The sequence below is a fragment of the Rhinolophus hipposideros genome (assembly GCF_964194185.1).
Source record: "Rhinolophus hipposideros genome assembly, chromosome: 25".
NCBI classification, from domain to species: domain Eukaryota; kingdom Metazoa; phylum Chordata; class Mammalia; order Chiroptera; family Rhinolophidae; genus Rhinolophus; species Rhinolophus hipposideros.
In genome coordinates, this window is record NC_138071.1 from 18372058 (window position 1) to 18631033 (window position 258976).

A 258976-nucleotide genomic window follows, 5' to 3' on the forward strand; every position below is an offset into this window, starting at 1 on the left:
CCCTATAAGGCACCTGACCTCCCCCCACTCTCCAAAGCAAAGGAGTAATGCCAGGACTATTTAATTCAAAATTGAGATAATGATTTGAATTTGTGGCTTTTATGATATCATACATGGGCGTCATTTCAATAACTAGTCTCAGAACATCTTTTTGGTTCCCCTAACCAACTTTCTTCCTCATTAGAAACTACAAGTCCCAGGATGCACTGCACGAGTAACGTCAAATCAAGGACCTCGCATTTCCCAACCGGTTGCCCTCGCCTTATTTGAATGGGAATCACCCCGGCGAACGTGGACGTACATGACCCCGAGCAGATTTTTGAATAGCTGTCCGCCTGCGCCGGTGGAGCGCGCAATTCGGAGTGGGCAGCGTGGTGTCTTTCTGCTCAGGTGGCGCCACGGGCAGCCTCACCCGCTTCTGGGGCTTCTGTGCAGCCCAGGGCTCCGTTAGGGCGCCTCCAACATGGCGACGCTGTTGGCGGTAAATTCGGGTAAGTGTGGCGAGGCGGGAGGGGACCTGCGGCGGGGCGGCGATCGGTTCTGGGGAGGCAGCTGGGCCGTGAGCTCCCCGGGGTCCCGGCGCCCGGCGGCCTCGTGCCCGCTCCTCACCAGCTCCGCGCCGGGGCCGCCGCTCCCCGGTATGAATGGCGCGCGCCGGCGCTCGGCTCTGGCCTGGAGCTGGGCTCCGGGTCCCCTGCCGTCGGGCGTGCAGGCTGTGCCAGCCCAGGGCCGCCGTGGGCCTGCCCACGCCCCACGCCACGGTGTGTCTGCGGCCAGGCTTGGCGAGGCTCGGGCAGTGCGGCCGGACGCCCCGAGATGTGTCAGCCACGAGCGCGGGCTGACAGCGCGCACCCCACACGGGCACGGGGCCCTTCCCGGAGGTCGGGGGTCCTGCCGGAAGCGCGATTATGAAGCCTGCAGCCCGGAAGGTGGCCATGAAGGTGTGTCACGGGCTCCGCCAGCGACTCCCGGGTCACTGGACGCTGCTAGACCTGGGGAGCGGCGGGGCGGGGCAGAATCCAGAAGGTGGCACCGGAACTCTGACACCTCGGGGTGGGTTCTCCTCCGGGGACTCTCGCCCCGGGGCGTTTGGAGGCGGCTGCATTCTGGTTGTCACAATTCCTGGGAGGAGCGGTCGGCGCCCGGTGGGCGGGGCGAGGATGCTCGAAAACGAATTGCGTGCTCGGCGGGTCAGGGCCGGGATGGAGACGTACTTAGCTTCTTGGGCACCATTAGCAGCAGGTCTGTGTGGTAAATGCTTGTAGAGAACCTCCCTCAAGAGGCCTCTTTCTTGGGTGCCTTTTCTTTTTCTGCCTCCCTGCAGTCATTTTTGTTGGTTGGTTTGTCTTTTATTTTTGGTGCTGGCTCTTTCCACAGGACTGAGAGTCTTGAAAAGTTGTCTAAATCTAAGTTTTATAATAATGGGGATGTTCATCGAGCACCTGCTGGTTCTCAGGCACTGAACTCAGTTGTATTTTCATCTCCTTTAGTCCCCTTTGTACACCCATGGGGTAGCTGCTATTAAATACCCCATTTTACGGATTTGGAAGTAGAGGCTTAGAGTGGGTAAGTGATTTCCCTAAGATTATACAGCTAATACTTCTAAGCCAATTTTTGATACTTAAGCTACTACATGCTTCTACTCACACACAACCTAATTCATTTTGTTACATTCATATTTTCGTATATCTCAATGTTATTAATGAAGTTACTTCCTTAATACCATGTTTCCGTGAAAATAAGACCTAGCCGGACCATCAGCTTTAATGCGTCTTTTGGAGCAAAAATTAATATAATTATGTTAGATAAGACCCAGTTTTATAGTGAAATAAGACCGGGTCTTATATTAATTTTTGCTACAAAAGACGCGTTAGAGCTGATGGTCTGGCTAGGTCTTATTTTCGGGGAAACACGGTATTGCTGCCCCACTCTCCCACCCTGACGCAAACTTAAAAGTAAGACTTGCGTGTTACACGTGTGGTTATATACATTTCTTTAGTACATACTCATGCCATTAAACATAAATAATTGAAAGAAAAAGGAGTTGTCAACAGCCACAGAGAGTATACATTGTATAAGGCCTTGTGGCAGGAGTGTTTAATCGGCAACATAGAAAGGAAACATTTTTAAAAACCAAGAGTCACTAAAGTATTTATTTAAAAATTAAACATCTTAGGGAAGCAACCCAAAGATGGATGAGTGGTTAATCAGTGTGGTGTATACATACAATGGAATATTATTAGCTTTAAAAAGGAAACCCTGTCACATGCTACAACATGGATGAACCTTGAGGACATTCTGCTAAGCAAGCCAGTCACAGAAAGACAAATCCTGTATGATTCCACTTCTGTGAAGCATCTAAAGTAGTCAAACTCATAGAAACAATGTTGGTTGCCAGTGGCTGGGGGAAGGTGGAAATGGGGAGTAGTTGTTTAATGGGTATCGTTTCAGCTTTCTAAGATGAAAAAGTTCTGGAGATGTGATGTACAGCAATGTGAATGCATTAACACTACTGAACGGTACACTTAAAAATGTTTAAGACGGTAAATTCTGTTAGGCTTTTTATTTTTTTTTAACCACAGTTCCAAAAAGTCAAACATCTTAAGAATTGTATTAGGTTGGCACAAATTAATTGCCGTTTTTGCAATTATTTTTAACCTTTTAAACCGCAGTTACTTTTGCACCAACTTAATAGAAGGGGGAAAATACAGAGGTTGATGAGTTCCGAGACTATGCTTGAGTTTCTGCTGCATGATTTTCTAGTGTTGTGACTTGTATCATCCTGGCTAAGTAGACATACAGTTTGTTATCAGTACACAACTATTAACACTACTTGACAGTCTTTCTGTGGCAGTCTAGTGGACCCCGTTTTGTTCACAGCAGTGACTATTTGAGACCTTTTCATACTCCTCAAATTTTTAACTTCTAACCCACCCCTTGGTCTCCTAGTCACAGAGCAAGTAGAAGCCAATAGGCATGAACTCTCTTTTTTCCCCTTCAAACCTACAAGCCTAAGATACATCTGCACCCTTTGAATCAGTTTCCCTGTCTGTGTCTTCCTATTTAAGGTAAATCCTACCCTTTCTGCCTTTCTCCGTATCAGTCCTTCTCCCTGTTGTATGTGCGTCTCTTTTCTTGCTCCTCTTCTTTCCACTCACCTTCCCTCTTTATCTTGATCTCATGCCTCACTCGTTTCCATCCTCTTGCTCCTCTTCACTGGCAGACCTTTCAAAGGTTTGTCAGCCTTCACTGACTCCATTTCCATACTGGTCTCTCCCCATCCTCCTAACCAGCTCTGAGTGAGGGTCACATGCTCTTCTATTTCACTAAGTCCAGCAGACATTTTTAATCTTTATCTGGCTTGGTCTTTTAGGGTAAAAAACAAAACCCTTATCATGGGCTAGGAAGGTATGGCAGTTGCCTCTCTGGCCAAAGCCTTGTTTTCTGTACTCCAGCTCTTTTGGGCTTCTTAACTCTTTGGGTGTGCAGTGTTCCCTCTTGCTTTGGGCCCCCACATGCGTTCCTCTCTTCCTGGAATGCGTGTCCTCACTTCCAATCCCTCGGTTAACTCCCATCAGGTTTCAGCCTAACCATCACTTCCCTAATGAATCCTTCCCTTCCCTGGTCTCCCCGGCCAGGTCAAATTCTCCTGATCTTTGCTCTGGGCCCCTCTCCTGTGCAGCACTTAAACCAAATTGGCTATTACACTGACCTATGACTGTGTGATAAACGCGTCTCCTCACTACACTGTAAGCTTCCCTATACCGAGTACAAGGAAAACAAAGGTACAGCATTTCTCCGATGAACAAATCACTTAGGTTAAAAATACATATTTAGTCATTTGGAATAATGGATAGCCTCCTTTTATTTGTAACCAGTAACAGGAAGATGTCTACTAAAATTAGTCAAACCAAAGACAAACTGAAGAGAAATCTTTGTTGCAACTATCTTCTGTGATGTGCTGATGTGATGATGGACGAAAGAGGCCACGGGGGTTTTTATATTTTTGAACTGTTACTGGATGCCTCTCGCTAAAAATGGGGGGGGGGGTAGTGAAATATTTCAGTAGAACTCACTGAGTTTATTCAAGCTCACTGAGCTTATTCAAGCTCAGTATGTATGCGTATAGTACAAAGAAATTTAGGAGGTCCTCAGATGTTCTATTTATTTTTACTGACCGAGAATTTACTTTTGTCAGCTGTTTGTCAGATTTTTAAAATACCTGTGGTAAGGCAAGTTTCACATTTCCCGAGGAGTCATTTTTGGTACCCTTTCTTTACACCCTGTGCCAATCAGTTACCAATTCTGACTCGACTAACAGGCCATGTGTGTTTTACTGCCCTCGTCCTACTTTAGGTTCCGTCACCTGGTGAGTGGCTTACCTACCTATCGTTCTCGGTTCCTGACGCTTTCTATTCTAGATAGTCCATCCGTCACACCACTGTGTGCCAGTTTTGTCAACTTCCAATAGTTGAAACTTTCCCATTTCCTATTAGGAAAAAGTCCATGTTCTGGATACAAGGCTCAGAACTACTCTATCCTTTGAGTTCGAGGGGGCCAAGAAAATGATCTCTAGGGAAGTCAGCCAGTCACCATCCAACTAGCATCACCAGATCCAGTATCGGCCCTCATTTCGGCAGGACTAGAACTTAGCTATTTGTTAGTGCATCCAGTTGATTAGATCGCAGGAATTGGGTTTCTCTAATCAAACTCATTAGAAGACAGATACATGCCATACCATTATGCCAATGTATTGATCCTTAATGGGAAATACATCTGCATGGGTACTCATGCTGGTTCATGGGCACATTCTTTACCCTAGAAATTTATATGACAAGCTATATTTTCTAAATCAGCAGATTGGCAAGTATGGGAGCAAAGCAGGGAGTTGGACAAGTGCTGTCTATGTGTGGTCTGGTCTTGCTGATTCTCATACCCCCACACCCGCCCCACAAAGCCCTGACATATCACTTCCTGCCCTGCCCTTCAGAGCAGGGTAGGTGTTCCCTTTTGTATAGTCTCAGCACTCTGTACTTCATCATAGCTTTTATGACACTGGTCATTGTTTTTTGAAGTCTATGTGTAATGTCTATCTCTCTTGTCGATCTGTCAGTTCCAGGAGAGATTCTGCTTGTCCTTCTCAGTCTGCAGTGCCGGGCACATAGAACAGCCTCAGTAAATACTTGTTGAGTGAATGAATGATTCAGCTTGACTGGTGTAAGTCTGTCCTCACCCTACACATCCCACCTTGTAAAAATATTCCCAGTACATTGCATTCTTCTGACAACATTGTTCACAGGATTGTAATGCATTTAATTGGGTTACAGTTATCTTTCATGTCATTCTTCCCATCCTGGTAACTTTATTTGGTTTTATGTTTTCTCAGATAGCAGTTAAACTTGTTTAGAGATCATCCTTTACAGCTTAGGCTGTTGTTAGTTCTAAGTTTCATTCTATTAAGTGATTGATTGATTGGTTTTGACTAGTTTCCCTTTCGGAGTCTTTATAAACATGCATGGGAAGCACATGTGATTGTTTGCAGACAGAAACGTGGACTTCAGGGTAGTGTTTTTCAAATCGTGGCTCCTAAATAAATTTAGTGGGTCCCCCACCAAAAGAGGGAAAAGTATACAAAATATGAGTGCACTGATGGAATAAATGAATGAATATTAGCATTTCATATAAAACCTGTTTCAGTTTTGCATGTGTGTGTGTACTGGGTTGCAATCTGGAATATTTCTTACCATGGGTGAGTCAGAAAAGGTGGAAAGATGCCAGTCTGACGGCTTTAATTTCACTCCTGTTCTTTGAATTCTCTTTCACACTTTCACACCTATCAAATTCTTTGTTTACACTTTCCCTTGGCTGTTCTGTGTCACCCAGATTTTCCCCATCCTTCAAACTGCTACACAAGTGCAGTTACCCCTTAGAAGTCCTTGACCATCGTTTTGATCTTTTGAAATTCTTATATTATTTTGTGGCAACAATCTTCCTGCTGTTTTTATTGTTATTGAAATATTTCACTGATGTACATTTTGTCTCGCAAACTTGATTGTGAGTTTTTAAAGACCAGGATTGTTTTTCTTATCTCCTGTGATGCTGTACTGTTGTTCATTTGTGGAGCTTAAGTATTTTTAGATAAGTGAATTTGGCTGAGTTTAGGTGAATTTTCCCAGGTGTGTCTAGATGTGATCTTAATTTCATCACTTACCAGACTATTTATCAGATATGTCTGAAATACCTAAATTGATCTCATTTTCACTTTCCAAGTATGTATGGAGGCAGTACAGCTTAGTGGTTAGGGCACATTGTCGGACTGCCTGTGTTCACGACCTACTTCCTTATCCAGTGTCACCTTGGGTGAGTTTCTTGACCTCTCTGCCTCAGTTTCTATATAAAATGGAGGAAGACATAGTGCTGACCTCATAGTGTTCTGGGATGAAATAATATGTGTAAAGAGCTTAGAACCCTGCTCAGTGGCACAAAGCCAAAGCTCTATATTACTTAGTATCACTTATTACCTTTACATATCAAAATGTGATCCTTGTTATACCAGTTCACAAAAGCATTCCGTATTTCTATGCTGTTTTTTAATAGGTGGTAGTCCAGCCAAGATAACATATCTTTTTTTTCAGCTGCGAAGTTTTATAAAATCTGTTTTATTTCCCCTACTCCTGCTTTTCATTTGGATGATATGGAGGAATGGAAAGGCACTTACATTTATGGTGTGCCTATGACATGCCAGGCACTGTATCGTGTGTTTTATCTGGGGTCTCTCATTTAATCATTCAACCCTAAGAAGCAGGCATGACGTCCCTATTTCATATATACGTAAGGAAACTGAAGTTTAAAGAGGTTATTTCCTCACTTCATGTCACATAGCTAATAAAGGGGCAAAACCAGGTTTAGCTGATATTCCAATTTAGAGTCAGTTACTTTACATTATCATAAGTGAGAAAGAATGATGTGTATATTTTTGGTTGAGAATTTTAATAAGTATGCTTTTATGTTAATGTTTGGTTTGTATGTATAACTTTGTATATTTAAAAGTAGCAGTGAGCATGACTAACATGTGTAGACAACACCTTATGTTACTTTCCAAATAAATGTTTCATTTGATGCTGATTTTATTTATTTTTTTTCTTTAAGCTGCTAGTCTATGGGGTCCTTATAAAGACATTTGGCAGACGTTGGGAAATGCATTTTGGAGAAGACAACCTGAAGCTGTCCACCTTCTTGACATGATTTTGAAAAAACATAAACCTGACTTCATCTCATTGTTCAAAAACCCAGTAGGAAATTTTCTTTTTTTTATTTTATTTAAAGATCAAAGGAGCAAGTAAACTCCTAATGCATGTAAATGAAATATGTTACTTGTCCTCATTCATTGATTCAGGTTTTCTCTAAAAATGTAATTTTTTCCCTAGGAGCAGTTATTATCTTCTTTTTGTTCTCCACAGAAGTTAATATTATATTTATTTATCTCTAGCTAGGAGATAATAACATTTGAATGCGATTTAGAAAGTTAGTATATTCTAAAAATAGGAGGAGCCTCCTTGGAATTTCTGACTTACAGTTAATACCTCTAAGCTCAGTAAGATTGAAGATTTTGTTTGTTTCCAGGTACACTTCACCATTTTAACTCTTCATAACGTTGTGTGAGTTGTATTATCTGAACTAATCCATTCTTGCATATTACTTCTTTCTGAAATCCTTTTCAAGCAGAACTAGAGTACTTAAGTGGAGGGATTCATATTGGGAAAGTTGTTTCCTTGCTGTTTGACAATTTTGTTTTATAGACTAACAAGACCCTCTGGGAACTATTTATGGGTTCGTCTTACCAGAAATGGCTTTTTGCTTTTTAGCTTTTTTAGCTGTTTTATTAGAGGGAGTCCTAGCCTGGGAGCCAGCTGAGCTGAGTTCCAATCTGGGCTGTATCACTAGAATTGTATGCCCACGGGCAAGTCACCTGAGCATCAGTTTTCCCTTCTGCTAATAGATGAGTTGGATTAAATGATCTTTGTGGCCTTTTAAAGGTGTAAATTTCTAAGATTTTTATGATCCATCAAGTAATTCTATACTATATATCATTTGTTAAATATTTGAACCAAGTAGGACCGTTTTGGGGGATAAGGCCACATTTTAAATAATATATTAAATAAACCATCATTAACCCTACTATTTAATTCAACAAGTCACATATCCATTTGTTATTTGCCACTTGAAGACCTTATTGTTTTTATTTATTAAATACATAATTGGAGAAGTTCCTTAGAAACTTAAAAAATAGTGTGCCTTCTCAGAATTTTGTAGTTCAGAGTTTAGCAGAAGCAGTTATTGAGACGGTAGTAATAGTATAAAAAAAATGAAGATAATGTAAAATGGGACTGCATGAAGGTCTAACGGTAGATTATCTGATAAAGAAATATTTGTCATGTTACCAGGCTGCCTGAATAAACTCTAGGTAACAATTTAAGACATTGTCTCCAATGTACTATTTTCATTGCATGATCTTATTTATTTTTTACCATTGTAGCCAAAAAATGTTCAACAACATGAGAAGGTTCAGAAAGCCAGTACAGAGGGAGTCGCCATCCAGGGTCAACAGGGGACCCGACTTCTTCCGGAACAGCTCATTAAAGAGGCCTTTATCCTCAGTGACCTTTTTGATATTGGAGAACTGGCTGCTGTTGAGCTTCTCCTTGCCGGTAGGTTAACCCTTCACTGCACCTGTGCTGAGGTAGCCCCAAGTTATAACGCGATCACTTGAAGTTTAAAGTAGCATATCATTCAGATTCCAAAATAGTTTCTAAGGATGTTGTTTATTTGAAAAACCACATTCAAAATATTTCCTTTGGTTTCTATTTGACTAAGGCTTTAGTTTAGTGATCGGAGTTGTTAACGGTGATTTTAACTGTTTTAAGATAAGCTTTTACATGATCGCTTACTAGCAAAGAATTGTTGGCTGCATGTCGGAAATCTTACAGCGCAAAGTATTTATTGTCATATGAGTAAGAAGGGAAGGTCACTGCTTTTTTGCAGTTTCTTTCTGGGGGTGATTCAGATGATGAATAGATCACAATAAGATAATTTTAATAATACTGAGTTCTAAGGAGAAAATAAAGCAAGGCAGTGGGATAGAGAGAGATGGGAACTGGTAGGGGGCAACTGTAAATGGGTACTTAGAGAAAGCCTCTCTGAGATTGGGACGTTTGACCGGAGACATGCACGATGACAAGGTGGCAGGCTGCTGGGTAGGGTGTTCCAGGCCCAGCAAATGGCACGTGTCGGGGTGAGAAGAAAGGCATGCGAAAAGAGAAACAGACTACTGTGGTGGGAACGTTAGGAATGAGGGGAGGGGGAAGGAAGACGAGGCTGGAGCAGGAAGCAGATCATATTCAGTCTTGTAGACCATGAAAATCCTTCAGGTTTCATTCTGATTGCAGTGGGAAGTTATTGGCGGGACTTCAAGCAGAAGAATTACATAATCCGGAATGACTTCGAAATTATTTCTCTTCTATATAGAGAAAAGATTGACATTTCCATAACATCAATTCATTTTAATTAAAAGAGTCATGTGAAGGAGCCATGTGGGCCTTTTAACTGATAGGAGGCCTATGTCTAAAGATATTGTGTGGCTACCAAGATCCTTTTGACCTGAGGCTACATGAAAAGAAGTATGATGTTGAGAACAAGTAAGGTAGTTTTCCCATTCTATGACGGAGATGCTAACTGGACACGTTTGACTTTTGAGCTTAACTCAGAACTTTCATTTAACAAACATTAATTCTATGCATACCATGGGCCATTTAACAAACATTAATTCTATGCATACCACTGTGTTAAGATTCCAGGGATATAAACAGGAATAAAACGTCAACTAGTATAAAGGAGCTCATAGTCTGGTAATTGAGAAAGACATGGACACCAAGTAATTATGACACCATTAAATGTATTAATGCCAGTTTGTGCAAGCTTTAGTGATGGTCCAGCAGGCAGTAGATGAAATTGACGTTGGGTTGTACAGAGAAGTCTTCACAGCTAGCAGGAGGTTTAAGGTAGGTGTTGAAAAATGAGTAGGTATATGTCAGGTGGAACAGGTGCAGCCCAGGAGGACAAAGGCCTTTCAGACAGAAGCAGTGGCCTGTCGAGAGGTGGGAAGCAGTGAGATGAATTTGGGTAACAGGAGGGAGTACAGTGCAAGAGTGATTGCCTAAGGGGAGAAAAAGCTATACGAAATGAAACCAAAACTATAGGCAGGGTACTTCCAAAAAGACAAAGTGGAACTTACTCAAAGGAATAAGGGCAAGTGAAGATGAAACATAACTAAAGGCTCTTTAATTTTCAGAGAAGACTCTAGGGGAAGAACCTTCCAAATATTTGGAAGATTTCATGTGAAAGAGAATAAGACAGTGGATGGGTGTTTAAAGTGGAGGACCCATAGGGCCCCTTAAACTCTAATATTCTGTGATTTCTTTGAACATTGGTACGGTGATTTTGTCGCATCCCAAACACATAGTGTTTATTTACTAAATTATCTCTCCACTTCCTTTTCCAGGAGAGCACCAACAGCCACACTTTCCTGGACTCACCAGAGGATTAGTAGCTGTCCTGTTATATTGGGACGGAAAGCGGTGCATTGCAAATTCCCTGAAAGCCTTGATACAATCTAGACGGGGAAAGACATGGACCCTTGAACTCAGGTCTGTTCTCTTCTTTCAGGGGTTAATTGGAAATTACTCGAAGAATTGTAATTTTAGAAACAAAAATTTCTCCTTAATAATTTAAGTAATGTTTGTGGCATAAATGAAGTCATAAGTAGTCCCTTATTCTGCCAAGAATGATACAATAGTTTAAATGTAGTTTATTTTGTTTACAAATAAAAAATGATTCACTTATTTATAAACAGTGGATGGGTGTTATTTATGGTTGGAAGCTTATTGAAACCCAATGATCTAGAAAGGATGAAAAGAACTAGGTAGCTAGGTTATTCTTGGTTGTTTCCAGGAATGCCATATTATTGTCAAAGTGTTTGCCATATTCATATGATGAGGAAGTATAAACATTACTTATTGTTCATTACAACTTTTTTGTTGATTTCTTTTCATTACAGTCCAGAGCTGGTTTCCATGACAACACGCTTTACAGATGAGCTGATGCAACAAGGATTGACTTATAAAGTTCTTACTCTGGTGTCACAGATTGATGTGAACAATGAGTTTGAGAAACTACAGCGCGAGAGAGGTTTGGGCAGCGAAAAACATCGCAAAGAGGCAAGGGTCTAACAACATCAATTCACGGGTTGTCAAATCTAGGAGGCAGAAAAGCCATGACAGTTAGAACATTCTTCTAGTACAGGCATGGGAGAACTAATAATGCATATTAAAGCGTGTAGGCGTTGTGCCCACGAAATAGACTTGCATTTATTTTAGCTTCTTTCTAGTCCCTTATGGCCGGCCCTTCTAGCTCTATTTCTGGAATGAACTCTTCAAGAAATTGGTTATCCCAAGCAGGACCTTGGAGCTTAGGAATGAGGAATTAACATTTGGGTTTGTTTAGAATTACAGAGGTGAGACTGTGGGGTCCCATGTGGATTTAGATACATTTATTTAGTTAGCCTTTATAAAAGATCGTTTTCAGTTTGGAATAAGACCAGGCTTCACTGTAATTTATTTACACTGATAATCATATATTTTTCTTTCTAGGTTTCTGATCTCATCAAGGAGTGCAGGCAGTCTCTGGCAGAAAGCCTTTTTGCCTGGGCTTGCCAGTCACCTTTAGGCAAAGATGACACTCTACTCCTTATTGGACATTTGGAAAGAGTGACAGTTGAGGCTAATGGCTCGTTGGATGCAGTGAATCTGGCTCTTCTTATGGCGCTTCTGTACTGCTTTGATACCAGTTTTATAGAACAAAGCAATGAGGAACGTGATGGTATCGGATTTTATACCTATTAATACATTTGTTTTTAAAAAATCAGATTTAAAATTGTTGAGATAATATTTAAGAAGTGATATTTTAACTACTAAAATAAAAAAAATTGTACATTTTATTCCTTTGTGTGCATTTCATCTATATTTGAATGTTTAAATATAAGATCACCTTTTAAAAATAATTAGCGTCCTCTTAGATGTTTCTGTTGTCCTTTGGGGTTTTAGAATGGGAAAGTGTTAAAAGTTACGTAATTACATGTTCATGCTTTACACATGCCTAATTTAATTAATTGCTTGGGTTTTTTTGCTATTCACATTTCAAACCTGTTGAAGACATTCTAAGGGAGGATAACTCATTTTTAGTAATATGTCATCTACGACTTATATTTTCTCTAAAGTAGATTAAAATTTTACTTGGTAACCACATAACCAGTTACTACTTAGAACTGAGGATTACAAAAATGGTTCCCACAGAGGAAGATTATTGCCATTTAATGTCATAGATATGTATAATTACTGCAAGTTATCCCTTGTCCAGTTTTGATTGTCTCATCTATTTCTCTCATTAAGTATGTGAGGAGAATAGACATTTTTCACTCATCTTTGGTGACCATCCATAGCCATTAGGAAAGGCTATGGATCACAACTACCCCTCACCTCCAATCAAGTTGTCACACAGTACTTTGTGTATCACAGAAGCACACCTGTGCTTATGTAGGAATGCTGCCAGTTAGTACATTGGTCACATTTCCTGTATTGAATGAAATGAAGCACGGAATTAAGTGGGGATCGGCTGTATTAATGGAAGTTCGTAAGCTGTGACTTTCAAAAGCTAAATGGAATGCCCGGGAAGTTTCATAGGCTAAGTTACAAAGACTTTTTGCATTAGGTTGTCATTATATCAATTTCAGGTGCTTATAGTGATTATATCATTTATCATTTCTGTTGGTTATTCTCTCTATCTTTGCTTAATAGAAGTGAGTTAGTACATGTACAGTATTAGAAACTTTAAAAATACGGGAAATTAAAGAATGTATTCATAAAAGTTGGGAACCACTGAACTAATCACAATATGACATCAAAAGGAAGTATAAGAAAATAATGAAGAAAAATAAATGAATTCTTAGTTGGTCAGTGGTAATTCCCATTCTTTTGGTATTCAAAATCCTGTGCTTGTTTGAAATACCATAGTACAATTGAACTATAAATTAAAAATTCTTTAATTTTCATTTGGCTATTTCATTTGTGTTATAATCAGAGTAGATACTTGTTTGCAATTTGCATCCTTTGTTTTGGTCAGTTTTTGTTTGATATTTTACATTCGGGCTATTAGTTTAAGATTCTATTTTGATCTTTAAGTAGCATTGACTTATATTTTAGAATTTATGTACAGGAAACACGAGTGGCTCTTTAACTATTTTTCTAAATTTTTTATAGTACACTTATAAAAACCATTGAAAATAATGAGATTAAAATTTAGGATTATTGTCGATTTCTTCTTTCACATTTAGTTTGTGTACAATTTTTATAATAGTGTACTGTTTGGTTTGTTAAACATTTATATTAATTAGTCATAATTCTTTGATGAGAATACTCTGATTTTCTGATTTTTAAACATTATTCTTGTATATGAAAAGAGAGAATTTTCTACTTTTTGGTATAGTGGTTTTTTGTGTGTGTTTTCAGATGTGATTCATCAACTTCCACTGTTGACAGAGAGACAATATATTGCAACAATTCACTCTCGCCTTCAAGACTCCCAGCCTTGGAAACTGCCTGGGCTGCAAGCCACTGTTAGACTTGCCTGGGCACTGGCACTGAGGGGAATATCTCAGCTACCTGATGTGACAGGTAAATTGATTGTAGGTACTATTGTTATGAGAAAGAACATATCGATTTTAATGGTATTTTGGAAGTGGTGTTACCTTTGCCATATATAAGCATGAGCATAGGAAGCTATATAGAGTTGTATTACGTTATAATATGGTAGAATACAGACCTTTTTTTCTTTTGTCTCCCAAAAGAAATTATATGAAATATTATTTCCCTTTCTTAGAACCCATAAAAATGCTTTTAGCTTCTGTTTTTCCTTAAGCATTTAAAATTTGAAATGTCTGTATCCCAGTATTTCTTTTCATTAACTATTTTATTTTTTTAAACATCTTTCTTCTTGGTTTTGCTCACAAACTAATTTTTCACATTGTGTCAAATTAAAAACTAGTATTATTTTAAAATACCATATATTAGAAAGGAACTTTTAGGGTCAATCAAGAGTGAATGTGGATTTGGACTTTTAACAGTTTGTTACCTACTATTTTACCTACTAGCAAATCCTGTCCTGCTGTTTACATTCATGTAATTACCATACTCAGATATTGGTGGACATTAACAGAATGAGAACTATGCTTTTTGTTGTAATTTGAATTCCAAAGAGTTGTCACTTGTTTTTATGGTACATTTGGAAAGATTTTATTGAAGTTTATAATACTAATATAATATTTTATTAAAGTTTATAATACTTTTAAATAAAGTTTATTTTGTTTTTAAAGTATCTTTTTGAGTTGTGTGCTGAAATACTTATGATTGAAATGTTAAGTTGTCTGGAATTTGCTTCAGTCTAATTTGGGTGGAAAGGGGGAATGCATGGAGATCCAGATGGAATAAGATTGACTATAATGGGTAATACTGAAACAAGGTGAGGGGTATGTGGAGATTTGGTCTTTTTTTAGATATCTGCTAGAAATTTTCCAAATAAAAAGCTAAAAAATGTATAAGTAGAGTAGTTTGTTTTTAGATTAAGATTTTCTTTTTCAATTTTTGCTATTTGATTACCAAATTAGTGGAGTTACTTAGGTGGTCACATTCAGGTTTTTGTATCACTTGTTGGCGGTGGACTTTCTGAATGATCCAGTTCATTTCATTGAGATTAAAGCCTTAGCATTATTTTTATATGTTAATGGTTTGAGAAAAGCTCTGTGATTACATCAGAATGACATCCTATATCCCTGAAATAATTTTTTTATCACTCATGATATTTCTGTGACGAGCGTGTGGTTTTCTAATGGACTTTTTCAGTAGTTCTTTGGGGTTTGTGAGGCCCTTAGAGTCATAACACAGTCTTGCTCTGTGCAGAGCACATGCTAGGAGGTTGAGCAATTTTGAAATATCAACAGAATATTGTGAGATATTATAATCTAGTTTAATAACTTTTCCTCCACGTGCTGTTTTTCTAAACATATTTCTAGCTCTGGCTGAATTCACAGAAGCAGATGAAGCAATGGCAGAACTTGCAGTTGCTGACAATGTTTTCCTGTTCCTCACTGAATCTGTAGTGATGTCAGAAAACTTCTATCAGGAGGAATTTTACACTCGTAGAATCCATAATCTCATCACAGATTTCCTTGCACTTATGCCAATGAAGGTAGGTGGAATAATGTAGGAGGAGTAAAAAGTAGAATTTTTGCTTGTTAAATAACTGTAGTGGTGTTGATAGTTAGTAGGTAGTCCAGAGTGCTAAGCCATTCTCCAATGTGCAGGATAATCCAACCCAGTGAAGGAATGTCCTGCCTAAAATGTCAGTAATGTCCCCAGTGAGAAACACTATAATTAAACCAAACTCCTCTATAATGGAAAATGCATTGAAGTTTTAATGTATTGTAAATTATGGATAGTAGTGTTGCAACACAATTTCTAGCATATTTCTTCATGTCATTAAAGTGGAATAGATAGTTAAAGTTTTTCTTTTATGTAATCCCTTTTAGACAGTTGCCTGATTTCCGGATTTCAACATTATTAACCTACATACTAAATTTACATGTTAAACCATATGTAATACATTTAATAGGTGAAGCAGTTGAGGAATCGGGCAGAAGAAGATGCACGAATGATTCACATGAGTATGCAGATGGGTAATGACCCCCCCATTTCGCTGCGAAGGGATCTGGAACACTTAATGCTCTTGGTAAGCCGGTATATCGGGTGGGTTGTTACCTCCCTCCTTCCATTATTTCCTATCTTTGGAAAACTTCAGGTCTAATATTTTAAATAGACAAGTTAATTCAGTAAACATGTACATTTGTATTTAAAAGTAATTTTTGAGTTAAAGGCATTTTCCCACAGTCTTTGTTGACTCTTGCAGATTGGTGAGCTATATAAAAAGAACCCTTTTAATTTGGAGCTTGCTCTAGAGTATTGGTGTCCCTCAGAGCCTCTTCAGACCACCACTATACTGGGTTCTTACCTTGGGGTGGCCCATCAGCGACCCCCTCAACGCCAGGTGAGCTCCTAATTTTTCTACTTTTCTACTCTGGGATGGTTGTTGGGAATCTTGAAAACATGAAAAATGTTATTTGCTGATGTTACTGATGTTAACACAAATGACCACCAGTGTAACCTTTAGAAATGTACACTTTCCTTTTATGGAAGGAAATTTTAAAATTTTAAATTTAAGTTCTGATCATTTTGGACTTTACGGAGTCAGTCTTTTATTAGGTATGTGTGAAATCATTAGAGACAGAAAGGTGTCTCGTCTCTTTATGTGAAACTTATTTGAATTTTATTAGTGTTCATTTGTATTAATCTGTCCTCTGTAGGCATAACAATAAACAATATACATCATTCTTAACAAGTTGGGAAAGTTAGGAGAGGTACAAGTACTAAAGGAAAAAGCTTAGAAGATATAATTAATGACAAAATCCCTATGAGTCAGTAGATATTGTAGGAAACAGTCCGTTTTCTATCCTATGTCAACTAAAGTATGATATGCAGTAGCTAATAAGATGGGTTGCCATACCTGTCCTCATCTTTTTGGGATTTCCTGTTCTAGGAGCTTTCATGCTATATAATTTTCATTTATGCTAGAGTGAGTCTAACTAAGGTCAGATGTCGTTTCTTTTTTAGTGTATTTCTTAAAAAATGTTGTGGAGAGGATTTATTAAAAATTTTAAAGATTTTTAAAAGCTTTCTATTGTGAAAATTTCCAAGTATGGAAGACAGATTCGTTATAATGAAGACCCAACATCTTAATTTAATAGCTGTTAACATCTTGCCATGTTTGCTTCATCTACTACTGTTATTTTTACTACTTTTATTTTGCTGGAGTATTTTAAAGTAAATTATAGACAGCATGACATTTCGCCTCTCATTGGTTAATATCTCTTAAAAATAAGGATGCTTTTCTACATCCTTACAAAACCATTGTTACACCTAACATTTAACAATAATTCCCAGAAATCTATAACGTTTTCAGTTTTGAGTTTCAACTAATGAGTCTGAATGACATTTTTAGTTGTTGATAATAGATTTAAGGAAAAAGCATGAAAAAATCAAAAACTAATAAGTGGACTTAGAGAATAGGAGTCTAGGAACATGGAATTGGCTAGAACGTGGAATAGAACATGTTTAGGTTACCATCAAAAATTCTTTCAGGTTACTATACTAAGTCTTTGGGTCTTTATACTAAATTTGACTGGGATTTAGGAAATTTAAATCCTAAGTTCTGAATATATCTTTGAATTTGCTGGTTAATTTTAGCTGAGTAAAAATCTTCAGTTGTTTTGCATATTTGGAAAGTGAGCAGTCTTCTGTTCTGTCATATTGAGACGTTTTGAAAAAAATGTACCTTATGTTCACAAAAATATTACTCTATAATTGCATTAAATTGTCACAAGCTTGAAACAAACAACTTTTCATGAGTAGAATACTAGATTATTTTGGCTTTGGTGGGGTTCAGTCAGAGCACTTAATTAGTTTTAGTTAAAATGTATTTATTAGCTAGTCCACGTTGCCTTAAAGTTACGATGTGCTTTATGTAAACTAATGGTTTTTCCCTGTTTCAGGTTGTCTTGTCAAAGTTTGTTAGGCAAATGGGTGACCTGTTGCCTCCTACTATTTATATTCCTTATCTGAAAATGCTCAAGGGATTGGCCAGCGGGCCCCAGTGTGCCCACTACTGTTTCAGCCTGCTCAAGGTCAACGGCAGTAGTCACGGTAAGAGAAAGTAGGGTGTCGTGTAAGTTTGTTGTGGCATTCTTGAGTTCAGTATCCCCCATCTATTAAGGAATATCGGTTACTTTTAGTGGATTCTACCAGGGTGTATAAATTATTTTTATAACAACAGGGAAAGAAGTACATCAGTGGCTTTAGGTGTATAGTGATGCCTTGATTATGGTCTCCTCTTGATTATGGGGGAATTTAACCATTTGCTTTATAAAATACAATTCAGTTTAAGAAATCAGAATTGCTATATAAAAAATTTTAAGAACACATTTGGTGTTCAAAGCAAAATATATACCCCTGACACTTAAGTTTGATTTCTTTGTCTTCCTCAGTGCTTTTTTCCTAAATTTCTGTTCTTAATGGTTTTTCTCTTGACCCTTTCCCAGTTTCCTCATTTAATTTTCAGTGTTGAGTTTGGTTAAACCAAAAGTACTGCAAAAGGGAAGGGAAAGAAATATGTATTAAACATCTGCTTGTTAGGTGGATATTATTACTTTTATTTTTACATGTAAGGAAACTGAGGTTTAGAGAACATGTAAGGAAACTGAGGTTTAGAGAAGTAATTTACCCAAGGTCACAAGTAATTGGAGAACCATGATTAGAACAGAGATCTGCCTGGCTCCAAAGGCGATGTTTTGACTTCTCTGTCAAGACTTGCTTCTTGAGGATCCTATCTACGCATGCTTTTGCTCCCGGGGCTTGGTGTGTAACAAGTAGTGTCGTTTACAAATCTAGACCAGTTTTCTCTCTCTGGGAATTTAAGTTCAACATTTGGGAATTATTTGGTGGGAAAAGTAGCCCTGTCTAGTTACATGACAGCACAGAGGAGCTCTCCTGGATAGAAGGTATATAACTGACATCCCGAGTGATTTCCCTTTGCATTTACATGGGAACCACCCATTCTTCGTCCTGAGGAAAAATTAATCCAGAGTTCAAGTTCAAAGGTGGATTCTAACCCACTTTCAGCACATGACTTCTCTAGACAAGACAACACGCTGCTTAACCTAGGACAAAGGCAAAGTTTGTTTGAAATTTATTTTCCCTGTCTATTTCCAAGCAAATGCGTAGGCATTTTTGAAAGAAAATTCTGTGCTTTCTTTCCAGTTGAAAATATTCAAGGAGCAGGGGGCAGCCCCGTTTCCTGGGAACACTTCTTTCACTCCTTGATGCTTTACCATGAACACCTGCGGAAGGACCTCCCGAGTGCGGACAGTGTGCAGTACCGGCACCTTCCGTCACGTGGCATCACCCAGAAGGAGCAGGATGGACTGATTGCTTTTTTACAGCTCACAACCACCATCATTTCTTGGGTAGGTAACCCTCCTACAGCACGAGAGCATCATTTTATTTGTATTCTAGCACAGTGGTATTTTAAAGAGCCCCCCCATTTTTGCATACTGCTTCAAGTTTCTCAGTGATACATTTAGCGCATATGTAGGGTTCTGCTCTTAAGCTCTTTGTTTCTTTAGAGGGTATATTTATGGCAGTCCTGCTTACTGCCATCAGCTTGTGTGAAAATAGCCTAAACCTGAAGGAAAATATGGGGAAGGGCAAATTAGAATGAATTGTTGCATTTGCATCCTTCTAGAAAGTTCCCCCGCATAGGTGTGTGTGTATGTATACATAAAGAATATTTTTCATTTAAAAGTTATTTACTGAATTACTCTTCTTTTTTCTCTCCTTACACCAAACCATCTTATTTGCCACTGCCAGAGTAGTTTTTGTAAAAAACATCATTTTCATTACATAATTTTGCTGCTCAGGAACCTCTTATAGTTGTCTCTCTTGTTCACCAGAGTAAAGTTACATTGCTCAGTCTGACATTCTGTCTGAAGGATAGGAATAGTATCTTCTAACTTTTTGGTTTTTCCAGTAATGCTCAACATCATTAAACATCAAAACATAAAGTTAGTATTATTTTTCATTGAATTATATTGGAGTGATACTTGATACCATATGTATCTCCATTTTTTCTCAGAAAAGGACAAGTATTTATTTATTCATATATTAATTTACAGTAAAATATACTACATTGTTCCAGAAAGGACTTAAAGGGCCTAGGTAAGAGCTGTGTGACCCTGGAAGACCATTTATATCTGTTTGTATTGTTTTCCATGCTTAGGGCTATAAAAGTAATTCTACAAAGGCTATCTCTCCATTCTTTACATTGACTGAGCGGGTGATCTGATTTGATCCCCTGGTAGACTTCAAACATAAGCAATAGGCTTATCTTTGTTTTAGTATGTATGTATAAATGCTGGAAATGTAGATGATTGCTGCTCAGTTTTCTTCCCTTTTAAAAATGGAAAGTCTCTCGTTCTTTTGTGTTCAATGCTCAGAGTGAAAATGCTCGCCTGGCACTCTGCGAACATCCACAGTGGACCCCTGTTGTGGTGATTCTGGGGCTCCTGCAATGCAGTATTCCCCCCATTCTGAAAGCTGAACTACTGAAGGCCCTGGCAGCTTTTGGGAAATCTCCTGAAATTGCTGCTTCCCTCTGGCAGTCGTTGGAATACACTCAGGTAATATTAGGAGCTCTCTTTTTTACGTTATTACAGTTTGGACAGTGAGGCTTGAAACTATTGTAGAAGCAAGAGCATCCAATTTGAAACGTAAAATATATCCTGAACTTCCCAATTAGAAAGTTACGATTTTGGCACTGAGCATCAGAAACTAATAGGCTTGGGTTTTTCTCTTGGATCCATGACAACTTTACTAGGTTATTGGAGACTGGTTCTTTTCCTAAGACTCTTTTTCAGTGTCTGTGAAATATTAATGAATGGACAGAATTCCTCAAGTCTGTCTTTGAGACCAGACTGATATAAGCCTTCAGAAGTCATCTGTACTCATTAAATGTGGTGAATGCCTATTTTTCTTTACTGCCTCTTCTTTCTGCCCCTCCTGTCCCAAACCAGTAGAGGGAAGTATCTCTGTCAATTTTTCTCTCCTTAGCTGTAAACCCTATTGGAAGTTTTCTGTCAAGTTATTCTATATGTGGTAAAGTTAAAAAGGGAAATAAAGATGTGCTTTATAGAGATATTTGTAGGAAAATGGTTAGGTGGAGTATGTGTTTGTCTTAGAAATAATAGAACATAAGGGAGCCTATGATCTAACATTCACAGAAGCAGCTGTTTTGAAGCAGTAAAATATTCTGATGATTTTCGAACATATGCGTCCTGAAGATGTTAATGATACTTTATAAAAACAAAAATTAAGGGTGTTGATGTGTGCTGAGAAGCCCAGTCACTTTTGGTTTAATATTGATACTTCATTTTTTCATTCATGAGGGTATCAATACTTAACAGTGTCATAACTACTCAGTGCTTCTTTATACCCAGGAGGAAATGTGATTGTGTTTAGACAGTTCTAAACTGAGAGCAAGACATTTTTTTCCCAAGGATACCACTTAATAGCATATTCTCAACTTGCAAGAGAGTTCAGTAACATGATATGAAGTATAGTTAATTATGCCATGGACTGCATACACCCCAGCGAGGTCAGGACAGAACATCTTAACTCAGAACTTCTGCCCACATAAGAAACTTGTTCTTAACAAATGTACTTGTTCTTAACAAATGTTTTCTGGTGCCAACAGTAGGGCTGGTTGTAAACAGACCCGTGTCTACAACACTGGTGAGATTTCATCCCATAAATCCTTTTAAGATTCATTTCTAGAATATCTTAGAGGAAATGTGCTGAAAACACATCTTGTGTGCACTTAGAAATTGCCTGTTTTCTGAAGGCCAGGTAATTGGAGGTTCTACCTGACTCTGACATAACTGCTAATGAAAGTCCACAGGGGCTTCACAATTGACCTTGTAAGATCTGTGGATGTGGTGGGTGAGGAATATGACTGTTATATTGCAAAGCCACTACTTCTCGTTGATGAACGAGGACTGTTCCTAACATCTCCTTTTTATTATTTTAAGATACTGCAGACCGTAAGGGTTCCAAGCCAGAGGCAAGCTATTGGTATTGAGGTAAAGTTTTCCTTCTAGTTTAAATGCTATATTCATACATTCACCTGAAAGAAAAACTAAGAAAAATTATTCTTACCCTTTTAAGTTCCTATAATTCTCAAATTAAATGTGTTTTAATTTGAAGGGTTTTCTGGTTGGTGGTGAAATGGAGGTGAAACTTTTTATGAAAGGAACCAACAATGTATTTTAGGTCTCAGAATTGGAAAAGGGTGTTACATAGCAGCCATTCTGACTGAAAGTTTGGTTTGAACTCAATTTAATTAGGTTACTTGGGTCGACCTGAAGTGGGACTTGACTTGCTTCTTTTCTTCTCTCTCTATGCTCCCTCTGTCTTTTTCAAAGAAAAGTTTAAGAGTTCTATTTTTAATTCAAGTTGGGAACAACATGTGAGAATATGAAATTCTTCCATCTGATTGATCTAGATTCATAAAATACTTTCGTATCACTTTTCAGCCTTTTGGCTAAGATCAAGAATATAATACTTTTGTGTCTTTTGCTCTAAATGAATAATGGTAATATCTATTATGTGTCTTTTGGTGTGATTATTATAACAACATTAATGAGTTAACATCTGCAAAATGCTTTGTACTTTATAGCTGGTAGTTTTATATTCCAAAATTTTCTGTATTTTTCTTTGGAAGGTTGAACTAAATGAAATAGAATCCCGGTGTGAAGAATACCCGTTGACTCGAGCCTTCTGCCAGCTTATTAGTACCCTGGTGGAGAGCTCATTTCCTTCTAATTTGGGTGCTGGACTACGGCCCCCTGGCTTTGATCCTTATTTGCAGTTCCTTAGAGATTGTGTGTTTCTCCGATTCCGCACAAGAGCTTACCGGAGAGCAGCTGAAAAGGTTATGTTCAAAGAAAAAATTTTTTCTCCTTATCCATTTATTGCTGCTTTTTCTATTAAAGGTATAAGATGCTACAAATTCATTTTAGCTTTTGCAAGTCAGTACTGAAATGTCTGTCTGATTAGCTTATATTACATTAAAAAAATAATTTTGGGCATTAAAACCAAAGCACTGACCCTTAGTGATCAGTAAGTTAATTGATGTGAATTCCTGGTCATTGAGATCCTTAACTGAACAAACTTTGACCATAATGGAACCAAAAATGTTACACCTTTATCGTTTGGAAACACACTATCCTTCATTGGGATGATTTAGGTTAGAGATCAAAATAAGTTTAATCTTGCACAAATTGCTGTTGATCAGTAGCACTTCTGGGTTGTGGAGTTTGACTTAGTGGGAAAGGGTCTTATGATTCCTTAGGGATGTCCGCTGTGGCTAGAGGCTGAGGGAACACTGACATTTATGCACATATTTGCTCTGGTTGCGACACATTCACAAATGAGCTTTCCTTACAAGTATATATCTGATGTAATTCCAGTATTACTGTGAGGCAGGTACTATTAACACTCCCATTTTACAGATGGAGGCTTAGCAAGGTTAAGGAACTTGCCTAAGGTCCAGGACCAGGATTTGAACCTAGGACTCTTGATTCCAGATCCAAGCATAACCACTAAGCTATGTAAGAGACCCTTCCAGGTTCTGACGTAATTTACTGTAGTCTATAATATTGTTTATTGCCTCACAGAATACTCTTAGATGTATCTTGTAGGGACACATTTCTGCTTTGTTTTTATAGTTTGCTGTATTTGAACCTGTTGGGTTTATTTGTTGTATTAATGGTTATAAAAATAATTAAGCTCATGCTCATTTGGGTCAATTAGGAAAATATAGCAAACTATATAAAGAAATGATACCATCATCTATAATCCTATTGCCAAAGGAAAGATAACTATTTCTGGTCTTTATACTATGTATATATACTTAAATTGAAATAATTAGTTACATTAGTTTGTATCCTTATTTGGCCATTAAACATAGTATCATGAGGATTTTTTTCATGCGTGAAAGATTCTTCGAAAACAGTCTTTTCGATGACTGCACAATCATTACTTGTATCCAGCATAGTTTATTTATTCATTGCCCTATTATTGATACAGTTTGTTTCTAATTTAGTCCCAAATAACTGAAGTTCTTTTTTTTCAATTGCTTTTTAATTTTTCTCATGTAGTAAAAATAAACACTGAGAGGGGCATGCATTTTATTTAGGCCTTAGAATTACCTCATTAACCTATATTCCCTTATTGTATGAAACAATAACAGCAACCATGCCGTATTCATAAAAGTTATTTCAGATGGATAATGGATACTGATAATTGCCATCTCTTAAACAAAGTGTTCTGATTTTTTTTTTCCTTCGCGTTTGTTTTAAATATCTTATTTTCCTTTTCTTAAGAAGGTCATTCTGACCTAAGTGTTCAGAGCTTCAGTCAGCCACGGCCTTCCTGGGTTTTGTTTTTTTTTTCTACATTTCAAGTACAGCTGTTTGCCCGAGCTAGCATTTATTTCAGTTCTATCTCAACATATTTTCCCTAAGAAATTCTCCGTTTGTGAATCTATTTCACTTGAGTGTCTTTTTCAGGCTTCCCTTAGAGCACTATATTTTGGAATACTGGCTTCTTACAGAAACAGTGCTTTGAATTGAGATAAATAGCAAACATAGAGTGTTAGAGGCAACATGTATATTGATCAATCCTAAAATCCATTAGTATGAGGTGACAAGCCTTTTTTATTTAAATAGATGATCTTGAAAAATTTGGAAAATGTAGAAAAGTAAATAACTTTAAAATAATAATTAAAAAATCACCGTACAGTTCCAGTTCCCAAATTCAGCCTTTATAAAATTATGTGCTGCGGAAATAAGAACATTAAAATAATTTCAAAAACCACCCTGTCTACAATTACCAAACTCAGCCTTTTGAAAAGTCTATGCAATGGATTTTTTACATAAAGTTTTAATTTTACTGTCTTACCATTGTGTATAATATTTTTCCTTTGGCATAAATATATTTCCTTGTTGTTACATAGCTTTTAAAAACATTTTTAACAAAGAGGTAATAATGGGGTCCTTTGGGGCAAGCCTGCCAGTGATTGTCTTTGGCTAGAGCCATGGAATAAGACACTGGCCTGGGAATTAGAAGTCCAGGGCTTGACTCTCCAGCATGTTTGCTGCTAAGCTTTATGGTCTTGGGAAAATCATTCACGCTGTGAGCTTTACCTGGAAAATAAGCGTGCTTTACTGGCTTTACTTGGAAAATAAGGGTGATTAGATGAGATGATTTTTCACATCCTTTCCAGCTGAGATTCTTAGAGAAAATCTGAAATATATGAGACTTGAGAAGTGTCCATATATGATGTTGTCTAATTATAAATCAACTATGACTGGATACTAAGTGCTTTAGATTTATTAATAAAGCCCAAATATTTGCTACAGAAATGTTTTTTTTTTTTTTTTACTGAGCAAATTCAATTTTTTTTTTTAGAAATGTTTAAGGGTTATGTTTTTACAAATGTTTTACCTTGAAAAATTAGCCAATCCATTATCCTATAGCAAAAATAAATCAGTGAATTGGAATTTCTATATTGTTTAGCATAAATTAATAAAGTAGACATGGGACTTCACTCATTTTCTGGAGAAGAGTGGGAGGAAAGAAAAGCCTAGCAAGGTTATCACCTTGGACTGTTGTATTGTCGCTGAAATATTTATATCTTTCTATAGTGGGAAGTTGCTGAAGTTGTTTTAGAAGTGTTTTATAAATTACTCAGAGATTATGAGCCTCAGCTTGAAGATTTTGTAGACCAGTTTGTGGAACTACAAGGTAATTTAATTAATTCTGTCACTTTCAAAGAAGCTATTTATAAATCTAGTTATAATTTATAAATTATATATACAATATATAAATTATTTCTCTATAAATTAAATGAGAATTTAATCATTTTTATTACACTGTTTTAGTCATTTTAATTGTACTTAGCAAGAGAAAATACGGTAAAATTTTACTGAATGGAAGACCAAGAACATTGCCTTAAAGATTCTTTAGTGAGTTAACGTGTAACAGGTGACTGATTTCTACGTGCAGATAACCTCATTTGGGAGTTAGCACCGTATACAATTTGTGTCATTGTCTCTAAATTGAAACTTCCCTTTATTTGTTTAGATGCCATTTAATTTATAAGTTTCATGCATTTCATATAAACCAAGGGTGTGACAAAAATACTAATACTAATACTAAGTAATTTTACTAATACTAATTAGTAAAAATACTAATACTAATAGTCTCTCGGACTATGTTGTGTTCTATGTAGGAGAAGAAATCATGGCATATAAACCACCAGGATTTAGTCTGATGTATCATCTCCTGAATGAGTCACCAATGTTGGAGCTTGCTCTGAGTTTATTGGAAGAAGGTGTTAAGCAGCTTGATACCTATGCCCCTTTTCCTGGTATGTGCCTGACTGATGTCTTGAGAACAGTTTTGATATTTTCATCTTTTGTAAACTGAGGGTTTGAAATAATCAAATGATATCTGAAGTTCTTTTTTACTGTAAGATGTTTTCAGGGAGTCATATAATGAAAGTATATTAAAAGTGAAAACACTAAAGAACAGACTCTCACTATAACTGTGTCTCACTGTAGAGTCTTTTATAGGTAATTCTAAGTATCTTTCTTTAACGTGTATAACATACCTAAATTTAAATCTAAAGTACTTTTTGTTTTTTCCATATATTTGTAAAAGCACTTACTATAGGTACATAAGTTTTCACTAAATTTTATTTAATGTTGTCATGTGGGGTCTCTAGTCCCGCTCCCCGCATGAGAGCGCAGGATATGGGAGGCCAAAAAGGAACACCCACGGAGCCATATGTCATACCACTATATTCTCGCTAGTAGTATCTGACTCTCTGCAATCCGCAATCCACAGTCTGCCCTTCCTAGCCCCCATTTTGCTGCTAACGTAGCCACAGCAGTTATATTAGTGGCCAATGGCTCACTGGTTACAGCTGACGGCCAACTCGCCACAGCTGATGGCCGTCCAATCACAGTTGCTGGCCATTTACTACCTGAAAGGTACTACCAGCACCTTTCCACATGAGGCCAAGAGCCTGGAAACTGTACTCCTGGCTCTGTCCCCACAAATACCATTGTTACTACTAATGATTGTCATTTATTGAGTGCTTACAATGTACTTGGTGTTTTTAAAAGCATATTACATGTATTAACACATTTAATCTGTACAAAACCCCCATGTGGTAGATATTATTTCTAGATAACAAATAAGGAAATTGATGCACAAGGAGGTTTTACATCTGTCTCCAGTGTCAGGACTGTGATTTGAACCTCGGCAATTTGGCTCCAGAGCCCATGTGTTTTAAATTTGAATGATAGGATTATAAGTGATCTTTATTTATATTTTCGCCTCCCTCCCCATATTTTCCACAATGAGTATGTATTACTCTAAATCAGTTCTCAGCCTTGGCACCATGGACATTTGGGGCCAAATAATTCTTTGTTGTGTAGGCCTCCTTGTGCATTGTAGGCCTCTACCCACTAGATGACTGTGACACTTCCCCAGTTGTGACAATCAAAAGTGTCTCTAGACATTGCGACATGCCCCCTGGGCCCAAAATCACCCCCATCAGAAAACCATTAATCTAAATAATCATGGAAAAGATACCAGGAAAAGTGACTGAGAGGCCATTGCATAAAAGTAACAACTCACAGAAAAGACCATGACTGGCATGGGAGAGCAGTTTTGTGAAGTTGCTGCTGAAACATTGAGAACTTGAGGGCTTTTTGAATCTAGAACTTGCCTTTTACTTTGTTTTCCTAAGAATTGACTGTGAGTTTCTAAGATTCATGTAGAACTTTCTAACTTCAGTTTGGGGTTTACAGGGAAGAAGCACTTGGAGAAAGCAGTACAGCACTGCCTTGCACTTCTCAATCTTACCCTGCAAAAGGAAAATCTCTTCATGGATCTCCTACGAGAGAGTCAGCTGGCCCTAATAGTCTCTCCTTTAGAACAGCTGCTGCAGGGAATCAATCCCAGAACTAAGAAGGCTGATAATGTGGTGAATATTGCCAGGTAGCTTACATTTGTAGGGGGAAGAATGATGACGTGAATCAGTTGGGCATTTGTAGCTTTGATTTCCAAACTTGGTCAGATCCCTAATGTATCCATTTATTTTTGGCCTTATTTTGTTCTTGCCGTCTCTCGCTCTGATTTTAATTAGTCTGAACCTTACAATTTCTTTTTCCTCTTCTTAATTATTCTATGTCCTAAACATTTCTAAGCATAAAATGATATAATCTTCATATTGTTTGTCTCCTATAGAGAATTTGGATGTTTGGAAGACAGGTTGGGGAGCAAACTTTTCACTGTATACAGCCTAGCTTGTGGTGCTATACTGGCAACGTTTGGTGTTCCCAGTCCTCCAGAAGTATCACCCAGATCTCCACCTTCAGATTCACATGGCTTTCTCTCCATGTGTGTCATTGTCCAGTTTTCCCCTTTTCATGAGGACACCAGTCATTGGACTGGTGCCCTCCCTACTGACTTCATCTTAACTTGATTGACCACCTCTCCAAAGACCTTCTTCCCAGATAAGGTCACTGTGGGTTCAGATATCAGCATAGCAAGTTTGGAGGAACACTGTTCAACCCGTAAGAGGGTGCACCAAGTTAGAAGGGGGAAAACGTCTCATTTACCCAAAAGTGTTATATGGGTAGAAGTCCTGGTTCTAAATGGTCTTTATTGAGAATAGTGAGAAGTCAAGTTTCATCGCATTGTTCCTCAAATGTTTTCTTGTTTTAAAGATACCTATACCACGGCAATACTAATTCCGAACTGGCTTTTGAAAGTGCCAAGATCCTCTGCTGTATCTCCTGCAACACCAATATTCAGATAAAATTGGTTGGTGATTTCACACATGACCAGGTAACTGATTTTGTTAATTTTTGGTGCACTCTGAGTCTATATGGAAGTCAGTGTCTATGAGGAATCTTATTCTTGTTTGTGGAAAAATTCTCTGAGAGTAAGTAGAATTAGATATGATGGGTGAAAACCTACCCATGTACTGGGCTGTGATTTTTATTTGACGATAATACCAAATACCATTCACAGTGATACTACAGGTACTCTAGTGTGTGGCTGTAAGGCTTAATGAGAAGATGATTGCTGTTCTAAGTGCGTTAAAGTGATTGGGTTTGTAGATGCAACTTCTCTTTATTTTTTGCATCCTTGGTGGCTCCCTGGGTCGGTTGCCTCTGTTCTGAGTGAGCCTCTGCATGGGTCTCACTGTAGTGAGTTGTCTGTTTCCTGGCTTTCTGGTAACCCACATTTGTGTCACTTCATTTGATATTATACTGTGGAGAATTTTCACATGTTCCTCTACTAATCCAATTTATAATCTGTTCGTTGATTGGGGAATCTGTTGTTTTTCTCTTTATAGACATCTGTCCCATTATATCTTTATGTTGGACCACTGCTTTAGCTAGTTGAAGAATTTTGTGTACTCCACAGTATTCTGAAATGGGCTCCTCTGGCATTTTGGGTGGGGCATTTTCATTTTGTGTTTAACTGTCCCTCATATTGTAGGACTCTCAGCATCCCTGGTCCCCTGCCACCATCTGTCAGTAGTAACCTCTAGTTGTGACAACTCAAAATGCCCCACATATTTCTAGTGCCGTCTGGGGTAGCAGTACCACCCAGGTAGAGAGCCACTATTTATCGTAAAATATAGATACCTAATCTGGTTTTGGGATGAGGTGTGTGAAAACCATGTGACAATTGGGGTGTTGAATATGAACCTTTTCAGTTCACTGGCATTTATTTGAGTATGAATTATTGCTGATTTTAACATCCTGCTAGATTTCTTAAGGAGATTGAGTAGTATTTAATCTCTCAGCCAGAAATATAAAACTGGTAATAAGTAATGCATTTCTAAAGAGAGAAGATGAGAATTTTATTTTATATTTTAGTTAAGATCCCGTAGCACTGAGTATATAATGAAGAGGTCATGAAACGGCAATTTAAATGTTATTTTTTAAAAAACTGCCGTGATGTTTTGGGAAAGGAAATGAGGGAAGCAAGTTTTGAAACCAATGAACTTTAAAAATTTTTGGTTTTTTAAATTATTTTTATAGAGAGCTAACATATAGCAATTTAAAGAACTGTTTTCTATTAATTGAAAACATAACTAAAACCTAAATACTTGGAGCAGATTTGCCTTTTTACTTTATAGACAAATGTTTATAATTATATACCATATTTATCACAGTTTCTAATATGTAGAAACTTATTATGATTTGTTCTTTTTTTACCTTTACATGACTTCAGATTATAAGTCAGAAGCTGATGGCTGGATTTGTGGAGTGTTTGGATAGTGAAGATACGGAAGAATTCGTACGTCTAGAAGAGGGTGTGTCTTAGATTAACATTTTTTACTTCATATAAATACGTAATCTAAAGAAAACTGTTAACTGTCTAATGGTGATGGGAGAGAAATTAGAGAATTTGCTAGCATAAATGTATAAGGCTTTTGGGACACTTAAACAAATCTGAACTCAATGTAATGGCTAATCAGGTAAACTGAAACTAATTGTTTTTTCTTCCACCATTTTAAAAACATTCCCATCCTGTGACCCCCGTCCCCTTTGGTAATCATCAGCTTGTTTGCTCTGTGTGTCTGTTTCTATTCTATTTTGTTTAGTCTTTTTGTTTTTTTATATTCCACATATAAGTGAAATCATATGGTATTTGTCTTTGTCTGACTTACTTTGCTTAGCATAATTCGTAAATTTGACTTCTGTTAGCTTTTTATTGTTTTGTAATTTTGTTTTATGATTTCCACATAAAGGATCAGAACTTGAAAAGAAATTAGCTGGAATCCGTCATGAAACAAGAATCCACATCTTGAATCTTCTCATCACCTCTTTGGAACGCAATCCACCCAGTCTTGCTCTCTACTTACTGGGCTTTGAATTGAAGAAACCCGTCAGTACCACAAACCTACAAGATCCAGGTATTGTCGTAAGGCACATAGACATTTATTGCTTTTCATATTTATGTAGCTAAATGGTCATTTGTTGAATTCTGAGATCATGGGATAACTCAATGAAAGAAATAAATAATGTATGAAAAGGTAATGTGATGGGGTCAGTCTTTAGGACTTGTCTTTAGGATCAAGTCTTGCCAAAAAGCCTTAGAAAATGAGAAATTACCAATTTTCTGTATCAATATTTGAAACGCTGTTTATGTAGAATAGATGTTTATGGAATTTATCTTTTGTAAAGGTATTTTCAGGTTTTAGTACAGACGTTTTAAAAGAAAAATTGAATTTTCTTTTGGTTTCATGTAGGAGTATTAGGTTGCCCTCGGACGTGCCTTCATGCCATCTTAAACATCTTGGAGAAAGGAACCAAGGGGAGGACAGGTCCGATGGCAGTGAGAGAATTGCCTCAACTCGCTGAGCTGTGTTATCAGGTATACAGAGGGCTGTACTTAGTAGCGCTGAATAGAAGAAACTTAACCAGTTGTTTGAGTACCTCACAGAAATAAAAGTATGACAGTAAGGCTGAGCTGAAATGAATTCATTTGGTAGTTTGACCTGTCTTTCATTTATGGGTAAAATCCGTAAAGCATAAACCCCAAGATCCTATCGGTCTACATATCCTATATGTTGATCACTTGAAAAATGAGGGAAATTTGATTTTTGTGATGGATTTTGACCCGGTAATGTAGAAGCTTTCCAATGATACTACTATATTTCAAGTTGCTGCTTTTTTGGTGAAGAGAGCAGTGGATTTGGGGCATGGGACTTCTGCTTCCCATCTCCGCTCCTTCTAGGAAGTCATCTTGGGCATGCCATGAAACTTCTCTTGAGTTTTTTAATCTGTGAAATGGGCTAGTGGTAGGCTTAAATGAGAATATAAGAATGTAACTAAAAGCACTTTTTAAGAACCGTGTAAATTATGTAGCTTTATAGGTAAATGTAAGATGGTAGAAACTCAAATTAGTGTAAAGTTTAAACTATAACAAGAACTTCTGTTTTTATTTGTGCTTACTTGTATTTTATTCTTTTATTTACTCTTGTTTTATTTATTTCATAAGTATTTTAAGAATTTGGCCAGCAGCACTAAAACTCATGCCTGAACGAAGATTATGCAATACCTGTATTTTTTTCTCTGTAAGACACATTCTAGCCTTCTTTTTTTTTTCCCAAACATATCCTCAAGATTTTATTGTCTTCATGATAAAACAAAGTATGAAGCTTAGAACTGGATCATTTGGCCCTTTCTCTTCTTAGCTCCTCCCCATTCAAGATGTTTGCATCTTAGTAGGCAGCATTCTGTTAGATTTTCCATTGGGTTCAACGCATTATACTGTGTTTCCCTGAAAATAAGAGCCAGACCATCAGTTCTAATGCATCTTTTGGAGCAAAAATTAATATAAGACCCGGTCTTATTTTACTATAATATGAGACCTGGTATCACATCACATCACATCACATCACAATCACAATCACAATCACAATATAATATAGCATAATATGTAACACCGGGTCTTATATTAATTTTTGCTCCAAAAGACGCATTAGAGCTGATCTTATTTTCGGGGAAATACGGTATTTGAGCCTTTTTGTGGAAAATCGTCTTAGTCAGCCCACCGGAAGCACTCTGCTTCCTGTCACAAGGCTCCTATTTTTTGCTGCTCTGTGTGTTTCTATGAATGACCCCAAAGGTAGTGAGTATTGATTCTGGAGTGACAAATTTTAGCAGGCAGACATAGTTGCAAGTACGGAATCTGCCAATAATGAAGATAGACTGTTGGGTCAAAGGATATGAATAATTTTGTATCTTCAGATTTTAATTTGGAAGCAATCGTAACAATTACAGTGGGTATTAAATGGTGCCAATAATAGGTGAATATAAAGTGTCTGGTACATGGAAAACATCTAATAAATGTTTGTAAAATAAGGCACTCATGAATGGAAATTTACACGACCACTTCGCCAAATACTGGGATTTACTTTTTACATTTAAAATTTTTGCTGATTTACTATAGAGGCCTGCCTTATTGCCTTAATTTCTTATATTACTTAAAAGGCTGAATATTTTTCTTGATTATGGGCTATTTTAATTTTTTTCTCATGTAAAACGTTTTTGCCGTTTTACCTATTTGGATCTTTAGAAGCTATTCATACATCTGGAGATCTTTAGATGTATTATAGCTGTACACTTTTTCTTATGTTTGATATAAAAGCATTTATCTCTGTTTTTTCTGTTAAATTTTTATTTAGATTTTGTATTTGTTATTTAGTCAAATCTGTAGATCTTTGTAATTCTTCAATTGCTTCAATCCTGGTAAATTTATTATCTTCCTGAGGTTGGTATAAAATAGCTATGGTTTTCAGAAGTTATTTCCAAGAAATTTGCCACTAATAATAGTTAAAATACTAAAACTTGTTAATTAACTATGTGTGTATAGTATATTAAGAAATATATTTAGATTAGTCTTATAATAATGTCTACAGCACTCTCAATTTTATTCTACTAGATCTTCTTGAGTTAAGGTACTAAGGACTGCTTATAACTGAGCTTTTAAGTTTCATACTGTTTCTCCATTTAGCCTGAGTTATTGATGGGTCTTAGTTTTCACTTAGTAGATCGAAGTTCACATTTTATGTTAAAATATATAACACACAACAACTGACTTGTAGCTTTTCTTATTTTAACTCTTAAGGTGTTATATCAGTTATGTGCGTGCTCTGATACATCTGGCCCCACGATGAGGTACCTGAGAACCAGCCAGGATTTCTTATTTTCTCAGTTGCAACATTTACCTTTTTCTAACAAAGGTAGGACATTATTTTTCCTTATAACAAATTTGCAAAGTCTATGTTCAGTGATTTTATTTATATAACATTTGGGGGTAACAGTTACAGTATTTGTGGAATTCTGTTCTCATTTTGTTATTTTGCTGTTACTTTGGGTTGCTTTTGTAATTCGTGCTAGAGGAGACTGATGTTTGAGGTGCTACTACAAAATTATTTAAAAATAGTCTGTCAAAGATGGAATTTGATGCTTTTCCTAACAAATAAAATTTAAAATTGTGTTGAAGGATAAGGATTTACATAAGAAAATTCTGGAAATTGAGATTTTTTTAAGGGAAAATTGTTTTATAAAAATCTCTCGTGTTTGTTTCTTGTGTATATATTGAAACCAATTAAGTCTTGAAATGAAAAATAGAAAACTAGTTATTGTGGAAACTATTTCTAACTTACTTTATTGACCTGACCAACACAATTATTCCAGGCTACCTATGTATAGGATTCTACTTTATGTAGTTTTCTGATTGATCAGTTTTTAACAGTTTTCTGTTATGTTATTCATGTAATGTCTAGACAGTGTTGGTCTTTTGAGGTTCTTAAAGTTTACTTTATCAGCTTTATGTTTTGAGAAATCTAGGCTCACTGATTTCATAATAAATTTCTATCATTAGTAATTATCTGCTTCTAATTTACTTTTTAGAGTGATGGTGTGAAAGAATCTTGGGAATTATCTAATAGCAAAATTTTTTCACTTCATTTTCATAAGTGTATCTTATTTTTAGTCCTAAGATTTTGTTTACATAAAAAACTTTTTAAGAAACCCTCCCTTATACCTAAATTGAATGAAAAGTTAATGTTCCCTATTATGGCATCTATTTTTCAAAAATCGATCTAACTTTGCCCATTATTATTAGTGGTAGTAGTAGTTGGTGTGTTTTATATTTATGCTGTCACAATTTAGGATTTCAAAGCCAGGCATATTAAATTGATACTGGATTTAAAAACTTATATAAGTGATGCCCAACCCTAAATATATATTTGTTTGTTTCTGAAAAGGCTTTAATATGCACAGAGCGGGGATGGGGCTCAGTCCTTGATTGGGGCTCAGTCCTTGATGGAATTGAGAGCCCACTTGTCCTTGGAGACCTTGATCAGGTCCACAGCATTCATACAGGGTGAGGCCGTGCCCCTTGAATCAGGTCCCACGTGAACTTGCTGTGTTCTCTGAGGTGTGCTGGGCGGCAGCTGTGCCTCCCACGTGCTCATATTGTATGTTAAACCAAATGTCCTTGATTATCTTAAGAGCTATCGTAATGTTACGCAATTTAAATTTATTTTCATTTTTTAAAATGTATTTATGAAATAAAAATCAAAGTATGATAGGTTTTTACAGAGTACATATTTGAGAATTACCTGTTGTGGTTTTTTCCTGAAGTATTAAGTAGGATCTATATTAATGTCAAAATGTGACAGACTTGAGAATTCTGTAGATCTGTATGAAATTATCTTCATCATGGAAACTTGATTCTCTTTTATTCTTCATTTGCTTTTGCTCATCTTTATAGACATATACTAGCTCATTTTTTTCGCCTTTGGCATTTTTCCTTTTTAATGTTACAGATTTTGAGAAATTATCATGTGGCCAAGTTTCATAAGTTATTGCCTATGTTCCATGGGAGAAATATCTGATGAGTTAATGGAATTTAGGTCTGTTCTGATCTTGTGTTATTATTCTGGGAAACTAAATCTGTGTATGGAACTTCCAGAATATGAAATATCTATGTTGAACCAAATGTCATGGCTGATGAAGACTGCCTCAATAGAACTAAGGGTGACTTCTCTGAATCGTCAGCGGTCACATACCCAGAGGCTCCTGCACCTCTTACTGGATGACATGCCAGTGAAACCATACTCAGGTAAGCGTGCGAATGTTGGCGTTTGTTTCATTGTGCTGCTGACTGGTCTGGAGGAATGCAGGCACAACTTGGAACTTGTGCTTAGTATGGGATCGCAGGCCAAACAATTTCTTTCTGCCTTTCAAATGTTTTTCCTTAAAACACAAAATTCTTAAATCATCCCGTGATTGTCATTTTATTATTGTTTGAAGCATCCCCATTTTGCTATACTCATATACTCAAATATTCAGTAGAGTTTGTCACACAGAGCCAGCATGATCAAAGATATTTTAAATATGTATTAACATGCAAATTAAGCATAAGCTTTTCTGATCATCTCATTGGCATGATTGGGTCCTGCCTCTTTTGGAGTTCTGATTATCCCTTTTACAATTGTGAAGTGGATCCCATAGGAACAGAAAGAGTTAGATAAATGTTGTTTGTAAGTCCTCATCTTTGCATCTTAATTATTTATTTGCAAAGGGCTCTGTGACCTAGAAACAGTGACCTAGAAATAAAATACTTTGTGTGTTATGTCCAAATAAATTTTACAAGTGTGTTGTTCTTCTTCTGGTCTGTTATTATTGACGCTCCAACAGATGGTGAAGGAGGAATAGAAGATGAAAATAGGTCTGTCTCTGGGTTCCTTCACTTTGACACTGCTACAAAAGGTAAAGCCCTTTGAATCTGTGATAAATTTATAGATATACTGAATGGCTTAAAATTTCATGAGATAAGGACTGTGCTTGTACTTACAAATTTTTACCTGGTATAGAAAAACTATATAAAAGATAGCTTGTCATCCCCAAAACATTTTTTTATGACTAAGGTGAAAATAATTTTGCAAATGGAAGTTTTAGAAATAAAATTAAATTTAGATTTCAGTATAGCTTTCAGTTTATAGACTAACTTTCTTTCTGAACATAGCACTCACTATCTTTTGAGAGTGAGCTGAGTACGTATGGTTTTCTCTTCTCCTCACTGTCCCAAGTAAAACTAAACGACTTTTTATTATTTCTAGTACGTCGAAAAATTCTAAGTATTCTTGACTCAATTGACTTCAGTCAGGAGATCCCAGAGCCTTTGCAATTGGATTTCTTTGATCGGGCCCAGATTGAACAAGTTATTGCTAACTGTGAACACAAGAATTTACGGGGCCAGACAGTCTGCAATGTCAAGGTGAGGACTTCCTTAAAGTGTGTGCAGTATATCAGTTGGTTCAGACTGAGTCATCAGGCAAAAAGATAACCATTCAGCTATTGTTTTCTGATAGAGATACGGGTTTATTGGACTGTGGTTTCCAGTTTTCCAACAGCTAGGAAGTAAAACTGAGCAGGACACACGAACTTTACCTCTTTAAAAGGCCCCTCATCACCTTCCTCTTAGTAGTCGTGTTACCCAGCTATATGTATGGAATATTTTTAACTCTGTAATGCTCTACCAGGTTAATGGCCTCATTAAGAGAGAGAAGATATCAGGGCAGTTGCTGTAACTTACCCGCCACAGAGGCTCTTTGGTACCACTCTCTGGAATATGAGGCGTACCTAACATTTTTGACTAGAAACTGGACAGTGTGTCACTGTTAGATTATGTACTCGTATAAAAGCATCTGAAACATTTCCTTCTAGGGCAGTTTATAGTAATTGCTGGGGGTTATTAATCTACCAGTATCTGAAATGGTCTCGTTTTTCTCTCTTTTCCCACTTACATAGTTTCTTCATAGGGTTCTTGTAGCTGAAGTAAATGCCCTTCAGGGTATGGCAGCCATAGGACAGAGACCTCTACTATTGGAGGTAAGCCTACATACCCAAGCTATTGGGTATGTAGTTAGCCTTAATCTTATAATTACTGAAACTGCTTACATTGCCAGTTAGAAGATAAAACAATAAATTGACTTGTAAACTACTTAAAAATTAAACGTTAATGGAATCTTTCACTTTTGACTTTATGTAAAGCTTTTATAAACTGAACTGAAGTTAACGTCTGGATGCCAGAATAAATAACATCTTTTCTGCTAGGCTAGTTAAGGATTTGCAGCCTGTTCGTGTTGTGTGTTAGATTCCACTTCTTCCGTACCAATGAGGGAGGAGAGTCATTTGTCATCACAAAATGGGAGTTAGGGGTAAGAGGTCAGGTGGAAAGAACCACATACATGGAAACACAGCTAGCTAGGCCAAAGCAAGAGTCAAAGAAATAAAAGACACGTCAGGGAAACATGCTATTGAACTTGGGTTTTAGGCAACTCTAGTGCTCCAGAATAAGTAAAGTAGACATTGCAAGGAGAAAGAAGATGGGGTTAAAAAGCTCATTTCCACCCATACCACCTCTGCTTCCTGCTTTACACTTTTACACACACACACACACACACACACACACACACACACACACACGACCATGTATATTATAGCACTACTACTAACATGAAAAGTTACCGGCTGACTGGCATGCCTGTGAATGTTTCCAAAATATAAATGTTTTCAGATTAACTGACAATGTTAAAAATAGGAACCTGTTGGTAAAAGACATTGTTGGTCTATGTGTTAACGTTGTGATTCAATTTCTCTGGCTTTAGGAAATCAGCACTATCCTTCAGTATGTGGTAGAAAGAAACAAGTTGTTGCAGTGTCTTCATGCAAAACGGCATGTGCTAGAGTCCTGGAGGCAGCTGGTAGAAATTATACTGACAGCTTGTCCCCAGGACCTCATCCAGGCAGAGGACCGACAGCTGATTATCCGTGATATTTTACAAGATGTGCATGATAAGGTGACATACTTCCTAAATCACTTCATAATGCTGAACAGATATTGATGTAGCAGTGGAACATAGTTCACCAACCTCCTTTTTTCCCATTTTACATTAGGAGTAAAAAGAGTTGTACAATGCCCATGTCAGACTTTCCTTGCAAAAGGTGTTAATTCGGTACAGGAGTGGCTCTCCACCAGTGTGTATCAGAACTATCTAGGGAGCTTTGAAAAAATACACACAGACAGATATCACCCCAGATCTACTGAATGGGACCCTGGTGGTGAGGCCACTTATGTGACTTTCCAGGAAAAACTTCTCCAGGGCATTCTGATAGGAATCACTTCGGGTTCAGAACATGTCATATTGAAATTTCTCTCTCTGTACTGGCTTTTATTTTCTTTGACTAGCACAATTCTGTTCTTATATTCTTCGGGTAGTTGAAAAGCTAAACGTGTCTGAGATGTGTTAACAACTGTCGCCGAAAGCAGAGACCTCACTGATCCGTCTCTCTGCCTTAAGATACTGGATGACGCCGCCGCGCAGGAGTTAATGCCAGTGGTGGCGGGGGCCGTGTTCACGCTGACCGCGCACCTGAGCCAAGCCGTCCGCACAGAGCAGAAGCAGCCCTTAGCCCTGGGGCCCGCAGAGGCCCCGTACGCTTTCATGCTGGACAGTTACTTCTGCTCACCTCCCTCAGCACAGAACCCCGTGGTGGGCTTTGCTTCTATTGGAGATTCTTCGCTTCACATCATATTGAAGAAACTGTTAGACTTCATTTTGAAGACAGGTTTGTTTCATCTTCGTTTTCTATGCATTACAACTTGTGTGTTTGTTTTAAGTTTAATTCTAAAAAAGGCTTTTGCTGTGTGTCCTCAGGTGGTGGTTTCCAGCGAGTGAGGACACACCTGTATGGCTCTCTGCTTTATTACCTGCAGATCGCCCAGAGGCCAGACGAGCCGGATACCTTAGAAGCAGGTGGAGTTAGATATATTTCTAATCTCTTCTGGTTTTGGAGATTGCTTACTTTAAATTAAAAAAAAAATCACTTTTCCATCCTTTGTCTACGCAAAGCTGTAATAAATGAGTCTTTATGGAATCATAAAGTGTTTACTCTGAAGTTGAAGAATGTTTAGTTTTCTGAAATTATGAAGGTAGTACATGAGTACTGTCAAAACAAACCCTCAAATACTACTTGAGCTTAATTACTTCTGTAACTGCGTCTCTTGCCTCTGGTCCCACTGAACGATACGCTGTGTGTACACAGTGTGTACGCATCTTTCTTCTCTTTGCCATGTATCACAGTCCGTATGTAGCTAAATGTTAAAATGGCTGCCATTCCATAGTATGGAAGTAACCTGTATTTTCCCATTTGCCTTATTTATAGGCATTTAAAGTATTTCTAATTTTACTATCACAGAAAAGTTGCCCCAAATATCGTTTTGCCTGCTTATGTATTTTTCAAGAAGGATACTTCATCGTGGAATTTCCCTGTGAAAGAGCATGCACGTTTTTCTTTTAATAGATTCTGTCGAATGGCCCTCTGTCAGTGTAAACTCTCACTGATAGCGTACGTATGTCTTTTTGTACTAATGTGAGGTTTTTCATGAACAAATTGCAAGGAGTAGAATTTCTTGGTCAGAAGATTTGCATATTTAAGACATTGATAAGTGCTGCTTTCTAAAATGTAGTTAGCATTTTTAATTAAGAGTAACAATCTGCATTCTCTCGTCTCCAGATATGAAAAATATTTTTAGCAGTTCAACAGACCAACACATACTCTAAGCCAGTTATTTTGCTACTTTAAGAACTTGTCATAAGTACCTTCTGATAATGGGCTCCTTGTGCTCTTCTGAGAACCCTTATAAGTATTTGTTATTTTGTACATAGATTCTTGAAAACCACTCTGTGTGTAAGACCCAGATTATTTCATATTCTTTACTGGTTATATTTTTTTACATATCTTCCATAGAAGGTAGTGATAACCAAATGGTATATTTATAGAAATGTGCTACCCACTTAAATAATGCTCAAAAATGTTAAGGTCATTTAAAAATAAAAGACTAGTTCAGAGAGGCTTTTTAAACAAATAGCTTTTTTTTAAAGAGGTAGTAATGGGAATCCCACTCTCCCCTTGCCACCCCAACACAACTCCATTTTCCTGGCTAAAATTTTTAACGTAGTTGAATTGGCAAAATCTTCACTTAAGCACTAGGTGGAGCTCTACATCATGCTTTGTATAAATCATCAAGATGTGGTAAAGCAGTGTGACCATAAAAGAAAATTCTCCTTTGTTTTTAATTTTCAAGTGAACTACTTTTAGAGTAATTTCATCCTTTACTTTTTTCTTAGTATTAATTACTGCTTATTTTTAAATTAGAAATATTAAAGTTTTCTATTAGTTCTAAAGTTTTAAATTAGAAATATTGAATTTAATAAATATTTATTGGTCGTATACTTTTGTGCTAGACACTGTACCTACTTTCTGTTTATGAAAACTCTGAAGGTCTGCCTGCTTCAAAAGCTTGATAATGGACTATAAACCACAGTGTGGATTATCTTTATTTTCATGATTAAGCTTGCTTCGTTTTTACTCTCCATTCTGATCAGCTTATCTTGAGAACCTTTCCCCAATTTAAAAACTACTACTATGTAGTAGTCGGGGGAAAAGTTATAAGATAAGTTTCAGATGCAGATTATTGCTCTATGAAATGTATTTATGAAACTTTTCTAAAAGGTTATGTAAAATGTATGATCATATCTGTAGTTATCATTGTACATTTAAATTACTTTCATGATGGGTACGCCTTTTCTTTTTAGTAAGTATTTCAATTAAAAAGATAAAAGAATAAAAATACCTGATTTCTGGGGGAGCAGATTTTTGTCTACGTTGTTCCTGATCCTTTCTAGCTAAATTCTCAGAGATCTCAATAAAAGATAAACACAGAGGGATTAGCAGAATAATTACAGGACATTGGTTCTCCTGGAATTTCATAATTCATTTTGATTTCTTTACAAATAGTTTATCCTTTTCCTAGTAACAGTGTTACCTTAATGTACGTGCAGGGCATATGTGTGTTGTGTTCTTAAAGTTTACCTGCCCACACTCATGGATTGGTGGGTTTTTGTGTTCATGCAGTAATGCTAGGATGTTTTTGTTGTTGTGTGTGAGCTATAATTCCAGTTACCAAACTGCTTTTTACTGGAGTGTTTTAAATTTTTTTCTGTTGTAACTCTTAGCCAAGAAAACGATGTGGGAAAGGTTGACAGCCCCTGAAGATGTGTTTAGTAAACTACAGCGAGAAAACATAGCCATCATTGAGAGCTACGGTGCCGCCCTCATGGAAGTGGTCTGTCGAGACGCTTGCGATGGTCATGAGATTGGAAGGGTATGGTAGCTCCTCTTTGGTATTATAATTGAACAGATATTTTGACTTGTCATGGTATAAACTGAATTAACTTTTCAAATATATGTTACATATTGAGAATTAGTTTCTGCAATATATTTTAGTGAATTTGCTTATTTGCTATAATTTGGAATTTCTATTTTGTTTATTCATATATTTTGTTTAATTCTGATCAGAGTCTCCCCTAGTTCAGAATTTTCCCAAAAAGAATAATGGTTTTGCTGATTTTGAGGTTGGCCTGACACTGGTAGAAATAACAGAGATGCTGCAGATAACTTCTCACTAGTGGAAAATTCCATAGCGTTTGAATCATGTTTTCGAAAACTGCGGGAAACAGGATTTTAAGAAATAGGGTAAAACATCAACTGTGTAGTAAATTCTCAATTATGTTAAAATAAAAGTTTGTGTTTCTAATGCATAGAAGAAAGAGTGGGAGGCAATAGACAAAAATAGATTAATTGTGTTTATCAGACTTTGTGTTTTCTGTGTACTTTTCTGTTTTCTATAGTGAACATATAAAATTTTACAATTAATAACCAAAAAAGAAGCTCTTTTGAAAAATCCTTTTCCTCCAACAAGTCATGTTTAGATTCTGTTAAAATATTTAATGCTATTATTTTAATGTAATTAGGTTTTATACCAGAAATATTTTGGTAGCCGTCTCCATGTTTTAGACTTTGACTTCCCTCCCATCAGATGCTGGCGCTGGCCCTACTTGATCGGATCGTCTCCGTGGACAAGCAGCAGCAGTGGCTCCTGTACCTTTCCAACAGCGGCTATTTGAAGGTGCTTGTAGATAGCTTGGTGGAAGACGACCATACTTTGCAGAGTTTACTCACTCCACAACCTCCGCTTTTAAAAGCCCTCTATACTTATGAATCCAAAATGGTAAGGCTTTTTATATTCACATGAAGTCAGATCAACCACTCATTTCCTCTTGGGGGAGGGATAGATGTATTAAAGGACATCCACGTGGCCTACATTTTGAATATTTGTATCATGTAAGCTGTAATCATTCCAAGAAGTTTTAAATTTGGGGACATGTGCTAGAAATGAATCTTCTAAGCGTGCCAAAGTTGAATTGAATTGATCCTGAGAGGGTTAGTTGGGTTATGGGACTACTGCTTACTCAGGTGCTGCTTGGTGCTCTGTGAGGAGCGCAGGGAGCAAAGCTGTCATTCCACGACAAAATTCTGACAGTATTAGTGGCCTATTGAACATTCCCACGGAGATGTGCTGGTTCTAATTTACAGAATTTTCAGTACAGTCTGTAATTCACTATTTTCTTTCCTCCAAATCTATTTTAATTTCTGTTTCCTCCTGGTTAAAAATATCACAGTGTTACTATAATAGAAGCGCTAAAGTCTTAGATTATTCATTAATGCTTTTTTCCCTCTTTCATTCATTTATTCAACAAGTATGTATTAACTACATATCATACGGAAGGCGTGGCACTAGGTACTAGAGACACAGCTGGGAGCCAAACAGAGCCTTCCCTGCCCTCCAGACGCCCACCTGATAACAGAAGCTACAGTTCAGTTAAATAATTTGCGCGAGCCACTCTGTATGTGGCACTTCAGATATAGTGTGCCATTTAATCCTCAAAAAGTCCTATAAGAAAGGTGGTATAATGTGCCCCTTCTCTTTAGTGATGGTTCAAGATCAGAAATATGCCATGAGAGAGTCTCATTTCTATCTGAGGCCTTTGGATATGATTTCTGTCCTGATGATTTTGTTGTTGTTGTTGTTACTTAGGCATTTCTCACAAGAGTGGCTAAGATACAGCAGGGCGCATTAGAGCTGCTGAGGTCTGGGGTGATTATGAGACTGGCACAATGCCAAGTCTATGACATGCGCCCGGAAATGGACCCACAGGGGTAAGTGTCCATACAGATTGTTTTATTAGGTTCCCAGTAAAGGATTATTAAGGAAAAAAGAAATTCCACACATAATTTTGCCACTGGTTTATAATTCTCTTTCATCTTGATGATTTTTTTTTTTGGTCATACACTCCTGCCATTTACTAATAAAGGGGAGCTGCTAATAAGGGTAAACTGGGTAGGGACCTAAAAGCTTTCTATTTTAGAGCAGTAATATAAGAGGGAAATGGGAGAGCATTTGTTAGTATATGTTTTTCTTCCCAACTTTATTGTTTTGTTCAACAGAAATACATGTTTTCAGTTACAGTGGTCTTCTATTGTAATTATATTATAACTTGTTGTGGATTTCCTATTCCTGATGACTGGAATAGTATTTTATATTTTTCTCATTTTAACATTTTACCAACTGCTTACTAATTTGAAAGCCTCAAGTCAAATTATATATTTTTAAGATTTTTTTTGGAGGGGGGAGGGGAACAGGACTTTATTGGGGAACAATGTGTACTTCCAGGACGTTTTTCCAAGTCAAGTTGTTGTCCTTTCAGTCTTAGTTGTGGAGGGCGCAGCCCACCATCCCTTGTGGGAGTCGAACTGGCAACCTTGTGGTTGAGAGGACACCCTCCAACCAGCTCAGCTCAAGGTGCCCTGTTCAATTTTAGTTGCAGGGGGCGCTGCCCTCCATCCCTTGTGGGACTCGAGGAATTGAACTGGCAACCTTGTGGTTGAGAGCCCACTGGCCCATGTGGGAATAGAACCGGCAGCCTTCGGAATTAGGAGCATGGAGCTCTAATCACCTCAGCCACCGGGCCTGCCCAAGTCAAATTATTTTAAGTTTCAGGCTTTTGTTTTCAAGATTTCCCCTTTCAGTTCGAATAGATTTTTCTTTTTCTTTTGTTTGGTCCACATGGCTGCGACATTGTTAGGCAAACAACCTGCCCTTTAAGCAATAAATATCACTTAGGTCAGTTTTACTAATTTTCTTCAAATAATCCATTGTCAAATTGAGTACTTGAGTTTTTTAGGCTTGAACTATAGAACTGTTTTACCTCAGGAAGAAAAAAATTTTTACATTGCTTTCTAAAGTTTTAAACATGAGAGTTATTTTCACCTTGGGTGAAGAGGATTGAGTTAATTACATTCCTCAGTTCTTGGCATACATATTGCCATCACTGTCTGTGTAAAATCTTTTATTTCCTGTTATTTTCATATTCTACTTTCATTCCCTTCAAAAGACAACCATTTTCTTTTACTTAAAAATTTAAATGTAAACATTTACAATAAATAATAGTTTATCAGTACCATCCTCTGAGACCTAACCTTAAAAGTCAAGTGACTTGACAACATCATTTTAAATCTTGGTTGTTTTTTGTGTGTATATATATGTATGTATGTATGTATGTGTAATTTTTGGCTTTGGGTATAGAAGAGGAAAATTTGGGGAAAAACTTGCTTTTACTTATTTCTTACAGTCTCTATGGCCTAAGAGAAAATTTAAAGTAGAATAAATATGTTTAGGAAATTTCAAGCATTGTCTTTTCAAATTATGCAGATTAGTTTACTAAGATTTTTCAAACAAATAAGCCAATTTTTACTATTTATATGGGATGCAGAGTACTCGCGAGTAGCTTCACATCTTAATGAGCCAGCTGTGCTGGTTTGCCCTGGAGATGGTCAGGGATGTTAGAGTGTACCTAACCCTTGGACTTTGCTCTCTCCCTGTGTGGTGGGAATGAATGAAGCATGTTTGTCCTGAGAGACCCGCCAGTATTTATCCCGACTCCAGTGGACCGGTACCGTCAGATTCTCCTTCCAGCTCTCCGCTTGTGCCAGGTCATCCTCACGTCTAGTATGGCCCAGCACTTGCAGGCAGCAGGACAGGTAAGAGGAACCCTTAGGGTAGAAATCGCCTAGTGGCAAATTCTCATTTTACAAATGCGGAAACCCAAGGTGTAGAAAGCATAACTGAATTTACCTTAATTATACTGTTTGTGGCACGCCTGGGTATTGAAAACCGGCCCCTTGTACTTTGCTGGGAAGTTCATTGACCTGTCTTTGTATTCTTGTTCGAATGAAACACTGCTGCTAATTAATAGAATAGTAACTGATGGAAAGCAAAAGATCTAAATTTGTTCTTCTATAAAAGGAAGCAGTTATTGTGATAGGGAATAAGCTGGGTTCTAAAATGTAATTCAACCAGGTGTTTTATTGAGAGGAGGCTGACACTATGGTAGGCCTTGCAGAAAATGCAAAAGATAGGTAACGCCACATTTAGTTGTGCTATTTAGAGAATGAGGTAATTTAAATGAAGGAATTTTCTAATTAAGAAATTTTTTTTGGAGCACCAGAAATGAGCTTTATTTTCCCTTTTCAGTGAAACTTTCAGAAATACATGTTTCTTTGTTTCTTTAATAATGCAATATATACTTTAGCCCTTCCCTGATTAATTAGGCTTATCAGTATGAATCTTCAGTCTTTTATTGTATTGTTCTCTTATTGTGATATCCTCAGGAACTGTGACCTAATAATTTTGTCCGTTTTTCCTGCCATCAGTTCAGGCTGCTGTTTCTAACCAGGCACCTTATTTTATACTGCATTAGTCTAGGTGACATTCTTCCCCTTTCGTACGTGTCCTTTGAGTCAGTTCTTTAAAACTCAATGGCTTTCCTTGTCTTCTGCTTTATTAAGATTAAGATATTTGGAGGGGGGAGGGAGATGAGGGTTAGGGGGATCAAATATATAGTGATGGAAGGAGAACTGACTCTGGGTGGTGAACACACAATGGGATTTATAGATGATGTAATACAGAATTGTACACCTGAAATCTATTTAATTTCACTAACAATTGTCACCCCAATAAATTAGAAAACAACAAACAAACAAAAAAAATTTTCAGAAGGCAAAAAAAAAAAAAAGATTAAGATTTTTTTTAGTAGAGGTTGGCCATTGTGGTACAAGACGTTTGTCCTCTACTACCAGTCTTTTACTGACCATAGCAGAATCCCCTAAGGAGCTTCTTTAAAAAATATAGATTACTGAGTTTCATGTCCAGTAATTATGCCCAGGAATCTGTATTGAAAAATAAAAGAGGGCACAGTTCCTGAGTGATTAGATGTTTGGCTTGTTTTGGCTTAGTATTTGCGAAGGCTTTGTAATCAAGCCTAGGAGACATCATATGTGAAAATAATTAGAGTCCTCCATGATGGTACACTATGAAATGCCGAGGTAGAAGGGCAAAGTTTGAAGGTCAGGATTTTTATCTCATTTGTATTTACTGTATCAAAAGGAGAATTAAAAGCTTTTAGGTGATTTTTCCCGATGTCACGCTAGTCAGACTTTGATAGAGCAACTTGAATTCAGTAAGTCATTTTTATACCCACTTATTTTAAACTCATGTTCTAGTTCCATTTGGACAAAACTAAAAGAAATAAAATGGGGTTCAAGAAATCGTTTTCATACTATAGTTCTAAGTTATATTATACTCTTCTACTGTAGCTTGTAAATATATTAATTTTAAAACTTTGAAATAATCCCTTAGCTTTCTTAGAATTTTTGGTAAATGTTTGCTTCATGAAGAAATAAACTATGTAAGTGCACAAGATAATTGCTTAACTAGTAGTCTTCATTATATCGAATTACTTGCTTCAACGTTATTTAAAAGATGGATTATAAATTTATAATATAATTTTCTACTCTTCTGCCTCTGTTTCTTCCATGTCTCCTCCTTTTTCTCTGCTTAGGTGTTGCAGTTTCTCATTTCGCATTCTGACACCATACAAGCAATCCTGCGCTGTCAGGATATTAGTGCTGGTTCTTTGCAGGAATTGGCTCTGCTGACGGGAATTATAAGTAAAGCAGCACTTCCTGGTGAGTTGATTATGTTGAATGGACTCCTAATAAATCTTTACAGATTGACATACCTCTTAATAGATGAGCTTTTTTATTTTTATTTTTATTACTTTGCAGCTATATATGACTTACTTAAAACTGGTACTAACAGAGCTTGCTGCCTTTTTTAAGGTATTAAGTTTATATTTATAAAACTGATATGTGCTCATATAAAATATTCAAAGAGTTCAAGAAAATAATTAACACGCAAAATCCCACTACCTAGAAATTACCAAAAGTTACCATTTTGGTAAGTAGGTTCTCAGACGTTGTTCTGTTTGAACAATGCTCATATGTACATAAGAGAGAGAAACAGAGACACACAGAGGTAATTTGTAAGAATGGGATTACCTTTTACATGCAATTTTAGGAAATAACTGTTTAATTTTACATGAACTTAACAGATAAAAAACTTGAAGAGAAACTGAAAACATAGTTGAATTCCAGGCAAATATTTCTTCACTACAAGAGTACAAGAGATATTAGTTCTTAAAAATCACTATGATTAAGAAGAAAAAAAAGATTATGAAAAATAATTAAGATATTTTGGTCATTTAAAAATTTTTAATTTTTTTATTACATGTAAATTCTAGACAGTTAACTCCTGATGTGAAAGATGAAATGATGAATTCTTTTACACTTTCTCTTCTATCTTCAGATTGTTTGCTCATATTGTTTTTACTTTGTTAGAATTTTCGTAACATTTACATTTAGTCCTGGAACTATAACCTTCAGCTGTATAGTTTTGTTTATATAGTTTCATGGATTCACTGAAAAGCACCAATTCTTTTTTTTCCTCCCACGGTTTCACCATTTTTGAGTTCTTTCATTTTTTATTTATCTCTTGGTATTTTTAATTTGTATTGAGTTCCCCTCCCCCAAGAAAAAAATGTATTATAATCCCTGAATTCTCTAATGTTTATGAATGGTTAATGCTTGCCTTATTCTAGAATGACAGCATGGACAATTATACTTTTCTTTCCCTCAGACTTTGTAGTATTAATGATAATAACTCACATTTATTAAGCATTTATGTACCAAGTATTGTTTTAAAACACTTAGCATGTTAATTTATTTAATCCTCACAACTGTCTTATGAAGTAGAACTATTATTATCCACAGTTTACAATGAGGAAACCAAGGTACAGAGAGGTTAACTTGTCCAAAGTTACATAGACAATACAGGTAGCGTTTCCCAGGCATTAAGGCTTCTGAGCTTGTGCGCTTATCTACTAGGCAATACTCCCTCCATTGTCAGGTGCTATGGAGAAGTGTGAGGCCAACCCCTGATTCCACCCCTGTACCCCCAATTGTTTTCCTCTCTGGGTATCTCGGTGTTTGAGTCCTTTGTACTGAGAGAAGGAGAGTGTTTGGCAGGGCAGAACTTATTGAGGCGCTTGGAGCCTGTGCTCTTGTGAGGAGATCGCAGCCTCCACACCTCTCAGCCTTGGTATGTCTCAGTCCTGGGGATTGTGAAAATATACAGAAAGTTAGCATGTTTAGGACAAGTTTGGGTGGGTTCTCCTCAGCATGACTATAGTCATGGAAGAAAGAAATAAACCAATGGGGAGAATGGGGATTGTTGGAGGGCTCAATGGAAATAAAGGGAGTCCGTGGTACTGTAAGAACCTATCAGTTTGCTTTAGGAATCCAAACTGAGAAGTTGAATGGAAACGTGTATGTGCAAAGTGCTTTGTCTGAAGAAATAGAAAAAAAAAAAATCAAATGATATAATACCTAGAATAGGTAAAAGAAATGCATTTTATTTTTAGTGTTTCATATTTTAAACTCTTTCATGAGACATTAATTTACTGCTGAGTTTAGAAATTTTTAACTTTTTACGGCGGCTGTAGATAAAAAGTAGGTTTTTCTCAAAGACTTTAAAAAGTGCCTTTTAAAACCACTAGTCGAATCTAGATTTAGATTGCATAGGAATGGACATGCGCTTGTCAACAAAACTCCTTTGTGGCAGAATCAGTGCTCAGTCACATAAAGAATAGAAAATACTAGAACTGCTCTTTCTAGCTTTTTAATGTCTTTATTTTGTTGATTATAAAACTACATTTAAAAGCGTTCCAAATTTTATAGGTATATTAAGTGAACTTGATGTTGATGTAAATGAAGGATCTCTAATGGAACTACAGGGACATATTGGAAGATTCCAGGTAATTGGTTCCTAATTTCTTTAAAGAGCAGCTGTAAGACTTTAACAAAATACAACATTCCCCTCACTCATCCTTCCCAATCTGCTCCCTGAATTTGCGCAAATTCTTTCAACGTTTTTAACTGATTCTTTGATGTTTCTAAATACTGTGCTTTTATTGCTACTACTTGATTTTCCAATTTTAGGAACCATCTGTTGACTTTCCATGGAGGAAGATGAGAATTTAGATCTCTTTACTCCTTTTTGTCAACCGTAAAATATGTGTATTTCTCATAATACCTCCTCAAACTCAACATAATATATAATTTTGATAAGATTAGTGTTTGATGTTACACTTATTACTGTGTAAATGTCATTTTTGATTAAGCCATGGCCAATGCTTTTCTGTGTAACATTATGTTTTCCATATACTAAATAATTGTTTCTTTTTTTATTTGCTTGCTTTTTACGTACTTATTTCTAATTTATTCCCAAACTCGCCTCCACTTGTGTAATCTCCTATCAATATATTCAAACATCTTAGGTAGCTTATCAATTAGATATTTTATCACGTTCTCTCTGGGAGACTCCTGGCCTGCCTTGGTCATCTTTACTTTTTTATTAGCTGCAGAGTAATTATATTTATATGCTAGAATTTATATTCCATTATTTTTGATACAATAATTTTCGTAACCAATCTTCTTTTCATGAACTGTTTAACAATTTTCCAAAAGTAAATGCTGACATCAAGCATTTTGTGTACAAAATTTTAAACTATAGATTTTTAAATGGCAAGATAAGTTTATATTATAGTCTCCTTAATATGTTTTACCTTATCCAAACTTATTATTTAAACATCAGTTTTAAATAATATATATTTTTATCTATGTACATATATAGGTATATGTAGGGGTGTGTGTGTATGTGTATGTAATACCAATTATTAAAATACAAGTTTTTATCATCCACTTGCTACGGTATGTGTAGAACACTATACTAAGCACTTTAAGTATAATTCAGTATCTCAGGTAATCCTGGCAGTGGTCTTGTAAGTTTGGAATTGCTGTGATCACTCTAGAAATGTGAGCATGGAGGCTTGAGAAAGTTAAGGAATTTACTCAGTTTGTATAGGAACAAATCAGGTAACCTGCTTTTGGAACCCACATCTCTGATTCTAAGCCCAGGTAACCACTGCCAGTTTTTGAAGAACATTCTTTCCTTCTGAGAACCTTAGGAAACATTTTCAGATGAAAAGTAACAACATTTCTAGAGCAGATGACGTTTGCATCTTATCTGCCAAGGCTGCCTGTGTTTTCAACTCCTTTATTGAAGTCTTTCAAAGTGGCCGCAGGAGTAACGGCCTTTCAGTTTGAGCTTTTAGTAGACACAGTTATTGTGGATATGCTTGTTACAGATTGTCTATTTACCGTCTCATTTTGCTTGTCATTGTTTATCACCTTGTGTTTATTTAATGGGTGTCTACCAGGGAATTTTTTGGTGCGAGACAAAAAATACTTTAGCAGACACCTAGATTATAGTGGGGATTAACTGCTTTTAAAAATTGGTATTCTTTTAATGAGTCGAGCCTGTCAAGAAAATACATTTGTGAAACAATGGATTTTAATAGTGCTAACTTTAGTCGACTCAGTTGAAAGTAAGAAATCAGATGCTTTAAAAGAGTGAGTCCACTCCCCACTGAGTTTTTCTTTTTGATATCCCTCAAGAAAGAAAGGTCACAAATTTTAAACATCTCCAACTTGTTATAAACAAACTATCTTTGTCTTTCTTAGCGCCAATGCTTAGCGCTGCTGAGTCGCTTTGGTGGCTCCGACAGACTCCGTCAGTCTAAATTTCAAGATGATAATGTGGAGGGAGATAGAGTGAACAAGAAAGATGAGATGGAACTTGCTATGCAGCAGGTAAGAGGAGTGAGAGTTACGTACCTATCCTTTAAGATGCTTATGTTTTGGGAAATACTTGATGAAAATAACAGGGATTGGTAATTTTACAAACCGATTTATAACTTTGTTGTGATGTCTGCAGAGTGATCTGTTACTTTATTCTCCTTCAAATCCAGATTTCCATGATAGAAGGGCATTTGGGGAGCTAATACTTTTGTTACGACTATTCTTCCCTTGTAGATTTGTGCCAATGTTATGGAATATTGCCAGTCGCTTATGTTGCAGAGCTCCCCCGTCTTTCAGCATACTGTGTGTCTCTTTACCCCTAGCCTGTCAGAGACCATTAACAGAGATGGGCCCCGGCAAGGTAAGCTTCGTCACTTCTTTCTGTATTTGAGAAATTCACTTGCTATGATTATGACAAACTCTAGTTGGTTCCGATAAGACGTGTTTGTTTTTGTTTTTCTTTATGGGTAATAATGGGAAATGTTTTAAACAACTTGAAGAAGGAGCGGTGAGCGGGTACTATTGTTAGAATTGTGGATAGGCTGGGAAGCTCAAGAGAATAGAGAAATTCAAAATTTTCTGAGGATAAATCAGAGGAGTCTTGTGAGAGTATAAGTTTTGAATAGTACTTGAGACCCCAAAGAAAGGATCAAGGATTGGAGAGTAAGTCAGCTGGGTGAAAAATACGAAAATATAATAGCCCCATTCTTTCCAAACATATATTAGACTGTTTGATACTATATAATAGATCCCTGAGACTATTCATTTATTTTTCAATCTTTTTTCTCTGTTCTTTTCCTTGAAGAAAAATTACTTAACTCTTTGTGCCTCGGTTACCTTGTCTGTAAAATGGCAGTAATAAGCTTTCCTCCAGTGAATTATTGTAAGGATTAAATGTGTTAATATATGGAAAGTGCTTTAGGGACAGTGCCTCGCACATTTAGTAGCTACTTTATTTTCATTATTGCTATTGCTATTGTTATTATTTAGTATATTTACTGTTTCTTCTGATGCAGGGACCCTTTCCTGTTGCACTTCTACTGCCTATACTGCGTGATCTTTCCTATGAAATCTGTTTCTGTAGTCAAATTCCTTATGAACCCCCTCATCTGAAGTCTAAGTCTGATAGCTTCTGGATACTAACGTTTTCTAGACTGAGTATTTAGTGTGTGAGAACTTCTGAAACGCTTCAGTGTACTCTGAGCATTAGACCATCCTTTTTGTGGCCATCTTCCTTCCGGGGTAGATGTCACATAAATGTTATCTGAGGACAAGGGTACACAGTTTCAGTAGCAGAAGACTCTGTATAGGTGACCTGTATCGTAAAGACATGTCACATCTTCCCTGAAAACTGGAACAGGAAACCAGGCAGATCAGATGCGTCTAGGCTATTCTGTTTGGTGGTGACATCTACTGGTAGACTATGCTCTCTCTCCTCGTTCCGCATGCAGATTGATGAGATCTGACTTTGGAGCAAAGTTAAGGGAGGTGGTATGAAGGAGAGATCATGGCACTTCAGTGCTCATGGCAGTCAGGGCCGTTAAACGAGTGTCTCCACATTGAACTTGAAATTGCTGAGGTATTTCTCAAGAAATCCCTCAGTTGGAAGAGGAAGGTGCTCTCTTTGCACCACATGAACTGTCTGAAGAACAGCAGTGTCATGTTCTCTAGCTCTTCCCTCTGCAGACACCCTTCCTGACACCTCACTGTTCCTTTGCACTTTCATCAGAAGGTAGTCAAGTGAAAGGCAGATCATTTGGTCTTGTTACCCAAATGGAACTACTGTGGTAAAGACTGTTAAAGTTGAAATCCAATTATATTTTTTGAATATTTCTGTTAGTGTTCTCCTTAGCTCTTTGGAAGGGTGAGTTTGAGCTGGGGTTTCAGCAACCAGAAAGATACAGACTGGAATGAATCCATATTAACTAGAGCAACAGGGTGAGGTAGGAGTTAATCACCTGAGGTCAGGAAACTCCAAACTTGTGCGTATGGCTTGGATGTGTGTGTGCATGGAGGCGAGCAGGGAGACAGGTGTAAAGCTTTATAACTGAGTTCTGAACGAGGTCTTTATCCAGTAAAAGGTACGTTCTATTTGTGTCTAACCATCAGCCAAATCTCCTTATTCTCTCAAGGTCTCCAGCAATGTACACACCTGATGACAGTAGGTGTGCACTCCTTTGAACTATCAGTGGTATTTAAAAGTAGCCTTGGGTTGGTTTTAATAATAGTTTACATGCCCTTAAATTCCTGGCATCCCTTGTTTTAAAACAGGTCGTTGGAATTCATATAAAATTCCTGTAAATGGAACATTATTGTTTTTATTTTTAATTTTTATTTTTTATCATCAACTCTATTAGATTCCCAAGCTCCAGTAGTTCCATACTGGCGCCTGCCTGGTTTGGGCATCATTGTCTACTTGCTAAAACAGAGCGCTAGTGATTTCCTCAGCTATTACGACAGTCACCGACGGAGTGTCACCAAGCTACAGAATGTGGAGCAGCTTCCACCAGATGAGATAAAAGAGGTACGAGTCTTATAATGAGCTGTGAAGCCATGGCTTTTGCTAATAAGGGCCAGGCTGTTGGTGTCAGACTGGTGAGTAACGATGACATACGCAGTGAGACGAGAGGAATTCACGTGATTCCTCTGTGTGGCTTGAAGAAGAGTCCCTCACCAAAGCACCACACCTCATAAGCGTAGGAACTCTTGAATGAAAGATGGTGAAGTCGCACCTGTTCAAGAAAACCACCTGCCGTTCAGTAGACAGCAGCTGGCCTTCGAATGAAGAGTGTGGGTAATTTATACTCTAAAATCTGTGCTGAGAAACTTAGGTTTCCATTCCAGTGCTTATTCAGTGGGAGCGAATCCTTGGGTAAGATGTCTCTGTGCCTTCAGTATCTGTTTAGTGGATTTTGCAGACAGAGGGATGGTGTAGCCGACGTTCCTGTCTGCTCTCAATGACCCAGAATCGTCCCCCCCACATTGATTGTAGCTAAAGACGCCGAGTTGCTAGACTTGCTACTTGAGTAACCTGGCATCTTTCCCATTTGGCACAGCTGAACTATAAGGCATCGCTTGGCCAGTGCTGAAGCTTCTTGGTATCCTGTGGTATCCGGGATGTTGAACCATTTTGCCATTCTTGGTTTGCACCAGCTTTCCTGAAAAACTCCATGTCACTTTTAAAGAGTGGTCAAAGCCTTCTCCCTCTTGCCACTCTTCTGATAATCACAGGGAACATTTATTGTTTATGATGTGCCAGGCCCTGAGCTACAAGTTCTACCTGAACACATGAGGCAGATATTGTTGCTACGCCCATTTTTCAGATGAGGAAACCGAGGCTCTGAACGTTTGAATAATTTACACAAAGCCACATAGCTCACAAGTCCAGATTGAGGCTGGAGTTACTGACTGGGTTCAGATCCTGGGTTCAATCCTGGAAATTGTGTGGTTTACATCTGGCAGCCCTTCCCCCTCGTGTGTGGCTTGTGGGCGATGCCAGTCCTCACAAGAGGAACTGCAGTGTCACAGTCAAGCATGTGGTCCTCTCACGCCCATACACCAGCCAGACCCAGTGTCTGAGTTTTAATTGAACCATCCTGCTTATAGGTGTGCCAAATAGAGGTGACTGGGGGAGGTTCTGGCTGACGATCATATTGTTTATGCTCTAGCATTCTGCTTTACATTTCTTCAGAAGATACATGACAGCTGTTACAGAAATTCTCCACGGCATTGTTACAGCTACTGCTTGAAAAAGCTACTGTTTTGTTTTGTGTTAATTTGACAGGAAATTCAAGGTTGGTCGGCCCATCAGCAGATGGGAAATGCCTGTTTCAGGCACAAGACTATTACAGAAAGCAGGGGATGAATATTCATGTGTGAATTCAGCTGCTTCTTTGGCTGTCATTTTTTTAAGTTACTAGCTTCCTAACTAGACAATAACTCTTGTCTGCAAGGGTGTTTAAACTTATTTGCATGTTTTTCACAGTGCTGATCACAAGCGACCCTCTTATAGTAGATTTTCATTAAATTTTTCCTACAATTTGTCATTCTTACTAGTGCATTTGTTTCTTTTTCCTAGTTGTGTCAGTCTGTGATGCCTGCTGGTGCGGATAAAATCTCCACAGCTCAGAAATATGTTCTAGCGAGGCGGCGTTTGGTGAAGCTGATCAACAACCGAGCTAAACTTCTTTCCCTTTGTTCTTGTATCCTTCATGAAATCATAGGGGGACTGGAATGGTGACCTTTAAGAGAATTTGCAAGTGTAGCAACTGTTCACTTATTCTCACATTATTTGGGCTTCAAAACCGTATGGAAAAAGACATAATTCCTGTTCGTTTTTTTCCAGTAAATACCTGATATATTTCCAAGTTGACATTTTCCCCCCTTATCTTTTAGAGTGGCTAGGAATCTTGATAATGTGTGCAGACACTTTCTGTGTGGATGGGAGACAAAGACGCTAGAGACTGTGCTAATAGTCCCAGGGTCCCCACTTTCCTCTCAGCACACCTTGCTGCTTCCTGGGGAGACCTGCAGGTGCAGTGGAATCTGACTAAAGATTTCACTGTTAGACTAAGGCCGTGCGTACATCACTAAGTGATGCAGTCTGTCCTTTCTCTCCTCTTCAGACACCGGTTTGTAAAAACAAACATGATGAGATTGTTTTCCTTTCATGGGAGCTGTGCTCTGTAGTCATCATAGAGACCTGCCTATTTATTCTTTGGCGCCATCTGGAGTACTACTTGCTCCATTGCACACCCACGGATTCTCAGGATTCCTTGTTTGCCTCCAGGACATTGTTTAAAAGCAGACGGCTACAAGGTAAGCTTTATTCTGCCAATTAGTGACCCACAAATGCCTATAGATTTTAGTGCCTTGAAAAACTATTTACATTTATATATTTTTTTTTTATGTGACTGGGTTACTCTGAGTGGATTGGTTAATCGAAAGCTACGTAGTGATTAGACAGCGCTTTATTTTGTATTTTACTTCTGTCTGTGGGAAATTGTGTGGAACTTAAGAGCATCTTAGCAACTACTCCTCAGCTCCTTTCAGTTATGTGGTGACCCTGCTCCAGAGTTCCCTGGTCACAGTGTTCCAAAAGAATGGAAGTGGGTCAGCTTAGGCCTGGATTCTTGTTGCTAGAGTGAGCCCCTGTGACTGATTAGAACGCACTGGATTCCTTAGCGAGGAAGAAACAAAAGCTTGAGAACCCTGGCCTAGACCAGTGAAATGCTTCCCAGGGGCTTCTTTTTACTGAAAGTTGAAATAGAATTCTGTTTTGACCCATGTTTTTCATGGCACGGTGGTTCATTTTCTTCAGATTCTTCTACTTTATGGTGAATATTTACTTGCAAAGCTGGTGTGACTGTGTCTTTTATCTCTAGATTCTTTTGCTTCAGAAGCCAATCTGGATTTTAGAAGTGGACTGACGATCGTGAGTCAACATGACATAGACCAGGTAAGGTTCTATTCTCATACTCCCTCTTTTTTTTTTTCTTTTTGAAAGGAAAAAGGAAAGGCCTAGTATGTTAGTAAGATTATAATTTTCAGGGTGTATACAAAGACCTTATTTGAGTTCTGACATGGCCACCAAACAGCCATGTGATGTGGAACAACTTACTTAACTTCTGAGCCTCCCATTTTCTCATCGAAAAAATGGGAATGATAATTCAGCCTCAAAGAGTTTTGTCAGAATTGAATGAGGCTCCTAGGGTAGTGCCTGTGCTTGGAACATAGTAAGAGTTCAGTAATTGGTAGGCATTGTGATCAGTAATTGGTAGGCATTGTGATCTGGAAACTTCTCGTCTCTTTTGATTAACTTTGTAGCATTTTTAGGCACAGTGTCACTCAACACCTAATTTTGCAAAAAAATAATTTAATGGAAAAATTGTGAGTAGGCATTAAAATTCCACTGTAGTAGACTATAATATTGTACAGTCATATGTCGCTTAACAACAGGGATGTGTTCTTAGAAATGCGTTGTAAATGATTTTTTCGTGCAAACATCATAACATGCCCACACATCTAGATGGTCTAGCCTACAGCACACCAAGGCTGTTTGGTACGTCTTGCTCCTAGGCTGCAGGTCTATACAGCCTGTTACTGTGCTGAATACTGAAGGTAATTGTAACACAATGGTAAGTATTTGTGTATCTTAACATATCTAAATATAGAAAAGGTACAGTAAAAATACGGAATAAAAGATTTTAAAAGTGATTCGCCTATATCGGGCACTGACCATGCGTGGAGTCTGCAGGACTGGAAGCTGCTCTGGGTGAGTCAGTGAGTGAGTGGTGAGTGAATGTGACGGCCTAGGACGTGACTGTACACGACTGTAAACTTTATAAATACTGTGCACTTAGGCTACACTACAGTTATTTAGAAATATTGTTTTTGTTCAATAAATTAACCTTAGCTTATTATAACTTTGTTACTTTATAAACGTTTTCATTTTTTTACGTTTTCAACTCTTTTGTAATACAGTATCACTTAGCTTACCACACAAACCCATTGTACAGCTGTGCAGAAATAATTTTCTTTCTTTACATTCATTTCTTTTTTTCATCATCTATTTGCTTGTAGGCAGATAATGCACCATGCATATTCCTCTGTGAATGACGGCTACAAAGTCCCTAGGTGACGGGAATGTTTTAGCTCCATTACAATCTTATGGGACCACATACACTGTCACTGACCAAATGCTGTTATGTGGTGCATGCCTGTTTAGTATTATGTATTTAGTAACCTCTTGATCAGTAGTGTTGGAATTGGATGAAGAGCATTCCCAAAACGATTAAAATGAAAACCTCATGTGAAACTAATAGCAAAATCGTAGGAGCAAAGCAGCTCTCAGGGTGTGTGGTGTTAGGGACGATGAATTACAGCTAGATCCGCTCCTAGGCATCTAAATGTCCTTAGCCACGATCTGATACCGTCTCTGCTCTTCCCTAATCCTTCTTCCTCAGTGCCTTTCTTAAAACTGGAGGTTGGGCCTTATCCAGGAAACAGAGGCACAGTTTCAGCATTTTCCAGACCACACTTAGCCAGACATTATAAATACCATATACTCTCTTCTTAACCGTGACCACATTTGCCTCTTGGTGACTTTGTAAGTCATTTATTTTTTGACTTGGCTGCTTTCGGGAGGCTAATGTTACATGAGCAGAATTAGCTAAAGAACAGATCTCCCAGAAGATGTTTAACAACTATACGTTGACTTAATGATTGTTTTATTAGACTGGTCTGTTACAAAGCTGGAAGAAATGCAGGCTTAATAAATAATTTTCTCACTCTGTGCTTGGATTTTAATGCTAGATTCATAATTTTGTGCTTAATTTTAGCATTTCAGTACAATACCAAAAAGATCCATCTGAAACTACACAGGCATTCTAAAATACATCTGAATTCTAAAACGTATATCAACTTCTCTTCCCCCATTTATATTTTTTGAAAGTAAAAGCATGCAAGTGTTTATTCTTCCTTTTTTAATTGCAAAAGGAAGTAAAAAGTAAAAGCTTTCTAACATAGCCTTTGTTTCTTTCGCCAGACACCCACTTTTAATAACTTCTTTATGAACCTTCAGGAAATGTGTTTGTGTGTGTGTCCACATAGCAGTAGCAGCAGCAGCGATAGTTATTTAGAGCACATTTAAAATTTTGCACATTTATCCAAGAAAGGAAAGAGGGAAAAACAGTATCGTAAGAATAAATTCTAGGGTGGAAAATGTGATTGTTTGTTTAATTTGGTACATGAGACAGGACCGCATTATAAAAATTGAAAGGTATTTTAAATTGGAAGACATAGAATAAAAGACATATTTGAGACTGTGGTTTTAATAATGAAATGTCACCTGTGTTACCTCTAGCTTCAGGCCGACGCCATCAACGCTTTTGGAGAGTCACTACAAAAGAAACTTCTGGACATTGAAGGATTGTATTCAAAAGTTCGATCTCGCTATAGTTTCATACAAGCTCTTGTCAGACGTATCCGAGGCCTACTGAGGATATCACGGAACTGAGAGCTCTAGCTTATTATACTCTTCTAGGGAAGAGATGAATTGGGGGAAAACTATCTCCTTTTTATAGATCAGTTTGTCTCTAAATTATGACCAAAAAATATTTTGCTATTTCTTTCTTTATATATGGACATCTTTTCTGTAAACTTTGCCCGGTTTCATCCTCACTAGTAAAAAATAAACACTTTTTTAAAAAAACAAATGTATGGTTAGTATTTTGAAATTTTACCTACAAAATGATTAACATTAATGAGAATCCAACAACTAAACTTTCCACAATGGTGGTTTTTTTCCCCTAGGAATATAATTCCAAATGCTAAATTCAAGGCATAGTCTGGAAATTCTATTTTTTTTTCCTCCCTTTACACTTTGTGGTGTTCAGGGTTCCTCTACGAGGCAGAATGGATAATCAACTAACCAAACTCTTTAATAGAGTACTCAGTACTATGAATGATGTATCATAGAAATGTCTCAAAAAGTCAAGCCATCTCCTAGAATTATTTTTTCTTTTTTACATGTAAATGACAACATAATTTTCATGTGTTCCTTAGAAATGATTGTGAAATTTCTCTTTAGTCATCTGCCTGTATTTTTCATATTAATATTATAGCTCCAATTGGGGCAAAAGAATTTACACAACCATTATTCTATTTCCCGCCCAATAGTATTTATGTTTAAGTGACTACATCATCTGAAAGTCCATGTTTCCCTTTCTGGCCACCAGTTATTTCAGCCTAATATATAGGAGAGACTGCTGAGAGGGGAAAGGGCCTTGACTCTCATATACTAGTAGCAGAAAATGAATATTTAGCCCTGTAGAGTTCCTTTTATTTTTAATTTTATAATAAAATTTCTGTAGCTTTTAAGCTTCCTTTTAAAAAGGTTTTGTCATTGTTCCATTTTGAAATTAATTTACTGCCCACCACTTATAAACATTAGTCTTTAGCTGGAAAGCACCCTGTTACTAAATAGAAGTCCTAGAGGGGTGTGAATGAATAAATAGGTGGATCCAAAATGCATTAATAATGACTGCTGCTCCACTGGTCAGGCATATGGAATCTTTATCATCTGGAACACAGGCATGAACTTAGAAATAATCAGAAAAGAGCCTGAGGCACAGAATCCAAGCATTTTGTTAAACCTCTGAAGGTCAGAGATATTAGCTAAATTTGAAATTAAGATTTTGAATTTACTAAGCTTTGTTGTCTTGTTTTCCCATCCTTTCTTCCAAAATTACAGCTGGCTGTGGATCAGAAGTTGGGGCCAGGGAGAAGTGTGTGGGAGGGAGAGGCAGGCATCATTGCAGCTGCTTAAAAAGTCTGACCAGAAGTGCTGTTTGTACAATAAATCCAGGCTGTGAGGCTGACCATCCGGGCCAGGAGATTCTCTGCCTGACTCAGTATTGTTACCTGGGGCATGGAGAGAGGCTGTTGGGTACCGCACTTGCTTTTTAGCAAAGCAAAAGCCATAAAAACATTGTAGATATTTTGTTTAAAAGGTTTTAGCATTGAAAGGGTAGGTTCCCCTGTTCCTCAACAATACTAAATAAGCATATAGTCTTACTGCGTTGTTTTCACTGAGTTGATCACTTTGGTGGCATTAGAAAATCAAAAAGAGGTGAGTGCCTTCTTTATCGTTCTCATTATAGTTTTTATAAAATGGTGATATATAAATATATGTCTGAACTTTGAGCTATAAATGCTGTTTGTACACAATCTAGCCTTTTCTAAATATTTGGCTATTGTTTTCCCAACTTATTTTGAAAATTTTTGACTTCAGAAGAGTTGAAAGAAAAGGAAGGTGAACTCATACACCTTTCAGCTAGCCTCACCAGTTGACATTTTGCACATTTAAATGTAGATACACTGGTTTTCTTCTTCAGTATTTGAAAGTTGGTGTAGACATTATGGCACTTTTTCTGTAATGTTTCAGCGTTAAAGGACTAGGATATTTCCTTCTAATCACAGTATCATCACACAGAAGACATTTGACAATAAAAGACTAACATTTTCTAATAATTCAGTTCATATTCACATTTCCTCAGTTGCTCCCAAAATCCTTATAGAACTTTTTTTGTTTTTTAAACCCAAGATTTAATCAAGAATCCCACATATTTTGATATCTCTTTAGTCTCCTTTATTCTAGAACACTTCCTCTCCCTTTTTTTCAGGAGAGGGGTCTTTTATATAACATTGACATTTTTTAGCTGTTCTGAAAATGGTGCCACAATTTGATGTGTTTTAAGTTAGATTCAGGTTATACATTTTTGACAAGAATGCAATTCTACAGGTATGGTATGCCCTCCGCATATCATATCAGGAAGTACATATCAGTTTGTCTCATTTTTTAAGGTTGACCCTTAGTTAAGGTAGTGTTGGACATATCTCCATTGCAGAGCTCATCTTTTTCCCATTGTAATGAATAAGAAATCTGGATTGATACTTTGAAACTGAATATCTTGTTTCCAAAAAAATCCTTTCGATGTTGCTTTTATCGTTCATTCCAATTTTTAAAATGTGTAGTGCTTCAATCATTTAAATGGTACAATCCATCTAACATGCAGATACCCACTCATGCCCTAATTGGATCAAATCTTAAAATCATATTTGCTCTGGACCTTTTATTGTTTTTAGAGAAATACAATATGGTAGAAACAGCTGAGGCACCTCTGAACTCCCTGATCCCATTCCCCTACTTCCTTCCCTCCCAGAGGTAACCATGGTCAAGAATTCATTGTTGATCTCTGCCATTCATGTTTTATACTTTCACTACATACATATTCATACACATTCATACATATTCATTAAAAAGTACTGTTACAGGTTGTTGTTAATCTTTATATGTGTGTCATCATACTACGGAGCAATTTGCAGATTACTTTTTTTGTTCAACATTGTGTTTTTGATAATTCCTCTTTCTTGTTTATTATAAGTACTGAATAGTGGTGTCACATTTTATAAATACCCTAATTGATGTAGTCTGTTGGTGGACTGGTATGCATTGAAGTTCCCAGTGTTTTACTATCACAGTGCTGCAGTGATGGTGATCATACGTGTCTCCATGTATGGGCTTCCCTGGATTCTATAACTAGAAATGGAAATCCTGAGTTGAAGATTAAGAGCTTTAATTTCACTAGCCATTGCAATATTTTTCTTAGTGTTTGTACCAATTTACTGCTACCAGTGGGGTGAGAATTCCTATTTGTCCACACCTCCAATAACATACTTTTTTCTTCCCCAAGACTTTGTTTTTTAAGAACACTTTTAGGTTTATAACAAAATTGAGAGGAAGATACAGAGATTTTTTATTTACCCACTAAGCCCCACACATGCAGAGCCTCCCCCATTATCACTTATCACCAGAATGGTCCATTTGTTACCAAGATAATCCTACATTACATATCATAATCACTCAGAGCCCATGGTTTTTACCTTGGGGTTCACTCTTGGTGTACATTCTATGGGTTTGGACAAACATATAATGACATATATCCCTCATTGAAACATAGAGTATGTTCACTGCTGTAAAAATCCTCTACACTCTGCTGCTTCTCCATTCTCTACACTCTGCTGCCCCCACCTCGACCCCTACCTTGATGGCCCCTGGCAACCACTCATATTTATTGTCTCCATAGGTTTGCCTTTTCCAGAATTTCATACAGTTGGAGTCATACAATATGTAGGTTTTTCACACTAGCATCATTTTCTTGAGAAGATTAACTTTGCTTCATTGAACTGCCTTTGCTCTTTGGTCAAAGGTCAGTTGACTATATTTATAGGGGTCTATTTCTGGGCTCTCTATTCTGTTCCATTAATCTATCTGTGTGTTCTTTGACAGTACCACACTATCTTAATTACTATAGCTTTGCAGTTTAAGTCTTGAACACAGGTAGCATTCATCCTCCAACTTTGTTCTTCTTCAATATTATAGTCTATTCTGGGCCTTTGCCTCTCCATTTAAACTTTAGAATCAGTTTCTTAAACTGATGTCCATAAAATATCTTTTTGCATACCAACAACTTGCTTTTTTCACTTATCTTGAAGATTTTTCTGTATCATAAACTTCTATATCACATAAACTTCTCTCTCTCTTTCAATGTATGTATATAGCTTCATTTATTTTAATCAGTTACTTATTGATTAACATTTTCTTTTTTGAAACAATTTCTGTAATCTTTTGCTACAACAAATGTTTTTGAGCACACACAGCTTAACACAATTACAGAGACAAAGGGTATGCTCATTTAAACTTATGATAATTTTGGCCAAATTCCCCTCCAAGGAAGTTTTAGCAATTGGTATCCATATCAATACTGTATAGCTGAGCCTGTTTTCTGATTCTTTCCAATACAGTTTGATTTTTGCCAAACGGGAGAAAAATGGAAATTTTCTTTTCTTTTTTTGTTTTTAAGTTGTTATTGATCTGTACCTTATCTATATGTAAAGTGTGAGGTCAGGTCTCAACATTCTTATTTTCCAGGTGGAAAAAATCCTAGTGAAGATCAATATCATTTGCTGAATGAGCCATCTTTTCTCTCTTTGATGTTTAGACTCACTGGTGTGGGAGTGAAAAAGGCAGATTGATTAAGAATTAGAATTTTAAAAGGCAAGTATCATAGAAGGAAGTGGATAAGAGAATTGAGGCTAATGATCCTTGATTGAAGTTCTGGTTTCTTGAGGTTTAGACCAGAGAGAAAAGGAGTGAAGCCAGAGGAAGCTCAGCTGTGAGCATACGGAACAGCTGAGAAAGTAGAGATCTGGCTAAGGTAAAAAATTTTATGGACAGCAAGTAGGATTTGGGAATATAATACTTCACAGGTGGAGCAAGTCTAGCAGACAACAAAGTGTGGCGTATGAACGTGGTAGTGGATTGCTGAAGTGGTGTTAGGATGAAGGTCACACCGGAAGTAAGGATTCTGGAAAATAAGTATAGAGCCTTCGAAGTCACCCATGATTGTGATAGCTTGGGGCTGAAAGAAAGGCTCTCAGATGCCAAACCACTAAGCTGTACACCTGAAACTAATATAAAATAATATTGGATGTTAACTGTAATTGAAAAATTAAAAAAAGAAAAAGATACAAAATATGAATAATAAAATGGCAATAACAACAACGAAAAAAAGGGGACTGTTTAGGAAGTTAGTAGCTTAAGGCACCATAAAGGGGTAAAAGGAAGACATGAATCTTAAAGGTGTTTTTAAGATTAGTATGAGGACATTTCCCTAATCTCCAAGTAGCAAGAGTTCTGCCTTTTCCATGCCTTGTGGTTGTTTGGGGGTATAGGAGAAAGAGCCTTTGAAAAGACCTTAGGGGATCAGCCAGCCTTCATTTATGGCTTTATCTGTAAGAAGGGAATAAGGTTTTATTCAAGGAACTTCAGTAAATATTTAGTGTTCAGAGGCTGTGCCAGGCACCTGCTGGGCACTAGGGATGAAGTTGTGAACAGAATAGATTTAGTCCTCAGCCTCATGGAGCACACAGTCCGGCATCTTGCAGCTTAAGATGTGCTCCACAGACCACCAGTAATTGCATCACGTGGAAGCTTAGCAGAAATGGATAATGGCAGGCCCCAACTCAGATATACTGAATCGGAACCCGCCGTTCAACAAGATCCCTAGGTGATCTGAGTGCACATTAAAGTTTGAGAAGCACTGGTCAACACTTGACTGAGTCAAGCTTTCATCTAGACATGTTGGAAAGTGGAATGTATTACAACCATCTACCAGCGTCTCCTCCCTCTTGGCAGGCACTTTAGTTCAAAGAGACGCCGCCCCTTCTGGTTATAATTGATAGCAGCGCATCTGACACCAGCTTGACTAGTCAGCATTCCTTTCCTAGCTATTTAAAAATAGTGTGGAAAGAGCGATCCGATCTTTCTACTGCTTGCCTCATTTAATGAGTAAGTTACAGTGGTCATATTCTGGAAATCAGAAGAAAAACGATGGCAAAGAGAACAATGAAGCAGGTAGACGGAGAAAAAAACAGAAATGGAGAGAAAATTATGCTTAAATTCCTGATAGCTTTCCCGTCCCCCCTCGTTGTCCACTTGATCTTTATAAATAAACTCCCATAGGGTTCAGCGCATGTGATTTGGTTAGTGTTATTTGGAAGCAGAGTTCTCACGACAGCAGGTGAGGGTGAGTTCAGAAGGCCGGGTGTAAAGAGAAAGGGTGTCTGGCTTTGCAAGTATGTGCGTTGATGGAGGTTGTCAAGGGACAGACGACCTGGAGCAGGTGGTACCAGGGCCGCAGTGTGATGGCCCAGCTCTGCGTGGAGCCAGGACACGCACGTGACGAGCAGCTATTGATCCCTCGCGTTGTCTCATTTGATCCCTGCAACAATTCAACAAGGGAGCTGGTGTTAGCCCCATTCACAGAGAAGGAGAGCGAACTTCAGAGCGGTTCAGTGACTTGATCGTGGCTGCCGGGCAGCACGGGCAGTCGGGAATTTGACCCAGCAGCTGTGCGAGACTCCAGAGGTCTCCCTCTTGGCTCCTTCAGCAATTCCGGTGGTAGTTCCAGGGCGCTCCGCCAGGGGGAGCCGGGACGCCGCCAGCGGCTTCCGGCCGAGCCGAGGAGGGCGGGGCGGGGCGGGGCGGGGCGGGGCGTGACCCGGAAGCCGACGGCCGTTCGGCCCCTCGCGCCGGGGGAGGCTGGGTAGGAACGGCCCGAGGAGCGTCCGCCGCGCTTCGCTCCCTCGCCGACATCATGCTGCAGTTCCTGGTGAGTGGAGCTCCGGGGACGCGGGCCGGGGGCTGGGCGCGGGGCCGCCGGAGGCTCCGGGCCCCGCCGTGCCGTCAGCCGTGCGGGGTGGGCGGCGGGCTGTGCCTCCTGCCTCGCCCCGACCCTCCCCGGCGTGTTTCTGCGGCCGTTCGCGTGCCTACAACGTGGGCGCGCCCGCCGGAGGACGCCTGTTCAGGGCTCCTGGCTGCGTGTCGGGCCCTGCGCCCCTGGTGGACACCTCGTGGGTCCCTCCTGGCTTGGTCGCCGTCCCCACGCCCGCCCCGACACGGACACGACCCACCCCGGGCTCAGAGCCCTGCTGGTCGGCGTGTGTGAGGACGTGGGACGGCGGGCACGGCCACGAGTGAAGCGGAAAGCAGCGAGCCGCCTCGCGAGGCCCCGACACGCAGCCCGAGGCCGCGGGCCCCGTCGCGCCGTTTGCGGCTCCCCGGCTGGAGGGTGGCCGGTGCTGGCGTGAGACGCGCCCTGCTGTACACGCGCCTTTTCCGAGGGGCACGGTGACTGTCACCCCTGAGCACACGCGTCCTCGGGCTCGCGCTTGGAGGTTGGAAACCGGGTCTCTGCGAAGCGCGGTGTGTTTCAGATCTCCCGTGCAGGTGGCCCTTTTCCCCGGGAAGCGCCTCCCCTCCGGTGTCGGTGCCGCCGCGACTGACGCTTCCCTGGGGGGAGACGCAGGGGACCTGATGTCCTCCGGGGGGGCGGCTCTGGCGTCGGGACGGCACGTCCTCTCACGTGTTAGACTCTTCATCGAAGAGACTGGGGGGGAATGCCCCGCGCTGTCCCCTTGGAGACGGTCATGGGTGTTTAATTTCCTAGGCCCGAGGGGGGGTCCGTGACATAACCCGTCCCGTTGAGAGGGGGTCGCTCCCCTGCCCCTGGAAGTTTCTCCGGGGCCCTAACGTGGTGTTGGGTGAGGGGGAGGCACAGAGACAAGTACTGGCCCTTCCTTGTAGGTAACACTCGGCTTCCAGGCAGTGTCGCTCCGCCCCAAAGTAGGGGGCGGTGTCATCTGCCTCCTGCTGTCCCTCGCGGGTAAACGGGGAGGACGCCGGTCCCTTATACCTGACGAGGGCTCCGGCAGCGAGACTGTATTTGGTTCTGGGGTAAAGGTTTGCTGTGTAGAAATAGGGATGCGGCTGATGGAGAATTGGGAATCCGTGGCGTCTGAGAGGAGCTGCTGGGAACCCTCCATTCCACTCCGCGCGCAGAAGTAACCGGAGCGGGCATGTTCTCTTGCTCTCACTCTTTGTGCTCCCACCTCCTCCTCGGTGCTCCCACCTCCTCCTCGGTGCTCCCACCTCCTCCTCGGTGCTCCCACCTCCTCCTCGGTGCTCCCACCTCCTCCTCGGTGCTCCCACCTCCTCCTCGGTGCTCCCACCTCCTCCTCGGTGCTCCCACCTCCTCGCCGCGTCCCGTGGAAGAACGGGATGGTATTACTTCTCGCCTTGAGCCTGACTCTGTCCGGTGATTGGCTACCTCTGTGGACGTGGGCCAGCCTTCCTCTTGGCTTTCAGCCGTGTCTTTGATGAAACGATGGGTGTGAAGTAGACGGTCCCTAAGATCTCCAGCTTGTAACCTGGGAGCAGCCCTCATGCCCCAGTGTTTATGAGGTCAGACTGCTGCGTTTGAACCCTGGTCACCATTTTTCAGCTGTGGGAACCTGGGCAGGTTACTTAAATTCTCTCCGCTTCAGTGTCCACATTCTGACAATGGGACCTACCTCGTGGTTTTGTTGTGAGGATGAAAACTGAGTCTGTACATTAAAGTAGTTACAGCGGGACCCCTCGAAAGGACCCAGGTGCTGTTCCATTTCTCTTGTACAAGGTATCAGGAATTCTGATTTCGTGCCTCCTCAGAGATGGAGATTAGTTTTTCCCTCCGAAGCGTAGCTGAAGGGAAGAGCTTTGGCAGTGATGGAACAATCACGGGTCAAACATGTGCGCTGTCATCACACATTTGGAACTCTCCAAGACGTTGCCTACAGTGTTCCTGGAACACTGTTTGAAAGCCACAGCGCTGGATCGTGTTGCTTATAAAGTGTTCATTCCTCCTGGGGTTAAAATAGTTGTCCGTCATCGCAATCTTGAAAACTTGTCCCCGTGTCCCGCTGCTGCTTTCCCCCTTCCTTTTACCGCAGTGGCTTATATGGTTGAGCCACAGTTGTTGTAAGGAAACTTCTGGAGCTTTTGAAGGGGCGCCTGCCCTGACACTGCTGGAGGCTTTGTGTACACTGCCTGTGGTCGTGTTGCCTACTTACCTCTTAGTGGCAGCACGTGGTACTCCCCATCGCCTCCTCTCAGGCCCTCCTCCCTTGGCCTGTGGGTCCCACCGTCTCAGTCCGTCCCGACATTCTTTCCCATTACAACTCACGGATTTATTTTTATGGAAGAACCTGCCCAGAGTGAAGGTGACTGGCTGTGGTGCTGGCCCTCCAAGGCCCAGGGGGTCAGTGTCTCGCTGTACCAGTTGGGAAGTGGCCCTAGCTAATCTCCTCTGTTTGTATCGGCTGCTTTTCCCTTCTGGTTACTGGGTGTTTCTCCAGGCTCCGTGCTTGACTCTGCTCTTCTCTCCAACCCACCCTTGGCAGGTGTGTCCCTTGGCACCTCCCCTCTTCACTGACATCTTCCCAAACTACCTTGAATCCTTTTCTCTAAGTTCCAGTTCCCTGTCGTCAGCTGCCGACTGGCCATCTCTTGTCATATCCAGGATCTCAGACTCAACACGTCTGGACTCATTACCTCTTCCCCACCCTGCCACGCATGCTCCACACCCAGCCTCTTTCTTTGCTCCACAGTCCTGCCTTTCAAAAACTTGAAATATTGGCCTAATCTTTTATTTATTTCTCGCCTTCATTCTCCATGCCATTTAGCTATGTCTGGTACATATATTTATGCGCTATATAATCTGGGGCAAGTTACGTAACTGCTGTGCCTCAGTTTCCTCCACATCACCTGGGCAGTAATTGTCCCTGCTTTATAAGGTTGGGAAGAGCCTGAGTTAACTCATGAAAAAAAGTTAGAAGGCTGCCTTGCATATAGCAAGCATTTAGTAATGTAGCTGTTGTTCAAGCCATCGAGTCTTCTTCCATTGCTCACCTTGTGAAAGTTGTCTGTGTGTTCCCACTGCCAAGTTCGCAGAGCAGGTCTGTTTTACTCCACCCTTGGACGAGCTACACTGGCCTAGCTGGTGTGGAAGTGTCACTTTTGGGTTGGAAGTGTTATTTTAGGTTCTCTAGTCCAGCCAACGTGCTGAGGCTTTAGTCTCCACGACTAAGGGCATCCCACTTACGTTGGGTCACCTCCAGGTACCACAGGTTCACTGCTCTCGGGTAATCGCTTTCATTTGTGCTCTGTCTCTACCCAGTTCTACTTCTTGATGTTAAGTGCTTTGTCTTGTACTTCTCTCTATCCCCCACTCCACTAGTCTTTTCTTTAGGCTAAACATCTCTGTTTCTTCCACCCATTCTTTATGATTTCAGGTTCCTGCTGGTTACCCCTCTCTGAATATCCTAGTTTTTGAATTCTTTTTAAAACATGCCACTCCTGATAGGGTGTGATGAGCCGTAGAAGAAAGCTAGGTGGTTGCCTTTCGTGCTGTGTATGTTTCCCCCAGTGCCTTTGGTTCTGCCCTCTCTTGCAGCTGCCAAAGTGGTCACCCAGAATTGGCCTTATGCACACACTCAGAAACTGTCAGCTGTCCCTGGGTCCTTCCAGGTCACATCATAATCACTTCTACTTGATTTGCAAGATTTGCTAATCTAGTCCCATTTTGCTTTCCCACTGCCCTTCAAACATACATAGTTTGTTTTCGATTGACCAGGCTAATCGTTCTGATCCGTACCAACCTATGGACCTTCTTGCCTTCATATCTTGCCACGTTTTTTTTAAATCCTCCTTTTTGCCTTCCCAACTCTCATAATGGACCAGCTCCCATCTTGTTTCCAGAGCCTTCCTGATGACTTTAAAGTCCTGAAATCTTGACACTGTTATCATCTCCCCATTTATTTAGGTGGTACATGTCTTTCATCATTTTTTCTTATTTTTTAATCTTCTAAGTAATAGTCTTGCCCCTGTTTGTTATGTTTATTTCTAGGTACTTTTTGTTGTTGTGAGTGGCTTCCTTTTCAAAATTACATTTTCAAGTTAGTTGTTGCTGATGTATAGAAATGCAAATTATTTTGTTGTATTGATTTTGTATTTAGCAATCTTTCCTATCAGTTAGCTCCAGTGGTTTGTTTGTCGATTCCCTTGGAAGTCAGTCAGGGGAGACAATACTGTGAAGGCAATCATATCTCCAGTGAAGGCAAAACTGAGTTTATGTTTTTTCCAATTTTTACCCCCCTCTGCCCCCCCAAGCTAGGATTTCCGGTAGAGGTAGTGAGTGGATATTCTACTTTTGTTTCTCCTTTTAGTAAAACTCTTCTCAGGTTTTAGTATGATGTTTGTGTTTCTGATATTTTCTAAACAGATTAAGGAAATTCTCTTTCTAGTTTAAGAGTTTTTATTGTGATTTGGCTCTTGCCTTTTATCATGCTCTTTCCCTATCTGGTGATCATATGATTTTTCTCCTTTATGTTAATATGAGTTACCTTAGCTTTGTAACATAAAGCACTTAAACTATGTGGCCCATTCAGACCATCATTTTTGGTGATGTGCAGTGTTTTGTTGACTGCACTTTCTCGTATTTCAGTCTTCTCTTTCTAGAGTAGATCATCACTTCCATGGGAGGAAGCCACCTACCTTATACTTTGATTTCCCAAGGATATGGCACAGTTAATATTCTGTGATTGATTTCACTTATTTAATTAGATATCCCTCTTTTGCCTGATTACTACTCTCAGATATTCATAAGATATTTGAATATTTGAATCAGCTTTGAAAACAAGCAAACCAGTTCTACCTGATGTACCTCATTCTGGAGTGTTACTGGCTAACTTTTTCATGAATGTCCCTATTTAATTTACTGGCTCAGTAAAGAATTAAGAGGTTTTTTTCCTCTCTTCATTCTCAAAGGAAAAATTATTGAATATAAAACCTAGCTTACATCTTAAAAAATGTGCTTCTCTGTAGTGGTAGAAGAGAGGCTATATGACGTGTGACAGTGAAGTTTGCGAACTCATCCTAGAAAAAGTGCTGCATACCTCATTGCTGAATATCAATGCAGTCACCTTCGAAGTACTCCCCTTGGGAAGCTATGCACCAATGCCAACGCCTAGTCCACCCTTCAAACCAATTTTTGAACTTTTCCTGGAATGGCCATCAGAGCTGTCATCGTATTACCCTTGATGTCCTGAATGTCATCAAAATGCCTTCCTTTCAATATTTCCTTTATGTTTTTAAAGAAAGAAGTCACTGGGGAGCCCGATCAGGTGAGTAGGGAGGGTGTTCCAATACAGTTCTTTGTTTACTGGCTTTGAAAACTCCCTCACAGGCAGTGCCGTGTGAGCTGGTGGATTGTCATGATGCAAGAGCCAGGAATTGTTGGCGAAAAGTTCAGGTCGTTTTCATCTAACTTTTGCACGCAGCCTTTTCAGCACTTCCAAATAATAAAGTTGGTTAACTGTTTGTCCAGTTGGTACAAATTCATAATGAATAATCCCTCTGATATCAAAAAAGGTTAGCAACATCATTTGGACTCTTGATTTGGACTGACGGAACTTTTCTGGTATGGAGAATTGGCTGACTTCCATTGTGCATTGTGACGCTTTGTTTCATGGTCGTATTGGTACACTCATGTTTCATCACCAGTGATAACACGGCCCCAAACAGCATCTTGCCTCTCCAAAAGGTCTTGGCAAACTTTGATTCTTTGCTTTTGTTCATCAGTGAGCTCCTTCAGAACCATTTTTGCACACTTTTCTCATGCCCAGATTTTCAGTTAAGATTTACTTAACTGTTTATCAATGTTTACTTGGTCTGCTCTGCTTCTCACAGTCAGCCGACGATTTTGACACGCAGTGCAACAAATTTTTGCAATATTTTCATCAGTTCTGCTCGTTACTGGCTGCCCTGACCTCTCTTTATCAGTGACACGTTCCCTCCTCTCCAAAAAACATTTAATCCATTTGTACACTGCCATTTTCTTCATGGCATTATCCCCATAAACTTGGAATAGCGTGTCCCTGATTTCACTTCCACTCTTGCCAAGTTTAACAAAAAATTTTATGTTTGTTCATTTCTCTAATTCAAGCTCAGCCATTCCCTCGATGGCACACAAAAACACGCAACAACAATAATGAACGCCACTCAGTAAGACACTGCCACACGTCCACAGAAACACAGCTGTGAAACACTGATATCCCAAGGTTAATATAAACCCTTACCGAGCTGTTTGTACAGTGCTGCCATTGTAAGCGCACGGTAGCAAGTTATCAAACTTAATTGTCAGACCTCGTAGGTTATATCCTCAGCAGATTTTTGTTTTAATGTACAGAATGTGGGTTTTATTATTACTTGAAGCAGTTGTTAAACACATCTGATAATGTTCTCCACACCAAATCTAAAGTGGTTGAAGACTGAGACACAAAAAGGGGTCAATTATTTTTCCTGCCTCCTCTTCTGACAGCTGCTGTAGCTGAAAGTAAAATTGAGAAATACAATTATGAGTATTTCTCTTATTAATGTTAGGTAATGTGTACTTTTGGTTTTCATGTCAGTGTGTAGCTTTTCTCACCTGAGACCATAAAACATTCTTAGATATCCTTTTGAATGCTAGTTGTGGCTACATTTGTAAATTAAATGAGATTATTTTTAGATTTCTTAAGCCCTTGTCAGTAAATATAAGATGGTTCAGATTCTGGGTTTGGGTGTGTACTTTTTGAAAATGTGATTTGATGAGTCATATTTCAGATCTGTCAAGTAGTATTCACTCTGGCTTATTGCCATGAAAGTGAATGTAGAACAGTCTGTCCCCATTGAATGTCTTAGAACCCTTGTGAAAAAATCGCTTGACCGTGAATGTAAAGGCTTATTCCTGGACCCTCCGTTTTATTCCTTTGCCTTCATTGACTTTTAAGAAGAAAAACAATTCATTCACATTTGCTTGCCACCTTCTCTCCAGGGAATACAATGGGGGGACAATGTGCTATGGAGGGGGACATGGGGATAGCATCCAGCCATATGAATGGACCACTGATGAGGCTTCCAGGTCTTGGCCTGGAAGATGTTAAGCATTCTTGGCCTGCAGAGAGGTTTCGGCCTCATTCAAGACCATCAGTCTGGCTCCAGGCTAACTTCTCAGACTAATGAGGCACCGTTCCTCAGATTTAGATTTTACTTTCTGAGATATTTAGTTTCTTTCTGTCTGAACTTGCCTATGGAGCATCCCATGAACAACACATAAATGCTTTTCGCACTTCATGCATTTTTCCCAACAGTGTGCAACACTTATCTTCTGATATACTTAATTTTACAGTAACATTGGTAGACCTGGCAGTATTCTGAAACTGGAATTGGATATGACTCGTCTAGAGACCCATGGTTTTTGTTTTGTGTTTTAAAATAACTGCCATATTTTTATGCAGTTTGATGTTTGAAGTTGCCAAAATGCAGCCGCATTAGATGTACCCTATTTATTTTGAGTTACCATGGTTAGGACCAGGAATCCTAGAATGTTGTAGCTGGAAGGAACTTTGTTAGTGTAATGTTTTTATAAATCAGGAAATTCCAGTCAGCAAACCTCCAAAGAGGTTAATGTCTTTCCTGTAGATACCCAGTTAGATAATGGCAGACTCAAAACTCTAGTTTATTTTTCTTGAAATTTTTCAACACCATGTTTTTTGGGGTTTTTTTAGTGTTAGAGCTAACAATTCTCAGTTGATTTCTTTTAAGCAAACTTAATACCCCTTCTGGACTTGGAAAACCTCTGTCTACCTGGTTTCAACCTATAGGAGTGAAAAAAAAGTCATTTTGCTTCCTAGTGCCACTTTGAATAGTATAAAAATACTATTTCACAAGATGTATCTGATTAATCAAATGATCAGAAAGTGGTCTATGATTAGAGATTGGACAGCCTCTTTTATGCTTTTTAATTTTTAGCAACAAACCAATTTAAATTGTGCTTTTGGTGTTTAAAGCTTCATAAGCTTAAAGCTTAGGAAAGGCCGAGCTGTGTTCTATTCCCCATATGCATATCCAACAGGAAGACAAGGCGTATGACGGCCACACTTTGTGTTTCTATGTCAACCTGTGCTGTGTGTTGAAGAGGCAAAACACTGATTAAAGAAAATGATGAAAAAAATCATACGCCAGGTTGAATTTATTAAATTAGAAATGAGGTGTCCAGTTGGAGATCATTAATTATTGGGGAAGAAAATCCCAGGGAATTTTAATCCCAGGGATCCCCATTAAAATGCGAAGCTTAATGAGTATTAGCTCTCTTGGTGTGAAAGGAGTGCTTTAAATTTTCGTGCAACGGTTTTGTTTGGGAGAATAGTCACCAGTGGGATGAACATTTATAGTTCTCTAAAATGTGTGCCTCTTATCACTGAGTAAGAGCTGGTGAGGGGACCTGTGTCTTGCTCGTTAGACTCCACCCGTGGCAGAGTGCCAAGCCATATGCTCTCTGGGTGCTTGTCATAATTTCCTCTTCTTTTGTCATCATAGATTTTAATTTTTGAGCGTGTATCTGTATCTGATTTGCTCTGTGTTCCTCGTTGTGAATGACCCTGACAAGTCACTTCACTGTCCTGGGTCTCATGTTTTTGAACTGTGAAGAGATGGAACTGTGAAAGTTCCTTCATTGTCTAAGATCCTGTGATTTAACTGAACACTTTAAAATTGAATCTTTTTATTTGATGTTACAAGGAAGAACAATGCTCATAACCAAAAAAAGAAAAATAATTGCAGCTTGAAACAGTAAAAATCAGAAGTTTGGTTTGGGTTTCTAGAACGTACAGTCAAGTATTTATGGGGGTTGTGAGGAGACAAGGATAATTTAGGGTAGATTTGTTCAGAGCTACCATTTATTTTATTTTTTTGTATTCTCGTTAACCTTTTGGGGGGGATATTTCTATTTATTTTATAGAAGCAAGATGTGAATTTCACACTGTGCACTGTCCAGCCCTAGACTGGAACCCTGCGGTCTTCTAACTATCCCGAGCTCCTTAGGAGAACATTATCTGTGTGGTCTGGTTTGGTGTCAGATGGCACAGAACTCAGTATAACTCTTCCTGTTCTATTCTTTCAGCTTGGATTTACTTTTGGCAACCTGGTTGGAATGTATCTGGCTCAGAATTATGACGTAAGTGACCATATCCACATCCTCCACGATTCCAAGTAACTGATTGTAGTGACTGGTCTTTGTTGAAGTAAGGTGTGCCTTCCAGCTTAGAAAGGGTCCATAGATCTGAGGGAAAAGGACTGAATTTTGTAGAGACATTTTCCATTGTTTGAAAAAAAGTACTGGACGTGACAGAAGCATCTGTCCTTCATATCACCACAAGAGGGCAAAATCCCACCACTTTAGATGGTCGTATGGTGATCCTGGGCTGTGTTAGCCCAGAGTTGTACTGTTAGATTCTTACAATTCTGTGGCAAATCATGTGACAAGTGAGAATTTAAAGATTAACTGGGTAACCTTTTCAGTCCTCCTACCCTTTAGTAGAGGTGACAGAGAATTTTGTGGGTGGTCTAGCACATTCCAGGAAGACAGTTTTGTGAAGTGGGAGTTGCATTAGCCTCACTTTAGAGATGAGAAAACTGAAAACCATCAATGGGATTCTGGAAAGGTAATGCTTGTTTTAAAGAGACAAGAACGGGAAACATGATGCTAACTTTTGTAGTAAAGCTTTTACTGTGACAAAGGGAATTCCCACTGTCAACCTTCACTTGATTCACATATGGTTTCCTAGGCTTTGTTAACTTATATCCCATTTATTGTTTATATGTATAACTTCTGCGTGGCACTGAATCGAGGGGCTAAGTGGGTGTGTAAAAAAGTCGTAGTCGGGGTCTTGCTTTCAGGGAGGCAGCATTTAACTTACAACTTCTGAGATCCTTCTTAACACAGTTACGAGGCTAAGAAACGCCACTATTTAGCAGGTCTCTTGCAGAGGAAAATAAAAACTTGTACAACCACCATTTATCTTTGGAGGAAGAGAAGTAAAAGAATATTGATTCGTTAGATGCAAAATGATAATAATCTCTTTTCTCTTTAAAGATACCAAACCTGGCTAAAAAACTTGAAGACATTAAAAAGGATTTGGATGCGAAGAAGAAACCCCCTAGTTCATGAGGCCACCTCCAGCACTTCCTCCAGGATGCCCGTACACTGAGTCTGCTCTTCTCGAGGGCCTCCTTTACCATCCAAACCAAAAGCTTTTGTGTTTCTTTCCAGTCTCAGACCCTGCGTTGCCTTAGAGCGCAAATGGGGCCACAAGTCAAGAACTATCCTGACTTTTCTAACATCCTCTCCTCCTCCCTTCCTCCTTCCAGCCGCTTGAGAGGTCCTAAGACTGGAATTATGGTGCTAGATTAGTAAACATGACCTTTAATTAGCCGTCTCTCCCTTATTCTTTGGGATTTCTGCTGCCTTTTTTCAAAAGACAAATCGATGAGTTTTGTATAGCTGATCAGATATAAATAATTTCAGTTTAGCAATTATAATGGGTGTTTAAACATTTGGTACTAAATTATGTTGTTTCAAGGTAATTAAAATTGAAATCTAGAAGCCAGTTTTTGGTGAATTATCCTTTTATTTTATACTGTTGTCAGTATAACTGACATGTATAACTCCATAGTTGCCAGTTTAAACAGCAAATCAATTTGCTACTTATTAACTGAGAAACTGTATTCTGAGAACCCCGTCAGGAGCTGGAGAATTAAATATGTAAAATAATGGCCTTTGACTCTGAATTGTAGAATTCAGAGTCTAGTATGCTTGTGTTTCCTTAATGATGTAGTATTCGATGTGGCTTTACCTGAAAAGAATCATACTTATTTTAAGGGGTTACAGGTACATTTGACATCACATGATGGGTAAATGACAAATTGTCTATAAATGAAATTTTATGCCTTTTTATGTTGAAAAAATGTACCTTATAACTTTATAGGGGTTCTCCAAAGAAAACATTTTGTTTTTCTTCTGCAATTAGAAATTACCGCTGTAATTTGTCAAATGTATAATCAGTATTCCATTTTCTAAAATTAAACAAAAATGTTTGAATATATCACTTGTCCCATGGGTCAAGATACAAAAGTGATTTAGAACAAAGGGCCTCTCCTACCCCTAGCTCTGAGTACATCTTTCTGGAAGCAGGCACTGTCAGCAGTTTACCATAGACTTTTGAGAAAGATTCTGTGCCTAAACAAACATGTGCAAGGCGTCTTTACACAAACGATAACAAATTATACAGAGTTTGCCCCAGCCTTTTTTTTTTTTTTTTTTAAATGGAAAAAGGTATGTAAGGAGCAAGGAAACTTTCCTTTTTTGGCTGCATAAGATTCTACTGAATGAATACACCGTAATTTACTTAATGAGTTCCTGATGTTTCCTGTCTTCTGCTGTTATAGTGATATCCTTGAACCTAATGTTATTGGATGTATCTCTGCAAGGTATAGCTGTAAACTAGTTTCCAAAGTGTAATTTGCACTAATTATCGGGGAAGTCCCATTTCATTGCATGTTTTGTTTCAGAGAGCTTGGGCAGCTTCACTGAGAATGCCATTTCTGAAGACTTGAGCAGAATCAGTAAACTGGAAGAATTATTTAGAGACACCTTTTTTCAGACAGCGATGACACTGATACTATGTGTGATTATATAATGAAGTGATTCTGCTTCTCTTTGAAAGCGTGGATCTCTCACACATGGAGAGAAGTTTTGTCCCCGTCAGTTCATCCTGGTGTGTGGGACAACTTAGCATCATGTTACGGTTTGGCGTCTCCCTAGCGGTGTGATCATAGGCACACGGCGTATTTTTCTGAAACTGCTTTATTGTCTAAGCTGGACGCAATACCTACCTCATAGGGCTCCCGTGAGAAATAATTGACATAATGTATGTGATGTGTTGCACAGTGCTTTGCAAATTTGCCCAATAAATGGTAGATCTTAGTCCAAACATGCTGCTTCTGGTGAGAATACTTGCGTTTCTCTGCAGTCACTTTTGGAACCAGTTTGTGAACCTTGCAAAATGTGTAATTATTCTATGGGCACTGTCTTGGTTGTTGATGAAAATCTACTGTGTCTACTTTGATCATACCACCTGGCTCACGAGATTTGATCTTAAATGACTGAATTGTTAGCAACTGAAGGATACCACCCTGAAGGATAAAGGTTTACCCCCCTTGAGGGTGTTCAGAATGCTACAAGCTTAGGTATGCTTTGTTATTGTCATGGTAGCATTGTTATTGGTGTGTGGTCTCCCAGTGTGGCTCCTTGGGGGAAGAAGGTCACTTAGGTGTTAGGAGATCAGGTCTTTCTGTATCATACATTGTAAACAAAGTTCATGTGGCCTGAGGGTTCCCTCAGGAGTGACATTTAACCTCACTCTCGAATCATGAGAGGAGCCATCCAATCCGTTCTCGGTCACCTTCGCCTGGTACACCGTTACCTGACTTAGTGGGCACCGGTCACTCGTTTTAGGTTTTTGCAGCAGTGATAAGGGGCTTGGAGTTCTCAGGCAAGACCTTCGCTGAGCTACAGGAGGAACTCAGAACCAGCAGTTTTAGGGGGTAGTTGTGGATGGGGGTTGCAGCGATTGTGATCATGCCACTGAAAGTTACTTTCCCTGTGAGTTTCGTAGGGACCCTTCCCTCACAAACCAATGGAGGGATGGGAAGAATCACCGCAAGACATACCTTTCTTTTAAAAAATGTTTGAAAACTTCTGTTGATGTGATTTAAGAAAACTTACCGCCATACTTGAATAAAAGGAAGGTTACTCAAAATACTGCTGAAGGTTATTCATATGTGAAAAATAAGACTTCAGGATTGATGTTGGAAACCTAATAAACACATTGAACTTGAAAAGCTTATCCTTAAACTATGACCCTCTCAAACAAGGAGAAACAACCAAAACCACCTTATTTAAAATCATCAAAAGGGGCTGTAGTTTATGTTACTTTATGTATTTTAGTTACCAGTTGATGTCTTTCCTTCTGACTTTGTGTTTTATGCCGTTAAGCGGTTACCTGCTTCAGATTTAAAGGAACAACTTTATTTCATTTTTTTCCTAACTCATTCACACAGTTTTCATTTGTGTGACTATAGAGAAAGTGACAGTGTGTGGTTTTTCTAGTTGTCTGTGCATATGGGTTCCTAGAACTTATATATAACATGCATAATGTTCTCATTTCCTCTAAGCAGCTCGCTCCCTGGACATGATGCAGTGTTTGTTTTTCTGCTGAGGTCTCTGCATTTTAATGCTTTTTCTGTTACTCCTCCTGAAGGACCACTGTATACTGTCCTGGAGCAAATGAGGCTTTTCTTAAACTTGCCATCTTGGACTTTGCACGATGAATGAGTTCTTTTTTCCCTCCTGACTATTAGGGCCTTGTAGAATGGAACAGGGTGGTGAAGGGAAAATATTTTGAGACACTCAGATTTTCAAATGTTCAGTTTATATCTTTCCTAATCTGGGTGTATCATATTGATTCATGTACTGCAGACCTAATGGATGGCATGTCTTGAAAGGCACTGGGGAACAGAGAACAGACAGTGAGGTTTTGTGGAAAGGGGACGGGGGTGGAGCACTGCAAGCCCCGAGTCCTGGGCCTGCCTGAACCATTGCCTCTGTGCTGAGAGCTTAGGAAAGGTGCAATCGCACAGGACTGGGGCAAGGAAAAGGTGCCATGTAAATAGTGCGGGCAGTTGTGCTTGGTGTCCGTTTGGTGAGGGCAGCCCCAGAGTGAGCGACCCGTGAACTCGGGGGTCTCCGTCCACTGTGGGTTGTAATGGTTTGAACAACTTGCAATACTGAGAGTGGTTCTAGTGTTTACTTTGTCAAACATGAGCCCTAACTGTGAAGCCACCCACCTTATGTGGTGCCAGTGAAGAAACAGGGACTTAGTCTGACATTGGGGCGGAAAGTAGCTATTTTTTTATTTATTTAAAGCTGGCACGCGAGTCTGTGTGCCATGTAAATGCTAATGTAAAGGATTGTATACCACGGACTTTGTGGGAGACTTAGGGGAATTTCCAAGGCAACTGGGACTAAGCACATGTGATACATAACTGACTTGAGAATAAGATGCAAGATAGTGTCTTTGTTTCTTAGTTTTGTCATCTGTCAAGTGAGCTGGTATAAGATGGTCACATACAGCCTTTCCGTCCATGTCGTGTTGTGATAGAAGCTAAAAATCAAATTATAAGGTATTTGCAAGACACAAGACTAAGGAGAGCTGTTAGATATTGTCCAACACGGCGTAGTTTTAGATGACAAGGAATTGTTAGTCATATCTGACATTTCCTGTCTCTGGAAAATGAGCAGTCTTGTTTGCCTTCAATCTCTGGTTGGGGAGAGAACAGTGCTATTCTTTAGAACGGTCAGACCAGGCTGAATGAGCACTCTTTCTAGATTGGCTAGTCCAGTGCTTTCGCCCCTGGGAGCCCCTGGCAGCAGCTGCCATGGAGAGTTGCACTGCTTTCCTCGTAGGAATGAGTCAGGTTCTCGAATAGCTGAATAGCGGCCAGTACTTCTAAGTCCACTTAATTCTAAGTGACCTTTTCTTTCTCTTTTCAGTTATTTATACTCCTGGAATCTTATCGGTTATCTATGCCTTTGTCTTACTGTCTGACTTAGGGGCTGAATGTCTCAGTTCTGTGATGGGTCAGCCATTCGACGACTTGGCTAGGCTGACAATAGCAGCAAACACCCTGACTCTTCTGAACATTTTAAAGCAAAACAACTGTTGAGATGCTGGCTCGGTCAAACCAGCTGTAGTGTACCTAGTACCGGTATTTTATTTGTGTTCATTAGGTCGTCACTTTTGTAAGTGGTCAAATAATTTGGCCTCAGCTAATGGACAGGACAGAAGCTGTAATATTCCTGGTTAAACCTGGTCAGTCACATGCTGTGATCAGAGCATGCAAGTATTGATTGGCACAAAAGAAATTTTACAATTCACAGATCCTTGATAAACCAAGGGCGTGACTTCATTGATAAATTATTGTGCGTAAACAGCACATACTAACAGTAGTAACTTAAAATCAATTAAAACAATGTAATAATTATGGGGTACTCCTTTTGCCATAAGCAAGTAACTAGTGGTGGAAATCAGACATATGTCATACCAGGAAACCGGAGGATGTGAGAGCTATCCCGTCATACAGCAGGGGTGGCTGTCATGGAGAAAATGGCATGGTTTGCAGGAGGAAGAAGGTGGCCTTGATTTCCAAAGTGATTTTTCCCAAGGAGAACATTTATTGAGCAGTTACAGTTTACTATAGTGTATAAGTTGCTGGGGACGTTTGAGACATAAGACATCTCCTCTCCCCTGAAAGAGCTCATCTACTTGTAGCAAGTGACTGATGTGTTTGGACCTTTCTGTACGTGTCTGTCTTCTCCGGAACAGACCATTCCTTCCACCCAGAAGAAAGCCAGTCAAATACCATTAGTAGTGCTGTGGTCTTAGTTAGAGTTTGGGCCTCCTTCATAAGACGGATATGACAATTTTCTCTCTCTCGGCACTGACCCAACACGATGACATTGATGGGTAGTGATGAGTGGAGAGAGATACTAATCGGTGTGTCTTCTTTCTCTACTTCCTCTTCCCTTGACAGCGAGAACAGCATCAGCTTTTTGCGAAAGGGGAACACTGTTTCTTTACAGGAATGTGGTGCCAAGGTAAAGAGAAGCCACTGAAGAGAGATGCTTAAAAGGGAATCGGAGTGTGCTAAAAGAGTACTGACTGCCACAAAGACTTGCTTTTTTGTGGAGAGAACTTAGGATAGAAACGCTTAAGGGAAAGCAGCTAATTATGTCAGGTCTCAAGTTCTGGGTGAGATTTTCCTCCAGAAGAGGAGATGTCACTGGTTTCGCTGTCACTTTGCATAGATAAGATGATTTGGATTTCTCCTTTAACTCCTAAAAAGGGATTAAAAAAATGAGAATGACATCAAACCTAGTAAGGCTTGTTTGTGAGGCTTAGCCTTTTGAGGGGCAACTAAGGCTCGCTTCTCTTCCTGTCTTCAGAAAGGATTGGAGGGCCTGGATACAAGGAAGTCAGAAGGGGTGAGGTTTTCTCGAGCTCTGGTGCTAAGGAAGGAGGGCAGAGAAGAAGACACTGACATCCAAGCTTGTGTGTTTGGTGGTTGGAGGCTTCCTGCAGCTCACTTGAGGTGGTAGATGGCGGAATGTTCTGGTCAGGGCTGTGTGCTCCTGGTGGTTTCCTCGGCCTGTTGGTCAGGTTCTGCTGGGTGCCGACAGCTCCTCTGGCCGGGCCATTTGCCCAGCGGTATTAGGCCTGATCGGTGATGTTACTGACCTCAGCCCAGGCTGGGAAAGTGTCCAGGTGGAAGAGGCTAACACCCCATGTATTGATGGCCACCATCACGATGACCAGGCCAATGATATTGACCCCTAGGCCAGCTTTCACCTGCAGGACAAACCAGAGCAGCCTAGTCACTGGGTGTGGGCAGTAGACAGATCCTGAGTGCTCCCCGTCGATGCCCCACCTCCCGCCACACCCTGACCTGATCACAGCCCATCCACTTGGCCCTGATTAGTTCCAGTCACTGCCTGGGTGCTTTAGTATTGCCCCATAAGGTGGGACAGGACTGGAAGGATGGGAAAGGCAGGGAGGACTTGGGGCTGGGAGAGTGCCATTAAAATCCTCTTTCCTGTTGCACTCAATGGCAAGTGGAGGCCAAGAAGGTATGTACTCACAACGCCAGAGATTTGAACGTTAAGAGTTATGCTAAAAAGGGTCCTGCAGCTACATGTTTTTCCTGACAGCATTAAACCCAGTTGCCCCTGTCTCTGTGGGGCAGGAACTTCTCAGAGCCCTCAGTGTGCTGACACGTATGGGGTTTCATAGGAGAGGCTATATTCTATGAAGCCTTTGCCACTGTTAACCTTTTTTTTTTCTTTCAAAGAACAGTCATGGAAGTTGTATATCTTGGGTTCACCTGGGGAAATAGTTTGGCTGCCTCTGCGTAGCCCTTCCAGGGGAATGTGACACAGGCTTGCTAGCTTTGCTGCTTCTGAGGGAATGGCACCTTAATGAGTCTGGCCCCTTCCATTTCTGCCACAGCACTGATGCTCATAGGTGAGCGGGGATGACGGATGGCAGAGCCAGGGCCAGATGGGAAAGTGTACAGTAAGGGTAGCTGGCATCCTACCAGGGTGTAACCAAGCACACAGCGTGTGGCCACCACAAGTCCACTCGCTGGCATTAAGTTGGGAAAGTTGCAAAGGAAAAATGAAGGCTACGAAACTGTTCCAAGCAAATAATTAGATGAGTCCTCTCTCTGCTTTGTGGCCTAAGCCCTGGAGACATTAGTCATCCTGGCCCCCGGGGCCGTTTGGGAGTGGAAAACTGCCCATGTTTCCTAGCAGGCAAGGGGCAGGCTCTACAGGAGCTAGATTGAGGTGGATTAGAGCTGAAAGGGACCCGGTAGAGCATCTTATCTGAACCTCCTTGTTTAGCAGGTAAGGAAACTGAAGTCTCGAGTCAGTGCTGAAACTGGGAATAGAACCCAGGCCTGGCTCACTTCTTGTCATCTGGTGCCTTTGAAAATTACTGCCTCTGGTCATTTCATTCCAGGGTAAAATGGTGGGGACGCATGGCAGAGGAAGCGGTGGGTGAGGGCAGGGGACAGAAGAATTGAACTGGGGCAGAGCTCAGTGTGAGAGACCGGTAGTTCAATAAGATGGGGGGGGAGGGGTGGTTATGACCTCCCTTCTCTGAAGAATTACAGGTGACCTAGGTGAGTAGTTTGAAGCTAGAAAGGATCTGAATATCTGCCACCAGCTGGTAGCTCGCTCTTCCTTTTCTCCATGTGATACTTACAGGGCTGCTGAGAATGAGTTTGGACTCTAGTGAAAAAATTTTTGAGACTCTCAGCAAGGGTGAATGGGCCCTGTTTCAGACAGTCAGGCCCCAGGAATTTGGATTAGTTTTTCCATCCTTGCCCCAGCCCCCATCAACCCTGGGAATTAAGAAGCGTAGCAGTGAGTATACACACAGGAGTGCAATATGCGTATGCCCCGCCTGAGAATCAGCAGCAAGATGTCTCCGCAAAGCCGCCTTTGGTGAGCCCAGCTGAAAACTAAGAAATGAGTGTGGATGCTTCATTTTGCCATTGTTGCTTCAGGGTTTCTTGCTTGGGGGAGAGTTCCACAGAAGGATCCTCTTCTCTCGAAATAACCTTTTACCTTAGGTTCATACAGTTTCTCATACTTCACCTTCTAGGAACAAACCAGCAGCTTTTTGAATGACTATCCCCACTGGTCCGATGAAGAAAGTGAAGCAAAGACTGCAGGCTCATGCCCTCTGGAACTGGCCCACGTCCCGTCCCTGTTCCACATCCCTACTTTCTCCCAGATGGGTGGCGGGGCACATTATTACTGTTCTTGGTCCTTGGGGACCAACCCCGAACGTTTTCCCTAGGTCCACTCTTCCCACCACACCAGACTGCGTGCTGACAGTGCAGGGACAACTGCTGCACAAGAACCAGCTTTAGGAGGCGGCTGTGGAGCCAGGCAGCCCGGCAGCCGGGCCTGGCAGGGAGGGCACCCAGGACTCACCATGTCTTTGATCTGGCAGTGGCCGTAGCTGAAGACGATGGCGTTGGGGGGGTTGCCCACAGGCAGCATCACCGCAAAGGAGATGCACATGGTGACCGGGATGAGGGTGTAGAGTGGGTTGATGTGCAGCGTTTCCGACTAGAACGAGAGCGAGAACGCACAGAAACACGAGCGCTGACGTTAGACTTGCATTTCCTGTGCGCAGCGTCACCAGTGTGCTTTAAATGGTGGCTTCCTGTTGGCTGGCCTTGGCCGGACACCTTGTGCCAGGGCTCGTGAAATCACTAGCCTCAAGGGCACACTGTGCTGGCCAAGCCGAAGGTGCGCGTGCTGCTTACTGCCTGTGCAAACGGGCTCTGGGGTACTCCTGGGGGTGATGGTCTAAGGAAGTGGCTTTTACATTTTCTTCTTCAGCTGAGAAAGTCTGTCTTCAAGCACAAATCTCACGAAAAAGCTGCTTTGGTTGAAGTAGAGATCGATCCCTCACCCTTGGGGTGCAGAATTAAGGGGCTTTTCTCTAGGTGAGACGCTTGCTTTCCATGGATTGAACCCCTGGGCTGGCCCTCAGTGTGGCTGAGTTTTAGCTAAGGGCACACTCTCGCCCCTGTCACACACACGAGGTGGGAGAGGGGCTGGACGGAGGCTTCCGAAGGAGCAAAGCGAGGGGCGGGGGCATCCAGGGTTAGGAAGCAGGAGGGTACCGTTTCCTTGGAGATGGGGAGGAGCCTGACCTCACAGGTTCCATCTCGGGATACACCTGGTGTGTGGGGCAGTACCTTAGGGGCTGCTGAGCCAGGCTGAGATCTGGCTGCTGCCCCTTCCTTGTCCCACTAAGAACATTGTTCTGAGGTCGTGGTAAGAGGCTGGCCTTACTCCCCAATCTCAGAACCTTCTGGACACTGAAATTGGGTGGAAGTGATGGCAGTTAGAGCTGTGGTCTTGGCCTTGCAGCCGAGAGTACTTCTGGGGGCATTTTGCCTCCATTTTCTGTAGTTACTTTGGCTCCTGGTATTAGGTCTTATCTCAGGAGAGAAACGTGGATGATGGTGGTGGGGAATTGGAATCCTAGAGTTTTAAGGTTATTGTGTTCAATCTTGTTTCCATTCAGGGCTGCCCCTAAACAAATCCTAGTCTTTTGGAAAAGGTTTTCTAGAACCCTTGCTATGGTGTATTAATTTCTCTACTGTCAATTGTTATTTGAAAAAGCTAATTTTTTCTAAACCATGGTATGGATACCAATCAGTGAAAATGACCAGAGAGGAGAGTACCGCCATGGCAGCGGCCCCCGGGGAAGCCCATCTGGGAACCCTGTGTACTCACCAGGCTGCACAGGATGGGCAGGAAGATGGTGATGGTGGCGGGGTTGCTCACAAACTCTGTGACAATGGACACGAGGATGCATGCCAGCAGGGTGATAGCCCACGGCGGGAGGCTGCTGAGGGTCAGCATCTGGTGCCCGATCCACGTGGAGAGGCCGGAGCTCTGCAGGCCGACACGGGGACAGTCAGAGAAAGCGGGGAAAACACATTTCACTGGAGCTTAGAGTCCAGGCGGTCGGGAACACGGGGAGGCTGGGAGGAACCACCAGGCAGGAGTCCTCTAATTTGCCTCCCTAGTTCCAGGCAGACCGGACCCAGCAGCCATCTTGATTTTGTGACTTGATCATTTTTCTAGCCCCGAAAATTCTTTTTTTATGATAGTACAGCATTCGGTCTTAGGGTTCCCTGGTCCGTCGCTGTCACGGGGAGTGGAGAGCCACCCACCCTAACTGCCATGTCCTTTGTAGGGCTTTGCTGTGAGGCCATGTTGGCTTCGGCAGGCGTTGGAGATCTTGGGGCAATCAGCTCTTCAACTGCCACCTCATTACTCTTTCTCCAGCCTCTGACACTCTCCCTCTAGGCAGCCGATCAACAGACCGCCAAGTGCAATCCTTAATTCTGCCTTTGAAATCGATTTCTTTTATCACTCCCGAGAAAGGGAAAATAACTGTCCACATCTATGGAGAGTAGTAACCTTTCCTGTGTTTTGCAGCGGGCGGGGCCGGATGTAAGACGTTCTGTATGAGTAATGGAGGCGAGGGGAGTCCAAGTCTATCTCCATGCAGGCCTGTGAGCACAGTCACTCAGCGCCAACGCAGCCCCTTGTAGGTGCAAGTTCCCTGGTGGCTGACATCAGGCTCTGCGATGTGCCAGTGCTTTGACAACACAGGATATGACGCATGGTGCCACTCTTGAACCGTTTCCACCAGCAACATTGCTACATATCCAATACATGAATATTCCCACTTGAAAAAATTCGTTCGTTTGGAAGCCGTTCATCTGCCAATGGTGAGGGCTCTCCCCCTGCTCCCCCCCAAATTAAGGTCACCATTTAGTTTTTGTACTAAAAAATCCCAGGTTGCCTATGAAATCTACCTCCCTCCCTCCCTGTTCCTCTCCCATCTATGGTTGACGTGCTGTGATTTTTTCCTACTTACCCTGGAGACTGCAAATGCAATCCAGAAATGGGGAGTAGGGCAGACAGCAAGGTGTGGCATTTTATGATTCCTCAAGCTGTAAGCCCTACTCGTGTTTTACTATTAAAGACAACCTCGCTGCATTGGCAGTGGCTACTTTTTCTCCTGCAACTTCACCAAAAGCTCACTTGATCTCCACAGCACCCTGGTCACCTCCTGGCAAGCTCATAGACACTGAGGACCAATGACTTCAGAATTCTCTGTAGCCATTTTTACCTTGGAGCACTTCCTGTTTTTTCTCAACTGACTGAGAGTCGCAAATCCAGTATGTGGCGACTACATCACGTAATGGTTGGTGCAGAGCTTAGAGGCCTGTGGGAACTCTGTAATTGTTATTTCTTGTAACACATTAAACCTTGCTCAGCAGACAAAGATGGGAGGGAAACCAGTTAGCTGAGTGGAAACACTACATTTTATCGAGAAACGGAGTTTGATTTATCATGTTACCCAAATAGCACTTGTAAGTAAAGTGAAATAATCGAATGGCAATTATTGTTACTCCAGAACTATTGTATACTATAATTTGAGATAAACTGATAAATTAGACTGCAAAGTTAGGAAAACACACAACAGAGGAAGTCTTAACTTCTTCAACTCTTGGTATGAAAACATTGTATGTTGGCTTTTCCTCACTACTGTCAAGACTGAAATTATTTCAAACTCAATAGGAATCACATACATTGTACCTGAATTGTATTATTAGAACGAGTAGAGTCAGGGTTTTACAGAAATGTCAGCTATACTATCTGTCATAGGTGCACAATTTTGGTTGAAAAGAAAAAGATCTTGCCAGGCTAGGCTTCGAGGCCAAAACTAATAACTGAAATTCAATAAAGTTAAATATGATATCCTGAACTTGGAATTAGAAATATTGAAAGCCTGTATACAAGATTGGATGAAGGACTTGAGGCTTAACAATGGCTAACAATGAAAAGAATGAGGGGTTTTCATTGACTGCAATTGCGATATCCGTATTGATATGAGAGCCAGTAAAGCCTTGTAAAAGCTTCCGTAAAAATACAGGATGGTGCTTGGATCAGACGTGAGAGATGGGGCTTGGATGATATAACTGCTCTGCTCTGACCGCCTCCGGACCGTGTTCGAATAAGGCCCAGAGCAAACTAGTGAGTCCTGAGGAAAGAACTAGCCTGCCTGGTAAGGGGGCACTACTTCTATGAGGAACAGTTACAGGCACTAAGGAGTTTTTGTTGGGAAAAAAGATGATCTAAGGGAATTAATGACTTTTTATTGTGTCAGTATTTATTACCTTGGAGAATTTTCCAGAGAATAGAGTTAGCACTGTCAGTGGGAGACATACAGAAGAAAAGACCTGAGCTGAAAGTAGAGAACAACTATTTTTTGTCCCTTGCTCAGGGAGTGGCCTGTCACTGGAGGTGTTCAAGCCCAGGGTGACACGGAGGGAGCTCTTACTGGGTAGAAGATGGGACCCTGTTCTCCAAGGTTCCTTCCAAGTGTAGGGCTCTGTGACGTTGTTAGTGATGCAGAGAGCATTCTCCCACAGTGAATGGGTGGGCAAAAGGGAGCCCAGGTTAGAATGGCTTAATGTGTACAGAGAGTGGAGGGAGAAACAGAGTGAACCCTAACCTGATTTGTTCCTAGGATCGTTTTCTATTGCAGGAAGGGCTGGCATTTCAGGAAATTCAACTATTTCCCATCAGCTCCCTTTAAAAGAGCGCATCCCAAATCCTCCCAATCAGGGACCATTTATATCAGCTTGAGCATAGATTCTCCGAAAGGGCTCAGTATATGCACATGGACTGACTGAGGGACAATTTGCTGTGTGTCCTTTGGGGCGTCTCTGGGCCTTTATAGGCATATCTATCGCCGTTCTCAAATCTGTGGAAAAAGATGGCTACAGATCTAATAAACCTTCCTGTGGCAGTGTGGGCCCGTGAAGGAGGTATGAATGCCCTTGTGCCCTGCTTTGTGGCCCAGCTGACCTGTAACTGTTCCCTTAGAAGCTCAGAGAGGGCAGGGTACCTGTTCCTGGCGGTACTGCTTCCCTTCCCAGGGAGTTGGGTGAACATTCACCTCTCCCTCAGCTCCTTTGAATCTTCCCACCCAGAACCATAATGACTCTGTTAGGTAAAGTAGCTGGGAAAATACCTGAGCCAATGAGAACAGAATTCAAGGGTTACCTTGCTGCCAGAAGCCAGCGCGTAGCCTCCTCCCACCAGAATGACAATCTCCCAGGGCATGGTCTTCTGGAAGTCCTTCCACGTGATGATGGGCTCCATCCCCAGCGAGGGCTCCTTGTCCTCCCCTGGATCTCAGGTAGACAGGGAGGGAGGGCCAGGTGAGCCATAATGGGAGTGATTTGTGGAGATAGGGGCCCAACTGAGGAACCGGCTGATCTGGGAGGCCACTCTGCTATTTTGAGCCTTGGTCAGGCTCCTCCTGAAAATGCTCACTTGGGTGTAATTTGACTGGAGCCAGCCCCAACTTCTCCCCTTGAACTCCTCTCACCATCCTTCTTTTTCCCAAAGCAAGGCTTCTTCGCTGGGATCAGGAAGAGGAGGAAACCAAGGAAGACGGAGACGGTGGCGTCGGTACGGTAACCTTTCCTAGCAAAGAGACAAACAGGCTGGAGGAGGAGGCTCAGGGACCCTGGGGTAACACGACGTCTCGGGATCATCTGAACACAAGGCCTCTTTTTAGACCAGAGGCCACGGCAACCTCCCTTGCCAGTTTTGCCATCCTATCCAGCGGTGGGTTTAATGGGTAGTGGTTGTTTTATGGAGGCAGGGCCTGGCTAGGGTGGATGACCTGGTGTGAATGTATAGGCCCTTGGATTGGGGCGAGGCCTAGAAGGAGTGATAAGGAGTTGCGTTGAGGAAAGAGAACAGAAAAGGATGGGCCCTCTTTCCTGCGAGGCTCACACCTCCACGTGTGTCTTTTCTCAAATGAGAAGCTGTGCTGGGCGAGTTGGAGGGCTGTGGCCATGACCCTCCGGGGAAGATGCAGGGACCGGAGCCCATGTTTGCGTCTCCCCCCACACCTCAGCCACCCACTGGCCGCAACTCTTCACAGTTGGTATTTTACTTTATGGACATATGCTCTGTTAATTCTCATAACCATGACATGGCTGAGGGTTCCAGGAACTTAAGTAACAAGACCACAGTGACAGAGTGGGGTAAGTGGCAGCCCTGGATCCCACCCCCTGACTCGGACTCTTCCTGACCATTTTCTTCCTGACTGCACACTGCAGCTTCCCTAAAAAGAGGGGACTTTCATGGGAACAAAGTGTTTTCCTGGCTCCATGTCTGTCCCTGAGAATCGAGCAGGGGATGCCATTGGAAAGTGCAGAAGAGTTTACGTGAGGGGGTTGTTCTTAAGGAGAAAACAGTATCACTTACTTTTCAAAGAAAGAATCCCAGCCGGGAACAAAGCCAGGCTCCCGAGTGAACCACAGCACGGTCATCAGGATGAAGAAAAATCCAGTCACCATTTCAGGGTAGCTATAAAATAAAACAGAAAGACCAGCTCCAGGAACTGGAAAATTTCTGTTAGCTTTTTCACTATCGTGCCAGAAAATGTTAGCCATGTTTACTAGAGAAATGTAGGTGGGAAGGGAAAGAGAACACAACATCACACATTTTATAAAAAAGTTAAAATACAGCCTGCAAGCAGAATGCAGTGAAATGGGCCCCTCAAAAAGTGCTGGTGGGAGTAGAAATTGCTACAACTTTCTTGAGGCAATTTGATGATATATCTCAGAAGCCTTAAATTTGGTCCTTTAATCTAAGCAAATGACCAGTAACGCATACAGAAACTATCTATTAAAAAATGAAATATTAAAAGAAATGGAAACAACCTACATATCCAGTGATATCCCATGACATTGAACACATTTCGGCATGTGTTAAAATGAGATGCACCTAATAATCTAACAGCCGAGTTAATGAGCTGGGAACATAACTAATGCTAAGAGAGAAAAGGCAAGGTCTGAAACTGTTCAGTGTGGATTGAATTTTACCAAAAATACGTATAATTTTGCACCAGAAAGGCCTGGAAGGAAAAATACACGGTAACAGTTGTTAACAGTTAACGCTGGGATGCTAGGAATACAAGTCAATTTTTACTGTATATTTTCCTGCATTTTCTAAGTTCTACAATAAACATATATTCCTTTTATAAATTAAAGTTTAAAAGACTACAGCTTAAACGTGAATCCTTTCACCCAAAGCTGTAGATGCCAATTGCCATAAAAGGAGAAAGAGCACAAAATAGGACGTTGGGTGGGAAAGCTGATAGAAATGGCTGCGAGTTGGTGCGTGAACTCGCAGACCCTATGTCTTCAAGTCTGTATTTGATGCTGCCCGATGCTCTAAATATAGTACAAATATAGTACAAAGTGCCCAGGTCTCTACAAGGGGCCCCTGGACCTGCGGTGGCCCGTTCTGAGCAACGTGGGAAATCCTGACTTGAGAGACTTCAGCCAGCAGGGTGGCTGTGCTGTCTTGAGTTCTTCTTAGCCCTCCCGGTTATACCTTGGACTCAATATGGTGAAGGGGAAGGGTGACCACCTGGAATCGCAGCCAGACTCTGGCATTCATTAGCATCTCTAAACGCTCGGGTTCAGGGTTGTGGACAATTCCCCCAGCTCAAGGGACCGTCAAGAGCAAGGTGCTTCTGTGCTTGCTTTTTCTCCTGGAGAAGGAGAGAAGGCAAGTGGCTGATTCTTACGTAATGGCTCCCAGCTTTTCGTATTCCTCTCGGATCCTCTTCTCTGACAACTCTTCCCGTTTGGTCTTATTCTTCTTGCTCAGAGAGCACGTCTCTTTAAAACTGAGAAGGGAGAATGTGCGAAAGAATGAAGGAAACACACTTCTGAGGCCCAGAGGTCAAGTATTAAGCACATGCTAAACTACTGGCTTGCTCTGATGGCTTTTCTCCTTTCAACTTAGCACCCTGGCCCTCCAACCCCAGCTGTCATACGACCTTTATTTGCCAAGTTACATAGCCTCTCATCAGCCTTCTCCCCGAGACTTTTGGGTCATGCACCTGGTGTATCAGTGTGAAGCGATGTCTTGTGGATTTGTGCAGGTGTATTTATGTGGCGTTGTTTCTACATACTTGACTTTACATAATTGAGACTGATGTGGCATATGTGTGTAGATGTTTACACATTTGTGTGTTGTACACACGTGTGTGTGGTCTCTGTTTATCTGTCTAGAGGCAAGGCTTACGTAGGGTGAAAGTGTGTGTTGGTTTTCTATTTGCAACACTGGAGGTATAGAAATATTCAGCCCTCATTGATTTGACAACAGTCTCTGAATAATAATAATGTCAGCTCAGAGAACATTCGTTGACCAATGGGGGTATCGGGTTCTATGGACTAACAGCAAAGCTTTATATATATCTTCCCATTATGTGCTTGAAGTGCATCCAATTTGGAGTAGATTACTGGTTGTGAAGAAAAGGTTTGCTAAGTAGATTAATGTTAGAAATAACATTGCAAGAGGAACGTCCAACTTGTCATGTTGAGGCGAATGAGCACATTCTACACAACTTCTGAGTATAAATCACTCGGGTCTATAAAATTAAGCCCAAAGCAACTCCTACTTGGAATCATATTTTTTTAGAAGTTAATTGAAATTACTCTATATGATTTGAGAGCAAAGAAACTACACGGAGCACTCTTCAGTTCAGACTATAAATCGGACGGTTCGTCTAGCCAGTGGTGGGAATTAAGAGCATTTCGTTGCAGAGCTGATAATGAAATGCAGAGCTCATGTGTGGTCAGAGCATCTATGACAGACAATGCCTGACTCGCCCTCCAGTCCCAGGGGTATGCTCTGTGTTTACTCAGCAGCTCCCCCCGAGCGGCCCCCTCCAGGGCTTGTGCTGTGACCTTGGCTGGACAGGAGAGCGTCTGCCTTGCTGGTAGGGCCCTGGGACTCACTTGCAGCCCAGAAACAACCAGTGCATCCAAAACCAGCTGACCACCAGCATGATGAGGGAGATGGGAAAGCTGAACAGGAACCAGGTGCCAAAGTTGACCACGTCTGCGGCTGGATACTGGCTGGAGGGGGAAGAACCAGGTCAGGGATTAGAAAAGGTGGATTTCCATGTGCAATTTTGGACGTGATAAGCTAAATGCTCCTTAAAAAGACATAGCCGAGCTAACGTAGAGATAATAACAATATGGTAAAACATGTATCTAGTGCTCACTTATTTGACAGTTGCCACCGTACAGAGCCCAGCCCGGAATTATGAAGTAAGCTGAAAAAGGCACCTAGCAACCAGAATTGATCTCACGGAAGTGTATATCCTTTGCACGCAGGAGAATCACTCAGGAGTTGTTTGCTCTTAATTTCCATAAAGATTTTGATAAGTGTACGCATCTGGTTTTCAAGACAGCAGAGAATGAAAGGGCAGTCTGGTGTACGTTGTTTATAAAGTCCCTGAAGGAATGTGGGCTTTGGGGGACATGGGGCATCAGTTCCAGAAAACTTCAGCCTCTAGAATCTCATGAAGGTTCCAGGTGTTAACTGGGCGCATAGGAAAACCAAGACTTGGACTCTCCAGGTCTTTTATCTGCACCCTAGTCGTAGGGTGCTAGGGAGGTTGCCCAGAGGAGTCCTCATTCAGCTTCAGGCAGAGCTGTGGCCCCCAGCCCAGGGCGGGTGTCCTGGGGAGCAAGGCTGCACCCTGTGTAAACCATGGCTATAGTCTAGATAATGCCTGTGTTCCTTTGCCCTTGGGCCCTTCTGAGTCCATGAAGCTCAGACCCTGGGGAATTGCGTCTTAAACTTCCATGTCCTTACTTCTCCCTCCTTCCTCCTCCGTTTTTCTTTCCTTTTTCTGTTTCCCACTAAAACGAAAGCTGTGTTTCTCCTCTTGTCCATGCTTAATTTCTTCCCTCTGCTCTGGATCCCATTCCTTCTTGTTTTCTCAGTGACATCACTCTCTCAGTCATCCCCCTCTCCCAAATCTTTAATGATCCCTCATCTGGATCGTCCCTATCAGCATCTAAATGACCTCCATCTTAAAACCCCTACTTGACTCTCTCTTTATTATCTCCCTTTATTACCACCCCATATCTCTCCTCCCTTCACAGCCAACTCTCCATTTCCTCACCTCCGTCTTACTCTTCAACTCACTGAAATTTGGCTTCTTTCCCATCACTAAACCAAACTGCTCTTGCCTAGGTCACCTGTAACCGCCATGTCACTAAATCGAATGGATACAGTTTTGTCCTTATTTTGCTTGATCATTCAAGCAACTTTAAACACTCCGGACCACTCCTTCCTCCTCGAATCTCTTTCTTCCCTTGGGTAGAATGACACTAGATTTTTCTCTTTCCTGTCTTTCCTGTTTTATTCTCTCTTTTGTAGTCTGCTTTAAATGCCTGGACTTAATACGTATGCCCCCTGTTCTACTTCCTCTGTGTGTTGTCCCGAGGAATCCCCTTCACTCTTATGACTTCCGTTTATATGCATACGACAAGAACCGACTACCATCTCATTTGTGGGGCCCCGTGCAAATGTGGGGCCTCTTGTTCAAAAATTCTTAAGAATTTCAGGTTGGTGACAGCAGAGCATTAGGCAAGCTTGGTGGCCCTGGGTGACCACACACATTGCATGTCCATGAAGACAGCTCTGCAGGCTACTGCAAATCTATCCACATCTATGCCTTTTGCCTAAAATTTCTCTTGAGGTTCAGATCTCTGTGTCTTAACGGGACATCGCAATCTCTACGTCATCATTTCCTCATCGGTCCCCTCATTTAGGTCCAGGGCAACTGTTTCCCCGGCTGCAGAAGCCACAAGCTGACAGTTAGATTTGGCTTTACCTTCTTTCTAGTCCTTCCAAGGCCTGTCGAGTCTACCTCTTAATATCTCTCAAGTTGGACCATTTCTCCTCCCCACTTCCACTTCCCTGCAGGCCACCGTCAGCTCTCTCCTGGGCATGTGCACCAGCGGCCTAAATTGTCTTCCTGCTGCCTGCTTTCTCCAGTCCATTCTGCATTTCTAGAATCCAAAATGAGTTGTCAAAACTATAAATCCGATCATCTCCCTTCCTGCCTAAACTTCTTCAAAGGTTCCTCACGGCCTTTGGGATGAAGTACAAGTTCCTTAGAGGGTCTAAGAGGCCTGTCGTGATCTCTTGTCCACCTCCCAGGCCCCCTTTTGTCCTCTTTCATTTTCTCTCATGTGCTCTGCTCTCTTGCTCTGAACCCTCTGACACACTGTTTTCTTTGTCTGGAAAATCTCCCTGCAACTAGTTTACTCCCACTCATACTTCAGGCCTACTTCCCTTATTGCCTCTTTGGGGAGGCATTGAGACTGAGTGACCTCCCCCAGGGGGGCTCTCTCAGCAGAATCCTGCCAGACACGTCACATTCAACTGCAATGAGCTGATTGTCTCTTTTCCCTCTCGGTACAAAAGCTGTCCTGGCCCCATTTTCTGCTGTATCCTTAGCACTCAGTCCCGTGCCTGACATGGAGTGGATGGTTCGTAAGCATGTGTTGACCGAGTGAATGACTTACTTGTTGAAGTGCTCCAAGAAGATGAGGCTGGTGGAGGTGCCAATGATGGTGGTCAGGCCCCCGATGGTCGCCGCGTAGGATATGCTCAGAGAGAGGCCCTTGCAAATCATTTGGTCGTGCTGGGACTTGTACTTCCTGTTGACTCCCTGCGTCCTGGCGCCGGGGCTCAGGACTGATGGTGGCTTTTCCTACCAAAGGAAAATCACCGGGTCTCTCCAACCCAGCTCGGGTTGTCCAGCACATAAAGCGTGAAAAACGGGCACCAGGGTGCAGGGGAAAGGGTGTCAGAGAGACAAATCCCAATGCCAGTTCTACCATTTCCCAACATGGGCGGCCCCTCCGAATTGCAGTGTCTTCTGTAAAATGGGGATAATCCTATTTTCTCTGCCAGATTGTTGTGAAGAGTAGATGCAGTAATATATACAAGTATACATATGTAGCACTTAGAATACTTCCTGGCATTTAATGAATGGTAAGCTATTATTTTTGTGGCTGTTAATGTTGTTACTAACAGCATGTTCTGTCTTTTCCTTGAACTCCAGTAAAAGTGGTTGTTCTCCACTTTGTGTCTGAATAACAAATAGAAGATGGTTGTTCTAATGTGGAGTTAGAAGGACAATCCTGATTGGGCGATGACTAAAAAAAAAAATAATAAGCCTTGGATGACAGAAGGAATCCAGCTTTCTTTGGGCAGAGGGTTAAAGTACGTGACGCTCTCCTCCCTTCCTTCATCACTCATTTCTCCTTTTTGCCTGTTGGTGTTTCCTCCCCACATTCCCCCACCTCCTTGCCTATAAGCCTCAGCCTTGCTGTGGTTCTCTCAGGCTCTGCTTGGTCCAGATGATGGCCATCAGGGTCGGAGGTTACTGTCCTCTGGTCTCAAATATAAAGTAAAGAAGCACGTGCCCTTTGCCCTACAGGCCTGGCCACCCCTCAGGGAGTCTTCATGAGACTCGGAGCGGCCTAGTACAGAAGTCAGCAGGCCAGATCATAGGACAGCCATGTGGAAAAGGTACATCATAAGTGTTTAATAAATGGTGGCATTTATGATGATGATGGATGTTAAGTAATGGAGATCATTTTGACGAACACAAAACTTTGCGTCACGGGTGATAAGTGACAACTGCGTTTTTACACCAGTGTCCACATCTATTTTACTTCTGCATTTTGTTTCAGTGGTACAGAGCCAGGAAAGTCCCATTCTCAGAGACAAGCAGTTGCCTTAAAATCTCGGGATCTTCAAATAAAATATTTGCAGTGTCCCTGAAGCACCTTTGAGGCGTAGTTTGAACACCTCTGATCTAGAGCAATCGTCAGCTTTTGTACTTGAAGAAACTAGGGCTCAGATGGCAGAATGACTTGCCGAGTCAACTGAGAGTTAGGTGTTGTATCCTAACATGCATGGCACACACAGGGCCAGACCTGCATGTGGATAACGAGGGCCCGGTGACAGCTCACTAGCCTGACGCCCTCACAACTTCAAGACCAGTTTCCCTAGGGAAGCTCAAGGCATTTCATGTAGGAAACAGGGTCAGGAGATGCAATTTAATTACCTGGGATGGAGGCTGCTTCTTGCTCTGGTGCTTTGCTGTTTTGACGGGTTTGGTGACTGTGGACACACCATTCAGGTTCTGTGGGGACAAAGACGATCATGCTGTCAGGAAGAGGACGTGGGGTGGGCCTTGAGAAGTGCCACCTCACCATCCCAGGGGCACCTCATGCCTCAGCACCGAGGGGACTGGAGACCAGGACCCAGGGAGGATAGCCATCCCCCCTGTGCCTGACTCCATCTCACACGGTCCCATCCGCCTGGTATCAAACTCCTCATATGAAGAGGCTTTTGAAAGTGGGTGGAATATGGCTCTGTCTTTATAGGAGAGCTCGGCATTCTGGAACTTCCTCAGCTAATGAAGAATCCTTTATTGTTCTTTAACACAAAATGGAAACAGAAATTGCACCACAACAAAACCCACAGTTTGGACTGATGTACGAAGAGATGTAAAAGCAGCTTCAGGGGAGGGGACGGCCAAGGAGCAGTGTGCAGGTAAACGTGTCCCTTGTTGGAATAAGAGTTTTGTAAATGGAATCCCCCTGAAAGAAATTCTAAGGGTGAATCTGAGACCCAGGACAAGCTGGACGGCTCAGTATTAAGTTTCTGTGGGAAAGGTCAACCTGGACCATAGGGGGCTTTGCCCAGTGCTCAAGGCTGGGCTTTGGGGCTACATGACCCTCGCCAGGAGCCTGTCCAGGCCCAGTGACCACCTCTTAGCTCTCAGTGGAGGCCACGGGGCTCTAGGACAAGCTGTCAGGCATCTCTGTCACTAAGTTACCCGAAGGGACTTTCAAGTACAGTGGTACCTCAGTTTTCAAATGTCTCCGTTGACGAACATTTCGGTTTATGAACACTGTAAATTTTATGGATCTATGGTATCATTAGATAGTAAAATTCATGCTAAATTTGCAGTTTTAGGGGTTGATTTTAAAGGTCTGGAATGGATTAATCCATTTTGCGTTGCTTTCTATGGGGAAACCATGCCTCGGTTTTCGAACGTTTCAGAACTTGAACGGTCTTCTGGAACAGATTACGTCAGAAAACCGAGGTACCACTGTATCTCAGAGCACAGGAAAAACCCAGCGCCATACCTTGTTCCGCATCAGAGAAGTGGAGTCTGTAGTCGAGGTGCTGGAACAAAGTGAAGGAAGCAGGAAAGTCAGCAGTGGCCCAGATGTCATGAGATGGGAACCCCCTCACATCGGTGACTGGTTTAAGGGACCCCTCTAGACTCCGGTTTTCCGAGAAGCCTAACCTCACCCCTGTCTTCCAGACCTTCCAGAGATGCTGTCAGGATTGGTGGGGACGCAGAGCATTTCCTTTGAAGCAGAACCGATACTCCTGCTAGTCGCTAACACGAGTGCTTATTAGGTGCTTGGCACTCACATAGGGGCTTTAATCCTTCTGGCGATCTGTAGCCTCATAACAGGTCCGTGGTGCAGGCATCACTACCTGCACGTAGCGTAGGAAACTAGGCAGAGACAGGGCACTAGCTTCCTGAGAGCTGTGAGGCTCTAAGTGGTGGTGCCAGATAGGACCCTGTCTCCGTCTGCCTGGGCCTCAGACCCCTGCTCACTGGCTGACTCTGGAGGTCACTATCCAGAAGGAGAAAGGTGTGAAATGCTTCTCTGAGGTGATAAGAGCAGGGAAGGCTGATTCCACAAGGTGAGAGGCGAGTGAGAACAAGAACATGGAGGAGAGTTTCTGGTCAGTACCTGCCCCTCGAGGATGGGGGATGGCATGGCAGCCAAATGTGCATACTGAGTGTCCCCCGTACCTGTCAGTCCCCAGCCTTTGCCTTGAGTAGAGAGGAAGGTGAGAATTGAACTGTCAGCATTGCCGTCAAACTGAGTATTCAGTGGCTGTTTCTGGTTGGTCTTAGTTCTGAGGACAGTGGGTGCTGTGAGCTCACCCACTGAGAAGACAAATGAGGGGTGTTGGACCCACATGTAGGGCTTGGGGTCCTCTGGTTCTCTCTCATCTCCAGGCTACACTAGGGAAGGCTAAGGAGTCAGGGGGGGTACAGAGGGAAGCGTTCTTTGGAGAGCGTCATTAGCCTGCAAGGAGTAGAGTGGCGCGATGTTTCCCCTCCCTCTATCCCAAGCTGGGTAGGATGGCCGGCAGAGAACCCCTCACAAGCATGGGAGGTGGCGCTGGTGGTCCTCACTGCCAGCAGCGCTGGCTCCCACCAGTGCTGAGAGAGTTCTAGGGACAACTTGAGCTTTTTCTTTGGAGTTTGGGGACACATATTTTTGTCTGGAAAAGAACAAAGGCCAGTGGGCCCGGCCAGAGAGGCCAGAGTGAGGAGAAAGACCCCCTGCCATGGGGGGAGCCTGTGCTTTCAGTGTTCAAGAGTCTTGTCAGGCAGCTGGGCTACAGCCACCTTGCAAAGGGCCTGCACCAGAGACAGAAGCAACCCGGGCACCAAGGCGCTGGGGGAGGGGGGGGTGAACCACCAGAGCACAGAACCAGGGAGCGGGCAGGAGCCGTCGTCCAAGCGCCTCACCGCCATCAGGCCCAGGGCTGTGCAGAGGCAGCCTCAAGGGGACGCCCCGATCGGCAAGGCCTGCAGCCCTAGACCCTTTTGGCCCCTTCAGAGATGAAGCTTACAGCCTCTGCCCTCACCCTGGACAAGTCAGGGCAGCAGAGTGAATTGGGGGAGGACAGAGGAGAAGAGGACGGTGGAGGAAGAGTGAGACAAGGGTCCACTCTCTCCCTTGCTTGCTTTTGCTTTTTGCTCTGCAGACCTGGGCAGAAGGGAGGTGGGTGTGAGCCTGAGAGGAGGTGGGGAGAAGCTCTAGATGAGATTGAAGTTTGGTTGTGGGACTGGACTAGGCTGCTGAATGTCTGAAAGTGAGGTCGTTCTAATGTCTGGCAGGAACCAGAAGACCTGTGGGACTTGCCTGAGTGCTCATCAAGGGCCGGGGAGGGAAATCCAATGTGCTGTGATGGAAGACGGTGGTGGGAGGAAGCGAAAGCTGTTTCCTGACGGCAGCCTTCTATGTCTGTCCCGTTACATATGCTCATTTCGCTCAACGGGAGGGCTCCATTTTTTTTATGAAAAGAGCAAATTGCAAAACTGAGCTCTAGTACAAATGTAATTTTTAAAGTGTCATATCCAAGGAATACCTTGCAGACCACATTTTGCTATCGAATTGCCAACAGAAATGATCTGTTAGTGGATCTCCACTCACATGAGTGTCAGAGACGACTTCTTTTCTAGCATCTTTTCATCATTAAATGGCTTTCTCAACAACTGTCCTTTAAGCTCCGACCTGTCATCTAGTTGTGGTTTTTTTTTTGCCATATCTAACAAGGCCCGATCTAGTAAGACCATACCTAATAACATTCTGTGGTTATCTAAGAATCTCCAGTGACATCTATTTATGTGAGTATTTTTCCATTAATGGATTAAATGTATTATTCTCCTAAGAGGGATGTTGATTTAGATGGAATTATACTTGGCGGATATACAGGCAGTCCATACACTGCCTCAGATTCAGTGTCTTTTCTCTCTTCCTTCATCACGCCAGCGCCCTATGGTTAAGGGATTACCCTCAAGATCTTGGCAAGTGGCTCCTGTGTCTGGAGAGGAAATCGGGGCTTGGGGAGGTGGTGGTGTGGCAAGATGTGAGCATGGCTTATACGTCTAAAAGAGCTGTTTTGGGGCCCAGGTCCCAGCTTTCCTGACCTGGGAACGGACCGAGACAGGCTGTCTGGGAGGAAGGCCATAATACTCACTCTTCACTGACAAAGATGAGTTCCAGAGAAGGTTGGCTGTTGTTGACCTCGAGACCTACAGCAGCAAAGGAAAGCAGGAAGTGAGATGTGGAGGCTGGACCTGACACTGTAGGGCAGGGCTTGGGCTCAGGGGCTCAGGGATGTGAGGGGACATAGGGCACAAAGGCTCCTGCTAGAGGCTGGTGCCTGATGACTCCCTCCCCTCTCTCCTCCCCGCAAGGCATGGTGGGGCCCGAGGCTGGCCCTGAGCCTTGACCATTTGGGAGAAAGGAGCACGGATGGCTGCTCTAAGTGGGGGAAGAAAGAAGACCTGACCGTGGGGGGAAGAGCGACAAGGGCTAGTAGGGTATGGTGGGGAGGCACACAGGTGCAGGGTCATGGGGGTGGGCACCCAGCTGGGCAGTGTCACAAGAGGAGGTCAGCGGGGCAAAGGGTAGAAAAACTCCAGCAAACTGTACTGATGGGCTCGGCATCTTCGGTGCCGGTGCTGCTGGCCACGAGCTGCTCCTCCTCGGCGCTGACCAGCTCCTGCAGCACGGCCTCCACGATGGGCATCACCATGGCGGTGGTCGACGTGTTGGAAAGCCACATGGACAGCAGTGTGGTACAGCACATGAAGCACAGCAGCAGCCTGGAAGGCAGGCAGGGCTGGGCAGAGCACCGACCATCTCCCAGGCCCAGACACTGCCCTCCCAGGGCTCCTGCGAGTGGGATGGGGGTGGCGGGTGCTCCTCCCAATCCGATGGTCCTGGCCTAGCAAACCGGGGCTGTTTACCCAGAAAACCGGGGTTGTATGTCTGTCATACATTCAGCGCTGCACTCCCATGGCTGGCACAGAGGAAACAGTCAATAAATATTTGTTGAGTGAATGAATCACACTTCACAAACTAGTGGCCTTAGCCAGAAGGAAGCCTTTAAGCAAAGAACAGCTCTGGGAGTGGAGTCAGGAGGCATGGACTTAGTGATCGCTCGTCTCTGCAGACATTAACTTGGTGACAATGTGTGTTTTGTGTGTAAAAGAATTCTGGTTTTGCCCTTGCAGCCAGCAGTTCTTGAGTACCATGACATTCCTTGCTTTGCAGCCCAGTCACAATAGTTATTATATTAGTGACGAGACAGAGACCAATGGTGGAGCTCACAGTTCTACCCACTCTTTGTCCCACTGTCAACCTGCTGAAAGTACAGCCCCTGAAGTCACAGAAGTGTCCACATCACGGTGTGCACTTTCTCCCCTGGTAACTTAAAGAGCCAATGCTCGGAGGAAAACACTAAGCGAGGTAACTCTCCAACTATTTCTCCTTGACTTTGAAACATGCTGCGTGTGTTTGTACAGACATGGTTCTCATTTCCAGAAGATAAGCCTCCATAAAGACTTCCGTGTTTATTACTTTAGGTGGGATCACTGCACAGTCGGGGACCACACATCTGACGTGTGGCCGATGTCTGGGTAGGCCAAAGTCCTGATGGTGTGTTTGTTTAGGCTATAGTGACACGAGTTTGCCTGCCCCCCACACGCTAGGACAGAGAGCAAGCACCACAGGGGGTGGAAACTTGCGGTGGAATGAGATAAATAGAGATGAGTGGAAACACAATGGGATATAAATTCTTGAGGTTAGTACAAGAGGTTTTAAAGAGCTTCAGAGTCCCAACATGATGCGAGGAAATGCCACTATGTGCCTAGGAGGTTGCGTGTGGGGTACGAGATTATTACTAATGAGGGGTGAATTACGCTGAATTGAGCTGCAGTTAGGTGGGAGACAGGAGCATGCATTTAAGCAAAACCTGTATTCCTGTAATGACTAATGTTGAAAAACAATCCCATATGATTTGTGTAGACCCTGTTTGACACCCAGAGAAGTCAGGGCAGCTTACATAAAATATAGCAAGAAAGTTGTAACCTAGAAGGAGGTGAGAAGGGAATGGGAAGATAAGGGCAGGGTTATCCAGTGGAGCAGGGGTGAGGTTAACCCCAAACTGTCAATCCTGATGTTCCTTCACATTCCCCAGGGCCGTGAATCTCTCGCTGGCCTTCTTGACAGCAGAGAGGAAAAGGGGAAGCCACTGAGGGCACTGCAGATGCCGGGTCAAGCGCGACCCGTCTCACAGGTCTGTGATCTGAACCAGTGACAACAAAAACTCAAGATGGATGGGAGGAAACCTTCAGGTCTCCTTAAATGACAAAGGAGAAGGTACCACTTCCTTGTCCAGCCTGTTTCCTGAAATACGGGAAAAAGGGTGGGAAACAATTTATGTTGGTCCATCTTGTTTTTACCTGATGAGTCCCTTATATTTTATAACCTGCTGCCCTTGCAGGCTAGGTTGCTCAGCTAAGTTATTTAGACTGTGACAATAAGTGACACCAGAATCACACACTCAACTCTATCCATGGTCATAGGCCCTTTCGCTGGAGGGAAAGGGGGGAGCTGTGTGGCCCATCCCATCCTCATTGGTAGGAAAACAACCTGAAGTGGACGTGCCCCTTTGGCCGTCTGGGAGCTGGGGGCATGCAGTACTGGCTGGAGGCTCCAAATGTGACTTACATGCCCGGCTTGGCTCCGGCCATTATGACCATGCGCAGAGCGATGCGTTTATGCAGGTTCCACTTCTCCACGGCGGCCGCCACGCAGATGACGCCCACCAGCAGCAGCGTGGTGTTCTTGAAGTACTCCGCTGCCACCTGCGGGAGGCCAGGGCAGTCACCCGGGGCCCAGCCCCAGCAGGGAGCGTGGGCCAGTCTCCCCCCACCCCCCCACCATAAAACTCATCCTCAACCAGAGGCTGGGCCAACAAGAAGCAGGGAGATGAGGGCTATTAAAATAGCCAACTGTTTTATATCTATTTACAATATGTATATTTTAAATTTATATATACATACATGTGTACTACCTTGGGTGGGCCCTATACTAAGAACTTTACAAAGATATTTCTTTTCATCCTGCCAATAACCCCATAAGGTAGAGATATTCTTCTCCATTTTTTTAAAGGTATAAAACACTTATTTAGTTATGATATAAATTCAAAGAATAAACATACTTGTAATTTTATCTTAATCCTTAAAAATTATCAAAATAACCCTGGGTTTGTCCCCAAATCTCATTTTTCTTTAGCTTTTCGGAAAATTATGTTCATTTTTTATTAGAAAATCAATACATGATCATGATGGAAAACTTCAAAATATAGAAATTTAGAGATAAAATTCCCCTTAATCCTACTAGTGTGAATACTTTGGTATATTTTCTTCAACTTTTTAATGTCATAATTGGATTTATACAGTATATACAGTTTTATATCCTTGTTTTTTCTTTTTACATCAGACACTGATAATTTTCTTACAAGATTTAAATTTATTGCAAAATATGGCAGCATAATATACCATAAAACTTATTTGGCCTTTTCTTTTTGTTGAATATTTAGGTTTTTTTGGTGTTTTGTTTTTGTTTTTGCTACTACAAATGGAGCAAAGAAGAATTTTCTGCTTAAATTGTTAACCTTACATAAATGTTATTATTTCCTTAGGATAGAGTTCTTGAAGGTATGTTTATAACTAGCTCTAAACCTTAAAAAAATGTTGATTTCAATTTAAATAACTCCAAATAACCCAAAGTTCCAAAGATAGTACGAGGAATACCCGTGCACTACCTGTCTGTCTACATATTTTTTTTCTGAACCATTTGAGAATAAGTTATACATTTGGCCCTTTCCTGCAACAGTTCAGTGTATGTTACCTAAGCATAGGGGTTTTCTCTTACACAACCACAGTACCAGTTATCAACTTCTCACTTTTTAATGATGAGGAAATTGAAACTTAGGTCTGTTAAAAACATATTTCATATATTTGGGGTCCACGGACCAACTCGTCACTGATTCCCTCCCTCAACTGCAACATTCCCTTCTCATCTCTGCTTGTACAGACTGATCAGACTTCAACACCCAGTTCAGGCGTGGTGTCCTCCAGAAAACCTTCCTTGTGACTCTAGCCTCTGATTCCAGAACATTCCCTGCAGGCATCATTAATTCCACACCTCAGAGAGCACTTAGGGCAACGCTGGAATTGTTGCTTCATGCTTGTACTGTTTATTTTTTTGAGTGAACCTCTCTCGTTTTTCAACTAAATTTTAGGCCGCAAAAGGCCAAGCACCACGTTTCTTTATCATGTTTCTATCTCTTAACACCTAGTAGAATAACACACAAAAGTAGATGCTCAATGCATATTTGTCACAGACGTGAGAATTGTTCCCCACAATGGAACCATGAGAGAAATCGGGAGGAAAAGATAAAAAGAAAGTTTAACTTCTCACTTAAAAACCCTCTTAAAATAAGAAGAACAAGAACATTTTTATCTGCAAGAAAAATAAAAATTGAACAGAAAAGGCAATGTGAAATATATAGTGTTTAAGTAAACGATATTTACATAATCACACTGTTAAACTTGATTATTAAAGTAACAAAATTGTGATATACCTTATCTCGGGAGGATGGAGGGGGGGTGTTCTCATCTACTATAATAGGGAGTCAACTAATAATGTCTAAAGGTGATAACTGAAGAATTAAAATCAGAATACATATAGGAATGTGGAGCTTCATACTAGAAGAAGCGGTTAACACGTTTAAAAGTTACTGACTCTGGGTGGGGGTAGGTGGAACTTGGGGAGGGGTGGGGAAGGAGACTGCTGGTTTTTCACTGTGAGCTTTTCAGTATTTGATTTTTTAAACTCCGCACCTAGCACTTTGGTTACGTAAAAGTCAAAGACAGTCTTTCCCCCTTATCTTGTCTCACAGTGACTTCGTTGTCTGGTTGATGAGGTTTGTGTAGAAGGCACATCTGCCCTCTCTGTGACCATTTCCTGGAGGAAGAGCCCTCTGCTTCTGGTTAATCCAGTTCTGGTCCTCAACCCCAGCTCCCCGTGCAGAGATGGGCCCTGCTCTGCTGGGCTTGTAACTCTGGGTCCTGCCCAAGGGTGGAGATGCTGCCCCCTAGCGGGAGGTGGAAGTACCTCTGGGATGCCTGAGGGCTACAGCTACACTGTGGTCCCAGGACCTTTCTGACTGCACCCTTACCTTCCCAGAATATCTAGGAGACGGCTTTGCGGTATAATTGGTGTTTTAATTTCCTCTGTCTACAAAGGAGGGAAGTCCTGACACTGACCCTAAGTACATGGGCCCAGGACCAGCTTTAGCGGCATATTGCCTCTGTGCTGTTTTCTTATTTGGTGTTTGGTGGGCTCAGGTCTATTCCAGTGCCCTCCCTGCCCCCTTGTAAGCAATGCCACGTGCTTGGGCAGTGAGCCTGGGTGTAGTTTGTGATTACGAGGTCATGTAGTCAAGTTGTGAAGAATGAGGGCACGCAGAGCTTGGCTGTGTGACCCTGGGCAAGTTATTCCACCTCTGTGGGCTTCATTTTTCTCATCTATAAATAAATGAGGATTATGTAAGTCCCTACCATTTGTAAAGCTGTTATGAAGATTAAATGACATATGCAAACCAGCTAGCATGGCCACCACGCTGATAGCCAGGATTTCTGGAGGTACTTCCTGTTACTAAGTGGTTCTGAGGCCATTAGCACACAGAGTGGGCCCAGGTACAAGGCTGCCTTTTCGCTTTTATAAATCAAAATCCCGTCCAATGGTGGTGGTTGTTAGCTGTCTAGCCCATTTTCTTTTACAATAAAACTTTGGTTACTCAGAACCCCTCAGGGAAGACCGGAGTTCCTGGATTCTTGAGGATGATCTTAATTATTTTCTAAAATGTGTTTCGTACTCACTCTTGCCATAAGCATTCTTTCCCCCCACTGTCTAATTTCCAAGACTAATATTCTGTGAATTGGGAAACTTGATAACAAAGCTTGTTCGGATTAGCTACAGAAAGAAAATTGATTTTAAAATGCGTGCTCCTCCCACGCGTAGAATGCATGGCATGGGGGTTGTGACACTCCCATTGGCGGTTGTATTGCCTTCCTGCTTTTCTGCTCTGTGGTTTTCTCAGTTTGCCAAATCACTGAGCTTCGAGAGCGGCGGTGTCTCTGCACTGTGTTTTAGAAAAGATGGGCTCAAGGAGGCTGCTTTTGCAAAGGTGAAGCAGAGTATAGCGATTTAGAGCATGGGTTCTGGACTTCAGACTGCCCGGATTTGAGGGGTTGCTGTGTCGCTGCGTGTCGGATTGGCCACGTGAGCTGTGTGCTGTTGGACAATGGACTGAACACTTGTCCCGCCAACCTTTTTGGTGGTGACAGTGATGACACATCGCTCATTTAATCCATCATGACTCAGACCTTCAGTAAGCTCATGCATGTGGGTTCTTATTATAGAACAGTGCCTGGCACATAGGAAGTCCTTAATCAATGTTATCATGATCATTAAGGAAAGGGAGAAAAGACAGAAAGCTTCTCGGTGAAACTGAGGGTTAGGTATCAGGTGTGCCAGCGTGATCGAATGAGGGAATAAGAGAAAGAAGTGAAATAACAAGGAGCAAGGTGGACCTAAAAGGCCAAGATTCCTCCAAATTTCCTTAAGTGACGGGTAAATGTATCGCAAGAGCTTTCTGCCCCAGCCTGGACCAAGAGGCTGATGATGTAGTCTGTTAACTCTCCAGTTCGTTGTTAGTGAATGCCTGTGACATCTATTAGCAACGAGCTTTTAGAGACACAGAATTATTTACTCCTCTCTAGATATATTCGGTTTTTAGTTTTTAAAAAAGGTTTTTGTTTTGTTTTGTTTTGTTTTTTTAGGGGAGAGGGCAGGGGGAGATGTGGCTCTATTCCTAGAAGTTTGAGGAAAATGGAAACCCGATGTTAACCTCAGCTCCCTGTTTTCTCAGTAAGAATGTGCGTCTCCCTCCCTGCCATTCCCATCGAGGGAAGATGGTGACAGATCAACAAGTCCTCAGGCCCATAAACCGGGTGCTGTGATAGGTACCACCTCACTCACACTAGTCTAAAATCCTCACCACTCCCCAGGAGATAGGAGTTTCTATTACTCTCAGTTTCCAAATGAGTAAATGGCAGGTTAGAGAGGTTACACAACTTGCTCAAGACGGGTTAGGGACAAAGCGGATTCAAACTCAGTGCAGCCCGACTCCCAGCTTGGATCCTGACCCTTTCTGCAGGGCCACTGTCCTCGCTCATGGTGGAGGCAGCCAGGGACCGGCAGGATATGTGGGCCTGACTGTGTCTGTTCTCCTGATGCAGGCATTTGGTGGCACTGGGTGGGTCCCCTCCGGAAGGCAACCAATCAGCACCCTGCAGCTGGCCTCTGACCCAGGCTCTTTGCTAGTCAGCTGTGAATGAGCCTCTTCAAATGGCAGTAATGTCACAACCCCTCAGGAGACCAGTGGTGGCCTCTGGCAGTGGGCCCATTTTGAGGTTTTTCGGGTTCATCTGAACAATTTTGCAGTGAAATCCTGTAGACCCCAGGAGGGGATGTCTGGACTGGTTCCCCATCAGAGCTGGAGTCCGACAGTACACCGTTCCAGCCAGTTCCCCAGCCATGCAGCCACATCTAGTGTGTCTGGCTCTCAGACGTTCCCTCGGGGCAGAAATGCTGCGTCTGCTGGGTAAGTGTATGTGGGTTCCTCCTAATCACCCAAATCACCTGATATCATGGCAGAGGCTTTCTAACCACACTCACTGCCTCTGAAAATTCAGAGGATCCTGTGAAAAGGGCCCTAGCAGCCAGGGCTCTGGGTTCCCACCCCCAACAGGAGTAGGACTTCCTCTTCCATCGGTTGTATGTATTGAATCTCCTAAGATTTGGTTTAAAGAAAAGGGTTTGTTGCTTTAAAAAACACCTTTTGCAAACCCTACCCTAGGGGAGTCTAAAGCAGAGAGCGCAGATGGGTGCTGACCTGGTCAGGTCCTGCATAGCTGGAAATGCTGACATCAAGTGCCCCCAGTTTCTCTGGGACTGGATGAACTGCCCCAATGGAGGAAACCGGGTTGGGCTTGGAGCCCAGGGACAAAGGTTGGTTCATTCTTAGGGAATAGGTCTCACAGAAACACTGCTTGTCTTCAAAAGGCTGTGAGAACTATAGGTGCCTGTTTCAGTCCCCACGTAAGGTGTGGTATGGAGCTCAGCTCTGGGCAGTGTCTGGCTGGCTGTGGGTGATGGGAAGCCTGGGTTCTGGCAGGCGGCCAGGCCCAGATGCTCGGGCTACATCCCCCCAGGCCTGTATGCAGGGGCGGGTCAGCCTCCATGGTGAGTAGAGGCCAAAAGGGCAGAGTAGAGAGTGGTATATGACATGCCCCTAGGTTTAAACAAACAGAGAAAGTCAGAGGAATCCGGTGGGTCAGAAAGATCAGGAACAAACAGGGAGGCAGATTCATGACATCAGTCTCAAGTGTCACTTGGCTGCAGTGGCTGTTTTGTTATCGCAGCCGGAGCTGCCTCACTGCCTCTCTTGACCTGGAAGGAACTGGAATCTGAATAAGACTTGCCTGGACCTGCAGTGCAGGACCACTGAGACAGCGGCGTGTGTGAGTGTGTGTGAGTGTGTGTGTGTGTGTGAGTGTGAGAGTGTGTGAGTGTGTGTGAGTGTGTGTGTGTGTGAGAGAGTGTGTGTGTGTGTGAGTGTGTGTGTCAGTGTGTGTGAGTGAGTGTGTGTGAGTGTGAGTGTGTGAGTGTGTGTGTGAGTGAGTGTGAGAGTGTGTGTGAGTGTGTGTGTGAGTGTGAGAGACAGAGTGTGTGTGTGACTGTGTGTGTGTGAGTGTGAGTGTGTGAGTGTGTGTGAGTGTGTGTGAGAGAGTGTGTGTGAGAGAGTGTGTGTGTGTGTGAGTGTGTGTGAGTGTGTGTGTGTGTGAGTGTGTGAGTGTGAGTGTGTGTGTGTGTGTGAGAGTGTGAGAGTGTGTGAGTGTGTGTGAGTGTGTGTGTGTGTGAGAGAGTGTGTGTGAGTGTGTGAGTGTGTGTGTCAGTGTGTGTGAGTGAGTGTGTGTGAGTGTGAGTGTGTGAGTGAGTGTGTGAGTGTGTGTGAGAGTGTGTGTGAGTGTGTGTGTGAGTGTGAGAGACAGAGTGTGTGTGTGACTGTGTGTGTGTGAGTGTGAGTGTGTGAGTGTGTGTGAGTGTGTGTGAGAGAGTGTGTGTGAGAGAGTGTGTGTGTGTGTGTGAGTGTGTGTGAGTGTGTGTGTGTGAGTGTGTGTGAGTGTGAGTGTGTGTGTGTGTGTGTGTGCGCGCGCGCGCGCTGGTGAGAGCAGAGGTAACCACTCCTGGAAGACTTCCTGACCCTGGTCATCCTGGAGGTAAACCAGGCCCCAGCATTCAAACCAGGCTGTCGACTCCCCTCAGAGAACCCCTTTGCCCCCACCTTACGCCACTGTCCTATAAACGGTAAATCTTAGCTAGATTGACTGTTTGCAGGACATGGCAACACACTAGAAGGGCTTAGAGGACTTTAGAAGCCGGTATAATGACAGTAGTGAGAGTCACAATGGAGACAAAACAAAACGAAACAAAGCCTAAACGCAAATCTAAAGTACAGGACTGAGGTCTGAATACCAGTGGAGGGAAGACCTGGCTGGGTGCTCACAAGAAAAATCATAGAATCCTAAAGTCAAAGGGCCCTGAGATGTCAACCCCTCCTCCAAGAGCCGACATCCAGCATCCCTGACAGGGTCGTCTGGACTGTACTTCCGGGGATGGGCACACCAGGACCACACCTGGCAGCCCCTTTCAATCTTCCCTCATACTGAGAGGGAATCTCCCTCAAGGCACTTTGACTCTTGGGTTCAGGTTTGACCTGTGAGCCTGGTGTGTTGACCTGTAGAAGCCAGAAATCACACCCTTTTTGAGTCTTCTCTTCATTCCTCACGTAACTGACATTCTAGTTCTCACTTTTTGGTATGTTGGCTACCCACCCCTGAATGAGCTCCCTATGCAGAACCTGATGCTCTGGACACATTTGTTTATTAATTCAGCAGATTTCAGTACATATACCAGTGGTTAGGAGCACAGATTCTGGGATCCTACAGTCCTGGGTTCAAGTTCTACGACTTCTAGCTGCGTAACCTCCAGTAAGTTACTTAACCTCTCTGAACTTCAGTTCCCTTCTCTGTAAATGGAAGGTAAAAATAACAGCCACTTTATAGAGGATTAAATGGTATAGTACACGGAAAGGATCTCCCATAGCGCCTGCTAAATGGTAAATGCTCGAAATGTTGGCAGCCACAGTGAGCTGATAGATGACTCATGCTGAGTTTGTACTCAACTAAAAGCCAAGGGTCTTTTTCACACGGACTGCTAACATTTATCCTCATTACACTTTATTTTTGTCAGCTTTAGTTCATTGTCTCAGCCTGTGAACATTGATTCTGTCACCATACATTAGCTAGCCCATGCCTCTTTGAGTCCTCTGCAAACCTGATAGCATGCCTTTTATGTTTTCATCTGAGTTCTGTCTCCAGTCCGATGCCAATGTGTTACTCAAGTTTCTTTAGGTTCAGCTGTTCAACCAGCACTCAAGTTATTGAACTGTGCTATCATCTAGCCCACATTAGCTCCTCTGATTGAGATTTTTTTTCCCCCCTGGAAACTGTGAAGTCTCCAAAGAAAAAGTTAATTTATGTTCAACAACTTCTGTCGAACATAAAGACCAGGGCAATTATAAAGCCTTTTGGAAAGACTTGAATCAAAAAGTGATCGACATAAAGTTTGGACACTTGACAGGGTAAATCTCATTTATCTAGAACATTCCCTCATGGGGAGTTGTGTAAATCCTCCGCAATGCCAGAAACTGAGCGTCTTCTGTTTTTTTCTATCTAGTGGAATAGAAACTTCTCAAGGTCAGAAGTCATTTTTATCATTTCAGGACCTGAGTTCCACAGAGAGAAGGCAGTCTAAGCTTTGCACATAGCAGACTCAGAATACCTGCCGACCAACAGGTCACCATAAAAATTAACCACTTATAGGCACACATCTAGCCCACAATGGGAAACTCAGAGCCTCAGCTGTGAGATTCAAGAGGGCAGACATTACGTGTTTCATGTTTGTCACCCTCAGGGTCCCTATCATGTCCTACGTTGCACATGGTAGATATAGAACTCAGAAAATATCTTTCTGAATGTTGAGTGAATAACACGAGGGACAAAAGCCAGAGTCCCCAAGTCACACTGATCTTACTCCCATGCGTACCTTCATATGGAAAGTACAGTATTGATACACCAGCAAGAAACATTGCAGTCAAGAAACGCTAACTAAGGACTCACAGGATGGCCTACGCACACACCTGCCATTGACTTCTTAAATCCTAGAGGGCCTGGGTCTTGGTGGAGACAGGACGTGTCTGTTGAAAGTTTGTATCTGGTGTACTCATGTACCATTTAAAGAAGACATCAAATAGGCTCCAAGGGAAGGAAACAACACTTTTAGCCAAGGTCTTTGGGAAGGCTTCACTGAAGAGGGTAACTGCGTTGGATTTTAAAGGTTGAAGGAGTTGGAGAGAACTTTCCAAGGTAGAAAAACAGCCTGAGTCACGGCAAGGGGCTGGGCAAGCACACGATGGGTTTGGGGGGGTGACAAGTAGATGATGCATCTGGAATAGGGGCTCCTGCTGATGCCCAGCCTAGCTTTTCCTGGTGAGCCATGGCATACGCTGGTGCAGGGGGCGGGCCAGTGGTTGTGGAACAGGTATGTTCTCTGTCTGCAAAGTTAACTAGCTCACAAAGGGCAATACTCCATGCCCTCTATCTTAACAGCATTTCCTTCACATCTGAGTGCAGCAGGCTTGGCCCAAGCTGCTCTCTGTAACCCAATTGCTAAATATCATCAGTAGCCACAGCCATTTTATTGGACCGATGGGGTAGGATTTTTCACCTCAAATGATAAAACTTGCCCTCTGGCTCTCCCATTGCTTTTCGTCTCTGGCCCTAGCGATAACAATGCCTAACCCTCTACCAGACAGTCTTCCTTATCTACTCAAGGTCATACTACCCTCGCAAACTCCTGAAAGGGGCACTTTGAGGGAGACGGGTCATGGGTGGAAGGAGAGGAAGTCGGGGTCCAGAACAGCTCGTGCAAAGGCTTGGTGCTAAGTGGTTTTCTGGAGGGTGAGAAAGCCTTGTCCATCTCCCTTCACCTGGAGCCCTCTGTCACTGGCCTGGCAGGGACCCGAGCAGGGGGCTGGGCCATAAGGGGTCTGACCTCACTGGATCGAAGGACTCCGAAGAATGGGTAGAGGAAGGCGGGCACCAGGGCTGCAGCTCCGAGAGGCACTGCCTCAGACACCCAGTACACGGCAGTCACGATCAGCACGTATGCACACGCAGCCTCCTGGAAGGGCAGGGAAGAGGGCGGTTAGTCACAGGACAGCCACTGCCACTGAGAACCAGATGAGACCCAGGGCAGCGGCAGCGGCCCCCGGACTCAGACATGGGCCCTGGGACCCAGTCTTGGCAGGTACAAGGCCGCGCCTGGCCAGGGAGTGTGGTGGATATGTGTGGGACCCATCCATGGGTGTGTGACGTAATGGCTGCTCCTTGGACGAACAGATGCTTGACATGTGGTTTGCAGTGGTTTGCAGCAGGGTGGCCATGGGACTGTTAGGACATCACAGCTCGGCTGGTTCCTGACACTGAAGAATGGGGACTGAACCTAACCACCGTGTTGAGAGCTACGATCATATACTGTACTGAAGGGAGAGTTCCCAGCTTTAGCTTGGACGGGGCCAGGATATTTTGGTGTCAAGTTGATGGCACACTAGAGAATCTTGGGGGGAGATAAAGATAGGGACCGATCTGTGTAATTTGTTCACCAGTGCACCGAGATCGGCCCCCTGGGCGCGGGCTAATTCCTTGCTCTGGGGGCTGTCCTGTGCAGTGTAAGACACTTAGCAGCATACCGGGCCTCTCCCCGTTGGAGGTCAGCTTCACCTCCCCAACTGTGACAACCAAAAATGTCTCTAGACATTGCCAAATGTCCCTTTGGGGGGAAATGGTCCCTGGTGGAGAACCAATGCCCTAAGCAGTGTCTGGCTCTCGTTGCTCTGGGACTCCATTCCACCTGCTTGGTGGAATGCACACGGAAGCATCTTCTGACGAAGGAGATAGAGTGCTGCCAACTGGAGGGAAGGCCTGGAAAAGTACCAGTGGTTTCCCCAGCCCACTCACTTTGCTGGTGGCACAACCTCTGGGTGCAAAGAATAAATTGGTACAGCATTCTTATACAAAATCAGCCTTCCTTAACTTTGGCTTCCAGGAATGCCAGTTGCCTGGCATGGCGCTGATTCATGGTATTGAGAAAAGTCACTGGCTTACTTTAGGGAGAGGTCACCATCCAAGGGTCTTAACCATGGGCTCGGAGGGTTGCTGTATAGAAGATCCAAGCTAGCTGTGGGTTCCTCAATTTATACATAGTTCTAAACCATCTGGGCTCAGGTCTGACCTGCCCTGAGGCTGGCTGGTGATCAAGGAACCTGACAAATCTTGTTCTGTTTATCTCTCCCCTGGGTTCAGAACATGTGTCCTCACACTCTTGCACAAAAATTACAAAGGGCCGCCATGATCAGTGAGGGGCATCGGGAGTGATTAACCCATCCTGGCTGGATGGGACCTGCTCTCTCCTGATATGGGTTACAGGCTCAGGGCTTGAGAAGTGGGAACCGGCCCCAACAATTATTGACTGTAGCTCCCACTGAGAATTCCTCTGGGGCCAAAAGATCAGAGAGAAGTTAAAATTTTTTGAAAGTGCTGATAAGACAACAGAATCAATGGTGGAAAAATTAAAAGGTTCCATTTGGAAAAGAATGCAATTTAGAGAAATACACCCTTTGTTGTGGAAATAAAACTACCTAAAGGAGTTCAAAGCCCTTTAGCCCACTTGCGTCCACTTATTCCCATCTATTTTCTGGGAAAGAGACAGAATGGCAGGTCATAACTCCAGTTGAAGATAAAGGGGACAGAATATCTGGCCCTCACTGAGAAGTGCTTACTCCTTCCTGAGAACCTTCAGTCTTTCTTGTCCTGGTCATTACAAGGCCACTAATTAAGGGAGAGGAGACAGGGAGACAGACAGACTGAGAATGAGACACAAAAACTTTCTCTGCACCAGGCACCATTTTGGTTTAAATTAGGAGAATTTGGATAATCCAAAGTAAACTTTTTTATTGTAACTGTTGTTAAGAATTAGAATAGGTTACTGGAGGAAGTCACCAAGCCACCTTCATCCATCAGTATTGAGAACAGGATAATCTACCATCATTGTTATCTGGACTTTCCTTAGAGCAGAAAAAAGGCCAGAAGACTACCATCAGAGGGTCTTTCCATATATTTCTCACTCAGTTCACTTGTGGAATTTACATAAACTTCCTTTTGCCACTTCTCCACCTTCTCAAAATTCAACAGGCAAGCTTACATTTAGACACCCCAAAATATTCTACGAAGTTTGATTGCAGGAGTCTTGTGTCCCCATGTCTGGCCAGTGTTGGGGCGGGGTAGCTCAATCAATCAATCAATCAATCAATCAATCAATCAATCAGTCAGTCAATGTTGATTGAAGTGAATTGGGCCCCTCCGCTGGCCTACAGGTCTCTTATCTACTGGAGAAAATATTCTGAGAATCCCAGGCCCCTTATCACTGCCACTGCTCAGCTGGTGTGTAGGGGCTGGTAAGTGTTCAGACAGTGCCTTTCGGGGAGAGTGTTGTCAATTGTTTTTCTGCTCCTGTTTACAAATAAAGGAGAGTGTTCAAAAGTAGCATTTCCCCATATCAGAAGTTTCCTGACGGCTACTGCCATGTTTCCCCAAAAATAAGACCGGGTCTTATAGTAAGTTGTTTGCTCCTGAAGACACATTAGGGCTTGTATTCAGGGGCTGTCATCCTGAAAAATCAGGCTAGGGCTTGTTTTCCAGTTAGGTCTTATTTTCGGGGAAACACGGTAATAGCTGCATGCCTCTGCTCTCCTTTTCCACGGAGTTCAGCCACCCCAGTGATATCCCATCCAAACTTCACTGAAAGGGGCTTGTGGTCTGTGACGCTGTTGTCATAAATGACCGGGAAGCCTTTTTGAAATTTACTTTGGGAGTTGGGTGTTAACTTTTATCCCCCCGGGGACATTGAAGCAGGGCTTCGCTAAGGACACCCCCTTATGTACGCTTTTCTTCTGTAATATGGTAAGCTGAGTCTGGGCCCCTAGTTTTAAAGCCCTGGGCAGGAAAAAGGGTCATTCTAACCCTTCCCAAAATGTAGCCTGTCACTTTGAAGAACCATCAGAACTGGAGGCCAGGAGCTTCTGCCCAGGTTACTTCTCTCAGTTCCAGCCCCGAGCAGACAAGTCCATTTAGGAATTTTCAGGATTAAATATCAGAACCTAAAGGTTTGAAGCAAGGTGGACGAATGGGGAGAGCCATCCTACGGGTTGGTCTGTGCCTACTGCGGGCACCGATCACCTCAGGGTGCTTTTACATCACCATAGAGGAAGAAGAGCAGGGCTTTTGTTGACACTGTGACACACAGACAACTCATCTTTGCAGGGCACGCTGGGGCAGGTGGCACACAGGCTGCGTCCGTCCAGTTCTGAGGGCGTCAACCACCCAGGCTTTATCTAGCTGTCCCAAGAGATATGGGGGTCAAGACATCTGCCCTCCACTAACCCATGTGCACTGACTGGGAAGCTCTGAGGTACCGTATTTCTATTTGCTTAAGGCACTGGTTCTCAACTGGGGACAATTTTGCCTCCCAGGAGATTTTTGATATCTGAAAGCATTGCGGGCTGTCACAATTGGGGGGGTGGGCAGGGACAATGTGTGCTACTGGCACCTAATGGGATGCTGCTAACCATCCAACAATGCATGGGACAGCCATCCCCCCACCACAAATAATTATCTGGCCCCAAGTGTCACTAGTTCAGCTCTTGAGAAGCCCTGTCCTAAGGTGGAACTCAGTCTGAAAGAAAGGGCTAGGTCAAGAAAGGGCATTATTTTTTGGTCTTTGTAGGTCCAGCTTTAAACATCTCTTCAAAAATGATTGATAGAAACAAACAAGAGTATAGGCTCCCTGTCCTTCCTTCCCTCTCCTCTTTTCCCCCACCACATCCCTTTCCCCTCAAATTTATAGATTATTTTGCCAATTTCACTAATTTTTTTTCCACTTTTGTGGCTACTTCTCACTAGCCATTGGTAACTAAGAAGCTCAAAGACAGGGTCCCAAAATGAAATGTGGGGAACACTGCACTCTAGAGTCAGGGTCCCCAAGGATGGGGCTGATTTAGGAGATCACAGGGGGGTGCCTGATACTGCCACGGAGAAGAGGGCAGTGAGTCTTCCGTTAGCATTCCCTGAAATCCATCTGGTATTGAGAAAAAAAAAAACACACATAAAAAAAAATCATCTAGACAGCTATTTAAAACAGCATTGCTAAAATGTATTTCTTTTTTTCATAATATTTAGAAAAAAAAAAATCAGCTCATTTGGATAAAGCAGAAAATTGAGTAGTGTACAGGCCAAGAAATCTGTCAGCAGTAATCACTGTCTGCTAATCCCAGCCCGGTTTTAATCAGAGTCTCCTTGGCGCTCTGGGGGTGTTTATTTTACTAAAGATGGAAGCCAGTTTGTTTTTAAGAAGCAGCCTCCTAATCCCCTCTATTTAATTTTACAACTTAATCTTGGTTACCAAGTTACTCAGGGCGATGTGTGGAAGGCACTCTTCCCCGCCCACAAACACCATTAACCTCCCTTAGTTTATTTTTCCTCAAGTCTCAAGGGTAGTTGGGGGGGGGGGTCGGGTTTAAAGCCGCTGAGGGGAGGAGAAGGAAAAGGGGAAGGAGGACCAGCAGGAGGAGGAGAGGGAGGAGGGAGAGAGGGAGAGGAGAGAGCAAGGAGGGAAGGGCAGCAAGTGATGGTATGAGCAGCAAGATGAGTATAGAGCAAAAACTGGGCCTTCTCTGCTCACACAAACCCGGTCAAAAAACAGGTCACACTCTAGAGTTGGGGGCTCTTGCTTTTTTCATCATGTCATTTGCTGTCTCTCCTTCAAGAACACAGAGGATACAAATAAAGGGCAATATGCCGGGGAACAGCACAAGCCGAGATGCTGAACTCTGTTTTCAGGGCAAAGTTCAGAGGGAACTTTGGAGATGAACGTTCAAATCCTGGTTATGAGAGCCGGTGGCTCTCCCACTGAGGTGCAGGAGAAGCCCATGCAGGCCACACCCCACTTCACCCCAGTCCTGTGTCCCCAGTCTCCTCCCTTCCCCATCCTCTCCTCATTGTCAACAAGGGGAGGCCCTCCTGCATCTCCACTTGCTCTCACAGACAGATGGTCACATGTTGAGTCCTGACAACTACGGGAGGCTGGGTGTCCTTCTTCTTATCGTCCCACGGGCCCATCCCTGCTGCTAGGGAAGGCTGGCCACTGATTTGTGGAACACACATCAGGTAGCTCAGCGGCCTCTCCTCTAACCTCTCTCCTGGCTGGGGGCATTGGATGGGAGAGTGGGAATGAGATAGAGGGATGAAAAGGGCAGTTTTTAGGAAGAAAGTAGTGTCCTCCAGGAAAACACTTCCATTTCTTCAAACGCACAGAAAAGCACAGAGGAACTGCATAAGCACCCCTTTCCCTCCAGCCCCCACCCCTGCTTGACCTCCCACCTGACCCACCAGCCCCAGGAGGGGACAGGCCAGTACTCACACTGCTGGAGTGGAGCATGGGCAGAGGCAGCAGCAGGAGCGGCACCGAGATGACCAGCAGCAGTTTCCTTGCTCGGAGAAGGCCCTTCAGCAAGCCCATCCTGGACCTCTGTGAGCTCTCGACCCCCTCGGAGCTCGCTTGGTCGGCCCAATAAATGCCTTAGCTCCTCACGATGCTCGCACTCGGTCCAGAAAGACTTCTTAACGCCTCCCTCGGCTGCCAAGAGTCCTGTTTCGTCTTGGGGCAGAACAGGAGGGCAGTTACAGCCCCTGCTTGCACAAAAAGCCGGGCTCCTTGTCTCCTGTTTTAGGTGGGATTGGTGAGCATGGTTTTATGCCCAGCAGAAAGGAACCGGCAAAGGATGGTAAACCGGGGCATAGTGGGTTCCCTCTTTGCTGGATTAGTAATAGAGTAATTTCATTCTAGGGCTTACCCAAAGCCCCCTTAATCAATCAGAATTACACCTCTGCTGCAGGTGTTTGGCCTTGAAGAAGTCATCAAAAGGCTTTACAAAATTAAAAATACCGAGAGTACATTTTAACCTCCATCATTTTTCCTTTCTCTGATGGCCTGTTTTGGGTAGTAGTACCAGTTTCACTTCCTACCTGTACTCACTGTACCCCCCTTCGCTTAAAAAAAAAAAAATCTAGTACCCCCCCCCTTCCTTAAATCAAGCCCCCCTGAGTTTGTCAGCGGAGGATGCAGACTTCAGATAGTCCTGGGCTTCTCTCCCAGGACGTGGCACCTTAACTTAGTTCAAATTTCTTTCCTTCAAATTGATTTCCCACTTATAATTTGCCTTGAGCCTGGGCCTCCGGAGCAGAAAAAAAAAAGTTCCCAAGACATTCCTAGTTGTCACGGGACAAAATCTAGCTGGAGGCCCACCTTAACTTTCATTCACCTATGGGAAGCCAGACAGAGGCAGTAGCCCCGCCCATCCCTCACAGCCAATCAGCACATTGGAAAGAATGAGTCAGTATCTCTTCCAAAGGCACTTCTTGATTGGTCCCAGCAGGGGCCTGCTGATTCTGCAGAACTTAGGCAACTTGCAAAGCTTATTTTTGTTTTTCAAACATTCTAGGGGCTGGAGTGATGACCATCATTGTAAACCTAATCCACTTCCCCAAGCACAGTTTTATTGTTGCAGATTGTAGGACACAGAGCTTTCTCTGGGAGGGCCCTAGCCCTTGGGAAGATGATGGGTCTGGTGGCAGGAGAAAACAAAATGTTAATTCTGGACAAATTTGCCCCAGAGTGTACAGTATTAAACCTTTCCAACTTCCCTGGTGGCAAAGAGCATTTGATAAAGCATCTGAGTCAGCAGAGGGTGTCTGCTTGTAAGAAAGACCACAGACCTTTGTAGGGAGAATTGGAAGGACAGCTGTGCCTCTCTGGAAAAGTCTAGATGCCAGTATCATTACAGAGGTCTTTGGAGTCCAGATGTCAGTGGTCTTTCTGGTTGGAGTAGGTGCTCAAATGCTTCTCTCAGAGGCTTTTTACCAAAAAAGAAGCAGAAGGCTTCCTTTGGCTGGGCTGCAAGGAGGAGGTGGGAAGGCAAGGAAGAAACTGACAAGTTCAGGGACAGGCCCTTGCCAGCAGCCGGACTCGACTTTCTGCTGCTTATAGATAGGGAGACGCTGTTAGCCTTTCTCAGAAAGACCATGTGGATTTGGGGTAAGGAAGAAAAGAAAGAAAGACAACCCCAAATGTTCCATAAGTGGTGGTCTTCAGCAACATTGCCTTGATCTGAGAGAGGCTGAGGAGAATCAAGGGTTGTGAAACCCAGGTTCTCTTGAATTTACGGAATGCAAGGAATGGCGTTCCAAGGTCTGCAGCTATACCAGTTGGAAATGATCCCCAGGGTAAATGTAAAGTAATTGGAGAAGGGACTCTAGAAAACCAGTTCTTCTTGACTTCTAAGGCAGGTGCAGCCGTGGACATCCTAGGTCCCCTTAGAAATTATCATGCCATCATAGGATGGGCTACGATGACTTATCTCTTTAAATGCATGTTAAAAACTGGCTACTGTATTTACTACATGCAGGCCTTATTTTTGTGATGGTTTTGAAACTCAGTATGAATAATACTGCACGTACAACGTTTTGGTGGCGAATACTAAAAGAGACTGGATAAATAATAAACAACTGTGGAAATCAAGGTTACGTTAAATCCATGAACAACTTCAAAATTCCTTGGTGAGAAAAGCTGAGGTAACAAAGATTCCACTGAGCCTAGTAACTTGATCATGTCATATTTATTACACCATTAGTGAATATTTGTTAAATAAAGTTAGGGAAGGTGAATGACACATTAAGACCAGTAGTTCTTCTTCAGTACTCTCTCCATTTTTTTTCAGATGAGGAAAACATTTTCCAGAATACGAGGCTTAAGAAATGTAAGACAAATACCACTTATGTGAGGTATCTAAAGTAGTCAAACTCTTAGAAACAGAAAGTGGATGGCAGTTGCCAGGAGCTGGGGAGAGGGAAAAAAGGAGTTGTTGTTCCATAGCTACGATTTTTGCAAGATGAAAAGAGACCTGAACACAGAACAGTGTGCATATAGTCAACATTATTGTGCTGTCCACTTAAAAATAGTTCAGAGGGTAAATTCATGTTGTGCTTTTTTACCACACACACAAAAAGTAAGACATTAAAATAGGTTAGGAGAGTAAGGGGTACCATAGAAAGTCATTTAACAAACATTTGATTTTAGATCAGTGTACCCGTGGGAATACCTTCTGATTGATTTACCAGTATGTGATAGTCTTAGCTGGATTCAAGGTGAGATGCCAGAGCAATGAAAGTTTCAGCACAGAGATGTGTTTCAATGTCTCTTGAGTGACATCAGAGGTAGCTGTGAGGATGCCAGCTCTAGAGGAAACTTCCAGAATGTATAGATCCTCATATTTCCCAGCAGTATAGAAATGGCAGAATTGGTTCCCTAAGTCACAGGCAAGTTTCCACTACAAATGTCACACCCCAAATTTATTCTGTTTATGAGTAAATAGGATAAAATGTGACTTGGTTGTGATGGCGGTAGGTACAGTGTGGTGGTATTCATGAGGCAAAATGGAAGATTCTGTTTCTGTCCAGTCTTTTTACTTTCCTGTTCATTGGGCAAAGAGTCAGGCTTTTGGGTGTCCGTCATGAGCATAATATTTGATTTTGCATGTAAATGAAGCCATTGGTATAAAACTTTTTGTGGGTAAGCAATTTATACTCAGACTAAAATAGTGTTTTAAGTATCCAGTTACTGAAAATAAAATTTTTATTTGTCTTTAAAAGAGGTCATGCCTTTCTTGTTTTTTTTTTTTTTCCAGTCATATATTGCTACATACATGCGCCCTGATTGATGAGCACAAAAGTACAGTGCCTTCAATTTTTTGTTGCAGGGTAAATGAATGACCATTGCTGTCACTGGTCTGGGAGCCACCCTTCCACCATGGAAGTCCTGCTCCTGGGAGCAGCCATGTGTATGATGGCCTGGGCAGCAGGAATTACCAGGGTGGGTCTTCCCAGCTGGTGACTGAAGGGAAGCTCTGAGATCCCTTCTGATAGGATGGAATCACAGGGTGTGATGCAAGACTCTGATGGCCAGGGTATTTATTGTAGAGTGGTGGGGACTGAGGCCTCTACCGACCCCCCTCCCCAACCCACCTCAAGGGAAAGTACAGAGAGTGAAGATAGATGGTGAGGCTGATCTGCCTTCTGGGCAATCCCCACCCCGCCTGTACACCGACTTTTGTTTTAGTCAGGCAGTGAGACCCAAAGGAGACCGAAAGCCAGTGTGCGTCAGAGGATGAATGCGGGCTGGCAGAGATAGAGCGAGCAAATGTCAAATGGATGTAAAGATAATCTGAATCAGACCCACAGATAGAGCAGCAGGGATACCAACAACGAGCAAAGTGACCAGGTCGAAGAGAACACGTAGTATTAGAGAGACAAAAATTGAACGAAACAGCATATACCAGTCTGCCTTTGAGGGAGTTAAAGGAACAGTATAATCAGGGAATAAGGATGAAAGAGAGTGAGTTATTAAACTTCGGAGCCTGAGAACGTTAGAATGCAAAGCTCTAGTTTTCTCTTCCCGCTAGGCAAAGCTCAGTTGTACAAAGATTTTACAGAAATCCAGACCAGCTTTTGTCATCATCGAATGACAATTGTTAAATACTCATTTCAGAATCAAATTCAGCCCAATGCATGCTCACCCATTCACTGCTACCCTGGCTTCAGGACCCAGCTGCACACCTAGGAGAAGCCAGAGAGACCTCTGACTGGTGAGGGATCTTTATTAGAACCCAGGTGCTTCACCTATTAACTCTTATTTAACATAGAATTATAACAAGCCCAGCTACCTTGTTTTTTAGGTGATGGCAGCTAAGAAAGAACAAAATATAAAGGGCAAGTGATATCGGTCACAAAGAAAATGCACCTCTTGTAGCCCGACTGTGAGGCAGGCAGCAGAAAAACTCACACCAGATACACAATTAGCAAAGCCATGGGCTTTCCAGTGTTGGTACAAATGGTCCAGGTGTCCTCCCTGTAATAGCTTACAGTTAGGGAAATGATTGTGGAAATTTCAGAAGTCCAGGCATCTTAGAGATTCTGTTTTCCACCTCCTTCATTAGAATGTTTCAAAGATGCAAAATAAAAGCTTTAGGCATTTCGTATGTAGAATTTCAAAATATATCAAATCAATGCTGCTAAAATGAAAACTTGGCATTTGAAAGGGTCAAAACATCTGTCACCTGAAAATCATTTAGGATTTTATTTGGAGCACTTCATTCTCTGATGCTGCCGCATAATTTTAGTGTTAGGATGGAAAGGCATGGTTGTTGGTACCACCTCTTCTTTAAGGTGACCCTCTCTGCATTAGCTTGCTTTCTCTGCTCAAAAGACAGGCATGACTTTTGTAGCATTTCTGTGCCCCCCGCCCCTCTTCATGTTTCTTCTCTGTTTTAGACCGGCCTTCAGATAAGAAGAGTCCAGACATATAGGTCATCAAATTACCGATTTTCTAACTGATTCTTCTCAGCAACTTTTACACTGTATTTATTTGGCTGTAGCTCTAGCTTCTTTCTTACTACAGAACCTTAAGAAAGATTCATTCAACCCCGCACCCTGATCTCTTAGAACCAAAGAAATCTGTCCCCCATCTTCCCACCATGCTCAAACCTCTATGATGTCTCCTCCAGTTCTGTCCTCACTCTTGAGTATTTGTGGCAGTCACTCAGTGTTGAAGGGTATCTTAGACTCTGCTTGTCACCAGGCAACCCGTTCGGCCTCTGGAGTCATCTTGAATGACCACTCCAGCCCTTTCTTCCAGCCTACATCACATTATGTATGACATGAATCAGGTGTGCTTGTCAGGAAGCTACAAGGGGCAAAGAGCATCTGGCTTAATAATCTCTGCTACTCTGAGTGGGTGGCACATGTTTTGCTGCTGGTCTCTGAAAATGAAGAATTTCTGGATTAGTGTGTGTGCTGGGCCCTGCTGGTGCGGGCGTCTCTCAGGGAGACACTCTGGAGCCTGAGGACCGCATCAAGTCACGCCTCAGGGCCTGGAAGAGGCTACGGAGGGACTGGGCCCAGATGTCCTTCTGATGCCCTTGGGACAGGGCAGTGCGGTAGGCTGCGTAGGCCAGGGTCAGCGCTGTCCTTTCAAAGTCCTCTTTCTTAAGGACGCCAGGATGGCTGGAGAGGGTGGCGCTCAGCCTGCGGATGTCAGGGACCCTCTTGGGGATGACGGCATTGCAGATGGCACGGAAGTCCGACGCCTTCCTCAAGGAGGCGAGCTCCTCGTCCTTGATGGAGATCTCTAGGTCCGGGCTGATCTCAAGTTCAGCTAGCAGGAACTGGTGAGAAACGCGAGAGGGAGGGAGACATGAAGCATTTGGGCACTGTTGAGGACACCATTGTTTTTATTGTCAACGCACGTCCATTTAGGGAAGAGGCTGCGGAAAACTCGTTGGAATCCAAGACACTTGGGTTCCAGTTCCCAGTTCCCCACTAACGGTGTCACCCTGGATGGGTTAGTTACTTCTCTGAGCCTTCTTTTCCTCCTCTGTGAAATGACTAGTAACAGAAATACATCACTGGGATATTGTGAGAAGTAAATAAGACAAATATGGACACCATCTGACACAGTGCCTGGTACAAAGCCACTGTTTAATTACTACTTTTTGTTCCTAGTGTGCTGGGTCTACCCCTCCTTCCCTTTCTCCCTCCCACCCAACCCCTCCTTCCCTTTCTCCCTCCCACCCACCAACGATCGAAAGCGTGAACTTACTATTTTGGATAACTTTAAGTCAGAAGCTGGGGATTGAAGGATGCCGAGAATTGTACTAGTAATTAAGAGGGATACAGAGATTTGTCCTCATTTTTCACTGGTTCTTTAAGAGAAGAGGTGGGCCTGCCACTTGCACTCTCTGCTCAGGGCCAGGAACCTAATAAATATCTCTTGGACTCAGGGTTCTAACTCTTCTCTCTGTCTCCAACTTCTCCCAACTGTAATCCATCTCCAGGCTACTGTCTGCTATTTTCCTAAAACGGATCTGTTCATAGGACTCGCATGTTCGAGATTTGGCAAAAGCTGTGCATTTTCCAGTGTGTTCCCAGAAGCAGGATTTGGAATCTCCCCCCTGGTTCAACTGCTTGGCTGCAGCAATCTGTCTCTTTCTTAGCCAGATAGTTCTAGAACATGGAGGTTGTCAGAGGCCATGTCAAGGCAGGAGGGGAATTTTCAAGATCATTTAGTCCCTCATTTCCTAATTGAGAAGATTCAGGCCCAGAGAGACAGGTGGCTTTATGCAAGGTCATGTAGCTGATGGGTGGCAGCACCAGAACTAACGCTCAGATCTTGAACCTGGAATTTCACCACTGAAACAAACCAAACTGGCCTTGGGAAATTTGCCTGTGGTTTGGAGGAGAAGTGGGGTCTGAGTGTCAGAGATGCGAGAGGCAGAGGAAGAGAGCCTTTGGGGCAGTCAGAAACTGGACTGTCACAGTATGTGGTTATTGGAGACACGGCTCCACCCAGACAGCCGTTCAGGCTTGACATTGCCTGAACACTACTGACTCGTTTTACCTCGAAGCCTTTGCTTGAGATTACTGCCCACTCTGCTGCTTGGGTGCTGAGAGTGACACCTGGGGACCAAACCTAAATCTCTAATTTTGCCTCCACTTAACCCCTAATGCCATCATTATGGCATGTGGGAAAGGAGAGGAGAGACGAGGGATACGCTCCTTTGGGATGGGCAGGATTCAATGACCTCCAGAAACTAGTCTCGGCCAGTCCCTATGGCAGTAGCGGCCACTCATTTTCAGGGGCTTGGGTCACTTCAAAGAACAGAAAAGTTACAGTGCCTTAGGGGTGATGTAAATTGACCACTCTCACCTCTGCCTACCTCATAGAGCAGTTCTACTTCCTCCAGGGAGCTCTGCAGGATGGGATTCAAGGGCATTGATGAGGACCTCTTCGGCCGATGGGCAGCAGGGAAGAGGACGGCTGCAAGAAACAAAAGAGTGAGCTCGAGGGTCTGTGCACACTCTGACCTTCTCCCTCTGGTAGCGTTGGGTTAGCCAGCCTGTCTTGAAAGAGACTGATCTCGAAGTGGTGGTAGTCATAAAGCAGGAGAGGTGACAGACAGCTCTGGTGTGTCCCAGAGAGCTCCCAGGCATGTCACATGGGACTATTTCAGACCAGTGATTTCAAACCTGGCTGCTCATAAGAATCATCCCAAAAAGTATTTTTCTTTTTTGGTGGTGGTGGGGAAATGTACACAACAAGTGAGTTAGTTCCCTGGTAATACGGTTCCCTAATACGGTTCCCATTTTAGCACTTTATCAGTATGAAATGCTGGCTTATATTTATTGACAACCCTTTTAGTCAGAGGATCAGACTTCTAGCTAGTTCCCAGCCCTTCAGAATATAGCTGCTGAGAATCTGGATGCAGGCGGCAAAGTAAAGGAACACAAGACTGCGAAGTATGGCTCTAAGGGTGTGTGGAACCAAGCTCAGGGCTTCCCCCAAGGGCTGGCTGACTTAGAAATGCATTTGGGACAAAGTCAATGACTTATTAATGCTTTTCCTCCCTGGTGCATTGAGAAATGGTCTCTGGAGGAAGATGGATGGGCTGCTTCTGGTAAAGAATTAGGACCTGACTGAGGGCAAGTAAAGGAGAAGACACTATATTATAGGATGTAGGAATAATCACAGATGGCAGTTCTTCAGTCTCATATCAGGCTGGGAGCAGACAGTGACGCCCACCCATGCAGCCCCTCCGTGAACCAGGGCACTGTGCAGAAATGACCGGCGAGCCTGCTGCCCGCTGATAGAAAAAGGCACAGCTTCTTGAAGACACACTGGATTGTGATCTCCCAGAACACTGGGCAACTAACTGAAAATCCATGAGATTTCGAGGTAAGGAGTGCCACCTGGAGTGGTGCTGTGCAAAATTTGCATAACCATACACCACAGCTCTGCTTCTTGGTCATGGTGCCCTGTGACCATCAAGAAAGGCTCGCGCGTTGTCCAGTATTAAAGAAGGCCGGGAACTGCAGAAGCATTTTAGAAGGCTTTCTATCCAACCTGATAAAAATGAAACATCTTCAATATAAAGACATTTGCTGAAAAGCTCACTGGTAGGGATCTCCCACTTCCTGGAAGGAGCTGGTTGGGTGGAGTGTTGCTATAATGTTGCTTTCTCTGCACTCATTTATTATCTATACCACAAGTTCCTCAGGGGCTCGGATAAATATGGTTTAGGTTTCTGCACCCCCAGCAGAGCCTGGCAGGCTTCCAGGTGTTGGCTGACCAACTCCACGTGCTGAGGGAGGCCTTGGTGGGCTAGCGGAGTGAGCAGCTCTGCTTCCCCACACCAATGTGGGGAAGGTGCCTATGAATCCAGAGCAGTATTTTCTAGCCCAGCAATTTAGCAGAATTTGTTCTCTTTCCTGGAAAAATGCCAATTTCCCCCAGAATCATAGATTTTAGGGCTCGAGAAGGCCTTTGCCTCTGTCCACTGATTACTTCTGCCTTTAGTTTCAGGTGGAGCTCAAGAGTGAGGTGTCTCTTGCTCTGTGAACCACCCACGGGGCTTTCAATAACACTGATGTTTGGGTTCCAGCTCCAGAGGTTCTGATTTAATTGAACTAGAGTGCGACTGGGATAGTCAGATTTTTAAAAGCTTTCTAGGTGCTTCTAATGGTAGCCAACGTTGAGAATCAGAGGGCGCTTGACCTGAGGCTGCTTGACAAGGTGCTGCCTTGGCTGCGTGGCCTCTCGCAGGTTAGCCCAGGGGCTCTCAACCTTGACTGTACATGAGAAATCACTTGGGAGATTTAAAAAACCCAAGTGCCCAAGGCCACCTGCCAGGCCAGCTCACGGGCATCTTTGGGGTGGATGTAGGCATCAGGAACATTTAGAGCTCCCAGGTGATTGGAAGGGGCAGGCAAGGTTGATAACCATTGGGCTATCCAGCTCCACAGCCAAGCAGATGGTGCCACAATGCAAAGCTCACTCCCATCTCGGCATTCCAGGGTCATCTGAAGAGACCAAGGCAAACGAGGAGAGACACAAAGAGGGTATGTACTTGGACTCTGCTTTGTCCTCGGTGGGAGATGACACCAAGACCAGAACTGGTCCTAGACCAAGATGTGACCTGTTTCTTTCTCCTACTATGAAAGGTGGACAAACCCCCTTCTGAGGATGCAATCTGAGAGTAAGTTTACTTCTTTACTTCTTCTTCCAGAATTTCTTATTGTGAAATTAAAGGTTTTGTTCCCTGAAAAGAAATGAGCACTCCCACGGGTGAAGGGGCTCGGAGGGGATGAATATCCTGGGCATGAATCCTTTCTGCTGCCTTCACCTCAGACATCAGGTGGCTGCCTCCCGGGAGGGAAATTACTCACAGCTAGACCTGCACTTTCTTCACTCACCTGTCCCCTGCGAACAGCGACACTCCTGTAACATGCTCACCCACGTGGACCCCTAGTCTCACAGAGTTGGGAAGAAAATACTTCCTGAATCAAAGCTGAGTTTAATAATAGAAACGTTATTGTTTCCAATAGCCCTTGTTCTCATGCTTTTTAAAACGATAACAGTTTGGGGAAGATTGTTAGAAATAGCTTCAGCCTCTAGGCTAGGGGACCGATGATTGCTTCAGAAAGTATGTGTGGGGAGCACAGGAATCAGAAAGATGGACCCCTCCCTTGTCCCACCCCGACCCCCACTGCCCCTATCTTCTGCAGGAGGTACCCCTCACATTACTGTAGCTACTTGACAGCGTGTCAGGCAGGGGCCTTTATGCCCCCTTGGGCTGTGCAAGTGCAGCCAGCTCTGGGCCGGACATCTCAGCGGCTGCCCAGGTCTGACTTCCTAGGAAAGGGGTGAGGCCTGGAGAGCATAAAATCATCTCTGCGGATGGTGGGTGAGAGGTAAGTTATGTCTGCTCCGTGTCAGAACATTTGGGTAAAAAGTTAACTGTGCAGTCACACCACATGTTTTTGTCCATAAAGGAGAAGTCTGGGCCCTGCCAGAAATGCAAATAGCCGAAACAAGAGTTGACCAGCAACAAGAGGTATGTGTATAAAGCTTTAAACTAGACTTGCTCTCTCTTGATGAGAGAAACAGCCCTGTTCCCCCAGGAAACCTTTCCCCGTGACCCCACCGGACGCTGTTTTTCCTTCCCTATCTCCTAATGCTTTCTGCATCCACTCTACACATTTCACATCTTGCCGGTGATGGCCAGCTGCTGGAGGAAGCAAATGGGCTTCCTGCCTTCCTCTGCTTCACCTCAAGGTCTGCATAAAGCCGGGCTCTGCGTGCACGTTCAATATATATAGTTTGGAATGTTTTCAAAAATAAACCAGGTATTTAAAAAAGCAGCAACAAGACAAAATATCCCTGGGGACTCTTGCATTTGTGCTTTGCTGGTCTTTCTTCCTTTCCCTTCCATCTCATCTCCCTAATTCATGGAGGTCATTTTAAGTTTGGCTCCCTCCTCACCGTCAGTGACTGGTACACTGCTTTGGGCAGCGTAGTCTTTGCACGTCTCAGAGGAGGGAGACCTGAGTGCTCCCGGCTGGTGGGCCATTAGGAAAGGCAGCTTCTCTGAGGGAGGAGGGAGAGGGGAGTGGGCTGGGGAGACCAGAGACCCCGTGCCCTCCTAGGTGCCACCTGGGCACTGAGCCTCAGGCAAGAATCTGCTGGGCAGTTTTGTCCAAAATCACGGACTGTGTCATTTTTTGCTGTACAACTGGGCCGATTTGTTTCTTTCTTCTCCACTCAATGCTACACACCCAGCCCACTCTCCAGCTGTTTCTTCAGGATGTGAATGTGCCCACGAGGTCCACTCAACGTGACCAGGGATCACCAGAGACTCACACGTCTCTCTGTGTGAAGGCCTGCTGGCCTCGGAGCAGGGGAATTGGGGGCCTCTGTCCTCCTCCCCTTCCTAGACCGATGAGCCTTCTGGAGAACTGGAGTGTTTACAATTCATTGGACTGACCAGCACAGAACAAATGATTCACTTGCTAAAGGTCATGCCACATGCACTGAGTCAGTCCAGACGTTGGACCCAGAGACGCAGGAATCATGTGTTACAGCATGTTCCCATGTTTTTTGTCAAGAGACATATTTGGACCTCAGACCACAGCTGTTTAAGTGTGGAGCTCAGACTTAACCACAGCTCATGAGCCCAGTGCATGCCTGTCATCGTGCTTTGTGCTTTCCGTATGCACCTTGTGGGGTATATATTCACAACCCAACATAGAGATGAAGAGACTCGGAGGTGAAGGAACTTGCCCTCTGCCACCCAAGTTGCTTGTTATAGGATTGAAATTAAAATCTAGGCTAAAATCTAGGCTCCAGAACCCAATCTCACCAACAGGGTATAGGGTGAGTAGTACTATCCTTTTGTGGGCACATCTGCCCAAAGACTGGGTGGGCCTCAGCTTTGAGTAACTACAGGAAGGGTGATGTTGTGACCTGCAGGTGCATATGGTACAGAACATGCTCTTAAATGAATCACGCGTAGTTTTTAAAAAAATTCTCTACCTTTGACTTATAATGTGACATGCAAGTTCAAGTGACAACTCTATGGTCACCGTCTCATCCATAGCCTCACCTCCGTTGGTCCCTCTTTGTTCCTTCGCGATCACTTGGCAAAACCACTATCTCTCTCCTTACCTGTTCCACACATGCACTGGTGCACCTGAACGTGGCTGGAGGAATACACAACCATCCTGTTAAGTGGTCACCCTCGAAATTCCGATTGTTGTTCTCACATGGGCCCTTGCATGCTGCCCAAACATTACCCATATTTCCTGATGCCTCCTACTCGGTTTCACACCTTCTCCTTCCTCCTTTAACCAGTTACCTGCCTCTTGCCCAAATGCACCAACTTCTTCTGTTATTGTGTCCGTCCTCTGGTCTCAAGCCACCTTTGCCACGTGTGCATGGCCTCCAGCAAAAACAATGCTCACCTCTCCCCCTTTCTCTCCTGCCTCCTTCATTTTTACTTTTCTGCTGGATCTCTCCTGTCAGCGTGAAAACATGTTACTTTTTCTGTTTTAAAAACAATCCCTCCTGGCTGGCTGCTCTTGCTTCTCTCCTCACTCTTCCGATTGCAGAGTCTGGCTCTCATCTTGGGCTCTCTCTATTCAGCTGCCTTCACTTCCCTGCTGACTTTCAACTTCATATTTTCAGGTCAGACTTTTATATATCTAATCGCCTTACAGGAATCTCCTTTCAGATGGGTAACAGTTATCTCTCCTGATCCCCAACCCAACCCCCAACACACATGCGCCTACACACACATTTCCTGCTTTGTCTGCCATCTTCCCATCTCTCTCTGGGGCTCAGGCCAAAGACCTCGGAGTCACGCTTGACTTTTTCTTTCACATCCCACTAATCAGCACTTCTTGTTGGCATTACCTTCAAAATCGATCTGGGACCTGGCTGCTTCTTGTCTCATCCCTGCTAGTCCCCTGGTCCAAGCCCTCATCACCTGTCCTCCTGGGGTCTCTGCTCCCATCCTCGGCTTCCATCCTTCTTCTGTTCTTAACACAGCACCTAAAGCGATTCTGTGCAAACATAGGTCAGGTGATGTCCCTCCTCAGCCCATAACCCTCGATGGCTTTTCATCTCACGCAGAGTAAAAGCCAGATTTTCAAACGGGCCCTCGGTGCTGCATGACTTGACTGCTCACTATGTCTCTGAACTCATCTGCTGCTCTCCCCTGGCTCATGGCTGCTCCAGCCACACGCCTCCTTGCTGCTCTTCGAACACCCCAGGAGTGCTCCTGCCACAGGCCTTTGCGCTTCTGTTCCTTCTGCCTATATACTCTCTCCCAGAAACTGCATCGCTCACTCACACATTTGTTCCAGGTCTTTAGTCACCTCCTCAGGGAGGCCCTCCCTGACTGCCGTATTTAAAATTATAATCCTTGATACCCTCTAACCTGTCCCAATATTATTGCCATCCAACAATCCAGATGTTTTATTTCTATATGTGTTTGTTGTCCATTTCCCCTCACTAGAATGCCAGCTTTATAAGGCATGGGATGTCCCTTTTGTTTACTGCTGTATTCCCAATGCTTAGCATCCTGCCCATGGCTGTTTGTTGAATGAATGAATGACCCCATAGAAACACTTTAACTACCGTTATCACTAAACTACATTTTTTTCTAACAGAGTACTTCACTAATTCCTTCTCTTTCTGACAGACTGATTCTAGAACTTATTTGAGGTTACAGGTCCCGGTGAATTATCAGAAAGTTGATGTTGTTTCCTGTCTCCATCATGCCCTCCCTTCATCTCCGAGGAGTTCTGGCTTGGGAGAAGCTGCTTTTCATCATCTCAGTCAAGGTTGGCCCTTGTGCCCCCCAAGTCTTCACCCCTCCAAGCTTTCTTCCCCAGACATACAGGCAGAAGTCTTTCTACACAGAGAAGCCTATTTTTACTTTGAGCCTGAGCTTCTCTTTGGCTTTTTATAATCTGGGATAAAAATCTCTTCTTCCCTCCCATCCCCCAATACGGTCGCTATGACAGAGCGGTATTAAGGTAAATCATGGTTTTCACTGAGCTGTGCACAGCATTTCTCCCAAAGAGCTTGTTGGAAAGGATCCCAGCTGCAGACCATGTCGAGCCCAAATACAACCATATTTTTAATGAATCAGTTGAAGCAACTCTATGGAAACGCCAGTGGGTGTGGAAAGGAAAAGCTCTCATTTATAAAAGATCTTTTGCCAGAGCCTACTGGTGTCATTTACTTTTTTGTTCCTGGGCCAGCCCTTCAAGAAACACTGTGATATTGTGAGCAAGCCAGGAGCTTGGCCCGGAGCGCTGGGGTCCAAAGGGAGTGCTTCTGAAAAGGCTGCTATGTGTCAGCTCCCCTTGGCCAAAATGTCCCACCACCCAGGGGGCGCTCGGGGCTGCTGGGAGCACAGGAGCCCCTGGAAGGGATGAATGACAGCGGGACTCTGATACCACTCTGGGGGTGGGGGCCGTCGAAATCCAGCTCTCTCCTTGCTGCTGGCTGCGTGACCTGGGGCCCATGAACGTCCTTCCTAACTGTAGTTTTCTTACCTGGAAGTGGTCAGAATATGTGACACCTGCCTCCTGGAGTGAGCGAGGTGGTACCACATTGGTGTGCTCCATCATGCTACACCAGCTAGTCGGTCACACTCACTGAACACTGACCATAGGCCTTTATGGAACAGTCAGGACTGAAAACGCACACGACACTCAGACGGACACCCGAAAATGACATAAATTCCACCACATAGCTGAAGGGCTACCCTCCCCTATTAAACTGCTTTAAAAAGAAATGATTTATATGTATTTAAAAAAACATAGGTATTTATATAGTAATTAATACATAGATATTTTTTAAAAGACTGGCTAATCTCTCCCCCGAGCCCGCTCAAGGGTTGCTCTGGCAGGAGCGGGGGTGGGCATGGATTTGGGCCAGGTGTGTCCTGTTCCCCCCCGCCATGCTAACCACAGGTGAGTCATTTGGTCTTACTCAGGTTGGTGGGGCTGGAGCAGTGATCCTGCTGTGGGAAGCTACCCCCAGGGCGGAATCCTAGACAGCACTTCTTATAGAGAGGCTGCCAGCGAGCGGGACCGGTAGGAAAAGGGATGTCCTACAGCAGGGTCTACTCCCTTTGGGTTTATTTCTACATTTCCACACTTGGGCGGGCAGAGTGGGGGGTGGAGGGTGGGGGCTGGGGCTGGCGTACGCGGTGGAGGAAGGGGTAGTCAGCCTCAGACTGTTTCCAAAGGGAATTCTTCGAAATTCGGCCTGGATTTAGGGTGGGGTTGGGAGTAGAGTAAGGATGAAGGTGAAAGGAACAGTAAGTACATTTGGAAAATTATTTTTAAATTTGGGTGCGACTCCCATTCCATCTTAAAAAAAAAAAAAGATGGCAATCATGTATTCTTTGTATAATCAGAAAAAGAAATGTCAAAAATGAAAACAACTATGTGGAAGAGTTTTGATGATGGTTGGAGGGACTCCATATCATGTGTTGACCGAACACTGACATGAAGGACTAATCTAATGCTTAACGTCGCTGCCTCAGCCTGGTCTCTTTGAGCCGTGCTGGCTTTGGGTCTTTATTTAGATTGTTATTGTGGGCAGATCTTCCCAAGTGAGGACGGTCTGGGGGCCCACGCAGCTGCTCCCAGGGTGCCGCTCTGGAACCTTCTGTTGAGAGTGTCCAAGCTTTTCTTTAATGAATTGTTTTTTTCATTTTTAAGAGGCTAACATATCTAGAGTACTTCATCATTTACAAAGCATTTTAGTTACATTTTTGAATCTGACTCTCACAACAACACAGTGAAGGTAAGTTGTGTTACTGTTAGTATGTTACCTGTCCGTGACTTGCTCAGACTTGCCAGAGATCACACAGCTAGCTGGATGGAGACAGAAACAAATCTCCGAGCTCCTTGCAGGGTAGCTGGTTTTTATCTGATGTTTACAAGCCTTGTTACAAAGCAGACCATCTCATTTGGCTCTCTAATGGCCTGTGCATTAGGAAGAGTGGATATGACCATCTCTTTTTTGTAGGCAAGTTAAGTACCCCTGGTGTCGCACAGGGGTAAGTGGTAGACCATAATTCCAAGTGTTACCCCCAAAGTTTGTGCACCTGATGAGCAGGGAGGGGTGTGTGTGTGTGTGTGTGAGTGTGTGTGTGTGTAATGGTCTTACCAGAAATAAAGGAAAATAGTATTTGCTCCTGGGCAACAATCATTTCACAGCTCAACTCAGAGAACGAACAAGTCTCTAATCTCAGGCTTTAAAATGAGGGGAGAAAAACCCAAGTAAGCACAGGGCTTTAGCCCTCTCCCCTCCCCCCATTTCAGATCCACATGCTCTGTACGCTCTGTTCCCACTTGGCTGTTCCTTCCTTTCCCGACACTCTCCTTGAGAACCAGGAGGCCCATCCTTATGCCTCCATGCCAGTCTTCATCCTATTTTGGATCTCTCGAAACACCTATGAGCCTGACTTATTTTTCCAGTTTTTTCTGGGAGAGAGACCTCAGTTGACTTCAGGCGGCAGGCGGGAGGATTTCAGTTCAGATTGGCACGGAGTGGTCAGCGCTCTTGGTCCCTCACTTCCTCACAGTGATAAACTCTGGCTGAATGTGCTGTCCGGGTCTGCCACCTGGAGCCAGTCCCAGGGCAGAGAGAAAAGATGACATTCTGGCTGTGGGGAGCTACATCCCGAGGGAAAGGACATCGGCCATGAGGGACAACACCATGCTGGGCCCCTTCCTTTTGGAGGTGCACTGGCCAGCCGGTGGGAGCCACAGGCAGGCAGGCAGGCAGGCAGACGCGAAGATGCTGAAGGATTACCCTTCGTCTCCCGCCACTGGGCCAGTTCTACCAGCTGGAAGGTTGTGTCCACTCCTGATCAGGCCGCAGTGTTGAGACCCCATCCTGGGCCTCTTGTCAGGTTCCCCAGGTAACATCCTTGTATCCTAGCCCCAGCGTGTGAGTGTCAGACCTGAGCACCTACTCTCCACACACCCTGTCCGGCTGCAGCCACCTGGGCCTGGGGGAAACTCAAAGGAGTGTGTCCACATGGTATGAAGCAAAGATGACTTCTGGCACGTCAGAGAAGGATGCTGTCTCTGCTCCCCATCTTGACCAAGTCCCCTCAGTGGCTTTGATTTTTTTTCAAATGTCATTTTCCCCACCACCTTCTAACACCTGCTAACGTGTCAAGAGGCATAAAGCAATTGGCAGAGACCAGCTAGGAGGAGGATCTGGGGCTTCTAATTTCCTTCTCTCCTCTACACTCCCCCACCCCTAAATTCCTAATGGTACTTAAAGAAGAATGATGAGCATCAAACAAATAAATAAAAAGCAACTCACCCCTGCTCCACCTGTGGGACACAGTAGCCTGAGCGTCGTAACACAACAGCAGAAGCAGCAATGTCTTCCAACACATCTTTTCCTCCACGAAGGTGAGAAGCACCCAGTGGGTCCTCAGGAGCTACAGGGATGCCCGTACAGTCCTCCCAGGGAGACGGTACAGTTCTTACCACCTTCCCTTTTCACAAGAACAGATGCCGCCTCCCGCCTCAGAAGATGGAGGCAGAGGCTGCCTCCTGGGGGGACGCGAGTTGGGACCTCTTATTCTGACTCTCTCTGGGATTGGGGCACTGGGCTTCCACAGGAAGACTGTTTTTGAGCACATCTGGAGTGACTCACGGGGCATGTGATCGCCTTGGCAGTGGGGCGGATAAATATAATTTCTGTACTTAAGTTCCATGTGTTGGATGCACCCACTGGAATTTTTCTTTAACAAACAGACTCGTGGAACTTGTTAGAGAGCCCGACGAAGAGCTGGCTGCTCTCCCTGTCCACACACACATACCAGAGCCAGGGCGAGGGCTGCAGGAGGAACTGGGAGGCTTGCCTTGCAGACGCCGGGCTGATGGAGCCCCTAGTTGCCTGCAGGAGAGCAGAATCCTTGTAGTGTCTGAGCTGAGTGTCATGTCCTTCCCTGGAGCAATTCCCTAGCAATACCATGGGGGTGCCTACGGCCAGTTCTAGAACTGTCCCCAGGGTCTGTAGGGATGGGGAGTTGGCAGGTTGTGAAAATCAGAGACGTGCCACGGTGTGTAGGCATAATATATGCAGGTGATGACCCAGGGGCCCACAGGTGACCCTCTCCCCCATTCACATATGAGACCCTGCATTCTAGACTGGGTCTAGACCTGGGATGAAACTACTTTGATTCTCCCAAGCAAAATGGTCGTGTTTTTCTGTGATAATTTTTTTTTGGTATCTAATGAAGCGATTAATTCTTTCTTATTGTGACATAATTGACGTATAACATTGTGCAAGTTTAAGGTGTAGAATGTGTTGATTTGATGCACTTATTTATTGCAATATGATACTGCAGTGTTAGCTAAGACCTCCATCATGTCACACAATTACCAATTCGCATTTGTGGGGAGCACATTTAAGATCCACATCGCTTTAAAAGCGCTGCCACAGACACCTTGATCTTATCCAATACTACTTCCTTACCTTCTCTGAAATTACAGATGTGTTGTGCTAAAGATTGAAGGACATTTAAGGATGGTTTAACCATGTGGGGGGGTTACCCAGGGTAAATGGGCCACTGAGAGGTGATCTTAGCATGTCCTCTGTTTCAATCAGAACTCTTTTATCTGTTATAAGTAGTTGCTGGAGAAAAAGAAAAAAAAAAAACACCTCCCAAAACTTGACTATAACATTTGAAAACGATTAATCTCACGAATATCAGTAATAGCTGGAGGGTGTTAATTTGTTCCAAGCACTGTGCTCAGTGCTTTATTTGTATTAATTGATTTCAAGCTGTGAAGTTCCTATAGAACAGCCCTTTCCAACAGGACTATAATGTCACAAGGTAATTAAAAATTTTCTAGTAACCACGTTTAAAAAAGTAAAAAGAAATAGGTAAATTAATCGTAATAATATATTTTACTTAATCCGATATATCCAAAATATTATTTCTACACACAAGCAATGTAAGTATTAATGAGGTATTTTCTATTTTTTTAAATAATAAGTCTTTGAAATCCAATGTATATTTCACGCTCACAGCACATCTCAATTCAGACCAGCCACATTTGGGGTACTCAATAGCCCCATGGGGCCAGTGGCTACTGTGCTGGGCAGCGCAGGGCTAGCAGGTGAGCGGGCAGGCTCTGGAACCAGACTGCCTGTCTTTGTCACTTACTACTGTGTTTCCCCGAAAATAAGGCTTAACCAGAAAAGAAGCCCTAATGCTTCTTTTGGAGCAAAAAATAATATAAGACCTGGTCTTATTTTGGGGGAAATACGGTGGGGCTTATTTTATATCACGAACATCCTGAAAAATCATGCTAGGGTTTATTTTCCGGTTAGGTCTTATTTTTGAGGAAACACGGTAGCTGTGGGATCTTGGCTGAATTCCTTAATCTCCTTTTGCCTCAACTTTCCTCATCTATAAAATGGGGATAATAATAGTTCCTTCTTCATAGAGTTGTTGTGAGGACTCAATGAATTCACACATATAAAGTGCTGAGAACTATATCTGGCACATACACGTGTGCTACATATACATGAAGAGAGAGTCTCAGAGGTGTTAAGTGATTTGCCCAAGGTCATCCAATTAGTAAATGATGGAGCTGGAATTTGAACCTAGGTCTTTGTGATTCCATAGCCGGCCTTGAAGCATTACATTTGGCACCCCTTCAGTGGAGTTTGGTAAACCAGTTCTGGAGGGCTGAGGGAAGCCCTGATGTGCAGCGTTTGCCAATTTCCTGGTGAAAATACCCCCACTATGGCTGATTTCAAACTACTGATGGTTTAGCAAATGACTGAAATTTTCTGAATAATTGCTAGTGGGTTCTCTGGAAGCCCAGAGGAGCTGGATCCAGCAAACCACTCCTCTTATTTGCAAGGTCAGATTTCCTCACTCTGTTGACTTCTCGGCGTCTGCTGTATTGTTCTCTCTCTGTGATTTTTTTCCTTTTTAAAACAGTTATCTTACAAATTTTTGATCCTTATTTTATTTTTACAGTTTTATTGAGATATAACTTACATTTAACACATATAACACCAGTGTGCAACATAATGATTTGATATATGTACATATCACAAAATGACCACCACAATAAGTTTAGTTAACACCCTTCACGTCACATAGTTACACATTTTTTCCTGAGATGAGAACTTTTAAGTTCTATTCTCTTAGCAACTTTTATACATACAACATAGTATTAACTATAGTCACCACGCTGTACATTCCATCCCCAAAACTTATTTACCTTGTAACTGGAAGTTTGTATCTTTTGACCACTTTCACCCATTACCTCCATCTCCCACCCCTGGCAACCAATAATCTGTTCTCTGTTCCTATGAGGTTTTTTTTTTTTTTTTTGATTCTGCATGAAAGTGAGATCATACGGTATTTGTCTTTCTCTGTCTGACTTATTTCACTTAACATAATGTCCTCAAGTTCCATCCATGTTGTGGCAAATGACAAGATTTCCTATTTCACGGTTGAATAATATTCCAATGTGTGTATGCATGTATGTATACATCACATTTTCTTTATCTTTTCATCTGTTGATGGACACTTAGGTTGTTTCTATGGCTACTGTGAACAATGCTGCAATGAACATGGGGTTGCAGGTGTCTCTTCAGGATCGTGATTCTAATTCCTTTGGATAAATACCCAGAAGTGGAATTGTGGGTAATGTGATAGCTCTATTTTTAACTTTATGGCAGAACCTCCATACTGTTTTCCATAGTGGCTGCACCAATTTATAGTCCCACCAATTGCGCACAAGGGTTCCCTTTTCCTTTTCCTCACGTCTTCATCGCTTGTTTGTTATTGCTTGTTTTTTAAGACACTCATTCTAACAGGTGTGAGGTGAGATTTCATTGTGGTTTTGATTTTCATTTCGCTGATGATTAGTGATGTGGAGCATCTTTACCTGTACCTGTTGGCCATTTGTATGTCTTCCTTAGAAAAATATCTGTTCAGTTTCTTGGCCCAGATTGTTTGTGTTAAATCAGATGGTTTGTGTTTTTGCTATTGAGTTGTATGAGATCTTCATATATTTTGGATATTAATCCCTTATCACAGATGATTTGCAAATATGTTCTTCTGTTCTGTAGATTGCCTTTTTGTTCTGTTGATGGTTTCCTTTGCTGTGCAGTGGACTTCTGTTTAACATCTGTATGAGTTGCCCAAAGGACTGAACATGTGACTGGGTACACTGTAGTTGCCCACTGAAAAGTTGTCATTTGTTGCTGAAGCTGAGAAGGCTCCTGCTCCCCCCCCTCCCCGTTTTTTCCAACACTCCTGTGAGTGAGAAAGGAGCTGAGGGGTAAGACGGACATGACTTGTCTGGCTACGGGGAAACCAGGGCCAGAAATCACAATCGTAGCCTTCAGTCTTGGACTTTTTCATCTGTGGGCTCAGATCTCCAAACTGTCACCTACTAAGTCCTAGACTGGGATGAGGATTAGCTTCTGGATTTGGGCTGGGAGCAAATATGTTTTGTAACCAACTTCATTTCATAAGATGATAAGCCAGGCCTTTTCTCCCACCGCTGGAACTTGGCAGCTAGAGGCAAATGTCTACAGTTTCTCAAGAAGCCTAATTGAAGTCTTGGGAAACCCTGGCCTGGAGCACTGATTTTTTTCTTTTTTCTTTCCTCTCTCCATATTTTTCTTGTTCTTGCTGCAATTCTGCAGACTCTGGTTGAGACTGGTAAGCAAATGGAAAACACTGCCTTCTGTAACAGTTTGCAGTAAAACCACAACGGTGGAGCTTCCCAGATCTATTAATTATCTAACGAATACTTGGTGGGGGGGGGTGCTACTTAAGGCAACAGTTTTCAAATTCATTTTTACCTCTGAACTCCCACTGCATCTGTGTATCTCTTGTCAGTACCAATCATTTTCCAGTTTACTCACATCTAAATTTACTGAGTTCTCGCCTGATTTTATTTCAATTTTCACAGCAATTTTGTTCGGTAGATGCGATAACAGAGTCCATTTTATGTATGGCGACCTGAAACTTAGAAGGGATAAATAACTACTAAATGGTAAACACTTCCATATACAGCCTAGCAGAGACTGAGATGAAAACAGAACACCAATAAAGACGCTTCTCCACACTGCAAACCTGATGCCATAGAGAGTCCTGGGCTGGCCCCACATAATATTAATAGTAATAGGTGCGGGGGGTGCGGGAAGATTCTGTTTCTCCTGAGGGTCCAGCCCAGAAGTGGTGTGATCAGTGCCCATTTGTTTGTCCTTTGCTCATTCATTCTTCTAGTTTTGAGCATCTTCTCTGTGCCAGGTAATAGGTATATTAAGCTAAACAACACATGTCCCTGCCATATAGAATCTTCATTCAAGCGGGGGGAATAGACACCTCAGATATTTAGAATGCGTGATGATTTAGATTTAAGGATGGAGGTTTTTATGGCAGGACATGAGAGAGGTGAGGTATCAGGGAAGGCTTCTTGGAGGTATTCACACCTGAACTAAGTTTTCAGGGATGAGTGGGATTTAATTAGCCTGTGGGAGAAAGTATGCTGAGGGATGGGACAACCTGAAAAATGACACCCAGGGGCGAGACAACTTGATGTGCATGAGGAACTGAAGGTGGTTTGGCCTTGTGGGAAGATCAAAGCTGAGCCAGGCAGTAGGGGAGGCAGGGCCAGTCCTGGAGAGCCTCATATGCCACACTTGGACCATACCCTGCTAGGAATAGGGAGTCGTGGAGGGTCACTGTTGGGGGGAGAGGGCGGTGGTTGGCTTTCTGGGGGCTGGACTATTGAGGGCGGATTTGACAGGGCAGAGACCAATCAAGGAGGGAAGAGAGGCAAAGATCTGGGGAAAGATGCTAAGTTAGGACCTGAATCAGGGCAGGAGCTAGCAGTGAAGGAGAGGAGGCCATGGGTTTGAGAAAGATTGAAGAGGGAAAATCAGAAGCACACATTGATTTCTTGGAGAAGGAGCTGAGGGTGGGAGAGAGAGCAAAGAGGAAGTTCTGGGGTGTCCCCAGCTGAGACTCAGCACAGAAGTTGGAGGCGCTGGTTTCAGACACGCTGTGATTTCAGTGTTGGAAGTGTTAAGGCTTCGGTGTGTGCTGGGCGTTGCTGTTACGTGGTTTCAACAGCGCCTGCCTCCTGCCATGCCCTGTGATGTGTTGCTGCCGTTTATCGGCAGCCTGGAGGTGTCTCGCTCTCTAATTGGAGTGCTCTCCTCTGTATCTGGGTTCTCTGATGGGGCGGCAGTGTAAATTCTTTTTGGAGAGAAGAGTCACTTGTGAATGGATTGGGATAGGAATGACAATAGGTTCCCCCTTGGAGGGAGATATGGACACTGTGACATAACTCTTCTGCGCCTTCAGATCCCTTCCTTATCGGGTTGACTCCAGTCACCCTTCACTTTCTGGTTCCAGTGTCCCTCTCCTGGGAAGCCCTTCCTGGTCTCACTGACTAGAGTGATTTCCCCAGTTAAGCACGTTCATGGGTCTATGAACCTGTCCTTTGCGTCTCATCCCAAGTACAATTTTACTTCGTGATGTTTTCATTAAGCCTATTAAACTGTAGACGGTAAGGCCTATGAAGACTGGGATTGTGCTAGTTTTTGCTCACCCTTGTGTCCCCAGCACCTTCTGGCACTTGTAGGTGCTCCAGCAGCAAGGCAGTCAGGCGGTTAAGCTCTCGGTCAGGGTCCTGGGAGGAAACAGGTGGCACATTCTAACAAGGCATTGAAAAGAGTCTAATGAAGGGACTGTTTATAAAGGAGTGAGGGTGAAGGGACCAATCTGGGGACAAGCCATGGTGGGAGGCTATTAATAACTGTTCTAGATTAAAATTTGTTCCCCAGGAAGCTATTTTGAAGGGATAACCGCCCCCGGCCCCGTTCCTGTGAAGTGATCTTATGAGGAAATAAGGTCTTTGCAGATGTAATCAAGTTAAGATGTCATTAGGGTGAGCCCTCATCCCATAGGATGGGTGCCCTTATAAGAAGAGAAGGGGCGACACAGAGACACACAAGGAGAAGACAGCTGTGTGATGCTGGAGATGGAAATTGGGGTGATGCAGCTCTAAGCCAAGGAACACCGCGATTGTTGGCGACTACCAGACGCTAGGAGAGGCCAGGAAGGACTCTCCCCTAAGTGTTTCAGTGCGAGCCTGGTGTTACCAACACCTTGATTTTGGATTTCTGGCCTCCAGAACTATGAGACAATACATTGCTGTTGCTTTAAGCCACCCAGTCTGCAATACTTGGTTACAGCAGCCCTAGGAAAGCAATCCACCACTCCAGGACAAAAAAGGACAAGGATAGGAAATGAATTGTTTGCAACGATCTGTAGTAGAGGGGCCACCTGCCAGGAGCTGTGCACCAGGTGGAAGAACGCAACTCTGTGGACTGTGGCCCCAGCAGGGAGGAAACAGGAATAAATGCCTTCATTTTTCTCCTCTCCCACTTTCTAAGATCTACCCCCTGCCTCCCATTAGCTCAGACCTGGTAGCCAGAGGGCAAGGGAGCTTGATGATGTGGTCTGTAGAAGTCAGCCTCCTAGGTACACGGTAGAGTGGCCCAGGGTCCCCCTGATCTGGAGGGCAAGCAGAGTAGATCCCTATCCAGTAAGTAAATACCATGTTGAATGAATGAAGGAATGAATGGGAGTGTGACGGAGACAGAACTCCAAGTTAATTCAGGTTGCTAATTTGGAAACAATTTTGTTGTGGCTCTGTTTAGTTTCTACCCTGAGAAGAGAAGGGAGGAGTCACAGTTTTTTCTTTTCTTTTTTTCTTCTCTTTTCTTCTCTTTTCTTTTCTTTTCTTTTCTTTTCTTTTCTTTTCTTTTCTTTTCTCTTTTCTTTTCTTTTCTTTTCTTTTCTTTTCTTTTCTTTTCTTTTCTTTTCTTTTCTTTTTTCTTTTCTTTTCTTTTCTTTTCTCCCTCCCTCCCTCCCTCCCTCCTTCCCTCCTTCCTTCCTTCCTTTCTTTCCTTCTGTCTCTCTCTCTCTCTCAATTTCTCTCTCAATTTCTTTCTTTCTTTCTTTCTTTCTTTCTTTCTTTCTTTCTTTCTTTCTTTCTTTCTTTCTTTCTTTCTTTCTTTCTTTCTTTCTTTCTTTCTTTCTTCCTCTCTTTCTCTCTTTCTCTCTCTCAATTCTCTCTCTCTCTCTCTCTCTCTTTCTTACAATTAGGGCTTTTGTGTCTAGCTTTAAGCCCTGCCCTCTGGCTCAGCCCCCAGGTTTTGAATCTTGTGAAGACTCCCTCTTTGTGCAGACAGCACCTTTAGGCTGGATTCTATTTTAAGGCTATAAGTGAGGTAGTTTGGTATGACAACCGAAACACAGCTGTAATTATGAAGTGCCAGCCTGCAAAGCAGAAAAGTCATCGGCCCTCAAGGGTTGCCAACATAAATGACTCAGTAGCGCATGCACACTTGTGCCAGGCCAGGCCAGGCTGCCCTCCTGCAACGTGGAGGTCCACTGTGCACAGAGGGAAAAGAAAATTCGGCCCGAAAATGCAGTCCATGTCGATGTGAGGCCTCAACACCTGTCGTTGCCAGCTCTGCTAGCCAGAGCAGTAATTTGGGGGAGTGAAGGCTAGGCCCACCAATTGATGGGCCAAGTGAACACAGTGGGCCAGATCTCTCTTCTAGTGGAAATACCATCCAGGTCAGGCTGCACTGGCAAAACCTCTGAAACTGGATTTACATGTCACTAAAACATCTGCAGCGCGATTAGTTCAGCTGCTTGGCTCTGTGTAGACCCAATGGCTACATACGCTCCATTCCAAAGGCAGGTGTCTTGTCTAGAGGCCAGAGAGAAAGAGCAACTGCATTTTTGCTTGACATGTCGAGCCTGGGATCTTCGTATTTCTCAGATAAAAAATAACCAATTACACCCTTGCTTCTAGGTCTGTCCCTGTCCCCCCCACCTCGTTGGTTGCTGAAACAGAGACATATAGCTCATAGAGAGATTTAATGGAATAAATTTTAATTGGTCCCATCTATCCCTCAGGCTTTCAGACTTTACTTATGAGGCTACGCATGTCTCTCAGAATTATTCCAGTTGTCTTCAGACAACAAACATTTGCAGGAGTCCATGTACAAGCCACTGTAGGGAAAATACAAGTGGTGGCACTCCCCTCTGAGGGGGTTGCTGGTTTTTCTTTCTTTAGCAAAAAGAACTGCCCATTTCTGCAGACACAGAACTAGATGGACACCTCAGGGCAGATGAGGAGACTCCTCATTTACTAAGCAGATAAAAGGCAGGCAGGAGACCTGGACAAAAGATGCAAAATAATTGCTTTGACAGGCCTCTTTTGATACGAAAAGCTCTGGGGTGGAAGTCGTTGTCTGATTTGCACAAGGAGTCCCAAGGTATTCTGGGATGGAAGGGCTGGATATTCACTTTATTGGTCAGGAGTTGAAGGTTATGCTGCTTTGACAATAAGCCCAAAGTTTCAATGGCTTACAACAATAATAAAGGTTTGTTTGTCACTCATGAAGCATAGTCATCAGGAGTTGACCATGGCTTTACTCCATGTTGTCTTCATTCTAGCTAACGGAGCAGCTCCGATAGGAAGCACTGCTTGGTCATCATAGCGAGGGAGAATGTCACATAAACCACTCTCTGGTTCTTACAATTTCTGCTCCAAAGGGACACACATCCCACATTTCAATTCCTCCAACATTTAAATGGCTAAAACAAGTCCCAGAGCAGTTCCTGAGTTCAGCAGGGCAGGGATGTATAATTCTCCCATAGGATGGAAACATGGAGTATTTGGTGAACATTAATACAATCTACCACATGTATTTTACCTTTCTCCTGAGATTCAGAATTAGGGAGCTCTGTTGGAGTTGGTAGCAGGCTATCGCTAACCAGGGCCAGTTGCAGGGGTGGGCAACTAAATCCCCAAAGTGAAGTTAGAAGGAAGTTTGAGATAGGTACTCGTAGCTAGCTAGTTATCTGATCAATCCATGTGACAGGCAGGAGAGAAGGGGTGCTTCTGGAGCCCATCTTGATCCAATTCTTCTGGGGTTGGCTCACCCTGGAAAGTAGCTGAAAGGATCCTTGGGGGAAGAGCTCGGACTTTTTGTTTACTTTTCTGGACTGAGCATAGCCTAAAGGGATCCCTGTTGTGGCTTCCAGGGGGTACTTTCCCTATCTCGACTACAAACCCAGGGAAGTGTAACTTTACTTCAACTATCACCCTGCCCTGCTGTGGGCACAGCTAGAGAGGACTAAATAAGATTTGCCCCTTCCCACGACTTCTCATTTTCTTTGCATCTCCCCCATCCCCTACCCACATACTAATAAAGACTCAGAAGTCTTTGGATATTTAAAGGGGAAAGAGTTGGGGTCTTGAAAAATATGGGCTGAATTTTCAGCTACTGTCAACTCTGGGATGTGGTTGAAGTAGGCTATTTGTACTAGAAACTGTAAAGAGGGACATCTCAGTTACATAAAAAAATATTAGTCTCAGTTCGTCAAAGAATTATGATCTGGAAGGAAAGATATATATCTAGGAAAAAACTCACATTCGAGGCAATATTTGTTAAGCGCAGCAGATATTACATGTGAGAGAAAAATGCCCGTCAGTATGTCAACCCACTGAGATGTTGGGGGTGTTTGTTATAGCAGTTAAGCCGACGCTGACGGATACACTGTGTGTGTGTGTGTGTGTGTGTGGTGAGGGGAGGTGGGAGTAGGCATCAGAGAGGTGGCGGTGGTGGTGGAGGTGGTGGGGTGATTCCAGAAGGAGTTTCTGAGAATGAAAAGTTCTCTGGGGTGGGCATCTTGGCTACTCTTTGGCCAGATTCCAGAGAAGGAGAAGGCATTGCTAAAACTTTATGGAAGAAATGGTTGGTGTCTCTGCCAGTTAGATCTCATCACCTCCCCTGAACTCTTGCCTAGGAGGGATTCAATGAAAAGATGTGAATATATACTGTGAAGCTGTAACTTACAGTCAGTGGTTCTGCTTAGAGCCAGTGGGTGGCTGGGCTGGGAACCCAGGAGAAATAGCCCGGGATGAGTTGGAGGTTCCTGCTCCCAGCAGGCTTCGGGAACACAGGCTAGCTATGCACAGAATTTCCTGCCTTTGCAATCCCGATGCCAATAACCACAATTTAGCAAATTCACCTCCTGGCCACTTCTGGTGCATTTTCAAAAAACACCTCAGAAGCTCTTTTAGGTTTGTCCTTAAAATCTAAACTCAGTCCAGCACTAGTTCTTTTCTGAATCAGATTTTGATAAATAACTGACAAAAATGGTTTATTTTCATCAGCTTTCAAAATGGAAGAAACTTTGTTTTTCTTTTTCTCTTAATTTAGAAATGCTGGGGGGAAAGAATTTGTTCTTGAAAGAAGAAGAGGTGGGTGGAGGGTGGGGAGAGATTAGAAAAACGCCTTTGTTTCTGAATGGTGCCATCAGAGCTAGTGCGGGCCAGGGGCTGGGATGGGCTGACTGGGGTGGGATGAGACTGTCAGAAGCTGATTTTACGTGGTGTTGTCATTTTAAGAAAAGGGTGAGTGAGACCAGCTTAGGGAAAGGAACAAGAAGGAGTCGAGTAACAGGGAAGCACGACCCCTGCCTCTTGTGAGGATGACATAGATCTGAGAGCTCAGTCAGGGACCTCCACCTGCTCGTTAGGATCCCAGAGAATAGTTTCACTCCCCATCTTGGACCAGCAAAGTAGGTGGGAGGTGGGAGATGTGTAGCTTGATTTGAAGGCACTGGAATAACAGTGGTACATGAGGTCAGCTAGTGCAGATGAGGTATTCCTGGGGTATATGTGGGGTGATCTGAGGTTGTCCCTCAGATCCTAAAAGGGGGATGTAGGAATCTGAATGGCTTGAGGAAAGACTATTTACTTGCGACATCTACTCCTGGCTGACCTCTTTCTTTTTCCAGTGAACATATAAAGAGTGGAGATCAGTAGAGAGATGGAACTAATTAGGAAAAGGAAGAGAATAAGAGAGGTGTGGAGGAAAAGAGAGATCAAGGGCTGAGCTAGGAGAGATGAGAGAAGACTGACAGGGAATGGGATGAAATATGTGTTTCTCCCACCACCCAGTCACGGTATATAGTCCACCCCAGGGTTCCGTTGAGGAGGGGAGGACTTCATTGGTTGGCCCCGCTTCATGTTGGATGTCAGGTAGCACAACGTAATAATTCAGAGCATGAGGAGTTCAAGCCTTTCTGGTTCAATAATATTTATTGAATAAATCTTAAGGCCAAGTTTTTTTGTTTTTTTTTTTAAATGTGTTTCCTCTAAAGGATTGTTCCCAATCTTTACTTTGCATGCCCAGGAGTATAAAAGAGCCATTCTCTAGTTAAGTGAAAGCCTGACTTTATGATGGAGTTTGATTGTGCCCTGCAATGAGACTCGCAAGACACATGGATCTCTTAGAGCGAGGATTCAATAAAATGAAAGAAAGAATAAGAATGAGTGGTAGGAATTCATTTAGAGTTTTGTAGACTCCGTCTGATGAAAGTATATTGGAGACCGGGTAATAGTCCCACTGTGGACCTTATTCTTCCCCACTTGTCTCAAGGGAGAAACCACTTTTGTGTTTTGTGCAGGACAGAACAATTGGCTGAAGTAGATACAGCTATTATATGTACGTCCCATCGTTTGCACTGGCTTCTTTCAAGTTGCTTCCAGTGGGTAGAACATCTTTCCTTCAAGAACAGACGTCATCTAGTGAAGAGCCATGGGTGTTTCTTGTACTTGAAGGAAAAACTCACAAGATCTCTAATCTTTGTCAGCAAACCCATGGGTGCAGGAACCACATCTCTGTTTACGGGACTCAGCTCTGAAGTTCAGAGAAAACGCTGTCATAACTCCATGGAAGTAGGCGCTGGAAATCAGCTATTAGAGATGAGGTTGGTTAGAGGAGATCGTGGCTGAAAGGACCTTCGAGATCATCTAGTCCCTCTTTCTACCTCATGATGCTCGAGGGTGACTTTCGTTAAAGCTTGAATTGTTAAAGAACAAAATTCAACCAAAGAAATGTGAAGATCTAATTGGCTTTATTAAGCGACTCATGAATTGGGCAGCATCCCATCATCTGTCAACTAGACGGGTGCTCCAAGAGGTTGTACGAAACGGAAGGCTTTTATAGGAAGAAAGAGAGAGGGACTGAGAAGTTAAAAGAGTGGAAGGGCACCTTCTCTTAGGGGATAGCAGGCAGGGTCTTCTCAGGCAGATTACCTCACAAGTGTTGATCAGGAAATTCCAGATTGATTGGTTTAAAATTCCATTCCTGGGAGAAGCTGAAACTGCAATTAAGTTAGGTATTAACTTTTGTGTTGGTGATGTGGCTTAGCAAAAGTGATTCCATTTTGGCTTTTTGTTGTTGTTGTTCACAGAATAAAAAATTAAAATAGGCACATGAGACTAATGAAAAACTCAAATAAACATAATGCCCCAAACTGAAAAAAATGTAAATATCCATCAAGAGGAGAAAGGATAGTCAAAATGTGCTTTGTTCACATAATGGAGTACTATCCAACAATAAAAAAGGACAAATTATCGACACATCATGGATGAACCTAAAAAACATATTGAAAAACACAAAATGAAGTTGGCATGAAATTGAAGAATAGGCAAACCTAGAGTATGGTGATAGAAGTGAAAACAAGTGGTTAATTTGTGTGGTGGGTGGCTGTTGACTAGAACAGAGCATGAGAGAACTTTCTGGAATGACGGAAATGTTTTATCTTTTGACCTGGTGCTTGCTGTGTGCGTGTGCATACGTGTGTGTATGTCACTGAGAGGTACACTTAAGGTTTGCACATTTAACTGAATGTAAATTATACTGGGGGAAAAAAACCCAAACCCAAACCCGAACAATGAACACGTATAGAATACATAAAGAATGGGAAATCTGTGGTTAACTGACTTAGGAACATTGTTGATAAGGTCACCTAAGCAAATTTACTAGTAAGCAACACTAAGAGAAGTACCCTTGCCTAGAAGTTTAAGCAACTTGGGCATGCTACTTAATGTCTCTGAATTTTAGTTTTTCTTCTATTAAAAAAGCAAAGAAGAGCACTCATTTGTTCACTGCACACAGAATCTGCCACGTCACATGGCACTGGTCTAGCCGTGGAGAGGACACAAAGACTCCAATGACAGACCTTGATGCTCTTTTGCCGGTACAGTGAGCCAGTAACACAGAAATAAACATAGCTGCCAGTGCTGGCCCTGCCCTGGCTCCCTTTCTCCTGCCTTTCTGGTTACAGCCAGCACCGCAGGAGTGTTGAAAAGACCTTATGTTTAGGCCCAGACGGGAGCGTCTTTCCATCCTCCTGGGGCTTTGCCTCCCCTGTGCTCCACAGCTGCTTTTGTCCTCCAGTCCTTGGCTCTGGAAAGCTCCTTCTGTTTGGTGAATGAACTTGAAGCCACAGAGAGAGGGACAGAGAGATGAGGGGGTGGAGGCGGGGAAGAGAGAGAGAAGCTGAGGGTACTTGACTCACACCCAGCCCCAGTGTTTAAAATATGTAGCCAAGAATCCATGTCTAATCCCCCCTCCGGGGGACAAATGACAGAAGTCTTCCTTGAAGCAGTTCCAAAGACACATAGAGAGATGCGAACCCCTTCCCAGCCCAGCCCAACCCTAGGTCACAGAGCTGGTCCTGAGCAGAGTCTCTCCTACTCCTTCAGTACCTCAGAACCCCCAAAAGGGAGCAACGTTTGGATCCATCTGGGTAATTTTCCATCTTGCTCCATTTACTCCACCTTTCCTTCTGACACAGAGAGGCAGGCTCTTCCTTGCTGGTGGGAAAGCTTAGGCTCTGAAGATAGAGGAGACACCCTCACTGGAGGTCGTTGGGCCGAAGTCACACTCTACCCTCCCTGACTTAGCCCTGTCAGGATCAGTGCAGGAGACCAGCTGCCCTTGACCGGGAGCTGGAGTAAGTAGTCCTTGGCTAAAGATCTTTCAGGAGCAGGGTTCAGTGGCAGCACAAATATTGGCCTGATAAGGCCATGGCTTCTTAGACAGGAGGGTATTTGGAGGTCAGGGACTCCAATTTTATTTTATAGATCAGAACACTTAAGCCTAGAAGGTGAAGTAACTTGCTTCGCGGTAAAAGCCAATGAATGGCAGTCAAGAACACTAGTAGCTACATGGACACAAATTCCTCAGCCAACCAGATAGAACTGACCACATGATATTTGGTCATACTAGACCAGGGTTTCTCAGCCGCGGCTCTGTTCACCTTTAGGATCACTTCAAAATTATATGGATAATTCAGAATTATCCTGGTAATGTCTTGTGGGATCCTGTCCCATGCATTGTAGGATGTTTAGTGGTATTCCTAGCGTCTAACCACTAGGTGCCAGTAGCAGCCCTCATCCCACTTGTGACAGCCAAACCTGACCCCAGACATTGCTAAATGTTCCCGGAGGACAATTTTGCCCAGGGTTGAGAACCATTGCAACAGAGAGTCAGTTCTTTCAGTTAAACACGTACAGGTGCATTGTGATGCCCTTATTATTTGTAGATCTGTCTCACGCATCACTGTAAATTCTTTGAGATCACAGACAGGTTCCTATTCACCTTTATGTTTCCTGTATCTTACCTGGCATGTGAGAGATATGCAATAAATGGTTGCATGAGTGAATGCATGAATGAGTGAATGAACAAATGAATGAATGAACGAACCAACTCCCTGGGAGACCCTGAAATGTATGTTAAGTTTCACTCACTGGATGTAGAGTGTTATATTAAACATCAGCCTGCTATGGTCTGGCGGAGAGGCAGGAGAATGACTCACATGCCCTTCTAGCTAAGGGAAGTGGGGGCCTCGAGTTCATTTTGTTGACATAAGAACGTCCAAACCTGTAGGGAATTTTTATAACAATTTATTTGAGTCCAACAGAGGATACACCTAGAATCAAGATCTGAACAGACTGAGAAAAATGCTTTGGAGAAAAGCAGTTTGCAGTTTCTTTTATGTATTTGGAATGAAGGACGAAAGGTAAGGAAGATTATAGGAAGGTGAGAGAAAGCAAGGCGGGATTAGAGTATGGCACAGTTAAGATTCTGTGCTCTCCTGAGGGTGGTCAGGCTTTAGAAGGTGGGATCTGAAAGGAGGCATTCCATAGGTGTCTTCTCCTAGATGCTCAAGAACAATGGATAGGGCTGCTTAAGGAAGTTAGGTGCCTGGGCGGTGACTCCCCACCATGACTTACCCAGTTAGGAATTTATGATCAGATCACTTTGTGAGGTTACTTCCCATAGAACCCCCTTTTCTGTCCACAATCTGCTTTGTCATCCACTGTCACGGCCCTAGTATTTTCCTTGAGCTCCTTTTCTCATGCTTGTCATTTTTACAAAACAATAGAAATAGATACTATACTGAAGAGATTTTAGTCACCAAGGATAAAGCCAGAATTCTGGTATGTTAAGCTTGGAGAGTCTCATAGTTAAAAAACACCCAAAAGCCCCCAAATACAGCCATTAGTAGCTACGAGAGCTATAGGAAGACACTAGTTATAGAGTTATAAAATTCTGACATTGGCAAAGTTATCAGTGAAATATAGAAGGAAAAATCTCTACCACAAAATTCTGTCTTATTGTTTTTCTTAATCCCAGAAATTTTCACCAGTGTTGTCTTTGGGCAAATGACTAAACTCTTCTGTGTCTATTTTCCAAACAATAAAATGCTTGAGAGGGTAGAGTTCTCTTTTGTAAGAAAAAAAGGAAAAGGAAAAGCAGAGTGTTTTCAGAAGACTGTGCACAGAAAGTCACAAAACGTAAGTTCCAGGGAATCTTGAAATTCACTGGAACTTTATATTTTATGGTTTGCTTTGGGCAGAAAAAAAATGGAAGAGACTGAGAGAGAAAATATAAGGTATTGGTTAGATAGATCTTAAAGGGGAATTAGTTAAAAAAGAAAAGAGGACTGACCTTTCTAAGGACTTTACTGGTCAATTAATTCAAATGGACGAGATAACTTGAACGTAAATGGTGAAAGAGAACACTGTTGAAACAGACACAAGGACAAAAAAGGTAATAAAGATATGGTGGTGAGAGGGAAGAATTATATCTTAGAAGAAGGACTGGGTACAACTGGGTTAATATTACTTTAAAAGTGAATTTTGCCAAGCTGCTGAGGTGCATCAAGGACTCTCCCATAAAGCCCTTATGTCTGGTCCTCATGGTGTTAGAATTCATGCAATTGCTTTCCAGGCTACATTTGGGTAGGTGACGCTTTATCAGGGATAATGACTGGTGTTTACGATTGACTGGTTACTCTTGGGGAAGTAGGAGAAAAACCAGGACCAGTGGGAAAGCCAGAAGGCTTGGAGTCCCAACCCAAATGCGGGCTTCCAAACAGGACCCATATTCGGGATGGGAGGGAGGGGCTAGGAAAGGGGAGAAGTATCAGGTGCTTCAGGAAGAGTTGGGAAGCAGTTTGCTTCTGGGAGCTCCATTGCGGATAGGAGCTGGACCCCTGGGTGCCCAGGGATTTGGGTCAGTCTGGACAGCACCACAAGGAGGGAGATTCTGAACTTTCCCGTGAGCCAGGGATGCCCAGAGTCACAGACGTTAGAACAGGAAAGGCTTAAGGATCTGGCCTAACCCCCTAAGTTGCAGATGAGGAATGGGGAGATTGGTGTGTGCGAGGAGGAGGCCTCCCTTATACATTTCACTTTCTCCTCTGGAGAAATGGTCCCTGTCTTCTCTGAGAGCACAGACCGTATTCACTTGTTATCTCGGGGTTCAGCATGACCTTAGGCAAGAAAGTATGAAGCAGCCAGACATGGAGCGTCACTCCATGAGATTTCTCTCTCATTTTGTTCAACATGGAACGTGGACCTACACCATCCTACGTGCTTCTGGTGTGTACCCCTACACATCCTCATTTTCAGCAAAGGGAATCTTCTGCACTTCAGGGGACCAGTGCAGGACTGTGTTGTGGCCAGAGCCAGCTGTGGGGGAAGGTACAGGAGATGGGGGGGAGGGAGAGATGATATCATCGGATTGTCAGGTCTAGCACATAAAATACAGGACGCTCCGTTCCGTTTAAATTTCAGATGAAGCACGAATGCCTTTTTTACGTATGTCTCAAATATTGCATGGACTATATTTATATAGTAAAAAATTCCCTGTTCATCTGAAATTCAAATCTAACTCAACTTCCTGTGTTTTAGCTGGCAATCCTTTCTTAAGATTCTCAGCAGCAAAGAAGCCCAAATCCTTGATGAGGATAGTTGTGTTGAGGGCATTGAGCTGCCTCTATTTCAAGTGGGGATTACCACCCAAGTCCTCCTCTCTCCTACCTTCCCTCACCTGCCTGTGGTTTCTAGAAGAGACAGGAAATCCTGATGCCTTTGAGAAGTCCAGGCAGCAAAGGAAGGAGAGCGAAGCTTCCGTAGGTCATTGCCTCGACAAATTTCTTTCTCCAGTTCCCTTTTGTGTTGCTTCAGCAAGAGGAACAACACACGCTTTAAGGATTTGAGGACTGAAGGAAGCTAGCACACACTGTAGCGTGTGTCCTGGGGAGATAAATGGCTCTGAACCTGCTAAAATAAATGGTCTGCTTTGTTCTCGAATAATAATCAGCTGGCAGCTTTGTTCTCTCTTCCCAGCAGCTGGATGAGGAGATTCTGATTTCAGAGGAAAAGCAGTGACCTAGGCCTGACCCTACTGGGCACAGGGGGAGGGAGAATCTACCACATAGGGGAGTGGACGCTCTACGTGGTACAGCCGCTTGCTGCAAAGTAAGTCCCCACCACCTGTCAGAATGTCCAAAGACATTTGGAGGACAGAATTGGCCTTCAGTCTTCAGGTCAATGACCTTCTCGTTAAAACACACCCACATTCCTGAGAAACACCATAAATCAAGCCATTCTCCCTTTAGAATGAATTGTCTTTAGTCTTTCTAACACCACATTTGGCTGAGAACAGGATCTTGGGGTTATTGAATCCTAGGACAGGAAATTCTCACTCACCACCACCTCTGCTGGAGCTCCCATGAGCGGAAATGTCCCCAACTTTCCGGATAAATTTGGGTTGGGCATTGCTGAGGTCAGGGCATCTGCACTCCTGTGTTGTTCTCCTGGGTCTCTTGGAGCGCATCACTTCTGCGCAGTCTACCTGCCCCCTCCTCCCAAATGTTGGGAGACAAATGACAGCACAGAGAAGGGAGGCTCTATGCTGGGGGAATGCCCTTCATAGAGAAGGGCATGGCTCTGGCTGGGGGAATGGAATAGGCTGCAGGGAAGACAAAACCCAGGACAGTGGCTTGAACCTTTAGGGGTTTCTTTTTTTTTGTGGGACAGCATGTCCAGAATTGTCAGTGCAGGCTGACTAAGAGGTCGAGCGTGTCATCAGAATATAGACAACATACGAGGTTGGACAATTAAGTTCACAAACTTGTTGCATCCCCAGGCGAGTGCTTCGAAGGTGACCATGGTGATATTCAGCAGTGAGGGATGTGGCACTTTTCTAAGATGAGTTCGCGAACTTCGTTGTCTGACCTCGGTTGAAGTCGGACAAAAGGCTTGTTGGTTGAGGGCAAGGGGCTTGTAGTCAGTGTTCAGTAAATGGCAGTGCCCCGGAAGAAAATCAGGAGAATGTATTTAAGATAGCCCATCTTGGGCCTGTCTTTTTGCCACCTGAAGAAAAGTTCTACATTCTGTTGTTGTGGTTTCCAGTGCCATCCACCGTAATGAGTGGTTGAATGTTTCATGTCCCCCCACAGACATGTGACCCTGTCTAGGACCCACCTCTCTCTCTTCCCCACTATTTGTGAGGGGATCATGAACACTGAGAGGCCCATTGGGTGCATGGACCTCAGTAGCTTCTGTGGGCACAGGATGACCTCTTTTTCCCGCTGAGCCCTCTAGCCAAAACCTACTCTACATGACGGCGGTGGCCACAACCCTTGATCCTCCTACACAAAGAATTCTTACGCTACTGTCAGTTCAGTTTCGTTTTATTTCTGAAGATTAAAGCCTGAGAAAAGATGCAGTGTGTGGCCTGGAGGTCAGAAAGCTTGGACTACTTGGAGAAGTACGTGCAGTTTTCCAGAGAATGGGTCGTGCAGTCGTTTTCCCTTAGAAGGCCTACGAGCCCCAGAAGTTTCCTCCACTCAGTATTGGCCAACTGACTGAATATTTCTAATTCAGATAACAGAAGAATTTGGACTGTGATCAAGCCAGTTGCAAAATTCTCGTTTTGGATGACTGGATCGTGGCATAAATAAAGGTTAGGGGTTCCAGCTCCAGAGCCTGAAATCATACCCTGACTCGAGCCAACTGCCCTAGAAGTGTGTCTTCTAGGTTTCAAAGGATAAAGAATGTGCGTGCAGTGTGTCCTCTCTTTATGACAAAAGTCGCCTGATTTAGTAACAAGAAGAGCTTTGGAATCAGGGGCCAGCTCTGGTTGCCTACCTGCCTTGTGTAGTCAAATGGTGTAGCACAAGTACTTAAATTCTCACAGACTCGAAGACGGGTAAAAATCCTCGATTGCCTGCTTCTAGGGAGGTCATGGCTATGAACCTGTGCTTCAAACACTGAGCTGTTACAAAGCTGTAAGTTTGCCAATTGTGATCATGACTGTGGATGAAGAGTCGATTTTATAATCAAGGGACAGCCCATTCATCGTCCCTGGCTAAGACAGTGATTTCTAAAGCAATGCCTTGAAATTAGTAGCGCTAATAAAAGTAAAAGTGACATGAATTAGTCCAAATGAACAAACAGCAATGGTCCTTTCATTTCTACTTCAGGCTGTGGTCCAGGTAGGCTGTTCAAAGGGATTGTCCCTTCTGAGACATCACACATCAGTAAATGTGACCATGAGCAGGGGCTGGGCAGTCATAAGGCAAAGTCCCATTAAATAAACCCCTTCTGCCCCAAAGGACATGAGAACCTGTGTTAGTTCTAGCTCTGATCTTTCCCGGGAACTCTTCTTTGCTACTAGAAAGTATCTTTTCAATTTCTGGTTAAAAAAAACCCAACAGTATTAATGTAAAAAAAAAAAATCATTGGCTATCTCCAAAATGATCAAACAAAGGCAACTGTCTAGATGAATCAGGTGGCACTCTTGGTGGATTCAGGCATCCTGTGCGTTGAATGGACAGGGAAATACAATGGCTAATATATATCACGTAGGTACTGTGTGCATGAAGTGTTTACATATGTTACTGCATCTAATTCTCACAATGGCCCACTGGGGTAATACTGTTATCGCACCCACTTTATAGATGAGAACACTGAGGGGCAGAGAGCCCAGGGAACGTGTTCATACAGCTAGGAAGTAGCAGGGCTGGGACTTAAACCCAGAACTGTCTAATTCCAAAGTCCACGCTCTTAGCCACCACTCAATGATTTACCTCTTTGCCTCATTTTTCTCCCCAACTTTTGATTTCCAGTCAATTTAAGAGAAAGCATATCCCCTTTGCCTTCTACTTACCCATGTCACCTTTCCTCTAATGGGCAGTCCTGGGTTAAATTCCACAGTGAGTTTCACTGTGGAGGGAGAATGGGATTGGGTGTTGAGCTCTGGCCCAGTCAGGCCCTGAAACAATAAATAAGCAGGCTGGCACCCTTCCTGGCAATGATGATGGCCCCTGGCACTAAGGGCGCTGCAGGTGCCCCTGGAAGAGCTTAAAGGGTCAGGGACAGGATGTTCTGCCTCCACGGGGTACTCCCTGAAGCTGGCGGAGGTCCTGCCTCACCTTGCCAGCACTGTCCCCTAACCCCAACCCCTCAGGCTCTCCGGGGGCAGAGCCAAGTGTCTCTTCTCACTTTCTCCTTCAAAATGGGCTCAATGATGGGAGACCAAGGGATGAAAGGATGAGAACATGTACTTTGCAAATTATCTTAAAAGCCTCCGAATCCCCTTCTCACCCCACAAATCTTGCAGAAATGCTCCTGGCTGCTCCTTCTCATCTTAAATCAGTGCTGGAGTCATGTCACCAGGAAGTCTTCCTGAAGACTCAGGCTGGGTGAGGGTGCCCTCCCCCTGTACATTTTGCGATCAGAGTGCATCGATGCTATTTGTGCATTTATGACCAGTTTACTGGTCAGTCTCTCCCTGGACTGGACACCCCTCCAGGGCAGGGGCTACATTTCCTGGTACATAGCAGCTACTGTGTGTGCTTGTTGATCTACACCACTAAACTGAGTTCAAAAAGAGATCAATGTTCATTCCAAAGTTTTTTCTTTTCTTTCTTTTGTTGTTGTTGTTTCTCATATTTTTAATACCTGACTCATCTACCTCTTAGGTGGACCTATTCCTTAGAAATTTCAGTCAACTTTGGAAGTTTCCTTGCCTCATTCAGATATCTGGGAATTCCAGGGGGAAAAAAGTCATTTGCTTCTGCAAACCCTCATGTCCACTGTTCTGGTAAAGGATCCCAGCTGTGACAAGGAGATTATTTACTTGAAACTAATGAGCAAAGATAATTACTACAGTAGATTTGGGCAGGGACAGAGCGTACCAGAGTAGACTGCTGGCATATGCTCCCAACCTTCCCACTTGGCATCAGAGCCAGTGAGCCCACTAGACATGCCAGTGCCTTTGGGTCTCTGAATCACCCGTTCAATAGCAAACAGACTTTAGATCATGGTGTGGGGCTCTGTTTGCTTGACACGAGCCAAGAACGAGTTTCTGTGGCTTGTTCTTTTTGTCCCTGGTTCCAGTATTTGTAAAGATATATAGTAAAACAATTAAAGTCTGACTGTGTTGAGGGTGTGGAATTTTGGATCCACCCATCACTTCCATAACTTTGTTCTTCACAACTCCTACCCAGTTCCTCTTTTCTAGAACAGGAAACCTACTTCTTGTTCCTCACTCACACATGGCTGGTTTCCATCGCTAAGGCTTATCTGTTCCATTCTCGGCCTGGAGTCAGAGCCATGTCCCTCCCAGTGCAACTCAGGCTCACCTGACAGGAGCTCATTGCCACTGACTCCACCTGACAATGTTCATGCCTTTATTTCGCTTTCTGAGCTGTGCTTATACCAGACGCCAAATCCTATTATAATGAGCTATGTGGGGACATCCAAATTCTTTCCCTTTGGTTGAATTTTGTTAAAATTGACGTGAGAGGAGGTAATATAGGATGATAATTAAATAACAGAAAGGGCTTAGTCCAGTGCCTGGCACAATTGCTATATATATTTTAGACATTTAATTTTTCAATACACATCTTTAGAGCATGTGTTGTGAAACCCACTCCTGTTGTCTATACCAGGTGAGAAAAAACAAAAACGCGTGCATAAACCTTGGTCTCTGCTCTCAAAGAGTTTGCATTTTAGTGGGGAACGACAAGACACATATGGGTGACAAGCTAGAAGCAGTCCCCCTGTGATTCATAGGCTACAGGGACAGAGATGGTATGGAGAGGAGGCGGAAGGAACACTGGAACTCAAAGTGAGGCAAAGACAGGCATGGATGAGGTTAAATGGAAAAGGCTCAAGGGGAAGGATAGTCTGAAAGTGTAGGTACTATTTTGCCAGAGACTATTGGAGAAGTCACCCTAGGCATGAGGATAGGTGTACGGAAGAGGATGGTTACCAGAGATGAGGGCTACCATGGCAACGAAGGATGAGAAGACTCTGAGGGGCTGGGTTTCATGGGCCATTGATAGGGTCTGTAGGAACTGAGGTTATGATGGCACTTGGGATTGCATCATTAGTGAAGCTGGCGGGGGCCAAGCAATAATGACTTCATGAGAATGGTTGGTAGATGGTGGGTATTTCAAAATGAGAGTAAGGAAAACATTAGTTTTCTGGATGGAGGAGCATTACCCAGCTTTAGTTAGAAGCAGTCAGAGGATAGAGTCTCCATCTTTGAGAGAAATGGGGCTGAGGAAATGGCAGGTTTGGCCAAGGTGACAGTGGAGAGGAGAGATGAAAAAGACAATGTAGCTCTAGGAATCAGAGCTTCACAATACAAACCGCAGAGGCTGCAGCAGGAAGTCCTGGGGCCAAAAAGAGTGAGCACCCAGTTTTTTGTTTTTGTTTTTGCACTGAATCAGCAAACACATGCTGTGCTTTGAATCCTTAAAGACAAATAAGGAATTGTCATGAATCTAAATTCTTGAATGTTTTTTAACTTACAATAGAGAGATTCTTACCCCAAACAATTGGTCAAAATAAAGAAAAAAGTGTTGAGAAATCAATATAAAAAATAGTGCCTGTATCTCTTAAACATTTTATTTAAAACCATTAAACATGCATTTGTTTCCTAATATTTTAATGTTGAGTCTAGGCTTTTTCTTTGACCGTGGATATGCTGATTGGAGTTCCCTGTTTTCTCTCTTGTATGAACCACATTCATAATGATCAATAATGGCCACAAATTGTTTTCTGTTCTTCTAATTGAGAGGTTGAGTCCAATTTTTTTCTACTTGAATCTGGGCTTGCATTAGTGATTTTCTTGACCAGTAGAAGGCAGCAGAAGTGACATTCTGGGATTTCCATGGCTGGACTTGAAACTCCCTGCTGGACTCTTTGGAATATATACCCTCTGGGAGCTCAGAGCTCCATGAGGCTCATGGGAGCTACTATGTGAGAATTCACTATCTTGCATTCCCAAGCCTTGAAAGGTCACATATAGGTGTCCCAGAGGACAATTCCCACTAAGCTCAGCCTTCCAGGCACTGCTATGACGGTGTAAGACATGTGAGTGAAGCTGTCTTGGGTCCTCCTTCATTGATACCATGTAGAACAGAAAAATCTAACAGCTGAGCCCTGTCTGAATTCCTAACCCACAAAATTGTGGGATTTAAAACACTGGTAGTTGTTTTAAGCCACTGAGTTTCAGGATAGTTTGTTATGTAGTAGATACCTGAAAACTTTGCTGTAAATTGGGGTGGGCACATATTCATAGGGCTGGGGGAGACCTGGAGATCAGGTAGTTCGCTTTCTGACCTTCAGATAATTCTGAGACCTCCAGAAACTGACAGAAACTTCTGTGATCAAACAGAAGGTGCCCGAGCCTCTTTATTCAATTTCACCTTTCTTGTCCTCGAACGTCAAGGGTCTCCTCTGTTTACCTTTCCTGGATAACCTTGCTGGGAAAGTGCCAGCAAGCAGAGTTAGATGCATGGATGGTCAGCCACATCATCCCGCCCTGTAAAGTTGTTTAAAGAATCTGTTCTTCAGTGATTGGAGTCTGTCTGCCTCCCCCAGGCCCTGGAGAGTCTCTGAGGTCAGGGACTACATTTCCTGTTCTTCTGATGTCACTTCCCTTTCTTTCCTTCCACAGAGCCTACAATGGAGAGGCTCCCTCCAGGCCAGTGGGGCAGCGTCCCAGAGTAGGGGCAGCGTCCCAGAGTAGGGACAGCTCAGAGCTTCCTATCTGAATGCTAAGGGTCCTGTAGATAATCCCACGACCAGGTCCAGTCCCAGGCGCCTACGACCTGTGTGGTTACTCATGGCCCCATATGTAGAAGAGCCTATGCTTTGTTTAATGCTGTGCTGTTGCCATCTTGAAATTCTTAGTAGTCCTTGAACAAAGGACTCTGCATTTTCATTTGACACTGGGCCTTGAGAAGCACAGAGGTGGTCCTGCCCACGACTCATACTGTGTGTAGTTGAGACCAGGAGCCACGGCTGTTTCATTACTACAGTGTATACTGTCTCACTGAGAGCCAGTGGGGAGGTGGGGTCAGCGAGGAAGGAAAATCCGTATGGAAAAATGAATGCTGTATTCTGTTTTCCTTGTTAAAAGAGAAACTGAAGGCTATTCACATTTTTATGAGTTTATTTGCACAAAAATTCATTTGAATGGGACAGCACAAAAATAGGAAGTAGTTAATAGGAGCATTCTGCTGACAGGAGCCAGGGGAAAGGCTTCTTATAGAGAAGGTGCAGAAGCAAAGAAAGGAACTCAATTGATTGGCTTACAGCCCAGCTGACTGTTTGTGATTGGGTGTCCTTAGTGTTTTGATTTCATAACTTTGAATTATTTACAAGCTTAGGTTTGGCTTTTCTTGCACAGGCTGCCATGGCATTAGAGACACCTCAATCTAAATTCCTCCTTGTTTAATTAATTTGACAACCTCTATAAGACAGACCCCCTTCCCCACACCCCACAATAGAAAAAATGACCCACCTCTGGCAGGATTGACTGGGCCTGAGGGCTGCTTGGCTAAGAACGGATTGGAGGCAGACAGTGTCCTGCAGCTCAGGCCTAAAACAACAAAACCCAAAATGTGCTGACTTTCAGCCCTCCTTCACTAGGAACCAAGCTGAGGAAGCTTCTTTCTCTGCCACAGCCAGGTTTTCCTACAAGGGGAGACGCTATGGGGCAGTGAGGAGAAAGAGTGGTGGCAATAACTGGGGTGGAAGGTGGGGAGCAAACTCCCACAGCTTCTAAGAGAGGGAAGAAATGAAGAGGGAGGGCCCTGCTCACGGCCTTGATAGAGACCTAGGAAGCTGGGGCAGCCCCTCCTGTGTACATGTGAATCCAACTCTCTCTGGCTAGTGGTACCTCCTCCAAACGAACTGTTCCTTACTTGGAAATCATTTTTAAAATGCTCTTCTGCCTGCTCTCAGCTTGTTCTTTCACATACCTGCTCAGATCTAAATCCAGCTCTTTCTTCTTTGTCAACCAGCTGTGTCTCAAAAAATCCAACAGGCTGGATTGGACGTTACCTAACTGATGATTCCTCACCTTTTCTCTTTCTCTTTATGTCCTAAAACAGTGATTCTCAGAGTGTGGTCCCTGAACCGGGAGCATCAGGACTACCTGGTAGAGATGCTAATTCTTTGACTCCACCCCAGACCTACTGAATCAGAAACTCTGGGGGTGAGGTTGGTAATCTACATTTTAGCCAGGCCTCCTGCATGACTCTAATGATGACTGAAATGTGAGAATCACTCTCCTTAGACACATGGCTGAAGGAAGACACTTGACCAGAACCCAAACTTTCAGAGTTGACACGTATGTGTTAGATGGGATATCATTTTTGCAAAAGAAAACAATACTGTTTCCCTGAAAATAAGACCTAGCTGAGCAATCAGCTCTAGAGCATCTTTTGGAGCAAAAATTAATATAAGACCTGGTCTTATTTTGCTATAATGTAAGACCGGGTATAATATAATATATTATAATACATATAATTTATAATATATGTTATTATATATTATAATTTATAATACATATATTATAATACATATATTATAATACAATATAATACCAGGTCATATTAATTTTTACTCCAAAAGACGCATTAGAGCTGATTGTCCAGCTAGGTCTTATTTTCAGGGAAACAGGGTAGTAATTCTTTTATATTCAATACCCTTCCTACACACACACACACACACACACACACACACACACACACAAATACACATAAAGGAGAAAAATGCTTTGCTTCTCATTTCTCTTCTACTTAACATCTGTTACCCATGCTTTGAGTTGTTTGAACAAGAGAACCAGCGTTAGAATAAACTTGCTTGCAGGGTGTCTGGAAGGCAGGTGCAGCCTGCCACTTTTAATGCAAGCTGAGAACAAACACAGCATACAGAGCCCAAATCAGCCTGCTGCTGCTAGAGACAGAGGTGGAATTTATGTTTGGCTGGGATGATACCGCCTGACGCGCTGCCTTACCTTGGGGCCGTAATTAGAAGCAGCAGTGGCCCTCAGGCCTGCTGAGTTTCATTTGATGTGATTGCACAAAAGAGCTGAGATGGAAAACTCAACCCTTTGTTATTTCACACATTCTGGAAAGCTTTTCATTAAAGGCCCTTTCCAGTTTCTTATTTGCTGTCCTATGCACCAGAGTAATTGCAGACCGATTGATACAGGGCAAATAGTTGGTATATCTGGTTTTCCCATGTTTGCCATAGATGATCAGATTCAATTCATGTCATCTTGGCCCCTCCTGTCTCTCTCACATGGACCGATCCCTCCCCAATCATCTTCCTATTCATTCATCACAGCTCTGTTTTCCCCTCCACCCTGTGGTTCTCTCTCCTTTCTCCTCGATTCTTTAAAGAGATGTCCTAATGTCTAGTATTTGTGTGGAAGCTTAAACATGTAAAAAAAAAATTTCAATATAAAAGCCAAAATACCCATTCGAGATGTGGGTATTTTAACTTTAAAGTTAGACCCCCAAATTGACCTCTTGTTTGGTAAATCAAACGAAAGGGCTGCGGAGTTTTACTTGTGTTTTTGTTTATATCACTATAGACAACAGAGGACATACTACAGGCTGTGAGCTCACTGAATGAACAACACAAAGCTAGAAAGAGGAAAGACGTGATTGTCTTCCTGGAGATGCCGCATGTGTTGTGGACATGAGTTCATGGGCTTAGCCCTGTGCAGCTCTTGGCTCAAAGTGCTAATTAACTGTCCACTGTGTGGCTCTTGACTGCATAGCAGGGTATCCTTACCCGGGGTTAACAGGAAACACATAAGAACTGATAGCTTCTGGCATATCAAGGGGGTCTTGCACTCAGAGCCTTGGAATTGCATTGATTGAACAAAGTCTCTCATTGCTCTCTGTCTTGATTCTCTGGGTTTTTAAATCATGGAGTACTTTTTTAAAAAAAACTTACTTAACTCCCTCTAAGTACAAAAGGGAATTTATTGGAAGAATACTGGACTACCTCACAGAACCTAAGGCCAAGAACTGCAGCCTGAGTTTCATGAAGGCCTAGAACAAGGAAGTGGGTAGAAAGTCATCAAGAAACTAGTTGGTTATTTCATCCTCACTTTTCTCTCATTTGGGGTCACCTGGACTCGTTGCTTCTTTGTTTGATCTATGATTCTTTTTCTCTGTAGACCAGCTTTTACTTCTTTGGTATGAGCATGGACAAACATGGTTGCCACAAAATGGCAGACTTTGCTCCTTAGTTCCAATGGGAGCTTTGAGGATGTCCCAATTCTCAATAGCAGAGAAGTTGAGTAGGCTAGGTTGGGTCAGTTTATACCTTAGCTATGGCCACATCTGCGTGATACCAACAATGCTGCCGTCTTTCATTTCATTATGTGGGGATTTGTTCTGTTAAAAATTATCTCAAATCTGGAAATAAGACAAAAGGAGAACAGCGTGTCCTTTCAATGTCATACTTCAGCATTGTATAAAGAAGGGTTCTTTAATTACCTAGGGAACATACCTTTCTTGGACTCACTTTCTACTATTGATTAAAGGCCCATACTCTGTGAAGCAGCATGATAATTTATAGATGTTTCTCTAGTAGATATTAAAAGGATTTCTATCTGATGGAAAATATAACTAAAGGTTATAGTTTTATTGGCCGTAGCACATTAACTTGTTTTGTACTTAATCTAGCAATTTTATTCCAACATCTTCTTTCTTTAATGACTACATTATCCTTCATCTTATACTCCTGCTCTGAATCAGCTCCTTTGTCTGGCTGATTTCCTCATAAATAAATTGGACAGTTCTTGACATATGTTCATTTTGTATTTGTACGAGAATCATGTTTTTAACTTTTTGGAAATTATATTTTTTTAGTTCTTAGGAAAAAGGAAGGAGGATTGGTGTGACACCTGAAAGGTGTTCCCTGTCTTCCCTTTTGGTTCCTGTGAATTTCCTGTTTCTCGATGGTTTCCACATTTCACCAATGGGCTGGTCTTTTTCTTTAGGGAAGGTCTGCTTGTTAGTAAATTTTCTCAGTTTTTGTTGATCTGAAATATATTTATTTCATCTGTGTTCCTGAAAGAAACTATCATTTAATATACATTCTAAGTTGACTATTAGCATTTTGAAAATATTATTCTACTGTCTTCTGGCTTCATTTGTTGCTGTTGAGAAGTCAGAAATTCATCTAATAGTTATTCCATGATAGGTAATTATTGTTTTCTCTCTGGTCTTTTCCCCTTTGGTATGCTATATTTTGACATAAGAATCTTAATATGGATTTTTTTTTATTTGAACTTCTTGGAATTCATGGGGCTTCCTGATTCTGAGGATTTGTGTTTTTCATCAATTCTTGGAACAATTCAGTTAATATCTCTTCAAATATGACTCCTTCCTATTATTTATATTATCTTATTCCTGAATTCCAAGTAGTTCTATGTTAAATATTCTTTATCATTCATGTCACTTAATTTTCTATTTTATCATCATTTTTCTTTTCCCTCTGTGCTAGGTTCTGGGTAATTTCTCCAAATCTACTTTCCAGTTTATTAATTCTTCCTTCAGCAGTGGTTAGTATTCTCTTCTACCCAATAAACATATGAAAAGGTGTTCAACATCATTATAACCAGCAAAATGCAAATAGAAATGATTACGTTCCTATCAGAAAGGCCAAAATTTAAAAGAAAGACAATTCCAAGTGTTGGTAAGACTGTGGAGTAGTAGTTACACTGCTGGTGGGAGTGTAATTTGATGTAACTGTTTTAGAAAACAAGTGTTACTATTTACTAATGTTGAAGATTTTCATACCCTTTGAGTTAGTTAATTATGCACTAATAGATATATAATTAACAGAAGTAGAGGAAGCACACATGCTCTAAGAGACACGATTGTTCGTAGCAACATTATTCATAACGAATCCAAACTGGAAACAACTTAAATGTCCATTAAAAGTAGAATGATAAATAAATCAATATATGTTCATATAATAGCAAACTATAAGCAATTAAAGTGAATATACGACCTATAAATGATGTAGTTGCATCTCACAAGCATAAGGTTGTGTGAACAAAATCAAATTCAGAAGAATGTATTTTGTATGAGTCCATTTACAAACAAAAAAAATGAAACCAAAAAAATTTTTCAAAACTAAGCTTGTGTTTAAGGGCAAACACTTAGGAGTTAAAACTATTAAAACAGGAAAAGATAGCCATAAAAGTCAGGATAATGGTTAGCTTTGGAGAGGGTGGCATAAGGTAATGATCAGGAAGGGACACTCAGGGGTTTTGTGGGACACAAGTAATATTCTATTTTTTTTTCACCTAGTCAGTGGTTACTTGAGTATTCATTTTGTAATAAATCGTGGAGCTATGTGCTGTCTTGTGGAAAATAAAATGCTTTAGTAATGTAACTAAAATACCATATTCCATGTTTCCCTGAAAATAAGACCTAACCAAAAAAAAGCCCTAGCATGATTTTTTCAGGATGACATCCCTTGAACACAAGCCCTAATGCATCTTTTGGAGCAAACCTTAATATAAGACCTGGTCTTATTTTCAGGGAAACACGGTACCTAAATTTGTGATGTGCAGCTAAGGTTGTATTTGAGGGGAGTTTTATAACCTTAAAAGCTTATATTATGAAATAAGAATGGCTAAAATAAAAAAAAATTGAGTTTCCAATTTAAGAAGTTAGTAAAAAAACATTAAAATAGCCTAAAGACAGTAGAATGAATAAAATGACAAAGATCTGAGAAGAAATTAATGAAGTAGTAAACAAATATAGGATAAAATAGAGAATTGAAAAAATGATGATCAGTACAAAGAGTTTGTTCTTTGATGTGACTAATTAAATTAACAAACTTCCAGCTAGGCTGATAAAGACATAAAGAGAGAAGAGAGAAATAATCAATATGAGGAGGAAAAAAAAAGAACATTTAACAGCTACAGTGGAGATTACAAAAGTAAGAGATTACTAGGCACAAATTTATGCCAATAACACAGAAACTTAGGTGACACAGAAACAAATGGGAAATATGTTATCAAAACTGACTTAAAAGTGAAAGAAAAATTAAATAGTTCCATAATCATTGAATCAAATAAATTGAAATAGTAGCACAAAATATTCTCGTTAGGAAAATGCCAGGCCTTGGTAGTTTTATAAGGAGGTTTCAACAGACTTTAAGAAACGTTATTAAAATATTGCACAAATCTTACAGAGAATAGAAAAAGAGGAAACACTCCCCAGTTCAGTTTATGAAACTAGTAAAAATTTTTCATAGCAAAAGCAGATGAGGGCAATATGAGAAAGGAAAATTATAAGCTGATTTTCCTCATGAACAAAATATCCTAAAGAAAATATTGGTAAACTAAATGAATAGTATATAAAGAGACAACAAATCATGACTAAATTGGAAAGAGGGTTTTTCCCAGAAATGCAAGACTCGTTCAACATTTGAAATTGCCTGATATAATTTACCACATTCACAGATCAAATGAGAAAATTCACATGCTGTTCTCTCAATAAAAGCAGAAAAACTGCTAGATAAAATCCAACATCAACTTATGATATAGACGCTTACTTAGCAAACCAGGAAAAGAAGGGAGTTTTCTGAACCTTATAAAGGACATCTATATATAAAAAATAACTTACAGCAAATACTCCACTTAATGATGAAATAGCAAAAGAAGATCCTTTAGCAAGAAGAAATAACACAGGATTTCTGCTTTTGCCAGTTCCTAGCCAGTACAATAAGGCAGAAAGAAAAAAAAAGATTTATAAGGTATACGGATTAGAAAGGAAGAAACAAAACTCTTATTTTTCATAGATGATATGATTGTTTACATAGAATCACAGGAAGTTGTTAGAATTAATAAGAGAGCTTAGCAAGGTTGCCAATTATAAACCCAATATAAACAAGTCAATTGCATTTTTATGTACCAGTAAGAATTGGAAAATTTAATTAGATAAAGGTATCACTTACAATAGCAATAAAATATAAGGAAATTATGTCCATTTTTTCCAAATTGGAGCTTGAGATTTAAAGCATTTCCAATAAAAATACCAACATGGTTTTTCATGGAAGTTGGCAAGCTGATTCTAATAGTTATGTGGAAGGGCAAAAGTCCAAGACTAGCCAACACAGTCTAGAAGGAAAAAAGGACAGGGGAGGGATTTGCCCTACAAGCTATCATGCTTCATTATAAAGCAATAATAATTAAGTCAGTGAGGTATTAGGACAGGGATATACAAAAAGACCACTGGAAAAAGACAGAAAGGGTCCAGACACAGACCGAAGCATATTTAGAAATTTGATAAAATAACAGAAGTGGCCTTACAGAAAAGTGAGGGAGTGCTAGAGTATTCAATAGCTGTCCATGTGGAAAAATCAATGAAATTGGAGCCCTGTCATCCCATGTGCAAAAACCAAGTCTGGATTGAATAAGGACTTAAAGGGAAAAGGTAAAACTTTGAACCTATTGGAAAAATCATAGACCATCTTTAAGATTTGAGGGTAGGGAAGGATTTCTTAAACAAAAGTACAAGTATCAGGGACAACACTGATAATTCTGCTCCCTTAACTAAGAACTCTTATACGCCTCCAGAAAAAGAGTGAGAATAAAAGCTCCAAATCGGGAGAAGACATTTGTAATACATGTCAACAAACAAGATTATTATCTGTAACTCCTAAAAACCACTAGGAAACCGATAAACCACATAATATACAGGTAGAGAAGACATAAGAACAGGAACATTGTAGAAAAGGAAACACGGGTAAGAACGTATGAAAAGTGCTCAACTTCATTATTAATCATGGAATGCAAATTAAAACAAGGAGGAAATACTGTTTTATGTCACTGGACTGGCAAAAACGAACAATTTAGACAATACCATGGATATAGAGCAAAGTACTACTGGTGGGAGTGTAAATTAGTACTTTGGGGGGCGGGAATTGGCATTATCTAAAAAAGCTGAAGATACAAAATACCACAATGGCCCAGAAATTCCACTCTGTTCCCCCTAGAGAAATTCTTCCCTATGAGCATTAGGAGAGATGTGGAACCATTTTCATTAAACAACAACCAAAAAAAGAATTTCCACAGCAGAACTGTTGCTAATAACAAAAGACTGGAAAAAACATACACATCCACCCAGGAGAAAATGAATATATAAATTGTGCTACACCCAGTGAAAAATAAATGACAGCTCATGCATTAACCTGGAGGGTGGGAATCACAGCAACAGTGTGATGGAGCCAGTGAAAGGATCCATTCACAAATGATCACATACCTAATGACTCTGTTTGTATAATGTTTATAAAAATGAAGAAAACCAAACAAGGTTTCATTCAGGGTTAAACAGACATGCTTGAGATAGTTTTGAGGTAAAAGCCTTATAATAGGCACATTCTATAGGACAGTCTGCTGGCTGCCAACCATTTTTGGCAAGAGGACCCTTACCTACTTCTTGGACAGATGAGGGGACCGAGTCGGGACCACAGCCCGCCCGTGATCCTTGCTATATACCTGGGTAGTTTCCAATACTAACTCCCTGAAGACCAGTCCAGCTGTCTGAATGCTACCATCCTGCCAGAGGGGCCCGGTGAACAGTCTCTATGGTTACTCTCAGTCCACGGCTGGGCTCTGGGGTTAAGCCAGGCCCTATTTCAGGTAGGGAAATGTATGGATTCCTAAATTCTAAATAAGATGACTTGATGTGGAATTAGTCTTGTTCAAACCCATCCCCCTGGTTCTAGGGTTATTTTATCCTGCTTGCATCTACAACAGACCGACACTATTTTTCATTTTCACACACTAGGGTACACGCTGAGAGGTACACCGGGATTTGGGTGCAACCAAAGTGAAACCCAGTAAACCTGGTCCAGCCTGTCTGTAGCCACTGCAAGACAGTTTCTGGCAGTGTCACATCTGGGTAGGCTGTGGGTGCTCCTCCTTCCCGCTGAGGCGCTCCCCACATCTGCCTCTCTTCCCTCCTTGCTGAGGCCACTGTCTGGTGGGATACTGAAGGGGAGGAGGGCGGGTGACAAGAGAAGGCAAAGGAGGACACGTAAGGAGGTGAGAGGTGAGGGCAGAGTGAGGGGTGGGGACCTGGGCAGGCCTGGAAAGGAAACTCTTCACTGGCTGATCCAAGACTCGTTTTGCAATACACCGAACCTTTTCCCAGCAAGTCCCCAGACAATCCCACCATTCATCTGGACAGTGCATTTTTCCCTGCAGAAAAGAACCATTCATCAGCCAGCGGCTCCTGGAACTCAGGCTAAGGAACACGGTCCAATGGGCAGGCCCTATGCCCACTGACGCCAGTGGCTGTCAGGAGGTGACATCAGGGCTAAAAATAGTCCCCGCCTTACCCCCACCCTTCCTGGGCCTGAGCTTTCCAGGGACTCCCTCCCCATGTTGACTTGGTCTGGGACAGGGAGGGTATTTCTGGAAGAAAGTATTTCTATCCTGGCTGCTTTTTTCTTCCAAGCAAGGCAACTTGAAAGCACTTGTCTTCAATGAAACATTCATTCCGTATGAAAAGATGTGTTTCCTATGAAGTTGGAACACCTGATTCAAAACCGAACTCAATGAGAGGCCACGTTCCCATCAGTGGGGTGAAGTGAGACGTACTAACACATCATTCTATGAGAGCCGGAAGCTAAGAATGGGCCCACCTGCAAATTACTGGGCAGAGCTGTCTGAGAGCAGTTCATTCAGAGCTTGTACTTCTGATGTTCGGCAAACTCAGTGCCACTTTGAGTTCAAAAAAAGTGAACCCCAAATAACCGTAAACCTTTCAACATTTTCCGAGTGTATAGGCAACAGACTTAAAAATCATATAACATATAAGCAACCATTGAGTTAAAATATGAAAATGTACAGGAGGTCCCCAAATAATGTCATTTTATTACCGTGTTTCCCTGAAAATAAGACCTAACCAGAAAATAAGTCTTCACATGATTTTTCAGGAGGACATCCCCTGAACATAAGCCCTAAAGCATCTTTTGGAGCAAAACTTAATATAAGACCCGGTCTTATTTTCGGAGAAACATGGTATGTTGATGGGTAGCTGCACATCTTAACTTTTGTTTATATCAATTAGCCGATAGTCAGGTTGGCTTCATTATATGTCATTTGCTGCCTATTGCCACCCCCACCTGCTTTTCCTTGGATAGCTCTCGCTTTACCTGGTCAACCTTTTTAAAAAATTAGTTATTGATTTATTTTTGCAGTTACTCATTGTGTACTTCCTGTTCTCCTCAGGTAGGAATTTGATCACACCGAATACCTTTTGCCCTGACACGAACTGATTGTTCTTCCTCCTTCTCCCTCCCTGCATTCTGACTACCGTTCTCATAATTTGGGCTTTATTACTCAACTTTACGTTCCCCTTTTAGCTCATAACCCAGCATGCAGGGAAAGGGGAAGGAAGGTGGTAGGGAAAGAAAGGAGCTCACTTCCACCCTGTGATTGGCTTGCCTTAGCCATCCTGCCATTTCCTCTGTCTGCTGTTCTCCCCTTTTCTCTAACAATCCAGGTCTTAAACTTCCTTTCTTTGAGGCTCAGCTTTCCATTGGGACCTTCCCCATTGGGAACACCAAACTCCCTTGTCTTCTGAGCTCCTTCAACCCCTGTGGGTATAGTTTTTATGACTCAGGTACTTTATGGGGAAACATGCTCGTTCAGTTGTTCTCCTACTGGTCAAGCCCAGTATCCAGGGAAAGTTAAAAGGATCCAGTTAAAGATTTGCTGCCAGAGATTGAATTGCGTGGACAGCTCCTATCTTTGGGCATCTCCTCCTATATTTTCTAACTGATGGTAGAAGGAAAGGCTTGTACTCGGCTGGCTCTTAACCATCCTTAGGTCAAATTTCTTCTGTTTGACCTCATCATTCATTTATCAAATCTTTGCTGAGCACCTACTGTGTGCTGGGTGACCCATTTTAGTCTTCGAGGGTTCAGATGAATAAAGCACAGTTCCTGGCTTCAGAGAGCTTACAGGTTAGGAGAAAACAGCCATGGAGTAAGACAATTATAGTGGGGTGTTATTAGTGTTTTGATGAGATAGGCCCAGGAAATTGATGAAGAAATAATGATGGTTACTCAGTGCAGGAAGAGAGTCAGAGAAGGCTTCTTGGAAGAGGTGACACCTAACTTGTCTTGAAGAATGAGTATGGCTTGGGAAGACAAAAAAGGGACAGTAGTACAGTGGGGTGGGGATGGACGGTGATTCTGCAGATGGAGAAGTGCTGCTTCCTTCGTGCCCCTCCCCAGTTCTCTACTTTGTCCCTGCTATTTTTGGGACACCTGGCTGGAATACAGGAACTATTAGAGCAGGAGCTAAGCCACCCAGAAAGAGAGCAAAACTCTCCTTTCCAAACAAGTGCTTGCTTAGCACACAAGTTGAGAGAGTAGGTAAGTCAACAGTAGGCAGTGATGCAGGGACTCCACATCCCCATTTTAACTCAGAGAGTGACAACTTAAGTCAAGATAATTTGTGGCTGCAGTCGCTTAAATAGCCACCGTTCTTATGGAAAGAAAGTACTTCATAAATTTGTTTATGTCTGTGATATCTAAGACATAAGAACTAACCGTCATGCATCTAATGGCAAGCTAGCAAGTGGTGGAGCATGAAATTTTGCTTCTGAAGGAAATCTAGGACACCACCATCATGTTTGAAACTACAAATTATGGAGAACTAGTGGGAGATGTCAGAGGCATATAGGTGTTCTTTTTTCTTTTGTGTTCTTTTTACCAAAAGAAATTTTTATCGTAAAGTATGAATTTTTATCTTAAAATAAGAAACTCCAAATTATTTAGTTGTATCTCCATAAGGAGTATTGAGTTTGCATAAACTCGTTAAAAATTTACCATATAGTTTGGGAGATAAGCTTTAGTTTCCCAAAGAAAGATTTTCTTGGGCCAGGCTGTCTATTTTTGCATCGTTTTTTTGTTTTGTTTTGTTTTGTTTAAAAAATCAATCCAGGATGGTTGGAGTGGAGCTCCAAAGCAGGATATGTGAGATGACAGTTCACTGTCCCTTGTCCTGGGGCTGACACTCATGGGTTGGGAGGTGGAATGCCAGCACAGTGCCCTCCTGTGCAGGATACAAAGAGCAGCCTAATTTATGTTTATGAAAGGATGTTTTGTAAGAGTGGCTTTAACTGGTGTGAAGCAAGGGAAATACCATTTAATTCCCTTGTTCAGCATATTCTTTCTAAACAGTTACCATTAAAAAAGAAAGCTAATACATTTACATAGTTCAAAAATGAAAACTATACCTAGATACAGAAAATGGCTCCTTTCCAAATCTGTCCCCAATCCTCCCAGTTTCTATTCCTCCAGCAGGTATCTGGTACTATTTAGTTTCTTGGGGTATCCTTTAAGAGGTATTATTAAAACAGGTACAAATAAGTATGAATATAGTCTTTCATCTTCTAACTTTAAAAAAACTACTAACAGTGTTCCCTGTATTCTGTACCTTACTTATACCTCTTAATATCTTATCTTGGAGAACTTCCCACATCAGTTCTTTAAGAATTTCCTCAGACCATTTTAGAACTGTGTGGTATTCCATTTTGTGGCTGTACCATTATCTATTTAATCAGTGTCTTATTCATGTAGTCGTCCATCTAGGTTGGTTCCAGTATTTTGCTATTGAATATAATGCTTTAATAAATAATTTTGTACGTAGGTCATTTTGCATGTGCAAAAAAATAACTGTCAGATAAATCCCTGGAAGTGGAATAGTTGGGCCAAAGGGAACATGCCTTTGTGATTTAATAGATATTACCAAATTGCTTCCAAACAGAGTGTATCAGTTCACACTCCCACTAGCCATGAATGAGAGGACCTGTGTCCTCTACAGGCGTCTGCAATATTAAACATTTAGAATCTTGCCAATTTGTTAAGTAGAAAAATATTGTCTCAGTGGCTTTAATTTGCATCTTTTATAAAGAGTGAGGTAGAGCATTTGTATTTCCTGTTTAGTGGGCTATCCTTGCCCATTTTTCTTGAGTGACTGATGTTTTCACTTGTCAATTTGTAAGAGCTTTTTGTATATGTGGGATGTGAGTTGCAAATGTTTTTCTATTTGTCATTTGTCTTTGTTCATAATAGTTCATTTGGATGTTTCTTTTTATCTTTGTAGAAGTTTCAATTTTTTACAAAGTGAACATTGTTATCTTTTTTTCATAACATCTGGATTTTGAATTATTTTAGAAAATGATTCTGAGGTTATAAATGCTATTTTATATATATAATATCTTATATATATATACATATATATATATCATTCTTCCATGTTTTCTGATAGATTTTCTTCTTGGTCGTTACATTTAAATTTTTGATCTGTTTGAAAATTATCCTGGCGTATGGCTTAAGGTATGGCTTACAAACTTTTTCCAGATGAACTACCCAGTTGTAATAGTATTTTTTATTTACAGGTCCAAGTTTTTCCCACTGATTTCCCAAATTTATTATATACCAAATTTCTTTATGTATTTGAGACTATTTCTGGACTTTCTATTGTTACATTAGTCTGTCTTCTTACTTATACACTATACCATGCAATTTAAAATTTTGAGGCTTAATAATACATGTAAATACCACTCATGGCGCTTGCTTTTCCTACTTTGTTTTATATCAAGGCCTTTAGAATCACCTTGTCTAGCTCCAGAAAAAAGTCTGTTGGTATTTATGTTGATATAATGTTAAATTTATTAATTTATTTAGATAATATTGACATAACACAACATAGTATATGTCTTTCTATTTGTTCAAATCTTCTTTTGTTTCCTTCAGAACTGTTTTCAGTTTTTCTTCCTGCAGGCCTTGAACTTTTTTGGTTAAGTTTATTCTCTTTTTCTTCTCTTTGGTTCTTATTGTAAATGGGGCCTTTTCCCCATTATGTCTTCTGACTGGTTATAGTTTCTTAATTCTGTAGCCTGTTATTTTACTAAATATTGTGTTTTATGTTTTGTTGTTTGTTTTTTAAGGAGGGCACAGCTCACAGTGGCCCATGTGGAGATTGAACCAGCAACGCTCTAACTGACTGAGCTAAATAGCCATCCCTAAATATTCATATTTTTGAGGTAGTTTTTCTGTCCTTTTTCTTGGGTTATCTGGTATATTATCATAGAATCCGTAAATAGTGCTGTTTTATTTATTCCTTTCCAATTGTTACATCTTTAACTACTTACTTTTACCCTGTTCTAGGAAAGTTAATGGAATGCCTTATACACATGCAAAGCAAATTCCCTGTAATAGAGTTTGGGCACATTTACGTCTGTAGCACAGGTGTGTCCAGGGAGGGACTGTATTGAGACTCTAATCCCTTCTTTAGAAAATTTAGGAGGGAATGTAAATTCATATAGGCACTATGGAAAACAGTATGGAGGCTGCTCAAAAATTAACAATAGAACTATCATATGACCCAACAATTCCACTTCTGGGTATTTATTCAAAGGAAACAGAATCATTGTCTCAAAGTGATATCTGCACCCCCATGTTCATTGCAGCATTATTTACAATAGCCATGACATGGAAACAACCACCCATTGATAGATGAATGCATAAAGAAGATGTGAGATATATGTATGCATATATATATATATATCTACACACACATATATACACATATATAACTCATATATTTAAAATTTATATATATATACATATATATAAAATATATATATCCAGAGCTTGTTGATCTTATAACTGGAAGTTTGTACCCTTTGACCAATATCTCTCCATTTCCCCCATCCCTACCTCCTGGAAACCACCGCTCTACTCTCTGTATCTCTGAGTTTGGCTTTTTTAGATGCCACATATAAATGATAATCATACAGCATTTGTCTTTCTCTGTCTGAACTTATTTCATTTAGTATAATGTCCTCTCTGATTCATTCAAATGATAGCAAATACAGGATTGCTTAGCAAATTCTTTCCTGTAGTTGAATAATATTCATTGTGTGTGTAACACGTCTTCTTTATCCATGTATCTGTTGGTGGGCACTTAGGTTGTTTCCATATCTTGGCTGTTGGAAATAATGCTTCAACGAACATGGGGCTGCAGATATCTCTTCGAGATACTGATTTCATTTCCTCTGGATATATAGTCAGAAGAGGAATCACTGGATCATAAGGTAGTTCTGGTTTTAATTTTTTTAGGAACCTCCATACTGTTTTCTATGGTGGCTGCACCAGCTTAAATGCCGCCAACGGGGCACAGGGCTGCCTTTTCTCTACACCTTCGCCAACATTTGTTGTCTCTTGTCTTTTTGATGACAGCCACACTGGCCTATTCTAGAGAAGACTGCCACAGAGGACACACACCATCCAAAGAGGCATTCAAGTTTCACACGGATGGATCACATCCTATTGATGGTAGTGAATCTGGAGATGGCTTATTAACTTTAGACTGGTGGCTGTTTGGAATCTGATGCCTTAAGCAGCAGAGCTTATGTGCCTAGCTGCTATGAGGTGAAAGTAGGCAGGACTGCCCTTTGGTCTGCATAAGCAACCCCGGCATTTTGTGGAATATTGTTTGGAAGGAAGTTCTGGAAGTAAGTCTTGGCTCCTTGCTAACTTGGGCAGCTGAGGGCTTAGAGACTTGATGAAACTGTGGTTTCCTTTTGCAGCCCAGGCTCGTGAAGTGGAATACAGCAGTTCCATCCCACCCTTTCTTCCATGTGTATCTCTCTTGGTACTGTGGTCTCAGTTGCATTAAGGAGGCAATGTACTAGACCCCAAAATACGTAGTAGTGATGTCTTCTGATATTGCAAACACTTTATTTTTCAAGAGGGTGAGAACCATGGTTGTTAAAGCACCAAAACGGGCTGGAAACTCTTCTGGTAGCAGCTCTCTCTAACAGCAGATGTACAATCTCTGATTCTCAGCCAGAAACTGGTGTCTAGTGTGTGAGTGTGAAAAGAACTGGGAGACTTGGTCAGGAGTTCTCAATTCTGGCCACACATGAGAATTTTAAGAGGTCATGGAGCGTTTCCAAGTTCCCATTACTCAGGCCTCTTCCCCCAGAAATCTTGATTCAGTGGGGCTGGGTTGGGACTCAGTGAGTGGCTCAGATGTCCTGCTCAGGTGAGATACCAGCAACCTAGGCTTTCCCCAGTACAGTCACTAAGGGGCTGGGTGACCTTTGGCAATCACTTTACTTCTCAGACTGTAGCTGCCTCATCTCTAAAATAAGAATGATTGGAGGTCTCTAAATCTGGCTGCAAATCAGTAACTCTCAGGAAGCTTTAGAAATACAGATTCCTGAGTCTGAATCTCTGGGACCAGGGCCTAGGAGCCTGTATTTTTTAAATTGTAAAATTTAAATTTGACCATTTTGACTATTTTTAATCATACAGTTCAGTAGTGTTAAGTATATTCACATTGTTGTGCACCCAATCTCCAGAACTTTTTCATTTGCAAAACCGAAACTTTCTACCCATTAAATCACAATTCCCCATTCTCTTCTCTCCCCAGCCCCTGGCAACCACTGTTCTACTTTCTGTCTCTATGAATTTGACAGCTCTAGGTACCTCAGAATTACTGGATTCATAAAGTATTTGTCTTCTTATGACAGGCTTATTTCACGTAGCATAATGTCCTCAAGCTTCATCTATATTGTAACATATTGCAGAATATCTTTCCTTTTCAAGGCTGAATAATATTTCATTGTATGCATACACCACATTTTACTTTCCATTTATCCCTGGACACTTGGATTGCTTTCACATTTTAGCTATTATGAGTAATGCTGCTATGAACTCAAGTGTACAAATATTTCTTTGAGGTCCAGAAAAGGAATTGTTGGGTCAGATGATAATTCTATTTTTATTTTTTTGAGGAACCACTGTACTATTTTCCACAGTCATCGTACCATTTTATATTCCCACGAATAGTGCACAAGGATTCCAATTTCTCCACATCCTCAGCAATCCTGATGGGTGTGAGGCACCTATATTTTTAAGAAGCTCCCCAGGAGATTCTGGTACAGTCACTGAGTAGGGACACTCGGACTTACTGGTGACTCAAGCTCCTTCTAGCTGCCTGAAATTGCCTGAATTCATGTATAACGTGAACCCAAATGACTAACCTCATGTGAAGTATCAGCAATTGTCATGATTTGCCTACATATTATGTCAGTTTGAGTTTACTCTTTAGCTGTTTGAGGTATGAGCACTTTTTCTCCCTATGTTGACTTCAAACCACTGGCATCAGTGCCTGGCACGTGACAGATGGCTCAATAAGTGAATGCATCAAATGAATGAAGAAATTAAGTCCTGAAGGCAGAGAACACACCTTCTGTTTACTGTGACTCTCACTGTGCCCAGCAGAAGTGCTGGGAACACAGCCAAACCTAAGAAGTGTCTGAATGTGGAACAGACATGTACCTGTCATTTTTGCCAGTACAGAAGTTGGTTGGCATAGTGAGAAGGCTGAGTGCAGAGTGGACCCCAGGTCACATTGCTTGGGTTTTTTCCTTTTATGGGTGTTTTTGGCCAAGGCAAAGCTTCTGTACACAGCAATGAAATGCACGGTGTCTAGAAGATGCACTTAGGTGAGTCTGTGCATTTTTCTTCCTGTGCCCGGGAGCTCCCACGGGAGCTGTTGGCAGGCAAGAAAGGGGCACCCTGGAGCAGAATTCATCCTCCACGAACCCTCCCATCCAGTGTGGCCTGCCTTGCCCTGCAGGGTTGCTGCTGCTAGCATTGCTTGTCACGGCCTCAGGGGAGCTGGAGCTGGAGCTGTCCCCCTCACCCCATCCCTAACCCCCATCAGCCTGACCCAGAGAAGCAGGAGGAGAGACTGGTGCTTTGTTCTCTGGAAGGTGGAGCAGGGCACAACACCACAGCTCTTCGGTGTCCTGGAGATCACAGTCTTGTGGGTGAATCTGGGGCTGTGTCCTGGGGGCCCCCCACAGCTTGAAGCACTTCCAGTCTGGACTGCAGTCATGGAGAGAGCAGTCAAGCAGCCTCATCACCACCATGGCTTTCATCCTCGGTGTTCCCTGGCAGGGGCGGGGCATCGGCTTCACAGCCACTTCCTGCCTCTTCGATGCTCCCATTGTTACAAATCAGATCTTCCTCGGAGTAGGAGGCCTTAGAGTTCACAAATCATATTTACAGACAGTGTCCTATTTAATCATGCACAGTGGGCTGTTTATTAGCTTTGCAGGGTGGTGAAGTCAAAAAGCATATTTCTTTAACAATCTTGGCCAGAAGCCTCTATGTCATCTGTTCCCTCAACTCACTAATTGCTAGCTCTGTTCTGCCTTTCACCTCCTCTCTTCAACATAGAATATTTATTAGAACAGCAGGCTCTTCTGGCCTCTCCGACACTGACTTTCGTCTTGCAAGTTGGCAATGACTGAACTAGTGAACTGTTTTAAAAACCAGGATGCATTTAGGAGAAGGTCATTAGAAAAGAATGTGTGTATCCATAAAATTAACAATACGTCGACAACAATGACGGACATCTGAACAGTGTTTCCTCCGAGCTGGCTGTTTGAGCCTTTTCCATTTCACAGAGGAGAAAACAGAGTTCCTGCGTGGGTGGTGACTCGCCCACGGTCACACAGCTGGTTGTAGCACAGTTGTGTCCTCTCAATCTTGATGTGGTGTTTTACTCACGGCTCTGCTGCTTCTCAGATGTCTTTGTAGGTCTTCTTTATCCTCTATTCCTTACTCCATGCTCCCAGCACTTACAGCAAAATTGAGGCTAAGTTCACGTGACATAAAATTAATGTGCGCATTTGAATGTGTACAATTCAGTGGCATTTAGAACACTCACAATGTTGTGCAATCATCACCTCTGTCTAGTTCTAGAACATTCGCGTCATTCTAAAAGGAAACCCTGTTCCCATGAGGCAGTCACTTCCTCCGTCCCCAGCAACCACTACTCGCTTTCTGTTTCTGTAGACTGGCCTCTTCTGGACATTTCAAACAGAATCATGGAATATGTGGCTTTTTGTGTCTGTTTTCTTTTAGTTCACATAATGTTTTCAAAGTTCATCCATGTTGTGACATGTATCAGTACTTCATTCTTTTTTATGGTAGAATAAAATTCCATTGGTCTAGTGACCAGGTAAGTCTCCCGAGACAGTCATTCCTGAACAGACCCAGAAAATCTGTGGTCTACAAGATGCTCCTCAGCAGACCTGCTCCTTCAAACGAGTACTTATCCTGAAGCTGATCAGTCACAGAGCTGGTCTTGGACCTCTCTCCTTCTCCTTCTAATCTTTATTTCTTGTTTCCTTACCCCTTGGCTCTGTTTCTGGCGATAGAATTTGACTTCTGTAGCCTGGTTCAAAAACCTCCTTGGAGCACAGTTTTCCTTGCCCTCTGGTCTTCCTGTTCTTGGCTGCAGCGGGTAAAATTTGAGTTTAGCTCAGCCCCGGCAGCTGTGACGTCACACCTGCCAGTGTGACATCACATGGTGGGACCTCCTTTGGTCCTCTGTGATGGGGGGGCCTCAGACCAAGTAGAACTTTAGCTCAATAAAAATGTTCACTAGCTCTTAAAATATACACTGACCTCGCTGAAACATTGTTCCCTCCTAGCACTGGCCAACCCTATCCATTCTTGGACTTTATTGTTAAAACTTAATTGTCTTTATACAATGCCAAATATCTGAATGAAAAGTCAACTATGTGTATATTCTCAATGGTTTGCAATCCAAATGTTTGGCTCTAAGGGAACCTATGTGCACTGAACATATGGACACACAAACATTTGGATGAAGAATGAAAAACTCAGAAAATACCAGGGACCCTTGGGAGTTATAAACAGAAGAATTGAATGGCTGATTGGTCTTCAAGTTGTTTCAGGCTGGTGTGGACAGAACCTCAGCACTTCTTCTGTCAACACGGACTCTGATTAAAGACCAATCCAAGTCAAATGAAATGAAATAGAGGAGCAGAGTCTAACACCAACCTCTCTGCCCACTTCTTCCAGCTTCTGGGCGCAGGGGCATGTGTTGACTTGTACAGCTTCGGTAACCCGATTTCTTACCTCTGGCCTGTCTTAGAAGGCACAACAACTCCCTTATCCCAACATACCACAGCTGCTTAGATGTGGGCATTTAACCTTCTTAAGAACAAAATCCCATTACTCACCCTGTTCATTATTATACTGGAAAGAGTATAGCCTAATAGCCTGATATAAGTAAGCTGGCTAAAAATATCTCACCTATACCACATCTACCTAAAAAACGGAGACCTCCAGTAAGCTGGTAATTTCTAGGAGTAAGTACCTTTGGCCTAAGTTCGATGGATAAGGAACCTCTGTTCGTGGCTGATGGCTGTGCAGCTTTGTGATTTTTACAGTCTTCACTGTCTTTAGGAAGCTGTGGGAAGTGAAGGGACTTGGGCATTACACTGACTGGGACTCAAGTCTTGGGTCTAACACTTTCCAGCTATGTGACTTTTCCCCGTGACCCTGTTTTGGTTTTGTTTTGTTTTTATTTCCTTAGATACTAGTTCCTTGTGGGCTGTTGTGAGGATTCAATGACATAATGTGTGTAGTTGGTTCCTTTCTGTACCCCCTGGTACCTACCCTTCAGCCCTGCCCCATGTAACATTTATTCTTCACACCAGTTGTGTTTTTGTTATCCATAATTTAGAGGGTGAAAGATGGAGGACACATCACAGCAGAATGTCACATCCATGTTTATATTATACTAGATGAAAATCTCACATGTTTTCCTTCTATTGAGGTATTCCACGTGCCTTGCCTCCTTCTGCCCCCTTGTTTCCTTTCCTTTCTATGGCAAGATGCGTAAGATCACCCAGAAAGCACATTCTTTATCCAAAACATCAACACACCCTATTTCCTTTGAACAGCAGAATCAAAGGAAAGCAAACAAGCAAACCAAAGAAACCCATCCTGTGTGCGAGCTGGGAAGATCTTGGTTGCCTCTGGAATGCTTGGATGTGAGCCCTTCATTCCAGTTTCAGCAGGCTAATGGGAGCTCTTAGGGCAAGTGTCATCTCCCTTCTCCTACAGGACACTGCCCCCTGCCTTCAGAAGCCCTTTCCTTTTCTTTCAGAGTTCCATAGTTCCTGACTGCTGTCTATCTCAGCTCCTGAGGACTCCCTCCCTTCCTCTATAAACATTTGGTGTGGGCCAACCATGTGCTAACCTTGCAATCAGCCAGCTGGTTGGAGTTGCATTTCTGGGTTAATGGATTAAATGCTGGTTATACCACACAATTTTATCAGCCTTAAGCAGAGGCGTGTCTTAAAGCATTTATATTCAGATATTGCCAAAAATAGTAAAATTACTCTAATAGCATAAGAGTAAATTGTGTTCCTGCATCTTCAAAATTTAAATAAGGATTTTTTTGTGTGATCATTTGTAAATGGCAAAATATTAATAAATAGTCCTTTCGCCCTGTGCAATATGTAGAGGTCATTTGACTGAGGCCAGCATACCCAGCCAGGCTTTTTGTTTTCTTTTGGGTGGGGAACATCTTTCTCTCTTCCCTACCCTGCATTTCTCCCTGGGTGCTTCCACACTTTCAGAAGAACCAGGGAGAAATCTGACTTTCTCTCCCTCTTGCACCTGACCTGCTCCTCAGGAAAGTGGCAAGGTGACCTCTAACTGGGGAGAAGGGCCTCTGAGCATGTGCAGTACAGCCAGGGAAGCTCTCGGCCAAGAAAGCTCAAATACTAAGTCAAACACGTGCTCTATGAAGTGTTCCCTGAATCTGCCCATGCTGGAATGTGTTTTCTCCTTTTGTCGTCTAAACTTGTGTAAGCCAGATATCTGCTGGGGCTTCACAGTACCATATTCTATATAGCTAAGCTGAGCATGAGCTTCCAGTTTCTTCAAATTCCAAGGGTGGAGAGAGGCTGATGTAGTCAGGGCCCCTGGAGCCTCCAGGCCCCCAAGTCTCTGGATGTGTCTCTGGCCCACACCTCAGCTGCCCAGATGTGGCCACAGCTGTTTCTTCAGAAGCCAGATAGTCCAGATGTTGTTCACTGGAGAACTTGGTAGGGACTTTCCCCCCGGGGGAGGCTCATCCTCCTTTCTTGACCTCTCTGACAGTAGGGTCCTCTTTCTTCCATTTGGAGTACTCCTCATCCATACAGAGCCCAGACCATCCTCCACTCCTGTTTTCAGTGGCCGCCTTCTTTTCTCTTCTCTTCCTCGTGTCTTTGAGGAGAAAGTCTTTGTCTTTCACTTAAGTGGAAGTTGAGCATTTTCTTAGGACTTTTGATTCTGCTTTGGTGTAACCTAGGGAAGAGAAAATGGCCCTGAGGTACAAGTAACAGAGAGGAGGGGAGGGAAATACACACATGGCCAAGTAAGGGTGCACGGGCTGTGCACTGCACAAATCCAGGGTCCCATTCACATGGACAGTGATGTGATTTGCAAAATGGGGTTTGCAACTTGATGACAATGCTTTCTTTGAGCTCTGCTTTCTCGCATTCAAGATGGCATGGATGTACAGAGAGAGTGATAGGCTTTGAGCCCCAAAGACCAATTTGAGTCACAGTAGTTTTGTCACTGTCTCACAGAATGGCCCTGGATGACTCTCTTAGCATCTTAGAACCCCATTGTCCTTATTTATGAAAGGAATAAAGCAGCTCCTTGACAGAGTTGCTGCAAGAGAAAACTGAGACTTTATATTAATTGTCTGGCATGTGTTAGGTGCTCAATAAATACCATTTTCCCAGGGGTGTTGTGCTGGTTGAAGGAGTATTTGCCAATTTCACTATTGGCCTCTTTCAAGGGAAAATATTCAGGGCTTTCCAGAGGGGCTGAGGGTATATCTGTTGGAGCCTGAAAAAGACACAATTATTCCTTTTGGACCTCAACTGAAGAAAATAACAAATTTATCAAGATACGTGGCCCGTCGTGCATCCCAGAAAGTCACAGTCTTAACAACCACAACAACTTACTGAGCGCGTGCCATATGTTAGGCACTGTTTTAAGCACCTCCACGGGATACTGCTCCGGTAAAAATCAACTCTTCTTGGACACAGCATCCCAGAGCCTGTCTCTGCGTCTGTGTACAAGGGTGAGACGATAACTTTGCTTCCCCTTCCTGGCGTTGCCTGGTTCTTTTGGGTCCCCAAATCTGGCCCATTTCCATCAGCCCTTCTGTCCCTTTTGATCTGCTCCTTACCTCTGAGCATGAGAGGGAGATATTCTTCACAGATGAGCCAAGATGTGGTCTGTGAGCTGGAAGTTTGCGGGAGCCAGCTTGCATGCACTGATGGGAGCCGATGGTGTGCGTCTTTCCCCAGCTTAGTGATGTCATACGGCCCCTTGAAATCCACCATAATGGAGGTATTTGCAGCAGGGAGACCAGAAGATGCTACAAAGCAGGACCGCCCCCCCCTCCCTGGGAGCTGGTTAGCCACCATCCCACGGCTCCCAGCAACATAGTGGCTGACCCACACACTTGCAGAGAAAAGCTCAACAGGGTGTTTTAAACTCGAATGGAGGAGCTTTAGAAAACCTTTAATTCACAGACGTGATTTGAATGGAGAATTTCAGGTAGGCAGATTTCCCGCTACTATGAAGCACCAAATTGAGGAAGACAAGTAACAGGCCCCCAACACGCTGCTGAAAGTTATCCTCGAGGGACAAGGTACACCTTAAGTGTTGCTTCCTGTACTTGGCCACCGCTTAACATACTCAGGGACACCTTATAATGCAACATCTCAGTGAAGTCTGGAAATGAAACAGGAGCGCACAGACCTGGTAGAATACCCGGGAAACTAAAAGAAAAAGAGAAAAATGAGTTGGCGTAGCCTGAAGACTTCAGTGTTTCTACACAAGATGGCGCTGTCTTCTTAGAGAAGGGGACAATTGGAAAAATGCTAATTGCTGAACCAGCAGCCAGAGTTGGACTCCTGGGCAAGTGGAAATCTATCGCATTAGGGCAATTGGTGTGAGCTGAGAAACATCAAGGTCAAAGTCACTGGCCCATTGCCTTACAAATGTCTCTCTGTGATCACAGGAGTCAGCATTAATTATTTCACCCCTGGGGGAGGGGGAGTAAAAAAAAAACAACCCAGCCTTAAGGCAAGCCCTATTGCTGGTGAGTCTTACATTCATAGACGAAGGAGAGGAAATTATAACTGATCCCCTACTTCGGATAATTAACCAAAGGGCTCCTCCGCCTCCAATCAGAAGACAAAGAAGGTGTTAGAGAGCCCTCTGTAGACCCCGCTACTGAATTTATGGTTTCCTCCTGTTCCCCTCATCTCTGCTGATCTACTCTCCTATCTTCTGCACATCCCCAGTTTGCACCCACAATTAAATCCCACTGCAAGTTGCAGGGATCAGAGGGAACAAAGGTTGCTTAGATGAAGTAAATTACAGACACGGTCCCTTGTCACTCTTCCAGCTGGGCACAGATATAGGCACTGACAGGTCCTCTTCAGTTACCCCCTGTCATCTCCTCCTACTTTCAGTCGTCTCATCATCGTGGCTAATTCACAGGCCCTGGGATTCCTGTTCTCCATGGCAGTCCGCCATACCTCAATCCTCCAGGCTGAGGCCAAGCTTTTTCCTCTGGCCCGTCTTGGTCGCAGATGCCAGCTCTCACTCTCCGACTCAGGCTGGAACAGCGCTCCTGGAGGCCAGTGTTCCTTCCGGCTATCACTGATAGCATTGGCTTGCTGACTCTCTGCTGATTGAGGCCCCTCAGTCTCTTGCTCCCCTAGAAGCCATTCCCATCTCTCAGTTCCCACTTTCCTCAGCTCCAGGGCATTTCTTGTGCTGTTCCCCAGTCCCTTTGCTTCAATCAGCTCCCCTCAGGTTATCCCCCTGCCTCACCAGGAAACAAAGAGCATTCCTATCCCTCACACTCTGCTCTCAGCATGGCCCTTCCAGTAGAAATCCTCCCTGGGACGTAGAGACTGGGAAATTTCATGAAATGGATCATCTCTTTGTTGAGTTTTGAGGAGCCTGCAGATATCCTGTACATGTCGGATTATGCCTTATCTCAGTGTCAAGAATCAAAAATACACAATGGTCTCATAGTCTAACCTTTTTAGTCTTTGCCAGTGACACAGGTAGGTCAAGAACTCACCTTGCCTCTCCCCAGCTGGGCACGAATAAGTCCTTCCGCTCCCAAGTTCAGGCTTACTATGCTAGTTTGAAGGGAACAACCATCCATGTATGGTTGCCAGTAGTCCTTGCTTCCCACTTATTCCTTCTCTTCCTTACGTGTCAAGAATTCCAGTAGCTGGAGAGGCATATGAAGTCAAGTGAGAGTTTATTTAAGGGGAACAGATGGTATTTGAATGCTGAAGGCACAGGTCTAGTTTGTAGGAGATGCAAAAGTATTTGTGATTGCCTGCAGTGAAGACCAAAATATCCATCCTTTGTCTAAGCTTTCACTGCTCACAGGTATGGAGAAGGCAAGAATCAAGCCAGAAGGTCAGTTTGAGGCTCATCAGTTCTTCTACCACTCAAGGTTCACTTCTCCCAGTGACCAATTCTACCATTCCCTTCCTAACGCTACTATTGAGATTTCCTTCCTCAATCCAATGTCTTGATCTGTTCTTGGAATTCCAGTCTCTTCCAGTCTTTTCTTTTACAGGTCCTGGGAGACATTGATGTCATGAATGGCCCCATTAATGACCTCTTTCTGTGTAGCTTTGCAGTCCCTACCCACTCTGAGTTGGGACATGTGACCTGAGGTAACCAATGAGACTTGCGCAAGTTGGATATAACAACATAGACTTGCAAAAGACTTGTTTGCCTCCTTCTTTAACTTCTGCCTCGGGTGTGAACAAACCTGGACTGCCTCCGGGTGGATGCCAGACCATACAGAGCAGAGCTGAGTTACCTGAGGTGAGGACATCTTAAACCAGCTGGCCCCCAGCTGACCTACCAGACACATGAGTGAGACTCCTCAGATCAGCATGACAGCCCAGCCAACCCAGCGACTCAGGAGCACAATGGAATGCTTAGGGTTGTACTCCACCGGAGTTTTGTGGTGGTTTGTTATGCAACAACATCGTAACCGTAGACAACTGGTACTGCTATAGGATGTGAGCGTCACCAGAAATATTCCCCCCCTTGAGATTCTGGGAGTGATTGGGCTTGCCTCTTCCGTCATCTCTCTCTGTCGCTCTAGGCTAGTGGAAGTAAGCTGGGGACATGCTGAGAGATGCTATTGAAGACACAAACATCTCCTGCATGTGTGGCACACTGGTCAACTTTGGGTTCATCCCAGTGTGACCGCACTTGGCCTTATGTAACGAAGGTTTAACAGCAGGGTTTCATCACCTGCATCATTACAATAACTCTTTAACTTGTGTCCAGACCAATCCATGCTGTTCCCCATTGCCAGATGTATCTGTTTCAAATACCACTTCACTGCTAAAGTCTCTCTTCTCTTCTCAAGGAAATAGAGTAATTTCCCCACGGCCTTCTGGACTAAGCCTAAACTCAGTCTGGGAGTTTAGTAGTTCTAGAATCTTCCCCATCCTAGTTACTTACTCCCATCCCCCACTGGTTCCTCCTGCTCCAGTGTCCTCACAGGCGCTGGCCTATTCGAGGCTCTGTGCCCTTCCTGATTCCTGTCCCTTGCTCCCATTTCCCTCCCGACCTGCCACACCCCATCTCTACTACACCTGTGCTGAGCCGACTTACCCTTCACATTTTGACTTAATCCCTACCTTCTCCCTGCAGTGTCCTCTGTAACTGTACAAAATACTGATGCTTGCCTGCTTTGAGAACCTGTTCACATGTGCAATGGGAAGTAAGTCTCACAGCCTTCCCTTCCCTCAAAGCCAGCCTTCTGAGGACTAAAGCCATTGGTGGAAAATTTAGATGAGTCCTCATGAGAATGGTCAATTCAAATCTTCTCTTGTACCTGAGGGAACAGCTACTAAGGAACGTGTGATCTCTTTTTCATCCTGTAAGCCCTAAGTGGAATAAAGAAAGAAAGTCTTGATAATAATGATTTTCTAACTTCATGGGTGGAGATGACACCTTGGAGATTATTAGACAGGAAGTATTTCCTTCCTCGTAGAAACTACTGTCTCTGAGAATTAATGTTTATAGTGTGTGTGTGTGTGTGTGTGTGTGTGTGTGTGTGTGTGTGTGAGAGAGAGAGAGAGAGAGAGAGAGAGAGAGAGAATGGGCCTGTTTCTACAGGTCTAACAGTTAAAGGAACAGTCACGTCTACAACCCATTCAAGTGAGAGACCACAAAGACCCTCTGACCTAGAAGATCCTTCTGGATCCACTTGGAAAGAGGATTTCCAAAGCTGTTTCCACTGGACTGGACTGTGGGATCTCGGGTATTAGTGGCGGCCAGTGAGAATCTAAGAGAATTCTCAGGACCCTCCTCCACACTAAGTGAATTAGACTTGGGGACTATCCTAATGGGGGAAGGAGGTGGTGGTAGGTATTGGGGTCACTCTCAGTGCGAAGGGGTTTGGTTTTCCCAAAAGGTAACTGGAGATTCCAACCTGGGAGGCTTGATGAAAGGAGTTGCTTTGAGGACAGACATGGGAATTCCAGGTCTGGGAGCCTGTTAGGAACTAAGGGCTCACCCATGAGGGGCACTGTGTGGAAGTATGATGCTTTATGATGCTTTTAGATGCTTTCCCCTCAAAGCCTGGGAAAGTCTTATTTATTTAGTACTTGGCTTTGTCCCTTCTCCTCCAACATTGAGTTCATCCATTTAATGGACCTAATTCTTGTGAGTACACCCTGAGTGGCCTGGCATGGAGAAATGGTGGCAATGGAACGTCAGAATGGAAGGTGATGCATGCATCTCAGCATTCTTGGGGATTTGTGACTTCTTTACAATAATCCCTTAACTTTATGATTTTATTTCTGTGAAAATTAGAAATGTTAATCTAAGATCTTCTGAAAAGGACCATCCTTGAACCAAAACTCAGAATGTTTGGGTGCTTACATTTATCCTTTGTATCCAGTCCCATTTGCAACCAGTGAAAGCTAAATGAAATAACAGTGGCTGCATGAATGAAGCTCTGTGGCATCAAATAAGGAAGTGAGGTGGGAGAACGGGGACACTTCATGGCTTAGAGTGGTGCAGGTGTGCTGAGTGCCACACGGTGTACCATTGCTGCTTCACATATGCACTAATCAGGGTTCTCCAGAGAAGCAGAACCAATTGGATACATAGAAAGAGATTTATTATGAGGGATTGGCTCACGTGATTATGGAGGTCTGAGAGGTTCCGTGATCTGCCATTAGAAAGCTGGAGGTCCAGGCAATCTGGTGGTGTAGTTCCTGTCCAAACCCAAAAGCCTGAGAACCAGGAGCGCCAGTGTCTGAGGGCAGGGGAAGATGGACATCCCAGCTCTGCTTCCTCTACCTTTTTGTTCTATTCAGGCCCTTCGTGGATGGGAAATGCCCACCTGCATTGATAAGTGCAAGTTTTTTTGTTTTTTTTTTTACTCGACAGATTCAAATGCTATTCCCTTCGGAAGACACTCTTACGGGCACACCCAGAAATAATGTTTTACCAGCTTTCGTGGCATCCCTAAGCCCAGGCAAGTTGACAAAATTTACCATCACATATATAAGCAGATGTATTGTGTCGCTCAGTTGAGTTGAGTTCTTTGTAACTTGCAGTTGATTAAAAGTAGGTATAGCAGTAAATTGACAATAAAGAATTTTACTTCCTTATTACAGACAATAATGGGATTACATTTAATGTCACAATGTTAATCTTATCTTCGACGCAATTAGATAGTTATCAGATGATAGATACATCGTTAAAATGGGCATTTGAGCATAGCATTCTGCAAGTTTTGGATAAGCTCAAGGTCTGAGTATTCGGAACTAGCAGCCAAATCCTTGAAACCATGAACATAATGTTGAACAGCACTTTTATGTAAATAGGCCCTCTTTGAATTAATATTATGAAAGTCAAACTACAAAGCCAAGTTGATTAAATAAAGAACCAGCCCTGAGGCTATCGCTTTCCTTTATTAAACTCAACACCACTGCAGCAAAATAGAATAATTAAATTGGTGTTGTTAATTTGAAGATTATTGTTTTTTTCAGGAATTTTATTTTTTTGGTATGTAATTTATCATTTTGCTGTGGTATTTATTTATACATTTAAAAAATGTATACCAAGTTTTATGTTTATACATGTTCAAGTAATATTATAAAAAAATTTTTTCAGTCAAACTGGAAAGTCCCTAATTGTTTCCCCCCCCTTTTAGGAGATATTCATTACTCTAGTTTTAGACAAACTGTGATTTTGGAGAAAGATCCTTGGGTTATGTAGTTGTTATTGGCATTATAAATTTGTCTCCTATTCTTTTCCAATGAACTTTATGCATGATAAACTTGGCTCCCAATTATTTATTCTTCTTCTATGGTATACCCTACAGCACCGGACACACCACCAAGCATATAATAACTGATCAGTAAACACTCGCTAAATGGGTGTGGTCTGGGCTCTATGAATGGAGTGAAACTGATTGGCAATAGATTCGAAAGAAATGCAGTGAAATGCATCTGTGTCTTGGAAAAGCCTTCAGCTAGGCTGTACCCTCTGATAGTATAAGGACCTTTGCATCTCCCATGGTACTGACTACAAAGAGGAGGTGCTCAGTCAATGCTTATAAAGTAAAAAGGTCTTATCCTTGACGAAAGTAAGAAAAGAGTAAATAATCTCCAGAGTACTGTATATGTACATATAGGAATCCAGTCCTGCTGTAGACCCTAGTGCTTGCCTTACACCTATACGCCTAAGCACGCACATGCACATGCGTGCGCGCACACACACACACACACGCATACACACTTCCTTTTTTCACAGGGCTGTGTGAAGGTCCAAAGTAGAACACTATGATGGTTTGGCCATTGGAAGCCTTGTCCCCAGAAGGCCTCTGCATCTGGAAATCTGACCTGACCAGCTCAAAGGGGGTAATGTAATCCCGGTCACATTTTCAGCGAGTTCTCAAGTATCAGCAGCCTTCCTGATACATGCCCGAGGCTGAATTTCCCCATGGGCGAGTGCAGGCTGGAGAAGCTTTTCAGAACAAGAACACAGCTCCTCCCGGTGTGGGCAGCAGGGCAGCTCGGCCCTGCTACAGGATACTGTACCACTGGTAGTAGTTAAAGGCCCAGCAAACCCTGGCTGCTGTGCCAGGCGGGGGCCAAGGAGTGGACTCTGTGCCATTTTCTAGCATGTATAAACAGAGCCAAAGGGAAAATCCAGCTTCTTCCCACCCACTGGAACGCCAGGGCTTTGGATCCAGACTGGAGGTAGGGTGGAAACCTCTGAAGGTGGGGCCCAGGAATCTGAATTTTAAACCAGAGCCCCACGTGATTCTGACACACACTAAAGCTGGAGAACGACCGAGTTCATAGCTGTGCATGCTGTTGGCTCTTCCCGCGTGGCTGAAGTTCAGAATTTGTCCCCTTCTCTGGTGAGGTGCCATTTCGGGACTGAAGTGGCCTGGGAATTGAGCTGTGGCCCACTGACCTCCGTCACCACCAACCAATACTCGGCCGCGGCTCCTGCAGTCTTTCAGGCCATCAAGATACGAGCTGCTCTGACATTTATGTCTCACTTTCCCTATTTAAAATGTCTTAATCACAACCAAGGCCTTCCCTTTTCCTCCTGGCCTCCTCCTGCCTCTGCAGCTGGCAGCTGTGTTTCCTTTTTTCTTTTGGGGCAAACACATACATGCCTGTCATGGAGAGAGCAAAGGACCAACGTGGCTGCGATATTGTATCTCTTGCCTGTATTACGAGCTGTGAGGCTGGTCTAGATTAAGGAAACTATTACCGATATTAGCAGGCCAAGGGCAAAGATCCAAGGATGGTTCCCTTCTCTGGTATCGGCGCAGGCAAAGAGGGAGATTAGAAAAAGGTACAGAAGAATTCTCTCAGTCCTCTCTTCTTCCCTCGGCTCCCTTCCTTACAGCCCTCTCCTTCCTGTCACATCATTGGATTCAGGACCCGACGTGAATCTGGAAAGGGTACATGATAGAAGTTGAACTGGCAAAGGGCAGAGATAGCTTTACTTCTGATCCTTAGGCTTGTCCTGCACCCATGATAGGTGAGCCCCCTTCCCTGTACCTTAAAGCTGGTGGAGAAATTTGACATTATCCTGTTCTTAATTTAGTGTACATGTCATCCCATAAATCGTAATTATTACCCTGAAGGGTAAATGCAGCCATTCCAGAAAAAACTGACCTGATGGTGAGGAAGACCGGGAGATAGGCAGATGAGGCTCTTCTCCTGTGAGCCTGGACAGCTAGAGAGTTTCTTATGTTTTGCGTACAAGGAGTTTTCATTTCTCTCTCTTTTTCTGATCAGGTCTACCAGGTGGCTAGAATTCAATGTGCTTTCAACTAATTGTGTGCCTACTGCATGCTTTTCTCTTCCAGTGGCTTCTAAAGCTGGCTTCTCATTAGAATCACCCAGGGAGCTTTTGAAAAGTAGTTATTATACCACTCCTTGAGACTCTGATCCAGTCAGTATGGGATGGGGCCCATGCACCTGCATTTATCATTGTGATGAGTCTGGGAACCACAGCCCTACACCATGGTCAATGCTGGGGGATGCAAAAGGATCATGGCACCCCGAATGCCATCTAGGAGCTTACAGTCTAGCTGGGGATGGACGTATTAGACACTCTGTGGCATCATGTTCTATCACGTTAAGAAGAATAATATAAAGCGTGTATTGGAAAAAATATGGAGGGAGTAGGAGAGAGGTGGGTCTTTCACCGTGGGTATTTGCAGGTTTAGATGTGAGACACATTTATTTCCCAGAGCCTTAGTATGTCAATCGTTTCGTCAAGGATTGGAGAAGGAGAGGTTCACTAGAAGGAGCCTTATCTAATCCAAACCCTTGGTTTATAGTCGAAGACACTGAGTTCTAGAGAGATGGCATGATCTGCCAGAGATCACACAGCAAGCTGCTGGCAGAGCTGGGTGAGGACCTCAGGCTCATGAGAGGGTCACAGCATCTGTTCTTTAGGGTGACAAGCTCAGCACACCACAGACACCTCCATCTCGGGAAGGGAGCAGAGTAGAGAGCTTTTTCACAGAATCGGTTTCTGAAAAACCTCACCAATGCTGGTTAGTGGGTTCCGTAGGACTCGTACTTTGGGGCTTCATTTCTTCCCACCTCTACCTCTCGTAGCTGTCATGTAGAGGACATCCACAGGAACAGCTGTTGGACTCGGGCAGTTAGAGCCAGATGTGCCACCTGAAATGATTAAGTGCATCTCATGCTGGGATTCTAGAGCCATCCAGAGAGCATTGGGATCCAGGCCCTACCACACTGTACAGAGATCCCCCTCTGGCCTGTTCTGGGAAAGTCTAGTTAAAACAAACACCCATAGCAACATTGAAACAGAGAGTCAACATTAAGACCAGCCATCAGTAGGACTGTTGGGAGAGGAGACACAAGTCAGAAGGAAAAACAGTCTCAGGGATAAGGAAGGGAGTGGACATCTACTCATGGAAAGGAACAAGCACTGTTGTTTTTAAAAGCCAAAACAATTGTCTTCCCTCTGTCTCTGGTGACAGGAGAGAGAGTGTTAGTAGATGGGATTTCTCCTGAATCTTTTCTGTGCAGGTTGGGGGTTCTCTCTATCACCTCCTTCATCTACCTGCTGCTGTCTTGAGTGATATGATCCAAAATGATTATGCCAAGGTGATGTGCTCTAGGAGAGCTCTGCTGTCTCTTATATTTCTGTTGGATTATGGATTTTATGTTTCTCATCTTTATAACATATAGTAGCGTAATAAACATCTCAGCAAGTCTAGGGCCTGAAAAGAACTGGTGTAGCTTTAAAAATCAAGGACATACACACACACACACACACACACACACACACACACACCAAAGACAAGGAAAGCAAATGGGCATCTCCATGAACTAACTAGAGGATTCTTCTACTTCTTGGTTTTAAATATATGCAGATGGGCAATATTGCTAAGACAATGCTATTTGTGAATTATGTCCCCTCTCCCTGCCACATTTCCTGCTGTGAAAGAGGGCTGTGAGGATTTGCTTAGGTCTCTCCCTTCAATTCCCAAAATTTCTAGCTGGAGACACTGGACGGCAACTTGTAGGTTCCAGCCACATTATTCTCCATCAGGAAATGCTAAGGACCCCTAATTTAGGACTTGTTCTGTGCCAGCTGATTTCTCCCTCTCCCAAGATAGGCAGGAGCGGAAAGTCTTGAGCAGACCCCTCTTGCCCACTGGGTCTTATCCCTACTTTATAGACTTGATTCTCCCCTGTGCTTCACAGGTCATTGACCTTCATATGATGGTGAGCACTGGTGTGTGGTGTTCTGGGGAGGGAGGCAAAACGGTGGGACTTTGCTTCCTCAAAATGACATCATAGTAACATTGTAAAAAAACTTTCATACCAAATGTCTCAGTGGTGTACAACCAAGCCAGGTATTCTCAACTGTTTTAAAATACGTGATCTGAGAACACAGAGGGGGTCAGAAACTTATGCAAAGCCCTACAGAGGGTTGGCATGTCTGGGTGGGTAGCTAGGCTGGTAGTGAGCGTGGCTGGGAAGAGCCACATCTGATGCGAGCTTGGGCTTCTCATGGCTTCTACCGTGCGTGGCTTAGTCAGCTTCCCACCAAGGAGTATTCTTCTGTGCCTGGAGATTTCACTCTGAGCTCTGGGCTGTTGGTGGCCCACTTCCTCTGCAGGGGACTTGCGTATTATATGGGCTTCAGTGTCATCAGATAAGGTCAAAGTCTAGTAGATTCAAACTGTCTTTAAAAGAATCTCTGATGCTATCATAAAACTCTTATGTGTGTAAAATCCTGGGCCAAATTATGCAGCATGAATGTCTAATGCAGAAAGTAAAATTTCGCATATACAGAAGGTGCCAAAAAATGTATACACTTTTTAAAAAAGGAAAACTGTGTTAAAATTGTAATATTCAATGTATACCGATAATAAAAGATGAATACAAGTCACGTTTGAGTTCTGCAATGACAAGAGGTGCTCAGAGTGGTTACCATCAGCGTCCAGACACTTCTGATTATGGCAAACTACTGCTTGAGCAACATTGACCAAAGTGTCCACTTGTATGCATTTTTTTTTTGGCATGCCCGGTAGCATATAGGAACAAGTACATGTGCAAATACGATTTCACAGTATTTTAAATATAGCTTCCCAAAAGAGAAGGAATCATGCTCTTAGAGTGACCAATTGTCCCAGTTGTCTACAACTGTCTTAATTTTAGTGCTATAAGTCCTGCATCTCAGGAAACCCTGAGGTCTTTGGCAAATAGGGACAGCGGGTCACCCTATGTCAGCAGTGAGAGTGACTCCCATTGTCAGAGACCCGTGGGGACTGAGGCCCACAGTGGGTTTTGTGTTTCCCTGGTGGGCTGGAGAACAAGTCAGCCTGCCATTCCTTCTCTCTTTCTTTCTCCATCCTCCTACCCACAGTGCATGTAATGGAATTTGTATTAGCCATATGAAATATCCTCAAGACGCGACCTCTTGATTCTACTGCAAAAGCAGTGAAAAACAGGCTGTTCTAACGCTGAGCCCTGGACAGCACCACCTGCAGAGCAGAAAGTGCATGTGTCTGGGTTTGTGACTGATGTGTACAGAGGTGTTGGTGTGTGTGTGTAGATGTGCAGGACAAGAAGCCACTTCTGACAGTTCTTATTCATGCTTTTGCTTATGAGGCTCATTCTACCAACTGCTGCTGAAAGGAGTTGACACTTTTCCTGGCTGGGGTCGCTCCTTGAGTTGGGATGTCTTACAACAGCAGTCGGTCAGTGCCGGGGTCACACCTCCCTGTCAGGTCTTGGATGGGAAAGGGGACAGGTGACTGACAGCTGCTCCTAGTGTTTGTCTGGCATTTACACTCTTGACTTGGCTTTGGTGTTAGTGACCGCTCATCAAATCCATGCCTTTTGCTTTGCGTGGGCGTTGCCCGGACAGAAGGCCACTTGGAAACGTTGCTTCCCCCTCTTTCCCTGTCTGATGGCAAGAAGCTTTTCACAAGGGAGCAATGTCTAGTTCTGACAAAGAGCGTTGGTGGTGTCAGGCTGAATTATTGCCAAGTCTAAAGAGGGGGGTTGAAGCGAATGGATTCTTGCACTGTTCCTGCTCTGATATCCCAGAGGCTGATAAAAGGGTTGTTTAAACAGAACAAGGAATCAGAGTCTCCCCCAGGAGTCTGGGGGGGGGTGAGATAGGACCAGTGCAGTGACCAGAGACATGGACAAGCCAGACGGGCAGCCCTGAGAGTGTACTCCACACAGCTAATGTGTCCGCTGGAAGAAAATATGAGAACACTCTGGCCCAGATTCTGTGCAGGCTCAGAGTTTGTGCCCTGCCCTCCTCTCCTCTTTTCTCTGCAAAATAGGCTCTGGGGTCGTCCCCTTGGTCTGCATTCTCACACAAGTGTTATTAATGGCCTGGTAATCTAATGAGTGATTTTTTTGGTTTATATGCAATTAGGCATTTTCTCATTATCTTGAGAAATGTAGAAGTCACATGTACAAGTCTTCTTCTGTAACTGGATGCACAGGAGGACAAGAGACAAAGAATGGTGTGGGCATTAACCCAGGAAGGAAGATAGGCTGCAGCTCCCAGCACAGGAATGGTGTTTCACGCCCACGTTTGTTCCTGGTGACAGGGGAAGAGGAAATACTTGGGATTGCTCTAGCTCTGTGCTCTGTGATATCTTTTGGGCCAACTCGAGTTATAGCTGTGGTTAGAAGGCTTCTTGTGGTTAGATGGCTTCTTGTGGTTAGATGGCTTCTTGTGGTTAGATGGCTTCTTGTGGCTAGACGGCTTCTGCGAAGCCCTGCTCGTAAACTCTCATCAGGCCCCTCTCGTTCCAAACCTGCCCAAAGCACTCTATAGCTCAGCAACTCCCTGGGGAAAATCTCATCTTGGCACTTAACATGCATTTTAATTACATTTATGTTTGTTTATTTACTTGTTGAAAGCTTGTCTGCTCTCTTACACTGAAGTCCAGTGAGAGAAAGGACTATGGCAGTTTTGCTCAGCATTGTGACTTCGGGACTCAGTATCATGCCTGGCTTACAGTATGTGTGTTATAAATGCAGCTGACCCTTGAACGATGCAGGTTTCAGCTGCGTGGGTTCACTTATATGGGGATATTTTTCAATAAATACTGTAAATGCATTTTCTCTTCCTTATGACATTTTTTAGTGGCATTTTATTTTCTCTATCTTTATTGTAAGAATACAGTATATAATACATATAGCATACTGGGCGGTCTGATGGTTCAGTTGGTTAGAGCGTGAGCTCTGAACAACAGGGTTGCCAGTTTGAGTCCCGCATGGGATGGTGGGCTGTGCCCTCTGCAACTAAAGACTGAAAACAGCAACTGGACTTGGAGCTGAGCTGCGCCCTCCACAACTAGATTGAAGGACAATGACTTGGAGCTGATGGACCTTGGAGAAACACTGTTCTCCAATATTCCCCAATAAAATAAATAAATAAATAAATAAAAGTTAAAAAAAACACATATAGCATATAAAATATGTGTTAGTCAACTGTTTATGTTATTGGTAAGGCTTCCAGTCAATAGTAGACTATTAATAGTTAAGTTTTGGGGAGTCAAATGTTATATGCAGCTATTTGACTGCGCAGGGGGTTGCTGCCCCTAACCCCTGCCTTGCTCAAGGGTCAACCACATTTATCGAATAAGTAAATATTCTTTCCGATGAGTTTCCATTGTCTTTTCACAGGGAGGCTAGCACAGCTTGCTAAATGCTTGTGCCCACAAGTGAGTGAAACAAACAGCAGACAAAAAGATGAGCTATTTTAGTTTCTGAAAGTATGTATTGTATCCGGTGATGCTTTTTCCAGCCCCACTCGGTCTCCGTTAATGAGCTTTGAACATGAGGTAAAAGATTCTGGACGCTGTTCGCCTTTCAGGCCCTTTAATGAACCACAGAAGGAGGTTCTTCTGGGGCCACAGAGGAAGGGGACTCTCCGTGGCAGCATATGGAGAGCAGGTTGGTCCCAGACGGGATGCTTCCAGGCTCATTAAAGATAATTTGCTCCCTGTTCCTGTGGCTGTCCCCTGCAAAGGAGAGAAGTGGCAGACTGGGTAACATCTGGAGAGTTCGGAGGGCTTGGAGTGAAGCAGACGAGCTACTGGGTTCTTCACAGAGGAAAACGCCTGGCTCTGAGTGGGGGAAGGAGTGAAGCCCGCAGAGATGACATCTGTGTCGCTCCGGCTCCCGGTTCACTTGCCAGTTAAACCCTCCTCCACCAGACAGGAGACAGAACCGATCTCACTGACCTCCTTGAATCCCAGCCACAAAAAGAACTAGGTCATTAGCAGCGGCTCATGGCCTCGCTGTGGGCACGTCGCCCTTTGCTGTGCCGGAAGGTCTCTGTCTCTCTCTGTGGCTCCCCAGTGTCACAGGGTTGCTGTTCCTATGTTAAGCTGGGCCAAGAGTGGGATCTCACGCTGTTTGCGGTGGTCGCTGAAAGCCCGTCTAACGGTGGAATACATTTAAATTGGGGCCTGTAAACCAACACTTCCCTTTATCCCTTAAAGAAGAAACAGGCTAATCCCCCATGGAGTGTGGCTCTCCTGCTGCTGTATTACAGCGGTTCCTGGGAATTCTGATGACAAGTGATTCACCAAATCAGTGCTTTTAACAGTGTGGCTTTGTCTTTGTGCTAAAACAGTGTCAAACTGTGCGTTTCGGTAACAAGGCACTGATGTGGTTTCTGAGCCATCAGAGCGGATGGGCGATTAGACAAAATGATGATTTGGGATGTTTTCTCACAGGAGGAGGTTGTGTCCCTATCAGGGCTGGATATGGAGGGTCTATGCTTCATATTTATAGCTGAAGAATTGAATGAGGGGTATGCTGTGCTCAGGGGAGATGAGAGAAGCAAGAAGCAGGAACAAGAGCCAATGTTTTTGAGGTTCTAGGAGGGACCAGACATAGTTTTCGGCCCTTGATGAAGATGGGCTTCAGTTAGTCTGTGATTGTCCCCGATCCTTTTGGAAACCCTGCATCTATCTGCCTGGCATGGGAGCAGGAGGCAGAGTCTGGCCAGAAAATTGAGTTTTAAGAGGTTTAGAGGGTCAATGATTGAGGAAACAACACGTTCCCCTCCTCAATGACTCAGGAAGTCAGAATGACTGTGCCAGCTCAGTCATGATTGGCACCGGTCACATAGGCCCTCCCTGGCTTTGGTCATGGACTTGGCAGCTGGGTGGCGGTGATTCTCAAACCAGCTGGCATCAGAACCACAGATTGCCGGGCCCATCACCCAAGTAGGGCTGGGGGATGAGGGCTGACAATTTGCATTTCTAACAAGATCCCAGGTGATGGATGCTACTGGTCCAGGGACCTCACTCTGAGAAATTCTGCTCTAGAGCATCCTCAGAGGAGGTCAGTGCAGTTTTTGCAAAGTGCCAGGTTTTTCTGGGGGAGGGGTTGCTCCTCGTCAGAGCTGGACCGAGGAATCCTTCAGCCCCCAACCCCCTCCACTCTCCCTCCTAACTGAACAGGCTGCTGAGTATAGGAACTAGAGCAGATAATCTTCTTCTGATGTTTTAGAATTCAATCCTCTCAGCACTTTGCAAAGTCTTTTCATTTTTCTCTCATTAAAAAAAAAAACAAAACAGGATCCAGGTGTCCTTGAAGACAGATAGATGCCTTCTTAGCTTTACTTTGTGGAAGGGGGGTGTGGCTTTTAGCTGCCTCCAAAGTAAGCATCTTAGGGAGCCCTGTCTCTTATGTGTCTGGCAGGGGAGCCAGGGAACAAACAGTCACTGTTCTCGAAGATCAGGCCGAGACCCCAGTGTCAGGCAGCAGTGGATCCCCTGAATACTGCTCTTCTGATGCCAACTGCTTTACATCAGCACCTGGGGAGAGGCTGATGAAGGTCGTGCCAGGCACAGGGAGGCTCTGGGCAAATGTTTATTTACCAGATAGATGGAGTGAGGGAGGCAGTAGGGGGTTGCATGGTAGGGGGGGCCTTTTATTTTTATATCTGGGAAGAAAAACTCTCTTCTATAGCAACAAACTTATTTCCAAGTCCTAGTTTTGTAAATTGACCCTAGTAGACAGAGGGGTAAAGGTCATTGGCGAGGGCGGCGGCCCAACCCTTCTAAGCCTCCTTTAGGAATAGGGCTTAATGAGAGTCTCTACTTGGTGGGGAGGGGACCCCTGGATGTTTAGCCCCAGGCCTAGCATTTGGCCAGCACTTTATGGCTGTTCTGATGGATTTACAACACTAAATAGGCTTTTAGCGCGGTGGTATCAGAATACCTGGAGACAGGGTCTTCCTATTCTCATCTCTGAACAGGACTGAGGTAGATGTGGGCAGGCGGCAGGTTTTGATTATTAACTGGAACCTGAGCAGCCACACTGGGTGAGGCTACCTGCAAGTCACAGTTGGTCCCTAGGGAAAGACCAGGCCTTGCCTTCACAGAGTTCGGAGAAGCATTAGAAATTTGGAAACCATGCCCACTACAGCCTCACCTCCAGCTGGAGTGATGCCTTTGGGGTGAGCTCCCACTGCTCCCTTGGTTTTGCTCTGGGAGCAGCTGGGAGGAAGGTCAATGTGAGGTCATGACGGGCTATGGCCAGTCAGCAGCCATGCCAGCCGCTTCCCACAGCTTCTCAGCTCCCACTGAAGAACAAAGGGGCTGTGGAGATTGCAGAGGCTGGTGACTAAGGGTGGGTGGACATAGGCCGGTGGGTCCTGTGGTCCTGATTTGCCATTTGACAACGTTCTACTCTAGGTACTCACTGTCTCAGGTGGCCCCTGTCCAGCCCACTGTTCTGCACCCTGCATCATCCTCTCAGGTCCCACCCAAGGAATTTCACTTCACAAGGGGCCCTCTGTCGTCTCAGGCCTTCAGGTCCTCTTTTGCAGTCTTCCCATTCATTCATTCATTCATTCAACAGTAATTACTGAGTGCTTACTCTCAGCGTAACAACTGGCTGAGCAAGCCTCTGTGATGAATGAAGCCAGGACCTAAGTGTCAAGCGTACCCAAGCACATAGATGGTGGTGACAAAAGTAAGTCTGTGGTGCTCAGTGGGCCCACATGCTCCTAAGGCTTTAGCAGCCTTGGGGCTCAGACTAGGTGACCACAGCATAGAGGGGTAAAGCAAGGCAGTTGCTGGCTCCCCACCAAGAGGCAGAGGAACAGATAGAAACTGCCTCTGGCAAGAAGGCAGTGTTGCTTCATGCGGAAGCTTTGATGGCATGCTCTTGCTCTCCCTGGCTTCTCCTGGGCATTGCACGTTTGAGTGGGAGACTTGTTTCTCTGAAAACAAAATTACCTTAACCACATTCCACACAGAGAATGGCAAACACTGGCCCTGGGATTGAGTCTCGGGCATGTGCGTGGACGTGCAAGGGGCACCTCAGAGGCCAGCGTGCTCCTCCCCCTGCTCCTCGGGGCTCCATCTGGCTTTGTCCTTTGTCCAAGGTTGGCCAGATGCCCAGCCAGAGGAAGTCAGCAAGTGCCTTCTTTAGTCTTCTTTCTAAAGGGTCAGCATGGACCTTTTAGACTCTCCTGGGGTGGGGGAAGGCAGGGTATGTCATGGCACGAGCAAACCAAAGGCCTCAGGTGTTTTCATACACAGCTGACTCCCTCCATCCCACGCTACTGAGAATCGCTGTGTGTAACGAGAGAGGTTCCCCATAGGGACATGCTGTGCTTGTGAATGACACGAGAGCAGAGGAAAGGGAAAGAAACATTGCTGGCACTCATCCATTCACTTATTCACTCATTAACCTCCAAACTCCTTATCCAACACTAACTGGTAAGTTCTGCAAAGAGATGAAAATGGTGTTTCTGCCCACAAAGAGCACATAATCTGTGTAGAAACACAAGGCACAGGACCAAGATAGCTAGAGCCTTGGGTTATGGGTTTAGCTGATTTGGGTTCAAGGCACTTCCTTGACACAACTTACTACCTGTGCAACCTTGGCTAAACCTTGTAAGTTCTCTGAACCTCAGGTTCCTCACTGATTCATTCATTAAATATTTTTTGAACAACTACTATGCGCCAGGCACTGTTTTAGAAGCTCGAGATATATTTTTGAAACTGATACATACATACCCTGCCCTCAGGAAATTTTAATCTACTACAAATATTTGTAAGCTAAGGTTATGATGAAAGACGTTCAGGGAGCTGTGGGAACACCGAGAGGGGTCTGTTCTCTGAGTGTCTTGCTCCTTTCCAGCTCAGAGTCTTCCATGATGGCGTTGCTGTGTCCGGGTTTTCCAAACCCAATTGTCATGACTAGTTGACTTTTATTTATCATTCCGATTTTGTGAAGAATTTTCTGATCACAGCCCTGATAAAGTTTTGATCACGGTTTGTAATTATATGCAATAGTTGGTGATTCTTTAATTAATGTCTATCTCCTCCACTCATCTGCAATCTCCCCGAAGGCAGACGGCATAAACAATTTTGTTCACTTTTGTATTCCCGGTGACTAACAGGAATGTCATAGGCACCCCGTAAATATTTGTTGAGTAGACAAATGATGATAAGCTGAGACCCGTGAGAGGAGTGCGCTTTGGTGAAGGAGACCTCGGGTTCAGGGGCTGGAGACATGCTCTCAGAAGAAGAAAGTGAAGGTGCCAAGGGTGGTAATGGTTTCTCTGAGGAGCTGGAAATGGGAATGAATGGAGACCTACTGGGGTAGGGCAAGTATTAAGAAATTAACAGGGACCAGATCATGAAGTGACTTGCAAGTCATGTAACAGAATCTGAACAATGGGAAGCCATCTGTAGGTTTACAGGGAGTAGTGTTATCTGATTGGCTTCCTTCAATTAGCACAGAGAACAGGTGGGAGAGTGGGGACACAATCAGAGGGAAGGAGACCAGCTAAGAGCCCTGCTGTAATCTGGGCCCAGTGGTTCTCAACCTCGCTCAACACGAGAATTAGCTGGGGGGAGCTTCTAAAAATCCTGATGCTCTGGTCCTACCCTGGGCCCATTAAATTGGAATCTCTGGGGCTGGAGTCTGAGCGTCAACAATGAAAGCTCCCTAGGTGATTCCAGTGTGCCGTCAATGTTGAGAACCATTGATCTGGGTGCTACAAAGTGGCAGCCTGAATTAGGAAGGTAGCAGTGGGTCTGAAGAGAAGAGGAAGACTTAGGAGGTAGAATAAACTGAATTTATGGGAAGGGAGGAAAGAAGGTGCCCTCCTAGATTACCCCTTTGAACCCCCAGGTAGATGGTGGTGCACTTCATTCATTCCTGGAGATAGCTTTAACTAGAGGGTAGCTCTGGCCCTGCAGGAGAGGGGTAAGCATTTTCTCCCTGTTCTCCACTCCCTGCAAAATAAGAGTTGCCTCATGTTCAATTGGCTATGGAGTTTTGTGTCTGCTTTCTAGGTTATTGACCCCTTCATTGTCCTCTGGCACTACTTCCTCTTTTGCCTCTTGACAACTCACCTGGCTTCTGACTCCTGTTTCCGTCAACTCCGGGAACCTAGCCAGTACTTGGCCAGCTCACCCATCCCGGCCGCCATGTTATACCTGTAATCTGCTGACAGCCATAGCCATAGTGAGCAAGTAAATGAGAACACCTTGTGGGTGGAGGCGCTAGGTCTCCTTCTCCCAAAAGGACCATTCAGTGACTCAGTCAAAAGCAAAGGCTTCACTCCTGCTACATGGAGGTTAAATGGAACAAGACTGAATACGATATCAAAGACAGACTCTTCATTAAAGGAGAAACTCATTGATTTTTGTTCAGTTATCATATAGGGAAAGATGTTCAAGGCTCCAGCCCAGTGATGGAGGGCAGAGGGCTCCTTCTTGGTCATGGGCCTGTTCTGACTTAGTCTGAATACTGTCACCTGGGCCCTTCTGAGGCTTCCTGGACATGATTTTTCTCAGGCCTCCTTTAATCTCTGAAAAGCAGGATACCTGACCAGTGAGCGCCCTGTGTTCCAGACCTGAATTCCCATCCCGGTGTTCTCTTCTGTCCAGTAATTTATCTCAGTCAAGCCCAAGTGTTCTGTAATCAGTCACCCTGACTGATGTATTTATGGAGTTTCTATCATGTGCTCAGCACTGAGTAAGAATCCAGAAAATGCGTGGGTCATCTCCGGGAAGCCTAGCTATCTGACTCTGCATTCAATGGCCACCTGAGAAAGGCAGATTAGATAATGCTCAAGATTTGTATGGAACTTTCATAAGCTTTCTGGCATTTATTTTCTTGTCTCGGTTGTGATTGTCTCAGCCTTTAGTTCCCCATGTGCACAGCTCCTTCGGCTTTTCCTCCCTAGGTGGATGATTGGTAGACAATTTCTTGGCTAGGGTAGTTTTACTGCAGAGGCTGCAGTTCCCATCGGTGGCCATGGCAGGGCGCCCTTGGGGGAGTGCAGGTTGTCAACCAGCCAGCTAGGTACCTACCTCCTCAGGGGATCAGATGCGCACTGAGTCTCTGTGGAGTCTGGGCATGTTTGGCCAGAGGGGCCTGTAAGGATGGGGCAAGAGTGCAGGAGCCCTGGTGAGCTGGCAGGTGCCAAGGTGGCCCCAAGAGTCCACAGCCAGGGTTCCTGGGAGCCAGGGCCCCTGACGTGGTGTTGTGGGAGCTTCATGGCAGCAGTTATTAACCGAAGAATGCATCTATCCTTTCCTTTCTTCACGTTACCTTCCATTCCCCAGCTGTTTTCTAGCAAGTTCTTTAAGTGAACCTCCAATTGCATGTACCTGGGGGCTGTCCTCCTTCTTGTTTCCAAATCCTTTGACTTTATCAGTCCTATGAACTTTATGCCAGGCATGGAAACATCTGCTCCACTGAATCTGTTCGTTTATATCCTCATGAACCCTTTCAAGACACATTTTAAGACTATGGAAAATATCTCTGCATCTGGAGGGGCTGCCCATTCTCACAGAGCATTGGCTAACAGGGCCAGGAAGCTGTCTTCCCTACATTAAGGGCTTCTGTGGTGTGACCCACCTTCAGGGCACCATTCACCAGGAGCTCAGAGGGCATGGAGCCCCTGGGGTGGGCCAGGTGGCCCTCGGGGTCTGTCAGGATACTTTCAGCTCTTGCCTGTTGGGTTGGGCCATTATTATTCCGATGATGCCCAAAGTTTCTGTCTACGTGGGGGAGTGGGCAACCAAAATCAAGATGGTACCCTGAAGGGATGGACACCAAGCTGCCCATCTAGGCCTCCTTATTTTGGACTTGAACTGTAGGCCCCTGCAGGTAGAATACAGAAGGGAAAGGGGGGTGAACCGCAGTTGTGGAGGCCCAGGAAGGTGTGTGTAGTGCCAGCAGACCTTCAGCTGTATGCCCAGAGCCACTGCCGGCTGCACCCAGACAGAGGCCTGCACCAAGCCATTTCTTTTTCTCATTTTGTCTCTATCTCTCTCAGCTTTTCCTGGGTGAGTAGCGAGCTGCTACCTTCACTCCTACCGGGTCTCTTGTCCTCAGTTTTCCTCAGGAAAGAAGGGGTGAGGGGAGGCCTCAGCAGGGAAAGCAATTCATTTCAAAAACTCAAACTAACCTGTGTTCACCTTCCCGATCTCCAGACGATTTTAACCATGTAAGCGGTAATGATGTGTGTGGGGGACAATCTTGTTGTTTACTGAAGCAGTTGAGTGATAATTGTGGAGAAAGGAGCAAGCAGAAGGCTTTCCCCACATACTGGACTCCTTGCAATCATTCTCTGTGTTAATATGGGCCCCAGTGCTGCGTCTTGTGAGTCAAGATGACAGACCAGGAAAGGGGAGCACAGCAGTGAATGAAGTCAGGAAAGAGGGAGGCAAACCAAAGGCCTGGACCCCCTCCTACGGAGGAAAGTAAATGGGGTTGGACAGTCACAGGACTGTCTGACTCCTCTGGGGACGCTGTCAGCGTGGTTACAGCCTGAGGAGGGTGGCTATGCAAATAACTCTCTGCCCACAAGATGGGGTGCCGGTTCTGCAGGCAGCCTTCTGAGTTAAAGCCATGATGGAAAGTTCCTTCCGGTGTCAGATCAAAATGTGTTCTGCTGCAGCGTAGAAAGGCTGAAGATAGACCAAATGGAACAAATATAAAACTATTTTATTTAGCCTTCCTAAGTTAATCTGTTTGTCCATTTCTGTGTGACTACAGTTCATTAAAAATTTATCCTGCTTGAAATATCAACACATATTTCTCTTTAATAATAAATACCCCTTAAATTAGCTTTTTTGTCACTGCCTGATATAGAATTTATTGAACGCCCTACAGGAGCCAGGGCTGGGAAGTCAGGTTGCAATTTATGGTCATGTTGGTTTGAGAGAAAACAGCGAGTGCTTTAAATGCAATAGAACAAATGTTAAAATGTTATAGATGATGTCATGGCTTGGGTAGAGTGATCGCAGAGCAGGCTGGGGCATGAAGAGGTGGGGTCAGATATGAAGATGGGATTCATAAAACTCTTGCATTGGAATCACCCAGGACTGGGGATGAGTGGATGGGCCAAACACCTGGATCAGAATCTGCTGGGGTGGACATGGGACTTCCCCTTTTTACAAGCTCCCAGGTACTCTTATACACAATGAAGTTTGAGAACCTGTGAGCTGTCAGGCATTCAGGTGTGGTGCAGCAGAGGTGGCTGTCTCTGGGCCCCAGGGAAGATGGGCGTGACAGCAGGCAACCCTGGCAGCAGGTGATGGTTTGCGACTCCAGCTGATTTGTCCAATTAAAAAGCAGGCCCCCCAGGCCCTGACTGGGAGTCTGGGGTCCACTCCATTTCCCGAGAGGAGAGGAAGTGACAAGAGCAGACCAGGTAGCTGAGCCTCAGAGCATGTGGGGGAAACCTAGCTGTGTGGCAGGATTTGGCAGAAGGTTATGGCCTGGTGGGCATAAGGAGATTCAGGCCTCGCAGGGACAGGTGATGTCCGAGGTTCCATCTTCTGGTGTGCCCGAGGCTCTGCTTCTCTTTCCTGCCCTGGTCAGGATTGGCTCCAGGACTGGGTAAGGCTGAGCCTGCAGGTGAAGGGCACAGACAGGTAGGACAAAGCAGCAGGGATGGGACAGGAAGCCAGATTTCAGCAGACCCAGGGTGACCTGAGAAGTGAAGACTAGAGATTTTTAAGGAAAAGGCCTCTGGCGGAACACTTTTCAAGTTCCCAAATGAGCCCACAGAAAGGGCAGGAAGACTCAAATATTGTGACAGAAATATTGGTACAGATGTAATGTTTTTCCTTGGGCTTGCTTGGGTGGAAAAAAGATTCTACGCCATAAACAGAATTTCCTAGCAGGCTTGATCGTGCCCAGGAAAACTTGGACGTTGCCGGAGTTGTCAATAGGAACAGGGTCAGGTCAGGCAGAGGGAAATCCAGGTGGGCTTCTTTTTGTCTTCCTTGTGGAGAAGGCATCTCTCAGCCCTCCACTCCATTTTGAACCTGAAATAAGAGCTCGCTTTAAGAAAAACACTCAGCTTTGGAGCAGCTCCTCTAGACCTCTACAGTTTTACATCAAAACTCCCAGGCTTTTTCTTACTTAAACTTCTCTTGGGTAAACTTTCCCTTTTGACGAATCCCCATGAAATTTCTACAGCAAGCCTGTCCAATGATAGGGTATTTGACTGTTAGGATTCTTGTATAAGAGACCAAATCCCTCTCACCTAAAAGCCAGGATCCTATTACCCATAGCCTGTCGTTTGTTCTGTCTTTTCAAATAATTCCTGAGTCGGAATAAAGAGCAATTCTCTGGGACAAAACAAACTGTCTGAGATAGTCTCCATCCACTCTTTTGTATTTCCAAAGCATCCCTGGGCACATCCAGGAAGGTAAAACTTCTCCTTGAATTGTACCCAGCACACTTCTCCAAGGCAAACTTTCATCCAGACTGCCCTGCCCTGCGATGTCAGCACAAAGACATTATCCTCTGCAGCAGGAGTGCAAAGAACTGGCAGGACGTCCTATTCCAGTTCCTTCTGGCACTTCACGTTTGACTCTGAGAAACACCATTTCATTTGGCCACTAAGTCTATGAATTTGCTCATGTACTGATTTTTTTTTTTTTTTAAAGCAACTTCCCCTAGCCCGCGCTCTTTTATAACCTGGAGATCCTTCTGCTTCTGGGGCACTTGATGTAGGAGGCCATTAGACCAGCTAAACTAGTCATGCTTTCCACCTCTTGCGCTCCCATCCTATGTCTCATCTCAGGAAGAGCTCAGGTTGCTCTTGGATGGTAAGAAAAGACAAATGCTGATAGGTAGCACTCCTTGGGACTGTTTCTTTGAGCTCTCAATTCAATCAATCTGAAATTACCTAAGTATCACACACTTACATACACACACACATCCCATTTTCACAAGCAGAGAAGGAAGAAAGAGGAGGAACGGGGAGCAGGTTGTGAGGTTTTGGAGAAGAGGATAATGGCCAGAGGGTCTGACCCAGCTAACGTGACTGGGAGGGACCGTGGGACTCAATGAAAGGCAACGAAAATATTACATTGTCAAACAGGTGAGCATTTGGTCCCCAGGCTCCTCTGGGAACACCTGGAAAATGATGAAGCAAGCTAGCCATACCTAGCTCTCCTTCCAGCAAGACACCTTGAATTATCATGACATTCAAGTTGCTCTTTAAGATAAACTGAACACCTTTCCCCTCTTAATCTTATTTTATCCTTATCTAAGTGTTACCTGAATACATTATCATTGTACAAAGTTCTGAAAACATAAGAATATATTATGAGTCCAGGTCCCCTAGAAAAATGAAAGGGGGGCAGAGCTTACCATGCTAATACTGGGGGTGGGGGTGGGGAACCCCAGGGAAGTGGAACTGAGAGAAGCAGGGACATGAGGCCAGGAAGGAGGAAGGTAAATACAAGGCAGGCGTTATCAAATAGGCCGCAGGTTCACGAGAAAAGAAAACTCAGATGGTTCTTGTCATGCAAGACATAGCCCAGGAACCAGTTACACCCACGGGAGCCCCATGTCATCTCCTCTTTTACTGGTCAAGGTTGTATTATCCAATTCTTTGGGCAGCTGCTAAGGACACCAGAAACTCTGTGGGCTTAGCCAAACCCAGCACTTTCCACCATGGCAGGAGCCAAAGGCAGAATCTGGCTGGTATGGGAAACTGGGATAACCTCTTCCCAATTTGTACTCTTGTCCTCAGAAATAACTATTCTTAAGAGTTTGGTTTGCATCATTCCAGACCCTTTTCTATGCATTTGTGGGTTTTAAAAAACACGAACTAGATAATTTAGTATGTATTGTTTTGCAATTTCCTTTTTCTTCTTAATATACCCTGTAGATTTCTCAGATGTGTCCATTCTTTTAAATGCCTGTGCAGCATTACTTAGTATAGATACACCATATTTTATTCTCCCTTTGATGTCCCTTTAGATTTTCCAACTTTGGCTATCATAGGCAATATTGCAACGAACATGCCTCCATATGTACACGTGAGAATATTTCTCTATAACAAATACCTTGAGGTTGTAATTTTGGATCATAGTACTTTGAGGTTTAAATGACTACCCACAAAAATCAAATAATTCCCTCCTTGTGAGAGTCTTTGGGTAAGTGTCTTATTACTTGATTGATTTAGAATTTAAGAGTCGAGGCCACTTGATTCAGGTAGTTGGAGCATGAAGTCAATGAGGCCAAGAGATATTGAATTTGATTCTCAACAAACAGAGCGGAAGACAATTATATTCCACGTCACAGGCTGCACCCTGAACCTTGGCTGGCTGTTCCTCAAACATTTATTATCGGTCCCGAGGGGGGAGAGTGAGAGTACCTAACCTGCTCCCCAAAGCATATGAGAGAGCCTGGCCAATCTGGCCAATGCCGTCCTTCCACATGATTCTGAGGGCACCATTATCAGGGAGCGTAACATGAATATGGCGCCCCCTGGAGTTGTTCATGCCGCGTACATGGCCGGCCTTGTTACTTAAATTCTTGGAGCTGTGGTTTTTTGCATCTCTAAAATGTAGGTAGTAATATCTACCTTCCAGGGCTGTCAAGATGATACAGCGAGATCAAGCATATAAAGCCTTTAGCACTGAATCTGATACACACGGGAAGGAGTCATTATTAAATGGTTACAACTGTGACCACCTATGTCACTCCTGGGAATGTTTCATTTCTGGGTTCAGGGCAGGGTCCAGATGTCTGTGGCTAGAAGCGGTACTGAGGGTTACATCCGTGACTCCAGGTAGAGGAGCAAAGGGGATTTGCAGGTTTCTGGCTCAGCTGGCAGCCGCGTGTGCAAGGCCAGACAGAATAGGAGTGGGACATTTCACGCCGCTGCTTGTTTAGTTTCCCTTCTGCTCCGGGTTGTACCATGACTTCCATGGGTACTCTGAAATTTTGCCTTTCACAGGCCTCCGCCTGCATTCAAAAATATTAAAATTGATATTTTATGATTGGCAGAAGGATGGACGAATGCAGTCTAGATTGGATTATATTCACTTTTTTCTTCCGATTTTTAAAAGCAATGAAAACATTTCCAGTCGTAAGTTACTGTGGTCATTGTGGTCACCAGAAGGTCCGTCCTGCTTGTGCTGACTGACACTCCCAGCCTCTGCGCATGGCTGCGGTGCAGGAAGGCCAAGAGCCTCCCCGAAGGTACAATTTTACACGCAAAGGTCTTTCTTCCCAAACTAGGTCATGACTGCCTCCAGAGCAGGACTTGCCTTCATTAATTCCCTCATAGCCCTAAGCACTGACGGTAGGGCTGAGCACCAGGACCCATTTACTCATTTTAGCACATTGCAACATCAGTACATTTTGTCATTAATACTTGATATGAGGCTCCTTCTAAAGCCTTGGGAACCTGTTTCTCTGCGGCTTCCACAGTCACCCTCAGACAGTCCTCTCAAGGTCTGTGTGACCCAGCCTTGAGGAATTGGCCACAATAGACTCCTAACATCGAGAGCATCCCATGTCACGGGGGCCAGAAGAATGAGGTAATATTGGGGTGCTTGGATCTGCATTCTCAAAATTGCAACTCAGAGTCATGTTATGTAGACTTCTGCAGTTCCCTGTTGTGGGCAGGGACAAGCTTCACCACCCGCTGTGCTCCCATTAACCTATGAGACAAATTTCCTGCTCACTCCCTTTGAGCTGGTGATAGCCTAGCAAAGATACTGCCTGGGCTTTGTTGTACAGTTATCACTCCCTGCCACTCTTTTTCCATTGGGAGAAACAGCATGTACCATAGGCAAGACCCGATGGTACTTGTCAGTTCCCAGGGTTACTCTGTTCACCCCAACAGTAACATTTAGGGTGAAGTAAGAGGAATAGGATCCTTTGAGAAATGTGTCATTTGAAAGTGCCACCGGGGCGGGTCTGATGGGGAAGCTGGGTAGACTGACAGCTGGAAGTCGATTTTCATTTAAAGAGGCTCTGTTTCTACGTGGGTTCAACTGAGAGAATGTTCACATAGTATGTCAAGCTGATGCCAAAGAACGAACGGGACAGTGACAGTCGAGCTGGAGACAGGTCACAGAGGCCAGACAGTGACATCTTCAGAGCAGACAGCAGTTCACTGTTCCTTTTGTATGCTTGTTTTCATATGGAACTTATTAATTCACATTTTATTTATAATAAGTTGCTTTTTGTCATCAGTTATTCTTGAAGCTATTATGTTATCTCTGAATTTCTTTTGTACAATTTGAGGGCTGCCAAAATGCTTAGTTATCTTTACCAAATAAATGGATAGAACAAATAGCTCAGCAGAAAAATGGACAAAGACAGGATTTGGCAATTCCTAGAAGAAGAAATAAAATGGCCAATCAGCATATGAGAAACTCAGTCTCCTATGAAAATGCTAATTGAAACAATGAGTACCTTTTTATCCATCAGATGGGCAAAAATGAAAAGATTGATAATATTTATTTTTAGAGAGGGTGAGGAAGAGTAAACTGGCACAATCTCTTTAGAGTATAATTTAGTACCATTGAAACATACGCGTAAATGTCTTTCTTTTTCACCATGCAAGTCTACTTTTGACTATTTGACCTACACAAATAATTAGATAATTGTTTAAAGATATAGGTACAAATGTGCTAAGCTGCATTATTAGAAATAATAAGATCTTTGAAATAAATGTTTCTCAGCAAGGACATGCTTAAATAAATCGTGGGCCACATGCAATAAAAATACAAACTATTGAAAGAAATAAGGTCAATCTGTGTGTCTTGATTTGAAAAACTGTTCAGGCCATTGTTAAGCAAAAATAGCAAGTTGTAGAACAGTGTATAATATGATCACATTTTATAAAACTAACTAATTAAAATTATGTGTTGGTAGATAGGGTTATATGTGTTTAGGGATAGGCCTGAAAGGCTTACACGAAATGATTCAATGTGGTCTTTTCCAGGGAGTGGGATTTTGAGTTTCTATTTTTAACCTTTGTCTATTGCTTTTTTATTTTTTGACATAGCGACATGTGTCTCAATATGCTTGGTGTAATGTTAATGATATATTGTCATGTTGGTAAGGATGAACTTAACATAATTATGAATATGATAGGTATTCTCTGTGTCAAAATCATCTGCCTGGAATTTCCAGTATTGTCTCTTTCTAGCTAAATACCACATTATATGTAATTAGAAAATAAATAATGTCCTGTTTTGGATAAAGTATTAAGTAAATATCAACACCCTTTAGCTCCCACTGTTTTCTGACATAATGGATGTACCAAGTTGTCAGAGAGCCCCTTCTTTAATAGTAGAAGCCAGTGCTTTTTATAAATCTTTGGAAAACACAGAAGTAGCAGAAAACATAAACCAGTTTTGATTTATGTAAGATATGCAAAGATAAAATGAAACAAAAAACTGAGTGAAGAAAAAAAAAGCAGCTGTGGACTATAATATTTTATAGGCTCACCATGCAGAAAAAGACAGTTCTGAGTAGGGAATATACCTGCATAAAAAAGCTATTTCCATCTCCCATAATCCTGTTTTTATTTGGTTTTTTTGGGGGGAGGGGGTGAGATATCGAATTAAATCTGCTAAGTACTTATAAAAATACACATGTAATTTGTACATATACATATATATGTATTTTAAGTAGTATCTATGTTTATATATGGATTTAAATTCATTCAAATTAGCACTATAATAATGAAAAACTTGAAATAATTCAAATGTTATATACCTGTGTATATTCTCTGCGTATAGCTCAATATCTACTCATGAACATACGCACGAAAGGTAATCTCAGATGTACAGACACCAACAAGACACCTACAGACTGTGGTTGACATGGTGCGAATGGGCTTATGGATTTCGTTTTTTAATGTCCATTTTAGTTGCCTGAAGTGTCTGATTTTTTCGTAATAAGCATATTTGCTTTTCTAATGAGAAAAAATTATTTTGAAGGAAAGGAAGAAGAAAAAAATAAAAAGATGTCAATGGTGACATTGTTCAGAGTTGTTTCTAAGCAGTAATGACAGGAGCAGAAGCTAGATGGCCATGGGAAATGATGAAGTAGAAGCACGGAGTGTGAAAAATTCCTTTAATAATCTCGATTGAGGGTGAGGAAAAACGGTAAGACAAAGCTAGAGTCAAGGGGAAGTTTATGCTTTCTCTCTTTTAGCATGTCTGTCCATCCATCTGTGGAAAAATTGGCACTCATGCCGAGTTTTCCTAAAAGCAGTCTTACTTTCATCTTCCCTTGTCCCTTTAAATCTGCTCCAGGAACCAGTCATTTCTCTGGCTCTTCTTATGTAAAAGAAAGTTCTGACTCACGTTGGGTCACAGTCTCAGCCTCAGTTAGTTAATGTAGACTGTCTGCTCCAAGATAATAATCAGCGCTCTGAACCCGGTTTACTGTTCCATCTTCTCCCCCTTGGGGCTGGCATGGTCTTCTTTCTCTCTCTCCCCCCACCTCACTTTTCTCTCATTCCCTGCTTGTAAGTGCTTCTCCACCGGGGTCTGAGGCAGGAGGAGGCGAGGCTGCTTCTATGGTAAGATGGCTTTGCCCTTCTCTGGGCATTTCCATGGATTCTTTAAAGTTTCATTTGGTGGGCCCTTCCAATTGCAACTCTTTAGCTGGCCTTGTCACCTTGATCCACCCTAAGTTCTGCCCTCAAACCCCACCCACCTACCCTAGGACTGCTCAGTACTGTTACTTCTGGGGTCTCCTTTTCCAATATCCTTTCCCTGAGTAGGATTCTTACATTTGGACCCCAGGAGCAAAGTTACCTTGCAGATCAAGCCCTCTACCCTGCTGCCACAGGCTTGTCTGACTTTCTCAGGCATGAGCTAGGTCCCAGGCCCGCCAACCCCCAATTGCAGGGACACACATTAATCTCTCCAATGGTCCCATTAGAGCTCCGTCACGGGGCTAGAGGAGAAAGCAGACATCCCTTCATCCCTCCATCCTTGGGGGAGGAGGTCCACAGCATTCTCATTAGAGAACAATTTTCCACTTAGAAATCCTTACAGAAATCCTCACTCCTTTGACCCTTTTTCATCCTGCACATGAGTGAGGGAATTAAACATCATAATAATGGTTCTTGGTTACTCTACTTTGAAATTTCACCTGTGGTCTAGCACACCCTTTGGAATATAGCCTTTGCTATATCTTGGTGTTTCAATTACACCTTCTCATTTACCATTTTGTTATATACAAATGGTGAGGAGCCAGAGGGCAAAGCTGAATCTACAGGAAAGAGTCTAATGGAATGGAAGGTTCAAGACCTTGGTGGGGAATTGTGAGGGAAGGGTCTCTTTCCCATTGTGACAGGAGAGAAGGGAGAGGCAATTCTTAGATTAGAGGGGGCAGGCCAAAGAGTTGCTAGAGCTTCCGTCTGATGATTCCTATTTTCTCTATAAAACAGGCAGTCAGAGGTTTACTGAAGCAGAGCAAAGAGGAAACGATTGAATTCGTCTGACTCATTGACGTGATGGAATTCTGAGGGAATTTCTGGTTCAGCTTAAAGGTCTGAAACCTACTATGCTGCTGAGTGGGCTGATAGGTTTCTGCTGCATATGGAGAAGTCTAGGTTAACACTTCCGGGGCTGCCACTGTCGCTGTCAGAAGAGGGAAGATGAGAGAGTACATATGCCAAAGAAAGAAGGGTATTGCCTGACAAAGGAGGAGCAGAAAAGCCCAAAGGTAGCCAGACTCCCTGGTTTAGAGAGGAAACATTTTATCTTTGCAAATAGACTCAAAGTTCAGGTTTCAATGTCCTGAGTCACAAAAGCCCCAACTACATACTAACAAGCACCCTGCTGAATTCTACAGCTCAAAAGGGGAAGATGATAGGAAAGAGAAGTCCTAATGTGGTCTGCAATTACTGATAGGTTTTGGGAACTGGTGGGGGGGAAGGATGAAGTTCTCCGGGCTTTTTCAGACTCAGAACCCGCAGTCTTGGACCTGTGATTTGTTCAGACCTGGTAAAATCCTCTCAATTTTGTTTGAGGAGTAGGTTGATAGCCATGATTGACAAAGAAACTGTTCGATGTCTCAAATACCATGATCTCTGTTGAATGGTAAGCGTGGGTGGGACTTTATTATTCAGTTGGTTTCATATATGACCAAGTGCCATAGCAGCTCTTGGTCATCCTGCACAAGACCAAATTATAAGAACTGAAACTAATATTTTGGTGGTAACCCAAGTCCAGGGCAAGAGGGAAGAGAAATAGGGAAGCATAAGAAATTTCCTCAAAGTTAAATGGCTACTCACAATCGCAGGGAATTAATGGTAATCAATGAACTACAATTTTAAGTAGGGATCCCTTCTCAGCATTAGCTAAAAAAGTCACATGGGCAAACTCTACTAAGCCTAAATGACAGACTAGTCTTATTAATACTGGATCTTAAAAAGGGTACTTCTACTGAGGATGTTCACTTTAAATTGTTCCCGAATCTTTCAGTAAATTTCATGGGAATATGTTGTACTAGTTACAGGGCCACTGAGAAGCCATTTCGAATGTGTGGAGAAAACAAAAACTAATTTCTAAAGTGGAACTTTCATTTTCTTCAGAACTCTCAGTCCTAGACATGTCACATTGGAGAGACAGGTGGGATGGGTCCCTGGCATTGTGGTGCTAGATGTGTGTACCCTGTTTCCCCGAAAATAAGACCTAGCCAGACAGTCAGCTCTAATGCATCTTTTGGAGCAAAAATTAATATAAGACCCGGTATTATTATATTATATTACATTATATTATGTTATGTTATGTTATGTTATGTTATGTTATGTTATATTATATTACATTAAATTGCATTATATTATATCAAAGACCAGGTCTTACATTATAGTAAAATAAGACCAGGTCTTATATTAATTTTTGCTCCAAAAGACGCATTAGAGCTGATTGTCCGGCTAGGTCTTATTCTTGGGGAAACACCGTATGTGATCTGCACACAATTTCCTCTGAAGGGATCACAATCGTCAGTCTGCACAGAGTGAAACGTGTTCTACTGATTTTTAAAAGCGTTACCGCCCATAAGAGCAACACCTTACAGGCAGTGGAAATGAAGGAAAGGAAAGATTTCCTCAATTAGGCTCAAAGCGTTTTGATTGCAATCCAGTTAAAATCTCCAGTGCTAATTATTGCCTGGATTTATTCAGCCGAGAAGCTTCTGAAGTCGGCTGGCTGGAGTGTGAGGTACTCCATTTTAATGTTGCAAAACCTCCTAAATAACCACAAAGGCAACTGTTTATGTCAATCTGCACTTAAAACACCTGCTTACGGATACTTGATGATATGTTTTGAGGCCTGTGATTGAGAGTCTAACACCTGGCTGATTAGACTGATGTTTGATCATGTTTTGAAACGCACTTCTACTATTTAGCGTGTGGCTCCACACTGCAACGCCTTAAGTGAATTGGAAGCATCACGGCTCTTGTTGTTTTTTAAAAAATAACCATTACAGAATAATAGCTTGTTTTCATTAGAGAAGAAACAAACTTTAAAATTCTTACACCATAACTCAGCATTGTTCTTTAAGGCAGCTGGTTGCAAAATGTAGTACAAGAAAAACCTGCATTTGAATGCCTACCCTCGACCTGCTGAGTCAGCATCTTTGGTCGTGGGGGCCCATGGGGTGACATCTTGTCCTGATTCCCAGAGAACTGAAAACTGCTACTTTAAGAGAAGGCGACTTTCAGTTGGATCCTGGAGTAGAACGGGTAGCTCTCTGGGTAGAAACTTCTGGTTCATGTCTGTGAAATTTGTCTGAACTGAGAGGTAGAGGTTTGGGTTTGTCCTTGGGAGGGCACGGGGTTTGTGTGTGAGCTCTCACATCTCTGCTGGCTGGATAGTGAGTCCCTGTGCCCAAGTGTAAGACGTGAGTGAAAAGTGCGCCTAAGACCGTTGGTAGGTGCCTACTTTCCCTTTCATTTTACAAATGAAAACCTTGAGGCCCAGAAAGGGGAAAGGATGGACCAAAGGCCACGTAACACCACAGTGAGGCCAGAACTCAGGTTTCATAGTTCCTACTGACTATTGTTTTTCCCAGGTGTGAAGTGAGAGCTCTTTAAGAGGCCAGGCCCCTCCAGGTCCCCTCTCCTTCCCTTCCCCTGTTTGTGTTCAGGAGGCTGACCATCATCCTGCCCTCTGGCTTCTGGCTGGGCTTGGCCAGCAGACAGCAGTAGCAGGAGAAAGGAAGAACCCATGGGGTAAACGCTGTGGTGAGCTCACTGAGAGCTTTGGTGTGGAGAGTGGAATAGTGCGACCGACCATCCTAGTGTGCCCAGACCGAAGGGTTTCCCGGTCACTAGTCTCTCAGTGCTAAAGCCAGGAGACTTCCAGATACACCGAAGTGGAGGAGCTCCTTTAATATTTGACTAGAGAAAACCTCAAGGGACTCAGGACCGTGGGGCTCAGGACCGTGGTTAACCACAGAAGAAGTAGTTGCTGTTGCCCTTTAAAAATAGCCACATACTTTATTTATTTTAAAAAAAGATAATACATGATACAAAATTAAAATATTTTAAAGGGGTATGTTGATAAATAACTCTTGGCCTCTATTAGTTCTTTTTTTCAAAGGCGTGCTGTGACCAGCTTTTGCTTGCATACTTCCCAAGATATTTTATGCACATTTAGGTGTATAAATATATTATTTAAGCTATCCAAATGGTAGCATACTATGCACAGTGTTTTTCACCATTATTTCACTTAATGGTATGTCTTTGAGATTGGTCAGTACGAGATAATAAAGAGCTGCCATAATTTTTTTTAGTGATTGTGTAGTATTCCTTAGCCTGGGTTTGTTGTCATTTATACATTTAGCAAGCCACCTATTAATAGACTTTGACTTTGCTTCTAATTCAATGCCTTCATTAATGCAGACAAGGCTGCAACGAATATCCTTGAGCTTCTGGGTCTAAGGGAAAATGCATTTATTAGGTTGGTGCAAAAGTAATTGCGGTTTTTACAATTATTTTTAAACCACAATTACTTTTGCACCAACCTAATAAAACCATGAGAGTAAATGTCAAATTGGCTTCTGTAAAGATGTACCAAGGTGCATGCCTACCAATAGAAAAGTGCCTGGTTCTCCACAGCCCCACCGGAAGTACACTCTCCAATTCAGCTACGGTCCAGTGTTGCTTAAGCAAATCCTAACTTTTGCTAGTAAATCAGATCCACTCCCATTTTACTTCCTAACTGATCTCTTCCTGGCTACCCAGGCAAAACTATCCTCTAGCCAGAGCCATTTCCTGTCTTTTTTTTTTTGCTACTTTTGCTGAGTAAGCTCATTAGCTTTAATTGTCTTCAAAATGATCCCCAGCTGTGTCATTCTTTCTGGCCCTGCAGTTATGGGAAATGCTGTCAAACCCAGGGGTGTGTCCGGAGGGATGGAGAGAGGTCTGTGCAACCAGTAGCCAAAGTTGGCAACTGGAGAATAAATCAGCCTTTTTTTTTCTTCCTTTTTTGGCCTGAAAATAGGTCAAATCCACAAAGTCACAGCTATACCAGAGATCAGACTTCACCCTTCTAATATCCAGAATTACATCTGAATGCACATCTTTCTGAGCCGTTCAAAGTCTTGATCCAATATCCACCATGCCTACCTCTCATCTCCAAATAGTTTGTACATGTGGAAAACTAGATGGGACCCTCTCCAGGTCTCCTCCAGCCAGTGGTGTGCTGGCACTGGTTTGTATTAGCATTTGAGCTGATTAAGTTTTTAGCAATTTTAGGAATTTTGTGAGCCAGTTGTTAAATGTCGCCATGATTAAAAATTATATAAGTTTGCAAATAAATGTATTCATTAAAACAAAGGCAATACCTACTCAAAACACATCACTGCCTAAGTATTATGTGACATTTTATTTATGCTTTTGAGTTTTTTTTTTACCTCAATTGTATCTGTATAGTGGAAACACTGTAATGGTGTGCTACTCTGCACCTCTTCTCAACTGCATAGTTGGTACCATCATTTTGGTAGCTTGAAATTGATCATAATGGGAGTATTTGCACCAAGGAAATTGGCAAATGCTAGAAATCAGTGCTTGATTTATTGTTTGGTTGTCTAGACTTAAAGTAAAGGAGAAAATATTAATAATGCAGATTAACCTTAAAAGTCTATCTTGACTAGAACAGAAGTTGAAAGAGAATTTAGTTCAATGAACACAGTTTGTACAAGAGTGAGTTTATCGGTAGAGCTCATCACATTTAATGACAATAAATTTATTGGGAAAAGAGCAGACCGAGGTGCACTCCATATGTCAAACCATGGTTGAAACACAACCATAGTTTGACTACAGATACAAGACTTCAGCAAAAATCCACTAAAGCATCCTGGGAAAAAAATATCAACTGTATGGGAATCTGTGTATTTTATTACTATCTGTCAATTGTGTATTGTAACTATCCATTCTTTATATCAGTAAAATTTACAACAGCCGTATGTATGTATCTAAATGCATTCACTGTTTTTTTGAGAGCTGGTTATTAAATATTTACCTGCCCACCACCATCTCTAGCTCCGGAATTCTGTGACTATATAATGATTTTGTGCTATTATCTCAAAAGAAATTCATGCCATTTTCATTCGTCCACTTTCTGTGGAGTGGGCACAAGAGATGGCGAAGATGCCATTTGCCTCCTTGCTTAAGGAATCAAGCCGGAGGCTGGCGAGTGTGTTTACCTTCACACATGTGTCATTCATTGATGACTAAGATGGGGATTAGGCCTAGTGCTGAGGAGCTGGCTCCTTGGAACTAGGCCCTTTCTGCTAAACCTTCCTTCTGTTTAGTGGCCAGAAGTTTTTGGCATTTTTCTAACTGGGGGTTGGCAACCTTTCTGGATTAGCAAGCCAAGTCCTCATTTATTCACTCTAAGGTAGCATGTGCCAGGAACACATTCTAACTTTTAAAAGTTCTCTCTGTTAATCCAGGTTTTGGCCGAAGTCACTCTATAGAAGAATTCTTTTATGAAGACAAAGACATTGAAACATTAAACCAAAAATATGCAATTTCTTTCAACTTTTGGCATGAACTGAATATTTGTTATTTTGTTACTCATCTGGGGGAGATTTTCGTCTTGCCCTATGTGACTCAGGTTGTAGGGCACGTTCCTTGCATCAATCAGGGCCCCCAAGTCAGTGCTTCAGGGCCCCTGAGAAGCTGTGTGGGCAACCTGAGGGTCAGGATGAATGGGCCGGGGCAGGGGGGTGGGTTTCCTGAGCATGGATCATGGATTAGGGGGTGTGGGCTTGTGATATTTCTTTGTCATCCAGAATTCATCAGGGCAAATAAGAGATACTACTTCTGCTTATGTAACTAGTGAAGAGATCTGCTGAACGGAGATTAGATTCATCAAGGAACCCTTAGGAAGGCTATGGAACCAGGTTGGGAGAGGGGTTAGGTATCAGCTAGGACCAGAACCCCAATCACATTCCAAACAACAGCCTAGTGAAGCTCCTCAACTGCTCTTGCCATCGCTGAATCCTGGGCACCTCTGCTTATATCACCTCTGCTGCTGGCTCAAGGGCACTGGACACTCCTACCCCTAGTGATTCAAACTGCTGTCATGGCCATTGCCACAGTGTCACAAAAATGCTCTGCCTCCTTTTTTCTGTTGTACTAAGACCTGACTCTAGGTCTGGCACCCATGAGTCTAGAGCCCTTGCCTCTGCTGGGCGGTAAGGTAGCCTGGGAAAAAGACTGGCTTTTTCAGGATCTCCAGTGGGAAGAAGGGCTCTGCTTTCTGAAAAACACAAGGGGATGTGCCGCAAACAAAGGCAGGGGATTGATTACTGGGTGGCCAGAAAAGGAAAACCACATCTCCGTGAAACTCGTAACTCGTCCACATGCTCTGCTGGGATACTCTCACATGTCAGCTGGTATGTGCCCAGGGACGTGAGAACTTTCTGGTCACCTTTGGCTCCATGGGACCACTGCTCACTGTGCCTCCTCTTCTCTAAGCAGGATACTCTCTGACCCACTTCTCTTCTGCATCAGGGATGAGTCTGGAAGAAATGCTAATGCAGTCTCATCCCTGTTGCATGCTCTCTTGTCTATCCCGAGGACAGGGCCCTGGGCTCCTCCATGGTGGCCGGGGTCATGACACTCCTGCCCCATTGCTCAACTCTCCCCCTACTCAGCACATAGTGGGTATGTAGTCCCATGAAGCAGAAGGGTGTAAGAAACCAGGGGCTGGGTCCTTACACCCTTGTGTGTCCTGAGGGGTCTCCCCTGCCATGGCACGAGTCCTCTCAATACTATGGCTCACTTCGCCATGGTATTTCATTTTGAAAAGTGCCTAGTCATTACTTTTGGTTAGATAACTGTCAAAATAACGTGTTACATTTGTTTGGTGCTGTAAAGTTTTCAAACATTTCTATAATGATGAACTCATTTTATGATCTTAGCCCCCCTCTGAAATAGCCATTATCATCTCCATTATGGAATCAAGCCACTGAGGCCCAAAGGGCCCAAGGTCACACAGCTGCTAAAGGCCAGACTTGGCCCCCGTTTTCCTTACACCTCATTTGGCAATTCGTGGCCTGTATCATAGTGTTGTGATGTTTCTAATGACAATGACATGTGCTGCTGTGAAGTAGCCAGTTGCCCAAGTTCCAGTTCCTTCCTCCACCATCACACCTCTTGTGGAGTTTGAAGACCTCTGCCTGAGCTCTGTCCTGACTCTGGGGCCATAGCTGTTGAGCCAGGCTACCCCCTGTAGGTGGCGAGGATTTCTCAGCAAGGACAGAGTCGTGGATTGACTTCAGACACACTCTTTGCCTGCAGCTCTCACTCTCCTCCACTCAGGACTTCTCTGCTTCCTGGCTAATTGTGGAATCTCTCAGAGGCAAGGCAGAAGCAGCTAGTGAAGCAGTCACAGTCCTCGAAGAAGAGGCCAATGGGTGGAATTCGCAACAGCCCCAGCCCTGAGGTTTGGAAGACAAACGACTTCTGTTTCGGACAAATGGGAGTGTCAGGTTATTCCAGCCTGATGAGATTACAGCTCAGAGAATCACGAGGACTCAATCCCTCCAGACGAGGAAAAAAACAGCTGGCACAGGGGCTCTGCAGGGCCTTCTGCTGAAGGTGATGTGGGGTCACAAGCTGAAAGGTTCCAGGGCATGAAGGGACTAGGGCAGGAAGGGACTGGCATGTGAAACAAGCCCAAAATATGGTAAGTGATGGACCCAAGGAATGTCAGGATGGCTTGCAAACGGAAGCCTGACTTTGAGGCACCAGCTTCTGGGTCCCTCCTTTTTGTCTAGACACAACAAAGACGAGATTAGAGTCTAAATGGAAATGTAGAGAAGTTAGGACAGTCGAAGGGAAGTGGTAGAAAGGCAGAGGGGACTAAGGAGAGGCCGCTGAGGAAAGTGAGGTACTTTTCTTCATCACAGAATTCAACGGGGAGCCCCAAATCTCAGAAATCAAGATAAATAATATTTCCAGGTAATAGTTACAAAGATGAAAATTAATGTAAAAATAATCTGTGATGAACAAAATAATATTTTCAAGGAAGACTGGGTTAGTAGTACTGCTGTGTGGAGCCGTACTGGAAACTTAGGCAAAGAAATTTCAATAATATTGATCCTGTCTTTATTAAAAAATTTGGCATTTTGTTCTTCATGATGTTTTTTGCATTTTTTTCAAGATTTTTTTTTTTGCATGTGTGTGTGTGTGTGTGTGTGTGTGTGTGTGTTAAAGCATATATAACACAAAAGTTACCAGTTTACCCATTTTTAAATGTACAGTTAGGTGGCATTCATACATTCACACTATTGTATGTAATCATTACCACCATCCATCTCTACAACCCTTTTCATTTTCCCAAACTGAAACTCGGTACCCAGTAGACGTAACTCCCCATTCTCCTCTCCTTCTAATCCTTGACAATCACCATTCTTTCTGTCTCTATGAATTTGATTACTCTATGTACCTCATATACGTGGACTCATATTTGTTGTTTGCGACTGGCTTATTTCACTTAGCACGATGTCCTCGAGGTTCATTGACGTTGGAGCATGTGTCAGAATTTTCTTCCTTTTCAAGGCTGAATAATACTCTATTTTACAAATACACCCCATTTTGTTTATTTATCCGTCGGTGGACACATGGCTTGTTTTCACCTCTTGGCTGTTGTGAATCATGCTGTAATGAATATGGGGACACAAATAACTGCTCAAGTCTCTGTTTCAATTCTTTTTGGCTGTATACCCGGAAGTGGAATTGCTGGCTCGTATGGTAATTCTATGTTTAATTTTTTGGGGAATCAACAAACTGTTTAGTACAGCGGCTTTCGCATTAATTTTGATTTTTAAAAATAGTACATTAGAATATGACTTATCTTGATTACTAAAATTGTCAAGACCTGCTTCAACCTAGTTCCAGGTTAATGATGCTCAAGGGTTCATCCCTGGTACTGTGCTGAATGGAGACACAGAACTCTTTACCAGAACCACAAAGGACCCCTTGGCTGGCCTGTTATTTAGTGTTTTGTCCTTATTTGGGAAGATGATGCTTGGGGTTATTTTTCTATTTGTGAGACCAAGTAACACCAACCTGCTACCTTGTGACACTGGCGCAGATCTCTGAAGGAGCCGCCAGGGTTGGGGTGTGGTCTGTGACAAAGAGACACCATGCTGATTGATGGGACGCAAATTGTTCTGAGCAGACAGACATTGCACCTGCTGGCACTCTTGATCCTAAATTTCATCAGCAGCCTTCAATTCTGCGGTCCCCTTGACTTTCTTATTTGTTTTTCAAGTAAGTTTCTCTCCCATGAAACCCACAAGATTTTGATCACTTTGTCCAATCTTTACATTTTTTTGTTTTGTCTTATTTTTATTATTGGGAAAAAACGAAGCAAAACAAAACAAAAACAAGCAGTCCGAGCCCTGCCTGGAATAAAACATGACCTGTGTTCTGACACAGCACCCTTGGACAGCCTGAGCACATTCTGGAATTACAGAAACAAAGCTCATCTGAGAAACAAAACAGTTCTTTTCTATTTGTTGTTCCCGAGAGGAAAGTGAAAGTGGTCACTGATGCCTTTGGTGGCCTCTAAACAACCTCCGGGGGTGGAAGGTGCCTTTGAAGCCTGACACATTTGGGAGACTCCCCTCCCCCCGCCCCCCAGACAGGTGCTCACCATTCACCTTTTCGGATTTCTCCCCCAAAGGGCAATTCACTCCTTGGCTTTTTAGGTTAAATATGGAACCCCCAGGTTGTAATTTCCATTCCCATTTTAGAAGGTCTGATCCTCATGATGGAACTCCGGGCTCCATGAGGCTGGTGAATGGCTGTCTTTGTTCTTACGCTCATCCTAGGGCACAGAAACTTTCTGTTTACTCCTCACCTCCCATCCAGGGACTTTCTATTCTTTCCTCATCGCTGGAAAACTGGGTAGGGAATGGACAGGGGAGCAGAGAGTGGCATTTTACCATTGACTTGAGGGTAGATGAGCCACTTAAGAGCTTTGTGACTTAGTTTGTCCAATGGCTCAACAATAACATCTGAGTTCTCACTGCCTTTTGTCTATTGGGAAGGCTTCCTTTGATATGAGAAGAGGAGGTGTTGATTAAATATAAGGGTGTATGACTGGCTGACTACCTGTATTAATTCTACAAATAATTATGGGAGTATCTGACAACATTCTAGGCACAAAAGCTCTAAGATTGCTAAAACATGGTTATGGTACAGTTGGGGAGACACGCAAGTAAAAAGAGTTGATGAGAGTGAGTGTTTAGTACAGTGCCTGATACAGTTTGACAAACAATGGTCCCTATTTCCACCTTCCTCTGCCTCTGCCTCCCTCCCTCCCTATTTCTCCCCGCCCCCGAACTGTCCCACTTCTCCTCCCCATCATCACCACCATGCACTGTGCTAGGCCTTAGGGCTACAAAGGTGAACTTGTATTTCCTTCCCTTAATTTGCTAATAATCCAGAGAGAGAGAGAGTGACATGTTAACTACAATTTAGATGTGTATGAGTAAAAGCTGTCATACCCAATGGCCTCCTTAGCTACTCCTCACAATAACCCCTTCATGAATTAGGAAGCAGAGGCTCAGAACAGTCATGGCATTTCTCTCAAACAGGCAAAGAGTAAAAGCACAGCCAAAATTCAAACGCAGGGCATTCTGATGCCAATGCCAGAGCTCTTCTGTCTTTTGGAGATGTTGGTCCGAGCTGGGAACACAGAGGTGCTGATAAGACTTTCACAGAATGTCGGCAATTTTTAATTCTCCCATGTGTATGCGTAAAGGAAGAAAGAGCAACCAAAACCCGTCTTCTATGAATCAGTAGCAGAGAAAGACATAGACTCAGTCTGAGACTCCAGGATGTTTGCGTCCCCTTTCCAATTCATATGTTGAAGCTGAACCCCAGCATGGCTGTGTTTAGAGATGGGGCCTCTTAGAAAGTAGGTTAAATGAGGTCCTAAAAGTGGGGCCCCTATTAGAAGAAACAACAGAGAGCACCCATTTTCATTCTCTCTCTCTCAGAGGAAAGGCCATAGCAAAGAAGGTAGCTGTCTGCAAGTTAGGAGGAGACCTCTCACCGAAACATTTTGGCAGCCTGAGCAGACTACTACTCCTTCCTTCAGAGTGACTGAGCCATTTGCTGGCCCGACCTACTTTGGGGCTCAGTCCTCTGTCTTCAGTCGTCCACTTTGCTTTGCAATTGCTTAGTTTTGAGCCCAACTCTGACTCTCAGTTTATCATTTTTCACATATTTTATCTACTGTGAGGTGACCTAGGGAGTACATCAAAGTATGAGCATCTTGTTTAAGCTCCTTTGTGATTTCTAGTAAGAAAGCATCACAAGGAGACAGATGTGTCATTTAATTTTGCCCTTACGAAATCGCTTTCTTTTTTTTTTTTTTCTGATGGGCACAAATGTTTGGAAATCAAGTGGTTACTACTCCATAGTTACTAATCATTCTGAGGTTTACTAGGAACCAGTATTTTCCAGATTATCCTCGGGGAGGGGTGTCAACCATTCCTTCCTCTTTCTCCATCGCCCAGTCTTCTGATCCTGGCATCCCTCCAACCACAGCTCTCCGTGTGTCTCTTCCCACATGACCACCAACGCCAAGCGTCACCTTCCCAAGTAAAAAATGGTAACGGTGCAACTTTTTTATGTACCTAAATGAGAGGCAAGTTAGGACACTAAGCGACAATGAGGCACTGTTTGTGAATGTCAATGTGTGCGTGTGTGTGTGTTTACTTAATGTGACAGCTTTTGAAGTGTGAGCTAAAGTTATTGATTCTGCCCACATAAGGGAGACACACCTGGACATGATGTGTATCTGTTGGTCCCTCCCTCTGCTTGTCCATTGGTGGCGTCTTCGCTTACAGATGCAAACTGCTATGTACAAGCTTTGTAGATATTTGTGATTCTGTCTCACAGCCTTAAAGCAGAACTGGGGCCTTTTAAAAAAATTATTAAATTTATTAAAGTGACAATGGTTAGTAAAATTATGTAGGTTTCAAGCGCACAATTCTGTATTACATCATCTATAAATCCCATTGTGTGTTCACCACCCAGAGTCAGTTCTCCTTCCATCAGCATATATTTGACCCCCTTTTTCCCTCTTCTACCACCCCCCTCCTCCCTTACCATTTTTTTTTTGTTATTATTAACTTCTTTCTTTCTCAGTGCTACAGTATTATGTAGTTGTATCCATGGTTTTCCTCACATGGTATTATAATTTGACCACCAAGGATCAAAGGGAATGAATGGCTTCAGATGTAATTCTCTTGAGGTCCAGGCAGCTGTGTAGGAAGGAGGAAACAATATGGACTTTTGCGTTGCTCAAATCTCATTCATCCATCCATTCGCTATGTGGCCTCGGACAAGGTCTGTGACCTTGATATATGTGAGTTCCCCTGTAAAATGGGTATTCTAATGCAGACTCCCAAGGTTCGTATGAGTGTTAATTAAACAGAAGCAACCAGCCTGTGCCTGGAGGAGCTCAAAATACATTACTTTTCCTCCCTCCTTCCCCAATCCTTCAATAGCTAGCTGCCAGGTCTTAACAGTTCTCTCACCCTACTGCTCCTCATCTTCCTGGGTGTTAGTGTGAGATGTGAATCCCGTGGGTTGACTACTCTGAGGTCCTCCTATTTCCATAATGCTGTGCCTGTGATACAACAGCTGTTGTTCTGGCTACTTAGGTGGTTTGTCTGGCTTGTCCCCCTGCCACCATGATTCATTCCTTGGATAAGGGTCCAGGCAGTTGTGTATGACTGCATTGATTAGGAGATCATTTTTAAAAAGGCTTAAAGGGAAAATGGGGTGGACTCGAACCTGCCAGAAGAGGGTGCAAAACTTGAAATTCCTGAACACGGCAATGGGGACCATCCCTTTTTCTTGTGAGAAGGCCGACCAAGTGACTGAATTTCTGTTCTCAGAGAATTCACTGGAAGGTAAAGGGAAAAGAGCAGGCTTGCTGTTTTAGGCAATTCTAAACCCTGGAAAATCCAGAGAGAATTTGGACTCTGTCCTTGACACAATCCCATGTTCTCTTTTTGTGTCCTTCCTCTTCTCCCTTTCATTCTGGCCTCTCTCGTGCCCCAATAGGCCTGACTTCCTCAGTTCTCACAAAATATACCTCTTCTTCCCTCGCATTGAATATTCTGGTGGTGCCCAATTGTCAGACTTCCCACCAAGGAAACAGATCTGAGAAATCAATTCACAACAAGGTTTGTCTCTATAGCGTTATTTGTAAAGTCTTCCAGAGGCATTTGCATTTTAAGAGAATTGCTTCTTAATGAAATGACATATTTCATTAGTCTGCGCTATACTAATTGTGAAAACAATTCATGGTATGGAGAGATGGCTTTAAGAAAGCTGTAGTAATACGATCACAATCTGAAGCACGTAAGAGGTGCAAATCTCAGTCTGATTCCACGGGGATCGCACTTCCCCTGGAGTTTTTATGTGTAGTCTTGGACTCCTCACTTTACAAAACACCTAGACATAATGAGATGCATTTGGATCAGTGACGAGTAAAGAGCAGACTCAGTGGGCCTGGCGATGGCCTTGCCTCTCATGAGGGATGTCTCTGAAGAAAGGGCTAGACCCATTCAATATCACATTGCCGAGAGTTTCCCGGTGATTTATGTCATAGTCTCAAGGCAAGTGCAAGGCTGAGCCTTGAACAGAGCTAGCATTACCTAGGTGAGAGGAAAGAAGTGAGTACAGGGGGCAAGGCCTTTATATCTCACACTCATATAACCACCCCACAATGGGAAATGGACATTTCATGGATTTGCTGTGGTGACAACTCTCGGTGGACTCCTGAATGCTTATGAGTATGAATCATTTTTATTTTATCTCTGTGGACTGAGTTCCCAACAAGGTAAGGAGGCATCTTGCCAAATCTAGATATGCCATTAAGATGATAGAATACCTTCAAATGCTTTGAGAATCAAGTTATTCCTACATTTGACCCGAGGCAATCTCTTTCTCCCAAAGAAAACTAGTCTGAAAGATTTATGTAAGGTATTCAAGGTTCTTTGGATCTTATGGAAGCCTGATTCAATCTTTAGTATCACAGAGTTTGAGAATTAAATTTTCTATGAACTAGCAAGAAATGAGGGAAAACACTACTTGGAAGGCACTTGGGAGTCTTTCCCAGTCCAGAAAGTTAAAGACCAGAGTATTTTATGGGCAATATCTCATAAGCTCTTTATATCCAATTATGTTCTTTTCCTATTTCTCTTATCAGAATTCTTCCTTTTAAGGATCTAAATTGATATTTAATAAAACACTATTTACCAGAATGCCATACAAAGATTTCTAAACTGCTTATGACTCAAATAAACTAGACAATACAATATTCAATCACATAAAATCATATAAATGGATGTTAGCTACAGTTTAAAATTCTCATTTGACTTTTCTGCTACTCCTAAGTCCTGTAAATAATACCAACAATGCTGAAAATTAAGTATCTTTTATGAGTAACAAAAATTCTTTCTGACATGGTGATACAATTCCTTTTTATGGTAATTTACTGATGGAAATTGATAATTCAACAAATATTGATGGAAAAGGATAAAAAAAAATAGATACATGAAGCTAATATCCATTAGAATAAAAACTCTTAGTAATCCAGGAATAGAAAAGAACTTCTTCAACTTAAAAAAAAAAAAAAGAAAGCCTATACATCTACAAAAACACCTATAGGTAACATCATACTTAATGGTGGAAGATTGAATGCTTTCTCCTTAAGAGGGAAGCAGGCAAGGATGTTTGTTCCCACCACTTTTATTCTGAGATCAGGGTGACAGCATAGTTGGGTTCTGGTGAGGACTCTTCCTGGCTGGCAGATGGCTGCCTTCTTACTGTGTGCCCACATATCCTCTTCTTTGTGCATTGAGAGAGAGAGAGAGAAAGAGAAAGAGAAAGAGAACAAACTCTGTAATCTGTTCTTATAAGGGCACTAATCCCATGATACCAGGGCCCCACCCTCATGACCTTATCTAACCCCAATTACCTCCCAAAGACCCCATCTTCAAATATCATCACTTTGGGGTTTAGGACTTCAACTTGTGAAATCGGGGAGGCAAAAACACTGAGTCCATAGCCGTTGGTATTCAGTAGTAATTTTTAGTTGATTATATTTTCAGTAATCAAAACAGATGAAACATAACTAAAAAGACCTGTGTATCAGACATGTTATTCCATCTAAAGATATTGTTTGGTACACAATTGGATTTGGAATAACTCCTTGGACCTGGGTCAAGACCAGACATGGGGCACCACTGCTGTATCTGTCTTCCCTATTCCATAAATGGAGCAGCACCCAGTCACCACATACCTACTAGTGTAGGTGCACTGCGTAGTATGCACTGGGGACACAAAGGTGACTGGGCATGGATGCTGCCCTTAAAGAGTTCACATACTCGATAGGAAGTCCTGGAGGCAGGGGTTGTGTCTGGTTTATCTCTGTGCCTTGTCCAGAGACTCATACAAAGGTGCTGCTCTGTAGACATTTATGGAACGAATAAATCTAAAATGTGGCGGCATATACTGCTTGAGCGAGACTCTTTCTCAAGCCGAGGAAGAGACTTCTCCTAATCTCTTGTGACTCCCTCTCTTGCTTACAGTTATATTTTCTGAGTCAAAAAATACAGAGTAATTGGGAATAATGCTCAAAATCCAGGCTGAAGCAAACATGTAAATAGGAAAACATTGTCTCTAATTTCCATCCTCCTTTTCTCTGTCCTATTCTGCAGAACTTTAATCTACTCATCAAAGGCACAAGTCAGCAAGTTTTTTGTTTGCTTTGTATTTTAGACTTTCCAGTCAATTTGGTCTCTTTTGAAAGTAATCAATTCTGCTGTTGTGCCAAAGTAGTCATTGACCTTATGTATACAAATGGGTATAACTGCGTTCCAATAAAACTTTATTTGTAAGAATAAAAATTGGAATTATTTGGCCTGTGAACCATAGCTTGTTGACTCCTGCTCTAGGGTGAAATCCATTAGCCAGCATTCACTGAAGTCATGGAAGTTACACTTCAACCTTTAGGTAGTGGGACTGATACTCAGTGAAGGCCTTCAGTTTTCTGAAGAAACTTCTTGAGACATATTTTGAGTCATACATGTAAGTACATGATTCAGAAGGTGGGGAAGCCATTCTGGGTCTGACCATACTGACATTCATGACGTATCTATGGTACCCCGACCCTTACAACTTGGGTAGTGTTGTTTGGTAGAGAAGTGTGTGGTAAGCACTCTTTCAATGGCGTGGTATGGATGGAAGCTAGATTGCATTTGGTGGTAGCATAAATGGAAGGTGACAGCAAAATTGGAGGCAGGTATAGAACATGTGTCAGGCGTCCCCAAAGCCCCCATGTTTAGAGATATATTAGAAGCACTCACGGGACTCAGCATGTAACTGTACTCATTACTAAGATTTATTACAGTAATGTAATAAGGGTATCCATCTAATCATAAGGGGAAAAGACACAGGCAGAGTCTGGAGGAATCCATATTCAGGCTTCCTTACAGTCTCTTCCTCTCATGTGAGGTCACAGAACACTCACTTTCTCCCATCAATGACATGCAGCGTTATGTGTGTGGTATTTCTGCCTAGGGAATTCCGTTACAGTCTGAGTGCCCCAGGTTTTTACTGGGGGCTGCTCCCTTAGGCACCCACTGCGTAGCATGTACCAAAATCCCAGGCTTCTGAAAGGAAAGAAGGTGTTCAGCATAAACCACACTGTTTGCATAACTGGTTCAGACATTGTAAACCACCCTTATCACTTAGGGAACCGTTTGAGTGTCTCACTCCCAGATGCCAATCTTGGAAGCAGACATTTCTACGGGTAGCAGTCTCAGGCCTGCTACGTTACCTCTTTTCTACACATGCCTCTACTCTGAGACATTTGAATCAATAAGGATAGAAGAATGATAAGGGAAGACAACAGGTCAGGGTTATTTTGCATCTTGGATGAATGTTGAGTCTTCCTATCACAGTGTGCACACCCCAGGGGGATGATGTGATAAGGTGCCCCCCACACTCTGCCTCCCACACAGCATGGCGTCTCCTTGGTTCTTATTTACTGTTGTTGTTCATGCTGGTTTGAAACAACTTCTCCCAGGTCTCCCTGCCTGGCAGCCCCCTTGTGACAAACATTATGCACAAGTCAATAGGACACAGGTCAATGCCTTCCCGGCTCCCCATTTTTCTTGTGTTATTGCTCGTGTCAAAAAAATTGAAACTGCCTGTTTTACTAAGAAAGTTGAGATTTTATATTTACTTAACCTTATTTACTTATCTTTCCCTTCTTCTTTCTTGACCCAGAGAATAAAGAATCCCTCTTTCTGCTGAAGGCTGATGCCACCAGCTGTATCCTAGATCTCCTCCTCTATTCCTCCCCTCCCATCTCTAGGATCTTGTTCCATAACTTACCTCTCCTCTCCTCTGTTCACTCTCCCACTCTTTACTGGCTTTTTACCCTTAGCACACAAACATTGTGTTTAAGTCTTTCCCATCATTAAAAAAAATGCTCAAACAAAACCCTCCTGTACCCTCGTTAGCGGCTATCCTTTCTCCTTCCATTCTCATTCAAACTTCGTAAAAGACTTATTTCTTAATCATCTCCTCACCTCAGACTCAATCTTCATTACACTATCATTTGACTTCCACTTACAGAGTTCTATAGAATGTTAGAAGCCTCTGAGCACCTAATTACCAAATCCACTGGCACTTTCTATTCATTATCTTTCTTGACCCCTCTGCAAATCTAGCACCATCAATCACTCCTGCTTCCTGGGAACTTTCATGTCCCCTTGGCTTCTGGATGCATAGAAAAACATCCAGTTTTCCTCATCTCTGTTTGACTAATTCATTGTGGGCTCCATTTGCTTCACCCACCATCTAATTGTTGGTGTCTCCCAAGATGTTATCTGTTCTGCATTCACATTCTTGTACATATTCCCTCTGAACACTCCACCCGCTGCTATCTGGATACTGGTAAGTCCCCAGTTTATATTTTCAGCACAGATATATCTCCCAAGCTCCAGATCCATGTACTCACCTCCATCTGGATGTTCCAGAAGAACCTCAGATTCATCAGATCCATAACTGAATCATCATTTCTTCTGGGATTCTCTATCTCACTTAGTGGTACTGCCACTCACTAGATGCACCAAATGGAGAAGTCCTCATCTTTATTTCTTCCTTTATTCACATGTTCCATCTCTCTTCCATTACCAAGTCTTATTGATTCTATTTTCTAATATTTCTCAACCAATTATCTCTCCTTCTCTGTTAGCAATACCTCAGTTTAGGCTTCCTCTGTTCTTGCTTGGATAACTCCAAAAGCTTTCTAGTAGGTCTCCTTGGTACCCATCTTACCTCCAACAAATCCATTCATTCAGTACATATTTATAGAACAGCTACCATAGGTATTGTTCTAGTGCTGGGGATATGGTAGTGAACAGGAAACGTGGCCTCTGCTGTCACTGAGCTTATATTATGGTAATATGTGAGTGTATGAGTGTGTGTGTGATGTATAAGTGACTAAATAATTAAATCTACATTAAATAAGATAATTCAAGATACCAATAACTGCTCCAAAGACAAGGTAATAGGATAGAAGCTGAGGGATGGGGTGGATTAAATTTGGATATTCAGAGTAGGCCTGTCTGAGCAGGTGACATCTGAGCTGAGCCCTGAATAATGAAAAAGAGCCAGAGCTGAGGGAAGAGCGTTCTGGACAGGAGAACAGCAAGCAGAAGAGCTCTGAGGCAGGTCCATGTTTAGTGGGGTTGGAGCATATCAGGTGAAGAGAAAAATAGTCTGGGATGGGGCAGGATTGTGTTGGGCCTTATAGGCTATGGAATGGGCTTGGGAATTTAGAATGTAAGGAAGAGGAGCCATTGGAGGATTTTCATCAGGAGAGTGACATGATCTGATTTACCTTCCAAGCAGATTACTGTAGTTGCTGCATGGATGGTGGGTTGTAGGAGTACAGTTGGACGTGGTTAGGAGGTGAATGCATTATTCCAGGGAAGAAATAATGATGGCTGGCCTAAGGGGGGGGCAGTGGAGATGAAAAGAAGTGGGTGGAACTAGAATATAATTTGATACAGAATTAATAGGACTTGGAAAGAATCAAGGATGTCTCCTCCAGCCTCCATCACTGGCTCCAGAATATTTTTCTAAACACAACTCAAGCTACATTTCTTCTGCAATTCAACAATAACCCTCAGTGGTTCCTTACTGCTTATCAAACAAACTCTAAACACTGTAGCCAGAGATAAATGGCCACCCCTGGTTTATTCTTGCTTTTCTCTCCAGAACACTTCCTTGGTACCCCTCCCTCCCTTGCTGTTAGTGGTCTCTTCTTTGGGCCCCAGCATATAGCATATAGGCATTTCGTGTTTTTATTACAGCTCCAACATCGTGTTGAAGTTGCCGGTGTATGTATCTATAAGCTCCTAAGATGCAAAGACTTTGTCTTGTCGATCATTTTATTTCCATTGTCCAGCTCCTTGCTACTTGAAGTTTTGTCTTTGGACCAGCAGCAAAGACCTGGGAGCTTATTCGAGTCTGGATTTTAGCAGCAAGACCCCCAGGGGACTCATATACACCTTTATAGTTTGAGAGGCTGGCTTGTTTTCTGGATGCAGTAGGTACTCAGTGAATGTTGAACTGGATAGAATCAGCAATCCACTCGAGAACCCCCAGAGCACAATCATTCCCTTTTGCTGAAATAGATCCAAGTCATGAAATTAGCTTCTTTGGGGTGGATTAAATCCTACTAGAAGTTGTGGATGCATTGAAAGTTCCTGTCACCACATGGCTGGTGCCATTAGTTTAAAATAACACAGGACGAGTGGCTACATTATGTCAGGCTTAGGAACTAGAGTATCAGCCATTCTAGACTTGACTTAAATGTACTTTTCTTATAGAACACTGTAATTTCTTTGTAAAGTTGCCCATATCATCTAACACCTAACTTTCTCCTTTGAACAGTTATACTCTATTTAATTAAGTGTCTAGAATAAACTTCTAAGTACCACAGGCTGGTACTCTACTCACATAGGAACTATTAGCAAACAATGCATAAGTGCTAATTAGTTCATTAACACTTCACTGTTGTCCTTTGAGATGCTCTCAGTTATTTTTCAGCCTAAATAAAGCCGTAAGGTCAGAAGTTGCCAATTTTGCCTCATGTTTCTTATCAACGCAGACAAGTTGCTGTACCTCTTGTGACAAACCACAAAATGGAACTAAGTCCATTCCCTACCCAGAGCTCAGGGTGATGGCAATTTAGTTCTCACATGCAAGAATTCTGAGGTGCTTCCCATGCCCCCCACTACTCCGGCCACTCCGTGTCCCTCAGGCGTGGGTGGTCACCACCAGAGCCTGAGGATAGCTGTGCCAGGTCAGCTTGCAGTAGAAGAAGGGCCAGGGACCTTATCTCCTCAGGGAATTCAGTGCTGCTTGAACTCAGAGCTGTCTCTTTGATATTAAGTCTTATGACTCCCGCAACCTTAACTAGCTCTGCATTCGACTGATCCCCCCAGAAGTCATACATTGAAATCCTAACCTCCGGTGTGATGGTGTTTGGAGATCGGCCTTTGGGAGGTAATTAGGTCATGAAGGTGAAACCCTCATGGATGGGATTTGTGTCCTTATAAAACTGACCCAGAGAGCTCTCTCGCTCCCTTTCCACCATGTAACGACACAACGGAAGTCAGCAGCCTGCAACCTGGAAGAGGGTCCTCACTAGAACCCGCTCATGCTGGCACCCTGAACTCAGGTTACCAACCTTTGGAACTGTTTGTAAGCCACCCGTGTCTGGTACTTTGTCACAGGTACCCCACGGACTAAGACAGGCTGTTGCGTGGAGGCAGAGGCTTCACCTGCTCAGGGGCTTCCCACTCAGAACAGCTCTTACTCCCACCTGGAAATCTCCAGTGAGGCAGATGTGGCTCTTTCTGATAAAACGCTTGGGAAATTCTGGATCCACCTGCTTCTTAGGCTGAGGGAAGTCATGGTGAAAAACAAATGTTTCATTTTGAAGATGGGAAAATTTACTCCCAGAACAATGGAGTGAAAGCAGTTTCTGTTGTTTGCTGTTATGGTTTTTGTAGAGTGTGTGGGACATTGCAAAGAGCAGTGACTTGGACATGGCACATCTGGGTCTTGCCCTCTGGGTCCGTCACTGGCAGTGTGACGTTCTTTTCAATTCACATGGCCACCGTATTTTTCACTAGGTGTCCTCTAGCAACCCTTCCAATCCAAACATTTTAGGACTCTCTCTTTCTATCTTTCCTGGGGAGAATTAAAAAAAAAATGAAACGGCAGAAGTTCTGACCCTTTCTGAATATCCACAAAATCTCAAGGGTTTAGTAACAAGCCGTGGTGTGCTGGTAAATGTTTCACACTTGACGCTGATTTATCATACTTGCCCATTGCTGTGGTGTAAATAATCTCACCATGGCTGATTTCCTGCTACCAAGGTGACGTCAACCCACTCACAAAATGCCTGGAAATTTAGCAGTCCGCTCCCGCTGAGCTGCTAGGAACTGGCTCCAGCAACCATTGTGAACGAGCCTTCTTGTCCATTATTCTGAGAGAAGCAGGACTTACACGGTCAGGAGCAGAGATACTCACTCATTTTCTTGGCTCTATGCCTGGCCATTGGGAAAGGTCAATGTGGACAGCAGAAAACTGTAGAAGATTGGCATTGAAATGTGCGGTCAAACACTGAGAATAAGGAAGATTCCTATTTATCAGGATGTCTGACAACTCTCCCAGGGCCTTCTGCCAGAAATGCATCATTTCTTTATGCTTGTAGAAGGGCACACAATGACACTCAGAAATTGGATTGCCAATAAGATTTGTTTCAAGTAGAGAGAGAGTCTTTTCCCATGTGCCAGATGGAAGAAGATTTGGGAGTAGGTGGGGTTCAATATTATATTCAGAGGAGCCTCTCTTATTTTAGTCGTATGCTCATTAACTAAAAATCTACTTCTTATTCTGGGCTGGCAACTCTTTCCTACAGGTATGCACTCATCTCTTGTTGCTATTTCTGAGGGATAGGACTTTAATTTATTTCTGCTTCTGTTAAAAAAATTAGTTTGCAGGATATGCTCAGAGAGGGACTCATATTTCACTCTTATTTAACCATAATTGAAAGCATAATGGAAGGTCATAGGTTCAGTTCTACAGCTGCCAGTGAGTTATACTGAGTACAATCTTGTCCTCTGGCCATGGGCTGTGTGCTGTTTAACTGTAAGAACTTGAAGTAGAAAGGGTGTTCTGTACATATTCTATCTCCTAATGTGGATACCAGTGTCAGGTGGGGCCCGGTCCTCAGAGAAGTTGAAGTGTCAATAGTCCCAGAACTTAGCAGACCTGCAATGTCAAGACAGAGCTCAATCTGCAGAAGCCAAGCACTGGATGTTTTGGTAAAGACCAGGCAGAAAGTCTGGAATAATGCAGTTCTTTGTTCCCTTCCCAAGACAGCATAGAGCAGCCACTAAGGTTTATCACCACTGGAAACTAAGCAGGTGAATTATGGGCTTATGTATAGGTTGATTAGAAGCAAAGGACAGGGACACTTACCCAAAGGTAAGAAGTCTTTGAAATAACCTTAACCATTGATCTTATATATGAATGCTGTTGGGCTTAAGAGAAATCTAGGAAGACTAGGTAAGCTGGCTCAACGAGTCCCATCTTCCTAATGGACAGATGCGTGTACCCCTCAAACAAAAGCACTTATCCTACCTTTACTGGAGTATGGATGAGGACTCCAGGAACAATCTGTAGCACCTTAATGAGGATTTGCCTGAAAGGTAGAGATGAGAATTAGCTAGTGTATAAAGAATGATTGTAAGGAGAAGGGGACTCTACAAAATGGTGCCAATGTTAGAATTATAGTTTTTGTAAATATTTATACAAATGGACGAAATTTGGAAGGGGATACAGAGAAATGAAATTGAAGGCAGGTTGGTAGGGTTGCAAGTGAATATTTTACAAACTTCCCTTTCCTGATTTTGTAATGTGGTTTGAATATATCTAAATCTTTTGTGAGAAGGGTTTTCCATCTTCACCGAGAACAAAATGAGCTGGAGTTTCCCAGGAGAAATTGAAGGCAGATAAAAGGAAGAATTTCTTTGCAGAAGATTAGACCCTGAGGAATGCTTTCAGGAGAGCTGAGACATCACCTTAAAAAATGGGATCCATCCTTCACCGTGTGGAGAGTGTTGTGACCCCTGGAGTGAGGGGATAAACCAGATTGCTGCTAGAGGCGTCTCCCATCTGGAGATGGTGGTCCTGATTCATAGCCCTGATTGAGACGCAAGTGTGATTTGGTGAATGGGTGGCAGAGCTGTAAACAGGCAAGTTTATAAAGTAGGGGAAGACCAATCATGATGGCTACTTCAGATCTCCTCAAGATGCGTTCCCCCGATCCTGTAATGGATCTAGGTCCTACCGGCAGCCACCACAGTTAGAAACAGGACGAAGCAATCCTGCCAAGGAGGTTTGGCCTAACCCGAGAACTTTGCAGAGAGTCTTGCAGTCATAAACATCTTAAACAACCCAAAGCAACACCTCTCCAGTGCAGAGAAACATATTAGGAGCAACTTTCTAGAGTGGGACAGGGTTTTCTTGCCCTTACAGGGGGGACACCTCTGCAGGCCCCACTCAGGCCATCCTTTTGCTCCAAGTTCAGTGTTTCCCAACGTAAACTCCTGTTTTCCAGACAGGAAATTGTTTGGGTGGCTTGACTAGTACGGCGGACATATCTGGTCAGAGAGATGTCACTTTTCTGAGATGTAAAGTTCTCCTCGACTTAAAGGGCTCTTCTCTTCCCACGGGTGTAGCAGGAAGTTGACACTGAGCTTAGGAAACAGACAGGCTCTTTTGGAACCTGGGCCTCACCACTTGCAAGCTTGCCAAGACTCGGTTTTCTCATTTGCAAAGTGCGGCTATCACCTCATAAGATTATGGAGATGAAGTGCACCCACAAGATGCCTGGCATGTAATAGGCCCTTGTGAAGCATTAGTTCCCTTTAAAATGTTAAAAGTCAACAGAGATACAGTCCACATTGGGTGTTCCTGTGCTGCTTCCTGGACCCAGCCATGACTCATGCTCACTGCTGACCAGAGCACAGGAGGTGTCAAATAACAGACCTCGCTAGCTCTGACAAGTAACACATTTTGGTGACTGGCACCCCATGCCATGACATTTCAATTTAGCCACAGATATTAACCAAAGATTGTTTCAAAATAACTGTGAGGGCCTCCTCCCTCAGAGCTGCTGTGAAATCCTGTGACTGCATCTCTTCCTGGCCCTCAATCTCCTCTGGGGCTGAGTGTTGGTTCTGAGCACTCGGCACATGCAGGGCCAAGATGGCTGCTGTAGACTCAGGGCCAGAGCTCAGCAGCCCTTGTCGGCCAGTGGATGAGGACCAGCGGCATCAGTGCTGCCTACTCCAGACCAGGAGCCCAGAGCGGGCAGGCTGGCAAGTGGGAGAGAGCGGGAGGCTATTCCTGGAGCCGAACCTCAGCTGGATCTTCTCCTTGTTGGGTTGAGTAGGACAAAAGCATCCATTAGAGCAGAACATCCAAGGACAGCCCAAGGGGTTGACTATCCCAGACTCATGCAAGACCCCAGTCAGTTACATCTTTCTGAAACAGTGGTTAAGAGCACAGGCTTTAACGCCAAATGGACTCCAGTCTAGGAGTTGACTTGGCCATTTCCTAGGTAAGTGACCTTGATTAAGGTACTTAGCCTTCCTCTCTAAGCCTGGCTTCTCCTGTGTAAAAGGGACTAATAATAACAATAATGATAGTAATAATGACAACAACTTCACCAGGTGATTGAGGGGATTTGTGGAAAGCCCAGTATGGAGACACTGCAGCAAGCTCTCAATCAATGTTGTCTGTTCCTGTCAGAACCAGAGGCCAAGCTCTTTATTTTCATGTCAATAATTGTTTGTTTAACACAGCAACTCATCCTCCTTCCCAAATTGTGGCCACCTTCTACTTCAATGTTCAATTTAGAATGCCCATCCTCTAGAAAGAGGATGCTCATTAGACCTTGTAAAATTCATAGCCAAGGTGTCCCCCCACCCTGCCAGGCTGGCCCAGCACTTCCTGGACGTACAGACATCTGCAGGGCAAACACAAGCTCACATTCGCAGGGTGCAGGGAACAGAAAATTCATTCACTCCACTAACAGTTACCAAGTGCTTATCGCGTTCCAGGTTCTGTTCTAGTTCTGGGGATACAGTGATGAAGAAACCAGACAAAAATGTCCACCTTTCTGGAGTCACCACATTCTCATATAAAAACAGATAATAAACAAATGAAGTAAGGCAAATCTATAGTATATTTAATAGTAGCAAATGTTAGGGAGAAAAAAGAAAGCAAGGAAGGGAAATCTGAAGTGTTCTTTGGGGGCATTTGACATGGTAGCTGGGGTGATGTATTAGCTTGCTCGGGCTGCCGTAACAAAGTCCCACAGACTGGCAGACTTAAACAACAGAAATTTATTTTCTAACAATTCTGGAGGCTGGAAGACTGAGACCACGGTGTTGGCAGGGTGGTTTCTTCTGCGGCCTCTCCTCGGCTTGTGTCTTCTCCCTGTGTCCTCCGGTGGTTTCCTCTGCGTGTGTCTGTGTCCTGACCTACTCTTCTTATAAGGACACCAGTCCTATTGGACAGGACCCACCCTAATGACCTCATTTCAACTTAGTTACCTCTTTAAAGACTGGCCTTGTCTCCAAATAGTCATGTTTGGAGCTACTGGGGGTTGGGATTTCAACCTATGAATTTTGGGAGGGGACACAATTCAGCCCATAACAGGTGGCAAGGGAAAACCTTAATGACAGGTCCCTTTTGAATAAAGGTTTGAAGGGGGAAGAGTGTTCCAGGGAGAAGGCCAAGGCCCTGAGGTGAGAATGTGCCGGGTTTATTTTATGAACAGTAAGGAAGCTAGTGTGGCTGGAGCCAAGAGAGAAATAGGAGAAGAAGTCATAGAGATACCAGGGCAAACAGTAAGGGCCTTGCAGGTGAGAGTGAGAACTGTGTCTTCTCCTGCTGAGGAGATGGAAGCCAGAGAGAGGCATGATATAATGTAATTGACAGGCCCATGCAGACTGTTGCACTGAATAGACGGGAAGAGGGGAAGGTAAAAGCAGAGATTGCTGCGTTACACAAGAGGACCAGCATGGTAGCAGTGGGGGTGGTCAGCAGTGGTCATACTCTGGGTATAATTTGCAGGTAGAACTGACAAGATTTGCTGCTCAGTCAGATGGGGAAGGGAGTGGGAGAGAGAAAGAGAAATCAAGGCTAACGTCAAGGGGTTGGGCCTGGGCAAGTGGAACTAAGGAATGGCCATTTATTGAGATGGGAAGCCTGGAGGTGAGTTTGTTGTTTGGAGGGAAATGAGTTAGGTTTGAGATGCCTGCAAAAATTCTATAAAAATGGAGATAAGTCAGTAAAGTTGTGATATGTAAGTCTGGCTGTCAGGTGAGAGGTCCTGGAAGGGAGATGTAAGACTGGGAGCCATTAGCATATAAATTTTATTTGAACCCTCAGACTGGATGATACGACAAGGGAGAAAGGGTCAGTGGAAAAGGAGAGATTATCTAAGGGGTGATCTCTAGGGTTCTCCAACATTCATAGAAAAAGAAAATCCATGTTATAGTCTCAGCTGAGGGGGTTATTGTTGAGACACACCAGGTGTAATTATTATCATTTTGGGGGGGGGGGTTTCTTGTTGACTTAGTATAATGACAAATCCCAGAACCTCTCCTTGGTCTCTTGACGACCAGACCTTGTATGTTCCAGGTTATGGCTGGCGTGGGCCGTGAAGGCAGACAGTGCAGACCACACAGGCTTGGAGTCTGAGACCCGGCTTAGCCTTGCCAGAGAGTGTGCTGACAACACCGAGTGCATGGATTTAGGAAATTACCCACCTTTGTCCAGGGACCTGTGAGCCTTCATGTCTCTGGAGACCAGACTCAGTGATTGTGTTACCACAGAAGAAACCCACAGGCGTTGCTTGAGGCCTGGCAGCAACCATGAAGCTGCCACTTACTTGTAGCCCAACCCTGCAGGGAGAGGGCCTGTAGACGCCACTCCGTGAAATGGCAAATTGACGTGATTGAAATAAACTCCTGCATGGAAGGTTCAAGCAAGCCCTGGTTTGGGCCCACAAGAGGAAACCACCCCTTTTGCATCAAGGGCCCCCTTTGGTTTCAAAGCTTTGAAGAACAGACACAAACAGGTTTTTAAAATCAAAACAGGGTTTAGTTTTCTTGTGTGGTCGTGGCTGTTGAGCTTGGTGGGATCCAAAGGCTCTTAGTGCTTTTCTGTACCTAGGAACAGGCCACCTTGTCATTCCTGAGACTTGTTGGCAGTGGGACGGGGCCTCAGCCTATCCTTTTAATGCAGCATTTCCAAGAGAAGGAGCTGGTGGAATGGTAGGGGGAGGCGTAGGTGGTGCATAGCGAGGGGGAGAAACAGGGGGGACAGTGTTACATAATATCAAACCATAGAAACAGTTCTTTCAAATCCCTTTCAGTCTTAGATTACATCAAAAGACACATCAGGGGGCTGGTCTTTAACACCTCTCTTTTCCTTGCAAATCTTCCTTTTTTCATGGAGGGAAAGGCCCCAGGCTCCGAGTTTGGGAAAGCCAAAGGGAGGAGACAGTCAGAACTTGAAATCCTTGCTTTCACTTTTAAAATTTCTTTTCTTTTATTGTTTGCCTATTATTTGTCACAAGTGATAGCTGGTTTCCCATAATAAATTCCATAAATCATGTAAGTTAAAAAGAGTGACTCAATTTGAGAAAAAACGTTTTAAAAATGGTACAAGCCATTTGTGGTTATGGTAAAAAAACATGAAAGCAGTATGTGAAGGACTGAAGGTAGGGGGAAATACTGCCACAGTGAAATTTCACATTTGGGTACATGGGGTGCCAGTGCCGTGAGTAATAGTGGAGACTTCTCAGTCAGAAATCACTGTCCCGAAGAATTCTGAGAATATTATTCCACTGTCTTCCAGCTTCCTGAGTTCCTGGAGAGAAGTCAGAAGTCATCCTGACGCTAGACCCTTTTATAGTGGTTTTGTTTTCCTCTCCCTGGAAGCGTGTAGGATTTTCTGTTAGTTCTCAGGGCTCTGAAATACCATGATGATGGGTCTTGGTGGGGGTCAGTTTTCATCCCTTGTGCTGAACACGTGGGGTGCCCTTCCTCACCTGTGTCATGTCAGCTCCGGGAAATTTTCTCTACTTTTTTTCTGTTTTATTGAGATATATTTGACATACGTTGTTTAAATTTAAGATATACCATGTATTGATTCGATACATTTATATTGCAATATGATTGCTACTGTAATGTTAGCTAACATCTCTATGGTGTACATAATTATCATTGTTTCTAGTGTTGAGAATGATTAAGATCTAGTCACTTAGCAAGTTTAATAATTGTAACACTTTTATTGTCTATAATCACTGTACTGTGTGTTAGGTCTCTAGGACTTACTTATCTGCTAGTTGCAAGTATATGCCCTTAAACACCCTCTCGCCCATTTCCCCATTCCCCAGCCTCTGGTAACTACCATTTTACTCTCTGCTTTTACAATTTTATTATTTTTTTTAAAATTCTACATATGAAGGATACAATGATTCACAATAGCCAAAACGTGGAAACAACCTAAGTGTCTGTTAACAGAGGAACGAGTTAACAAAATGTGGTATATACATACAACGGAATATTATTTAGTCATAAAAGGAATGAAATTCTGACACATGCTACAGCATGGATGAATCTTGAAAATACCAGGGGTGCCAAAAAAATGTATACCAGTGGGTACTTTGGTCAGTGTTGCTCAAGCAGTAGTTCACTGTAACCAGAAGTGTCTGGATGCTGATGGCAACCACTTTGAACACCTCTTGTCATTGCAGAAGTCAAACGTGACTTGTATTCATCTTTTGTTATTGTACATATTGAGTATTACAATTTTAACACTAAGTAAATAAACAGTTTTCCTTTCTTAAAATGTGTATACATTTTTTTGGCACCCTCTGCATTATACAAAATGAAATAAACTGGATACAAAAGAGAAATATTGTATGATTCCACTTACATGAAATATCCAGAAGAAGAAAATTCATAGAGACAGGAAGTAGATTACAGGTTACCAGGAACTGGGGGTAAGGGAGGAGTGGGTGTTATTACTTAATGAGTACAAAGTTTCTGTTTGGGGTGAAAAAAAGTGGAAATAGTGGTGATGATTGCAACACATTGTAAATGTACTTTAATGCCACTGAACTGTAAACTTAAACACAATTAAAATGGCATGTTTTATGTAATATATATTTTATCACAATAGGAAAAAATGATGATTGGAAGCCCTGAGCCCATTTGCAGGACTTATGACTGTGAGGGTCCCTGTAAGGGGTTGTAGCCAGGCCAGGTCCTGGAAGACCCTGAATTTAAGAATCCTTAAATTGAGATTCCCCAAAGAAGCTTCTTTCAAGGTCTTGCCTGAAACATACAAACCTGGGTGCTGGTTCTGTCTGTGAGTGGAGGAAGAAGGCTGAGGGGAGAGGGTGTCAGTATTCAGTATAATAGTTAATTTTCAGAGCCGAAGTTCGTTTTCTCCATATATACGATGAGTGGAATCATAATTTCAGGATTAGAATGTATTTTCTTTCCGAGTGCTTGTGGAAGTGGTGAAATCTGAATAACAGCTATGAATTGTATCAGTCCATTTTCTGGTTGTCATATTTTATGACAGTTATATAAGATGCTACCATCAGTGGGAACTGGGTGGAAACTCTCTCTGTACTAACTTCCTGAGAATCCACAATTATGTCAAAATAAAAGCAATCCTATTGTGTATAAAAAAATATTCAGTACAAGTTTCCACTGAATCTGCTTTGTTCAGGATGGTTAAAGCCTTCCACCGTGCCCGGTATTCCCTGGACCAGGGACCCCACTACCTTACTCTCTCCAGAAAACGCACCTCCGGGCTGCCTGAAAGAGAGGAGAGGGTGGTCACCTGGCTGTACAGAGGGGAAGGCGCCCTGAGGTCTAAGTGATTCCTGTACCGATTTCCACCCACTCCTCCTAGTTTCAGATCTTTCTCCATCTTCAATTCCACAGCCCCCTGGTTCCTATAATGTCTAGATCCTTTGGCAATGCTAAAGTTAAAAAAAAAAAGGTGCTTTTCAGTTTTTCCCCCGACTGCAACTTAGGAATTAGATTTTGTAGATTTATATCTTTAAAAAAAATCAGTTTGTTGTTTTCATGAGACTTACTTTCTTTAACTCATGACTTATTTATGAGCACAATAGTTTAAAACAAGTTTCAACTATCATTTTAGTAGCTGATGTTTTATTCAATGGCATTATGGTTAAAGATGTGATCTTTCTATGCAGGCCATGATATTTTAGGGAACTTTTACTTTTGTGATCTATATGTTTAATGTTGGTAACTGTTTTCTTGTGTAATTCACCCTTTGAAATAGGCAAGACGGGATTGTTATTCCCATATTATAGGCAGGTGATCTGGGGCCCAGAGTACTTTAAAGATTTGTGGCCCAACGTCTCCCAGCCAAGCAGGACCAGAACTGAGGGATGTGCAAAGAAGGAGCGTAATGGTTACGAGCATGGACGCCAGTTACCTGGGTTGCATGTAGGCTCTGCCATTTACTAGCCATCTGCCCACTGGGGATTATAATAGTTCCTACTACATAGGGTTGTTGGGAGGTTTACATACATGGCACATACTAAACGCTCAATAAAAACAGACTATTATTATTTCTATTTTCATTTTTTGTCTAGGGTTCATGGTACATCTTATACAGAGGAGTCATTCTGCTAAATACTGTATCTTTAGAAAGGTTTGCAGCCACACTCCTCAGTCCAGCAATTTGTACTATATTGTGGCCACTGTGCATGAAAGAGATTATGAATAATCAGAACTCCCATAATCCAAATGTAGAAAAGGTTTCTGTATATAATCCATACAGGGCACACAAGTCAATTCAGCAAGCTCTTGATTAAGCACCTACTGTGTGTCAGTGCTCCATTCTTATGCAAGAATTATTTATGCCTTAAACAAGGTAGGTACTCAAAAAAAAAACAAAACACACACCTAAAAAGAAAAACAAACAAATGAAAAACCCTTTGTAACCTGAAAAACAACAAAAATGCTTAGAACCAGAAGGTGAAAACAGGGCTGGGAGAGTTGGGGGTGGGAGGGGGCTGGCCACCCGCTTTATGGTGGATCATCCTAAATAAAAGGAATTATCTAGGCTTCCCAGACTGTCAGGTGCTAATCCCTACAACAGCCAGCCTCAGAACCATCTGGCTGGGAGTGAGAGACACCAGGGGTACATGTTCATAGGGCTGTTTCTATGGAAGCAGAGTCCGCTCTCTTTTGTGGACACCAATAGGTGATGTCTTAAAAAATAAAGGTGCCTGACCTGCCTCTGAGCGGGACACCCGGTAACAGGCCAAACCTCATTTCCCTCATGGCAGACTCTGTGTTCCACATCGGCCTCCACGAAACCAGCTTTTAAAATCTTGTCTTTCACTTTGAATCTTCTCAACTCCTGGGCTCCCTCTTTCTTCTTGTTGGATGGAACAATTGTGTAGTTAAACCCTTCTGCATCATCTTCCCCCAAAGAACATGGTCAATGATTTATTGCTCTACTCCCGCCACTATTGCAAGGAATGTCATATGCAGGGGCATTGTGAAAAAAGCTTTTTATTTGGAAATAGTTTTAGACTTAGAGAAAAGGAGCATAAATAGCACAGAGCATTTCAACATTCCCTTCACCCAGTTGCCATCATGTAAACATCTTACATAACCATCGTACAGTGATCAAAACCCAGAAATTAACATCAATACATTACTAATAACTAAACTACAGATGTTATTCAGATCTAATCCATTTCCCCATTAATGTCTTTTTTTCTGTTACAGGATTCAGTTCCAGATATCCACATTGCATTTCATTGTCCTGTCTCCTAGTAGCCGTCAATCTATGAGTCTCAGTCTTTGTCTTTTAAGACCTTCACACTTTTGAAGAGTCAGTTTTACAGACAATTTGGGATGGTTTAATGTTTTTTCATGAGTAGATTGTGGTTATATATTTTTTTTGGCGAGTGCTATGGACTGAATTGTGTCCCTTCCCCCCTCCCCAGATTCATAAGTTGAAGCCCTAAACCCCAATGGGACTGTATTTGGGGACAGAACTTTCAGGAGGTAATTAAGTTTAAATTCGGTCAGAAGGGTGGGAGCCCTAATCCGACAGCATGGGGTACGTGATATCAATTGGTTTTATTACCTTTTCCTCCACAGTTGGCGTAAGGTATGTCTGAAGGGCTTTTCTCCTGTAAAGTTACACTGTTTCCTTTTGTAATTAATAAATATATCAGGGGAGACACTTTTAAATTATGCAAGTATTCTGTTTTCACTTGAACTTTTGCCCACTGGTTTTAGCATCCATTGGTGGGTTTTTGCCCCGTAGTCATTACTGTGAAGTTCTAATGGTGATTTTATATTTCCTTCTACATTTATTAATTGGAATGTTTTTTGTAAGGAAGAGCTATGCCTTATTGCCAATTTACTTATTTGTTCTATGATTTCTCAATGTCAGAATATACTCCTGTATGTTTAATTTTATTCTAGGGTTACAGTTAAATATTATTTATTTTATTGCTCAAATTGTTTCAGCTTTGGCCTTTGGGAACTCTCTTAGGTTGGTTTCTATGTTCTTTCATCCATTCTGAGCACTTCCTTATGTTCTGGCCTCACAAAATGCTCCAGGGTTATCTTGCCCAGCTCTGGAATCAATGACTTTGAGGAGCCCTGGCTCATTTTCTTGGAGAATGGTCTTTAGAAACAGGACCTGGGTGCTTGTGTGCTCATTGCTACCGGGGTGCCTGTGAGAAAGATATTTTTTTTCCTTCCGAAAATATTTTTCTTCGCTCCCATCTGCTGTAGTGCCTGAAATTCGGAGCCTCCCGGAAACCGGTATGATTGAAAACAAGGTATCCTGCTATGCGCCAGCTACTTTAGAGGTGGACTGTTGGGTCTGGAAGGTTGTTCAGTGCTCAGTTAAAATGCAAACATTCCTGTATTGTAGGATGGTGTAATAATAATGTAACACTAGGTGAAAGCAGGTTCTTTGTGATGGGGGCCCAGGAGGAGCCCATGGCTGGGAACAGCCATGACATCAGCGACAGGGAGGGACACCAAAGAGGAAATGTGTGTTCACCTGTGACATTTAGAGCTTACACATTTCCCTACGGCCAACTCTACCTTCATCCCATATTTTCATATTCCCAATACAGACAGTAGTCTTCTTCACCCTCCATATTGGGTATGTACACAGTATTTTGAGCATTGGGGGGTCAGAAAGTGGCTGAGAACTGGCAAGGGTATCTAGGGAATAACATCAATAAGTTATTTCAATAACTGAATTTCAAGCCACCACAGACTTAGATATCCACATTCTAAAATGTGTTCCTTTGCAACATTTTGTCCCTTATTTGCTCTACTCATATAATTTTGGTCCTTTCATTGATAGTGGCTCCTTTCTTCTCCCACATGTGCACTTGATCAATTGTAAACTCTTCTGATAATCCATACTTCCTTTCTTCTTAACGTTAGCATGGTATGTTGGCCTTACTTTCACTGTATGTGTCTTTATAGTGAAAGTGGGCTTCTTGTAGACAACATATAGTTGGATCTTGTTTTCTGATCCACTCTGACAAGCTCTGCCTTTTAATTGATGCATTTAGACCACTGACATTCAGAGTGATTATTGATGTAGTTGAATTAATACCTGTCATATTCATTACTGTCTTCTATTTGTTGCCCTTGCTCTTTGTTACTATTTCTGTCTTCTATTCTCTTTCTGCCTTTTTGGTTTTAATTGAGCATTTTATATTTTCTCTTCTTCCTTAACATATCAGCTATACTTTTTTTCTTATTACTTTTTAGTGGTTGCCCTAGAGTTTACAATACACATTTACAATGATCCAAGTCCACTTTCAAATAGCACTATACTACTTCACAGTAGTGTGAGTACCCTAATTCCTTTCTCCTATCCCTTGTATTATTGCTGTCATTCATTTAATTTATATATAAGTATACATAAGGATATATAGGTATACATGAGATACACACATAAGTTTGCATAATTGAATACATTGTTGCTATTATTATATTGAACAAACTGTTATCTGTTGGATCAATTAAGAATAAATGAATTTTTTTTATTTTACCCTCACGTATTCCTTCATTGAGGCTCTTTATGCAGATCTGAGTTTCTGACCTATATCATTTTCCTTCTCTCTAAAGAACTTCTTTTAATGTTTCTTGCAAAGCAGGTCTATTGGCAACAAATTCCCTCAATTTTTATTTGTCTGAGGAAGTCTTTATTTCTTCATTTTCTTTGAAGGATAATTTCTCAGAATACAGAATTCTAGGTTGGTGATTGTTTTCTCTTAAAACTTTAAATATTTCACTTTACTCTTTTCTGCTTGGTTTCTGAGGAAAAGTCAGATGCAATTCTGATTTTTTTTCTCTATAGGTAAAAGTCTTTTTTTTCCCCTCTGGCTTCTTTCAGAATTTTTCTTTATCTTTGATTTTCTGTAATTTGAAAATGATATGCCTACGTGTATACTTTTTGGGGGCATTTATCCTGCCTGGTGTTCTCTGAGCTTCCTCGATCTGTGAATTGGTGTCTGTTATTAATTTGGGGAAATTTTCAGTAATTATTGTTTCAAATATTTCTTCTGTTCCTTTCTCTCTTTCTGATATTTCCGTTCTGTGTATATGATACCTTTTGTAGTTGTTTCATTCTCCTTGGATATTGGATATTCTATTCTGTTGTTTTTTTTCAGTCTTTGTTCTTTTTGCTTTTTTGGTTTTTGAGGATTCTATTAATGTATCTATCCTCTAGCTCAGAGACTATTTCTTTAGTCAGGCCCAATCTCCTAATGAGCCCATCAATGACATTCTTCATTTCTGTTACCGTGTTTTTTATCTCTAGCATTTCTATTTGGTTGTTTCTGAGGATTTCCATCTAGCTTACATTGCCCACCTGTTCTTGAATGCTGTGTACTTTATCCATTAGGGCCCACAGCATATTATTATAGCTGTTTTAAATTCCCAATCTGGTAATTCCAACATCCCTGCCATGTCTATGTCTAATATTTGCTCTGTCCATTCAAATTGTGGTTTTTGTTTTTTTTTGCCCTTTGGTATGCCTTGTAATTTTTTCTTGATAGCTTGACATGATGTTCCAGGTAAATGGAACATCCTGAAAGGAGGCATTGGGGGATGTGGCGATGATGGGGGGAGGAAGCATTCTACAGTCCTACGATGAGGTGTCAGTCTTTTAGTGAGCCTGTGCCTCCACACTGTGATTTCCACCAGCGTTCCTCAGGGATTTGTTTTCCTCTTCTCTTACATATAGTAGGGTGGCTAGAGTGAGCAGGAGTTGGGTATTTCCCTTTCCCAGGTCAGTTAGCCTCTGCTTGATTAGTGTTGCCCAAAGGCAGGCGTTGTTGAGAAGATCGGCATGTTCTGGAGTACTTAATAAAGGCTCTTTTCCCCCTACCCCTCCTGGAAGCTCCCGGGAATTTTTCTCAGATATTTACTGTGGGAATCTGGTTGAGCTCCTGGAGGTAAATTTCACTATACAGGCAAACCTTGGAGGTATTGCAGATTTGGTTCTAGAGCACCCCAATGTAGCAAAACGTAATCTTTTTGCTGGTGGAGAGTCTTGCCTTCAATTTATGAAAAAAAAAGCAACACCTGTGAAGCACAACAAAGAGAAGCACGGTGAAATGAGGCCTGCATCATGGGAGTTCTCCGATGATTGGTTTCTCCTGGAGCTTTTAACTGCCCGCTGTTAGTCAAGCAGCAGTTCTGGGTTTCCCACCGGGCACTGGTTCCTGCAGACGGCTCTGCTCTGGTAAGTCCTGATTCCCTGTATTTGCCTGTTTGACTCTCCAGTTTTGGGGGCAGCCATTTGTCCTGTGTCCTCCCCACCCTTACAGATCCTGGTAGAGTTGTTGATTTTTTAGTCTGTTCAGCTTTTTACTTGTTGTTGGAATGGAACTGGCGACTTCTAAACTCCTTAATGTGTAAATGGAAATTGGACGTTTCTCTTTTTTGGTTTCTAACTACACTTCCAAGTTTGGACTCCCCCTGTTCCCCCACCCACGGCACCTCTCCTCCCGCGTCCTAACCCTCTAAATATCAGGTGGATGGTCAGAGGATTTGCGTTCTGAGGGTCAAAATCAAGGCCAAGGAAATAGCTGTCTATCAAGGAAGGGTAATTTGGAGAATGTGGGTAGAAGGGGTGAAGGGGGAGGGCAATGGCAGGCAGAGTTGGAATAGCAAGAACCTTCCTCTGGGCCCGCTCCCAGGTTCTGACCCCCCGAGTCACACTGTGGTCCCTGCAGTCTCCCAGCTGGCACCTTGAGATCGGACTGACTTGCTGAGCAAAGGGCTTCTACCTGCAAAGGCATGGCTGTTTGAAAAGCCCACTGCACAGCTCTATTACTTGGAGATGTGTGGCAGCCCAGTAACCTGTCTGTCTCTGTTGGACGGAGCCGACCCTTTGAATTATCAAGCATCCCTATGAATACTGGGGGACAGAAACTCCTCCATTGGCATTTGTAGTGGCAAGTTGGGTTTGGGAAAGCTGTCAGGATTCTCAAAAATAGGATTCTGACAAAATATTGGGGAAAGGAGACCAGCCTGTTATCATTTATTTATGCTTTCAAGGGGCTCTGGAGACAGGTAACAGAGCAGACGGCAGAACAAGCCCTGTCATGTATTAATAAAGAGGAAGCCCGATAATTGGGAGGGGGTGGGTCATGGGGGACTAATAAGGCTCCCTGGGCTGGAGCCCTTCTAATGACTTCTTAGTGAGGCGACTGAGAAAAAGAATGGCTTTCCCCTCCTCTTCAGCCACCTATGTCTGAAGAACTCCAGGGTATTTCATTAGGAAGTTCTTTATAAGAAGGCAGAGACTGTTGTCCCTGGGATGAATCCAGAACATACAGACCTGGAGGCTGGATTTTTAAAGCGAATTAAGTAAAAGATTTATTGAAAGTCTGTGAACTGCCAGGTACTGTCTGTGACACACTAAGGACACAAAAATTCAGTCCTCTCTGGTATGTAGCTCACAGCCTACTCAGGTGTTCCAGGTCAGGGGTAAAACATATGCAGAGTTACTAGATTGATTACAAGTACTTTCGGAATATTTGTGTGCACAGGGGAGATTTACAAAAGATCATAGCCCATTTCTCCAGGGGCTCACGGACTAATGAGGAAGGCACAATTAAACACCCTTGGTATAGTAAAAGGATATTTTATTGGAAACATGGGTGGCCGGACTTTGAAGAAGGGAAAGGTCAGTGTGGGTTGGAGTTTGGAAAAGGTCATGAAGAGATAGTGGGAGATTCATTTCTAAAGGGAGGATGAGCCAGACCGAAGAATTGAACTCGATATGAGGAGGGAATAGAGCGCCACCAAAGCTGGTAGAAGGGAAGGGGATTGTATTTATTTCCTAGGGCTGCCATAACAAAGTACCACCAACTGGGTCACTTAACACAGTAGAAATGCATCATCTCAATTAGTTCTGAAGGCTAGATGTCAGAAACCAAGGTATCAGCTGAGCCGTGCTTTCTCTGAGATCTGGATAGAATCCTTCCTTGCCCCGCCTCGCTTCAGGTTGTAGCCACCAATCCTTGGCTTTCCTTGGCTGACAGGTACATCTCTCCAATCTCTGCCTCCTTCTTCACGTGGTTCTTATAAGGACACATCTTCACATTATTCTTATAAGGACACCAGAGGTATTCGATTAAGGGCCCACCCTATTCCAGTATGACCTCATCTTAACTAGTTACATCTGTAACCCTATTTCCACAGAAATAGGTACTCTGAGGTACTGGGGGTTAGGACTTCAAGCTATCTTTTTTGGGGGACACAATTCAACCCATAACACGAGTGACCTGGTGGAAGTGGAATATTGATATGGAGTAGGTTCATGGGTTGGAGTGGGAGGGCCTTCCCGCTGCGGGTTGTGACAGTCTCGGGGCCTGCACGCGGCAGTAGTGTGGAGAGTTAAGCTTGAACATGGAGGTTTTTATGGAAGAAGTGACAATGAGAGAAGAGGAAACTAAGAGTGTACAATCAAGCAAGTTTCAATATTCATGATGAAAAGACTATTGCGACATATGTTTAGTGAATTGATTTTAATAAGCATTATATTCGGAAGGGAAGAAATGTTTTCTGGGGTGGGTGGGCAGTGAACATTCTGAGCTTAGTTTTGGATGTAGAAGGTAGTTGGCGATCAGGTCCTAGAGCTCGGGTGCGATTTCCAAAAAGATGTAGATTTGGAAGTTATTCTCCCGGGGGCTTCTGGAGCCCTGGAGTAAATGCCTGTACCCCTGGCCTGGCTTTTGGGGTTGCTGTTTCTTGTTTTGATATTGAGCGTTGTGTTTGTCTTCTGGCTGTGCACAACTTCTCTCTTCAATTGTGTCGAGACGCCAGTCCTGACAAATAAATGCTAGGGGCTCTGTGTTGATGGCATGATGGGTTTATTGTGGGGATTGTCTCCTTGAGGATGAGACGAAGGTGCCTTAGGAGTTAGGATGCAGAAAGATTGCATCAATTGGCCTAAAATTCTTGTTTGTTTATGCTTCCGCATTCCCAGCACTCTCACTGGTGGGGATTGGAAACGGATGTTTTTAGATCTCCTAAAACCTAGCACAACTGCTTTCTCAAAACATAGCGTCCGTCTTTAAACATCTTGAATCATGTCATAACCATTTTGAGCTGCAAATCGGTGTAATCTGAGGGCTCTCTGTACTTCTCACTTGCTGACCCATAAGTGTTTGACTCCATTGATCAATCTAGTTTAAGTCTGGTTCATCTCGGCTGCTCATCAACTAGTGTGTGGAGGCCTCGGTCGTCTTAATGGAACCTTATTAGGCATTGCAGGGGGAAAGCAGGATTGGGCAATGAGGACTTTTTAATTCAATTTTCGTTGGATGGACCTACGTATGGATACAAAGCACTTGGTCAGTGGTGTCAGAATTGTTTCTGGGTTCCTGGGAGAAACATTTCAGCTCAGCCAGGTGGAAGCACGAGCCATCTGGACCAATGCATCTAGGATGAAAGTTCATCTGCACGGTACGAACTGACATCTCTCAGTGTGTTCAGGGAAGAACGTAACACAGTGTGAAAAAAGGAAGTGGTACTCCACGGTGTTCAGCCTCATGCAGCCCATCATCTATATTTGGATTCTGTTTCCACGCCCTTTCCTTTGACATAATTAGCCCAGAGGTTTACGAAAGGCTGTGTTTCTTCTTAACAAGCAGATAGCAACTTCAAGGAGAAAGAGGGGGGCCAAAAATACAGCTGTGATTTTTTTTTTTGGCAAAAGAGATTGTCAAGTTGATTCATGATGTGGCAAAGCTCTAAACACAATTCCTTCCTAAAATATGTCAGGAAGCAAAAGGCAGTCTTTAACCTAAATAAATAACCACGGTAAGAGACAAATAATAGTAAACAGAGATTTTCCCTTTGTTGAACAATCTATAATTTAGGAGGCATGTTAAGTCTTTTTTTTGATTATCATAATAAAATCATAACTATCTCAGGAAAACAAATAAATTTAATCAAATGAAAACATTTTGGGTCAGAGATACTAGATTTTTTTTTTTTTTTTTAAAAACACCTCCCTAATATTTTCATCAGTATGACCTTTGAAAAAAGTCATACCCTTTTAATCTTCTGAAATGAGGGAGTTTAAACTTTGGAAAGATAACCAACTTGTGCCACACAAACAAAACATGCATTTGGTTAGGTTATCCTCAGAGAATTCATTCTTCGCCTTTGCACCATCAAGCCACAGTAATACATCTTGAGTGAGCAGTTCAGTTGTGGCAACTGGGTGGCAGACATCCAGGTTTTAATTGGAGTTTTTATTGATTATTATCATTATGAAAAGAATTGCTAATAATGGCATGAAACAAGATTCAATTCATAGCTACTGTCATGAGATGAACTGCAGGCTTTCTGTAACGGTACATTCAAAAAGAAAAGGATGGTGTGAAACAAAAGCGCTGCTGTGCTTTGTGTGAGGAGTAGATGTTAGGAAACACATCCTCCTTGGGGAGATCAAGCCTGGGGACATCCCTATTTTATGCAGCAGGCAGAGTGCTGGCCATCCTCTCCCTGGACCTGGAAGCATTATTGGCTCTCTGCAGGAAGAACTGGGCTTCTGTCTCCTGCTGGGTCCCAGTAGGGCAAGCTGGGTAGAGAGCTTTGGAGCAGAACCCATCAGGGGTGCCTGCTGCTGGTCCTTGGTGAGTGAGCACGTGCAGTGCAGAGAGATGGCGCTGGGCATGGCCGACCTGCAGAAAAGGTCATTAGTGGTATACCCGGTGATCCCCTGCGATGGGACAGGGCTGGTTTCAATGCTGATGCCATCTGCCACCTCCCTCTTGTGTCTTAGCCTGCATCAATATTATCCAACACCGTAACTGAAAAGTGGAATAAGTCTGACCACGTGGAGCTTTGCTTATCTGAGGCCATAACGTTTCATGCAAATGCACAAACACCATGAGGGGTACAAGTCTGAGTGAGACACAGGTGCTTGCCCTCCTCGAGCAAGGAGGCCCTCTCCATCCCTCTCGGTGTGTTCGCCTGTTCAGCTCTCTCATTTCCTTCCAGCACACATCAGGGCCTGTAATGATTTTGTTTAGGAGTAGACTTTGTTTTCTGTTTTTTCTCTCTTTCTAGCCAGCTATAAAAACAGTCACAGCCTAGGGGATATAGTCAATAATATTATAACAACTACGTAGGGTGTTGGATAGGTACTAGACTTACCGGGGTGATCACTTTGTAATTGTATAAATGTCTAACCACTATGTTGTACACCTGAAACTAATAAATATTGCATGTCAACTATAATTGAAAAATACAATTAAAAAAAGAAATGGGATTGCTGAATCAAATATTAACTATTTTTAATATTCTGAGAAACCTCCACACTGTTTTCCATAGTGGCTGCACCAATCTGCAATCCCACCAACAGTGCACGAGGGTTCCCTTTTCTCCATATCCTCACCAACACTTGTCCTTTGTTTCATGATAGCCAACCTAACAGGTGATATATGTCTCACTGAACTTTTCATTTGCATTTCCCCGATGACTAGTGACATTGAGCACCTTTTCATACACCTGTTTGCCATTTGTATGTCTTCTTTGGAAAAATGTCTGTACAGGTCCTTGGCTCATTTTTAATTGGGTTATTTGGGAATATTTTGCTATTGAGTTATAGGAGTTCCTTATGTATTTTGAATATTAACCCTTAACAAATATATGGTCTGCAAATACTTTCTCCTGTTCGCTAGGATGCCTTCTCGTTTTGTTGGTGGTTGGAAACCTTTGCTGTGTAGAAGCTTTTTAGTTTGACGTAGTCCCACTTGTCTATTTTTGCTTTTGTTGCTTGTGCTTTTGGTGTCATACCAAAGAAATCATTGTCCAATCCAATATCAGAAGCTTTTTCCCTATGTTTCCCTCTAAGAGGTTGATTGTTTCAGAATTTAAAATGTAAATCTCTTATCCATTTTGAGTTGATTTGTATATATAATATGACATAAAGGTCCAAGTTAATTCTTTTGCATGTGGATCTGGCTATTTGTACTTCTTAATCCCTTCCTCTTTTTCACCATCCTCCTAGTCCCCCCATCTGGCAATCATCAGTTTGTTCTCTTATCTATGAGTTTGTTTCTGTTTTGTTTGTTTTACATTCCACGTATAAGTGAAATCATATGGTGTTTATCTTTCTCTGACTTATTTCACTCAGCACAATACCCACTAAGTCTATCCATTCTGTTGCAATGGTAAGATTTCATACTTTTTTATGGCCGAGTAGTAATATTCCATTGTGTATGTGTGTGTGTGCATGTGTTTGTATATAGAAATGCAACTGATTTCTGAAGATTAATTTTGTATCCTGCTACTTTGCTAAATTCATTTATTAGTTCTAAGTTTTTTTGTGGATTCTTTAGGGTTCTCTATATGTAGTATCCCAGCAATCCCATTGCTGGGTATGTATCCAAAGGAATTGAAATCTAGTTCTGAAAAAGATCTGACATACATTTCCATGTTCATTGTAGCTTTGTTCACAATTACCAGGATATGGAAACAAACAAAATGTCACTCAGTGTACAAATGGATAAAGAAAATGTGGTATACACATACAATGGAATATCATTCGGCCTTAAAAAAAAGAAGGAAATCTTGCCATTTGCAACAACATAGATGGACCTTAAGGGCATTATGCTCAGAGAAATAAGCCAGACAAATAATGCACGATCTCACTTACATGTGAAATACAAAATAGTTATCGGCAGTTTTGCTTTTCGAGGTTTCACTTACCTATGGTTAACTGTGGTTTGACAATATTAAATGGGAATCTCCAGAAACAATTTATAAGTTTTATTTTTTTATTTTTCAATTATAGTTGATATTTAATGTTATTATACTGTACACCTAAGTTTTAAGTTGCGTGCTGCTTTGAGTTGCGTGCTGAAATCTCGTGCTGTCCCGCTCTGTCCTGTGGGGGATGGGAACTGTCTTTGTCCATTGTCTCCACACTGTACACACTATTAGTTATCCCAGTTATCAGATCGAGTGTGTCGTGGTATTGCAAAGCTTGTGTTTGTGTAACTTTGAACTTAATAATGGCCCCAAAGCCATTCATATAACTTTTATTACAGTATACTGTTATAATTGTTGTATTTTATTATTCGTTACTGTTCATCTCTTACTGTGACTAATTTATAAACTTTCTCAGAGTAGGTGTGTATAGGAAACAAACAGCACATGGAGTGTTTGGCACTATCCATGGTTTCAGGCATCCACTAGGGGTGCTGGAACACATCCCCTGCAGATAAGGGGGACACTACTGCAGTCAAACTCATAGAACCAGAGAGCAGAACGGTGGTTGCCAAGGGAGAGGGGGTGGGGGAATTGGGGAGGTGTTGGTTAAAGTTTATAAAGTTTTAATAAATGAGTTCTGGGAGCTCTGTTAAAAAAACAGCCCTGGGGCCACAGAGCCTCCCCGTAGATCAAATCTGTGTTCTACAAGGGAGAAGGTACAGTGTTTCCCCGAAAATAAGACCTAGCCGGACAATCAGCTCTAATGTATCTTTTGGAGCAAAAATTAATACAGACCCAGTCTTATTTTACTATAAGACCAGGCATAATATAATTAATGTAATATATAATACCACATCTTATATTAATTTTTGCTCCAAAAGACGCATTAGAGCTGATTGTCTGGCTAAGACTTATTTTTGGGGAAACACAGTATGAGTATTGGTTTTGAACATCTGGGTAAGAACAGCTTTTATTTTCACTCAATTTGAAGGAGACTGGGCTCTAACATGAGATAAAACTAAGTTTTGCTGTTCACGAACTGTTTACTGGCTGTGAGCAAGTTATTTAACCTCTCTTAGTCTGTCTCTCTTTTTAACATGGTTATTGTGAAAATTGAATAAAGCAATATGGTAAAAATGTTCTCAGCACAATGCCTAGCTCCTGTCAT

The 258976-nt window shown here is 42.8% G+C and overlaps 3 protein-coding genes across 6 annotated transcripts; 1 reads left to right on the forward strand and 2 right to left on the reverse strand.

Annotated features, from left to right (window-relative positions):
- The first annotated feature begins 203 nt into the window (after window positions 1–203).
- NUP205 (nucleoporin 205) lies at window positions 204–79225 on the forward strand. 3 transcript variants are annotated; one of them, XM_081038684.1, is made up of 44 exons: window positions 260–491; window positions 7150–7292; window positions 8537–8708; window positions 10559–10703; window positions 11114–11273; window positions 11706–11934; window positions 13620–13784; window positions 15179–15354; window positions 15778–15894; window positions 16072–16209; window positions 17771–17921; window positions 19035–19240; window positions 20270–20452; window positions 21860–21910; window positions 22552–22761; window positions 25538–25637; window positions 26125–26262; window positions 27713–27902; window positions 28634–28754; window positions 30156–30237; window positions 30676–30840; window positions 31177–31301; window positions 33561–33675; window positions 35415–35564; window positions 36143–36214; window positions 36565–36722; window positions 37256–37336; window positions 38116–38307; window positions 38809–39076; window positions 39166–39264; window positions 41527–41675; window positions 42390–42581; window positions 43449–43570; window positions 45313–45451; window positions 47311–47437; window positions 49547–49623; window positions 51392–51520; window positions 51743–51869; window positions 53866–54032; window positions 55587–55710; window positions 56198–56326; window positions 56893–56966; window positions 75451–75504; window positions 76423–79225. In XM_081038684.1, exons 1-44 carry the CDS (start codon window positions 464–466, stop codon window positions 76495–76497), a joined length of 6015 nt encoding a protein of 2004 aa, XP_080894810.1. In that variant the 5' UTR covers window positions 260–463; the 3' UTR covers window positions 76498–79225. The 3 variants fall into 3 exon arrangements, with proteins under 3 accessions (XP_080894809.1, XP_080894810.1, XP_080894811.1); XM_081038683.1 differs by lacking the exons at window positions 75451–75504; window positions 76423–79225 and adding an exon at window positions 59373–59713 and having other exon boundaries at window positions 204–491; XM_081038685.1 differs by lacking the exons at window positions 75451–75504; window positions 76423–79225 and adding an exon at window positions 59373–59713 and having other exon boundaries at window positions 15266–15354.
- A 2367-nt stretch (window positions 79226–81592) lies between these two features.
- On the reverse strand, window positions 81593–119713 carry SLC13A4 (solute carrier family 13 member 4). 2 transcript variants are annotated; one of them, XM_081038686.1, is made up of 16 exons: window positions 118875–119713; window positions 113394–113522; window positions 103812–103948; window positions 101730–101902; window positions 101272–101326; window positions 98622–98661; window positions 97532–97609; window positions 95979–96166; window positions 93390–93509; window positions 92171–92272; window positions 90841–90942; window positions 89951–90048; window positions 89623–89753; window positions 86269–86430; window positions 84949–85086; window positions 81593–82795 (listed from the first exon to the last, which is right to left on the reverse strand). In XM_081038686.1, the coding sequence occupies exons 1-16, from the start codon at window positions 118971–118973 to the stop codon at window positions 82658–82660; spliced, it is 1890 nt and encodes a 629-aa protein (XP_080894812.1). In that variant the 5' UTR covers window positions 118974–119713; the 3' UTR covers window positions 81593–82657. The 2 variants fall into 2 exon arrangements, with proteins under 2 accessions (XP_080894812.1, XP_080894813.1); XM_081038687.1 differs by having other exon boundaries at window positions 81607–82795; window positions 89623–89747.
- A 1398-nt stretch (window positions 119714–121111) lies between these two features.
- FAM180A (family with sequence similarity 180 member A) lies at window positions 121112–136594 on the reverse strand. The gene is made up of 3 exons (XM_081038688.1): window positions 136263–136594; window positions 126283–126383; window positions 121112–124731 (listed from the first exon to the last, which is right to left on the reverse strand). The coding sequence occupies exons 1-3, from the start codon at window positions 136336–136338 to the stop codon at window positions 124387–124389; spliced, it is 522 nt and encodes a 173-aa protein (XP_080894814.1). The 5' UTR covers window positions 136339–136594; the 3' UTR covers window positions 121112–124386.
- Window positions 136595–258976: the final 122382 nt, after the last annotated feature.

What these genes read in the sequence shown, in the direction of transcription:
- NUP205 (XM_081038683.1), top strand. Translation starts at nt 464, where the DNA reads ATGGCGACGCTGTTGGCGGTAAATTCGG. An exon ending in GCTGTTGGCGGTAAATTCGG is followed by an intron (nt 492 to 7,149) that starts GTAAGTGTGGCG and finishes TTTTTCTTTAAG; the next exon opens with CTGCTAGTCTATGGGGTCCT. An exon ending in TCGCTGAGCTGTGTTATCAG is followed by an intron (nt 31,302 to 33,560) that starts GTATACAGAGGG and finishes TTAACTCTTAAG; the next exon opens with GTGTTATATCAGTTATGTGC.
- SLC13A4 (XM_081038686.1), bottom strand. Translation starts at nt 118,973, where the DNA reads ATGGGCTTGCTGAAGGGCCTTCTCCGAGCAAGGAAACTGCTGCTGGTC. An exon ending in AGAAGCAGCCTCCATCCCAG is followed by an intron (nt 96,167 to 97,531) that starts GTAATTAAATTG and finishes TTCCTTTGGTAG; the next exon opens with GAAAAGCCACCATCAGTCCT. An exon ending in GAAAAGCTGGGAGCCATTAC is followed by an intron (nt 90,943 to 92,170) that starts GTAAGAATCAGC and finishes TTTATTTTATAG; the next exon opens with CTACCCTGAAATGGTGACTG.
- FAM180A (XM_081038688.1), bottom strand. Translation starts at nt 136,338, where the DNA reads ATGTGTTGGAAGACATTGCTGCTTCTGCTGTTGTGTTACGACGCTCAG. An exon ending in GTCCCACAGGTGGAGCAGGG is followed by an intron (nt 126,384 to 136,262) that starts GTGAGTTGCTTT and finishes TGTTTCTTGCAG; the next exon opens with CCGTCCTCTTCCCTGCTGCC. An exon ending in AAGTAGAACTGCTCTATGAG is followed by an intron (nt 124,732 to 126,282) that starts GTAGGCAGAGGT and finishes GTTTCTCACCAG; the next exon opens with TTCCTGCTAGCTGAACTTGA.